A 222,955-nucleotide genomic window follows, 5' to 3' on the forward strand; every position below is an offset into this window, starting at 1 on the left:
ATTTTTGCCTATCACTGCTATGCAGCTCGCTTTGAGGTGAAGCTTCTCAGCTGTATCACAACTCGGAGAATGACAACAGAAGTGAATATAAATAATGATATACCTAACTGCTGCTGCTTACTTAGCACTGCTTTGATTACTGCAGTTGTACAAACTGGCTTTTAATAGGGACACTGCATTTCAGTGTGCAGATATTATTTATTTACTTTTAGAAGTGAATCAGGACATACCAAATGTGATTGCAACAATTACTTACATAAAACACAGTTTGCAATTTTTATCAACTGAGTTGACAGCTTTACCTCACATATCAATTGACTTATGGCAAATTCTCCAGATGAGCATCGATAAAACCAAGCTTGGGCATTGTGTCTCTCAAATACGAAGAAAGGATGGCAACGTACGAAAATGCATCAGCATCAAGTCCAAGCACGTCTTATCCTGGCATAAAACATGAGATTTCATTTTACAAGCAATGCTGTGATACTCAAGGCAGTAAGAATATATTATTTTTAAGGACATTTAAGATAATTTTTGGTATGATTGTGGCTTCTAAAATCATAAGAAGACTTAGCAACATCTGAGATCAAATCATTCTTATTGCTCTCTACAACTACCTTAAGGGAGGTTGTAGACAGGCAGAGGTTGGTCTCTTCTCCCAGGCAACCAGCACCAGAACAAGAGTACACAGTCTCAGGCTGCATCAGGGGAGGTTTAGGCTGGAGGTTAGGAAGAAGTTCTATACAGAGAGAGTGATTGCCCATTGGAATGGGCTGCCCAGGGAGGTGGTGGAGTCACCATCAGTGGAGGTGTTCAGGAGGAGACTTGACAGGGTGCTTGGTTGCATGGTTTAGTTGATTGGGTGGGTTGGATGATCGGTTGGACGCAATGATCTTGAAGATCTCTTCCAACCTGGTCTATTCTATTCTATTCTATTCTATTCTATTCTATTCTATTCTATTCTATTCTACTCTATTCCTCTGAAATTAATTCACACAACTCATCAGAACTCTTCATAGATTATATCTGCATTATACCTGTCATCATAATCTGTGAACATTTTGGGAAATGTGACACTTCTTCTGTGGAAATGTTGATTTTGAAATTAGTTTTCACCCTAGATCAATTTGAGAATTGAACTTGATCATAAGATTTTCAACAAATAAAACATTTAGAAGGTAAAGGTGAAATTTGTAGAGAACATCTAGATTATAAAATGATCCGAGCTAGAATGCTACTTTCACATTTAGCTTTTTGCTTTTCTTAGGAAATTGATAAAATTGTTGTTTGTGCTCACACTGCTGCTGTGGCTTAAGCATCCCACAGAGGTGTGAGTCAGAAAAACAAAATTAGATGATGTACTTATGTGAGCAGTGGAACAATCCAGAGAATTTCACATGCTCAAAATAGCCAAGAGAAATAACACAGAGATTATTTCCCTTCTCACTTGGACAAATAAAAATGAAAACCTCTCAGCTTCTGAAAGGCCAATTGGCATAGGCTCCAAGATGTTTTTAATAAGATAGTGTCAGTAAGATAAGATGTCTGTGAAGGAAGTTTCCGTAAGAATGTGCTTCTCTGGAGCAGAATGTCTGGATGTGACAGATACCAACATTTTCACACTGTTTGTGTACCTGCTAGTTCAGAATGACACATTGCAGATCCTAATACCAGCCACAGCATTGCAATGCCAAAGCAAATACAGATATGTATGGCATCATTACATCTAGTGTCTAGAAGAGAAAAAGCGAACCAGCCAACCAGAAAAAAAGGGGGCAAATCCTCTAAGAAAGCTTTTCTTTGACAGTTTGCTCTGCTCACTAAATTAGAGTAAGAGTGAGTCTTCTCAGGTTGAAAGGTAAGAAAAGCTGAAAAAATACAAAGGCAAAACAAATATGGAGAAACCAATCAATGTGTTTCAAATGCCTTGCACACTGTGACAACATCTGAACTCCAAAGGTTGTAGCACTACTCAAAGAGAATCTGAGGTTAATATTAACTTTCTTTTCTGAATTCTGAAGCGTTGGTAGAGGAATGTCTGTGTTTATTCTTGTTTTCCCCACTGCCCATCCCTTCCTCTCACTGCAATCCACATCTGAAGAGATACCTCTCTGTGGACAAAAAGAAAGGAAGAAGAATGATACAGAAATGGCTTAAACTTGTGGACAGGAGTTTCACTGACTGAGCAGCATGCTGTAAACTATTCACCAATATACAACTATAGAGTGTTGTGGGGTCAATGGACTTCCTTTTTTTTTTTAACTTAAAAAAATAGTGCAAAATTGTGTGTTTTATGGTGGTGTTTTAGTCAGATTGAATCCTCACATTGTGCTAGATTTCGTAATCTTTTAAGAATGAACTCGCATTCCCCAGGTAGCTCATCAGTCTCTTGAAAGCTAGAGAGATGATTCATGTCAAAATTATGGAGCTGATTCATTGCAAACCTACTCTAAGTAGACAGAACTGACCTTGATAGTTGCATCTGGTCTCTTGCAAATCTTTTTCTAATTTTCCACTATTTTGTCTCCCGGTATCTTGAAAAATTGCCACAAAAAAACCACAAACCCCTAAGCAGTCCCCAAAACACTACCCGTACAAATCTTACTGTTGTGATTGGGCTTTGGCTCAGATATTAAACCAGTAATCTTTCAGAACAGGTAAACAGCCCAGCAAAGAAAACTGCAGACATCTTGATAGCAGCTGCTGTGTAAGTTGCTCTGTAACACTGGAAGGATTCCCCACAACTAAATAACAGAGAATACATTCCATGCTTATGACATACAAATTTGAAGCCTATTTCATTCCCTGAACATAAAAAGAGATTAGAAACATTCATGAATAGATGGAGAACTAAATTTTGGAACTAGAATGAAGAAGGAAAAAATAGTCATTTCATATGTGGATTTTGTAGTGGATGGTCTGTTTCTCCTCAAAGTGATGTGCATGCGTGTATGAAATGTTGTTTATCTTTTCATTTATATTCATCACATAGGGAGAAGGACCAAAAAAAGTCCAAAAAGGCTTTTTCTGTGGTAAAACTTGACATATATGTTACTTGCAATTTGATTGATCATACTTGTGTCAATCAGTCATTGTATGCAGTAAATTTTAACTCTTGCTTTTCATATTGTATCAGAAAGTGAGAGGCATGAAATGAACTTTAAGCTCATGAAATAAATCACTTGAACACTGAAAGCATTTATTCTTACGACAGTTCCAGCGCTTATGCACTGCAGTAATCTTTCACTACTGAATCACATGCTACCTTGTACCAGAACATCTAATGAGGTTCCTGCTCTAGATTTCAAATATTCCAGAAATTTTGTGGTTTCTATGAATTTTCACTTGCATGCTTCCCTTAAAGTTGGGGGTTTTTTCCCACCATAAAATTATTTGCAAATCATACTGCATTTATTAACAAGCTTTACGGCAGATTTATTTTCTCTTCAATTTATAGTCTAGGTTTTAGATGTTTCCAAAAGCTTCTACTACCTTCCAGAGCTAACCACTTCAGTTAACTACCTTCTGAAACTGAGAGGGCTGATTAAAAAGGGCCTGCAACTGTGTTTAACTGATTGCTAATTAGGAAAGCACCTATTTAGGCCAGTAGGATGGCAGCTAGCAGGCATTTTGGTAATTAGAGAGCCAGAAGGACTGTGAAGAGCATGTTGAAATGTCTCTAGGTAAGACAGGATTGCACAGTCTGATCATCAACATGTGATGGAAGTTATCTGGAGCACATCAAATGTACTGGAATAACAAAGAACAGTAAGAGGTTTCTTGTGGGTGGATGGAGACTACTTAGGTGGAGGAGGCTGTTAGCTTGTGATTTGGACCACGTGAGAAAGGCTCCTTCTTCGCCCTCAAACTAGCATTTGCACTATCGATGCAGTGGTTCAAAGGTAAGGAAAGGGAGCAAACTCTATTAAGGCAAAGTTCAAAGGCTAGAGGTGAGCTCTAGTTCCAGAGTGATAGAGGAGAGTGGTTGTAGGTTCCCTTTGTGGAGTGGGTGGGGATGACAGTGTCCATGTCCTACCAGTCTTTCTGACACAGGAGGCTTGTTGCCTGCCAGAAGCCCAGGTAGCTTATACAATAGAAAAAAAGAAAACAAGGATTTCCACCTTTCTAAAGGTGCTCTGCCACCTCTGGTAGTTATGAATTTGACTCTTTATTTTGTTCATATGTATTAATTGCACTCAGCTCACTGTGGTTTATGTAAGGGAGTTAGCCACAGGAAGTAATTTCTCCCTCATGGACTCATTGTAGACTAGATAATACACAGAAAGTATGTGATTTTTCCTAGGAAAAAGAATATTCCCTGTTCCTCAGGGTAAAGAAAAACACTTGATTTGAGGTCGTAGGATGCTTGCAGACCTCAAGCTTTAAAATGTTAGCCAGTGAGTTCTATTAAGTACATTTGCTGCTGGTACTAGAAGATATTTTTAGAAAGATATTCAGTATCAATTTATGACAACTGTCTTTCTGCTGAGGTTCAGGTATATGTATATGACCTTTAAATTTCCTTAGGACTGTTCTTTAGGATTAGAAAAATAACCCAGTGTTTTGTTTAGCCTTGCCTAAAAGGCGGCACTTCCTATACTTCTACTCTGAAATGACACAAATGATTCCTGCCTGTGCACACGCAGTGAATTGGTAGCATGTGCTGTAGCTCATGCCAAGAGATGTTTTGTAGTTCTGGATTTACCTAGTGTTGATATTCATGTGCCCCTAATTTAAAAATATGGAAGATTATTATGCTGATAACAAACAGTTATAATCATTGGTCAGATAGTACAAGCCTATGAAATAGGTTACAGCATGTCTCATCAAATGGTCTTGATGTGCAAGACATTTATCCTGCATCTGAGGTTTTCAGCTATATAGTGCTGACCTACCATGTAGGTTACAGCATGCACCAACTCCAACCTTGCTCTTTCTAACAAATTAAACTAAAATAAGATTTTTCAGTGACACAGTACAAGAAATTGCACAGCAGAGCATGCCAAATAAAATTTGGAAATGCTCACAACAGGTGGGCAGGCTGTTCTTCTAATGATACTTGATAGGCCTTCCTTGAAGCTGGAATTTATTTTTCCAGTAACTCCCATCCCCTCTCCCACCAAAAAAACAAAACACATATTTCCTCAGTAGGAACAAAAGGTTAAAGTACTTCAAGAACAGAAAATGATGAAATAATAACATACAAATATCCTTTCAAAGTTTCTGCCTTATTCTTCATCCTGCCCGAGTACCCTGATGAGCAGTTCCTGACTCATTAGGCAGCTGTGTGTCTGCATCAGAACTAGGCATGAGCTGGTGTGAGCATGCTTGGGGCTTAGAAGCAGCATCTTGGAGCTTTTTCAGTTTGTGCAGAGATAAGAAGCCAGCTTCAGGGAGTGCCAATAACTGACCCAAGTTAATTCACCTCTTAAGCAGGATGATAGCTGAACACCCAATAGATGGGGCAGACTAGGATTTTAGCATCTGAGCAATCCAGGCAAGGAGGCATGCAGACAGAATGAACAATCATTTAGTCAGACCTTGTGCTTGTTTATTGACAAGTATTTCAACACAGCTCAGGCATGAGATGAGACAAGTGTGATATACAGAAATTCCCAAGCTGTCCTCAGTGGGGTAGAGTCTAGACTACTGCATTGTCCTGATCACCCTTTCTGTTGTCACTGTCTTGATTTTGGTCCAGAACAACTCAAGCAAGTTTAGGCATTTTGTTTTGCTGGGCTATTTCCTCCACTGATGAAGCATGTTAACATGGAGTGTGTGGTGACCACCAGGGCTTGCACAACAATGTAAAACTATTTCTTTTCTGGCTTAATTTCTTACATGAAGTTATGAGGTAAATCAACTCATGGGTCAATCCTGTTAATCTCTGTGCCTGGGTAGGTAAATTGTGGAGGAAGCCTGTTAGAAGTAAGGAGGGAAGTAACAGGGTTGCCCACTCATTTTCCAGCAGAAAGTCAGCATCTGGCTCACCAAGGTGAAAATGATTCCCATGATCAATACACTAGGGGACAGAAGAAGGAAGATAAGGAATTTTAAGAATAATAATTTAAAACCCCCTTTGTTTCCAGAGGGGGGGGAGGCAAAACCCAAACTGTTAGAGGATAAAGAATATATAAGCCTAGTTCTAGAATGTAGATTTATTTTTTTTACAGTAAGTTTTCCTAGCAGAGTGCCTGAAAGGTGCATTATGTTCTCTGGACATCTTGCCGATCTGTACATAACTGATTTTGCTAACAAATTGCCCTGAGTTAAATAACTTGGAAGGATCACATATGAAAACTGTCCTATAGTTAGCAGTCCCACATAGAAGGAATGGAAAGTTAGCAGTAAGTGGCTAAGTGCATGGCATGATGTTGATTAATATGCAGAACAGCCCTGCCTTCAGGTTTCTGGAGTATATATAATGTTGTTGTTAAGAATTATGTATTAATGCATATAGCTCATAAAGTATGAATAAATAAAAGAATGCCAGAATGTTTAGCAGTGGCAAAGACAACATGAATTATTGTAGCACTACTGTAATAACACTGATGCCTTTAATGCTTCTCTAATGAGATACATTGCCAAGCAAGAGTGTTGGTACTGAATACCTGGAGTAGTGATACAAAAAGCCATTCTGATGTCTGCTCATCGGAGTGTACTCATTTAGACTGTTGCTGTATTCAAAGATACTGCTACATGAACAGAGCCTACTAAGCCCAGCTCAATTCTGGATAAGATTCAGTTTACTCTGAAAGATTGCCAAGGCAGACTATACTGCCCATCCCAATTTCAACCTGCTCTAATTCCCTTTATGAGTTTATTATTTAGTGATGGTGTAGTACGCAGAGAGACCCAAACAGGAAGCATCTGGGCATTCTCTGTTCATGAAGTGGGTGGGATGGAGTTCTTCAGAGAAAACAAAATATGATTCACCTACAGATCATGTTAAGCCAGATCCCCAGTTTCCTCTAAGTAGAAGAGAGGGATGTGTTGCCTTAGTTACTGGAGTGACCTACTAGTCAACAGTAGAATCCCAGTCTCCAGACTGAACATCCTTCTGCATTTTTAATGGCAGCATAGGCTGGGAAATCTCTACTTTTCTGATTTTCAGTTATAATGAGAAAAAACCTCAACAAGTTATTCAACTCTCTTCAGAAAACTAAGAAAAAAAGAAGAATTTTGAAAATCAACCCTTGGCGGGGGGAGAATTCTGCAAGGTCACTGAACGGAGAAAGTGTTGTCTGGTAGAAGGCTAGAGCAAAGCAACTAAAGCAGTGTTCACAGATGGTTTGTATTCTATTCCTTTCTTTAAAAAAAAGAGAATAAAAAAGTGAGCACTGGAAAGTTTCAAGGCTTAAATAGTCAACAGCAGCTACACTTGTAGAGCCAGACTACTGAAGCTTGTCTAAAATAGGATAGGATTTTAAATTGCTTTTCTCTTTAATAGACCTTGTAGATGTTCTCCTTAACAGCTATTGTAGTGCTATTATCTATTTTTCCTTGGACATAGAAGCTGGAAAACACAATCCATCTGTCTCTCTTGTGAGGCATAATCAACTCTGAATTCTTTCCTCTAGCTATGAAAACATGAATTTCAGTAGGGTGATACTTGGGTGGCGATTTACCATCCAAAATAATTTAAGATGTATAGAGTCCCCACAAAAATGGATGGATTCTCTCCTTCTCCAAAATTAAGTGGTTCCAAGGCACCTGAAATGTATCTTACCTTGTTAGGCCATGAGCTCTTTTTCCCTGGTAATTGTTCTTACCCCAGAGTGGTTCACAGATATTGCTCACTGATAATCTTTTAGGTTTCTTTTGTGTGCAATTAAGTTTGAGTTGATAATGGAGCAAGATGAACACCAGCATCAGAGCAATGAAGAGCTCAGTGTGGCCTGCTGGGATGGTGTGGCTGAGGTCAGGGTGAATTCAAGGAGCCTGAATGTGAGATTAACATCATAGAAATACTTATACTAATCTAAGTGAAAAAGCAAATGTTTTCTACCATATGTAATTGCCTGCAATTAAGAGCTAGTCCAAATGCTGTTGATTTATTTGATTTTGAGCAAATTTGTAATTTAGATGAAGTCAGATTTTAGAAGTTAACAAGTAGGATCCTATAAGAACCTCAGACTACCATAAATCAACATTGAAGTTGAAGTTTATTAATTTTTGTTTATACTATAAAAACTATTCATACTAAGAAGTGCTGAAACCTATTGTACCATTAATGCCATGCTAAAATACTTGTTCTTAGTTCAGCTTAGAACAATTTTATTGGTACTTCCAGTCACTTTCTGACAGCCATGCACTACAGTATTGTTATATTATTCTATCTGTAGAATATAATTTAAATCTACCCACTCCACATACTGATGTTTAAATGACAACATATTTAATACAAACATCACAAATATGTATTACTTCTATTATTTTAATGTGTATTTCTACATATGCTTCTTTCTCTAAACAGTAACTTCAGCTGAACCCACCTGTCATAGTTCCTTTCCAAAACTAAGAGCTGATTCAAAGTAGAAAGTATTTCAGGTTGGACTCGATGATCCTCGAGGTCTCTTCCAACCTTAGCGATACTGTGATACTGTTTTCCTTGATTTAATAACTGGTGGGATTTAAACTGTGGCACAATCCTTTAGAGCAGGGTTTACAATCCATTTCTTTTGCAAAGACCATAAGTAGAACTGAACTTTTGTGGTGAGGGTATTGTTGGAACATTCTGTTATTTTATTTATGGCTAACCGATTTTATCACATAGTTTCATTCAGGGTTGGAAGGGACCATAAGGATCATCTAGTTCCAACCCCCCTGCCATGGGCAGGGACACCCCACACTAGATCAGGCTGCCCAGAGCCTCATCCAGCCTGGGCTTAAACACCCTCAGGGACGGGGCCTCGACCACCTCCCTGGACAACACATTCCAGGGTTTCACCACTCTCATGGTGAAGAACCTCCTCCTCACATCTAGCCTGAATCTGCCCACCTCCAGCTTCATTCCATTCCCCCTAGTCCTATCACTACCTGAGATCCTGAGAAGTCCTTCCCCAGCCTTCCTGTAGGCCCCTTTCAGATACTGGAAGGCCACAATTAGGTCACCTCAGAGCCTTCTCTTCTGCAGACTGAACAGCCCCAACTCCCTCAGTCTGTCCTCATAGGAGAGGTGCTCCAGCCCTCTGATCATCCTTGTGGCCCTTCTCTGGACATGTTCCAGCACCTCCACATCCCTCTTGTAATAGGGGCTCCAGAACTGGACACAGTACTCCAGGTGGGGTCTCACCAGGGCTGAGTAGAGGGGGAGGATCACCTCCCTCAACCTGCTGGCCACACTTCTGATGCAGCCCAGGATCTGATTGGCTTTGTGGGCTGCAAGTGCACACTGAGAGCTCATGTTGAGCTTTTTGTCCACCAGCACCCCCAAGTCTCTCTCCTCAGGGCTACTTTCCAGCCAGTCACTGCCCAGCCTGTATTTGTGCCTGGGATTGCCTCGACCCAGATGCAGGACCCTGCACTTGCTCTTATTGAACTTCATGAGGTTGGCTTGTGCCCACCTCTCCAGCCTGTCAAGGTCCCTCTGGATGGCCTCCCTTCCCTCTAGCGTGTCTGCTGCACCACACAGCTTGGTGTCATCAGCAAACTTAGCTTATTATTTGTATTAATGCCAAACATATCAAGTGTGATTGACAAACATCTGACAGGGAAATGCATGCTCCTGAGCTCCTGAATGTACAAAACCTGTCCTTATTCCAGTTTCTAAAAGTAATTTCTACAAGGACCCAGCATACTTCACCCCCATTTCTTTGTCTTTGTTTTTATTCCTTTCTAAATAATAACAAAATAGATGGCTTCTGGTGACTACCTACAGTATTGTCATGGTAACTGGAGGTATATCTAATTGATTTGTGATACACCCTTTTGAAGGCTTAAAAAGAAAACTTTAAATGGGAAGAGTCCTGGAGTGACCAGCTCAGCAAAGAAGCCAATATGCACACTTGGGTTTGTTTCTCCTCTCAAAACCTTTAACATTTTATGTAGTTCTTTTTTTCTATGCAGTAGCAAAAACGTGAGCAGTATTTTTGTGTGTGTGGAAACCTGTCTAGAAGTGGAACAGGATGAGCTGAGCTCTGCTGTTCAGTGATTTGTGAGGGTGGGACAGGCTCGGGATGGGCAGTGGGTAGGTGTGCAAGGGCGCTCTCCTGGCTCCCAGAAGTGGGTCACACACATGACGACATGTATGGTAAAACAAAACACAAGAAAACCTGCGACGCAGGAGGTTCATTGCGCAGTACTCAAAGAAGTACGAAATTCGAGGTTTTCCCCCGAACAGCCTTTGTGCCGCTCAGCGCCATGGGCAAGAGCCAAAGCCTGCCAGGCGCAGTTGAAGGCCCGATCGCGGGGCCGTGCCCGGAGCAGGCGCCGGCGCCGCTGCGCCGCAGGGAGGGCGGGCGGGCAGGCAGGCAGGCTTGGCTCCCGCTGTCAGGCGGCCGCGGAGCGCAGCTGAACCATGGGGGGCCCGAAGGCCACTGCGCCGGGGCAGCAGCTCCGCGCTCTCTTCTATGTGCTGCCGCCCGGCGAGAGCTCCTTCCGCACGGTGGAGGAAGTGCCCGACTACGTGGAGAAGGTGAGTCCCATTCCCCGCCCCCGGCAGCATCCTTCGCCTTCCCCTCCGCCCACCCTGTCATCCAACGCCCCAGGTGGCCCAAGGAAACAATGTCCGCACCTGAAGTTGGGCTAAATATCTCATCTTTCTCCCACCGCTTTCACTCCTGGGCTCTCTGCCTGCAGGGCGTCAGCTGAGTATGGAACCGTGAGCTCTAATGTGTTTTATATAAGGCTCAGGTGCTGCTTCTGATAGCAGCAGTGAAACTGTTCAGACAAACACCTCGGATAGCTGAGGGTTGATGCTAACTTTGTTCAGTTTGTTACTGCTGCTGAACTGAACTGAGTAAACCAGCGAACATGATATTTGGGTTTGGCTATTATGGTTCTTAAAGCAAGCAAAGTAAGGCCTCCTTATGCCCTTAAGGTGAGTGTGACAAGTTCAGTCAAAGAAAGAAAAATAAAAATTTCTACTTAAAATAAAAAATGATTAAGAGAAATGAAAGCAAATATTTGTACTGGGACAGTGCTGTCTCCTAAAGCTCCAAGGGAAAAGTACAGAGGTCAGGGGTGAGAACTCCTTTGTCAGCAGGCAGCAGCATACCCCTCCCTCCACTCCTGCCCTGCTAGCTTCCATGAAAGTACCTTTGCTCCCTTCTGTCCACCTATTTCACATATCTTGCTACCTGGCTCCTGCTGAGCCTGCAAGTGATGAGAGCTTTCCAGAGAGACAGCAGATAAATGCTATTTTGCCTGTGTGAAAGTAAATTCAGCCCAACTTCACTGAAGATCCATGCTTTTGTTTGGGCCCTGGTAGCTCTGACTAGCTCCTCAGCTAGGTAAACCTTTGCTGTGCAGCAGCTGCTGTTGGGCTGCAGTGAGGGTGTTGTGGGTTGTGCAGAGCAGTGCAGCACCACCATCAGCTTTCTGGGGATTGTGGTGTGCAGCAGTACCTCTATGGATGACATCTGTCAGCAAATGTTGCCCTTTGGGATAGGGTAAGCAGACAGCTGCTGCAAACCCACCCTCTGTGTGCAGTATGTGGTCGATGCACTGCTTTCCTCAGAGGCATTTTGCAATTATGCTACACCAGCATGACAGAGGAAGACTGTCTAGAGTTTGACAGTTCTGCCTAGATTAGCTAGTCTCTCCCTCCAGCTCTATTTCCTATCTCAGGCACTTTTACTATTCCTATGTTCCCGAGTATCATTCACTTTTTGCCAGCAGCATTCTTTAACATCCCTGGGCTTTCATCTTCTATGCAGACCTGTGTGATATTCAGCTCAGATCTTGGCCAAACCTGGAATTTCTTTACTGAGCATACAACTGAGAAAGTTTGCTCTTAAAACTTTCTTGCATTACAAAAGTGCCTGTAGACTTCTGCTGTTGCAGAGCACCACTGTGATAAATTTGTAAGGAAATGTATATCTTGCAAAAAAAACCCCAAAAAACACTAAGGGTTTCCATTGTGGTTATACTTTAAGATAATTGCTGGCTTGGGGTTAGTTGCACTAGAATCCCCCCTTCAGTGCATTTGTTGCCATAAAGGAGATTTTGATGCTTGGTTAGCTGTGTGTGTAAAAGCCTTTTAGCAGTTTGACTATCTTCACTCTATGGCTCTTCTTCTGGCCATGTGTTTGTGGGCAGAAGGTGAATAGCTACAGTCCCTCTCCAGGTGCTTGTCACTTGATGTACTGGTCTGACAGCTTCTCTTGAACTGTTTAGGGAGCAATAGAAAGAGCAGCAGATCTGTTGGACTCAGCAGGGATACATTTGATCATGACTTGATGAGCCATTGAGGTGGGGCTTGGAGTGGTAACACCTTGAGTTGGTACAAATACAGAATTTGATGTCTGAGTGCGGCCCAACAGAGTAAAAGTTAATTCTAGTGCAGAGAAGCTTCTTTGAGCCAGAACAGGCTTTGCTGTTATATCTTGCAGCAAATGAAGCAGTAGATGAAGCAGCTCTGATTTTGAGAACAGAATAACTTAGTTTAAGTTGTCATGGCAGAGCTGTACGTGAAGGCCCTTAGTCACATTTCAATCACTATCTGATCAGCTACCAGTGACTAGTACCAAAACTCTGCAGCAGTGTCCAGGGAAATGTCACCCTTCCATCTAATCCCCAAAATTCTGGGAAAAGGCGTCCAGATCCTGGGCCATAATCATAGCATTTATTTTTATGTGAGCTTTAGTCATGTAGAATTTGAAACCCTTGGTTTTTCTTTCTAGAAGGAGACAAGAAAGCATAAGTCAAATTTCTTTCTTCAGGGTAGACTACCCCAAACTCTTAAAATGCTTACCTTGTTTTTTTCATGAGCCTCTGCTTTGCTATAGATACAAGACTGTTCTGCATGCTCTGTTTTTTGTATTCTCTCATCATCTAAAGGTGGACACATGTTACTTTTTGATTGCTGGATATAGTGTTCATGAAAAACAACTTCACCTTGCTCCTTTCTACATTCTGAAATTATCACTTGTGCTCAGTAAAGGCTTCCATGGTCAAATTCAGGAAAAGAGTATATAGTTCTTTCTGCTAAAAGCACCAGAATGAAAGGCTTAAATTTGATAATCACTGTTTTTCTTCTTTATTTATTCTGCTTTTGAGAGCCTGAGGATTAAATTCACATTTACACTCAATTCACATTTTAGGTTTTGCTTTTAAATAATGAGGCACAGAACCTTTGTATTTAGTTTTACATGAAAGCTGAGATTCTTATGGTGCAAGGATCTGGGACCTTAAGAAAACAGAAGCTGTTTCAAGACTTGAAATAACCCCATGAATATATGCTGAGTTTCAGCTTGGTATTAATATTATTTTTTTAACTGTCTAAAGCAGAAACTGATTTTAAATGATCCTTTGCATTCTGCAAGAGCTGGTGACTTATAAGGGAACCCCTCTTGCTGCATGCTCAGAGTGAGACTTTTAAGTTATGGGTCTGTTATTCAGGTAAACCACAAACTAATGCAAATCTCCATTAAGTATTTCTGGTGATGGGTGAAGAGAAAGAAATGGCCAAACCAAGAGAGTAAAACATTTGCAGACCAGAAGATAGCAGATGGATCCAGCTTCTGTCTCTGACCTGTGATGTCTGCTGTGGCTGTTTCTTAACTTTGTTGCCCTTTGTTGGTGGGGGCAACCCTTGAAAAATTTTGCAGAGCTGCTTACCCTCAATGGATCCCTTACATGTCTTCATGGTAGTTTTCACTTAAAGAAATAGAGAGAAGTAAGGGTTAAACTAGTGGGACTATTATCTCTCTCCTTTTCTTCCTGAATTATTTGCCTTATCCTTCTGCTAACATCTCATCCTTAGATTGTAAAGTGTTTGGGACAGGTTATGTCTTCCTTCTGTTTGTAGGGCATCTAACAGAGCACGATCCTGCTCCATGACAATAGCTGTTAGGTATTATGGTTACATAAATAATACATACTAATCTTGACATAATTGATGCCTTTGATCTGCTCCGGACAAAGCTGAATGTGGGAGAGAGGCAGTAATTTCTTAGATACTATGCCATAAATCTTTCCTTTTGCAAGCTCCTGGATGGGCAGGAGGTTAAGGCTGAACGTTTCTCTGTCCTCCTTGCTATGATACTCCCTATTTGTGAATCAAAAAGTGCCGTCAAATGCTTGGCTGTCTCACAGCTTCATGGTGGGCAGACAATATTTAGTGAAGTCAATGGATAAGAAGTTACATTACTGTGTATTAGTATAAAGTCAAGTATTTAAACCATTTTAGAGGTTGCTGGGTAAAGCAAAACATTATATAGATTACATACCTCGTGTATTTCCTATTCACTCTTGATTTCATAATTAAACATCCCACTTTTTCTGTCCTGAGCCTAGTCAATTTGCTGTGCAGCTTCTGCTGTTCTTAACTTTGAACTGCCTGTTCTCAGTGCTAGACTTGGCTCCTAATATTGTGGTCAAGTGTTTGTTAGCTGTTCTTAATAAAACACTTTTAATCTCTGTTCAAATGTACAGTTGCTTGCAACAGTTAAGAAAAGTATCTTAAAAGCCTTACCTGTTTGGAAATGAAGCAGCTAGAGCAACAGGAGTATTTTTATTTCCCTAGACAATTTCAATGATTTCAAATAGAAGGTTGGAAGGTTTGATTTTTGTTTCTTTTGTTATTATTGATTTCAAATATCCACATTTTCTTGGGTGTTATTTAGGCTTTATCCATTGGTCTTCCTTTGCTTTCAGAATTTTCTGCATGTTAGTTTGTATCCCAAACAGCCTATTAAAGAACAAGCTAGGCATCTAAATTAAAAAGTGCCACGTTGATACTGATATCTGTTCATCTGTTATTGTAACTTAACCCTGAGCTGCTGAAGTTTATGAACTTTCACATTTCCTAGATGCTATAAATCTTTTGCTGCTTGTATGGTTTGAATCATCCAATTCTTCAGCTAAGCAATCTGGTCTATATCCATCTTAGGCTCTTTAGTGTCCCAGCCTAGTAAGAATTCCCAGATCCTATCTCACTTGGCAACAAAAATGAGCACCCTTCAAAATGCAGTGGCATTCACAGCAGCAAGATGCTTCTTCCATTAAAATGTTGTACAGGCAGCAGCCTCTCTTCTACAGCAGCCCAGTTTGGATGGCTTCAGTCTGTGAATCGGTATGTATTTGTAGGCCTCTTGAAGGGGAAGACAGAAAATGAGTAACAGGGCAGATTTGGCTGTATGATGCCTTCCATAACAGTGCAGAATGTCTCACTGGTTGTGCTTTTCTCTTACCCTGAAAAATGTGGTAGGAATATTATGCCTTAATACTGCCAAGAAACAGTTGTCTGAAAGTCTCCAAGGTCACAAGTAAGTTTTCTGCAGAGTGAAGGAAACAGTTGAAGGAACATTCAGGTACACAGAAGTGAAATGGCTCCTTCTTGTTTTCCTTGCCACAGGCTTCCTAGATTTTGGTGGCAATGGCTGATATACAGTCACTGCCTCATTGCTTCCTCTACCCATGAAGTTCAGGGACTCCAATGTCAGTAAAAACGCATGTGCTCTACCAGTTGCTGTTGTTCAGTCCTGCTTTCTTGCCTGTGAAAGTTTGAGAACAGCTGCAGCAATCTTTCTCCACTGATGAAAAATGGTGGTGTCACAGTATTACCAATCCTACCAGTAGTCACAGCTGTACCTTTCTCTACTGGGTATGGATGTACCTTTTCAGCTTGCCAGCTGACGTGGTTTGCAAGATAAACAGCATGAACTGAATTCTAGACTGAGGCACTGCTGTGAATGAGAGATGTTTTGGTCTAGCTCATCGTTGTATTTCAGTTAGTACATTTCAAAAGGAAAAAGGGAACGTTGTATCATTGCTACTTGGTGTGGAAGCAGACCATGGTGTCTGACCTACATCAAAATGGGCTGCATAGTTACTGGGTTTTCTGGTGGAAATGCATACTGAGGAGCTGTTGCTCTCTGCAGCAAAAAGCATGGCAACAGAAAAGCAGAGTAGGAAGAAACTCACTTTACTACGTCTTTTAGATAATATTGTTGGATGTCAAGTTCAGTGGCTGAACACATTCAAAAAACACAAATCAAAAGCAGATTCGGTTTTACCTTGTGGTTAGAGGAGTCTGCAGATGTTGCTGCTCTCACTGATTTACTTGAATCTGAAAAATATGAGTTTGGAAAGACTTTTGTGTTTTGATGCCATTTAACAATTTGTGGAGAAGATACAAAAGAAAAGAATATTGGAGGAGGTGAGTGCACTGGTTTTATGCTGGTGTTGTGGATTAAATGGCATTCTTCATTGTTCTGATTCATAGGGTTCATGTGGAGCTTTATCACAGTAGTAGGTAGTAAGATGCCAACCAACTTGAGAAGTATGTGGCTGCATAAACCAGTCTTAGGAAAGGTACATCTAATTCTGTTTGTGTTGTGACATCTCTTCAAACTATTTTTCAGAGTATTCCATTCTTCATTGTTTTTATTGTGCTGGAGTTTGCTGTCAGCTGGGTTCAGAAGCGTAAGCTGTCAGGTCGGATCAATGATGGCATAAGTTCTCTTTCTTTGGGTCTCCTGTCTCGACTGCCAGAGTAAGTATACATATTATAATGGCTTAAAATTGTTTTTCAAACACACAGTAAGGAAGAAAAGGGAATTATGTGTTGAAGTTGTTATTGCTAATCTAAAATGATTAATCAAGGTCTGTGTTAGATATCTGGATCTCACTGTCATAGAATCATGGAATGATTTGGGTTGAAAGGCACCTTAAAGGTCCTCTGTTCCCGGCCCTCCTGTTATGGACATCAACACTTCCTACTAGACCAGGTTGCTCAAGGCCCCATCCAACCTGGCTTTGTACACTACTAGACTTGGAGACTCCACAACTTCTCTGGACAACCTGTTCCAGTGCCTCACCATCCTCAGGGTGAGGAATTTCTTCCTAATGTGTAATTTAAATCTAGCTTCTTGTAGTTTAAAACCATTACCCCTCATCCTGTCACTACATGCCTTTGTAAAAAGTCCCTCTTCAGCTGTTCTGTAGCTCCCTTTTAAATGCTACAAGGCTGTAATGAGATCTGCTTGGAGCCTTCTTTTCTCTGGAGTGAGCAACCTTGCTAAAATGAAGTTTCATAAAGAGTGTAAATGTCTTTCTAATCTGCAGTGCTAAATATGATACTTGAAGGATATTTTCCAGTTCCAATTATATTAATCTATATTTGATCTTGGCTGTCACCTTTTGCTGATTCTGGGTCTTGGCTGACTTGACCATATCCTATGTTAGGCTGTATGTTAAAATCTGAGTTTTTTTTCCTTAAACTTCAGAAAGAGGAAAGCAAAACAAAACCAACAAAGTCCATTCTCTTCATTAGCTTTTAAAAATCAGATGGATGGATCTGCGAATACGCATGTGATCCAAAGTTCATTCATCTGTCATACTGTTGTGTTTGACTGCAGTGGACTTCAGTGACTGAGAGAACTGTTACAAATGTGATCATCTAATCTGCTCTCTAATTTGGAGGCCATAAAATTTAAGTGAATTAGTTGATGGTGACCAGAGTTGTGTTTTAAAGATATATCCACTGTGAATTGCTAAGTATAGTATTCAGTAACAGCAAATCCAGTAAATTCCTTATGTAAATTGTTCAGGAGCTCTAATTACTTCTGAGGAGTATCATGTTTTATGTCTGCCTGTGCATGATAAGAGCTTCCATCCAGATGAGAGATTTTATTACCTCTTTTCTGATCAAATGGGATTACATTTCTATTCCCCATGTATGTATTTACGGATTACCACCAAACTGCACGTAATCTTTTCATGACACACAGAAAAGTTTTTATTGTTTGAATTTGACTAGATGCTGTGTGTTCAAGTCTCTCAGTTATTCCCACAGTCCTTTTTCTGAATCCTCTGCAGTTTTTCAGCCCTTCCTAGTGTTGATGTCTCAAGTGCACTGCATATTTCAGAAAATACTACATCAGTGCCAAATAATGAAGTCATTTGTTCTCTGCTTGTTGTTCCTCCCTTTATATATCCCAGGTCCTCTGAGCTATCCTTCATCCCCAAGTATTTTTTTAGATTCTGTGGTTCACATTCCTCATTCATAAGCAATATATCCTTATATTTGGCCACACAGAAATACATGGATTGCACATTTCACAGAATCACCAAGGTTGGATGAGACCTCAAAGATCATCGAGTCCAACCTGTCACCACAGACCTCATGACTAAACCATGGCACCAAGTGCCATGTCCAATCCCCTCTTGAACATCTCCAGGGATGGTGACTTCACCACGTTTGGTTGTCCCAAAATAGTTTGGATCCACAAAATGTTCTTTGTTACTTCAAGATCCCTGAGTTTTGTCATTGCAATTTTTACTAGGTATCTTCTCTTTCAATCCCAGTTATTGATACAATACATTGGAAGAATACAGCAGCAAAATAATTGTCCCTTTTCATGCATGGCACCCATTTCATAGAATCATAGAATTGTTAGGGTTGGAAGGGACCTCAAGGATCATCTAGTTCCAACCCCCCAGCCTGAGCAGGGACACTTCACACTAGAACAAGTTGCCCAGAGCCACATCCATCCTGGCCTTAAAAACCTCCAGGGATGGTGCTTCTACCATCTCTCTGGGCAACCTGTTCCAGTGTCTCACCACCCTCAGAGTGAAGAATTTCTTCCTAACACCCAATCTGAATCTATACATTTCTAGTTTTGTTCCATTCCTCCTAGTCCTATCAGTACCTGGCACCAGCTTTCTTTTAGGCCCCCTTAAGATACTGGAAGGCCACAATTAAGGTTCTGTTGGAGCCTTCTCTTCTCCAAACTGGATGGCCCAAACTCTTTCAGTCTGTCCTCATAGAAGAGGTGCTGCAGCCCTCTGATCATCCTTGTGACCCTTCTCTGGACATGTTCCAAAGTGTCCATATCTTTCTTGTAATAGGGGCTCCAGAACTGGATGCAGTACTCCAGGTGGGGTCCCACCAGAGCTGAGTAGAGGGGGAGGATCACCTCCCTTGACCTGCTGACTATGCCTCTCGTGATGTAGCCCAGCATGTGACTGACTTTCTGGGCTGTAAGTGCATCTGCTCAATTGTGTGACTCACCCACTTTGGCTATTGAACATTTGACATTTACTTGATTATTTAGTTTTTAGAAACAGCTTTCTAATCAAGAAAGGGTCTGTGTCTGTGCCTCAGGTGCAAAGACAACTTCTGATGGATTGTTAGCTATTGGTAGTAAATATCATGGATGAAGAATTTTAATGAGTTTGGTAGCTAAATAATATCACTTAGAGACATTCTTTCAAACTATATTTCTGCAAATAAGAGAGATGAGCTTTCAGCATGAGAAATGCTCAAAGTAATCTCTAAGTTATTAGAGTTTTTTTAAAGCTATTTTTGCAGCTAGTGTATAACCTATATTCTAACTATTTTGCTTTTAATGTGACTTGCAAATACGTTCTTGAAGGAGAAACATTCAATTTTCAATTGTATTTTAGCTGTAATAAATTGCATTTTTATCCACACATTAGACTTGTGTGCGGTGATGCACTACTGTGAGAAAAACTCATTCTAGTTGGCATGCAGTTAGTATTGAGACAGTTCAAATGCCACTTCTTCAACACAATTTTTCTAGGCAGTCATACATTTCACAGGCTTGCCATGCTAAATACTATTAAAACCTGACATTCAGGACTGGTTGAGTTTCAGCAAATGGACTGAGATACTTATAAAGTAAGTTTCAATGGTTTGTTGAGGCCTTTTGCTCTAAGAATGCTGAGATGTTTCAGATGCACTGATTTCTGGAAGAGATACTTGCTAAGGAAACTAGCGTTGCGTGTGGAGCGCAGCTTTGCAAGGTGCTGAGTGCTTTTATTGTTTTGGCACTCTGCTTTGCTGCAGAATTTGGTTTGTGGGCTTTGCAGTTTTCTTTCAGATAAGAATTCTTTTGCAAGGTTGTTTCAACAGAGTGAACCAAATAATCTTTAAGGACACTAACTTTACAGCATCAGGTAAATCTGCAGGTTAGGTACAGTCCTCCATTGCTACACCAGTGTGGTGGAAACAGAGGAGCCTCCTTGGCAGTTCTTCCCCAAAGAGAGTTCTGTAAAGCTTTTAACCTGGCAAAATGTGAAAGACAGGCAAAATACAAACTTCCTGTTATTTATTTGCATGTTACTATTACAGTTCTAATGGTGGCTGCTTAGTGTAACACCTCTTTTGTAAATAAGAAGAGTTGTGAAAAATAGACTGAGTGAAAAGGCTTGAACTCAAAAAAAAAAGAAGAACAGTTTACCCTTCTGTCTTCTGCTTCTATGGTGTGAAAGAATTGGGTCAGGAAAAAAAAAAAAACCAGAGGGGGAAGCACATACAAGATCTGTTGCAGAGACTTTCCCTTCAGGCTTTCCCTTTTAGGCAGAAAAAAGGTAGGGAAAGTTGACAGAAACTGCTAAAACAATATTTCAGCAGAACCCACAGCATCAGGGGAAATAGTAGTGCAAATCATTAACAGCTGAAGGTTAGATTAACACACCATTGATTGTATCCTCTCCCAGGGACTAATTTTCATTTTCTCAACTAGCAGCAATGGTTTGCCACTTCCTTTAAAAAAATCTGTGGTTGAATCTAAAATGGTGGGCTCCAGTCTGTTAGAATGAAGCTTCAGCTGCATCATTGCAAAGAGGTCTTTACATTTAATGAAAAAATGAGGAGTCCCAGACCATATTCAGCCTCTAAGTATGTTTTTCCATTTCATAGTCTGTATAACAGAAGCATTGTATGTCTTGAGGGAAAACAGTATTTATTCACTGTTTCTTACTTCATTGTTGGAGAAGATGCAAATCATAAATTGTTGATATTCTTCTGCCAAGTATTAAAAATGTAGGTGCAGGAGGAAAAGTCTAATCAGACAAGGCAATGCATTCTGGTTTTATGCTTATTAGACTCAACAGCCTGTAGTAAGCTGAATTGCTTTGTCTATACATATTGTGTCTTGCAAACTACCCCATACATTTTAACAATATAACTTTCACTGCCTTAATGTATGCTGTGCATTCCTCTGCATGTATGAATACTAAATGCTATATTCAATGAAAATCTGGGGGAAGGGGAGAAACTTATGTTGCTAAGCTGGCTCTCCCAGCATCTTGAATGTTGTTGTTTAAAAATTTTCTAAGAACTTTTATTCTAAATAAATAAATAAATGGCTTTCTAACTAACCACTGCCAGGAGACTTGAAATGCTGCTTTAAAAATATTCTCCCAAGAGAAAGTTTATTTTGGGTATAAATATCCTCTCTACAAGTATGTGCATTATTTCATATTGGCCCATTTCTTCTTTTAAAGCAGCAGAACATAAATCAAATCAAGAAGTGTTTGGGGGATAACTGAGGTAGGTACATTTTCAAACTAGCTGGGAAAGTCTCCATTCTTTATGGTCATGCTCAGCTGCCATTCTTTAGTGTTCAACTCTGCAACACAGTGATACAGTGTGTGAGTGTATATCCACATAGCTGATATATATATATCTATCTCAGAGTTTTGTCAGTCAAGTCCACACTCAATTCCTCAATTTCTAAAGAGAACATTACAAATTATATACATTATTTACTTTGTTTTTTGAAAGAGAGTTCTCTGAAGAGTTGTCAAATATCAGGAAGGAATGAGAAAATGCTGTTTTATTAGTTCATGCTGTTGTGCATCTTAAGATACCTGCACATCATCAGTGATTTCATCAAAGGAGTACAAATCCTGTTTCTGCTGGAGACAATTCACAGTTTTATATGTTGTCTAAATTTTAGGCAGTTTCAGGTACATTTCAGACTATCATTACTAAAATATGAAGCACTTGTGACTTATACTTCTGTTTGCTCATTCCTGCCTCTGCACCTTCTCACCTTTGCCAGCACTGGTGTTTGTGTTGCCCTGTGGTGAAGTGGCTCAGGAAACAGGTCCACCAACCCACCTCTGTGAGTTCTTACTGTGACTGTGCAAAATTTTGTGACAGCCTAAGAAATGGGCTTGGAAAAAATTCAGGTTTTCAGGACAAGAAATACTCAATTCTTTCATAGTATTAATGATTAACCTTCTTTAAAACGTGGGTGGAATTACAATCTGAAGCTGTAATTGCCAGGTCGTAATAGCAGCAATATGCAGAGCTGATTAGAATACACTTGGTTCAAACTGATGCAAGCAGTTCACAGCCCTGTGGAGCTGGCAGTGTCCTGACAACACAAATACTTGCCTGCATGGATTTACCAATTTTAAGTATGTCCTGGTTTCTGAAAGCTTCTACTAGATACTTCATGTATGACTATACAAAATCATAATCACAAATTGGCGATTCCACCTCTTAGAAGAGAATTTGATACATGTGGGTTTTCATAAATTTTATTTTCACTACAAGACTTATTAGGTACTTTTTTCTTCACATCTGCTTGACTAAGGCTTTGGACAGATGTTTATTTAGAGCATGGTCAGATGTGTTGCTTCTGATACAGCTGCCCCTTCAGATCTGCCAACATAACAGCACATTTAATTGCTTCCTAACCTGGTCCTGACAAAGTGATCCAGCTAAAAGCAGAAACAAGAGCCCCCCAAGAACTATAAAAGAGGTGTTTAAGCTCAGCTGCATTCAGTTTGACAGAGCCAGGTCAGGGAGCAGCTATGCACACAATTATGCTGGCAGTCTGAGGGCTGGTAACCACCATGCTTAGGCAGTGATGAGCAGATGGGCCCAAACTGGAGCAGTAATCACTTAACCTGGTTAAATAGCAAGTAAAGCTGCTGTACCATGCTGTGCCTCAAACCAACCTAACCTGTGGCAATTGCACTTGTGTCCTTCCTGTACTCATTTACGTAGTCCTCTTTCTCTCTTGTGTTGGTTCAGGAGGTCATCAGATCCCATGTGCAGTTAGCTCACTGTGGGAGCAAACAGGTATTTGCTTAAGGCAGAGGGACAGGCAAGCAAGTGGAAATGGGCCAGCCAAGAGCTGTCAGGCTTGAGGTCCAGGCTCTACTGAACTTGAAGTCACAATTATTCCTGCTGCAGCTATCTATGGTAATTTAAGACACTACCTGTCAATAGATGTTCCCAAAAAATAGGGTTGTAATAGATAACAAACCTGAAGAGACAGCATCTACTCATCTCCTCATTCCTCTCACACCTGCAAGAGAGCCCTCCTGGCTGCACTGTCCCACATATACCACTGATTTTTCCCATGTCTTGCCACAGGTCACAGCCATCACAGCTCTGTTAGAAGAACATGTTTTGAAACAACTCATGGTGGGTGAAACAGAGTAGGTTAAACAGTTTCAATATGGGGGTAGTGTTGTGCATCAGGAGCTGGCAGCGTTTTCAGCAGGCAAATGTAACTCTGAAAAAGGATTTTCTACATCAGTCCACTTGAGCTTATGGCAGTAACTGTCTACATAAACAGTCTTTCTTTGGTCCAATAGATTTTTTTTTTTGCAGGGTTTGTCATTGATGAATTTAGTGTAACTATATCAGCAAAACTTAGGGTAATCAACTCATGTGAAAGGTAATATCTTCTCACTGCATCAGTTTAACACAATTTTAAAAGTTTAGTGCAAATCATGCTGTGTTCTCAAGCAAATCCAAATTCAGCTGTGCCCAGTAAAGATACAAATGCTTCCTGCCCGGTGTCAGGTGCTCTTCACTACCTCCCCAGTCTTGTGTTACTGTCTCTGCTTCTCTCAGTTGTGAGACATTTCCAGGCATATCAGAAACTTACCTCCAGCAGTTTGAACTGCAGAAGTTTGTTTGCTTGGTTCACTTGTTTGAAGCAGGCTGGAGAGGACCCATGTGGGCAGAGCTCAGAGCACCAAAGAGCAGCTCTAGGCAGCCTGGCATGCATGGAGTGCTCCTTATTGGTGATGACGAAGGAAATCTCCAAGGTTAACATTCTGGAGTTGCTAATGTAATGACTAAACATTAAAAAGAAGGATTTGGGAGATGGGCTAGGGAGTGTTGGGATGTTCTCAAACTGAGTGAAACCACTGGTAGTTCCTACCTACCATAATGTTCTAGAGTTTGCTGGATTTCACACAAGCCTGTCAAAGGGGTTGTAACCTCTTACACAGATGCAGCTGTTTGCAGAATGAATGTTTGTCTACATCCATAGTATTTATTAATTGCCTTTTTCTGTAGAGTGAGGCCAGTAAAGGCTCGGTGATCGCTTGTTTGTGAATCTCAGAGCCCAGCTTTGCACCTGCCCTGTCTTTAGAAACAAAGACAAGCTGTCAGTGTTTGCTCTCAAATATACTTGTTCTCTTCTGTGAAAGTGCAAACCGTGAACTGAGTTTACCCTCACTGGAAATATGTTAGTAATTAAGTTCAGTAGTCTCTGTAGCTCACAAAGTACACCCATTTCTAAACCCCACGAAATGATGTGTAGCTCTTTATTCCACCTTTCTCTGTTTTTCTGTAAGATACATTGTGTCAGTTAGCATGCATTTTGGAAACAGAACTTAGGAACGGCTTCTGTGTAGAGAGCCCTTCTGACTGAAGCACTGCTCTGATAAAAGATGCATTAAACTTGAATCAAGATTCCACTAGATGGAGCACAGGGGTAGCATTTTTAGAGCTGGCCAACCTAGTTTCCTTGGTCAACACCTAGAAGTTATGGAAATTGGGGGAACATGTCTCAGATTCTGTCAATCAGTGTAACAGATCTGAAAAGAAAGGTCTTTCAGCATTGTGTATGTCATGGACAAAGCCAAAGTAGAATTTTAAAACACCAGAAAGAGGGCCAAAGCAGTTCAATAAATGTTCTCATGCAAATGTTTCCCCTCGTTTAATCGCTTGATGTGCTATGATATCTCACTGAAGTTATTTCATCATATTTTAAAGGCCATAGGAAAGATCATCTGTTGCCAATTCTGTTTTAGACAAATTCAGTTGAATAGAATTCTCTTCCCTTATTTCTTCTGTTTATATATGACCTTGGAGAGTATAATAGGCTCATTTCCTAATTGAACCTAAGCCGTAGTGTGAATTTGCTGACTTCAGTGGAACAACCAAGTAGGAGAGATCTGATTGTGATCTTCTATTGGGGGAAAAAAAATACTATGCAATGTTTGTATTACACTTTTATGATACTGTTTATACAAATATTGACATGTCAGGTTTGTTGCCTTGCAGAAGATGATGCTCTAGAATCTCTTGGTGTTGTGTGTCCTGAATTCACTGAAACGGAATTTACTGCCTAGTGTGCTGAGCCATTAGGGTTAAAATAAATAGCAAGAAGAGGGAGTTACAATGACAGAAGCTCAGCTGAACTAGTCTTGAAGCTAGGATTTGCAATCTTTCAACTAAAATTCACCAGAAAGCCTTGCATGAACTCAGGACAAAATGTATTACCACTATGGATTATATCACTAAAGGCAGTAGAACTTCTTCTGAAAATATTTAAGTTGTGCTGAATTTTTAATTGGTTGCTTATTTATGTATGAAAGAGTAAAGATGAGCAACAAGTGGCTTGAAATATATAGACAGGACTTGATCTTAATAAAAAATTGTATCACTGGCTTTTATTCTTTTCCTTCCAAAACCTGTTGTTTCATGTTGTATTCCACTCACAACTGAAAATTAATATTAGTGTCTTAAAGGATAAAAAGTATCACAGTATCACTAAGGTTGGAAGATACCTCAAAGATCATCGAGTCCAACCTGTCACCGCAGACATCATGACTAAACCATGGCACCAAGTGCCACATCCAATCCCCTCTTGAACACCTCCAGGGATGGTGACTCCACCACCTCCCTGGGCAGCCCATTCCAATGATGAATGACTCTCTCAGTGAAGAACTTTCTCCTCACCTCGAGCCTAAACTTCCCCTGGTGCAGCTTGAGACTGTGTCCCCTTGTTCTGGTGCTGGTTGCCTGGGAGAAGAGACCAACCCCTTCTTGGCTACAACCACCTTTCATGTAGTTGTAGAGAGCAATGAGGTCTCCCCTGAGCCTCCTCTTCTCCAGGCTAAACAATCCCAGCTCCCTCAGCTTCTCCTCACAGGGCTTGTGCTCAAGCCCTCTCCCCAGCCTTGTTGCCCTTCTCTGAACATGTTCAAGTGTCTCGATGTCCTTCTTAAACTGAGGGGCCAGAGAAGCAGGTTTGGTGAAGAAAAGGCCAGTTCTATGAGACAAACTGTTATGCAATACTGAGTACAATATAGATAGCAGGGATACTAAACTTGTCTCTACTTTACCTCATTTGGTAGTTTTTCTGGTTGTTTTTTTGTTTGTTTGCTTGTGTGTGGCTTTATTTTCCCTCCTTGAGGAAAACTGGGGGTTTGCACTGGCTAAAAGGCTAAAGAAAGAAGTTGTACTGAGGAAGAGGCTTTGATTCAGCTTTTGTGTCTGGTGGGAACATTTTCTCAAAATGTAGGTGCTATTTCCTGTAATCAAGGGCTTTCCAGAGCCTGATAATCATTTCCCAGCTGTATCATTTTGGTGAATTATTTTTTAGCCTTGGGTTATTTCTTGACTGGTTTTGCATATTAGGAATGGGAGAGGATCGTATTCATCTTGATGATAGAAAACAGGGAATAGAACTCCCACAGCTCCCTCTTCCTTTCCCTCCACCTTGTGGAAAGTTTGGCTTTGTGCTAAAGCATGAAAAAAGCCTTGACTGCAGTATGTCAGGCATATTTCAGCTCCATTTGTGTCAACCCTAATAAGTCAGCTGACAAGGTAATAAATTGGGTGTCTGTTCAAGACCTGGCACCTGTACAGGAAATAAAAAGGGATTTCAGTTGCAGGAGTTTTGCTTTGTTTTGCAAATGGACCTTTTCTCAAAGCTCCTCTACCTCCTCTCCCCTTCACTGAAATCATGCTATCAAAATGTTTATTTCAATTGTGACTGAAGCCAGTTTTTCATCTGGGGAAAAAAAAAAACCCAAAGCTCTATAAGTATCCCTGGAAATGGAAATCCTTATGCTTTCCACTGAAACAAAGGCTTACAGAGCATTTAATTATTCATGTATCCTGCTGTTACATATATGATCTGAATAGCTTTGTTGTTGAGGAGAAACTGCCTTTGCTCAACATTTTGAAGCTTTACATTCATGTTTGAATCATGCTAGAAAAGTTGAATTTATTTTAACCCAGGGAATCTGGATTAGTAATATCTCACTATTTTTAATGATAATATAACCTTCTGACCAGGGTGTCTTATCGTGTTTTGCTCTCTGTGTCTGACCTCTAAGGATGCAACTCTGTTAGACCCCTTGAGAACCAAGTGTTTGTAAGTCCAGCTGTAGAGCTGTGCTTTTAGCTCAGGGGCCCCAGGTCACTTCCCAGTGTGACGTGAGGTAGCTATTGCAATAGTAGTGAGAGCTGAGGCAGTTTCCTTAGGGTCTTTGCTTTTGATACACGGATCATCCTTCATGCTCAGGAGACAACTACTGTCTCTAGCTCTTTTCCCTTTTGGTAACTCTCCTGGGCACTGTGGAAGAAAGTTTCCTAGAACTTTGGTTTCAGGTTCTAAAGCTGATCTGTAAGTCAAAGGAAACAAAATGGGACTTTGCATTCTTTGAACCAGGCAGCTGCCTTTTCTTCCAATTGATTTTCCTCCACCTTTTCCCTCCTCCATTATCCCATAGGGATCTACCATAAGTAGATCTTCAGTTCCACATGGAGAGTTCATCTCCCAAAATTTCCTTCTTGGACTTTTTTTAAATTGCAAGATGTGATAATCTGACCCAGTGGAAAGAGAAGGGGGAGATGGCTTTTTTAAAAAAGCAAATGTTATCACCTTTGACTAAAGCCTGTAGGAACTCCAGAAGCAAGGAGATGAGAACTCTCTCTCAAAGTCAAAACAGTTGCCTAAGTGCACACTTTGCACATAATGAGAAAATTATCAGTGGAAATGTTCACAATCCAAGAAGATAAATTTATGCTATGTACATGATAAAGTTTTTCTGTTTGGTCCAGGGTTTATCATTCTTTATGCAGAGGATTGGACTGGATGACAAAAGCCTTACCTATCTGTTTCTGTCGTATTTATGGTTAAAACTTAACATTTAAATGCAAAGTTCTCTACTGTATTTTTGAGAAATGCAAACGGAACTTGAAGGAGGAAAAAAAGGGACAGTATAAACCTTTAGAACTCCAAGTGAACTTTCAGAATTGTAACTGAATGCAAGCTCTGGACTTTCCTATCTATCACACTGTAAATTAAAAGGGGAAAAAAAAATACTTAGCTAAGCAAGTCCTCTTTCTCCAGCATTGCGTAGTGATATGATGGATTGCTCTAAATTAATTATAGTAATCAGCTAGTGTTATGTGCTGTAGAGCTGTGATTCAAGCATGAAGAAAAGAATGTACAGCCAGTTATATATATATAAAATGAGTTGCAGGGATGGCTCAAATTTTACACCTTGGGCTCAGCCTGTGGAAAAGAAAAGGCATTATACGTTAATAAAAGTGAAAGAATAAAGTAAGAAAACAGTGCCTAATAATAACTGATACTCCATGTTGGAAGAGGTGTTTTAAATTTCCTGGTCATTGAAAAGATGTTAAGAAATGGCCATTTCGTTGTGATTGAATAATATCAGCTCCCTTCTGACCTGTTGTGAAAGGGACTGAGAATTTATACTGAACTTTACAGATGCCTCATGAGGTGAATTGCAAAAATCTGGTTGGGCACACACAATCTTCTTTTAAAACAGTTATAGAACACAGCTCTTATGAAAATTAAACATGTTCCAGGTGTGTATGGTACAACTTCTGGGCATAGCTGAGATGTTTTTGAAGTGGCAGATACACCTGTCATTGCTAGTTGAGAGAAATTCTTCATCTGCCAGCTGCTGAAATGAAACTTCATGGGCCTTGCTCTGCTTTGGTTTTGTCCGGGAGAAAAAACTGGGGTGATTGTATTAAAGGTAAGAATGAGTTGCAGGTAAAATGTGGCAGCTGTCTATGGAAAAGATATTAGTTTTCTTCTTCCCAAAGAAGCATTACAGCTCCTTGTTAATGCTTCAGATTCTTGGGGTTGAAAGGTAGATGTGATACTCTTCTGCTTGCAGGCTAGTTTTGGGAGCTTGGGATTTTCAACTGACTTTTTCTGTGTTGATAAAGAACCTAGCAGCACAAAAGCTCAAGACATTTCCTTCTAGTCTTATTCAAAGCACTATTATGGGAAGAGGTGCTAATGGCAGAAGTATAAAAGCTCAGAATAGATGTCTCTGCAAGAATATGAAGGTGACCACAGTTGAGGCATAGCATGAGGGGTGGTTCACAAGCTGAAGCATCTGGGTTTGTTGAGGTTCCCTCATATTTCAGTGCAGCTGCCCTGAAGCTGGGCATGGCCAGACTGTTTTTCAGAGATGATTTTCAGGTGTGTGAAAGAAGGCTTAGGAGGAGGAGAAGCATAATATGTCTTTTGCAGATTCAAGTACTTTGAGGGCCATACTGTAAACTATATAAAAAATAATCTAGTTAAAGGGAAGAAAAAGAAAGGCAGATTTTGGGAATAAGTACCACTGAGAGGTGACACTGTGACAAGAATGAAAGAATGAGCAGACAAAGAGATGCATGGAGATTCTTTTAGCTTATTTCAGTGTAAGGTTCCAACTGAGATTAAAATGAGACCTATGCTGGTCTGTGACAGTCCATCAGCTGAGGTTTTGCAAGGCTGTGTCACCTATGTGCAGTTTGTTACTGCCCCTGTTCAAGTAGTGACTTACAGGTATGCCATTTGCAGTCTCCAGTTAAGTTCCCTAAGTCTGAATCCCTCAGCCTTCCTTCTACCATGAACATGATTTACAGATTTCAGTCTTGCACAACTCTGTGTAAATGTGGTGTTCTGATAATTTCTTCACTTGCCAAAAAACCCAAAAATACACCAGCAGCAAAGCACCTGAAAACCAGATTAGATTTATCTGCGTGTAGATCACAGTGCTAAAGCTGGTGCTTTTTGTTGGAGTCTTTGGCCCTAAACTAAGGTGCATTTAATTCTCTAAAAGATAAGATGGATTTCCTACAGTGAGTATCTTCCCTACTTCTTTTCTGCCTGCTGGTTTTCTGAGGCTGCCTTGGTTCTGCTCACCACAGTGCCCTATTTTCAGCAACAGAGCAAAGGAGAAGGTGTGAGGAAGCTGCTGCAAATCATCCTGTGGACCATTTTCTTCTCCAAAAAGTCCATCTTAAATATACAGTCTTCTGCTGAGGGACCATTTCACAGCTATCTAAGCCAGTTGTCACCTGGGCCAACTCAGTGCCCACGGTCTCTGATCTCTCTGGTGCTGGAATTAACACTTTCCCAATCTGTCAAAACCACTCAGCAAAACCAAAACAATTTTCTGGGGGACAGCTCAGCCTCTGAATCAGTGAAATGAGGTGGGAGGTGAATGGAGTATTCAGGGGAGAGTGTGACTGTCAACTCAAATTTGTACTGATTCGTAGTGGGGACTTATCTCTGGATCTAGTCTGCCCATCTGAGAGCTACTTTCTTCTTTGGGCCTCAGCACTGACCTGTGTTAGGTCAGGGGTAGCTGCCTACTCACTGTAGTTCAGGAACTTGGCAGCAATAAAAGCTGCTGTCTGGTGCCTTTTCTGCCTTTACAAATTCATAGTTCTTTTTCTCTCCCTTTCTGGTCAGTCCTGCTAGTTTTCTCTAAAAATTGCCCATTCCCTTCTTTTCAAAGGGCTGGGCTTTGCCTCCTCTTGCTGCTTTTATCCTTGTTCAGAGTAAAGAGATATGCTCGCCAAAATCCTGTCATCTTCCATGCCCTTTCTTACAATGGAAATAGTCAAAGTATTTCAGTGTCATGAGTTAGTGTTTGAGCATAATTGCTGCTATACTTAAGTCACTGCTGATTTATGAGTTGGGAAGGATGGGGTTCTTCCAGATTTTGGGAAACAGGAACATCATAGCACCTGCCAAGCACAGGAGTGCTTCGGCCTTGGAATATTGTGTAATGCTACAGTGCTGGTGGTGGTGGGTTTTAAAAACCTTGTGGACCATAAGCAAAGGTTCTACTTGAGTCAATAGTAGGATTACTTGACAGAGGTTGCAGAGCATGGAAACAGGTTTCATGTGTTACAAAAAGACTCCTATGTGATAAATGGTAAATACATAGTAAACAGATTCTGTAATTGAAGTTGACAAAATCATTGCTAAAACTCTTTGTATTTCTCTCTTTCAGTGTTTTATTCAGAAGTGTTGAATTAATTAGTTATATCTACGTATGGAATAACTACAGGCTCTTTGAACTGCCCTGGGACTCACAGTGGACCTGGTACTTGACACTCTTGGGAGTGGACTTTGCATATTACTGTTTTCATCGTTTAAGCCATGGTAAGATTTAACTTATTTTCAAAGTATTAAAATGCAAAAGATATCAATTATTTATTCATGAAATGAGGTGTTTGCTTTTGTTTCTATTGTACTTCTACTCAAATTATATATATATAGCTGCCCTTCTTCGCAAGGATTACCAAAGACTCACTTTTCCTCTAGTATGGAAAACAGTTTATACATAGTCTTTTATATGAATTTGTGAAAAGAGGAAATATCATTTTGAAAGCAGTATCATAGGAAAAAAGTAAAGTACATAAAAATTTAGGGTCAGTGTCCCTCTATGGAAAATCCAGCACCTTGCAGGTAACTATTTAAAAAGAGCCATCATCTATTTGTGTGCATTTAAAAACGTTTTTGAACATTAAATCATAATTTAATTGGTAAGTGGAAAAAAAAAAGTGTATAAACTTCATTTACATCTGGACATAGCTATACAGCTACAAATGAGGCATTTTCAAACTCCTGTTTGCAATTAACACGACTGCATATAAATGTGAGGCTTGCCTTGTTCTTTTCGGAAGTACACTTTCAGTTCTACTGATTTTTACACAAGAGATAGGAAAAGCACAGTTTAGGAAGAATTTAACTTCTATTGATGGCAACTATGGAGCCCACTTAAATCATGCCAGACACTTCTGTACATAGATATTGTACAAATGTAATAGTATTGATCCCTACATACCTGTCTTGTTACACATTTCTGTTCTGGAGTGGCAACATATTTTTACTCTAGCCTTTTATATCCTTTCTGAAAATGAGTAACACTGCCTACCAGTCTTCATTCCAAGCCTGATCTAAAGCCCATAACAATAAAATAAGCGTAGTCGTCGTCTTCTTTAAGATACTTTGGACTGGGCTTCTCAAGGCAGAGTGCCCACAACTCGTGAAAGCTGTGGGATCTAGAGATGATAGTTTGTAATACTTCTTCAGAAAGGGAAAATGTTTTGATGCCAATAGGTCAGCGGAATATATGGAAGTAGGTAAGAAAGGAGCCTGAGCTGCTGCGAGGAGTGGGAGAGAGGAAGGGTCCCTCCCAGGTGGAGATGGCAGGCAAGCGTGAGAACAATGCAGGGTGGGTGCAGGGGGACAACAATGGTTGGGGGACGGGGCGGGAGGCGAGGAAGCAGGGGGAGCTGGAACAATGTGGTGGGGGGGACATCGCAGCCGGGAGCTGGAAGCCCTGCGTGGGTGTACGCGAGACTGGGAATACGCTTCGCAAACAATGACATTAACAGTGCTGGCAGGGCTACAGCTTCGGGCTGAGAACTGAACCAGAGCATGAGGCTATTCCTGCAGTTTGGAGTAAAAATAATTGCCTTCAAGTGTTAGAAAATCACTAGCCAAGCTGTGCTTTTACTGAAGCTAGTGGTAAAATTCCCACTGGCAGAGAAGGGAGTGGGGTCAGCTGCGTGCTCTCTAGAGCAATTGCACGCATTTCTGTTCCTGCAGCAATTTTGTATTTGCTACCATCTATTTTCTATATTTTGAGGGGATTGCACACTTTGAAATGAACCTCATTAGAGGTTTTAGAATTAAAATCCAAACCAATTCTCTCTGTATGTAACAGAGTTGGGGAAACTGCCTAAGAAAATGCTGCTCTCGTCTTCAGGTCAGCAATGAACTGTTTTATAAATGTTAATGTATTCTTCTTGAGGTTACAGAAATATTGTTCTGTGTTAGGTCTGTGCTACTTAGCAGGGAGCCGAAGCAACGCTATAGAAAGTTACTTTAAATGGAGTTTTTTAGCTTAACCAATGCTATTTTCTCTGATCAAGAAGTGATGAAATTCATAGAAAGACAACACAGCTGTGAAAATTGGCTGTTCAGAAGTTTCCAAGGAAATTTAAGTGTAGGAGATGGTGGGTTTTTTTTAAAGTAAAATGTAAACTCTTGAAAAATACCTTTGCACTCTGAGAGGCCAGGACACTGAACGGTCTCTGATACAAGCAGTTAAACGCATTTGCGATAGAAAGTGACAGGGCCTTGATGATTCAGGCTTGGATCCTAGAGCAAAGTCAAAAATTAATAGCAGATGTATATCCCAGGAAATTCAAGCTGTGTGGGCTTATGTGTGGGTATCTGAATAATAGCACTAATTATTTCAAACTGGAAAATTAAAATTCAGATACATTTTGCAGTTGGTTCTTGATATAATTTCAATACAAAAAGTCATTGTTGTCATCAACATAGCTTTTCCTGTTTCCAAGCTATATCTGATAATTCAAACCTCTGGCTTTTTACTGACTTATTTCATGTTGTGCATGTGATACCTGGACTGTCCATTCTGCTGTTTGAGTGGTCTCAATCATTGCAGATTTACAGCTGCTTCTCTAGCAGAAACTCTACAGTACCAAGTCTTTACCCAGCACTCGGCAAGCTATTTTTTCCTCTTCACTATATGCGTGCAATTGCTGTTATCATAAACTGAAGTTATACAGCAACAAGGGGAAGTATTTTTAGGTGTGATCTCATTTTGCAAAGGATAGAGTTATTCTAGGTATGTGCTTGTATTTTCCATTGTTTGCAGTAGCCACTGAAGAGTTAGAAAATAAAATGTTTCACCACTTATTCCAGCACTCTTCTGGGCCAGATCCAAAAACTGTGGCAGTCAATGGGAGTACTTAGCCACTGCTTTTTCTCCTGGTGTTTTAATTAATTTATAAATCAATGTAACTTTCCCATTTGTTCCATTTAAAACACTAATTGTGGTTGTACTACTAAGAAAAGTAAGCTGCAGAGTTACCAGTTTTATTAAAAAAATCGGGGAAGAATATGTGTGGGTTTGGGGGACTTTTACCAGATATTTTAATCTATCTTATATGGATTACTCCTCAAGTTTCCTCTCCAGGTGCAGAGTCCTTGCAGAGTTACTCTAGCTAGAAAGAGGGATTCAGTGGTCCCAGAGCAGTGCCGAGCCATAGCCATGGTGCAGCACACCCCGCCCCACGCCCTGGCCCTGCGGATACTCCTGTTGCAGACATATGACAACGGCAGTAAGGAATTTGGAGGCTCTGTACACTAATTTCTTCAGCAGCCACACCTTTTAATCAGGAGGGGAAATCTAGAGACTTCCAGATCCATGTGAAAACAAGACAGATGCACTTGTGCAGAGCCTGGCTCCTGGATGCCAGGCAGTGGGGTTTTCATGGCTGCCCCTGGTGTGGGGAACTGTGCTGAGAGCATGGGCAGCCCCAGTCTGAGCAGCAGCTGTGCTCTCAACCCCGTGAACCAACAGGGGATGATGAGGAGCTGTAAAACTGTGGTACTCTCGTTGAGGGAATATATTTTCATCTATGCTTCCTGGGGGACTGTGTCCTGCAGAGCAGTGTGGTTTTCTGTCAGCCAGGAGATCCTCTTCTCCTCTTTCAGGCCCTGGAAGAAGCTGTCCAAGTCTGGCAGCCAGCAGGTTTAGAGAGCCTGTCTCTTTTTAACGGCAGTTTCCAACACCTCTTCTTTTGTTCTCCTTTACTGCTGGGGAATTTCCATGACTTCAGTGTCCCTCCCCTAGAACAACCTGGGAGAAGTGAGTTTCCTTCATCAGGGCCAACCTCTATAGCAGCTGCATTGTTCTACCAGGGCTGCAATGGCATGTGTCAGCCGTTCACTCCATTGTCCGCTGGCGGCTTCCAGCCACGCTGTGGGATACGTGACACCGTCCCTGTCAGCAAAAGGCCGAGCCAATATGAGCTGATGGTTTGCGTTATGTGCAGAGGTTGTAAAACAGACCTCAACTGATAAGTATATCCTCAGCAGATTCCCCAGCTGCTACATAAAATGTTGAGTTGGTGGTATGTCTTCTAATAATTCATTTATGGTGGAGGAGAAATAAACCTTCTATCTTCTGGAGCAATAGACACCCTGGCTTCTCAGTTTCTTCCACCCCACAGGACTGGTCTTTTGGCCAAGGCCAACTTCTGAAGGGTCAGAGAACAAAGAAGAAACCCTGAAAGTTCACTTCAGCTTTATCGCATCATGCCTCAAATCTGTGTCTTAACTGAGGATGTTGAGGAGATTTTCTTTATGATTTGCAGGAGCTAAAATCTTTGTGAATGTTTTGTCTCCTTTTCTGTACAATTTTTTTTCAAAGGGAGTTTCTTTTAGCTGTGACTTAGATTGTTTCTGTCTCTTCTCCCAGCAAGCATCTTTTGTTATAGTTTCATAGAACAATTTCTTCAGCAGCAGAGCTGATCTCAGAAGTTTCTGGACACTCTTTCCCACACTATGCTCTAGTTCACCGTTCACTGTTCTGAAAAAGCCCTCCAGCAATGGAGGCTATGTGCATAAGATCACAAACCTTACCTATTAAAACAAGGCTTGTGTTGGGTTTCTTTCTTAAACAATTCAACTCTGATCAGTAGTGATGGAGTCAACTTAGCCATGGGGCAGGACATGTAGTCCTAACCAGTGGTCAAGCAATGTTCAGAATGTATGGGATAACTGGAGATTTCAGAGAGAGCAGAGAGGATTTTCTGGGTCAGTAGTACACAGGCAGGTAACTCATTCTTCTGTAAAAAAGCCAGAGAAAAATAATTTGGGGTAGGTAGTGTCTCAAGAATTGTGACAATAAAATTTTTCAAATGGGCAACAATAAAACTCACTCCTATTCTTTTTGGTAATTATACACATAGTCTGCCACTTTAGACATCAGTGCAGTGCTATGCTTACTGAATAATGAGATGAGTTTGAACTTTCAAGCTTGTTAAAGGAAAAGACAACAGGGCTCGAAGTCTCTTTACCATCTCGGTGAGAATATATTGGAATAAACTTAGAATAAACCAAACCAGTTTGGAAGAGACCTTCAAGATCATCACGTCCAACCCATCAACCAATCCAACCCACCTAAACAACTAAACCATGGCACCAAGCACCCCATCAAGTCTCCTCCTGAACACCTCCAATGACAGCGACTCCACCACCTCCTCAGGCAGCCCATTCCAATGGGCAATCACTCTTTCTGTATAGAACTTCTTCCTAACATCCAACCTGAACCTCCCCTGGCACAGCCTGAGACTGTGTCCTCTTGTTCTGGTGCTGGGTGCCTGGGAGATGAGACCATCATCCGCCTGTCTACAACCTCCCTTCAGGTAGTTGTAGGGAGTAATAAGATCACCCCTGAGTCTCTTCTCCAGGCTAAGCAATCCCAGCTCCCTCAGTCTTTCCTCACAGGGCTTGTGTTCCAAACCCCTCACCAACTTCGTTGCCCTTCTCTGGACTCGTTCCAGCAAGTCAACATCCTTCCTAAACTGAGGGGCAATTGGAATCGTATGATTGTGCTATCTTTATTTATCTGACCCATTCCTGCCTTTGAAGTGCTCCTTTCATCTGCATTTTATAATGTACTTGTCTGAAGACACCATATTAAAATGGGCTTGTTAAATAGATTTTGTATTAAGAATTGATAGTATATTGAAATAATTTTGGATTTAATGGTGTTCAGGTTTATGGGAAATGCATTGTAATAAAATGATGTCTGACTTTTGTTATTGGGAACGTGGTCAGGGATGCAAGGTTTTCTTCTCAGTAAAATCTGTATTTCCATAGACATACAGTGTGGTTTTTTTTCACATGCTATAGGCTGCATTGGGGTGGAGGGGCAGGGGAAGAGTGTTAGATGGCTGTAGTTCTCTAGGCTTGTCTCCTCATGTGAGAAAATGCCACTGTTTACCTGACTAGCAATTCAGTACTGTATTGATTGTTCAGCATGAACCAAATTTAATTCCAACCCAGTGAAAGACAGAAAGCTTTGGGAACTGTCAAGTGACTGAATGAGGCTCTGCTCTTTTTCTTGTCACAGCTTGTGTTGGTTGCAAAGGGAATGGATACTCGGTGATTAAGAGAAAAATACTCTCTTTTTGTCAATTTTACAGAAAACATTTTTCACCATTCTGCCAGTTGGTTTTTTTCCCCTTATTTTTCTAAACAGTCTTGGGAGAGCAGAATTCTGACTGATTGCCTCACAAAAATAGAAAAAGCAATAGCTGGTTGTCATATAGTCTGTTCTGTTGTCTGACTGATTCTTGTCTAATACCTGCAGACAGCCCTACATGAATTGAAAACAAGTAGAGAGTGCATGTGATTGTGATTCATTCCCTGCCTTCCCAGTCCTCTGTAAATTACATCATTTGTTATTTCTTCTGCTTGTTTTTTAAACTCTTCAGAAGTAAGAGGTACTCTTTGCCATATATAATTTAATTTTCTGAATGGACTCTGAAGGTAACCACAGTCCATCTTAGAAAACCAAAATGTTGCCATTCCTTCTGACTTTTAAATGTATATTTTATTTGAGAAAGCTTGCCTAAAAACTAGCCAGCTGCAATGAGGCTTCCTGACATGGAGTGGCCTAGGGCCCCATAAAATTATAGGAGCCTGCTTGTATTGTTTTCAGGTTGTTATTGTTCATAATAAGTTCCTGTTGTTTAAAAGACTGGGTTTTTTTTATACTGGAGAGAGTAATGTCCTGATATGAGGTGAGGTTAACTCATTTAGTCTGTTAAATTTATTGTGGCACATGCAAATACCACAAGCCCTTTCCTGTTTTACTTTAGAAGCTGTGCAGTAATAAGTGACTTAAGGAAAAAATCTCCATAACCTGAAGAGCTCAGAAGAAGGAAAGAGGAAATCCACTAGAGAGTTTATACTTAATTTTGATCTCTGAATATCCAAAAGATGCTATGGACAAATGGATTTTTCTAGATATACAGAATGCTAGAAGCTACTAAGAATTGTGGCAATCAGAAATCTGTCAGTAGGTTGGATGGCAGATGGTGATCAGCCCTGGATTTTGGGCTTTTTAGAACTGCTGTAGGATTTGCTGGAGAGTGGGAGTGTGATGTAGAGGAGCATGGGATATGGCTGATGACTATAGGTGAGGAATTAAATACCATGGTCTGGGTTCAACATCTGGTTCAAGAAGATATACCTTTGGATGATGGAAAGGTATCAGGAGGAAAGGTCACTATGGGCTTGCCACAATCCTTGTAGGTTTTCTGTATCTGGTAATTGCTTTTCTTAGCCAGAAGATAGTGGGAAAAATCGATCTTTCTGTAATGCTTGAGACAATGTATCTTTAACATTGTGGAATATGCATTCATGAAAGCATGAGCTGACACTGTTGTGACACAATTCTTATACCAAAAGTTCAGGTGATAATTCCATCTCCTCTGGGCACTGTCTTTCCTCAAGCTCTCCCACCACGAAGAGACCTGGCAAGCTTCTCGGTACAAAATGCAAAAGAGCACACGTTCCTCCATTTTCCCTGGTAGTTGTCTTTTCTTGTTGGAAACTATGCCAGCACAAGGTATTAATCTTAAGTATAACTCAAATTCTGCTTTGAAGCTTTAGGTAGCACACTGATACTCCCTAGGCTCTCTGCATGGGCTTGCATTAGCTAGAGGTGCCTGTGGGTTTCTGGAGGGCAGGATCTTCTTTCTCCCACCTGCATTGCCAGGGTGGTTCTGGAGTGCATGGGCTGGGGAAGAAGCTCTGGATCTGCCTGCCCAAAAGGACACACACTTGCACAGTAAAACATTAGAAAAATTAAAATAAATATAGTGAAATATTCAAAGCTGTGAAGAAAATCTGTTCTTTTTCATTTTCATTTTTCTTTGAGGTGGTAAAACCTAAACTTTCTGAAGCTCAAAACGAATTCCAAAAGTCATTTGTGCAGTGAGTCTATTCTGAGATCTCTGTGAAATGTGCACAGTGTGTGGATTAAATAGGTGATTGTAATGAAGAAATACTAATCTGATAGTAGTGTCACTGTGCCTGAACAACCTAAACCAGTGTCTTATGGAATGAAGTGGGAGAAGAGTTTGCTCTAAATTAGCAGGGCTTGACCATTCAAAAAGTCAGCTATCTTCAAAACATTTAAAGCATTCATATTCTTGTCTAGTGCTGCCCTCTAGTCTGTGCATGTACATTTTAAATGGGGAGAAAATAATCACTTTTCAGTCCAAGTGGGGACATGATTATGAAAGTATCTAAGTCACTGAGCAGAGAAACAGTTAATTTGATATACTTCTCCAAGTGTGCTGCTGAAACCCAGTGAAATGAAGCGTAACACTTGTTCTTCTTAAAGGTGTTACAGAACATGAGGTAAAATGTGAATTATCCAAGTTTTAAAGGGAATGTTTTTGCAGTTAGTGAGTGTGGGAGAGGAGAAACTAGTTCTTTTGCAACAGTTTGAAGATTTTGTCTGTATGAGGGTTTTTTTCACCTGAAAAAGCTTGTATTGCACACTACTTGATCTCCTAAATGTTGTAGAACTATCTTCAATTAGGTAACTTCATAAGTTGGAGAGAGAGAGACGCTGTATGTTTGAAAGTTCAGCTACTTGTTCAAGGAGGTCAGTCTACCTATGTTTTTTCCTCTTCCTTTTTTATTTGTCTTAAACATCGAATGTGTATCTTCTGCTAGAAACTATTGTTTAAAGTAAGTGAAAATCCAGCTGAGAATAAATGAATAGAAGAAGAAATCACATCTTTAGTTTTACTGGCTGATGTGCACTCCTTGCAAAGAGTAGGTTTGTAGCTATTTGCTGATTTGAAAAGGGCATTTTTATGCTGTAAGAAAGAGATCTGAAATGATTATTTTTTTTTAAAGCAGACTAAAAGTGTATTCCACCCCAACTCCCAAATGGCAGGCAGTTCTTTTCAGGATATTACTCAGATTTCTAGAAGTTGGATGTCTGTAATAGTTTTTCTTTCTTGCTAAAAATCTAGTGAGGCCATTATAACTTAAAATATTTTATTATACGTTTCAGGGTTGGCAATTAACATTTAGAGTGTGTTTGGAGCAGAAAAAAACATTATTGTATCTGGATAATGTTCTTTGCGTGTATGCTTCCTCCAATACATCTTTACTGCCTTAATTAAGGTATTTAAACTGCCAAAATTGCTTTTTTGGAGTATAGGAATGGCAGTTTTTTTCCACATCACACTCTATCTAAATTGGTACCATGCTGGTGAAAGATACAACTTAATAAAAATTGCTAACTAGATTTTTTGCCTTTTTTTAACCTCACCTCTTTTTAATAACTGAAATTATAAATAACCTCCTTCCCTCCTTCCCTCCTTCCCTCCTTCCCTCCTTCCCTCCTTCCCTCCTTCCCTCCTTCCCTCCTTCCCTCCTTCCCTCCTTCCCTCCTTCCCTCCTTCCCTCCTTCCCTCCTTCCCTCCTTCCCTCCTTCCCTCCTTCCCTCCTTCCCTCCTTCCCTCCTTCCCTCCTTCCCTCCTTCCCTTTTTTTCCCAACCAAAGGTGTTTAAATAACCTGAAATATTTCTCAATTAGTTTTCCTCAAGAATTATTAATTATCCAATCTGAATGAAGTGAACAGAATTATCTTAAAAGTAAAATGACTTCTCTAATCCTAATGAAGACATGCTCTAAACAGAATGTAAACATCATGTTGCAAGATGGTATCTACAGTGTTGTCATGTATAAAGCTGTGCAAAAGACAGATACCCAAAATAATCATCACTCAGCTGTTATTACAGTGCTCATACCTGGATTTTGTTAGATTTGAGCACTGGATGGTAGCCTCTGGGCTACTAATTTTGAGGTCTAAATAGGAACTGAAGTATTCTGAATATTTTTTTTTCTGTTGCTCGCTGACAAAAATTGTGACACAACAGAGTCATATTGGTATGCATCCATGGAGAAGTGCAACATTCAGTAGGGTCCAGGAGGAGGCCTTTGATTTTGTCTAGTTATTAACTTTTCCAGAAACTCCTGTAAACTCTTCTTATGAAAAAACAACTATGCTCAGGCTCTCTTGTCTCTCGAGGAGACAATAAAAGTGGTTCAGACAGTACAGAGCAATTTAGGCACACGACCTTGTAAAACATAGGTAAGATTTTTCTCTTGATACTTTCAACTTTAATAAAATCAGCAGGATTCCTTTATATTTAATCAGTATATAGCACAAATATCACTGTTGTTTTAAGCATACCTTTCAATTTTGTAGTTGCAAGTTCAGCAGCGGCAAAGCTATTGCTAAACATGCAAAGGGTGGTGCAGGCTTTCAGACTGTACTGTGGCACGGTTTCACAACAAATCATTTTAGCTGTCAGTGATACCATGTTCACATCTTCCATCAGCTGGAAATTGTCCTATTAAATAGAAAAAGTGATTTTATTTTACAGCACAGTGGTGCAGGAAGAGTATAGGCACCATATGTGCATCATATATTTTACATGATTTTATGCTTTATTTTCTTTTACATTTTAGGCAATATTTACACATATGGATGCTTAGATCCTGAAAAGTTTGTAGTCACAAAAATAAAATCATAGCTATGTTGCAGTAAGGTAGAGATAGACTCTCATGTATTACAGAAATAAAAATACACTTTTCAGTGAAAATTACCTTCCTTTTGTTTTTTAATATAATTAAGCCAAAGCAAAACAACAACAAACCAAACCAGCAAAAACAAAGTCAAAAGGAACTGTTGCTGAAGGTTGGGTTTGTTTTTTTCTTGCACAGAAGTGATGCAAGGCAGAAATGAGCAAACCTGGCAAAGCCAACTCTCATGTCTTGGCCACTATTTGTGGCTTTGCTCTTCTCCTGATCTCTCTTATGCCTTCCTTCTAACAATTAGATTTTAATTTTTAATACTAATGTTGTTTTGGTACTCAGACTTACTTCTATTTTATTTTTTTGTAATTATATTTAAAGTTGAAAAAGAAACCTAAAAGTATCACAGAGAAATGCAGAGCTGTTAGGGGCTTCCCTTGTACCACAGGATTAAAATGCATTTGAGTAACGAATGCTTTGCAGCATTCCTGTGGGACAAATAACAGTGTGCAATTTTAAGAAGCTGTAATATTAATTTTTCCTCTTTTCTCTTTAAATATGGGTATGATTTTTAAGTTAACCTCTCTTCTAAGAGCATTTCAACTTTACCAAGGAAAGTTGGGAGCGTGAAGGTGGTTCAAGTAAGTAAGACAGAAAAAGTGAATGCAACCGCAGCTAAACAACAGACTTCACAAAAGCTCATTGCATTGTTTTGGTTCTTTTGCTTGCCCAAAATGTTTTGCAAAGTGATGAAATAGCAGGATGGTGATTTGGGAAATGTGGGTGTCAGTAACTTTAAATTAATGAATAGTAAGAAAAAGTAAACTCCTCTTTAGATTCAGAAATCATTGAAGTTTTCCTTTACCAGATCTGTATCTTTTGTAATAATACTAGAGCTGCTTAGAGTGGGGGGTTTTAATAGTTAAACTGCAAAGTATTTTGCAAAGGAGCTAAGTGTCATTATGCCCCTCTGTAAAATAGGGCAAGGATGATAAAGGCATATCAAGAGACTTTCCTTTAACACAGGCAGAGCAAGGGACAAACTTGGGGTGAATACCCCAAATGCCTCGAGTCCAAAGGCATTGTTTCTATTACAACAATTCTGCAATTGAAGTTTTTGTTGGGTTTTGCTTTTTTTAAGTGTAATTGCTAGCTGCATCTCCTGTTTTGTGACTGCCCCAAATGTGTAGCTTAATCGGCATAAGGTGTGCTGTAAAATTTATTCACAGATCAACCCCTATTCTTACCTGTGATTTGAGTGTGATATACTGGATATACTTAACACTTAAAAAAAAAGCCTGTTAAAAGAAGTGGGATACTTTGTATGCATTGCAGATATGACAGTGTAATAAATCCAATTGCATATGTATGCTGCCTGTGGCTACAGAGGTACATACTCACAGGATAAACCACAGTCAAAGGAATCCAGACTGCTTATTTTTATGCTTACTGATATCCTAGGGAAAAAGGTAAAAGGCAGTTTATAAAACCTGGACAAAAGAAGGATGTAACTTTTTTTTGTACTCCCTTGGGCTGCATCTCAGCTGAAATAACTGACAGTTTTTGGACTAACTGAAGGAAATGATGAGTGAAGATAAATATCCAGATGTTCACTGGCCAGATGTGTAAGGTTACATTTTGGAAATCATGAATGCTCTACCTGTGTCTTTTGAGAAGGAAGTTGTAAATAGTAAACACGCTAAACTTTTATTTCTACAGCATGGGGGGGAGGAAAGGGGCTTCAATGTAAACTTCTTTGTTTTACCTTCAGTCTAGTGTCTTAAGAACAGATGCAGGTTGCACATGCAAATCTGCACAGCAGTCAAGTGGGATTTTTTAGGGGCCATTCTATCTGCAGGGCTGGCTTAACACCCTTTGTGCATTGTTTTTAATTTAGGGCAGAAGCAGTTTATGGAACTGTCTTAATTTTCCAGCAGTAGGAAATAGGTGTGTCGAGGCTTTGAAAGTTTCCTATTTTCTGTTCCAATGTTTCAAGCTGTTTATTTACGACAACAAAAAATTCAAACCTTGACTTTTTCCCCTCTTTCCCCCGCCTACGCTGGGTCTCTCCCTTCCCCACCTAACGTACAGATCTGCTTCTTTTCAAATCAAGTCTTGGAAGCAGCTGCCTGCCCATACAGCAGCGCAGCTCATCTCAGCTTGTGCTTGGTCTCAAACTTGGGAAGAGGAAAGAAAAGTCTTGTTAAAGTCAAGTAAATAACTTAGCTGCTAGGCAGTAGGAAAAATATTGGATTTGATTGTGTATTATTCCCATATGGGTGAGGTATATTTAAAATTGAAAAGGAAACCAGCTCCCTTAAAACTTAAAGGGGCAGACTTTCAAAAATTGGCAGCCAATTTTCACCTATAATTGTACTTAATGTGGAAGGGATTTTCCTCTGCTGATGAGGGATAAGAGGGTCTTGCCACCAGACTAGCAGTGAGGCAGAGAAAGTCCCTACCATCACGTAGATGTTGTTGCTGGCCAGATCTTTCCCTCCTTCTGTGGGCTAAAGATCTCCCATGGCCTGCAGGGCCCTGGAGAGGCAAATAAGGGCTGGAGCCTGCTCCAGTGCATGGGAGGTGATGAACTCATTTATGTGAAATCCCCACTCTTAGGAGCTCCAAAGCAAGCATGTCAAGAGTGAAAACTTCTTGTTGTTGTTGTTAAGCGAGGTTATCCTTCTCCTGGGCAGGCAGTGGTGCAGCATGTTCCAGCACTGCAAACTCCCTTTAGTGGTGTGGCCTGTAATTTTAAATGGAAACAGCCTTGAAGAGCTTTTTGTTTATTGTGCTTATGTAGACTTGGTTTTGTGTTCTCCTTCTGCCAATGTGTAAACATTAGAAAACGCAATAACCACAGAATTACAGAAGTCCAGTCTCTTCCTCTTCAGAAAAAATAAGAAGCTTTCAGAAATCCTTGTCTCATGCACAGGCTGTCCAACTGCAAATTTCTTCAATGATTTACTCTTTTTTTTTTTTCCCCCTCCCAGTTCTGCATGAGGACAAATAGTCACTAGAGCATGCCCTGGAGATCAGCCATGGCAAATGTGTAGAAATAGCTTGTTTCAGTGTAATCCTCAGCACATTGCTTGGAAGTGCCATGGGCTGAGGACAAAGGACAACATTAAAAGGTGCAAAGAAAGTGTGGGGTTATGACCAGAAGCAATACTTGCTGTCATCAGTCTTTGCATATAGAGAGGAAAGGGAAGCAGTGAAGAGACAAGGAAGAGGGATGGAGAGGACCACACAGAAGGGATTATAGAAGTGGCAAAATCCTGGTCCTGGCAGTTTCTGCTTCTGGGGAAGCTGCTACTCCCTATGATGAAAGAATAAATTGCCAGACCCTTCAGCTAAAGGATGAGTTATGAGTTACTTGGAAACTGCTGCAGACCATCACTGTGGTTACAGAGGGCACAACAACTGCCTGGGAAGGCAAAGGTTCTGGACCTTGCCTCTCACCTGCTCTTCCCAGGTTAGTGTGCAAGAGAGTGCAATGGTAAAACACATAGTCAGGTTTTCTAATCAGACTAGCTCATTTTCAAGCATGGTGGCTTATCTGCACATGTTGTTAGTATTGCCAGATCTTGCAGTATTATCACCTTCTTCAAGAATTTTATTTGCTGATTTGGTTTTGAGAGAATTCTGATATTACTTTTTCTTTGATATGCCTATTAAACATGCTTACTTTGGTTTTACCCTCCATCTTGGAGGACTTTAACTTTTATAGCAGTGGAAAGGATGAACAGCAGCTGAAGCACTAGGAGATATTTTAGATATCACAAAAATAACTTTGCAAGAGGAGTAGACTGGAGCGGGTAAAGTATGATACATTCGGGTAGGAAAACACTATGAATCTGCCTGAGTGGGATATGGAAGCACTGCTGGATGTAGGGGAGAATGTGGGGAGGGCAGGATGGAGCACAGGAGTGTAATAGAAAACAGTAGGCATTGGGGCAGCATGGAGGAATGTTTGCATAGTCAGGATGACTAGGAGCAGCATTTGAGTCTGGTCTAAGGGAGGAAATAAGTGGTGGATAGATTTATGGCTACTGCACGACAGTGTTGAGGGATAAAGCTCTGTCCTATAGAAGCCCACAGAACTGTTGTAGTTAATTACAAAGTGAGAGTTTGCACCAAAAATGAAGGAAAGTCTTCTTTTGATGTTAAGCATACAGAAATGCTGTGGTTTTGTGTATGGCTAAAATGGGATTGTGACATAAAGTTTGGGCAGCCCTCTCTGGTCTGCTGAAAGTAGTCACTTCCCAGTTAGTTATTCTTCCAAAGCTCATGATTGGCAAGCAAACATAATGACTTTTCAGCGCATAGCACTGGCAATAGTAGGTTGAGTGGATAAGTTAGATAAAATTGTTGTCTACTCTCTTCTAAAGGACAAGGCAACAGCAACTGCTAGATGACTATTTGTGTATATTCTTGGGGTATATTTTTTTCTTTCATTAGAGATGCCTAGTATTTTTCATTTGTTTGTGTTCAATAAAAGCCTGTATTAATATTTTGTAGTTACAGGTTTTGTCTATTAGTTGAGTAACATAAGCATCTCTTGAGAGGTGTGCTACTGAGTGTTGATATAATTGCTGAAAAGTTTCACACATTTCTTTTTTTTTTTTTTAATTTGGGAATAATATCTAATCTGTAGTATCTTTTGTGTGAAGCAATAGCACCACATTTTACACGTTAATCAAAATAATTCACAGAGCTTACTTCATCTTCCACTCCAGTAGGATATGGTTACTACACAAATAACTTTAGGACAGGAAGTAAGAATAATACTGTAATTAACTGAAATTGCAGGGGAACTTAGGTAGTCAGAACGTAATTATGCAAGGCAGAACTCAGTCAGGAAACAGGATTAACTTTCCTGTTCTTTTGAAAAATGCCAGATGATTGCTAATATTTATAAATGGTTTTTACACATCAACTAATTGATGCTGGTGACAGAGGGAAGCTGCCTTAAAAATTGTGCTAAGCAGTTGGTTCCTCTCTGACTCAGTGATAAACATGCTTCCTCCAGAAGCAGCTGTTAGATTTCCTTCTTGCAAGATAGCTTTCATTAATCGTGTCACATCCAAATGTTGTCCAAATCTTTATTGGTTTGTCAGGGCTAATTTGATTGCAGTTTATCCAGAGTAAAGCCAAATTGGAAAGGACTGGGTAAAACTGTTTTATTTTAGGACAAAAACTCCAACAAACAAAGGTGCATATTCTGTTAAGTCAGCCAACGATGCAAGCAAGTTCAGCATCGCAGATTCTGGCTTAATAGTGAAATGTCGCCTCTCTGACTTTCAAGGGATTGCAAGACTCCTCCTACCTTCAGTAGAAGTTGTTTACATAACCTCTATAATTGCTGAAATTGCTTGCTCTGTGTTTCAGAAGTGGCACAATAGAGGTGAAGTCAGAATTAAACTGTGCCAGAAGAAAGAAAACAGGAATAGCTACTTAGTACTGTCAATTAAAATCTAAATACAGGGAATGATATCTAGTTCAGGAAGAGATTCACTGTCTCTGTGACTTGCTCTGAGGAGAGCTCTGGAATTCTAATTGAAACCCAAGTGTTGCGCTCCCAAGTCTGACTCGAATGCAACTTTGAATGCTAAATACTAACAAGGTTAAATGAGCTACAGTGTAGTCCTATTGCATGCTATCAACTCCCATACGCAAGCCACAACAATGTTAAGTGTAAATCTGGGATTATTTGCCATGCAGGTCATGAATTTCACCTTTAATTATTTTATTTATAGTTTAATTTTTTAAGTTTTATTTGCAGTACCTTTAAGGATTTTTAAAATTCAATAGTTGATTGCAAAATTAAATCGAAAAAGGCTGTCAGATGGGATAGAGTTGTTGGCTATTTGGAGACTGCTATTTATTTTTAAGTACAAATTCAACCTTTTGGTTTTCCTCCTGAGTTTCTTTGCTATCCATAGTTGTGAATACTTTTCTGGATTCTTTATAGTCCACTGGGTCGATACACATGTGCAGTATGATGACCATTAAATATGTTATTTTTGTGAAAGAGCATGGTGTGACACTGATTAGTTTAGTGTAAAACAGTGAAATCTGATACTTCAGTGTTACTCACAATGCAAACTAAAAGGGTTCATTCTACATCCAGCTGTACTGCACTGGCTGCATTAGTCTACAGGCTAAAATCCCAATAAATCCTCTGCCCTCTTAATGATACTGAGAGCTTTGTTCTGCTTTTGACATGTATATTTGTATAAAGATAAGATTTCAGTGCACAGTATGTGTACATCAGATGCCTAATTGTCAGCCTCCCTCATCAAACAGCATCCTGAACTCAAGGGCTGAGGTGCCACAGTTCTGTATCATCCTTTGAGAAAAGCTATCTGAAAGCTTACTTTTGCCTGTCTGGCTTCCCATAGTGGTGAACAGCTCAGCAGAGATACAAAACGTTAATCCTTCATACTCACTAAAGTATGTCTGACATCATGAGCACAATTCTGTGGTATTTCTTAGAGAAAGACTTGCCAAAACCTTAAAGAAAATGTTTTTGCAGGGAGCCTTACTTTGTCCTGACATTTGTGTGAGGACACAGTTCACTGTGAACCTTTTAGTCTTCCTCTTCCTTCGGAGAATAATGAAAGGAGCCTATTCATCCTGCTCTGCTGGTGTTTCTTGTGGAAAAATAATAGTTCAACTGCACAGGCCCACTCCTCATCTGAAATATGAGTAAGCCCTGGAGCCAGAGCAATCTGTGCCCACTGCATATTTCTACCAGGATGCTGGATTCTTGCCATTGTTAATACTTTTGAACTTAAACCCAGCATCCATGAATGAAAGAAACAGATAAAAATACTTATAAAAGCTCGATGCTTATAGCATAAATATACCAAAGATCACATTAGAAAAAAAATACATTGGACAACTGTTTATTATTACATTAGATTTTAAAATATTTACACTCAGAAATGGCCTTTGCTCATTTTGTAGTTGGGGACTGTTCCTCTGGGAGCAATGGCAGGATGTTTTCTGTTAACCTACTTTTTTTTTTTTAATAGAAAAGGAAAATATTTTCTAGCCAATTTTTTTTTTTCTTTCCCCTCCCTGTAACTAGGTAATAAACTTGTAACTAAAAAAACACTTGCTAGAAAGTGCTGTTATCTGTTTTAAAATTACACAAACGCTGTAGCTTAATGGTACAATAACTAATGCTCAATTATAGAGGAATTCCTCCGGAAGAACGAGTCATGGCTGCAAGTGCCAAATAAATCTGGTGGTGTGACATGGATAGTAAAACTTCATAACAATAGTAATCTGTGGGTTAGGTTTGCAAAGCAGATTGTGTTGATAGTACTACGTCTGACCTGTCCAGGTTTGAATCGGTGTGTACGTGAGGTGTAATGTTACTAAATTATCAAGGACTGAACAATGACTCACTGTGTATAAGGTGAAGAGTCATGAAGTTATAATCCAGGTTGAAAAACTTATTTTTTTTCTTTCTTTTTTTAAAGGTATTGTGGCTGTGGGGTTCTCAAAAGCCTGTGTCTTTCCTCAGATCGGTACTCCTAACTGTAATTACAATTACAATCAAATTACAACCATGTTGTAATAAGAATGCAGGACTACCAAAATTAAACAAAGCACTTTTGTCATGCCCTATAATAAAAAATAGAGAAATTGAAGGGGAGAGAAAAATGAAGAGAAGTTTTACACAGAGAGAGTGATTGCCCGTTGGAATGGGCTGCCCAAAGAGGTGGTGGAGTCACCATCACTGGAGGTGTTCAGGAGGAGACTTGATGGGATGCTTGGTGCCATGGTTTAGTTGTTTAGGTAGTGTTGGATGATAGGTTGGACACGATGATCTTGAAGGTCTCTTCCAACCTGGTTTATTCTATTCTAATTACCATTCAGAATTAAAAGCTGAATCACTACAGGCAGTTTCCAGGTAGTTAGATGTAACGGATAGGAGAGGGGTTGTGGCTTTGCTGCTACTGTGAGTTGCAGGTCTGCTACTGTGACTAGTATTGGAGTTGACAAAGAAACAGGTAAACTTTTTAAATTAAAAAATACCCTCAGCTTCCATGCTTTTGTGGTTATCTTGTTTATTAATACTCCTCCCCCACCCTTTTTCCTTCCCCCCCTTTTTTTCCTCCTTTCTCTCCATGCACCCCACCCTGGCAATGCTTCTTAAGTTTAAAAAAAGGATGAATCCTAGTATTCTCAGATAAGGTATCTATGTTCAATTGCTTATATTTTTACTAATACATTAAGGAGAACAAACTGTTGCTCAAATTAGTCTTTTAGATAAATTCAAAATACTTTCTGCTGCTGAAAGCACTAAATGCAAACCTGCAACAAAGTTTTAATGCTCTGATTTTAATTACTTGTTAAGACCTTTGGGTTTAAGAGTTGAGAAAAATATTGTACACCTTAGCTATATTACAGAAATATCATGCAGTAAAGATCACAGTATCACAGTATTGCTGAGGTTGGAAGAGACCTCAAGGATCATCGAGTCCAACCTGTCACCACAGACCCATGACTAGACCATGGCACCAAGTGCCATGTCCAATCCCCTCTTGAACACCTCCAGGGACGGTGATTCCACCACCACCCTGGGCAGCACATTCCAATGACTAATGACTCTCTCGGTGAAGAACTTTCTCCTCACCTCAAGCCTAAACTTCCCCTGGCACAGCTTGAGACTGTGTCCCCTTGTTCTGGTGCTGGTTGCTAGAGAGAAGAGACCAACCCCTTCCTGGCTACAACCACCCTTCAGGTAGTTGTAGAGGGCAATGAGGTCACCCCTGAGCCTCCTCTTCTCCAGGCTAAACAATCCCAGCTCCCTCAGCCTCTCCTGATAGGGCTTGTGCTCAAGGCCTCTCCCCAGCCTTGTTGCCCTTCTCTGGACACGTTCAAGTGTTTTGATGTCCTTCTTAAACTGAGGGGCCCAGAACTGGACACAGGACTCAAGGTGTGGCCTAACCAATGCAGAGTACAGAGGCACAATGACTTCCCTGCTCCTGCTGGCCACACTATTCCTAATACAGGCCAGGATGCCATTGTCCTTCTTGGCCACCTGGGCACACTGCTGGCTCATGTTTAGGCAGCTGTTGATCAGCACTCCGAGGTCCCTCTCTGTTTGGCAGTTCTCCAGCCAAAGTTTTCTTACCATTTCAGATTTCCAGTTAAATGAGACAGTGCTGGTGACTGGATATATATTTTAATGAAATAAGATGGATTGCTTTTAGGGCTGTAAGTTTCTTTTACAGAAGAGAGGGCTACCATAGCTTTAATTTAATAAGTGAATCAGAAACTTTAATTTTCTAGCTGACTGAAGCGATGTGGTAAGGTTTGATGTCAGCATGATTTGTCCATACAGGATGCATAAAATGAAATTATTTTTCATCATCAAGAAATTAAAGAGATGAAGGACTGGGGAATTAGTTTAACACTTTTTTAGTGAGTATAGGTGACATAAGAAGCAAAAATAAGACTGGTTTCTCAGAAATCACTCATCATGTGGTGGCTGGAAATATTAATTCCAGAGCATAGTGCAGGGAGTAATTATTAGAGCAAATGGTTATTTTGAAGTGTCTTGGATATGGTGATGGCACTGACATGTTAAAACAATGTATGTAGAATTAACAATTTAATGTAGAGTTTATATAATGTTTCAATCACATACTAATTTTAGGTATTAAATAATTTCTCTATAACAATACGGTAGCGCTTACCAAACCCTAGTAGTTAAAATTAATTAGCAAGTTATGTAACTCCATGGAAATAGCATCATTTTGAGAGGTGACTTCACAAGCTGATATTTAAAGGTTTCTAAGATTTCTATTCCAGCTGAGTGTGTGTTGTATGTGTGTGTGTTGGTAAGGATTGCACTTCATGTTGATTGAAAGCGTGGTACATTAGGAGCATAGTGGAGTAGATCTCTACTAGATCTACAGACAAACATGGAGAAAGTTTCCATTGTTCAGAGTTCCCATCACTTCACAAGGTTAGGTGACCTAAGGAAGTGACCTTGTGATGGTGAATTAAACAGGCACGGCAAAGGAGGGCAGAATTTCCTAAGATTTTGCCTTACTTCTTTGGGCAGGAGTCTGTGAACTGTTGCAAGGTGAGGACTGAGGACAGTTGCTGATGTTGCCTTAGAAATTAGGGAGCTGCTTGGGTTTGAGCCTCCTTTACATGTGGGAAAGGTCAACGGAAATGTTAGCAGGGATGTGCTGAGGCTTTAGTGCTTCCCTGCTGGCTTAGGAGGGAGGGCCTTTCCCTTACAGCACTCTGACCTGTAATGTACTTTACATCTAATCGTAGTGGAGGAAGTATGGAAAAGTCATCTTTGCAGGAAGAAATACTTTTGAACCTGTGCACAGTTAATGGGTAGCTATTTATGCATGTTCATAACATTATAAATATATGGAGTATTTCCTATTTTAAAAATTGTTACTTGAGACAAATGAAAAACAATCTTTAGACACTATGAGGGCTGAGGCCATGAAGGTAACAAAATGTATTGCTTCTTAAAAATAGGTTTTTAAAACTAAGTCGTGCAACTGCTGAATGGCAAACAACTTCTGATAGTGTCCTGAAAACTTTCCATCTTCCTCATTATTTTCTGTGCAGATAGTAGTTTTAATGCTCACTAAATTATACAACTGTTGAGTTCTACATAAACAACGCCTAAAGATGGTAGTAGGTTATATCCTTCCCACGGTTTATAATGCCACGTTTGGCATATTTTAAATTCTAGTTAATTATAAAACATGATATTCTGATTGTGGATATGTGTAGAACCAAAATCAGAATTTCTCATTTTCCAGCCCAAGGTGAATTGTCAGTGACATTTTCAAGTTGTAACTTAGACAGTCACGGACTTATGAATCACTGAGCTCTACTTTTTGGTGCATTAACCTGTAAGGTGAGACAGATCAGTTCACTGAGATAAACCAAAATGTGATCTATGTTATTTTCTGATTCATGATCCTGAGTCAGTATGAAATTGAAAAGGAAATTTACAGATCTATACTTTATTGGAGAACCAATTTATGATATTTTTTTTTTAACAGCTTGGATTTAAGGAAGAATATTTTACTACTTTCCCTTAGCCTAAGGAACTTATTCCCTAAGGAATGTTTTTTTTTCCCTTGAGAGCCTGATGAACATTACCTGGGTGCATTCCTGTGTGGCCTGGCCTAGGTGATCCTATTTTGGCAGGAGGGTTTGACTTGATCTCTGAAGGTCCCTTCCAACCCCACACATTTTGTGATTCTGTAGTAATTGCTCTTGTGGAATTAACTGCTCTCATGGGGATTTCTTTAATCTAGCTTGTTTATTTCTGGTACCCATGTAAAATCAGAGCTCATTGCAAGCTCTAAGACTATTCTGAGAGAGCAGGATTAGTTTGTGTTACATTTTTCTGCCTTAATTTGCAGTGTGTATTTGCAGTTGCAATTTAGCTTGGGTAATTCTACCCAACTTGTAGTTACCTGGGACAGTTTTCACATTTGGTGTTTTTTTTTTATCCCATAGCAGGAATTTAGACTGTCCAGTAAGGATATAGTAGCATGTATCCATCCTTTGAAAGCTTATTGTGCTGGCTGCTGTTTTCAATACCTGTGGAAAAGCTTACCTGTGGATTAGAAGAGCATACCTTTAAGCAACTTTCAAAATGTGTGTGGCACAGAATGATGTTTTTGGAAACAGTTTTAATCAGTGGTGACAGATACATGATTGGAAATATTCTCATTGTGAAGGCAAACATGATTTAAAGAAATTATATATTTAAGAAAAAAACAAATGGTGTGTGTGAATTGGCTCAAAAGATGGAAGAATATGTTTTTGTCCAGCATGAATGTTATTTTACTTCTGCCACTTATGATGTGGTAGCAACATGTGCATATATTAAATGAAAGGCTTTTCTAGTTGCTAGTTCTAGTTCAGGATGAATTTATTATTAAATATGTAAGTGAAATTAATGTTCTCTTTGAGAAAAATAAGAGGTTTTGTTGTGTTCAATGTTCATGCAACCAGTTTACTTACTCTTAAAGTTGTCCATAATGTGGAGGATTTGTTTCACTGATCTACTCTCCTACTGGCCAAAGGAAAAAGCAGCAAATTCTAATTTAAGACAGGTTATCCCTGACTTCGGTATACAGTGAATGGACATGGGAGGGACAAAACCTTAATTCCCTCTGTCTTACTAGACTTTGGAAACAGTAATCTTTAATTTAATAAAGACCTTGTCCTCCAACTGGATTTCTGAAGGGAAATGCTCCCACACAGAGCTGATTGAAACTAATGCTTCTCTTATGTGAATGCTATACCTATCTAGACCTTATGGCACTTGATACAATGAATGCAATCTACTAGTCATCAGTATTCTCTAACAGGGAACACTTTAGTCTGTGATGTCTCGATCCCCTGTCATATTGCAAGCTTCTATTTATCATTTAAATAATTTGCATGGTGTAGTGCTCGTGGTTTCTTTATATTGCTCATTTCTGCATTTGCCTTAGACTTTGATTTAAATTCCTTATGCCTTTTGCAATACATTACCAATAAATGCTTCTTGCACATTGTTCACTTTATAGGAGAGAATATTACTTTTTTATTGGTAATTGCACAGCAGATTATTATGTGGTGAAAAAAAGTCCATTCTTGTCCTAAGGCATAAAACCAAGTTCCTGTCTGTTTTGCGGATGTTAAAAATCCCTTGACACTCAAAGAAGAAGAGTGGGAGTATTAACTCTCAGGAACTCTTGGCTGGGTATCCATGAAAAGAGCCTTTCTCCTCCCAGCACAGGGGACTAAGCTTGTTACGAATGCTTACTGTGAAAGAAATACTTTATGTAATCTTAATAAATAGAATAAATTTCATAGCATTTTCTTAAGCAGGAGAGAAGGAATGGGATCAAATTCAACTTTTTATGTTATTAAGAAATATACAGAGTAGCACAGAGGATTTGTCCAAGCTTCTAAGCATGAACTGCTTCAGGGAAAAGTGGCTGTAAAAATAATTTTCTGTACCTAGTTTTAATTTTTGATAATTTAAGTGGGGAGAAAAAACCAAAAAAGGTATTTTTTACTCCCTCTTCCAAAAGATGTATGCAATTATGCAATAAATAGCCAAACTACTTGCACAGGGAAGATTGTGAAGCCTTGGAAGTAACTGTTAATGTAGTAACAAAGACTCTCTTGATTATTGGAAATGACAGGAGGTTTTCAGCCAACTCTACGTGCTTAAATAGTATTGGTGACTGGCACTGTAACTTGGTATAATCAGAGCCTCTATAATCATTTCATTAGTTCATCTTGCAAATATTTTACAGATTTGCACACTCTTCCAACTAATATAAAGGTATAACCCTACTAAAGTCAAAACTTTAGAAACCTGGATAGTTTCTTGGAGGTGTGGATTATCTTGACTGACACAGGTCTGGCAGATGGCTGGAGACAGGGCTACCGTGCCGAGGGGAGTTGCTGGCTGCCCTTGCTGGGGCCGAGGGCTTTGTGTGTGCCGGTTGTTAAGACAAACAGGCAAAGTGAGTGCCAAGAGAGACCGCCCTGCAGAGCTGTGGATAGATGTTATTATTTTTAAGAAGAAGCCCTCTGGTGATATAACAGGGCTGACCCTGTTAACAGAGGCTTCATAAATCTTTCTTAAGTGAAAGTTCCTGGCCGTGCAGGTTGGAGGGCAGACAAAAGAATCAAAAGAGCCAGGATGTGAAGTCTCTGTACTGTACATGTGAGGGCTGCCTATGGGACTCTGCAATAATATAACAATAGCCAAGATTGCAAGGCAGAGCTTCAGTTCACTGCCTGCTTTCAACTGCTTCTAATAACAGTTTTAATTTTAGATTCCTTACTGCTTTCTGCATATGATCTTAAAACTGTAACAATTCTTTAAAAAGGAGAGAGAGAAAAAAATACCATTGGAAGTCTCAGCTTAGAAAACTAATTTGTTTTTTGCCAACATATTAGTAATTAAAGATGGTGATTAGAATAGAAAATGTAAAACCAAAGTGGCTAGACTATAAATATGCTCGATTCACTTTGGCTTTCCACGTATTTGCCCTGCTGTGACGAAAAGATCTTCATATAATGTATTTTCTGTCAACCTGCAGGAGAGCTTTTTATCTTGTTAGCATCTGCTAATCATTTGAGTTAGATGCTTTACAGTACAGGACCTTCTCAAATCTTACTGATGAAGCCTCCTTGGAGAATACTGATGACATGCCAGTCTCACAGTCCAAAATGAAACTGGGAAGCTTCCTTTGTGGTTAATACTTGCACCTGTTTAAACATGATATATGGATATGGAATATACATAGGGTCTCTTACTCCATCAGAAATGAAGCCTCAGGCTTTGGTGTTTGCCAGCTGTGTGCTGGTGACCCTGTCGATGAAATAGACACTTGTCAGGTCCAAAAATCACAAGACTTCTGTCATTTGAGCTAACTGGGTTTACAGTAGCAATTAGGTGGGTTTGTGTTCCAGCAGGTATTGGAGATGACATAATCCCTAATTCTGGGCTGTACCTGAAGCTTTTCTTTTATCACTCTGTGCAGCTGTGCATAAACAGTTGGAAATTAGTTGTATTGCTCTGTAATCCATATTTCTTGTGCAAGAAGAAAGGGAAAGGCAAAGAAGTGAAAGTCTAATATTTGGATGCATATACAGGGACAACTCTAAGGCCATTTGAATTGCAAGTGAGACTCTAAGGTTTTCCAGTGTGGAGCTGGGGCAGGACAGAGTGTATGTAGGTAGAGTTTGTGCTGTAGTCTTTCTAGGGCAGATTTCTCTTTGTTTTCTATTTTAACATTTCAACACACCATCATTCCCCCAAGTGGAAAATTTACATGAGGTGAAACATAACGAAAACAAACGAGCCAGTCTTGATTGGCTTTGCAATTTATGTAAGATGTTGGCAAGAGCTTTGATTAAGAGCTTAAATTCACACAGACTTAATCAAAAAGAAATTAAAATCCTATAAAAAGGCTGCTCAGGATTCCCTTACAGAAACCAGAATTGTTAGCAAGAGCTAATTCTGTGTTTATACAAAAAACAGGAGAAAGGAATGGAAAATAGAGTATAATGGGCAGTTCAAGTGTAATTAATACATGTAGAGCAATGTACGCTCAGAAAATGTGACAAATGATACATGCTGTAGAGTTGTGAGCTTGGGGCAGTTCTACCTGGTGGAAGACCCAGCTTGATCTGGTTGACAGGGAATGGTGCCACCCTTGTGGGCGCAGCCTTGTGACATGAGCCAGGAATGAATGAGGAGGACAGCCCTAACAGCTGATAATGGGTGGTCCCAGTGTTGCTCTGCAGCAAATCTGCATGGAGTTTATCTCCTTATGTTGCAACCCATGCTCTTTTGCTCAATAGTTGAGGAAATTCATACTATACCTGCTGGAATTTTTTAGGCAGCACATTATACCTAAACCTAATTCAACTATGTTATTTTCCAAATGACTGAGTTATCATTCACATTATCCATCATCAGGAATGCAAGTTGCACATTGCAGTGCATTTTAATTGCATTCCAGGAACGAAATGGAAAAGTAGTTTAGTAAGTTCAGAATGGAAGAAAAAGATGGAGAAAAGGGAAAAAAATTGTACAGTGTTAATGCTGATTTGACAGATTCCCTGCATTAAAGATTTAGGCAATCACATTCTTTTACACTATCTTTTACAGCTTAGCAGACTGGAGAAATGTGATTTTCAAAATTAAAGATAGCATATCAGGAAAACAACTTCATTATTTCACAAGTGAAGATAGAATTATTTATGCTAGTCATTGCTGGTACTTTATTATTGTGACCTCAGCCACCTATTTTATAGCAAATTTCACAAAGGTGTAGATCTGAAAAGAATTTGGCCCCAAAATTCTCATTGTAGGTGCCCTGACCTGCCTGTGCTTTCCAGACTCTACCCAGTGAAAAATATCCACTGTTTCCAGTGTGTGTGTGGATGTATGTAGGTCAGGAAGATGCAAAACGAGCATTAGGCTTGAAATATGCCAAATATATGATCCCAATGGACAGACAATAGCTTATAGCAAGTGGGAAAAAATCAAGGTCTTACATATTGGCACCTGTGGTGCTGCCATACAACTAGAGCCAGCTACAGAGCTTTTGTTTTGTGGGAGGAGTAAGCAATGTATTGTGTGCTAGTCTCCACTCTTCACGTATCACATCATATTTCTGCATTTGAATACCCAGCAAGGGTAGAGGGTCCCCATCTATTATTACACTGAACTGTACCTGTTCATTTCTCAAAGCCAGGTTAGGAGGAGTTGTTTTCCAATTCATAGTAAGTGAAACAACAACAGAAAAATCACTTCCTTTTGCCAAAGGAGAACAGGGGAAGGCATTGAACAGAAAACAGTTTGCCTAACGTTCTTATTCCCCCAGTGTTTGTGGCCTTGCAAAGGAACTGCAAATTGTGCAAAATAAACAGACTACATTCCTAGTAAGAATCTTCATGAGTAAACTACCCAGATGATAGGCATAGTCCCTTAAAGCCAAAGGTGCTTCTGACAAAAACATTTTAGATGATCTGACATTGAGACCTGAAATACTTAGACTGATACCACGTGGGAAACTGTTTTTATATAAATCTATGATTTAATTTTTAGTGGAGGGGAGATTCAGAGCCCCCAGTTTATATTGCAGGCTGTAGGTACCAGACATGAATGCATAGAACTCTGCTAAATAGATCAACTATTTAAATCCTGCAAGAACTGGGCATGGCCCATCATCAGCTTTCAAGGACACATTAATTTAGTAAGTCTTTCAGAAAATACCAGAAAATACATCTTGCTTTGGCAACAAGTTTCCTGGAGATGCTCAGTACTTTCACTGAAGCAGTGGGGTTAGGAGGAAACATAACAAATGCAGAATCAAATGACTTCTGATATGCTTTCTATCCAACCTTTAGGTAGTCAGTGTAAAGGGTTGAATGAAGAAAGAGGTCATATTGAATTAATCAGGGTAATTGCTGGAGATTTAAATACTGTTACACTCAAGTAATTTTTTATTAAAACTGATTTGGGAGAGTCTGCATTTAATATAAAAAGCAGGCTTTTCTGCTGGCATGGGAGTGAGAACAGCAGTGTGATCTGTGATGACAGCACGTGATATGTCCAGTGTCCTAGGATCCAATGGTTGTTTTACTTGGCCAGTGTCGCACAGCAAATTCCACTGGATTTTGTCCCCCATTGACTGTGCTGGTGACAAGATCTGAAGTCACTCAGCAGACAGAAAATCAACAGCTTTTCCACATATTGCTTGCACGTGCTATACTCTGTTTTCTGTAATGTTTTCTGTAAGGTTTATTAGCTGCTTTCATTATTTTTTTTGTGGTAAGCATTGCACTTTCTGATCCAGAACAAGTTTGGACAGCGCTAAAAAAGTGATTTTGTGCTGCTTTTTGCAGTTTAAACTGTGTTTAAAAGTAGAAGCACATGACAGTTTATTGAGTTGCATTGATTTTAATGAGTTTTCAACAGCTCATCTTGGATATTCTGTTTTTAAAAGGTTGCAATCCCAATGTGAAATTTCCTTCCTAAAGCATCTTGGTTAGTTGTTCAGATTACACTGTAAAATGAGAGGTTTCCTTTTTCTTCTTTAGTGGCAGAAGTTGTCTTACTGTCTGTTTCTCAGTATTTGAAAAAATTATTCTAACAAATCATAGAATCACAGAATTGTCAGGGTTGGAAGGGACCTCAAGGATCATATAGTGTGGTGGGTTGAAGTTTCCCATTCACATTAACTAAGCACAACTAACTCAGCTGGAAGCAAATGGAAGCTGCAATTACAAGCAAAACCTACACTCTACAGTGGAATGCAATGAATATGTACAAAATATACAGTATTTACAGTATTATCATAGAATCAATAAGGTTGGAAAAGACCTCAGAGATCATCAAGTCCAACCTATCACCCAATACCTCATGGCTAACTAAATGATGGTTTCAAGTACCATATCTAATCCCCTCTTGAACACCTCCAGGAACAGTGACTCAGCCACTTCTCTGAGCAGCACATTCCAATGGCTAATCACTCTTTCTGTGAAGGACTTTCTCCTCACCTCAATCTTAAATTTCCCTTGGCACAGCTTGAGACTGTGTCCTCTTGTCCTGGTGCTGGTTGCTTGGGAGAAGAGACCAACCCCCAGCTGGCTACAACCTCCCTTCAGGTAGCTGTCGGCAGCAATAAGGTCTCCCCTGAGCCTTCTCTTCTCCAGGCTAAACAGCCCCAGCTCCCTTAGCCTCTCCTCATAGGGCTTGTGCTCTCACCAGCCTCACTGCCCTTCTCTGGACAGATATTTACAATCAGAAAATAACATGGAAACCTCCCTGTACTCCCTCTGGTTTCCCAGAGAGCAGGGAAGCTGCTCCACTCCCTTCCCAAAACCTCTTCTCCCCACTGTAGCAGAAGAAAAGAGGAGTTGAGAGGAAGGAATGTTAGCTTAGAGAAGCAGTGTTGGTGTTATTATCTTTTCTTAAGGCCAGCCAGAAGTGGTTATTGTCTCTCCAGCAGAATAGTCAAGCCAGAGAGGAAGAAAATGAATGGGAATGGAAGTGAAAACGTGAACGATGTTATGGTACAACTAGTTCTATACCCCAGGCTTCCATCCAATGAATTTGTTTAGAATAGTATTTTGTTTTCCTTTTTACACCCAATAATGAATTATTTATATGTTTCTACTTTTCTGCTCAAAATCTGCAGCTAAATTTTAAAGGCATAGCCCAAAACTGCCACATATAGTTTCAACCCCCCTACCATGGGCAGGGACACCTTCCACTAGATCAGGCTATCCAGAGCCCCATCCAGCCTGGCCTTAAAAAGTTCCATGGATGGGGCTTCCACCACCTCTGTGTGCAGTCTGTTTCAGTGAAGAACTTCTTGCTAATGTCTAATCTAAATCTCCCCTCCTGTAGCTTGGATTCATTCCTCCTAGTCATATCACTACTCAGCATCCTAAAAACATCACTGACCAGCTTTCTTGTAGGTTGCCTTTGGATACCGGAAGTCTACAATGAGCTTCTCATCCACCAGCACCCCCAAGTCCTTTTCTTCAGGGCTGCTCTTTGCCCAGCCTATATTGGTAGATGAGATTGCCCTGACCTAGATGCAGTACACTGAATTTGGTCTTAAGCCTCATGAGGTTGGCATGAGCCCACCTCTCCATCCTGTCAAGGTCCCTCTGGAGGACATCTCTTCCCTCCAGCATGTCAGCTGCACCACACAGCTTGATGTCATTGGCAAACTTGTGTTTGTTTAAAGTAATTTCCAATTGTGTATACTTGAACTTCTGTATGCTTACCTGTGGAAGAAAGATGGAGAACTGAGTTGAAGTCTTACCCATTAGTGGAAGAAATTCCTTTTTGAGCTATATAGTGTTTCATATGATTTTGTATGATCCTTACAACTAGAACATCTCATTACCTCACAAATGTTATTAATGTGATTTCTTCCAAGGGGGTATTTTCTCTGCACAGTACCTTTGTAGCATCAGCGTAAAAAGGAAATTATATATATTAAATGTCTTTCATTTCACTGTTTTGCAGAAAGATTTTTGACAGACAAAACCATTTTCATTATATATTCTGTCTTTATTAACAAATAGCATGCTATTAGGAAACTGAGTACCATTTTCATGGATGACACTGTCTGCATTGTACTGCTCGTTATTTTCATTTATATGTCAAAATCTGCTGTCAAGGGACTGTGTGTATATATATATATATATATATATATATATATATATACCTGTTAGAATGAAGTGGTTTGGTAAGCAGTAATTCATGAATACCACTCAAAAATGACCAATTTGACTTTGCAATGGCAAAGAATGTTGAGAGTTTTCTTACTGTGCAAGGCCCAGGCATTGTTTTTGGGTTGCATGTTTTGGTGCCATGTGTACACCAGTAGCACATTACCATCTCCTTTATATCTTGCACAACTGTGTTCTGCAGGAAAGGAGGAAGCCTTTTCTTTTACGTGTTTAGTGGCTGTGGTGGGAAGCAGAAAACAAGTGTTGGGAGTTAATCTACCCTCCCACTCACTCCTTCCCCAACAACGACAAAAAAGCACCCATGTATTTCTTTTATCCTCTTTTCCACTGGCTTGACACATGAGTAATTTGTTGGAGCACTTCTAATTACTCATAGTTGGATATGAGTAAGTCCATAGTACTAATCAAAGGGAGGAATGTGTATCTGCAAGCTGAGTTTTTGGGTGTCTAGGTTGACTTTTACCAGTCTGACACTTTGTCCCAATGATAAATGAGCTGAGAGTGGTCACCAAAGGACAGACACGTGCATAAACAAATACATGTTCAAGGAATTGGGGGGGGGGGGGAAGCATGCCAGAGAGCAGGGTACCTTTAATGTGAATACATATACAAATGTCTACAGACATTTTTTTTTCATTCTTTTCAGTCAAATATGTATTGTCCAATCCATCTTCCATTCTTCTCTGTACAAGTTCTTCAGTGGCACTCCTGTGATGAATTTACAGTCCAGAGTTCCCTACACCAACACTGCTGATACTGTTTACACTGCAACACTGCTTGTCCCTACTCCAGAGAAGAGAGGTCAGTTGTCTGCATCCAGCAGTATGACTTGAGTACTTCAAGCAGCAACCTTTCACATGAGGCACCCTGAATTCAAAACTTAGGCACAGATCTTGGAACTGCAGGGAAGTGCTAAAGCATGAAATAGGCAGTGTTTGAAAATTGTTTGTCTGAAGTTTATCTTCAGTTGTCAGAAGAGGGTTTGCCTTCTGGACACTTGTACCTTTCCCTGTGCATATGACGAGGGGTAGAAGCACTCTAAACTTCATCACTGGCTATTAGCGTTTCTATGTTCACTGTTGTTAGGCTTCTATTTTTAGAACTGGGTCCAAAAGCTATCCATACTGGGAAAAGCAAGGGTTAAAAGGAAAACCAAACATGTCAGAGCCAAAGATGACAGTCCTACTTTTCCTCTTGTTTTGCAATCCCGGCCAAAAACTAACCCAGAGTTAAATTACCCTGCTGAGTGTTATCCTGATTGCCAGAGTGAGTAGGAGCGTGAGGATGTACAGGAGGGGAGAGCAGCCAAAGAGGGACATGTGACTGCTGCTTGGGTTAGAGCAAACTACCAGATGGGCTTTGCCGTGTGGTCTTGCTTCTTCCTGGAGCTCCATTCCCCTTCCAACAAAAAGCATTTCCTTTCCATGTCTCCAGATGCAAACTGAAGCAGGACTTTAAGGCCTTTCCACTTAGGGTAAATCCAGCACAGTCAGGGTAGCACAAGGGACATAAATCTCTGTGGGGCTGGATTTGGCAGATTTTCCTGTCCCTCTATAACTCTCTGTATTTCCATTATATGTGATGGATGCATGCTATTCTGTGCTGCCAGAGGAGTCACCAGGTCTGCAGAGAGAGCTGTCAGCTTTCCATTGCTGCAACAGGCAAGCACTAAACACACATAGAAATAGCAGAGGTGAAATATTGCCACTTTTTTTTTCCAGGGACTTGGAGGGGGCATGGTCAGGAGGAGATCTGCCTCATTCTGGGAGAGAGGCAAGTCTTAGCAAAACCAAAGCTGATAATTGAAAAGAAGCTGTCAATCCACAGGTCTGGTAAAAAGAGAGGGTAAAAGCAGTGGCTGACAGGAGCTCTAAGAGTGGGAGTTTGCCAGGTACCCAAATGTCTTTCTAGTTTTACTCCTGCTTCGCATTTCTTCCAAGATGCAGTTTGACTGGTTGCTAAGCATTTTTCAAACAATTTCATTTACTTTTTTATTATCTGGCTTTTGGTTGAGGAAGTAGGGGGGTGGGTTGGGTGGGATTTTTTCTGATGTTTGTTTTCCATCAGAAAAAAACTTCAGTGACTGTCCTGTTGCTCCATCAAAAATGTGCCACTGGGGTTTTAATTCCCTGGCATCCTACCAGAGGGGAAGAGAGAGGAGTTCAGAATAAAAGCTCCATTTATAAATGACAGCTCTGATAGTGTGTTGCCATTTTCTTTTATCCTTAGTATGCTGCTAGAGTCAGTGTTTTTGATGATATTTGACTGTTACAAGTTTGTGGGAAACTTTTGAGCAAGATGATTTTTAATACCACAGCTATGTAAAATGTGTTGAAGTTAAATTTTTTTACCCTAAAACCACTCTGGACTACATCAGCCTCATAATTTTTCAGGAGTCTATGAGAATCTGAAATAAAATAACAGAGCATGACACCCTGGGATGACAGCTTGTTCTGGATAACAAGATCTATTGAAATTGGAAAGGTTTAAGGGATAGGGAGGTGGGAGGCAAGGGGGCCACAGTAGTGGTTTTTGTGAGAAGCTGCTAGAAGCTTCCCTTATGTTGAGCCAACGTCAGCTGCTTTCAAGAAGGACCAGTTGCTGGCCAAGCCCATCTGTGACGATGGTAGCACCTCTGTGATAACTTATTTAAAAGGCTGGGGGAGGGAGGACTGGGGAGAAAGTGCTTTTAAGATTTGTTTTTATTTTCTTATTATTGGCATTGATAAATTTAACTGATCTCCCTCAGTCAAGTCTGTTTTGCCACTGATAGTGGTTGCTGAATAACCTCTCCTTCTCCTTACCTCCACCAATGAGTCTTTTGGTATATTTTCTTTCTCCTGTCTGCTTGAAGAGGGGGAGTGAATGAGTGGCTTTGGTGGGCACCTGGCATCCAGCTGGGATCAAATCACCACAGTCCCTTTTGGTGCCCAATGGAGGGCCTGAGGAGTTTGAGGTATGCGTACTAAGGGAGGAGCTGATACTGCCTATTTGGATTTCTGCAAAGCATTTAATACTGTTCCCCATGACATCCTGGTCTCTAAACTGGAAAGACATGGATTTAATGAGTGGACTTCTCAGTGTATAAGGAATTGGCTTAACAACTGCACTTAGAGAGTGATGATTAATGCCTTGATTAAGTGGAGAAAAGCGTTGAGTGGTTTTTATCAGGGTTGGTACGGGGACCAATGCTGTTTAACATCTTTATTGGTGATGTGGGCAGTGGTACTGAGTGCTGATGAAACCAAGATGTGTAGTAAGGTCAACATGCTGGAGGGAAGGGATTCCATCCAGAGGGAGCCTGACAGGCATGAAAGGTGGGCCAATGCTAGCATCATGAAGGTTAATAAAGCTAAGCGCAAGGTCCTGCACCTGGGTCAGGGCAACCCCAAGCACAAATACACGTTGGGTGGAGAATGGATACAAAGCAGTTCTAAGGATAAGGACTTGAGGTGCTGGTTGATAAGAAGCTCAATGTGCATCAGAAATGTGTACTTGCAGGCCAGAAAGCAAACTGTATCCTTGGTGGCATCAAAAAAACCCGTGGCCAGCAGGTCAAGGGAGGTGATCCTCCTCTTCTTCTCTGGTGAGACTCCACCTGGAATAGTGTGTTGTACTGTCAGAGTGGGTCCAGAGGAGGGCCATGATGATGATCAGAGGGCTGGAGCATTTCTCCTGTAAAACCAGACTGAGAGATTTGGCATTGTTCAGCCTAGAGAACGCTCTGCAGAGATCTTAGAGCAGCTTTCCAGTATTTGAAGGGGGCTTACTGGATAGCTGGAGAGGGACTTCACAAAGACATACAGGGTCGCTAGAAGTTCAGGAGGAGACTTGATGGGGTGCTTGGTGCCATGGTTTAGTTGTTTAGGTGGGTTGGATTGGTTGATGGGTTGGACACAATGATCTTGAAGGTCTCTTCCAACCCAGTTTATTATTCTATTCTATTATTCTATTCTATTCTAAAGTTTACAAGGAGGCTTTCCTCATATGTTATGGAAATGAACATAGTACATGCTAGAAATCTTAAGTCAAACATTTATGTGCTTAAATGATGGGTTTTTTTTAGACTACATTGTGTTGAAAAAAAAAATTATGCTGAAATAAAGCAAGATTCCTTATATGTTTCTTTAATTCTTTACTTAATTATTTCAAATGTGAAATAATTTCAGCTACTAACACAGCTTCTGGTTCCTGTTCAGGGTTACTTTCTTTACTCTGTTAAGCTTAATTTCACATCAGGAATATTAAATACAAAAATTCAGCAAACAAACTCAGTGCTTCTGCTGCTTTGGGAGGTAAAATAGAGAATAAGTTTAGAAAATAGACCAATGACAATGTATGAAGATACCAGTGTCTTCTGATGTTTTTTTGAGGTTGGCCAACTTAGATTGGATGAAATAAGAAGTCAATATTCCACTTCCTACAGAATGAAAATTTGTTTGTGTGTTGGGTTGACAATAGCAGGACACCAGGTACACATCAAAGACACTCTTTTACTCTGCCTGGACCTGAACAGGAGAGAATACATAATAAAAGGACAGGGAAATCACTCAGAAATTATGATTTGACTTGGGGAAATTAGTGTATCTTTATAATAAATCAGAATCAGAGTAGGAACACATTCCCTTCTTCACAATTACAACAGAAATACCCCACAATCATTCCACTTTTCCCTCTTTTGCTGTGTTCAGCTCCTATCTTTCCTGTTACTTCTCTAAATTCTCATCATAGAATGACAGAAAAGTTTGGGTTAGCAGGGACCTTAAAGATCAGCTATTTCCAATCCCTTTGCTGCAAGACCAGCTTGATCAAGGCCCCATCCAACCTACTTTTGAACGCAACCAGCTTTGGAGCCTCCACAACTTCTATAGGCAAAGTGATCCAGGGCGTCACTGCACTCAAAGTGCTGTCTCTTCAGAGTAGCATGAAATTTCAGTTTGTCTCTATACTGTTTGTACCCCCAGAAAAATGACCCAAGTATTTAACTGCTAATGCAAACTGGTTTTACCCTTCCATTCAGAGCTATTTTTGCCAGCCCTCAAAGCACCTTTCTTGTTTTGTTGTAGGAAGTTTGTACTTCATAACCTGCTGAGAGAGAAAGCTAAAAAATCCAATCCCCCTGCATTTTTCTGGGAGTCTCTAGGATTCCACACGTCCTCACAGAAGGGATGGACTTAACCAGAAATCCCTGGAGAGATGCTTAAGGAACAGGTTGTGAGGGCAGGGAAGATCTTCTGGGAGTGGCAGCTAACTTCTAAGGGCATAGCCTAAAACTATCACAGCCACTCTGGGATCATAAGGCTTTTCCCACTGCCCAGGGTAGCTGTTTGGAGAAGCCGGTGTTTCCGACGTGTCTACCCACTTTACCTTGGCTATAAACCAATTTTCTCTTGCTTGCTTTAGGGAAAGGCTGCATCAGGAGATAAATTTCAGGGTTCATTCTGTGTGCAGTGGATTATCTGTGGCTTTAGGGAGGATGGTGTACGCCCAGCCCTATTTCCAGGGTGTTTCCAGCCACACTAAATACTTTCTAGAAAGCCCCAGGAGCACAATACTTCACAGGAACAGGATGTATCTATTTGCCAATGTGTTGATTTGGAGACTGATTGCATTAGGAAATACTGGAGTTGACCTTGAGTTACATATGTGTCATTTATGTATATATGCAGACAATGTATGTATACAGGCATGGCATCTGTGTGATTGCATGTAACTATGTCAGGATAAGAAAGACAGCATTGAGCCAATATCACTACTTTTCTTCCATGAATCTTAAATTGTCAGTAATACTGTTTGTTTCATTCCAGCTATAACCAATTTGGCAAATAAAAAGTCATTTATTCAGTTGTTTGAGTAAGCCTCTCGAAACAAGGTTGAGAAAGGAAATTGTATCTGGCAAGTTAAAGCAGCCTGGCTTGCTGTTCTTTACTTCACTACAACATACACCCACACAAACTGTGAACTCCATTGCATCCTAAGTTCTTGCTGGCTGCATTTCCAAAAAGTCAAAATATATCTAATAAAACAAGTCATCAGCCAGCTTTTCCCTCTGAGTTCTGTGAGTTCTGAAGCAGATGGTCTGACCTCTAGTTACCGGTTTCCCAAATTAAAGGATGAATCATAAGAAGACAAACATTTTTCTTGCTTATAATTTGAAAATGTTGACCCTTGTGTTTAGGAACCTTTTTGGGTTTTTTTTGGTTTGGTTTGGTGTTTTTTTTTGTTGGGAGGTTTGGGGTTATTTTCTGTTGTGTTGTTTGATTTGGTGGTTGTTGGGGTATTTAATTTTTTTTTTTTTTTATTGTTATTATTTACAATTGTGTTATTGTAAATGTGGGAAAAGTTCCTAGTGGGAAAAGAATGCTGCAGACACACACAGACATCCCAAAGCCAACCCCCACATTGCAGTTTTCCTATTGCTTCACATCTGGAATGTGCAACTTGCAAACTGGATCATAAAAAGAATTATTGTTGAGCACGTTAAAAAGTTTGCATTTGATGAGGAGAGGACTAAAGTTGCCCCTGATAAGAACATTTGAATTTGTTTTTTTTCTGGGTTTTTTTTATTTCTTGAAGGAAAAGAAGGAAAATAAGTCCTAACTTTTAGTCTAAACCCAGGAAGTTAAAAATCTGCTAATGAGTGCTCAAGCTCTCACAGCTGGCTTGCAATCAGGACTGACTGTAATCCACATTGTCTTGCACATATATCCAGTCTTTTCTTTTCCCCCCTTCTTCTTTTAAGTAATCATCTGTACATTGCAGCTGGGACATGGTGATTATTTTAGGTCAGAGTTCATGGCTCATACTTAGTGAATAGGTTAGCGAAGGGCAAGTTGAAAAAGGAGTATTGGTTGAAGATTCCCACTTTATCTTCTGTTAGAAATAATTCAGAATTTCTCCACTAATACTTGAATGGGCTAAATTAAGACTGGTGTAAGAACAATTTAATCCACCTAAAATGATAGAATGGAATGGAATGGAATGGAATGGAATGGAATGGAATGGAATAGAATAGAATAGAATAGAATAGAATAGAATAGAATAGAATAGAATAGAATAGAATAGAATAGAATAGAATAGAATAGAATAGAATAGAATAGAATAGAATTAACCAGGTTGGAAAAGACCTTTGAGATCATCAAGTCCAACCTCTCACCCAACACCATCTGATCAACTAAACCATGGCACCAAGCACCCCATCCAGTCTCTTCCGAAACACCTCCAGGGATGGTGACTCCACCACCTCTCTGGGCAGCACATTCCAATAGCCAATCTCTCTATGAAGAACTTCTTCCTAACATCCAGCCTAAACCTCCCCTGGTGCAGCATAAACCCTGCAGCAAAGAAAGTTTAAAGCACACAACAGAACTTTTCTTTTCATCCCATATTTGAAAGTATGCTAAAATCAGCAACATGAAAATAAGAAGTTTAATCTATCCCTGATATACTGAATTCAGTAAATGTACTTCATGAACTGTTGTGCTGGGTTGAGGCAGCCCCCTTCCCCAGTTACCGGCTGACGGAGGAGGAAGAAAAGAGACAGTGCTAGACTCTGCACTGCATCTTATAGTGGTGCAAAGAATTGTGGTAGGAAATACTACATAATTTCCTGTGTCCACCCCTCTGGGCTGGACTTCTGGACACAGGAAGTAAACATTGCAGGGGGACACCCAGCTCAAACTGCAACAATTGTTTTCCTCCTTTCATAATTTCTACTAAGAATTATGATGTTTGTGGAACCTTTGTAAGCCTGATGTCTGAAATCCTAATTATAGATTTTGTGCAAATTGACAAAATTTTGTTCATGTCATTCCATGTCTAAATGTGAGTTCATGTTCCCATGAGCTGTGCTAGAATGTATAAAATGTGTGAATCTACATTTGGACAGTAAGTTTTTATCTTCTCTAACACTAATAGCTAAACTCTATTGGAGTTTATAAACATCCATTACAGGATGGTCTCAGCCTGGCTAAATAATCTTCCAGTCTTTGTAAAAAAATGATTAAATGGATCCAAATTTCATTTTCTGTGTTCAAATATAGGGAAGGAAAAAATTACACAAAATATCTGTGACAATATAACCAGAGTTATAAAACTATGATTCTATTTTCAAGGCTGATGCTCTCAAGTAGAGGTTTGAGTCTTGCCAGAGGTGTACTCTATCCTGCATGAGTAAAGAAGCAGGAAGTCTGCAAGCTGACAAAAATCAAGAAGGCTTGCTAAAGAATTGTAGGGCAGCAGAAATTTTTTACAGTGAACCACTGGTAAGAAATTTGTCTGTAAACTATGACTGAATATACCTGTGAAGCCCTATTGCATTTCTAAATAACAGGATTTGAGGAGCTATTAACTGAAAGATTTGATTACATAAATAGAGCAATGATGATTATAAGCAATGACTATAATCAAGATAAGAGAAGAGATAGATAATTATCAAGCCATGGTGAAGACCGAGGGATGCTGAGGCAAAGGTTTATGACCTGACTAATGATGAAGATTAATAAATTATTACAGATAAGCTCTGAAGAACCACAGACTCATCTTTCTGTTAACTGGTGATGCATTTACAGGAATTATTAGGTAAAAAATACTGAAAGATTCCTGGCTACTTCAACTAGCTGCATCATGTGTTAGGCACAGTTCATTCAGATGTGTGCAGCAAAAGCATCATTCATGGAATAGCTCCCAAACAGGAGTATGCTATCCTGAGAGCTTAAATCCTCCTACTCTTAAAGCCATGGGATGAAGTATGAAGAATGGTTGAGCCATTCTCCCTGTCTGCTCCTATTGCCAATCTGTTAGGGAACAATGAAAAATATAGGTGGACATAAGATTATCATATCAAATGCACTCTGGAATTTGTCCATCATTTGATGTTGAAAGTACTGGGTGTTCAGGATAATGATGTTCAGAGCCAACAACTCCTTTTGGTGAGGAAACGCTATCTTTTTTCAAAATAGCTCGAGCTCATTAGCAGCCTGCTAAAGAAGTGCAGTATATATTAACCTGGCAGTCAGTTCCTTTCAAGAGAGCAGTTTTCAGCTTTTTCTTATGTCCTACAAAAATTCACTAAGTTTTCTACTTGATGATGTAGTTTTAATGTTATGTTTTTCCAATTTAGCAAAGTAATTTCAAGAGGACAATACTGGCTCTGCAGTTAAACTGGACAAAATGAAAGTTATTGCACCCATAGATACTGAGATGATTGACTGCAAAGCAGGTGCATGTGACTGGTGCAAATTTCAAGTAATTTCATTTCCAGGTAGTGAGTCAGATGCTTGACATCTAAACAAATCAATTGTAATTATAAGCAAGAGGATGAAATGAAGGCATTTTCCTTTTTGGCAAGTTTCCTTTTCACTACTTTCAGTCAGGTTGTGGTCTTTTAGAAATCTGAAACTGGTTTGTGCTGACAAAGAGGTGGAAAGCCTTGAATACTAGCTGTGCTTACCTTCCCACTATACTGCAGACAGTGAGTCAAACCTCTGAATCCTACAGAGGATCTGGTTTTCCCAACTGCGTATGAGCATGTGATTGGGCTGGAATACTGTCTTCGGCATTTCAATATTCTCTTGTTGTATGCCCCAATAAGCAGGAAGTAAAAAAAAAACAAACAAAGGAATGTAAACCCTAAAAGATTTGGTACTTTTTATATATTTGACAGCATGTTCCTAATGCCAGAAATTATCTGCCTTGCAAAAAAACCCAACAAACCAAACAAAAAAAACCCCCACCTTAATACTTATAGATTGTTTCCTATTTTACAGACTTAGATCTGATGATATAATCTTACAAATATATCACATAAATAATATGATCGAGATGACACATGTTGATGTTTGCATATACATTTATTGCTAAATCCAGTACCCTATCACACAGACAAAAAGAAATATGCAAAATGCTGATGTAAAACTTAATAAGAACTTTTATTTTCTGTACTCCATCGTCATGTTATGCTTGGCACAGCGGAACACAAAGTCCCAGTGAAACAGTTTCTCCCAGAAACATGAGATTAGGTTCTGCACCCATTGTGGCCTTTGTGCTCCCATCAAATATGATGTACAAATAGTGTTTTGTTTTATTAGTTACCATACTTCCTAATTTAAATACTTAGATGATTATTTAGAAGGTAGCATTGTTACACTGCATTGACTTTAAGATTTGTTTTTATTTACCTTAGAATCATAGAATGGTCTGGGTTGGAAGAAACCTCCAAAGGTTGCCTAGTCCAACCCCCTCAACAATAAGCAGGGATATCCTCAAGAGGATCAGAGAGAGGCCCAGAGCCTTCCTGAGCCTCACCTTGATTATCTTCAGGGATGAGGCCCCAACCACCTCCCTGGGCAACCTGTTTCAGTGTTCCAACACCCTCATGGTGAAGAACTTGTTCCTAACGTCCAGTCTACATCTTCTGTTCTCGATTTGTACAACTTGGCTGATTGAAGGGAATATAAATTGTTTTCTATTTGAATGGATGATATTAAATATGTGACTGAAGCTTATAAAAATCACTTTTTTTTAAAGGTTTTACTTAGTTCATTTTTGGTCAAATTAAGGATTTGGGTAAATTTTCTGTTAACCTTTATCAAGGTTCTATAAGATTTCTGTACCAAGGTCACATTCATGTGTGGAGCTAATATGCAGAGATGTGCTTGGGCTGGTATTATTCAGAGGTAATTGCTGGTATAGCAGCAGCACTATGTTGTGACACAAAAGACAGAGTTTACTACTAAGTAGGGTCTAATATTGTGCTATTAATTGCATAATTCAGCTACAGCTCACACAGTGACTGAATTTTTATTTAAGTCTTGCTCTTTAGTCCTACTGGAGAGAGATCTTCAGTTTCAGTGGAAATAGTTTTAAACAGTAAATTTCTAGACTTGTGTGAAGAAAAAAAATCTTAGCAAGTGTGACTCAAGTACATTATACACATTCTGAAATCAAAAGGAATGTTGTGAAAACACCAAATTTGTTGTTGCTTTTTTTTACTTAGTGTAATGTTTGTGGGTCTTCTCAGAGCTGTGTTCCTGATTTCTTAGGGACTGCTCGCCACAGATATGTTAAAGTGCCTTTGTCATGAAGGCTAAAAATCCAATATTGAAGAATTTATCTATACAATATACCTGTTAAAAATAATAGTTATTTTTACAGGATTGGCACATTTACATTTATTATTATCTGTCTTAAAATTTATGAACATGAATATTTTTCATAAGAAACCTATCCTTTCTCCCTGGCATTCCATTGATTCTCCCCATTAACTGCTTAACCAAGGCATTAATTACTTTCCTGCAGCTGCAGAGAAATTGAAACATTTTGGACTTAGTAAGTAAATAGTTAAAGTGCATATTTTATATCTATGAAGTTATAAAATATGAGTTCTTAATATTATAACTGTAAAGGTCTCCTTGGAATGTTCGTATTAATGGTTTCTTTGTTCTTAAATTACACCCCTTAGCCTCTTTTCTTGGAGACTTTCCTTCATGGCTCCCTCAGCAGTACTGAGGCCACATGCAGCAAACACATGGCTGATGTGTATTTATACAGGATGTGACCTATCCTTTGTACTTGTTGCTTGCAACTTCTCCCTTATGACCTCAGTCAAGCCCTGTAAAATTCTGCTTGTTTGTGGAAAGTACTTTTAATGAGTGAATATAGTATAATTTTCCTGAGTTTTTGATCTGTCCTCACAACTGCTATGGTAGAGGTGGTTGCACAGATGTATTTTGAGCTAAAGATTTTTCAATTGTATAAGGCCACCTGAATTGCAACAGACGGTCTCAGGCATCCCTTGGCTGTGACCTGTGACATCTTCACTCCCCTACTTCTAAAATAATTTCCTAATAGAACCCAGCAGATCTCATCTATGATAAATTGTAATTCTGAGTTGCAGCTGGAGATCTCATCAGATCTGCAGTATGTTCTGGGGCTCATTCATTAATCCAAAATAGTGGTCACTGGCAAATCCCTACATGCACGTTTGAAGTTTCAAAGTTCAGCTGTTCTGAAGACTGGCCTAGTAAAATAGGTTATGAGTATAATTTATGTCCATAGTCAGCTGCCTCTACCTGTACAGCAATGGGTGACTGTGCTGCAGAGGGTGGGGGATGTCATTCAACAATATACAGCAACATACTTGATAGAGGAGTACACAAAATATGGTATGTGTTAGGACCCCAAATCCTATTTGCATTTTGTCCAGCTTTCTTGATTTTACATTTGTGTAACTTCAAAGGAGTCGTTATGTTAAGAGCTCAAAAAACCCCCACCTAATCTTGTGTTGTCTGTAGCCTGCTTCTTTTCCGTATTTTAAGTGATTTTCTACTGATCCTCAGGGCTGAGGAAGCAGCAAATCCATCTTGACATGAAAAGTGAATAGCTGAAGGGCAGAGGAGTACTACTCAGTAGAGGATGCCCATGAATATAAGGTGGTATTTTTTTTGGTTCTGCTGTGACTGCCATAGGCATCCTAGCAACTGGCCTAATTCCCATGAGAATGTTGTTAACATATGGTAAAGCCTTCCCTGAGAAAATCAGCAGCAGTGTACAAACTGGAGCTGGTGCTTTGCCCTCCCAGGCTTTGGAGCTGTAGCTTGGCCATTCCAAAGACCAAAATGACACCCAAAGATCAAAACATTAGGCATCATACTGAAAGACTTAACTTGTATAGACTCAGGATTATTTATTGGGGGAGGGGAAGCCAGAAATTTCAGAGCAGAGCAGCTGTATTTCTCAATAATAATCTTATTGGTCTTTTCCAGTACAAGCAGAGATTAATCAGTAGGTTATTTGTTCTTGTCAAGACCTCCTCCAACATTCTGACATATAAGAAAAAAAGATTAATACAGTATGTTTCTAAAAGGGACTGGGAACAATCTTCTGAATTTGTATGGTTGGTTATTATCTTGATTTACCTGAGAATTCAATGCAAACATTTGTAATTTCTGGTTCACTCTAAGATGCAAGAAGACTCCCCCACCTGTAGATTTCATGATGCATGAGGTCATAAACTGCATACTTCTTGGGTCATATGGTTTGCAATTTATATGTAAGCTCCTAACATCCATGGGACAGTGCAGATGTGAAATTCTCTTAGAGTTTAAGTTCAAGAAGGTTTATTATGACTCTAGGGAGTCCCATTGTTTCATGTTGCTCTAATCTAGCTCAAGAGAGGACTGACACACCCTACACTGTTGAAGCCTCAGCACCTTGCAGGATTCAGTGCTGAAATGCTGCATGTGAGTGGGACATCTTTCCTGGGCTCAATTTGGTTTTGTCTAGTTTAATAGAACAGATTATGATAGGAATACTTAAGATATGTCAAAACTACTTAAGTAATATAAGGTAAAATGCAGAAATAATGAAGTAATGTCATCAGATCATATTTCTGATTTTTTAATAATAAACTGAATTGTAGAATGAATAATTTCTTTTTATCTTTCAACTGGATTAAAGTGAAAGCTTCTAACAAGTTTTGATAAAAAGAAACTGTTCTAGAATCTTTAAACAGTTAAAAAGTGCCAATGCTCATAGCAAATTCACTCACAAATGTTCCTTAAATAAATCTTTGTCCCTGTTTGGGCTCATGAAGCCATGAGGTCAGAGTATGATTTGACCTTTCCTCTGATTTCTCTACTGGAAGAGAAGAGAGTTTAATGAAAGGCAAACAGAAAGTTGTGGCTGTGCCATTTGTGTGAGTGATGGCTCTGAATTTCCCATTTTGTGTGTCCATCTCTCGATCTAAGAGTCCAGCAGAATATTGATACCCTTGAAATATGTTAGAAGAATTGTGGAAAAAGAGTATGGCAGCTGGCATAGAGTATATTCGCTTTGCCCTATGTTCTTTTCACTTTTTAGGTGCCCTTCTGATATACAGACTGATTATGTATGAAGATTCTGCTCTTCTCTGCTGCATTAAAACAGGGAGATTAAGTAGTCCAGAATAAATACCTTCATTAAAATATGCAAAACCAGAATAAAATTTGCCTAAATTAACATCTGTATGTGCAGTACATTACCATAGCATTTAATCACATGATCACACAGGGATTACAGCTATCTATGGCCTCAAAACTCCATCTCAGTGTATTTTCCTGCATAAATGCTTTCAGTTAATTTTATTGCATTAATGCTTTTTAAAATTGTGCTAACATAATGAGGCAGCATTAACTGATTTAATACATGGGTAAATACTGCCTTGTTCCAGTTGCTCAGTTGCTTACATAAAGGTGCAGAATAAAATAAGCATTTTTAAATCTCTGTGATTCTGATTGGAAAATACACTTGAACACATCTCCATATGTAGCAGATCCCAAATTAATGGGACCCTTGAGATACAACTGCTCAGCTGACTTTCCTTGAAATGTGAGAATGCTGGAAGACAGTGAAAGCTTTCTATCTTTTAAGCTCTGCCTTATCACAGCAGTGCATGCATGTATGAACTAGAACAACAAAACTCTATGAATACAGATACACAAGAACTTTGAAAAGCATAAAGCTGGAAAAAGAGGGAAAGATGGAAAAAAGCATATATTGCCTGCCTAGTGTGTCATTCCAGGGAGAGGTGCAACTCCTAAGAAGTGTATTGTGACCCTCTGATTTGAATAATCCCCATTCAAGGTGGGTTTGTTTGCAAAGTCTCCTTTCCTCCAGTGTTGGCTGTGCTCACTCTACCTGTCATTGTGTTGCCAGCTCAGCCCAATATATTTAATGAAAATGTGCTGTTTTCACAGTATCACAGTATCACCAAGGTTGGAAGAGACCTCAAAGATCATCGAGTCCAACCTGTCACCACAGACCTCATGACTAGATCATGGCACCAAGTGCCACATCCAATACCCTCTTGAATACCTCCAGGGATGGTGACTCCACCACCTTCCTGGGCAGCACATTCCAATGGCTAACAACTCTCTCGGTGAAGAACTTTCTCCTCACCTTGAGCCTAAACTTCCCCTGGTGCAACTTGAGACTGTGTCCTCTTGTTCTGGTGCTGGTTGCTAGAGAGAAGAGACCAACACCTTCCTGGCTACAACCTCCCTTCAGGTAGTTGTAGAGAGCAATGAGGTCACCCCTGAGCCTCCTCTTCTCCAGGCTAAACAATCCCAGCTCTCTCAGCCCCTCCTCACAGGGCTTGTGCTCAAGGCCTCTCACCAGCCTCGTTGTCCTTCTCTGGACACATTCAAGTGTCTCGATGTCCTTCCTAAAGTGAGGGGCCCAGAACTGGACACAGTAGCCTAACCAAAGCAGAGTACAGGGGCACAATGTTTTGTTGTTATAAATGACAACCCCCCCCATTCAAACCACTATACCATGTGTCAATGAAAATGCTTGTATATCTGCAAAATCAGGATCAAGAAAATGTGTGATGTATCCTGTAAAAACTCTGCCGGAAATACAGTCTATCCTGGGAGCCATAGTAGTAATTAGGAGGAAATGAAGCAGCAATGCATAACTACAAATAATATTAGCTGAAGGAAGTACCCTGTTCTCTATGCATGCCTTAACAAACCTATTTGAAGAATAGGTATAGATTATACATCTTTGCAGTTTCCCCTAGGGTTCTTGATTGATGTGACTTAGCAGTTCTTCATGTGGCCTCACATACTTCTGCACCTGGAATGCTTGAAGAGCTGAATCAAAACTCAGACTCTAATTGACCAGGATGACATTTAAAATGTAAATAGACATAAATGCAGAATAATTTCTAAACTTTTATTAGGTATATGCCAGGCACAGTTTACTCTGTCAAATATTATAATATATGATATCAAATTACAGTGGAGGGAGCTATTTTGGAAATTGAAGTGTTGAGTACATTGCTCTTACATCCACTCATAATACAGTTAGGCTTGGAGTTCTGTACTGTTTGTTAACCTTTTCACTCAACGAAGAGAATCTTTACAGCATCAGAGTGCACCCCACAACTGGTATTTAGTTTGCTTTGCTAACGGTAGTTTAAATCTGTCATTCAAAAACCATTCAAACATTAGTTTGCATTTTAAAATAAGCTTTATCTTACGTGTAGAAATGGCTTGTATAGTTTTGAGTTAAACTAATGCACCTGTGAAATACCTTCCTGACTTTAAATTTATAGCTTCTGAAGTGTGTCTAGTGTTAGATGAAGGAGAAATTTAGATATAGTTGGTGCAGTTGTAGATTAATGTGTCATACAATCTGTGTGACTACAGGTTAGTCATGCCCATTAGTTTTCCTTCAAAATTTCATATTTTAATACAGGAAATATGGTTTAACTTTAGATTTTGTATCTAGTAGCACTTAATCCTCTAGATTAAGTTTTTAGCCTTTTTTGTCTTTGCCTTTTTATATGGTTTGCTACGTAATTTGTGTTGTAAAAGGCAAAACAACTGTTACACCTCCGAGTTTCTCCTGTGGGTAGGCAACATTGTAAATTATTAAATACAACCACAGACAGTGTCATGATAACTTTTAATGTGATGGTGAAGTGAGAGCATTGATCTTATGTAATTTGAGTCAGGAAAATCTGAACAGGTAAACTATTTGTAACTTCTTACAGCTGAATAGGAACATAAGTAATATTAGTAACATAAAAAAGGCCATCTGGTCCAGCTTGCCTGAGCCTATGTGATTGGTTGATGATAATCTCAACCACCTGCTTTTCCACCGAGCTCTAGTTCACCAGTCCTATCCTGTTCCAGAAACAAATGTATATGTCTCTTATAAAACTTTCTTTATAACTTTGATTATTCAGACCTTATGCGATCTTATGGCACAGGAGAGCTCAAAGTCACAGAAGAGATTGGAGCTGGTAGGCTCTGGATGCTCAACAAATGCGCAGAAAGAAATGCCTCTGATCTAAGGGTTTCTAATCTAGTTTCAGAGAAAATATGTGGGTTATTAGAATAGTGGTGTGATAAAATTAAGTGAAGATCTATGTGGTGATCGATGACAAAATGCAGATGATTATTTAGCTTTTAGGTTTAACTGCAGACAGTTGTAGTATTTATGGCCTCTGCTGACATCCTGTTAATACAGTTATTATCCTTTTCTCCAATATTTTTCAAGACATTACTGTCTGTCTTGTAAATTTGAGGGGGAATAAGGAGAGTATTTAGTACCCTGAAGCACAATTTTTACTGCTAGCAGAGGGAAGTAAACAACAGCTCTGTGAAGTAACATTTTCATTCTACAAACTAAGGAACTGAGGAATTTACTCTTCTGCCTTCATCTCTCAATTCCCAGCAGTCACACATGCTGCTTCTCTGTAGCACTGGTTAAAAAATTAGGAATGTTATTTAAAATTATTAAAACAATCATTTAAACGATGGTTTTATCTGTTTCCAGAAAATAGTGCCAACCTCCATATCTTTCAAGTTCTTTATTTACTGTACTGATGTGCTTTCTTTTCCTCTTTTTCTGTCTCCTTGGACATAAAATCAAAAAAGTTTCCTGTGCTATAGCCACTGTCATAGATCTTGTGATACTGGCACCAGGTGCTGCAAATGACACTTCTTTGATTATTTGGCTTTTAGTACCCTAGTGTAACCTCCTAACAATTCTTATGGGGTTGTAGCAAAGTATATTCTTCTGGACTACCATAGTTGTACCGTGCTTCCCTCTGGCCTCATTCTGCTTCTGCTGAGTGTCTGTTGGATGAGCAGCTGAGAAAAAAGACTTCATCCATTACGGGGGGGCCTTCTAGCAAACACTGTAAATTAGTGCTGGGGTGAATACAGGTTAGTCATTGAACTTACAAGCTTTGAGACCTCCCATGCTGGGTACAGACATAATAGGTACTGGCACACATGATATATCCTATGAAATTTTACATAAATGCTTACTACTTGATATGTCTTAACACACTGTAAAACTTTGTACTTACAAGTATGTTTTCCATTAAAAAATCAACACTTTGCAGATAAAGAGAAAGATTCCCTTTCCCCTGTCTCTTCTGCTAACTGTGGGAGGAGATTTGCTGTGGAGTAACAGGATTTTCTTGGTAGACTAGTTACATCTGGCACAATCTGCCCGTAGAGGCCCACAGCACTCTCTCTTTTTGGGTCAGTTCTTTTCTCTAGCAGTACATTTTAATCAAGGGTCTCAAAGCAGGAAGCCCCTATTTTTCTCTTGAGAGTAAAATCCCTTATTGCTGCCAGATAAGAATGACATTTTATGTAACAGAAGAGCCTATTTTTCTTACACAGGTCTATTTCCTATGTACAGTTTTAGTGGTTGGAGTAAGTGTGATGTCTAAGGTCTTGCATTTCATAGCTTTAATGCTTATTTTTGTCTGTGGAAAGTATGATGTGCAATAGATGCATCTTGCATTGAGCTTTCAAACTTGTTTTATAGCCTAGAATAAACTGATAAAGGATAAATTACAATGTCACAATTAATCAGTTAAAAATAATTCTTTTCCATGCTTTGTATTTTCTGTCTGAAACCCTTTCCTTTCTGTTAGCTCTGCTACTAATTATGCAGCCACTAGCTGTAGGCCTTCAAAGTCAGACAATGCAACATCATTCAGGAGACGTGGCTGCAGAAGCATGTAGGAGGAGTGCCTTTACAGGTCAAGTGCTGTGGCTGCTCTTTCACAAATCAGTCTGAATTAGTATCATAGGAGCCTGTTGGTTTTCCTGCTCCCCCACACCTCCAGCTTCATCTGTTAGCTGCTGCTGTTGCCAACCCTCATTTTATGCTCCCACACTTGTAATTTGTTTCAGTATTTGCTGGCAGTGTTGGAGCAGCTTCAGCCCACAAACATCATTACCAAAACTTAGGGAAAACACTGAAATTAACTCTACCTGAAACTGTACTGCATGGGGCTTCACTGCTCTTCAGCTAGCAATCATTTATTAATATTTTTGGGAAAGAGGAAATGGAATATAAAGTAACTCCTGTGACTGATGGTCAAAGCTCAAGAAATGGCTTCAGTAGCAATGGACACTAAAGTTAAAAGCTTTCTAAAAGGCTGTTTCATGCCTTTTTGATGAATGTGTTTGATCATACTGCTGCTACCTATATGCCCAATGTAAAGACCTAAATTAGGTACGTCTGTGTTCTGGGCTGAATGGACAGGCCAGGGACTGGAGGGAGAGAAACCCCTGAAGATCGTGTTCTGGTGCTAGAGGCATCCTCTGGATTGTCCTAGCTGACATACTTACGGGTGGACTTTACCTTATGGATCACAATTTGATGGGATATGGAGGCAAGATTACACCACCCCTTTCTTTTTCACCTTTCAGCTGAAGCTGCATGCTTTGACAGCCTCCTGTGTTCTGGTCTCTTTATCTAATCTATCTGTCTATATGGCTTCCTTGTTCTTTTTCATAGGAGGGAAAAGGAAATAATAAATGGAAAAAGCTCTTAAGTTTCTACATACTTAACAGTGTCCTGGGCCAATCTGTTGTATGATAGATGCACCTATAGATAACTGCTTGATGGGTGCTATGAGTAGCTGTGTGCCTTTACAATGGGAGTATAAGTACTGCCAACTCTGGTTCCAATGTAGCCTGTGGAAGTGCAGATTACTTTTTCTATGAATCACATATGCTGCAGATAAGCAGCATAAATGCCAAATACAATGCATTTATCACTGTATTGGTTCTTTTTGTTTCACAGAGGAAAAAAATACTGAGATTTGTAAAACAAATGTGTAAATAAAAATGGGTGAGAAATCTGACTAATCTGAATTTGTCTTCAAAGGGTTAACTGTCCTTTGTTTTGAATAGTATAATCATTTTATTTCAAAGTCTGTTAAGGTTAATGGATATTTTTGAACTGAATTCAGTAAATTTTGGATCAGGTCTATAGACAGTACAAAACTCATGTGCATTGACTGGAAGTATCTGGCTTTTTCTATGGTTTGCAAAGCTGTGAGGGAGTGGGATGAAAGTTGACTGAAAATGTTTCTTTCTAGAATATTTCAAAAGTTTATTTAAAGGAGGCAGTGTGTCTCGATGTCCCCCAGGCTTTCCTGATATCTCAGTAAATTTCAGTAGGTTTCTTTGCAAATCTAGTCTGCATTTCCACACATCTATCATTCATGGAACTTGCCTTAATAAATCATCTAAAGTATTCTGCAAGAGAAAGCTGTGTAGAGCTAATTCTTCTTTTACATCAGAATAAATGTAGACTTACCAGTGTTAATTCTATTGTACCTGTCTTGGAAATATCAAGAACCAAAAAAAATGAATGCAAGAATTCACCCTACAGGGTAAGAGTTACATGAAGTTGCTGTGGATATTTATTTTGGTTTTTAAATATGTTTATGCCTTTCAGGTGGAGGACTTTAATTCATAACAGTTCCTTTTTGTGTGTGTGTGTGTGTGTATTTCCTTAGCATTCTTTGAGTTTATTGTTTTGAGTAAGATTAATGTGGCTGAGTTAGTATCGGTTATTGTTTTCTTGCTAATATCCTGCAGCTTTATGTTGCTTTAATGTATGGACATTCAGAGTTTTGAACATTGTGGGAAAAGGTTTCACTGGCATCCATTCTTGCCATTAAAGTGCTTCCCATCTGAATTTTTCCTGCCAAAGTATGTGGTATCCTGCAGAGCAAGGGGATGAGGACATAGATTGCAATGAAGCTGAACAGTTTGCACTTCCTAACGGTGACACCAGACATCAATCTTTTGTAGAGACAGCCCAGAATGCAGGAGAATAAGAGCTCTCACTCCAGCTCCCCCACCAGAAAAAAACAAAAGGAGAATTATCTTCTCTTTTTACCCATTTCATTCCAGCAGTTTCCTTCTAAGATTGTCCAAGATTAATATGTTCTTAAATTGCATAAGCTGACGTTTCAGTGGCTAAGACAAGACACTTTTGGGGAAATAAAATAAAATAATTGAAGTAAAGTAACTATAGGTCATCTGAAATAACTCTTCCTTTGTTTTGTTTGGTGGTTTTTGTTTCCTTTTCTTTGGGTTTTTTGTTTGGGTTTTTTTTTTTTAAAGTGAATCCCACTTCTCTCTGTCATCAAGCTAAAGAGTAGAGTTTGATTGCAGTTAATATATTTCACATATTTATACCACAGTGTGATGTCACTGTTCCGTAACACCAAGTTCTGTTAAACAGGTTGGCAAATGCTTAGAACTAAAGATTGCCAGTCCTGTAATTGGCTCTGTTTGGAGAAGCTTGAGTCAGGTCTACAAAAACAACTTTGCACCAGCTGCTGAGAATCTTCTCCTTTGCAGAGAAATTGGTTACAGGTTTTTATCTTAATATTTCTGTTTTAATTTCACCAATATGTAGCTGTGCAGTCAATAAGCTATATGCTCCTTTTTGTAGGGGAAAAAAAGGTGCAAATATAGCTGCATGCTGCAAAAAATTGTTACATCAAGGAGCTGCAGAAGCTCACATATACTGTGTCAATCAAGAGACTGTGAGGGTGTAAGGTGGATAAACTTTGCTAAAAACAGTAGGAAACCTGTCTGAAGAAAGGGTAGTATGAAACTTGAACCCAGTATTGCTGGGAAACTCCTGACTGGGCTTGGGACTGGGTTCAGAAAAAGGAGTCTATGCTATTATTTAATTATCCTTGAAGCTGCCATCAATATTTATAATTTTTTTGGGTGCAAATCAGAGAGAGGTGTTTTCAGACTCTTACAACTAAAGAATCTTTTATGAAAGGCAGAACAACAGGGAAACTGAGTAGCTGAATCAAGCCTTACACACCCATTGAAGAGACAAGTGACAGCCTCACAGCTGCTGTTGTCATGATTCCTCACAATCCAAAGACTCAGGTCTTTGCTGCAAAGATCACCCAGATTTTAGGCAAGCAACACTTTAACCAGCTGCAGAGCTGGTCCAAGCAGATAGAGATCTTGAACAGTTGGCTAGTTGGCTTTGGGAAGGTGTTTGAAACAGGTTGGTCAGGCAAGCTGGTATATAGCAGAATTTGTGTGGGAGACCTGCTGGGTACTGGAAGACTTGCCAAATACTCCACTGTTTCCAGAGGTTACATATATACACTTTACTAAAACTTCATTCCTTCTGTGTGTTTATCTTTTGTGTGTTTCCTATTTGTCTTTGTGTAAGTGTCCAAACCCAATATTTATGTGCTAAAATTGCTTTGGATCATTTATCTTCTCAATATCTTTCTCCACAAAGGAATGCGCATTCGTTTTCTGTTAAAACTATGACTGATGTCAGAGATTCAGTCATTGTGAATTAATTTCTGAATTCTTACCTAATAACCTTTATTCCTTCGTGGTTTTCCATGGCATGTGTGAAAAGAGGCTGTTAAATCTCAGCAACGGTATGGAAAAGCCATGGGTTAGGACTGTCCTAATGTAATCAACTGAGACTCTTGTTCTTTACATAGATGTAACTGGATTGTAATCAGTTTAGCTGCTTAGAGAACTATGCCTACTAGAAGAGACTGTGTCTTCAGGAGCACTGCAGCTTTTTTCTGGCTTTTCCATTGATGTCCTATGCTTATAAGGATGCCAGAAATAAAGAACACAGGGCATATATTGCTTGAAAGGACCAAAACTTTTGACCTAGGCAAGCTCTGCTTTCTTAGCCATGCGATATTGCAAATATTTTACAGATTCAGAAGTATAACTCTCAGTCCCCTGGATTTTTGCTAAGAGAGGATGTGATTTGGCCTCTTTGTTCTGGGCAGCATATGTAATGCTTTAGCTTGTCTTGACTCTTCCCACGTTTCCCCAGACCATTCTGTATCTCAAGTTTTGCAGATCTTATTGTGGATTTTTTTGTGTGGGAGCAGTTTTGTGTTTTCAACTGGTATGGCAACAGATCAAGCAGGAGGTTTTGGCTTGTGCAGATTCTGGAGGCAGGTTTTTATAGAAGGTTGCTTCAGTTTTTTGGCTTGTAAGCCATGGGAGCATATACCATGTATTACATGATTGTAAGTTAGCCCACTCAGTAAATATTTTGGTGACCACATACAGTAATTTAAGAAGAGGGCTGAAAAACAGAGATAATGCTGAACAAAGCATAGAAAAGCACATCTCTCATCATGGAAGGAGCAGATGCTGAATGCCTAGTGACATTTCCTAGTTAAGCTGCTGGATTGTGGTTGCAGTATGTCTCATGGTAGCATTATTTACTGCAGCTAGCTGTGTGACATTCTATATGATTGCCTACCCTGGAATTACCTGGGTACCACAATATGTTTCATTGCAATATGACCAAAAAAAAAAAAAAGAGATAGTCCTGAGGCTGAAGAGGTGATTCTGAATTGTTCCACTTTCCTGACACACAAACTCTGGGAGCAAAGGCTAACATCTGGTTTTTCTATTATTCTAAGCAGTAGCAACACTCCTGCTTCCTAAATGGTGAGAACTGGTTTGTGTCAGGTATATACATGCACAGGTACTTCTCAATAATAATGCACAGAAGGAAAGTTAAGAGATGTGTTTGAAGCTCCTTATTGAATCTCAAGTCTAATTCATCACTTGAACTTGCATATTTTTACGACTACTTTTTTTGTTTACATATGTGATCATCTTGAGAATACAAACTAACTGCTATCTCTCACTGTAGCCAAGGCCACAGTGTAAGAAAAATGTATCTCATTAAAATGGAAAAAAAAACCAGTTTACATTTCCCTCTATGTATGCTTCTCTGTGTGTGGTATATAACACAGTCTTCCAGATAAATTCCTTGGATTTAATCCTTTTCTCATTAAACCTGCACTGCACTGTGCTTACCTCAGCTTAACTGAGGAAAGAATTTGTTCCTATAAGAATTATATTTCTAATAGCAAGAAAGGCAAAGAAAGGCTTTTGGCAAATAACCTTTAAATTTTTACTGAACAACACTAAAACATAAAAACATAAAGCAAAGTTGGATCAGAAGAGTAGCAAAAGAGGGACTGCACCACGACAGAGTAGACAGCAAGGTCATTTGCAGATCATATCTACTTCTGTTGTGGAGATGACAGCTAATCTGTGTAGCTAGATTTCTGTTTTTCAGTGAGGTGGAATTGATCCTGGGGTGATTTCCCAGTTTTAATAAAGGCATCCATTCTGGGTCCCAAAATACATTGTTTTGGCCAACTTTTATATAAAAAAAAATCCCATAATTCTCTCTCTCAGTAGCAAAACTTAACTGCTGCTCTGTCTTGGTGGTTGTTTATCCCATGTAGGTATAGAATCTGTCACAGAGTGAGACTTTGAAAAAGCTCTTCATGAGAAGCTGTTTATCGAAACATTTCAGAAGTATCAACAGAACAGATCAATTAAAAATCAGGAGAGTAGTCAGTTGTTGTCTTGTGAATAAGCAAAGCTGACAGTTTGGTGCAAAAAAAAAAAAATTGAAATACTGTGTATCCTCTGGCTTACTATTTTAGAGAGAGCTGAAATGCACAGAAAAGTAATGAATGCAAGATTTACCTCCCAGGCCATTTTTCTTTCCTCAGTTGACCTGGAGAGAAGTAGACCCATGAGATGATCCCTTTTCTATTGCTTGTAGGCAAATGCAGCACTGATTACCTGCCTCAGAAGCACTGTGGGTTACAGCTGGTCTTGGAAGCAACAGTTTCCACATTGGGGTCAGCAGGGACCATGTTGTGGGCAAGGGGTTTCTTGCCACACACTTGGCTTTGCAGCTGTAAAGTGCTAATCCACGTCACAGAAACAGTAATTTTGCTATCTCCCAAGTTTCTGTCTAGGTAAATTGTAGTTCAGTTCCTCACTGTACATTGAAGGTATCTAATCTTGCAAGACTGGCAAACAGTCAAAATGAAGGTTTAAATTTAAGCGCATGCTGAGTTGTTCTCATAGGTACAGTCCATTGCTGGCTGAAAGAATGGAAGCTTTATGTGATTCAGCATATGAAGGTATTTCTAAATATTCTGGGTTTTTTTCCACTTTATTTTAGATTCAAATCTCATAAATTTGTGTGCAAAGAAGTATTTTTTTTTATTCACAGAAGATTCACCAGATCTTTACCATTTTGTTGATTTTGAGGACTATGTAATACATTTTTATTAACTTCACTCCTTGACATGACTACAGGGCTTTTTGACATACATGTTTTCTCCTAATCTGAATCAAAATGTGTTGGGCTGGGGAAATCACTGAAAGCTACAGATATTAGCAACAGCAAAGTTTCATTTGAACTCCCAACATTTTTAAAGAGAACTCTTATGTGCACAATGACCGTTTTTGGCTACCACAAAATAAATTCTTCCAAAATAATGAAATATAGCCCAGGCATTGGGTCTATCTTTGGGTCTCATAGAAAGGGATTTGATTAGTTACAAATGAATTTGAAATAGAAACTAAGGCTAAGCAAAACCATTTTTTTGCCATACCAATATTATTGTGATGATTTGTGAAACATTACATTTTATGTATTAATTAGGAGGAGAGAGGGAGGGATGAAGTAGAAAAAAATAACATCATCATTAATCTTTCTTCCTTTTGTAAAACCCAGAAAAGAATATAAAGTGGGACTGCTGCAAAGAGCAGTCTTGATAACTGGTGCTTCATTGATCCTGCAATAAGCTCCTGCAAAGCTCTGTCTTCCCCAGGCCACTTGCCTTAACCTCTGATTTTGTTCCTTCTATCAGTAGAATTCATATATTGAACTAATGCTAAAAAGGACAAATTATTTTCCTTCACAATTAGTATTAGCATACAAATATCTCAACTGCTTGGAGCCTACTGGTTTTAGCAGCTGCAGGTCTAAGTGTTAGATAACTTCATGGAAACTTGAGCTGGAGTGAAAACCAAGGGCTAGATGATAACCTGCCCATCATCCAGCAATTTTCATGTAGCATCAATTTTCTTTTCTTCCTCACTTATCTGCATGGCATAATTCATTCTCTTTAGGGATTTCATGCTGATCCTTCTACTGTTTATATTGCATGATGGTTGAAATTATTAATTGATTCTGCACTGTAGTAATAATAAGGCATTAATAGTTAATGCAGTATCAAGAAATAGTTGTTTTGTTCCTCAGATGTGAATAGCTTGTCAAGTCTATACCCATTAACAGAAACTTGGGGAAAGCCACTTCAGGAAAGGAGGCCCTGGACATGCTGGGTTATAATTTGTGTAACTTTCCTTAAAACTACATGAAAAGGAAATACCACCTTTATCTTCTGTTCAAGATTATTCTCTTTAATGGCAAAAGATGCATAAGCTTCCCAATACCCAATTGGGTGTGGAACTTAAGAATTTAAAGCTCATCCTGCTGTGAGCAGGATGTTGGAGTAGATACCTCCTGTGGTTCTCTTGAGCCAGAATTATCCTATGATTCTATGATGTTCCTTCTCCTGAATCAAAAATAGGGGGGTTGTATATGTGTGTGTGGCAGTTATGCATTATTTAAGTTGTATTTAGCAACCACGCTTGACTTAGGTAGCATCAAAAATTCCATTAGAGCATTGCCTGCTTGACTTCTCCAATCCCATCACTGACTTTTCTCTTATGGTTCTACAAAATGCAGTAACACTTCCTGTTTCCAATGTAGTTTGGGTTTGGGTTTTTTTAACAATAGTGTATGGGAAATGACCATATCTTGGTCTTGCTCTCTTTTTTTTTTTTTTGATCATTGTATTATAATAAATATGAGAAAGTGCATGTGAGAGAATCTTTTATTTTTTAATTCCCATTCCAATTACTTTCCTCATTTAGCTTCAAGTTATCATCATGAATGACAAAGTGAAACCACAACGCTTCTATAGACACATACGTTTCGGTTTCTGTCACGAGTAGTTGGTGAGCAGTCAGCTGTATTCCTTGAAGAGTAATTGAACTGTGTGAGATGTCTTTTAGGTGTTATGATTGTAATATTTTTAATGTACTAATGGTTACAAACTGAGTGTTGGGGTGATCTATTTCACACTTATTCATGATGTTATTCTTTTGCTTCAAATAAAATGTTATCGATGATCAGTTTCTTCAGATACATTTTTAAGACAAAAATTATTTCCAGTCATCAACTCTGCTTATTTAGCCAAGGAATTTAACATAGTCTGTGCCATTGATGTTGGCAAGAATAGGAGTAGGATTTAATTTACTTAGCTGTAGCAGAAGTCAGAAATAGCTTTAGCAGTTAAACTGCTTGTGACAGAATTGTTTGTTTATGCCCCTAATATTCCTGTGGTATATTTGTGAATGATAGAGCATTTAAGATGACTTGCACATCTGAAAGATGAACACTTAACCAATATTCTCTTACATCATTCTATATTCTTGTTAGTGTAAGAGGCAGTTTAATTGAAAAATGAATGCTAATAAAATGCCTTTTTAGTAATTCATTTTGAAAACCATTTGACCTTAACTACAATGAAAGTAGACTGTAAAAATCATCATAGATTCCCTTCCTTGAACTTTTCACAATGCTGAAAAATGACTGAGGGAAAGAAGCAAGATCCAGTTACTGTACCCTGTTTGCACAGCTGTACTTCATTGAGTGGAGGCTTGTGTTACACACAGTTTGTGATAGGAAGTAAATGCTTTTAAAACAACTAAGGAGACAGGTCTTTAACCTCCACCTCTTCAGATGCTTTGTTCACTCATTTAGCTTCTGTTGAGGTCTTAGAAAACATTTCAAATACAAATTATTGTTGAGTACTGAAGCTCACCTGAGTAATTCGTCTCCTAGTGAGCTTGTTAGACAGAGATGCATTAGTGTGTTGGTTTTTTTTGAAGATCACTAACTCTTGATGTAGTGAACACTTGTTCCTTCAGAAACAAATGCCTTTAAAGAAGGAAGAATTCTCAGATTGAGTATAGTGTTATGATAGTTGGAATTACAGTTTTAATTCAGCAGTTGTAAGGATTTGCAAGGGGTTAGAGGACATTAAAAAATGATGTTGTCATGGAAATTATGTAACTCTCAAAATTCATAGGTATAAAATTCTCAGTTTCTAGCATACAAGACTGTTATCTCCTCTTACAAGACTATCTAGTATCCTGAAATGGTGAAGGCTCCTTGAGATTCATTAGGAGGAATTTTTGGCAGACCTAAACTATTTGATGTAACCTTGGCACTAGATAATTTCAGGACTTTAAAAGACACACTGTAAGATAATTCTGTGAATGTGATTCTAAAGGCACTTCTCTAATTGCTCTGATGAAACAGCTCAGTGGCAACAGGAGTGTGCAGCTGGCAGACAGCCAGTTAACTTGTATTTTCTGTAATAAGCTGAGGGGTTTGTGTCTATTTTATCCCTTGAATTGCACGTGACCTAAAATTTCGGTTTATGCTAAATAGGCATTGTTTAGGCTGCACTAACCACCCACTTTCTAATTTTTCTCTAATTAAGGTTATCCTCATAGCTATGCATCTGATGGCCATGAACATTTCTGTCTTAACTTCCCCCTTAAGACTGTCCAGATATCAATACACAATGCAGAGGGGCTACCCAGATCTGTACTTAATGAGAAACCAGGATTTTGGAATATTCTTCATTGCAGTGCATTAAAGGTGTCATTGCTCATTTCACACATACTTCTGCTCTTCTAGCAATTATTTTAGTTCCTGCCACAGCCTTGTCTTCCTCAACATGAAAGTTACACTGACCTGTGTCCATTTACTGACAATGAAGTGAGCCTACCCAAATTCTGCTCTGAGCACTAAGTTTTATTACCTGCTCTACTATAGTAAAACAGGAAACTTTAAGCTGGGGAACTATCTGCATTTAGCTTAAGAAAAAAGGTCTTGGGAAACAAATATTGCTTTGTTCTCTACAGCAAAACTCATTAGAAATTGTGTTTTGCAGAGGTTAATATACTGTGGGCAGCGCACCAAATACATCATAGCTCTGAAGATTACAACTTATTCACAGCCTTGAGACAATCAATACTGCAAAGATACACCTCCTGGGTAAGTTGCATAAGATTGGACACTCAATATCAACATGGCTTTGTGAAAATGAAGACGTCGTGTTTATTGCCCTTTGAAGAAAAACATAGATTTAAAAGATATTTGACACTGAAAACCTAGAAATTGAATTTGAAGAATGAGAATCATAAGCTTTAAAAATACAGTCATTAATGTTTTTACAGCAAACTTGAAAAGAGATACACAGTTAAGTTTAAGAAGGCCAGTTATAACTCTCCGTTTATATTTTCATAACTGAGTAAAATGGGACAATTTTTTTCTTGTGATTATTCATGCATAAGTACAGGAAAAGATCAGAATATGCTAGAATATTTCTGCATAACTGAAAGGGGCAAGGAGAGAAATCATTGCTGAATACTTGTGACATGCAAATGCTTTTATTTGTCTCTGCTCATTCACATCATGTGTCAGTACTTCAGTGAGGGCAGTCAGTATGCCTAGTGTTATTTCAGACAGAATTTCTTTTTAAATGCTGAGTTGTGTACATGTGCAATGTAAATTGAGTACTCATTTACAGGTTTAAAACCGTGTTTGTCCAAATACAATCACAAATGTAACATGTTATTTAGTGTTTGGGGCCAAAGAGAACTGCTATTCTCTTTTGACTCAGGTTGTAATTTGATTATTTTTTTTTAGTTTTTGTGTGTTTGTTTTAAGTAATAACTTCAAAATTAGATTGTTTTTTGCATTCAAAAACAATATTCAGTGTATTTTTGTATATATAACATACATATATAGACACCCTTCTTCAGCGAGTTATAACACTGGTGGTTGAGGAAACCCACAGTCTTCTTTCAATCTCAACTAGCCTATCAGGAAGTGTCTCAAAGCCAATAGTGTATGCTCACCACATGCAAATCTAATGCAACTCCATTAACTTCAGTAAAGCTGTTCTAGATTTGTGCTCACATAACTGAACATAGACTTAGCCTTTTGTTCATAACGGCCCGTGATATTAAAATGGGTTAAAGTGCTAGGCTGCAAAGAAATGCTTAGTTTTTCTATAAGTCATGAAACGGATACTACTTCTTAGATTTGTTTTTTGAAGTCTTCCATGTAAACTCTTCTTATTCAGAAAACAATCATCTGATGGTGGCAGGAGTGCCTCAGCTTAAAATGACCATAATGAACAATAGCGGAAGGGATGCATCTCTGTCACAACTCTGCTTCCTATGTAAATACTGCCATGTTAAAGACTTAACCTTTGCACATTTACCCATTGGGACCATATGTGCAAATGCTTAACAAAAACAATAATTCAAAAAAAGACAAAAAGCCTGTGTGTACATATGGGTGTGAGCATGAGCACTTTGTCTGCCTGCATGATTTTCAGGATAATACCTTAGAGACCATAAAATATTCAGGGAGGCCAAGATGTCTAGCTGCCTTAGATTCTGAAGACCATCCTGAGGACCACACTGGTATCACCTGGCAAATAATATATGTGCATTTACAATTCATTTGCTTTGAGCAAAGAGAAATGGACCTTGAAATCCGTAGTACTTTTGTATGCAGTGATTTTCTTCACCAAATATTTGGCATTAGGCAAGCATTTTGTTAATGTAAATATTGGTTTGTGTCCCCCCCAAACTTTTGAGACAGATGCCAGTTTTCTTTCCCTAAAGCCTTATGGAGCATGAACACAATCCTTGCTAATTCTTTTACCACTCCTATTTTTTTGGATTGCCAGCCTTGTCCAGAGCCCCGTAGGTGCATCTGCCTCAAAGCTGAAACTCAGTGAAGCTTTCAGCTAATCTCTGAGAATGATCTGATGTTGCTGAATGTGTACTGTTGAATGCAATTTGACATCCAGTTGTGGGAGCTGTGAGAAAGTTGTGGTGGATGGTGTGGGATTGTGGGACTGTTCCGCTGCCAGCTCTGTATGTGTTTCCAGTTAAATGTTATAAGATAAATAAATCAGCATATTAATCTGTGTGGGTTGTGCTTGAGCTGATAGAAAAGATGTGTAATGAAAGAGAAGAGAAAAACATGCTTGAAGTACAATCAGTGGCGTGAGATGTACTCCTGAACTTGGAACCAAATGTGCATTACTTCATGTCAGTTGCACACAGTGTTTCTGTTACTCCGGTGAAGGGGCAGACTTGCTGTTGAGACTGTGGGATGGTTTTGAAACCCATTTTGTGGGAAAAAGATGCATGCTAGTTTTTAAGGAGAAAGCAGCAAGTTAATGCTGTATACATTTTTGCTTATGATGAAAGGCTTAGTTGAAGTGTAATTCTGAAAGGAGAGGTTTGCATACACACCTTGAAAAGCTATGATTTAAATCTTCTTGTACTGGTTCTCAACTTTCCTCCAAGGGTAAGATTTAATTTCAGATATTAGATCTATAATAATTTGATAGCTTTAGACTGTACATTTAGATAAAGGGTTGAATTATGCCTTTTTGGTTTCAAAGCAGTGGAAACATCTATATATACATCTGGAAACAGAATAGTAACACTGTTCTTTTCAGCAGTCACAAAGGTCACTTCTTATCTACTGAGGAGTTTGCCAGGTCTGGGATCTGTAAGGGATGTGTTTTTCTTGCATCCTGAACTCCTGCAAAACTCTTACAGAAGCACACGAACCAGCCGTTGGCAGCTGCCCTGCTGCACTGCAGCCCCTTCACGGATGCAGCGGCAGGTGGCCCCAGAGACCCTGTGTGGAAAAGGTGGGGAGCAGAGCAAGAAACTCATCCCTCCTGCTTAACCTCAGGAGTTTGAAATTTTCCTTTTCCCATAGTGGAAACGTTTATAAGCTTTTACTTTAAAATGAGAGGGAGAAAGGTAGAGCACACCCGTGTCAGAGAGCATGCAGTGGACAAATACCCTTCAAAGGGGGCAATGCCTTAAGTGTGCAAGCACATAGCTGCAGTGCAGCAGCTGCAGATGTGAATCCCTCAAACCTCTTGCTGTGTGCCTTTCCCACCAGGTCACCAGTTATTGTGGTGCTCGCTCAATCTCTGTTGCTGAATCCACAAGTGGGAAAAGACCTGTGTGTGACAAACATTTTTTTCCCCCGATTTTGACTGGAAATTCCATCTTGGATCCAGAAAAGCTTTTCCTCTACAGCTTAGTGAAAGGTGGTATGCTCCCTTGAAATGTTTTGATCTGGTGAATTAGCATTTCCAGTGAAATATTATTTAATGATTTTTAAACAAAAATACTATATCATTCCTGTTGTTTCAGTGGACCCACAAATAGGAGAAACCAAATCTTTTGGATGGGAGAGGTTTTCATTCCTCTCTATGGTTTCTGCCTCTGTAAATGATCTTTGAAATCCTTTCTGTGCTAAATAAAGCTTACACTGCAAGAAGACACAAGGCAGTTTGGAAAGCAGTCTCCTTTGTCTGTCTCAAATTTACTTGTAGATTTATATAAAACTTCCCTTATTTCACCACTTAACAGGGAAATCCTAATACTCATTATGACAAATAGGTTGAAAAATAAGTATGAAGATGGTGCTTTTTGCCCTCTGAGTCATTTATAAATGCCATCAAACTGCTCGCCATACTTTTAGGGGAAAAATATATAAATTTTGAACCCTGCTTTCAATCTTGCAACCACTTCCATGAATAATCTGAAAACCATCTGTTTGGGTTTTGTTTTTTTTTAATCAACTTCCTTTCTATTCCTTTAAAAAATTTCCTGCTCTTATCATGCCATTAGACAGGTAACGATCAATAATAAAAGAACACTGCACTAGTTTTACTTAAATGCGGCTGTAGGTCCTACTTCTTCTTTGGCTTCTCTGTAGGCTAACCTTTGAGAAAAAAACATGGCAGCCTTCTGTCTTTTTTGGGACAAATCTCTCTCATTTTGTGGTGTATTTTTTCTGTTTTGTGGTGTTTGTTGCTTTGTTTGCTTGTGGGGTTTTTGTTGGTTGGTTTGGGGTTTGTTTCAGGTTTTTTGGACGGTGGTTTGTGTTTGTGGTGCGTTTTTTGGTTGTTGTTGGGGTTTTTGTTTTGTTTTGTTGGTTGGTTTGGGGTTTTTTTTGTCACTCACTTGTAGTACTTAAATGTTGAGAAGTGTCGAGGTTAGAAGAAGAAGAAAAAAAAGGAATTCAGAAAAGGGATTGACGCTTCTAAATATTTCTGTTTCAGAGCATGGAGTATTGCAGATTTGGAAGTCACTCTTCTGTTTAGTAGTCTTCTGCACAAGGCAGTATGATCTGTGTTTTTAATTCTTCAAGAAGTCTCATGCCCATGTCTACTCCAGATTTTCACATCTAAATGCCACATCCCCCCCACAGGCTTTTACTGTCACCACCTTAAGTGAGAGCTGCTGTGATTTTTTTTCTGAGTCTACTTAGTCTCAGTGATTCTTAGGACTGAATGTGGAAACTTCACCTTTTAAATATATTTTTTAATGTTGTTTTGTTTTATATATGTTATGCAAACACTTCATTCTTGAGGATCAGACTAATTTCAACAAAATAGCTGTTTGCATTATTTCCTCCAAGTTCCAGAAGCTCAGCATAATCCTCCTACCACCTTTGAATTCTTTTTCTTTTTGGAAAAGAACTTTAAAACCAGAAATGCCCCAGGTGCACTTTGCGGGGCAGCTGTGATCCATGAAGCCTTTGAAAGTAGTTTTTGAAATCACAGCTGTCCCAGCCCTATCAGGTGATACTGCAGTGACTTAAGGGTTTCTTTCTAGTGCTCCAGTTGTCATCTGGTGTTGAAGCCTGCAGAGAGAGATGGAATTGCAGGACCTTAGTTGCCTTATGGCAGTGAGATGTGGCTGTGCTGATTTTTCTCAAGAGCGTCAGTCACATCACAGCCCCAGTGTGACATCTTACCTATCAGGTAGACCCTTGGATATAAACTTAAGGAATATTAGCATTAAATGCCTCATGCAGACCTCCACTAAAGGAATTCTTGACTCAGGAGGCCTGTTGTAGCTATCAGGTTGCTGTCTCTGATGTTCCAAGATTTTTTTCTTTGTTTGTTTGTTTTTGTAGGAGAACAATAGGAACTTGAACGTGGATTTTGCAATTTTTGCTGTGGTTTTTAGGGAGATCTTATCCACTACTTGTATTTTCCTGAGTGCTAAGGAGATTTAAGATTTTGATGGTGCCTGTGCTAATTTTTGGTATAGATAAAATTCTGTGTACTTTAGGGAACAGTTAACTTAGTACAGCTGATATAAGATGGTGTCGGGCAGAGGGGTGGGAAAAAAAGAAAAGATAACCCTTTTTTTTTCTGAAGAAAGCAGACTGACTTAAAGTATCAGGTTCCTGGAAGTCTTATTCTGTTGCAGAGACAGATAAGCAATTAATTTTGAAATTCCTGAGACATTTCTCTGTGTGTATAATTGTGAAACCGCTGGGACATTTCTCTGTGTGTAGGATACCAATGTCTTCCCTAAGTCAGCATTTTTCTGACACTGTTTTCATACTAGCACAGCTTTAGAACTCAGCAGTATGTTGAGGCTTCAAGGGAGATGCTGTGAAGAAGTTAAGGTGAGAATTTGCAATTAACTTTGAAAGCCAAGTAAGCTACCCTGACCTTATGGTTCTCACACAGGGAGGTCAGATGGAAAAGCTATGGTATTGTAAATTCACACCTTGCTTACTCTGTGATAATTCTATCCTATAAGTGAACCCTTTGTGTCAAGGAAATGTTAGTCTGCTCCATATAGTACACAGAATAAGCATTTAATCTCAAGTTTACTGAGTTCTTCACTTGATTTTTCTGCTTGTTCAGTATGACCTTTGGGAAATCACTTTTGCATCCATTTATGTCTCATTTGCTATAGCACCTCTAGTAGTAACTCAACAATCAGTATCTAGGCTATGCAATGTCTGCATTACGGAGGTACTTACCTTGTGCAGAACTTGGAGCTCATGAAATAGTACTTTGGTAACCATCACAAGTTTAGAATTCTATCTCTAATGGATATTCTCTTCCTCATTTTTCAGATTTTCAACTTGCCCATGGCGCTTTTCATTCCTCCTTCAGTGTTTGCTGTTCATCTACAGTTCAATCTACTTTACCAGTTTTGGATTCATACAGAGGTAAACCAGGTTTTTAAGCCATACCTAAAGAGTTAGCCTGCAGCAGTGTCCTGCAAATGCGCTAGCAGTTGATTTATTGTGTAAGAAAAATCTTTGTCTGACTTCTTTAAGGAGAAACATCTGTTCATTTTTATTCCTTTTTTTTTTTTTTCCTTCTGAATATATATTGCTAAATTTATAAGCAGCAATGAGGCCAGTTGGTCCCAATTAGATTAAAAAAAAAAAAAATCAAAACAACACACAACAAAACACCAAACTGTGAGGAATCAAAACTTTTTCCTGCTTTAATGCTGAATTTCCCTGTTTGGAAGGATTAGTAAGCATTTGTAGCAGATACTGAAACTGATTTCATTTCTCAGATAAATATTTTAGGGAAAATATTCAGAACCCAGTGCTTCTTAAAGATCCTATTGAATTGCAAGTGAAGTTGGATACTGTTTCCTACCTAGTGCAAGTAATTCTCAGGTGAAAAATATTCTTTGATTATCTGATGACTATTTGTTTATGACTGCCCCAATTTATTTGTGGTTTGTGAGAGCATAGACCGTATTCTTTTACATACATATGTAGCTAATAACCCACTGTAATTAGTAAATCATTTCCCACACTTCTCAGGTAGTTGAACAGCCTTCTGCCATCTCCCTTGTATTGCAGTAAAAGTGGTTAAAGGTTGTGGCAATGCCAGCGATGAGCAGTGTGAGCAATCTGGCAGTGCAGGCCTAGAGCCTGACATGGTGGTAGGCAATGCTCAGCATAAGTGCAGAGCCAGTTAGCAGTGTAGCAAAACAGTGCTGTGCCTGCAGCATGTAACTAAAACAGGGCACTGGTAGCTATAAACACAGAAAGTTATCTTGGGACAGCAGGACACACACCTACATCAACAACCTCGTGTGTCATTAGTAGTTGGACCAATAATCTATAATAGTGCGATGTGTGGTCACTCATAGGGAACCTATGGGGCCATGCCAACAAGGCACTCTGAGTTTACATAAGTTGTAGAAGTTCCCTTGCTACGCACTTCTGCCTTTCCTTTCCCTCCTTCTATGCTTTACTTTACTGTGCTATACTCGCACCACAGGCCTGCACCATAGGCCTGCAATACTGGAACAGTAAAGGAGCAATACTCAATCATATTGGTCAGCTGTATTGACTCCAATCTCCGTCGTCGATAAAAGGTATCTCACATTATATCTCAGTGGTATATTTCTCAGTTACCTCTGGTGAGCTGCTAGCTAATTACCTCTACAACACATATTCCTTTGATTACTCTGTCTCTACAGATGCATTTTTCCTTATGTAGTTTCATTATGTGATCTGTAGGACAATTTGGGAAACAATTTCATTTTCTTTGCCTGCTATTTGAGGCAATTGTATTTCTTAAATTACAGTTTTAATCTTCTCTTTTCTGTGTCTTTCCTTTAAAAAATTAAAAAGACACTAAAAAAAAAAAAAAAGGAAAGAAAGGCAAAAAAACCCACACAACTACTGAGAGTGACCCAACAGCAAACTTCTGTTGTTGAAATTTCACTTCTGTTGGGCACATTTCTAAAATCATTGATAGATGTCTGACACTCTGCAATAGCATGTGAGCAGGAAAGGCTTACAATCAAATACTTGGCCAGAACTGGACTAAGCTCAAGCAACATACAATGTTAAAATGTTTTGAACAAATTTGAAGCAACAACAGGGCTGGTGAGAGGTTTGGAGGGCATGTCATATGAGAAGCAGCTGGGGTCATTTAGTCTGGAGAAGAGAATGCTAAGGGGAGATCGTACTGCTCTCTACAACTACCTGAAAGGAGATTGTAGTGGGGCTGCTGCTGGTCTCTTCTCCTAAGTAACTAGCAATAAGATGAGAGCAAATGTGTTTAAGTTGTGCCAGAGGAGGTTTAGATTTTATATTAGGAAAAATTTCTGTACTGAGAGAGGGATGAAGCGTTGGATCAGGCTGCCCAGGGAGGTGGTGGGGTCGCCATCCCTGGAGGTGTTCAGGAAGTGTGTAGATATGGCTCTTCAGGATATGGATTAATGGTCATGGTAGTTGTGTTGTGGTTGGACTCGATGATCTTAAAGCTCTTTTCCAACCTTAATGGTTGTATGGTTCTGTGAAATTACACCTATTCAGTGCCCTAAATCATATGGTAGCAAAGTTTCTTTGACCATGCCTTAGGTTCCCCAAACTGGATTTTCTGTTTTGGATGGGTTTTGTTTTTGTTTTTCCACGCTAAGAAAAATATTGTATGCATAATTTAGATTTTCTCTGCTGTCCAAAGCCCTTTATTCTTTGTCTGAGAGGTTTCTAATGTTCTGCTGTGTAGCAGTAATACAATGAGTCTCAGCATTGGTGCTACAGTGTGTGTCTAAAGTTTCCAAAGTGAGTTTCAGAGACTTATGAATCACCTATGTCCCTCTAAAGTGCTAAATCCTTCATAGGGCTTAAAAGGAATTTCCACAGCATATGTGCAATGTGCCAAGTTTAGACACTAGTCTAAACAAGAATGAATTTCAGTCTCACTGAAAAGATAAGCACTCCTTATTATTAAATTATGGTGCCAGTAGAAAAACAATGGATCTTTTGTACAGATCCAATTGATCCAATCATAGATCTATGTTTACAAGCAGAGTTATTCTTAACATTGATATTATTGATTTTGTAGCACATCTGAAATCAGTTGAAGTACGTTGGAGTCATGCTTTAAGGTCAAAAACAACGTCAAAATGGAAATAGGGTTACATCATGCATTAGCAGATTTCCTGCTCTCAAGGGCATAACAGAAAAGAGAAGGGGGAAAGTAGCAGCTATCACAGGCACGCAGCTTTATGTTAGCCAGTATTTTTGATTAAATTGTTGTGATGCTTTGCCATTATACCAGGTTGGGTGTTGGTTTTTTTGCAACTACTCTTACAATTTAGCCAGTTACATCTGTGGCATCTTTAGGATTTTTTATTTATTTTTTTTATATAAATGTTCTTTTCCTGAATTTTAATAGTACTCATTATCTTACACCAATTACAGTAAAATGAAAGTCTCTTCTGGAAGTCTCAGTTTCCAGCAGCTTCCCAGTACTGGGGGTTTGGGATGCAGACGTTACGTGATGTTGAAAACAACATCCTGTCTCAGTGACTGCTGCCAACCCTCTGAGAGCTGAGATTCATCATGCTGCAGCATCATGGGAGCCCATGATGGGTGCTGTTGCAGGGTGGCAGTATGTATCATTATAGTCTGGTGGAGATGTGGCTCCTCACTCCTATTCTGCCAGTGCAAGATGTAATAGTTTGTGTCTAGAATTCAGGAGAATTAGTTAAGAAGTGTTAAGTTTGTTCTCAGATTTCACAGTTTCACAGTATCACTAAGGTTGGAAGAGACCTCAAAGATCATCAAGTCCAACCTGTCACCACAGACCTCATGGCTAGACCATGGCACCAAGTGCCACATCCAAGCCCCTCTTGAGCACCTCCAGGGATGGTGACTCCATCACCTCCCTGGGCAACCCATTCCAATGACGAATGACTCCCTCTGTGAAGAACTTTCTCCTCACCTCCCCTTGTTCTGGTGCTGGTTGCCTGGGAGAAGAGACCAACCCCTTCCTGGCTACAACCACCTTTCAGGTAGTTGTAGAGAACAATGAGGTACCCCCTGAGCCTCCTCTTCTCCAGGCTAAACAATCCCAGCTCCCTCAGCACCTTTCTAGTACCTTTAGTCAGTATCAGTGGATCCTTAGGCAAGGTTTGGCCCCGTATTGACTAGTTGAGTATGTTTGGAAATTGTAGCTACACAACTTTTGATTACGCAACTTTCTCTTTCAGAAAAAGACAATCTACTAGGATATAAATAAACAAAAAAATCTCTTAACAGGCAATTATTATTTTTTTGGTAGCACTGAAAACCATAGTAGTACACAATTTGTTGTTTCATAAAAGGAAAATATATCAGATGTTTCAGTAATAGCAAAGAGTGAAAGTCTATGGAAGTGTCCAAGGGAAGGAGTTTTGTTTGGGGAATAAATGAAACTGAATTCAGTAATTACAAGAGAATGGTCATGCTGTGCTGAAACTTTCTTTTCTGTATTTTGTCTTAGAGCAAAAGTTTATAGCCAAAATATGATTCCTGATACTTTCCTGTACTTTAACTCTGAATGTGTCCACTGTTGTTTCAGACAATGCTAAGAGAAGTTTCTTGTCTTATCACTTTGACCTTCTTCAGCATTTGTTACATTGTTTTTTGTCCAGCTTTCCAACCAGCACATCAGACGTGGTCTATTTTGTCTTGGGTGTCAAGTATTCCTGTGAAGGCTGTACCTGCTCATTCTATCCTAGTTAATCTTTTTTATTTCCTCCATACTCGATAGGCATTAGCTTGTGGCCTTTTATATGAAATGGCACAGAATTTGAAACACTATAAAACCTATACAAATATGATTCTATTGAATTATTTTGGTGCTAGAGATCTCTTATTATTACTAAAATCAGAACAGGCTATTGACACAGGAAAGACATTTCTGTAATTAATAAAGAAGGGTTGGGTGTTCTACAGTAAAAAGACAACTTTATGACTTAAGTTATACATTTGCATTTAACTGTGTTCTCTTATTACAAGAATTCTTGCTGACTGAAGTCCCCCTGCTTTTTTTCCCCTCTGCTTCTATGCATTGTGTAGATGACAATCTGATATCAGAAATATCCTAAAGATTTCCTAAAATGTCTCTGAGTAGCACCAGGGTACTAAAATAAGCTCGGCAATTTAGTTAAATGAAAAATGAGGGGGAAAAAATACCCCAACGAACAAAAAAACCCACAACCCCAAGGCAACCAAAGAAAACACTTTTCTGTAATGGTGCATAAAGATGGGACCTCAATAAATCATGAGAAAATAATTTTTGGTCCTATCCAGGACTATTTAGGTCAATGGAATGAGTTGGTAGGTCTGCTCTTAAATAGTCTGGGAGAAATGTTTCTGTAACTAGACTATTCTCATCTAGATCATAAGGAGAGAAAAAAAAATCGGTCAAAAAGCACTAAAAATCTAATATTTCAGAAGCCACAAAATGTTTCAGGACAGTTACTGACTGACAGAAATACTCCATTTCAGTTTATTTTCACAGGTGATTCGGAAGGTCTATGGCTTGTATTAAACTATATCCTTCCGTTATGCATTTATTACAGCCAATAAGTTAGGTGTGTTTATAACCTGATAGACACCTGTGAAAAACAGAAATTAGTTTCTGTTGGTTTAGCTGTAATTTTTATTAGATGTCAAATTGTATTTGGAAAGCATCAGCTGAATCAATTCCTGATGGTAGTAATTGCAGGAGCAGATTATTCTTTGCCTGTTTGATCTTTGACATGCATTAGTTTGTGTTTAATTTTCTAATTTAAGGGGAGACTGTAATCTGCCCTTTACCGTACTCATGGAAGTAGGTTTCTTAAGGCATCTCTTATTGCTTTATTGAAGTCTTTCTACCTCATCAAACTCTGGGAGGAAAAAAAAAAATGGTGAGCCACTACTATTAACTGGGAATAGCAGGCAAGGAATGGGAAAAATTTTGGCAACACCTCATGCAGGCTAGAAAGAGGGACATGAAAGTGCCACAGATGTAAGCCAAAATACATTTGATTTTGTCAGAAAATGCCAGTTCAGTAAAATTGAGACTTTCTCTGGAAGTAAATGTATTTGTCAAAAAAGATTTTGCGCCTTATATGCAGTGTATACTGTCTAAGTTTCTCTCTATGACTTCAGCTTTGACTTGTGCCCTGCTTTTTTTTTTAATGAAAAACTTTGAGAGAGAAATGGTGGAGGCTTCACAATTTCATGAAAAGGAATTCACTTCATGGCAGGAAGCCATGCATAGTACAGGCAAGCTGTGGTGGCCTGATCCTGAAGTAATAGAATAGAATAGAATAGAATAAAATAGACCAGACCAGACCAGGTTGGAAGAGACCTTCAAGATCATTGTGTCCAACCTATCATCTAACACCATCCAACCAACTAAACCATGGCACCAAGCACCCTATCAAGTCTCCTCCCGAACACCTCCAGTGATGGTGACTCCACCACCTCCTTGGGCAGCCCATTCCAATGGGCAATCACTCTCTCTGTATAGAACTTCCTCCTAACCTCCAGCCTAAACCTCTCCTGGCACAGCATCAATCAATCAATCAATTCTTACCTAAAAAGATGGCCAGATTCAGAAAAATATCATCTATGTTTTTTGTTGGGTTTTTTTCCCCCCAAAATATGAGCACAGGAAATAATAATGCAATTAAAGGAAACTGGAGAAGCAACTAAAATTAAGAAAAATAGGTAAAAATGTATATATTTATTTTAAGATGTGCTTCCAATATGAATAGTGAAAGCTATATTTGAAATCTAGAGGACATACGTGTCTTTTTAAGCAGAAGAAACACAGGTCTGTTGGATGGTGGTTAAAAGAATCATAAAATCGTAGGATAATCTGATAAATAAGTGTCAGCAGAAGGCGAAAGAATACTCAGTTATTGATTCCAGGCCCTAACAAGATTGGTCCTCTCCATTCTTCCATTTTCTTGGGCCTATCTTTTCTACATCATGTGTGGCAGTCTCATTTAAATGTCCAAGAAAAGAATGTAGGAGTCAGTGAACCTAACAAGGTTTATTTGAAGTACTTTCAGTGGTTTAGGAGCTTAGAATCAGTTCAGTGATCCGTTTCTTAAAATGGAAAGGTAAATTTTATCAAGAAACGTGTCTTGGAATTTAAAAAGCCTTTTAACAAAATGTATTTGACTATAATGCAATGACAGTGTTTGCAGTAGGAAGAGGATAATTTTGATTTTGTGGTTGCTTTATGGAGTTGGGGAAAGATTTTTGGTAATGAGCTGAAGTCTTCAGTAGTTTGCGAATGAAGAATGGAGATGCTGTGTTCATAGGTAAAAAAACCTTGTTTGCAAAGTTTGTGTATTTAGGCTTGATTTAATGTACTGTGAATATCCTCTAAGGTCAGTAAGTAGAGTCAAATTTAACATGTGGAAGTTTTTGCAAAATGATGGAACACAAATGGTACTGAATGGATCACAGTGAAAACAGAGCGTGGTGATCTGACCTGATTTCCTGGCTGAGATGAGGAAAATGTTATGGCTTGGGGTTTTTATTTGTTTTGTTTCTTTCGTTGGGGCCTTTCTTTGTTCGATTGGTGTTGGTTGGATGGTTAGTTTGGGGGTTTATTGGTGTTTTGGTGGGGCTTTTTGCTGTGTTTGGGTGGGTTTTTTGTTGTTTGTTTTGGGTTTTGTTTGTTTTGTTGTTTTTTGGGGTTTTTTTAATAAAGAATGTCACCAGCAAAAGTTAAAATTAGTAATACTCTGATATATTAACTGTGAAATTGCAGTCTGTCTCGAATTCAACAATGGAAACTAACTTTTAGATCAAATAGCATATAGCAACAAAAGCTTTCATGTTCTGTATTCCAATATATTAGTTCTTTTAATAGAAGAATAAACTTACTTTCTTAATTCAGTCACTATAGCCAAAAATAGACATGGGTCTGTCTGATGTGCCCTTTCAAATTAGAAAAACACACATCTGTCCTAGTCAGGTTACAAGGGATCAAAACCATTTACCATTCATGAGACTTTTGCCAAAAGTCCTCAAAAAGATTAAAATAATTAGAGGTGATTACAGCCATCCTCCTAGTAAGATGTTAAAGACTGTGTCTGACAACTCTCAGTGATGCCAATGATTTAAATGTGTTTCCTAGAAACAGGCCACATTGTCTGATAGCCCGCTGGCTTGTAGGAACTGGATTTTCTTACTGTTAAAAAGGTCCAGAAAGTTATTCTAATTCAAATGGGAAATGAACTAATCACCAATTTGCATGAAGAACACTAGTTTGGTTTGCAAAAGATAGCTTATGCTTTTGTCATTCAGAAGCATGTTGTTCACCTACCAAAAACACTCAGCTCAAGCATTTCCTGCTGAGAGAAGGAGAACAAATAAAGCAATAATTACTAGCTATATAAAAATACTTACTTTAATGCAGACAGTTCCTTTCTAGGTCCAGATGAGACATGTATACAATATAGACAACAAAACTCAACCATGATTCCAAGAAACAGAGATCTCACTGCTTCAATCTAGCCCATCTGCCGAAATGGTGTTAGATTTTCTGACTACCCTTCAAGATGAAAGTCTTGGCATCATCTCAGTTGCCAGGGCACAGAGAAGAGCAAGCTAACAACACTACCACTAAGCAGAAATATTAGCAATAGCTGCAAAATGTTTTACACTTTTTCAGGTTTCCGTCCCCCCATGAAGGAAGAGAAGTATTATTTTTATACATATATAAAGCATATAACTTGGGTTTGTTGTTTGCCTTTTTGTTTGCTTGTTTGTTTTTTTTGTCTTGGGTTTTTTGTTTGTTTGGAATTCTTTTTGTTTGTGTCGAGTAAAATTAATAACAAAAGAGAGAGAACAAAGTGTTCATAAATGAGCATGCAGGTCCTATCTTGCTAAGTGTAGGCTGCACTCAAACACAGTTTAATCAGAAAAAACATAGTAGGATGAGGCTTGGAGTTCCTTCCTTGGTACCTAGGACCTCAGTGATGATTAGTAGTGCTGACTTTACACCCTAGTAGCCCCAGGATAAGCCTTGTATATTTGAATCAAAGTACTCCTTGGCACTTTTAGGCATCAGAGTCTATCCAGAAGTTCCTTGACATGGTGAGTTAAGTATTGTAATCTTATCCTCTTTCAAAAGAACTGCAGAATAGAGAGGGGCTCAAAAGCTGTGTAAATAGTTTAAATAAAATGTCTAGTACCACCCAGTAGCTCTGAACTCAACATGCAGCACAGGAGCCATGATCTTGTTCATTCAGAAAGCAGCTGCTCCATAATGATTGGCTTATACTGGTGATTCACATTTGATGGACAACTGTCTGGCCAAGAAACCCTTCTTTTCCCATGTTGAAACTGGGTCACCGGTGAGGCCATGAATGAAAAATCCATGGGAACTTCACTTTTTCATTCTAATAATTAAGTTCTTAAGTTTGAATATTAGCTTCTTGTCCTTGCAAGAGAGAGATAGCTGTGAAATGTTTACTTCAGCAGCAGTGGGCTGCAGGAGCCTAAAACTGAAAATCTGGCTTGAAGAGTTTTATTTAGGCCACTTGTATCTATTACATCTTTGCACATTTCAACACATTCTGCATCCTGCAAAACAAGCTAAACAACTCATTTCCCAGATAAAGTTAATGTCAGAAAGAAAGGATATTATGTTAATGTGCAATAAGTTACAGATACTGCTCTGCTCTCTGTGGAAAAAAAAACCCAACAAAACTTTTCATCTGAACATGGTACATGCAAGACTCTGGAGCTTTTCTCATGGCTTGTATTCTTTGACAATCTCTGTGAATTGGCTATGGCAAAGACAACAGCAAGTTTGAAAGACACTTATTTGTTAAAACCAAAAAGTGTATGCTGATGACAATATTTTTATCTATTTAAAGAGGAAGATGAAGAGCTACACTTGGCTGTATTTTAATTTATTTCATAACTGGCATGCTGACTTATTACTTTGTTTTGGGGTTTTTTCCCTGCTATTTGCTAGTATGTATATGTCATACTGCTGAAAAAATACTGAAATTTTATAGCCATTTTTCTTCTGCAGTTTGTTTAAAATGTTTAGCTTGATATATGACTGAAACAGTGACTTTTTCCATGCTCTGCCATTTGTAATGCTGCAATTAAGACAACGAGTTGGTGTAGGATTTCACTCATTTTTAATGGACAAACTGGTTGAAACTTTCCTGTGTGTGCTCATCTTTTTCAACAACTGGGCTTAACTGGGCCTTTATGGGGCGGGGGGAAGGACACAACAACAAGTTGCATCCACTTACTGAAAGTGTTAACTGAAATATAAAATACCAATTTAATTCAAACCTTGTCTCCTGGTTTAGGTGTAAAACAATGGAACGTGACAGCAACCTTCCTTCAAGATAAATTATTATAAACATATTTTTAAAGTCAGTGTGTTTATTATATAAATATGCCCTTAACTGGACTACCCATTAAAACTGGGCTTTCACCTCCAGTTCCTACAATCCAGATTTATCAGAAATTCACCCCCTATGAAACTCTTTATGATCCCAACAGGCCTGATTCCTCTCACTTGTTTTATTTCTAAACTATAAATATTGTTTTTTCACTCCTCAGTGTGGAAATTTGGCTACATCCATTTTACATGCTTACTGGAGTAGAAAACTGCCTAATCGGATAGGAAAACAGTTGGCGGTGTATAAATCAGGGTTTGCCGGGGATTTCAAAGTGTGAAACTGGCAGATGAGGACATATCGTAGGAGTTCTCCCTTTCCCCAGCTTCCCTGTAGAGATTTCACATGGCAAACCTGATCACCAGGGCCATCTGTATAAATACATGGGTGTGTTGTCCTGAATTAACACAGCAGCTCTACTGGGGAATGTAATTAAGCTCTTCTTTTTAAATTTCCCCAGCACACTGTCTGAAATATAGATTTATATAGCAGAAATAAAAATCTTAGCTTGATTTTGATGAGGAAATCAATAATGAAATGTGGTTTACTACCAACAAGTCTTTACAGAATCCTGAAATTAATTTCAGAGTGTTCCTTAGAGATGCTCCGGGGATGTGTTTACCCTCTTCTGTCCTGCAGGATAACATTGTGATATTGAAAGTAATGCTGTGCTGCAAACAGCTTTTCTTATACTCAAAGGAAAAACAAAAAAAAGCCCAACACAACAACAACAACAAAAAACCAGCCCAGGGATTTTACATACAAATGGTTTTACTGTAACATTGCCTGCTCTGCTCAATCAACATTCCTTCCAAACGTTCATGTTAAAACAGAGTTAAGTAAAGATTCATGTTGTAGTGGTGACAGGAGGAGTTGTTACACAAGATGTAAAGTTTCCCTTGGATTTCATGTCACGATTTTTTCTCATTATTTAAACAAGAACTGCATTGAAGTGGTGCAGGTACCAGGCAATAAAGATTTCCCTTGGTGCTGACAAACTCTGAGACCGCAAACGGAGGTGGTTACATGCCACAAGAGATATTGTATAATGTTCTTTTCCTTTAGGCTAGAGATTGCTGTCACAAAGGAAACATCTTTATAGAAGAACTACTATAACACACAACCCCTCTCCCCCCCCCATTTAGTTCTCATTGTATATGAAGATTTCACTTCCAGCATGTTTTATTCAGTAATGCATGGAAAGCATTTCGAAGCATGCAGCTGTTAGCCTGCCTGATCTTGGAATTGCTTAACTTACTGCCAGTAATTCTGCTTTATTATTTACCAATATTCAAGTACAATGGAGGGAATAGGAGTTTTTTTGGGGGGTGAGGGGTGGTGGTTGTTTTGTTTTTCATTTTAATGTTTTAAATGTTTTGTGGAGAGATCCGACAAAGCTTTCATAAGTGGTATGCATAGGATACATATCTGATTTGTAGGTAGTTTATCAAGTACATAATATTTGTAAATATTTTGGCAGGCAAAAAATTATTTTTGTGGCTATGAGATGTTGCAAAATAAACAAGGCAAACAGGGAAAGATTTTTGCTGGAATGCTGCAGTTCATCTGTGGGTCACTGGCATGGGAGCGGAGACCCATGTGATGTGTTAAGCGAGAGAGGAACAATTGGATATAGGCATTGATTTAGAACAGTAGGTGTCTATATCAGGGAAACAAACACGATCATAAGTTAAACCCTCAGCCATATTGGTCAACACACAGATAAACACACAGCTGGACAACAGTTGAGTATTCTACCATGTAGGGGATTGTTAGGTATTTTTCCATATTCCTAAAATCACTGCAAGATGTTGATATAAAATCAAGAATATTTTATATTCACAAGCAGAATCTTTTGCCTTCCAATAGTATGAAATAGGGCTAGAAGTACAGTCAATGAGAATATTGAATAATGACATTTCCACTGGTTTTGGGTTTGTTGTTTTTAATTTTAAAATTACTTTCCAGCAAAAAGGTCTGAAATGAAACTTTCTACTGCATACAAAAATCATAGTAGCAGATCTTTCTTTTAATTTAAATGAAAATCCTTACAGAAGCTACAAAACCTGACATGTTCTCTACATTTATTTTGTTAATTTTTAAAAGCTGTTAATTTTTTTTCCCCCTTGAAATATGGACATTGTGACACACCTTATTCTAAAAAGCCATTTGGAATCCAAAGCTATTTTAAGATGGAAGTGTTTTGCTGCCTTGAATGACTGAGATCCAGTGGTATATATGCCTTGGTGGCTGGTTGCATCTGGAACATAAGCCTGAATACTGCTACCATGAACACTTTGCAAGTTCCTTTGTGATTGCAGTTCTCCAAGGAAAATGTCTAGACACAATGAAAACACAGAATCAAAGGCAGACTGACAGCTGAAAGGTAGATGAGTAGGTGGTGTTTTGTAGCTGCTTTTCTCCCCTCTATTGCCTGTTAAACAGTCTTTTGAACTTGGGTTGTTGTTACACCACGTTCAGTTTGTTATGAGTCAGTTCCTACAACCTGACAGTCAGAATCTTGCCTGGTTTTGCCATTTTAGCTTTGACAGTTTACTTTGGTGAAAGAGCTTGTAGGAGATTTGTCCTTGGTAAGATGGCAGAATATAGACAAATATTGAACAAAATAATGATGTTCTTTACCATGTAATGCTGCAGGAGCTTTCAAAGTTCCACCTTCAAGAGGTGGTATATTTCTGTTTGTTGGAATGATGTATGGATATAAAGTACAAACTTATTTGTGAATTTTTTGACATCAAATATTTTCCAGTGATTTTTTTTTTTCTGGTTTAGAAATGTGCTCAATGTGTAGAAACAAAGTTACTGATAGCAAAGAAAGTGTCTAGAAATAACACCTTGTACCATATAAAATATCTGATGAAAAAGTATTTTTAATGTGTTTCAGCCAAAGTGTTGATTTATGGATTGCTAATTTCAGCATGCTGGATTTTCACTTGGTCAGGCACTGAGTTCTGTATCACCTCTGAGCTTAAAAGTCATGGGGTTATAATTGTTATCTCAGATGATATTTCCATCTGCTTGTAGCTGGTGTGTCTTTGCAGTGGGGGTAACCTTGGCTGAGTAATGAATTGAAGTCCTCTCAGGCATCAATCACTAATGATGCTGCAGGGAAGATGTTTCAGTAGGTTTGTAAATGTCATCACCCAAGGAAAGACTGTTTTAAAGGGTGGGAGAGGTTTCATTTTCCAAAGAAAATACTTTCTCTAAGATTAGTCCAAGTATTTATTTAAAACTTTGCATAAGTTCCTGAGGCCCTTAGGGAGCCCCAAGAGACAGAGTTCTGTTTTAGCATGCTGATGTGTTATATGGACTTTCAAAAGGATGAATTTTTATTTTAAGATATTTTGGGAGCACTTTGTTATGATCCACCTGTAAGCTAATCCTGAAGACTGCTATTCCACAGTGATTCCCTTCTCTTCCACCACAGATTTGGTTTATTTAAGAAAAAAACAAACAAACAAAAGAGTTAAAATATTGTGAAATTTTGAACTAAAAATATATTAAATTGAGTCATTTTGTTGTGGTCTAATAAATAAATCACTGCTCTCTCAGGTGCTGGGCTGCAGTTCAGTCCAAGACATTTGACTTAGATTAAATGAATTTAGTGTTCACATCTCACATAGTTTAAAACAGTGGGATTTTCTGCTTGAGAAAGGCAGGAAATGGAGCTAGAATGAATGATGAATTGTTTCTCACCTTTAGGTGGTCTTTTCAAGCTTGAACTTACTTTGAGGGAGAACTGAGAAGTACAAATGGTCTTATTTATGTTGTCCTTGGCTTCCAAGTTAAACAAAACAAACTTGTCCCAGTATTCTGTTTTTCCAGTCAAGTGTATGCAGAATTCTGAGACAGATGCTTGAAATGTTACAGTTCTATCTGAAGAATCTGCTCATTTCTATACTCCTTTAATTACAAAAATGCTCTATTTGACCTATTTAGTAGAAGTTCTTTCAGCTGTTGTTAAATGCTAAAAAAAGAACAAAATATATTTATTAATTTTATTGTGGTAATTTTCTGGTTCATAAGCATGTAAGTGTATCTGAAGAATGGCCTGTGTCTGCTTCTGAGTCTAGATGTGTTTTCACTTTCATGAGTGTGAATTAAACAGAAATGGAACTGGCATATTTTAGGACTTTGTTCCATAAACCTTAAATGAAAAAAAAATCCCTGTCTGTCTAGTTACCTAGATGAATGGGCCTGCTCTCATGAGTGATGACTGTCTGCCTCCCTGGTTAGTGTATTGTTTGCCAATATTATTTCTACTACATTACAAATCACCCATTTCTGGAATATAAGTATCAAATGTACTAGTTCTGTAAAAGACTAACAGGTTATGAGTTTTGTTTCTCAGCATCCTAGAGTTTTTCTTAGCATTTTATCTATAGCTGGTCTTTTTAGTTGCAAGACGTTGTGGTCATAATCAGAAATGGTGAATAGATATTTTAGGATGTATTTTAGATTAGATTTTGAACAGAAATCCTTTTTATGATCATTCAGTGATTGCATGCATTTGTGACTGATGGTGGTGTTTTTGGGATTAAGCAATGGTTGCTGTGTTTGGGTATCCACATAATTTTGACCTAAGCCAAAGCACAAAATGTGAACTTAATGCTGAGTTTCCTCTGGCTCCATAATACAGGAGAGTATCTAATTTGGCATAAACCCTGTCCATACAAACTTAATTTCTCAACATTTTCTGACAAGTCCTGAGTGAATTTATGGTAGTCAACACTTTCTGTCATTTTTGGTCTGGTACTAAAATGATCCAGACTAGGTTTTCTGTGCTGTGGAACCATTGCCTTTGACTGCAGCTCCGCTATGAATTTATTCTGGTCTACTTTCTTCTCATGCCTCTTACTCACACTGGGAATTTGTGACTGTGTGTTGGGTCAGGTCCAGGAACTGATCCAGTTAAACTGATTTAGAAAAACAAAACAATTAGTTTTAACTTGCATCAGTTCTCTAATCAACTTTGATGTGTTATTGCATTTGTGCCAGGCTAAAAGAAAGGTTCTAACAGAAGGAGCAAGTAGTCAAAGGTACTAAAGGAGGAAAGAGGCTTCTGGGTCTGTACCAGCCATTTGCTGATGTAGAATGTGCACATGAGGATATTAAAAGTTATGTGGAATGCCAAGCAATGCCAAGGGATATGGGTACAATATGTGAACGAAATTATCTATGTAAACATGACTTGATAATAAGGAAAAAATGTGCTAATGGATTAGAGAGATATAATTTTTAACTTGCATTTTAATACATTTTACTTTTTCCACTGAAATTCTTGTAACGGTAATATGATTAAATGGTTCAGGGTTAACAAAAAAACAAAATCTTGTGTTTTCATGCAATTCTCCTTTAATGCCTTTTAATGCCTATCCTCCCCCTCGTTGCCCTCCTTTTTCTTGATTTTATGCAGGATTTTCAAATCCATTGAAACATTGCTGTTTTTTAAAGGTTATTACCAACCTTGGGCCTCTGGAGTGGATTCTTAATACTCCCAGTCATCACAGAGTTCATCATGGTAAAGTGAAAGTGTAATCTCATGTTCCTCAGTGTATTTTTTTTTTTTCTCATGGCTGCAATTTGCATAGTAACAGCAACAACAGCAAAGTACTAAAATTGTACTGTAAAAATAGTTTTGTAGAAAATACTTGTTAAAAAATCTTGTTCAGATAGAAATGTTACAGTATTTTATGAAAACCTTTTTAATAACAAATTTCATTATTAAATGTTTGCATGTAAGGTTGATAACTGAGCAGAAATTATGTCTGAATAACATGAGATAATTTGAAGGCTCTGAGCAAAACTATTCCATGTTTAACAGTAGGAAGAGTGATAGACAAATCTCATCCTTCCTTCACTATTAAAACATCATCGACTTGTCAATCACTAACAGATGCTTTTGCACTCGAATTCAAGCACTGAATTTATGAAAATGCATGGTTAGCTTTTAGAGGAACTGATTAATTTTGCAGTGGAATTTGGTTTCAGCTGTCTGGATTATTGAAAAAAATCTCTCTTCACGCAAGTGCACAGTGATAGACTCTTCATCAATATTCAGATGCATTCAGGACCATATGGCATATGTAAATTGGATTAATAACTCCACTGCATTCTAAGAAAATGTCAGGAATATATCTGTGGACTAGAGGTTGATTTCTTAGATGCCCTTGGCTTATTAAATGTGCAGAGATAACTAACAAAATAATAGTAGAATGGAAGATGTTAAGTTAAAAAAGACACAAATGCCTTGTGTACTGATGATGTTATTCATATTTATTATATCTATATGTAAAGTGTTTATGGCAGTGTGTAGACTTCTTAAAAAGACTGTGGTGCTGTGTCTGCTTCTTAAAATTTGCACAAGTACTGACAATCCTGGAGGGAGATACTCTGCCTTATTTGTTCTGCTGTAAATCTAAACTAATCCTCTGATCCCAATTGGAGTTAAGCAGAATCACTCCAGAGCTGATCAAGTGTTAGAATAGAATAGAATTAACCAGGTTGGAAAAGACCTTCAAGATCAAGTCCAACCCATCATGCAACACCATCTAATCGACTAAACCATGGCACTAAGTGCCCCATCCACTCTCTTCCTAAACACCTCCAGTGATGGTGACTCAATCACCTCCCTGAGCAGCCAATCACTCTTTCTCTGAAGAATGTTATCCTAATATCCAGCCCAAACCTCCCCTGGCACAGCCTAAGACTGTGTCCTCTTGTTCTGATGCTGGTTGCCTGGAAGAAGAGGCCAATCCCCACCTGGCTACAACCTCCTTTCAGGTAGTTGTAGACAGAAATAAGGTCTCCCCTGAGCCTCCTCTTCTCCAGGCTAAGCAACCCCAACTCCCCCAGCCTCTCCTCATAGGGCTTGTGCTCCAAACCCCTCCCCAGCTTTGTTGCCTTTCTCTGGACATGTTCCAGCAAGTCAACATCTTTCCAGCAACTCATCTTTCCTAAACTGAGGGGCCCAGATCTGGACACAGGACTCAAGATGTGGCCTAAACAGCGCTGAGTACAGGAGCAGAACGACTTCCCTGCTCCTGCTGGCCACACTGTTCCTGATACAGGCCAGGATGCCATTGACCTTCTTGGCCAACTGGGCACACTGCTGGCTCATGTTCAGCCTACAATCAAAGAGTCATAGAGTTGCTCCAATCTCCACAAACACAGGGATATGTAGCAATGTTTCTTTGCTCATACTTTTGAGCTTATGTAAAATATGCCTAGAAAATGGTTGAAAGATCAGCTTTTCTCACACTGGAGTTAATATAGGATGGAAGATAAAGACTCCTGAAAGCTATTAATGAGATGATTGCACATGAATGTTTTTAGCATATATTTTCTTATATATAAACTGGTGAAATGATTTTTTTTTGTTTGCTTTTTAACTTCTCTTTATGAATATATTTTAAACTGAGTTTCTTCTCCAAGTGAGTCTTATTTCACAGAAAGCCTGTCTATGACACAATTTTTTGTTTATTTGTATGTTTGAGTAAAAAGAGAGCCTAGTAAGTAATAAGAAATTTTATAGACATATATGGAGTAGTAGATTAGCTGCCTTTAAAAATTATTAGATTATAAGTTGATGCTACTGATGAAGACTTCCTTTCATGATTCAGTTGCATGTATTCTTAGAAATGCAATTACTGATCTCATAAATTATTTTTATTATAGGTAGAAATCCTTACTGTATTGACAAAAATTATGGTGGCACACTAATCATCTGGGATAGGATATTTGGTGAGTAAAAAGAAAGTTGCTCCATCTCATATTTAGTATGATAAAAATATTTATACATTTAAATTTGATGGTTGTCCTCTTTTTTTGTTTCTTTTTTTGTCTTCTTTCATCAGGAACATTTGAGGCAGAAGATGCAAAAGTTGTATATGGGTTAACACATCCAGTAAATTCATTTGATCCCATCATGCTCCAGGTGCTATAGTTTGTATCCCCAACTCTGGTAGTCACCAGGCACTCTTGTTCAAAAGAAGCTCCTCTCTTAGCCACAGTTGAGGCCATCCTTGCATTTCTGCAGAGTCAGTTATATTATCTACAGATTCTTCAGTATTTCATTACAAACCAATTATTTCTGCTCACTGCTCTGACAACTAATTACAGTGGAGAGATAACAAGGCCTTGAACTGAATTGTCCGTTTTGGCATATGCAAAGCAATATGCTGCAAAACAGAGAATACCTATATACATAAAATCTGTTGTCTTCTCTAAATGTTGCTATTTCATAATTAATCTCGTGATGTAATTAATGTCTTTATGATTTTTATCTCTTCTGTGTATTTGCTATTCAGGGTTCTCCAGAATGATTAGTGTTGACAGTGTTATATAGCAGCCATCAACAAAACCACCAGAACAGGTTGAATATAGATTTATTTACTTTTTAATTAAAAACAACAACAACAAACAATCAACAAGAAAATAAAAGAGAAGGCAAGGCACTTCTGTGGTGTTTCTAAGATTTATAGCTCCTGGTTTCACTGAAGCTGGATAACAACTCTGTGTGAAAAACTCAAGGACTGAGGAGTAATTCTGCCTGTAGTGGTGTCTGGGCTGGAAGCATGAAGGACAGCCATGGCCTGTGCAGTTATATCCATTTCACTAAGATACTAAGTGATTTAGTTATTGACTATATGTCATGACAAGATCTCAGTAACAAAATATAGTTTAAAACTGCCCTGAATGTATCGGTACAATATACCCTTAAATACTCTGGATTGATTACAGGGCCGCCAAACGTTCCTCTGGGCAGAAGTCTTTCTAGTCCTCACTATAAACCAAGGGCTTTATATGGCTCTTGCCTATTTCAGCTAGGTTTTCTCAACTTCTGACTGTCTTCAACTATTCCAAATTTATTCTCTTTACAGGCTTTGAAAAATCATTGACTTGAGATCTAAAAATGAATTAAATGCATTTTGTTAAATTTTATGTTGCTAACAATAAAAAAGTGCCTGCCCCCTTCCCCTTTTTTTTTCCTCTTTTTTTTATTTAAAGTTACGTCCCTTGGCTCATATCTGGAACACGTTTTGGGCCACACCTGGATTCTGCAATAAGCTTTCTGTCATATTCAAAGGGCCCGGCTGGGGACCAGGCAAACCTAGACTTGGCCTTCCTGAGGAAATCCCAGAGGTAAATAGAACATGCACAGGCTTTCAGTCTTGTGTAATTTACTTGGACCTCTTAATGCTGTTGGATCAATGTTAAAAACTCTACACGTGCTATTTTAAATTAGCAAATTAGCAGTCATAAAGCATAGGGGAAGATGAAATGGGAACAGAAACTGAAAGAAATGAATGTTTTTGCTGTGTTTTTTTTTTAATTTATCTTTTCATTATTCATTTCCTAAAGAGACTTCCAAAATTGTTCTGTGGAGTACAAGAGTTTCTCTTTTTCTGTTAGCTGTGAACATACACACACAGACAGTGAGTTAAACTCTATCTTATTCTAAGTTGTGCATAAGCTTGATGGTAGGCTATCTTTGTGCATTTCTAAATATCCCTTAATCTTTTATTATATCTGTTAGTTTAAGGAATACTGAGGAACAACAGGCTGAAGCGGGTCACTGTTTAAGAGTATTATCTGTTTTCCTTCGTACAGGTTACTGGAAAAGAAGTCGTCTTCAATCCAAGTGTACCAGGTTATCTCAATTGTTATGCAGTTGTACATTTTGCTGTAGTACTGGATCTGTATACTGAACTTCTTGGTGCAGTGACTGTAAGTAGTTCCTGGTTTAATGAATTAGCATCGTGTGCTAGCATTAGTATGACATATAACATGCTTAAATAACAAAGCATTGAGTCAGCTCTACAGCCTGACATTTTATTTAAACTGTTGTAACAATAAGCATAAATGGTTAAATACATATTGACTATATCATGGGTTATATTGATTATTAAACACTATTTAATAAACATATTAATCACTTACATATGAACATGCTTAAGGTAAGCAATTAAAGAATAATGAATGTTCCGTAGAAGACCTGAGACTCTGCTTCAGTTTTTAGGATCTCAGGAAAAACATATCTTAGACTTGAAACTATGATTTTCTTTTAACATGCCAAGGTTGTTCATATTGTTAGCTACCAATAGTGTCCAAGCTTTAGAAGAAGTATTGCACAGGTCTTGCAGCGCTTGAAGCTTCTTCCAGTCTCGAACATAGAACAGCACTGATACAAATACAGCTAGAAGAGACATGTGCTCACCACATCATGTTTGAGGTCCCTGGCAGCACAATGTGTTTTCTACATGGATACCTAGAGCTCTATGAAGGTAAAGTAGGAGACCACCTCTGTCTGCAAGAAGCAAGATATTAATTGCTTCCACGACTTCACATCCTTTCTACTTTTTCTTTTTCATCCTTTTTTCCTTGAAAAATCTTTCTATTTTAGTAAAGCTAAAATATTCTAGTTATGAAGCATCATTTTAATCCACATAATAGTCACATAAATCACTGTGCCCTGATGCTTTTGCTCATGACCAACATATCTGAATCCATCTAAGAAGTAGATTTCTAGAGATTAGTCTGTTTTGCATATCTGACCATGATCATCCATGAAGGAGCCCAGAGGATTGCAAAGGGACTTCAAAGCTCTCACAAATCTTATCCAAATGTTGACATTTTGGTCTTCTGACTCAGACTTTTCTTTTGTGTCCTAGGGCAAGAAGGGCAGGAAAAGAGCAGGAAAGTGGACTGTACCTGAAATAATTTCTTGGGATACATAGCAGCAAGCTTACAGCAACTCTGGCAGCTCTGCATATAGTAGTATTACAAGCTTTTTTTTCCCCTTCCCATTTTTGGTGAGATGTGTTCTGAGTAGCACATCAGACCAGTGGAAAGATGCAATTTTGGAGAAAAGTTTAGAGTATTTTACGTAGCATTCCTGACTTATAAAAGCTACCTCAAGCATACTCTTCTGATTAATATTAAGTTATTCTGCACATTCTATTCACCTCTACAAAGGGTCACTCTGCAGTTGCAGGGAATTTGAAGATTACTCAGCTGTTTGAGGCTAAGTAATTTCTGAGGACAGGAAATTGAGCAAAGGTAAGGATAAATACCTACATTGTATACAATGCATGATAGCAATTGTTCTTATACTGAGAAAAGCCTCTGAAAGATTTCTTTATTTTAATTTATTTGGGTAGGGATCAAACAATGGAGTTTTTGGTTGGTTACTTGTTTGTGGGTTTTTTGTTGTTTTGTTGGTTTGGTTTTTTTATACTTTGTTGCTGTTGCTTTTAACAGCTAGGAGTCTGCTGATGTTTTTAATTTATTCCCCCCCCCCCCCCGTTTTATTCTTTCTCTTTTTGCTTTATTCTGGTTATGGAAAGAAAAATGGATGGTCCAAATTATTTTCTTTGCTGATAACTGCAGCTGTTTAAGAATAAGGGAAGTTGAAAAATGCATCCACACCCCAGATGATCATTAAATTCTTGCAGTTACTAAGGAGACATCCCAAAGATTCACCACTTGTGAACTTATTGTTGATAAGCAACTAGAAAATTCTCTGCACTAAACTGCAGGGTAATAAGGTGGTAAGGATAAGAAGGGGAGAGCACAGGGGACTAGAAGCACCTCATCTCAGGACAGAAACCTGCAGCGTGGGTGTAGAAAGTGCTGCTCTCGAGGCAAAGTTCCAACATTGCTCCACAATACAGTGAAGAAGCTGTCATGAAAAGGAAGCTTGCATATGAATAACTTTACTTGGCAAAATTCTTTCTTCAATATCAGTTTTCCACTACACTGAGTTATGAAATGTCTATGGATACAACTGGAACTTTCTGTCTGGCTATGAATTATATCATAACTGTGGCATAGCTCCATAAATGGAGAAAGCTAACTGTTTTCCTCATTTTTAGGTATAAGTTCCATTTCATAATAGCCATAAGACAGAGCACACAGCTATTACATTTCTCAAGTGATTACAGTTGCTCAGTGTTTGGTCTCATGCCCTGTAGAAGTGTTAAATTTCTCTATCCATAAAGAGCAACCATATACCTTCAGTCTGAATGACCTACATTTAACTTACAAAAAGAGCAAAACAAGAAAGAACAAATACATATTTTCCACAGGAGAAAGCATGAGGTGTTTATTTTCTATGCAGTGATCTGCACTATATCCAGAGAATAAAAATTGCTTCTGAGCTCTGCACATCTAGGTTTGATCCAAAGCTCATTGACGAAATGGGATTTGGATCTGTCCCAGAGAGAGTGCTAGGAGTGTAAGACTGCAGTGCATTCAAAGCAAAAGTCTCATAGCTCCAAAACTGCATATATCACATAAATCAAAGTGAAGTGTACCTTAAACATTTTGCAGTGGGTTTTTTTTGTTATTGTTGTTGATAGATGCTCTAACATTTACTGTGCTTATAACGCTGTGAATATGCAAGGAGTTTCAGTTAGATGAAAAAGTAGTAAGGGATAAATACAGCTCTTGAAAGCTGAGAACACAATTAATATAACAATTCAGTAGGATATCATCAAGAAGTGTGTATGGAATATGGCCCACAATTTACAATAACTTTTAATTATAAGTCAAAATAAATTCATACAGACAAAGACACCTAACAATACCAATTTCATCGTGTTGTATTAGCATTCTTTGTGATAATATCAAAAGTGTCCAGTATGTGACTTATGAAGCACGTTGAAATCATTCTGAGCAGTTCTGTTGAAATGCTGAAGACATCAGGATGAGAAAATGCATCCGAGTTGTTCCTCACAAGCAGCATAACAATCTGAGTTCTTTGAAATAGAGAGTCAGTTTGGAATATTTCAGTGTTCATCGTTTGGAATAATGTATTTCCCTCATTACAATGAATGTGGTTTGTTTGTTTGCTTGTTTTTCATTACTAAAAATATCCTCTTAATTCTGGAGCATTCTGTTGATTGCCATGGTTTAGCAGTCATGAGGTCTTGAGTGACAGGTTGGACTTCATGATCTTTGAGGCCTTATCCAACCTTATTCATTCTATGATTGCAAAGCCATGTAAACATCTTCCAAAATTCTATCCCACTCCTCTTTTTGTATTTTGTTTGGTTGGTTGCTTTTGAGGCTCCAAGGTATTTTTTAAAACTTTCAATGAAATCAAAATCCAACAGCAGTATTTTATTTTTTTTCTGTTTTATTGCAGCCAATAACCACATTGCAGAGTTGTGGCCAAACTGTAATTGGGCAACCTGTTGTGGTCCCACAGGCCTCACTGTTTATGCAAATACTCCAGTACAGAAATACTTATTTGTTTTATATATGCATCCACGCATATTATGGTTAAGTGGAATGGGGTTGCTAGCACTACCAAAGGTGTAAAAGGCACATTCTTTTCACAATATAACTTGCATAGAGTAAATTTAATGTTTAGTTTAGCGATATAACTCACTGACTATTTTCATAGAATCATAGAATCAGTCAGGGTTGGAAGGGGCCACAAGGATCATCTACTTCCAACCCCCCCTGCTGTGGGCAGGGATGCCTCTCACTAGATCAGGCTGGCTTGATTTTGGTAGAGTAATGCCTAGAAAATGAATGCCTGAGTTGCCAGCATCCACTTCATACATTAGTACATGTTTGACAGTAGATAAAAGAATCAAGGCAGGGTGTAACTATGCCACAGGAACTGTAATGAGAAAGAACCAAACTAATAATGCTAACATTTATGTTACATGGCTGCTTTCCTAAGAGCTGTTCTTCCTAAATCTCATCATGGTGTATTTCACCACAAATTTCTTGGTAGCTCTTGATTAGGAGGTGGTGTGGTGATTGTATCTACAGTGAAGGGTAACTTGCACCTTCTGCCTTCATGGTTCCCAGTTAAACGTTATGCCTCACCCTTCATCACTCCTGTTGCAGGTTTAATTGTTTTCAGTTAAGCATGTTTTTAGCCACGTATTGTAATGTGGCGATTACATAACTTGCTAGGAGTTTGGATGTGATATTCAGTTGTTTTTCCTGCCTCAGGGGGATACAAAACCTTATCTTCATTTTCTCAGAATACTGCCCTGCCACTGTGGGAATATTTTTAAAGTGTATTCCGTTGGAAACAACATAAAATCAGACCCACCTGGCTGGAAGGAGTAAGTTGAAAAAAAACCACAATTTATTTAATTCTCTAAGTAAGGACAATCCATAAGGAGGAAAGTCATGAATTCCAGTCCTAATTCCCTGGCACATTCCTTTATTTGACAAGAAAAAAGAAATTGATAAACATATCAAAGCATTTCTGAGAAATTAATGATTGAGTTCCCTTATGGGTGTGCCAAATCACGTTCTTTGCTCATTTATTGGTTTTTTTCACATGACCCAGTTTCTACAGGAGGCTGAAGCGGCAGTTACTGTGTCTAGAGGAATACCTTAAGAATAACTTACTTCTTTTATTAAAATTAAATAGAGTCTGTGACTGATTTTCTAATAAAAATGTCACTTCAAACTGCTTCATGCTAACAACGGAAAATCCTATCGTAGGATAACTGAGGTTTTCTGATTCTAGAAACTGGACTTTTCAAAAAGACCACCCCCAGTTTAATCTGTTACTGACAAATTTTCAAACCTGTATCTGGAATTTACAAATGGATTCCACCTGATACAAGCTTTGATAAAGGTTTATAAACCAGATAGAACATTTTTTGCCTTCTTAACTTAGAGAGTCTCAGTACAGAACTTCTATACTGAGTCACTCAAGGGTTTAACACGTACCTCAAAATCCTGTCTCTTGCAATGCCTGACAGCAGATGGCCACTGTAGGAATGTAAGAGAACTGTAAAGAATATAATTTCCCAAGGTCTGCATGTAAGTAAATAATGGTGGTAATCACCAGCCTGAGGTTTTGTGTTTGTCATAAGGAGGGAAGGGATGGAGCAGATTGGAAATATAGCAAGGCAGTAATGAGTTTGATCTCCGCTGGTATAAATATGTGCAACAGAGTAGCTTGACAGGTGTCCTTTGTGAGAAGTGTGTTCTGCCTTGTAAACTGGTGAGTCTGCTTTTTGGCTTGCTCATTGCTGGAACTGTGTTTTCTTTGTTCAATAGCTGTTGCTATTGAATATTATTGAATATATATTGAATGTATTGAATAGCTGTACCTAAGTACATGCTTGTGATTCTTCAACGAAACAAGACAAACTTTCCCAGCCTGAGTGTGTGGTTTGATGTGTTTTGCAAATATGGGCACTGTAAATTCACACAGCTGTAAAACTTGAAAGTATCCTCCTGTTGCCTCCCATGCTCACAGATACTTATCTTAGATCTCTTTGAGGGGTATGGGCCACCACCAGAGGAAGGTGAGTGTGTCACTGAGTGGGATTTATTGAAATCAGGGCAGATATTCATGGATTTTTATTCTTCCAGTGCTGGCAATCTTGAAGTGCAAGATGCTGTTTGTAAACCTTACTGCAATTAAAGCCAGAATGGTTTTCTGTCAGCCAGATCCACTACTTTCGTTTGGGGCTTTTTGTTGTTTGGGTTTCTGTTTTGTTTTGTTTTCTTTTCTTTTTTAAATAAAAAGGCTTTTCAAAACTAATATTTGATGTCAGTGAGGGAACAAGAAAACTGATTAAATGTTTGATTTTTTTCAAAGGCCACTGTGTAGAATGCAAAAAAAGTGAATAAATTGAATGAAAAAATGCAGACTTCACAATTAAAATAATGGCTGTTTTCCTGAATTTTGTTTATATCACTTCAAGGTAAATTTTAAGGACATAAATCCTGCTTTTAGTCATCGAAGTACTAGCACGCATGTTAATGCTTTAAACTTTTAAAAGGCTAATTAGAATTCATGGGATGAATTGAATAGTTTTTTTTTTAATTGGGAATGAACTGTTGCATTGTCATGAAGAGAGTTTTGTTTCGTCTTAAATATGGTCATGTTGCCATATCATCTGTATTCTTATCCTCACTAATGTGTTGGGTTTGATATTCATTAGGATTCACAGGGACCTTGACAGGCTGGAGAGGTGGGCACAAGCTGACCTCATGAGGTTCAACAAGACCAAGTGCAGGGTCCTGCATCTGGGTCGAGGCAATCCCAGGCACAAATACAGGCTGGGCAGTGACTGGCTGGAAAGCAGCCCTGAGGAGAGAGACTTGGGGGTGCTGGTGGACAAAAAGCTCAACATGAGCTCTCAGTGTGCACTTGCAGCCCACAAAGCCAATCAGATCCTGGGCTGCATCAGGAGAAGTGTGGCCAGCAGGTCAAGGGAGGTGATTCTCCCCTTCTAGTCAGTTCGGGTGAGACCCCACCTGGAGTACTGCATCCAGTTCTGAAGCCCCTATTACAAGAGGGATATGGAGGTGCTGGAACATGTCCAGAGAAGGGCCACGAGAATGATCAGAGGGCTAGAGCACCTCTCCTATGAGGACAGACTGAAGGAGTTGGGGCTGTTCAGTCTGCAGAAGAGAAGACTCCGAGGTGACCTAATTGTGGCCTTCCAGTATCTGAAGGGGACCTACAGGAAGGCTGGGGAGGGACTTCTCAGGATCTCAGGTGGTGATAGGACTAGGGGAATGGAATGAAGCTATAGGTGGGGAGATTCAGGCTGAATGTGAGGAGGAGGTTCTTCACCATGAGAGTGGTAAAGCTCTGGAATGGGTTGTCCAGGGAGGTGGTTGAGGCCCCATCCCTGGAGGTGTTTAAGCCTAGGCTGGATGAGGCTCTGTCCAGCCTGATCTAGTGTGGGGTGTCCCTGCCCATGGCAGGGGGGTTGGAACTAGATGATCCTTGTGGTCCCTTCCAACCCTGACTGATACTGTAATAGGTGACTGCTGTAAAGACCTTGTAATGTAAAAGAAAGGACAGGGCTACAGGCATTGTTATCTAGAAGTAACTTTGTTCCCTCTTGGATAAAGGCATCAGGGAATCAAGTAACCTTGGGAAAACAGGTAGTGCAGAAGGGAGTATATTAAATATTATTTTGGCAATACAGCCTTAAGAAAACAACTATACAGGTCATTACTCCAGGTAAATGTGCTAACCAAAGGACATGGTTTTGTGTCATTTGAAGTAACAAATTACTTTAAAAGCAAACGTTAACATCACTCAGTGAGTATGCTTAAACTACTGTTCTATTTAAACTCATTTTCTCTTCAGAAAACTACTCAAAATTAGTTATTTGTCTGCTTTTTTAACAGATGTTATCACAGGGAACTATCCTCCTGAGAATTGGCTTTATCATTCTGTCCTTGACCTCTTTTGGACTGCTTATGGAGAACAAGTAAGATATGCTGCTTTTGGGGGTGTTTGGGGTTTTTTGAGGTGGGGTTGGTTTTTTTTTTTGGCTGGTTGGTTTTGGGGTTTTTGTCTCTCATTATGCATTATATGGAAGTTTTAAGTGTGTCCGGAATTATAAGCGATATAGATGCACTCAGACACATATATGGCTGTCTATTTACTAGAAAATGACACGTAACAAACCAATCCCTAAACCCAGGTGTTCCTGTAGCAATTACGGGCTATATTGTCCCTTGCAGAAAAGTTACAGGATGGGCCAAATCAACCTCTGTGCTTGTTGGATCCAAATCTCTGAGTATGGGACACTGGCACACCAGTGAGACCTGCAGGCTGTCCCAAGCTGGTTCAAGCTCCAATTGCAACCATACTGTGTCAGTCCTGTGTACCATGACATAGGTATCAGATACAGTTATGGTATATGAAAAGCACAGAGCTGATTTGGAATCATGTGAATGATGGTGTAGGCTTAAGACTAAATGTATTCAGTATGGTTTGAAATCATATGGGATCTTGACTGATCCAATGCATGAGGCACATAATGGAGAGGTAGTCCTTACAGGTACCTTTACCCTACAGAAGAGTGATGGCAGCTGCAGTTTCTTGCAAAGAAACAATTTGTCCTGCCAGAGCAGCATCCTTTGAGGTTGAGGTGCCAGTTCTACTTTACACCTGCTATTCATTATGTTTTCAGAAAGGAGTTTCTTTCATGTGTATGGACTGAACAATGTATTTTAAGATAGGTAAACGTCAATATGCCAGAGATGTGTATAGTCTGGGGAGTTAAGAATGCAAATTTCCAAAGATTTACAGAAAAGAGGCTGATAAAAAGACTCTGAACTACTTACAGCAGTTTTCAGAATTTTACTCCTGTCATTTCTGAGATCAAAACCCAGTAGTTACACATACAGCTACATTTGTGTCAGCTCAGATGTAGTTAGTGTGCATATTCTCACCCTCAGCAAATTCAGCATTAGAAGCCTGTGTGTTCTATAAAAACTTAACCAGAAGTTCAAAAACAATGACCTGGTGTAAGTGCAGGATGTCACAGAATTTCTGCATTCTCTTTTTTACTGAAGTTAACTAAGAAGAAAAGCCTGGATATTAATCTGAACTACCTCCCATTTCTAGGCCCAAAGCAGGAATTTTGGAAATCATCCGCTGCTTAGTCTTTGTAGCTGTGTCCAAACTCGGCTATGTAAGGAGTCAGTTTTCTTCCCTGGGCTATGCATATGAGGTAAGACTTTGATTTTGGGATGACTATGCTGATAACTCTAGAGTTTTTTTTATCTTTTTAGAAAAACAAGAACAATAAACACATATTTTGCTTCCTCATTTTTAATTATACTATTTGAGTAGAATATTGATTTTTTTTTCTTATCTTATTATTCATATTTTTCTTATCTTGTTATTCATTACCTCATATGAGTAACTTGTAAGAAAATTATTGGGGTTTTACTGTAGAGATGCCCATTTCTGTTTCTTCCAAAATAATGTGTTACTGGCTGTGTGCTTTGAAGTGAGTAACAGAATTGTGTTGCTGAATTTGAATTGATTAACTCATCTTTCATTGGGACAAATCTGAAAATGCTTGGAGGCTGGAAGAATCTTAAGTATTAAGTATTCTGTTCTGTACATACACTGTACTTCAGAAACAGACTTTTAGACACTGACAAAGATAGGGCACCGTACTAAACAGACCTGTGATCTGATTAAGAATGGTTGATTTTGTGTTCTTAGAACTTACTTTGTTCCTGTTTGTGAGTTGCTTTTTAATCTACCTTCTTTCTTCAGTACAGCTGGTATTTAATAATAACTCTATTACCTTGATTCTCTAATGCTGAATCATGAGTGTTATTCTGATCTGAATAACATTCCTAAGGTACCTATTACTTGTTACCAGTAAGGAGAGTTCTCAACAAGATTAAGAGCAGGTTACTAAGACTAACAGAAGTTTTTGGCTTAAAACCAGAGAAAATGAAGTAAACCTGTAAGGATAAAGACCAAAACCAAGATCAAAATGGTTCCTTTGACTTGAAATGTCTGCAAAATTTATGGCAGGTTTCCCTAATCGGAGATTTCTGGTGGTGGTGCTGATCCTTCTGCCTTTCTAAGAGATCTGGCAATAGGAGAATGACAAATATCTTATGCTGCTGTGGGGTTTTTTGGTCTTTTTACCTGGGATAGGAAACAACCACCACTGGACAATAGTTAAAGCTAGATAAATGCCAATACTCAAGAACTGATTTTATTATTTTTTTCCCTTGTTACATTGTCAAACCTTTGGTGTGTAAGTCTTGAAATCTTTTGTTAGGAGTCTTCCAGAACTCAGCAGATATTTAAAGGATTTTACTTGCTTAAATATAACTTGGAATATGGTTGTATTGCTTACTGAGTAGCCTACTACAATAGGTAGGATTGAAGCTAAAACTTCTAAAATTTGGCAATGAATTCTCCAGCCCTTGAGATTTCTCAGATTTGAATCATTGGGGTGTTCTAACTGAATTTGAGGGGAATTATTTGTCAAAATATACACTAAAAGAAAAAAAATATATCATACTGTTACTTCTTTTGTTTGTAGGGAACTATACAGCTCCTCTTCTTTCATGAAAAAGAAAATAAAATGAAACAGTTCTGAATCTGTTCTTTACATATATCTTTCATTGAAATCTTTACTTTATTGCCAACTTGAGTTCCCCCCTACTGTATTTTCCTATCCGTTCTTCTGTCTAATGTTTTTCATTTTATCCTTTACATTATACTTCTCTGTTATTCTTTTAGTCACTTGTTTGGCGTTGTCTAGGTAATCCATTTTTAACAAGAAACAGGAGTACCTTGCTCATATTTTTTTTCATTGAAAATAACAAAAGCTGTCTTCCACATTGTTTCCTCTCAGTGAGACCAGAATATATAATGCTTTTGAGTAATGCCCATATGTCGAGACTAGGGACTTATATTTTATCATAAATCAACAAGTTTGTGCTGTTAATAGCTCTTATTATCATAGAATAATAAAATAGTTTGGATTGGAAGGGAACTTTAAAGGTCATCAAGTCCAAGCCCCCTGCAGTGAACAGGAACAACTTCAACCTAGATCAGATCAATCAGCGTCTTGTCCATCCTGACCTTGAATGTTTCCAGGAATGAGGCATCTACCACCGCTCTGGGCAACTTGGGCTGGTGTTTAACCACCTCCATTGTAAAACATTTCTTCTTTATATCTAGTCTGAATGTTTGTGAGTAACTTCAAAGGTTCCCCCATTTTGATAGAAATGCTCCCCTTTTGCTCTCAGTGAAGATAATAGTAACACAGGTATTGCTAAATATGTAACAGGTTTGTTGCAATCTTTATTTAGAATAAACCTTTATTTAGAGTATACCAAACCAGTTTGGAAGAGACCTTCAAGATCATCGTGTCCAACTCACCCAAACAGCTAACCCATGGCACCAAGCACCCCATCAAGTCTCCTCCTGAACACCTCCAATGACAGCAATTCCACCACCTCCCTGGGCAGCCCATTCCATAGCGCAATCACTCTTTCTGGATAGAACTTCTTCCTAATATCCAACCTGAACCTCCCCTGGCACAGCCTGAAACTGTGTCCTCTTATTCTGGATTCATGGCAGGAATGTTCCTGTGGGTGGTAACAGTTGTAGTGGGATTTATTATAAAATTCTGAGCAAAGGGAAACTGCCAGAGATGTGTCAATTCATGTTGAAAAGTCTTCAAATCTTAATGTTTTAGCTCAATATTAACCTGATCATTTTGAACCAGCAATATTGGAAAGCACAATAAATAAGAAAAAGTTTTATCAGAAATTAAGTCTAAAATTTTTCCCCAAAATTGTGTCTATTTGACTTTCAAGCATTCAATAGTCTTCATATTTTACTAGTGTAGATAACTTTAATCTGGAGATATTCAAGGTGAGACTCAACAGGGCTCTGGGCATATGCTGAGATGGGTCAGAGTTTATCACATTTGGCAGTACCAGGACTACTTTTTGATGTGAATAGCTAACCTAATGAAGTGTGTAGATGTCCAGAAGAATGCCACAAAAATGATCAGGGGGTTGGAGCACCTCTGCTACAAAGACAGGCTGAGGGAGCTGGGGGTGTTCAGCTGGGGTGGAAAGGAGGAGGCTCTGTGGAAACCTAATAGCAACCTTCCAGTAGCTGAAGGGGTCCTACAAGAAGGACGGAGAGAGACTGTTTACAAAGGTCTGCAGTGATAGGACAAAGGGCAATGGCTTCCAACTAGAGCAGAGCAGATTTAGATTGGATGTTAGGAACAAGTTCTTCATCAGGAGGGTGATGGAACACTAGAACAGGTTGACCAGAGAGGTGGCTGGGGCCCCATCCCTGGAGATAGTCAAAGTGAGGCTTGACAGGGCTCTGGGCATCCTGATATAATTGAGGATGCCTCTGCATACAGCAGGAGGGGTTGAACTAGATGATCTTTGGAGGTCCCTCCCAATCCAGACCATTCTGTGATCTCACAAGCAGGGTTGTTTTGTTGTTTTTTTTTTAATTTCTGCCACATGCATCCTACTAATTTTTAGCTGCTTGCTTTTTAACTTCCTTTGCTCTGTTTGATGTTCAAATCCACTTATGGTTTTTGAGAGGTGTAAACTAATACATTTATTTAATCTTTTGGTTTGCCTCATGTAAATATTGCATCTTTAACAGGTTTAAGTGACTTTGGTTTTTTTTTTAGTGTTATATTTCCAGTACTTATAATCTGTAATATACTGAAATAGTCCTCCTCACATCATCATCTTTATATGGTACCAAATAGTTAACTCTTTAGTAATCCAATATTCATGAGTAACAGGAAGCCATGGACAACATGACATCAAAGAATTTTTGTTGACTTGGGATTTTTTTGTCTATAAATTGCACCTTTCAGGGAACTTACTTAGGGGTGAAGGAAAATGAATTTCAAGAGGCATGATGGCACTACTCAGTGTTTCTAGAATTTAACAAATGATTCTGTCCCAGCAGTCTTAAGTTAAAGGTGCATGCTGCAGCAGACAAGCACAAGGCTCATTTTGCCAACAGTATGTTGAATTGTCAGTGAAAAAGTGCACCTCCTGTCTATGCATGTTGGGTTTTTATGTGTTTTGTATGTTCATATTTCTCATTTTAGAACCACTAAATAAGAGTTCAGAAGTAAATACCTTGCAGTACTATTTGTAGGGTACTCTACCTAGCAAAAATAGGTGAATTTAATGGCATGTTCTTGCATTTGACTGACAAGAAGGTATGACAATTATCAGAAACTACCACATGGGAGGAAGGCCTTCTGGGTAAAAATGAGAAGGAAAATACAGAAGACATGAGAAAAAAAATAGGGAAGCAGTGAGAGAGGAGAGTAAATAAAGAGTAAGCGACTCCCATTTTGACATTATTTCAGGTGGATGTGAAAAAAAGCAGCTATGGACTGCAGTTCTAGCAGGAAGGGTAATCCTGTGCGCTGGCTCCAGCATCTTACCCTTGCTGCCCAGCTAACTGGGTTAGCCAGCTGGTTAGCAGCCAAAGATTTTTCTTCACCTAAGCGATGCAACTAACTGTGGAGCTAGAAAGATTCCTGATACTGAGTGTCAGAGAAGGTGGAAGAAAAATGAGGCTAGAGATGTGCAAGAAAGAAGGACTTCTGGTTTTCGTGAAGCTGCAATCCTAATATGGCTGTTAACTGTGCCAACAGTGTATTAAGTACAGCAATGGACCCACTGCCACTTTGAAGTTGTGTGTTACTATGCTTGATTCTGTGTGAAAACTATTATATTCTCTCATCATTTCACATATTCAAAGTTCTCCCTGTTGTGTTTGAAATCCTTCCATAATATACTCCTGAGTGATCTCTCCTGGTGTCCTTTCCTTCTCCAAACAAGTCAATAATTTGAAGTTATCAGAATTAGAAAAGTGACCTTTTTGGTTTTTTCCTTGTAGAAAGTGTGTGTTTCTCAGTTCCTGTTCATTGTGCTGTATGTATTTCATATGGATGGTTAGTTGAAAGAAGCAGGATGGGGCTGTGGGGTTTTTGGTTTTTTTTAAGAAAAACAGTGGTGATGTTTGAGGAAGTTTTTACGTCCTAAGAAAATTGTTTCTTTGAGGTCACTGAAAACCTTGTGATAGGGGTAGAGATATATTTTGACTGGTTACAGACAGTGAACTGGGGAGCTAATGTGTTTTTGATTGAGGATCTCTGCTGCCACATCCTATACTAGTTAGTTTTCTTTAGGTTGATTGCCTCATGCCTGTGAAATGCGATAAGTGCGTGTATTACTAAAGCCAAATCTGTCACACTGGGCCTGGAGTCTCCTAACCACCTGCAGGTAGCAGAAAACATTGCTTGAACATTCAGTTATGTGACAGTTCAGCAGGCACGATATGTAAAATAAATCTGTGATGATGGTGCACCTCTTCAAAGTGTTTCCATCCAACAGCTCTGGTTTGGCATGGAGCAGCATATTCCATGAGCTGATTTTGGTCAAGCATTGGCTGTTATTTGAAAGTAACACTAATGAGGAGCAAGTGGAAATGAAAATCAGTGACATGTTATTGGAACTCTTGTCTTAAATAATTTCACCAACTCTCCTCATGGCTGCAACTCAGTACTGAGAAAGATTCTTAAACTGAAGGGACTAGGAGTGAGGAACCTGGAGGAAGAAATACAAAACTGGTAAAACTGAACATTATGGTCAAGTTGTTTATTTACTCCTCCAAAGTATCTAAACCTGGTAGATGCAGCTGTTCTAGACACTTTTGGAGAGTGTTCTGTACCAAATAAACTGCTTCTCTGGTCTTTGCACTTCAGGTATTTCTTACAAGTGTGCCAGCTAATTTGTCTGCATAAAATATATAATATCTCTTTATTAAAGAACTGATTTGCACTGTATTCTGCATTCCACAGCAGTCCCTCTTAATGTGATATATTACCACAGTACTTATTTCTCCTTTCATCATACAAAGACTTGCTGTTACCTCACTTGTTTCTTACTGTAATTTACCAGCATTGGAATACTGACTTATGAGTACTGAGTTAAAACAAACATTTACTCATAAGAACTTATTTCCACATCAATGATAGTTTTCTGCTCTGTAGCATTTTTCCTTGGTCCCTTGTTAGGATCATCTATGCCACATTTCAAAGTGGAGCATATCCCCTATTTGGTTTCCATTCAGGTGAAAGTTCTGTGCCCTGTGCTGCGATTTACAGCCTCAGCATTTATGCAGTCCCTGTGCTCTAGCTAGATTGGCTGGTGTATTCAAAATGTATTTTAGAAATGGAGCTGGGGATGGAAGGAAACTCTACTGCCTTATGATAAAAAGCCTTGTCAACACACATGGAATTAAACAAACACAAGTTGTAATCTGTATTTTCTGTGTTACCTTCATTGAGAAAAGTCCACTATACCACACGCTGTATCTTGGGGACTGGACTTGACGACTGCCCTAAGGGGAATAATGTCCCTTAGAAAAAAGTCACAGAAAAATCTGGCAGTAGATTAAGTTAGTTTCCACTTCGGTGTGACAGCAGAGTCATTACTGATTTCAGACTTAGCCAGTTTGAGAGTCGGCTTCACCACCATCAACTAAAGACTATGATGTATGGTTCCAGATGCTCTGGCCAATTGACCGTAAAATTGCTCTGCATTTCTGGCAGAGCAGCCAACTGGAGCTTTTAAAATCTCCACTCACTGAGCTCAACACCCTCCCCCCTCTGCTTAAAAGCTGCTCGTTATTCTTCCTCTGCCTGCTGATCCTAGCAAAAGAAAAACCTCTGGAATCAATTAGAAGTGTCTGCACTTGATGAGATTTGCACGTGAGTTTGGAATGGCAAGGCTTTGATAGTGTCAGCCAACAGCTGCAGTTTCAGGTGGTAAAATGGGGGAAAGAATTTTCCAGGGTTTATTTACAATCATAAAATAAAACAAAACAAAAAATCAAGACTATCTAATGTGTTATTAAAATGAAGCCTGAACTGGATTGTATATGTTTGTCTTAAAAATAAAAAAATGAATAAACCAGTGTTTTATTATCAGGATCTTTTCAATTACCTTGCAATTATTAGGCTGTATAGATTGGCTGTAATAAAATGCAAGTTATGGTCTGTTTGCTGTACTTTTAACTATGAAAGAGGCATCTGCTATTACTTTTGTCACTTTAATTGCTTGACAAGACAAGGAGGTAGTCATACTTAATAGAAATCAGAAGCTTGCAGTCAGAGGTGAAGCAAAGATGATACCCTGAAGGCAGAAAATACATATTCACATATACTGTCTGAAATTTGTGTGTTGTTCTGTCAACACTCATATTGACCCTGCACAGCCTAAATCAGTCAGAGATTGGCTTGTATCTGTATGCCTTTTTAAAGATAACAGCCATGCCATGAAATTATTAATGTTTAGTTACACATCTGAGAGTGTCTTTGCAAAAATGAAACTGCCATTTCGCACACATTGTTGCTAATTAGCGTTGCAGAGCAGTTTGTTTCATAAGTCAAAGCACAGTATTTCTAAAATCTAGTAATGCTACAAATGCCACCAAACTGCATTCTTTTCTACATCATACTAACACATGAATAATACACATATCCATACCACTGAATTACTGCGCTGATAATAATCTCTGGTGACAACTGAGATACTCCACACGGGCGGATATTTCTGTCTGTGTAATTGCAGTTCCAGTACCAGAGTATGAACTAACAGACATTTTTTGGTTAATGCACAAATGCATGTGTTTGTTTCATACCTGGATTTCTTCTGCAGAAGTAGTGCTCTTAGGAAACCAGTAAAGTAATTTTTAATTTAATTTTTTTTCTCCCTTTAAAGGGCTTCAAAGGGTACATTCAGTGAAGGAGTGAGCGCTCAGAGGATGCCTTGTTTGCAGTATTAGTCATCTGTGTAAGCACAGAGGCTCCTCTGCATCACAGCTCTGGTGTACACTGGAGTTGGAGGCAGGCGTGCAGACAGGCCCGTGCCGCTTGGATTCTGTTGGAGAGGTGCAAAGGCAGTTGGAGCAGACTTCTGTTTCCTATGCGTGACAGAGCCAGTGCTTGCCGATCAGTTTACACTCATAAATTTTTTTGCTCAAAGTTGATTTAAAGGTATAGCATAAAGCACATGGCTAAGAGTCAAAGGCAAGGGTAAGACAAGTGATTGCTGCATCCTGAATGAAAGACCCTGGCTTACTTGCTGAGATTTCCCATCTACACACATGGTGTGGGGTGAAGCAGAAGATACTTTCTGCATCCATCAGACTGTGTCCCCCCACCATGCTGAGCACTCTAGAGCAGGAAGCCTTCCAGCCCCTCTGTGGCCTGGCTGTCTTTAGCCTGTCAAGCTCACCTGCATGTATGTGTTTGTTAGGACAACCTGGAATGCAACAGCAATAGACTTCTTTCCAAAATCAGACCGTCAGCCACCACAACCATTGCAACTGGCAGGTGGGAATTGTCCTAATCTTAAAGAGAGGAGAGGTGTAGCTGTGTTTCAAGGCTGTGAAGGCAGATGGCTTAATTTGAGTTTTACTCTCCATATGACAGGCAGAGGGATTGAATTAGCTTTTAGGAGATGACAGCTTTAATTAAGCTAGCTATTTGTGATGTGGAATAAATCTGAGTTTGGCAAATACAAGGTGACCACAAAGAACCCGCCTAGTATTTAAAGTATTTTGGTTATTTTTGTCTTGCAAGGTATGAAAAAAAAAATATACTCCAATTGTGAAAAAGACATGCAGGCATGGGTTACCCAGTTTATACACCGTACAAGGTGTCCCTTACAAGAAATACCCCTTCTCACTACTGCAACAGTAAGCAGGACATGGCAAATTTGAAAACTTAGCTTTTCTGGAACAGGATGTCTGTGTAGGACCCACAGAATCCAGCTTTAACATAGGCCATTGGAAGGGCAAATCAATACCTGTATTTAGGAAAGCAGAAATTAACTCAGAATATTCTAGTTTATGTTATTAGAATTTATGATTGAAAAACCCCAAATTTAAATCTTTTGCTAAGTCTACTTTTTTGGAAGCTTCTTATGAACAACAAAGAAAGAGAAGCACAATAAAAGTCGAGCCTCTGTTTTTCTACTAGCATCACCTGAAATAACCACAGAGAGTGAAACTAGTTCATGACATCTGGGCAATTGCATGCTAAATTCTAAGCAGCCAGTACCTCTTGCCTAAAGTGGGCAATAGATCAGTAAGATACAATCAAGCTGTTATCTGTGCCATGATTTATTAGCTTTATTACTGTCTTGTTAAGTCATTCCTTTGCACAAGTTCTGTTTCCTATGACATTTAGAGTCAGAGAATATAGAGAAGGCAACAACGCTGTACTTTTTGTATTTGGGTATTGCACAAGGCAAAGAGAGTGTTTTAAAATTTCCTTCTCCTGCCAATGCCAAATAAAAATTGCCTGATGAAAGAAGATTAGCAAATGCTGTGTTTAACAACTGAATCCCAAATGCAGAACACACAAAACACTTTGTATATTTAAAAGTTGGAAATAGGTGTTATGGGAAAAAAAGTCCATGTAAATCTCTAGTTATCACTTGAAACTAAAGCGAAACAATGCAGCAACCCCCTATGGAGTCTGGGAGTGATCACATCTGTCCTGACAGCATTTGTTTGGTTTATCTTCATATGGAGCCTATGAAATTCTTAGAATAGGTTGTTTATTTTGCTGATTGGAAGCTAATATACAGTTGAAAAGGCCTGTTTAGACTTTGAGCATTTTAGATTTTATGGAGAAAAGGACGATCTATTTTGTCCTTAGCTATTACCTATTGGCTGTTACCTCTGTTATGTGCATCTTCAGATGACTATACATCTCTAGATTTATTTTTTGTCTTGTTTCATGTAAATTGGCTTCAAAGAATTACCCAGTATTGGGAAACAGTTAAAAGTGGTGTTTAAGCAGAACGTTCTTCTGGCCATTAACTGCATTGTTTTGTATCTACACGTCTCCATGTATATTTCCACTTTCTTTTGTCTGCAAACGCTCTAGTTACCGTATGACGTCTTATGGCAGATACTGGCTTTTGTGCATGCATAAAAGGGTCTATTCTACTCTAGCTCTGTGCACTGTATAAACAGTGCCATCATCCTAGTTAAATTCCTGGTCATTTCAGTCCTGACTTTCAAGTGAAGCCTGTCAAACAGTTGCCTGGTTTAGAAAACTCGGGGTGTTTAGGTATTCACATTTTTTGAAGCTGTCTGTTGTCTTCAGCTGTGTACATTCTAGCACATTTTTATTTCACTTTCTGCTTGATTTTTCTTTTTTTCCCTTGCCCACTATTATAAAATAAGAACTGTCAAATGCCTGAAACAAAACCGAGTATCTAATTCAAACTTCTCCTCTTCAAAGCAGAAGTCTTCTTGCTGTAAGTTCATTAGCCTTGAAATGACACAATTCAAGAAATAAATTGATAAAATTGTCCCACCTCTCTGCTCTTGGAAACAGAGAGATAAGTGGATTTCTCATGAGTTGCTGCTGCTGAAAGAAAGCAGCTTTCCATTAGCAGTGGGAAACTGAATATTTAAAATAAGCAAATTATCAAGTCTTAACACTGTCCTTGGTATCTGAAGGATATTAGCTCCTGAAATTCAGATCAGCTGTTTCACACTGATTCTTTTTTATTTTTCCTGTCATTATATATTACTCAAGGGTAGCTTGCTTGAAACAGATAATTCCAGAGTAAAAAACTCTCAGTTAGAGGCTTCATGAAGATCATAAAAAATCCTTTCATAGCTTGAAGGATAGCTGGGTTCATTTATGTGAGGAAAAAAATAAGTATGTTTGTTTTACATGTGTATGTAGTGCATAGCTATCAATAAAGTATATCAAGGAACAAGAAACAAATGTAACTAATAGCGTGGCATGTTCCTGTGTAATTCTGTAGTGTTATTCTCATTAAGAATAATGATACAAGAAGTATAATTTTATAGCTTTGGGGTTTTTATACATTGATAATATCTTAACTTGATGTTTTTTAGTATCTTGTTGGACTATTTATCACCTTCTAAGTATTTAGTAAGCTCTAACAAGCTCTTAGAAAAGTCTCAATTGATTAGATTAGTCAAATCTAATCCTTGCAACAGCGTAAAACTGACAGTTCTGCTCCGGGAGAGTTAAGAAAGAGGAAAACAGGATCTTTAGTGGATCCAGGTTTTGGTTGGTTTTGGGTGGGTTTTTTTTTGGCTCTGTAAACTCTGTGGCTTTCAAAACTTGTTATCATCAAATAAAATCAAAAGCATCAGATTGCAAAACTAACAAAAATAAGACCAGTGAAAGCAGCATGCAAGCGAAACTGGTCCAGTTTTCCTGGGCAATCCACATAAAACCTGCCCAACCAACTACTTTACATCCTCTAAAGTTTTATTTTGATTGTTGCAGAGATCGAATTACATGGTCTTCATGATTTTGTTTGGCTTTCTAATGTGCAGTAATCCATACTATTAAACTCTAAACAAGAGCATATTTCAGCTGTAAAATCTGTGTGTGTGTTAAACTGTGCATATTTGGGCATACAGGCCAGTAATTTCAAAGAACCTGTAATGCATTTGACACTAGATATTCTCATATTTATAATTGTTTGTGTGTGGACAAATGTTTGCCTCTTGGTTTAATTTGTCTTTAGAATGTAAATTTTCTATGGAAAATTGTGGCTGATTGTTAGTTTGATTTCACAGAATTGGAAGCTGTGCTTCCTGCCTTTTAAAACAAATAAAGGTAGATCTTCTGCTGAATACCTGTTTGAAGAAAATTTGGCTGTGTCACACTTGTGCCCTGAGGGCACTTCTCTTTGGTGGAAGGGCTTGGAAATTAGTGACCATCTAGTGTATTGTCAAACGCAACATTATTCTTAGCCACGCTAAAAGCAGGGTGAAACAAAATGTTTGGGGAAGGGAAGGTAAACATGGCACTCTCCAGTCCATACAGGGAACAGCTAGTCCAAAGGATACCTATTATTGTCTGAGAGTCAGGGTAAGAATGGAAAGCAGGGAAAATCTGTACATTCTCCCAAAGTCTAATTATTACTTTCTTTATAAATTAACTGAATGATAAGAAGTTGCTTCTGTGAACCCACCCCTGCAATACTCTAAAAGTCAGTCTTTGAGAGTGGGAAATTAGGAAAGAGCTTTGGGTTTATTCAACATTAGCTGCATAGCTTATATTGTATCATTCCATATCAGCTGTCTTGATTTTTAAAGTATTCAGTCATGTCCTTGCAGATAGTTTATCTCTTTGTAGTTTGGGGACAATGTTGAGGTACTGTGGTTGGATATACCGCCGGCACATGCTGATTTTAGTTGCCTGGTGCTCATAAGTTTCTGCATCAGTAATTTAAACAAAAATGCATTCCTGTGTTGTTGTTTTGTCCCAAAGTGGAGAGGAGACATTGATATTATTCATTAGCAGAGGTTTTCTCCCTTATAATTTGTATGAAGTCATCAAAACTACAGATTCAGCTCATGTACTAATGCCAGGCAAGAATGCTGTATGACTTTTCCCTACCATCGTTTCCCTATTATGGTTAATGCAGTCCATCTTACTGAAACCAAAAAGCTATTGCCAGTACACCTCTTAAATTATTCTCAAGCTGCCAGCTGTGCCATTTGACTTTGATCCTTTCTTTCATGGTAATTGTCATGCTGAAATGTAAAACTAAAATATATTCTGCACCAAGTGCCACCTTTTCATACTTGGGGAGGATATTAATCTTCATGAGACTTCTGCAGATTTTACATGCTATGAATAGCCTTCTCTCTGTACTATTGCTGCCATCAAGTGTAATGATATAATTATGCATGTGCAACTATTCATGTACAGTAATTTTCAAGGAATGCCAGCTTTCTGGAGTTCATTCTCATCTAGCATTTTCATACTGCTCAGCTTAAAAATAGCACTTAGAATTACATGAAAAGCATGAAACACCTCATTGTTTTATTTTAATGGGGGCTAAAAAAATTGGAAAACTCTGAATATGTGCTTTGAAGTATGCTGCTGAACAGAAGAATAGATTGCCTTCTTATTAGGTGAAATTTGGTAGCTTAGTGACTTGCTTCCCTGTTTATTTTGCCCTCACTGTTAAAATAATTGAGTAAAAATGGTCTAGTCACTAATGTAAGTAAATCCCTCCATTAGCACAAACAATTATCGTCACCTTACGGGTGTTACTACATGCTAAGAAAAACAGCTTTAAACTCTTCTTCTGGCTGATTTGGTTAAAAAAAATATGCTTTTCAAATATGAACATTTGTGTTATTTCTGATTCAAAACATTTTCAGCTGTTTGTTTAGTGCTTTAGGGATCTCATTGTTAACATTTGAGTGGTTTTGAAGTTTGTTGTAGTAAGGAAGTCCTGAAGCACCTTATTGTCCATTCACTGTACAGTAGCAAATCAGTATTTTAATGCATTAATGAGAGGCTGGACTGCAAGTAGCAAAGTATTAGTCACTACAATCACTGTTTACAGTGTGCTGCTTAAGAGTAAATATTTCTTTTATTAACTCTGAAATCAAATTAGTTGGTATCCAGGCATTCTAACGGTTCAAGGTACTGTCAAGTCCCAGGACAAAATAATAGTCCTGCTTCCAGGCACACACAGTGTAAACATAAGACTAAAGGCAGCAAGTATTAGGACTACTGAAGAAAGTCACAAAATATTTCCATGAAAATTGAACATATTGATAATGGAAATTAACATAATTAGTTCAGGGAAGAGAGTTATGCCCAAGGGGTCCTTGAAACATTGAAAATTAGCTTACTTTTGAGAAGAGAGCCAAAGGAAATGTACATGGAGAGGAATGACATAGCCAAAGAAACAGTATAAGACAGCTATTAGTTTGGTGGTGTTTTAGGTGGAAATCAGTGAAGTATAAAGGTTTTGGAAGCGAGATTTGCTGTATTGAAGATATGAGAAGACAAATGCCTGGATAAGAGTCCTAGATGCTTGAAGGATTAAGACTCAGATGTGTCTAGGAAAGAATCTGCACATGTGGATGTGGGGAATCTTGGGAGAGACGGGAATTGAAGATGGTTTGTAAACTGTGATAATGATATCTAGAGTCACAGGGAAATAAAGAAAAAAAAATCAGTTGGAAATGAAGATAAATAATGTAAACTACATTTAACCTAAGCTGATAGTCAGACACACAGTAATATTGGGAAAGGTGCAGTTTAGTTGGTGGAGGCAAAGGGCAACACTTGGAGGAATTGGGATCTGCAGAGATGACAGAAATATAGTGAGGGGTAACAAAGTCTAGGGGAATGTAAAGGCAAAACAAGGACAGAGTTTGCATAAAAACTTTGTACCTGAGCTCCATATGATGGCATAAAAACCTAGTGCATCTGCTGCATAATGGCATAAAAAAAATGTTCAAATATACAACAGATGAATAGATTGATCCTTGCTGAGCACATGGAAATGTATTTTTCTGGCAACTGGGACCAAATGTGATCCCTGGTCATGCAGTAGTAGAGTGCTCTGGTACTACAGACTTTAGTAGTGTTGGAGAGAACTGACTGAAGATTCTTCTGTGATGCAACAGTTGTTCAGCCACCAGTGTGTTCTGCAAAAACAGGAATAAATTCAACTCATGTTGAGAGTTCACCAAACAATGCTAATAAATAGTAACAAGAAGAATTAGAGATCAGGGTGCTAAAAAGGCATTAAATCTTTGCCATTTGCTGTCCTGGTTGGTGCACACAAGAACATACCCTGTAGTCTGGGTAAGACATCATTATTAGCTCTCTTCTTATGGAAAAAGAACCACATATATGCTAAGGTTTATTTTAAAACATTTCAGAAAAGAAGAACAAACCCTATAGTAAATCTGAAATAATATATGAGCAATAACAAAGACAAGTTTCAGGAAAGAGCTTCAAATAACTGGAGTGCTAGTGACATATAAGGACACTGGAAAACTTTGTCAGGAAGAGGTGAGGAAAAATAAAGTGATAAAGTTGTGAGAAGGGATGTAATAGAAGGAAAAGAAGGAGATATGAAAGCAGCCTGATTTGTCAAGTATGTGGGAAGATGTTATTAAATAAAACCCCAAACATTTCTAAAGGGCGTTGCTATCACATGTTTTGGGAAAACAAACATTAATAGCTATTCACTGGCTTGTTCTCCCATTCTAATAGGTGAAGTTAAAATTGAAACTACACAACTGCTTGAGAAGTTTCAGGGCAGCAAATTTGGCACAGTTTTGGACAAGTAAATAGCATTCTGAAGTGAGATAATTGGAGTTGGTGGGCTTTCTATAGGCAAGAACACGTATAGGCAAACACTGGTGGTGAAAGTGGTCCACATGCTGTTCTGTTTTTATTCTTCTAATGATTATAAGCCAGTGCATGACTTGATGCTGGCCTGGAGGATCTACCCTGCCTGAAGGAAAGGCTCTAAGGTTTAACTGTGATAAATGTACAGATACTACTATTTTCTGTATTCATTTAATATATCCATACCTTTTCAGAAGGCATTGTACCTTGACTTCCATTGAAATATATTACATGACCCAGCTGAAATGATTAGCTTCAAAAGTAGTGGAGCAAAAAAACACCTAATGTGAAGTTTTGCATGTGCTACTACTGTTTTAAATAGCCATAGTGCATACTTTGTGTATTAGTGAAAAACATAGCTTGGAAATGTTTGCATCTGACAGTGATCTATTTTAAGTAAAAGAAGAATATTGTTTAGGTGCTAGTGAGAAGTGCGAATATTGTGATTGGCTACTGCACAGAAACTTGCAGGCAGGTAATGTGTGGAGAGCAAATGAATTGCTACTGTGTAAGCTTTAAACTGTAGATGCAAAAGCTAAAATAATATTTACCTATACATGGTATAATGAATCTTTATTGGCAACTGGTATTCATGGGCTATTTGAAAGGTGGTATTGGCCAGACACAAGTTCCTTGGCAAGAGATCTTGCCTAGTGTATATTTGCAGAGCCTGTCTGCATAAGGATGCTGGCAGGTTTACCCTGATTTCTATTCCAGGTGACAAAGTTCTATCCAAGCATATGAGTGATCAAATATTTTCCACTGGAATCTGGGCACTGTAAAATTTCTGAAGCTGAGTAGAAATATTGCAGGATTTGCTTAAACTATAATAGCCTCTGCATACCAGTGTGGCAGCAAAATATTTCCACATAGGCAACATAAGGGCGAACTGCGCTGAATCGAGCTACACATTTTTCTGGAAGACTGCTGGGATTTTGTTGCCACTTGTCATTGGCATCTTCTATTAACCCAGAAGCTGTAATCACCAGAGTCTTCACTTAATTTCTGCATGAAAATAAAGCAACAGTAGTGGAAAGTGCTGGTGCCCTAACTTTATCTACCAAAGCAAAGAACTCAGTCCAAACCAGATGAAAGCTATACCATAACCGTGTTAGCTTATTTTTTTCCGATGCAAAACCAATTAAGAAACAGAACAGTTTCCATTAGTTTATTTGTCTTTCCTGGAGCAATTACAATTGCTAAACTTTCCTAAACTGTACGAATGTGGAGTCTCTCCTTGTGACAGGTTGTTTAAATTTATAACTAAAGCTAGCATTTCCATCTCCAATAAAAGCCAAACAGACATTTAATTATGGTGCGTGACATTTCTGACTAAAATAGAGCCAACAGAGCCTGTCAGACAGCCCTCATTGTTCATGAATTTTGAACAAATTGGGGATCTGTGAATTTATAGCCAGGTTTTTCTCTACTATTGTTTAAAATAGCACACATGGAAAACACTCCATGGGTGTGTTGTAATTCAGCTTTAATGATGTAACACTTGGTTTCAGTCAATTGTTGGAGGATTGCAGTAACACTGGTTTAGTGCTTCAGACATTGCATGTTCCTTAGCAATTATAGTCCAGCTTTCAATAATGCCTGTTGGCGGGTTATCCACAAGTGAAGTCATAGCAATTTTGAAAAGGAGCTAATAAAAATACACCTGCCTTGTAGTGGAAAACGAGCCTTTAATATCTTTGCTTTGAAGTTGAGTGAAGCCCACAGCATTAACTAACAGATACCAGCATTATGATGCAGTAATCCACTCCCCCAGGGGAACTCAGGGGATTGAAGTATGAAAGGCTACTATTTTCTAGTCACGTATTTTTTAGTCACTATAGCATTATGAAGGAAGAACAGGAATAACAAGGTGATAATAAAAACTGGAAGGGGTGTTAGCTGTAAAGTTAAGAATATCCAAAGCTGTCACCAACCTGTAGTTCAGTGATGCTACAACTTAAGTGATGTATAATGAATCAGTTGTTAGGTACTGCAATTACTTATTTAAATATATCTATTCCACTTTTTGTTAGGACAATATAGGAACTACTAAAACAGTATTTAAATGAAAGATTTTTTTTTTCCCCATTTTTTAATACAACTTTTCAGCTTTCTTTTCTATTCTGGATCAGTTTAGCTTTTGACAGCATTTTTCACAGCTACTGAATATATGCAGCCATTAATAACTCTTAATAGCTTTTCTTCAGCAAAAGATCTAGGGTGGATTCCTTTTGTTAAATTCTCTTTTATAGTCTCTCCTGATATCTATCATATGTTTTGAATTCTTTTTCATTTTGGGAAGCATGTGTGGTTACATCCTGGTGGCATGTACAGTCAAGTGATGTCTCTCCAGGGCAGTCTACAATGCAGTAGTTAGGTGCAGTTATAAACACCTGTTTGGAGGTGAAGAAAATATATTTTTTGTAAAACTGGTGGGAAAATCTAACCCCTTAATTTCTAAAATGAGAATGGGAACTTGGAAGATCCATGTCTGTCTATTGCTAAATTAGTGACTGCTAAGGCAGATGACAGAATCTTTCTTTCTGGTAGTTTAAGTATAAAATGCATCTAGGAATGCCCACATTATAATGCCATTATTTGGTATGATTGCAGTATTTGTAAAGAGCATCTAGAATTACACTATAAATGACCTTAAGCAACTGGAAGTGAAACTGTTGAAGGAAATGCAGTACCCTATGTTCTTGTGTCCATTCTGCACAAAACTTTATTGTGCAATTCTATCATGGAGACAGCTGTCCCAGTCTTACTGTAGAGAGCATGCCTGAAGAAATACTAAGCTAGGCTTGCAATTTTTCAATATGACATATTATGGAACTGTTTTGCAGTCACTGCTGGTGCAATTAAGGTCCAAACTGAAGAAAACAACAACAAAAATAAAATTGTATGGGTATATTCAAAAACAGGCCTCTTATTGTAGTGGGAAGGGGAAGATAATGCAAAATAAAGTGATTTGTCCATTTTTAGCACAAAAAGATTAATCTGGAAATTAGTACAGCCATTTCCATATAAATCTCTAGATATAATTTAGGAAAGAATAATAATATGTTGATCAGGAATTTGTCTGCATCCCAAAGCAACTTAGGAGCCCACAGATTACAAATCCTACAATTAAGCCTTCACTTTCAGCTCTAGTAGAGGCTCCTTTTAAAAATAAGCAGAATTTTAACTGTATACCTGCAAGGCTGTATACCTGCTTCTCTCACTGTCAACCACCAATATAAAAGGGTCCTCTAAGTGGAGATGTGAAAGATAAAGAGCATTTAACCCCATGCTGGCCTGATCAAACACTGGTCCCTGCTAACACAGGAAGAAACATTCATCAAAGTGATATCACTTGGGTATGATACTACAAAGACATGCACACTTGCTTAACTTCACGTTAATGGGACTATTTAGGTGCATGAAGTTAAGCATGTGTTTTAAATCTTTGTTGGATCGTGGTCTGTATTTTCCTTTCCACTAACCTGAGCTGTTAGGCAAGGCCGTTACCTTACTGGTCTGAAATGCTGAAAATTCTCTCTGTCTATGGAGAAGACTTTATATGTCTGCATTCACTTTATTGATCTTCCCTTGTTGCCATGGGATTTTAATTTTATTATGTCTGTGTTTTTTATTTTTGTTTAGGGTTAGTAGCACAGTTTTACAATTTTCAAGTAATTCCTACTTTTTGTGAGCAAATATTTATACAGTTTCCTTTCAAATAGAAGTCCGAGTAGCTCTTGCTTTATACTTTTAAAATCTACTAATACCGACAAGACTTCTAACAGTTGTATTAGATTTCACTCCTAAATAAGTCTAACTTTCTCTCAATGTTACTATAAAATAACTAAAGTAATTATCTATTTTACTGATTTCTGCTCTAGTATTTTGTGAGTGAACTTGTACCGTGATTGGAAGGTTTCCTATTCAGCATTCAATTTAGTAAAAAGAGTGCTGAATGAATGCAAAATGGAAGTAGGAAGAAACATAGCGAGTTTTTAAGCTGTTGCACTGTTCGGTCCCACAGCTAAATTTAAGTGCACACTACATCGAGGGCTAGTCACAAAGATTTTTTGTTGTTCTGGGTAAATCAGATATGTCAGGAAGCCAATCCGTCACACTTCGTACAAACTTCATAGTACTGTCACTATATATTTTACTGCTGCTCTTTTCTTTGTAGAATTCAAGTGTGTAATTTGCATAATTACTCTCCAAGTAAATTGCTATTGAGTCTTGACACCTGCTAGCACTGGTATTCATTTCAAGCCATAAAGGCATACTTTGAAATAAATATTGGGAAACTCATTAAATGTTGTCAGCTGTACCATCCATGTTAGCAGAAAACAGTATAGCTAAATATTTCTGCTTTTTATTTTCTACTAAAGAAAAAAAAAGAGCAAAACTTTGTGAACACTTTATGTACTTTAAAAATATTTTCTGAAGCTAAGTCCAGTGATTTTTATCAGTTTTATACTCATGCTGTTTTTCCCATATATTCTCATATGAGAAGCATATACAATTTCTGATTTTATACTTGGAAAGCTCTACCTAAAGTATTAGGTGGGCCAAGTCTGACAAAAACTCTGAGAGTGAAACTCTCCTAACCTTCGTTACTTCCAAATTTAAACACAAACTAAATTTAACCAAATTCAGAAACTTGATAGTGCTTAAAGTCAATGGAGCCTAGATTCTGGTCCTGGATAACTCCCAGTCATTTCAGAGGAGTGAAGTGTATGTCTGGAAACATTTTTAGGAGTTGCATTAATAGTTGTTTCTGCTTTAGTTGAACAGGATCTTTTAATGTATTTATTTACTTCCTCTTTAGGCAGATTGTGTCTAACCAGTTTTAGTGAATCTGGACTGTGAAGTGTCACAATGAAAATTACCCCAACAAATGTAGTATGTTAAAACAAGGGTGTTTATAATCACCAGCAGATTATTTCAGCTGGAAAGTGTACGTAGATTAGTATCAATTTTTTGTGGTGTTTGTAGAATGTTTATAGATGGTTTGAGAGAGAATGTGAGAGGAAGAAGAAACACTTATCATTAACTTAATGTGCCCATTGTACTTGTGGTCCCACAACCAGAGTTGTCAGTATAGATAAAATTAAATCTGAATCTCTCCCACCCCACAAAGGGAACAGACTGCCAGATAACTTGTGATCATCCTACTATTTTCTTCAGCTTCCACCAACTTCATTCCTAGTGAATTCAAACTTACTCTCTACATCTTCAGGACTGCCTTCAGATTCTTACTCCACGCTCCTGGCTCCATGGCATGAAGTCTCCCATTTCATCAGGGAAGTTGATCTTTAGCCTGTGCTTGATGCTTTAAAGTGGTCATTCTCTCTGGTTACTCCTTCTCATTGAACTGATTTCTTAAGTTACTGTTTACTGCTGTCTCCCTGTAATCCTTTCTCAGGATCTTTTTCTTTCAAGGCTTCTGGAACACAAGAACCAGTGTGTTAGAGGGCTAGCCAAAAAGAAATACCTAGATGTCTGCTGGCCTAAGGCGTATGCCACAAGCATACCTAACAATTGTCTCTCATATCTGTTAGCTCTTTCTTGTTGTTGCAGGTTATAAACTCATCAGACAAAAAGACAGTTTAAGACTTATTTGTAATCAATCCTTCACTTGTTGGAACCTGGATCTTTATTTCATCTGCAGAAGCTGACTCTGGTAAAATAGGAAAGTGACACAGCTACCCAAGATGGTATATTAAACATGTACACAGAGAGATTTGTGAGCTCTGTGAGGGCTCTGTCCTGGGCCATGCAGCAGATGCTTTGCTGTAGCTGAGAGGAAGAAGCCCTGAAAGCCAGATACACAGTATGCTTTGTTCTGGAACTCACTGGAGGATCATTCAAATAATGTTAGAGAGTTTTGTTATAATGAAACCCTCAGATCTCTATATGACACTAGAAACAGAAACTAGGAGAGGAGCATATGTCTGAATTTATGTTGGGAGGACAGAAAAGAATCAGAGATAACAGCCCAGGGGCACAGATCTTTCATACTGAGAATTGTGGCCTCAAGAAGAGGTGTTAAATCAGCCTTCACAGTCTGAAATATTTCACATCACCACTGAGACAAATTCAAACTTCCTGCCCTGATGAAGCCACCTGATGGAAGTTTTGAGCAGGGACTTGGACCATCATGATATAAATTAGACTAGATTTTGTGAAGATGAAATAATGCAGCTAGATACATTTACTGAGTCTTTGAAGCAAAATGTCACAATGAGGTATATGGACACTTTGCAAGTTCCTTTGAGGTATAATTTATGCAGCTACTGGACATATTAAGGAAGGGAAATCATATATTAAAAAAATTCTTGTAGTTAGTAGCTAATGACTAAGCATTAACCAGATAGCCCCTCCAAAAAAGAGATTTTTTAAATACTTTTGGTAACTAATTGTGCTTGTAATTTTGCATGTACAACTGACTTCAAGCGCAAAATGACAGCCATTGATCTTGAGCCTCTTAAAGCATTGCATTTACATGGACCTGCCTAATAAAGCCCCTGCCATTGATGTGTCCAAATCAGTTTAATGGAGGCATAAATCCATGGGGGAAAAAAACCAACTTGATATTGTTGCCTTTTCAATCATAAATCAGGTTTTTAATGTTTTCTGCTTTAACGTTTTACATATAGAATGATATGAATCTTGATATTGTAGCTTTTTGTGTGTGTGTGTGTATTTTGTAGATTACACCTGGCTGCCTGACAGAAACCTGTCAAAATAAATGACCAGAATTAATTACTGTGGAGCAGAGTAAAAATTAAATAGGGATGCAGAGCTCACGGGAGCTCCACTGAGCAATGCACTCCTATTCAGTTCTCTGTGTTATGGTTCATTAGACGTACAAATAAATCTTTTGAATGCAGTTTGGCAGAGTGGAAGTAAATTGTCATTTTAAATTAAAATCTCATTAGTGAGCTAGTATATACCTCAATATCTGAAGTGAACTTATTTTTGTATTGGTGCTATGTTACTGACTTAACTGTCAGTGTTCTCTTGTCACCAGAACTGTGCAGTAATACAAAAACATGTGAAATGATTCTGTTCAATTTGGATTTGAACTTTCTTATACCTCTTCCTAGTGCTGCGTTCCCAAGGGAAAAGAATTCCTTTATTAAGTCTGAAGCCTAAAATTCCACTGCCTCAGATCTTATGAGGATTTTAGAAAATGAAGAACCCCGCCTACGAAAGAGGCTGAAGAAGGGAAAAATGGCCAGTTTACAGGCCTAGAGGGATTAATAAGTCTTCCCATATTCCTTGGAATCCCATTGAACTAAAGTTACAGTGAGGCCATGGAGACAAAGGTCTTATGCTTTTAGCTTTCCTGGTAAAAATGGAAAATACCATTTGCTCTCCAAAACAAAAATAACCCCCACCCCCACACTTATCTCTAAATCTCTGTACCACCATTGGTTTTGTGGATTGGAAATTCAGAACTTCAGGTTAGCAGATTAATCTACCAAACAAAAACTGAGTGATAATGGTTTTCCCATTGTAATGGTTAGGGCATCTTACACACTGAAAAGTCTTAATTTATGTGTCAGTGTGGGAAAATTCAGAAATATTTCTGTAATCTAAAAATACCCTTTTTATGTCTGTGCTGGAAGGGTTGAAACAACGTTAAACTGAAAAGGTGGAATGGAAGCATTAAAGAATTTGCCTCCACTGTGACCACTCATATGAGAGCTGACATGAAAATGCTGCCACAATGTAATTATTTCAAAAGAAATTATTAACAAATGCAATGGAAGGGTTGGCTGAACTTGGGTAAACCTAGCTATGAAGGTCAGTGGGGAGTGGATATTCAATGGAGAAAAAAATACACTTTTGGATAAATGGAGCTGCTTCAAAATAATGTTCAGGCTAGTCACAATTAGCAGGAAACCTGAAAGGGTGAGGAGCAGACCAGCAAAGGAAACAAGAATAAAAATATTTAAAAAAAAAAAAAAAGGAAAAATTCCAGGAGAAAGACAGTGTTTATAGCCCAACAGGAAATGAACAATAAAGTCATAGTGCTTGTGAGATGAGTTGAAAGGAGAAAGTGTAGAACACAGATGGGCAAGCTAAGATAATGCCTTCGCTTTTCACCGGCAGCGGAATGCAAAGGCTGGTCAAGGAACATTGTGTCAGTGTTGTGGTTTGGTAGCTTTCCCATCTGTTTGACTTGCATAGATAGAACTAAGTAAGTTACAGGGAGAGCAGAAAGCACGTGAGAAAGACTTTATTTTTTGTTCATTATAGCAGGAAATTCAGCAGAGAATGTAACACTGCTTATACAAGAAAGTAATGTGGGTCAATTTCTATTTGTTTCTGACTGTTCTAGCAGGCCTTTTTGTGTACGTTGCATACTGATACAGGTTTGACAGTACTGTAAGGGTCAATCATTTCAATCATTTAATCATTTTATCATTTTATCTAGGTTGTGTTGTCTTGTTGGTTTTTTTCCCTTGAAATTCCTGAGTTTCCATATAGAAAGATGAGAAATTTCAAATGTACCGATGCCACAAGATGTAACAGCAGCTGTGGTTTTAAGTCAAAGAAGAAAATTCCATAGATATCTCTGTGAGGGATTGTTGAATCTATTTGGGTGAAGTGGCATCTAATTAAAGTCAGTGAAGTCTTTTATTGGAACTGGCCCCACATGACTTATATAAGTCTAATTGTTGTCTCCCATTAACATGTTCTAGTTGCAGAAGGATGTGGGAACCAACAATGGATTAAAAAGTAAATGAAACTTATATCTAACATAAAGAAAATTCCTCCAATTATCAGAAGTTACTTCCACAGTAAATAAAATCCTCTCTTTCCCACTCCAAAATGCATGTGTCTTGCATTATTAGCTTATGTCATTATTATAAGCTTAATTATTTTTTGTTTAGCACATGCAACTTTAATGACAGTTCTTTATAGAAAGCTCTCCCTGTTAATAGCAGTTTTCTTGTTGTTGACACTGTGAAGTAATTTGAGTGTCATAGCATAATGTGAACTCTCAATATTGTCACAAAACCTTGAGTTATTCTTGTGTCCAAGATTAAAGTACGTTCCAATAAAATTAATGAGCAAAATCTTTTCAGAGTTGCTTCACTGCAAAGTTTTTTTAGGGAAAATGGTAGGAGTCTTTTCATGAAATCTTATCCTAGGTGTTGCAAACAGCAAAATTTTACAGTATTCCTAGCAATATTTTCTATCAATTCAATTGTGCAGATTCCATAGAATTATAAAACAAATCCTGAGACTGCATGGTGCTAAAAGTCTTCTTTCTACTCCTAGTTATAGTAAAAAGCATCCATCAAGTCACTGACATCTTCTTCCCCTTCAGCTGAAGTGTGGTGAACCATTTGTTAAAGTGCCAGGAAACGTTTTCAAAATCAAAGGTAAAGACAAGAAGGTCATTCATGGCTATTTACTTCCTACTGAAATGAATACCAAAGAATGTTATCTGTCATGAAATTCCACTGTTTTAGAGACAAACGATGAAAATAGAGCACAGACATAAACTTAGTAATGGAATGAGTACAGAACAGAACAGTATCTGGGTATTCCCACACAAATACAAATAAAATACCCCCTATATTTCTGGCATGTGGTATATTGTCACACATGCACAAACAAGCTGTATAACAAAGCACATAATACACAAGATGTATTGTAAGAAAATACATTAAAACATGAATTAGTATTTGTATTTATAATGCTAAGCCAAATCATCACTCATCCTTCTCCTTGCCTCTAGACTGTCTTCCAATTTCTTTTGAGTTTGTTTGTTCTTGCCTACTGAAAATACAGAAATAGCAGTGGGGTCACAGACTGCTAGCACTTACAGGTGCATTGATGTGCTACAGTTTGCAACTACAGGTTTACTTTCCTAATGTTACGATCGACAGATCAAAATCCTTGAAAAATACTCATTAACATTTAAATATTTTTTCAGGCTCTTGCAAAAGAAAAATTTGGGCTGTTTTCGTTAAAATAAATGCAACTATTTTTTGGTTTTTATTTGTTGGAGTGAATCTAAAATCACCAGCTGTTCTGTCATAAAATATTGGCATTTTTTTTAGTTGCCAAGTGAACTAAAAATGTAGGTACTAATTTGCCTGTGCTATTTTGTCTCATGATTGTTTATGATTTTTCCTATTAATCCTCCTATCTAATCCTTAACCTGCTAGACATCACTTCTCGGTGTGCTGGCTCATCCATCCAAGAGCATTATTTTTATAGGTATATTAATCTTGTCTTATGATGTTTAAAAGGAAATATTCTCGATTATTGCCTTCTTGATTTGGGCTTTTTGCTTTAGCCTTCTGTATTTTTTTTAAAGGCTTGCCCTATACAAGTGTCATTTCTTTGTTTAAAAAAAAATAATAAGCAATTAATTTAAAAATTAATGTTCCTGTTTGTGCTACACAGCTGCTATGTGCTATAGCTATCAGCCACAGCATGCTCAACAAAGACAGAATAGTTGCTGCATTTGGAAAGTTCAGCCTTTACCTTATCTTTATTATCTCTTGGGTTTGGTGTTGTTTGTAGAAACAGCCTGATAAACAGAATATTGAAACACTGAGTGGCTCTGAATGCATTCTTAATGAGCTTCAACCACTCTGCTGACAGGTGCATAGACATCCAGGTGTACATGTGCTTGAGTCCAGTGATGGGACATAAAAGTAGGAAGAAATGAGAATAAATTTTCCCAAGATGGTAACATACAGCATATGTCGTGACCTAATTGTGGCCTTCCAGTATCTGAAGAGGGCTTACAAGAAGGATGGGGAGGGACTTCTCAGGATATCAGGTAGTGATAGGACTAGAGGGAATGGAATGAAGCTGGAGGTGGGAAGATTCAGCCTGGACGTGAGGAGGAAGTTCTTCCCCATGAGAGTGGTGAAGCCCTGGAATGGGTTATCCAAGGAGGTGGTTGGGGGCACCGTCCCTGGAGGTGCTTAAGCCCAGGCTGGATGAGGCTCTGTCCAGCCTGATCTAGTGTGGGGTGTCCCTGCCCATGGCAGGGGGGTTGGAACTAGATGATCCTTGTGGTCCCTTCCAACCCTGACTGATACTATGATACTTGTGTACTGCGAGATGTTCTCTAGTCTTCAACAAGCAAAATTTGTGTGTAATATTTGTGGGTAATATTTGGTTAATTTAAATTGGAAGTATTTTTAAAATAATTAGTTTTATTTTTATTTTTTTTTCCCCATCAAAATCTTCAGCTTACAAAGTCGCTTTGCAAATCTCTTAAATTATAGCAAATCCACAGCTGAGGAACATGTGTCAGCTCATGTGGCCATGAGAAGTATCTGGTTATGCTGTTTATACATGTTTGCATTCCCAGGCTCCACAATAGACCTCTGCTTCATTGATGCAGGGCGTAATGCACTGGTTGCATGGGAAGACAAATGAGAAAGTATAGACTGCTTACCATCAGCTGAAGCTAATATGCCATGTGGTGGCTACAAAACCAAAAAAGAAGGAGGAAAAAAGAAAGGCAAAAGGATGTGGTTGATGACAAAACGTGACTTTTAGCCATGGAATTTCTCACAAGGTTTTGTAAAAACAAAAAGTTCACAGTTTTAAGTAGAGACTAGGAAGAGTTCATTGGGAGAAAAAAAACCCATGGCTGGTGCAGGGAATCCTTGAGGAAGAAGGACCTGGAAGTTAAGATGTGTGATGTAAAATCTTGTACAAATTCTTGTGCATAATATCTGATTATTATTTTTTTTAACCAACACATGACTCAGAAGCTGCCAATCCGGATTTAGAAGTCTGCAGGCTTCTTTTTATTTGAAGTCTATCAGCTGCCTACAAAACTTTGCTGGTTTGATTTTTTTTGTTTGCAGTCAAGAATGTTATAGTTAATTCCTAGTAGATATCTCCTGGCAATACAGTAATTTGTGTTGTGTGAGAAATACTGGTATTGCATACAGAGCAGCCAGCAGTGACTGTACTTAAAAAAAAAGGCTGAAAATGACTGACAGATTAATTTTAAAAAGAGCCTGATTTCTTTAAGAAATGGATTTGAGCAATTTACACAGTAGCGTGGCACAAATGGCAAATATGAATAGATATAGCTGTGGGACAGTGGTACAAAATGCATCACTGATTTTGGCTAAGGATTGTATGAACAAGAGGACACAGTCTCAAGCTGCGCCAGGGGATGTTTAGGCTCAAGATGAGGAGAAAGTTCTCACTGAGACAGTCGTTCCCCATTGGAATGTGCTGCCCAGGAAGGTGGTGGCATCACCATCCGTGGGGATGTTCAAGAGGGGATTGGATGTGGCACTTGGTGCCATGGTCTAGTCATGAGGTCTGTGGTGATGGGTTGGACTTGATGATCTTTGAGGTCTCTTCCAACCTTGGTGATACTGTGATATTGTGATAATCATGCCCCAAAAACTTTTCAAAGCACACAAAAATAGTGACAAAAAGTAAATTATGTGGAAAAAACCCATGAAAACTCACTACTGTTTCTGTCATTTGCATTTAAACAGTCTACTTTCAGACAGAAATAGCTACTGGCATATTTAGAGTAAAGCTTATGGTAGGTACACAGGTGAATATAGATATTTTAAGTACTTCATATTTCAAATGTGTATGTTGCTTGTAAGGAGCTTTCATATGGAGTTAGAAGCTGTAACATTTGAAGGGTCCTCAGATTATTAGATCATGAAAGCCTGTTCCTAAAGTCAACAATGACAACCATATAAAACAAACTTTTACGAGTTTGCACATACTTAAGTCAAGTTATAGGTACTGTAGGAGTGTTGTCAAGCTGCAAGTGGTTTAGGAAATGATGATGGTAATGATTCTGTGACTGTCTTCCAAAGTCTTTGTGTGGCTGATTGTCTTGAGACACTTTATATGTCGCTCAGAGTAAGGAAAGACAAGGCAAGACGGAAAATTCTGCCAGCTTCCAGGACCCTGCTGCTTCAGGGCTAGACAGAATTTAGGCTGTTTAGTAGCTTTATCACAGGGGGGCTTGGCAATTTCAGCCCTGGCTGTCTTCCTTGGCTAAAATGCATTAACGCCACCACTGTGCACAGCAAATGAAAGGTAGGATCAGGGATATGCAAAGAACTTTTAGATTGCCATCTGGCTTCACACTGGTTTCTGCATTAGTCAAGAAAAGAATTTCTGTTTTAGCAAGCTGCACTCCTAGGGATTCTAGGACACCTAAACAACATTGCAAATAGCAAACAAAATAAGAATCATTACAGAAACCATTGAGATTTTTTGGCCCTTCATTACTTGCTTCTTACTGAATGTCCCCACAGACCAAGAACCCTCAGCTAAATATTGCAGCTGTTCAAAATTGTTTGGCAATCACCCAGTTATTATTTTTTTCCCCCTGAAAAGGATTAAAAACTAAGCAAATCTTCAGGTATGTGAGCAAAAAAATGCAAGACTTACTGTCTCGGTGGAATGTGATGCTAGCATGGCATGGTCAGTGCTATACTGCTTTGGTGCCTAAGCTAATACATTTGAGTTTCCTCAGGCAGCACATGGGCCTTGTGGGCAATCTCTTTATTCATTGTTGCCTTCCTACAAACTGCAAGAGAGCATTTCCTTCAGGGAAGCAATAATTTTAAAACCCCTCACATACTGCATAGCAATGTGACATAGTTGTTCTAGCAGAAATCCAACTTTTGATAAAACCTTTGCTGGGATGTTTTAAAAGGAAAGTCCTGTTCACAGAACATCATGCACCGCCCTTCTGTGAGCACTACACCAATGAATGCATTTCTCAAGTATTTTTGTCCTCATTACTCTTATATGCACTCAACACAAACTCAACTCCCTCCTTGTTTTCCCTCCCACTTGCATTTCTCTCCAGCCCCTGCCTGTGGTATAACCACATCCTTCTCATCTCCCAGGTTCAGTTCTTTGTCTGACATACATACCAAAAAGGATATTAGATACTGAGGAGATGGACAAGGTCTGCCCCTAATGTATTACTGAGGATAATATAGTGAAGAGCTGCAAGTACATAGAAACAGGATGAGTGAGTTGATGAGTTAGGCTATAAAGGGCACAGAAGGCCATGCAAAACTGACAGAATAGAAACCAGCACTGAACAGTAGAGCTATGAGAATCATAGAAGAAGCTTCTAATCCTTCTGCCTTGCCCAGGGCAGGGTGTATAACATTTCCTAAAAACCATTCTCAGACAGGTGTTTCTAACCTATTGCAAAGACTTTTTGTGGTGGTTTTCTCCCAGGCAATGAGTTTCAGTATTTAAGTGTTCTTGCAATTAAAAGAATTACAAAGCTTGAATCACATACTTGCTATCTCTTGTGCTGTCTAATGTGGATATAATTTTTTGCAGTTTGTATTCCACACAAGTGTTAGTAGTTATGCTTTACATATGTTTGTGATGATTACATTTACACACACATATATATATATGTTTATAAATAGTTTATTTGTTCTTTTGTGACAGTATGTTTCAAATATTTCCTGTGCTTTCCATCTTGTATTGGGAATCAAGAAAAGTTCATGACTTAGGGCAGCTTATATCTTAATTTTCATTCTTCATAACGAGGAGTTTTTTGGTTTGCTCTGGTGGCACACTGGTTTTCATTCCTTGATATTTTTAAGGTATTACAAACTCTCCTTAACTTTTTTTTTTTCATCTCAGAGAAAGTTTCTTTTTAAATTGCAGCCAATTCTGTAAGCTTTTTTAAAAACTTGATTGCTGAAGTGAAGTTCATTGTTTTTATTTCCTTTGTAGTTCTTCTCTCTCGGTGGTCGTGAGGTAATATTCCATGATCGCTGTGACCCCCAGCTATCAAATAATGTTTTGATATTCTCATCGTGTGATCCCCAAGAGGAACAAATACAGAGAGTAATTCCTTCTTACTGTTTTCACAGTGCTGTATTAAGAAATATTGTGGCCTTCCAGTATCCGAAGGGGGCCTACAGGAAGGCTGGGGAAGGCCTTCTCAGGATCTCAGGTAGTGATAGGACTAGGGGGAATGGAATGAAGCTGGAGGTGTGGAGATTCAGGCTAGATGTGAGGAGGACGTTCTTCACCATGAGAGTGGTGAGACCCTGGAATGGGTTGTCCAGGGAGGTGGTCGAGGCCCCGTCCCTGGAGGTGTTTAAGAGCAGGCTGGATGAGGCTCTGTCCAGCCTGATCTAGTGTGGGGTGTCCCTGCCCATGGCAGGGGGGTTGGAACTAGATGATCCTTGTGGTCCCTTCCAACCCTGAATGAAACTATGAAACTATGAAAATCATACAGTAATAGAAAGCTTAAAAGACAAGTTAGGTACTGCTTGTAATTTTTTTCCCCCAAAATTCTCAGGGTAGTTACAATTTCACATTAATATCAAGACTCATATTATGGATTTTGCCAGTTGCTCACAGAAAACTTCATACTCAATAAATTATTAAGCAGCTAAGATGTTGGATATGATTTTCAATAACATCAACTTGATCTTGTCAAGGTTTATGAGTAAAACTGACTCAAAGTGGAGATGCAGACTTTCATGCATATTTGGTATCACATTGAATATTTTCCTGGTCTCCTTGAGCAAAGACAGCAGATTTCAGTGTGTTCCAAACCTTTGCAGGTAATTTTTTTTCCACTTTATCAATAAGTTCAATATGTAGAATAAATAAAATATTATTTAGACCAGCTCTATTACCATTTGACGTGGAACTTAATTTTGAATGACATGCTATAAGCAGTAAGAACTAAATCACATGAGGAGCAATTAATTGGCATTATCAAGAAGTCTGTAAAAATAATTACTAAAGCAGAAGTCTTTAAGATTCTGAAGCATTGCACTACCTGGAACACAAGCAGCAGGCAGTAGAAATTCTATAAACCAGGAATTTTGCCAAACCTTCTCAGGCTGACATCCAAATTGCTTTTTTTTTTTTTAACCCACCCAGATTTTCCATACTGAACCAAGGAAATTGCAGCCCAGCAGAGTCCTAGGAGCCCTTGCACACACTTCATTGCAAACGAATGGCTGGCTGTCTTTTTCTTGTAATGGTGTCTGTATTAGATACCAACAAAGATGTGTGATAATAGGCTGACAGAAAATAAGATGTGAAAATACTGGAAATGGTACTTGTACAACACAGTTTACAATGTGATGGGTGTAATGTGCAAGCTGGGTTTTTGGTGCTGCAGAAGTTTACATACATTATGTACATGAATACTTCCTGAAGGATCATATCCTACAAGCCTCACTCAAGTCACTATTACTGAACATGTTTATGACTGCAAATTACAGCTTCCTTATCAGAAGGAATGAAAACACAATAACTTCCAAAGGTCTATAACACAAACATTGCTGTTTGTTTATTATAATGGTTTTGTAAGCTTGAGTACTGTGTCCAGTTCTGGGCCCCTTAGTTTAGGAAACATGTTGAGTTGCTGGAACATGTCCAGAGAAGGGCAACAAAGCTGGTGAGGGGTTTGGAGCATAAACCCTATGAGGAGAGGCTGAGAGAGCTAGGGTTGCTTAGTCTGAAGAAGAGAAAGCTCAGGGGAGACCTTCTTGCTGTCTACAACTACCTGAAGGGAGGTTGTAGCCAGGTGAGGGCTGGTCTCTTCTCCCAGGCAACCAGCATCAGAACAAGAGGACACAGTCTCAGTCTGCACCAGGGGAGTTTTAGGCTGGATGTTAGGAAGAAGTTCTTCACAGAAAGAGTGATTGCCCATTGGAATGGGCTGCCTGGGGAGGTGGTGGAGTCACCATCACTGGAGGTGTTTAGGAAAAGACTGGATGGGGCACTTAGTGCCATGGTTTAGTTGATTAGATGGTGTTGGGTAATAGGTTGGACTGGATGATCTCAAAGGTCTTTTCCAACCTGGTTAATTCTAATTTGTTTTCGTAATGCCACAGTTTCCTTGATTTGACAGTTTCATCTCAGCACACTTACCCACTTGAATCCAGGATTTAGACATAGCTGGCACTGGTATCCTTTCTCCATAACGCTGAAATTCCAAAATAGTCACTAAATGAAAATGTATTCAGTCAGTGTGTTAGCAGACCTACAATTGTCTCATAAAGTCATCAAAATATGTGAGGTGATTACAGTGATACAGGTGAGAAAACAGAAGCCATGTAGGAGCAGATAAGAGAAAAAAGCAAAAGGGGAAGTCTATATGACCTTAGCAAGTATGTCACAATGGCTGAAATGATGTCCTGAAGTGATAAATGGGCAGAGATGGACTTGTTCTGCCATGACTGGTGATGCAACCATCACTCACACAGCAATGACTGGAACAGTGCTATCCATTTATAGTGCAGGGAGTGGGGAAAAGAAAGAAAACCACTGCTAATGTGTTTGAAACCATCCTGTGAAAAAAAAAAAAAGAGCCTAAATAACCACAGCTTTGATCACTTATTGCAAGTGAATATTTCTGAAAGCTTTTAATATTTATTTAGATAAAATTATGGAGTAAATGAAAACCAAACCTGATCCACCAAAAAATGAGCCAAGTTGTTCAGCTACATAGCTGCTCTTTGCTGCAGATACTTGTTAAATAATTACCCAGAGAGAGAACAGAGATAGATTTTACTGTGGCATGTAACTGATGAGTGATGACTTATTTCAGTGCTGGAGATGATTTGCAGTTTTGACTATAAAAAGGGTACATGTGGCCATGTATACTGGCAATATTCACATGCCCAAGATATGCAAGTTTTCGGTGTAACCACACCTATAAACATGATTTAAATGAACATTTTCTTACCCATGGGAGAAGGATGGGCCCCCTTGAGCCTGTGTATGTGTGCTTCTGAGAGACAGAGCTGTAGGGAATGATGACTATCACAGAAAAATATTTTTGTCAGAATAGACTAATTTGTTGTCTGCCCATTCATAGTACAAAGCTGATTTCAAATACCTGAGTTATGCAGACAACTCACTTAGAACTACGTTCCAACAGGTAAAATGATTTATTTGCCATTTTTTTCAAGAGGGGGCAGGAAAGCAGCTATACAGCATGGCAGAGTTTAAAGGGGCAAGAGTTTGTGAGATTCCTGTTGAGGATGCTTATGATGTGAGGAAGTCCTTCAGAAGGTGTAACCTGACTCTTGTGTCTCCTTCTTATAGCTACGGAAACAAAATGCTGGGAAAAGTTTTAAAGCAACCGTCTTTAAAGATGGGGGAGTATTGTTCTCTGGTAATGTCTGTCAGATTGCAAACATGAAGCCAGTAGTCTTGTCCTGGTTTGATGCAGATGTGCATGACCAGTCAGGTCCTAGTGGTAGCTCTGCATATTAAATTCAGGCTTTTCTGCATGAAGAAGTTACAGCTGCTGAAATAAACTTGGTTCCAACAGAGGGAGTGATTTCCATATAGTTTGAAATAAATATCTTTTAAAATGTGACATGAAGGCAGTTTTGGCAAATATAGGTTATCTTTGGATGGGACAGCAGTCCTCTTTTCTCTCTGGCTTAGTTCCTGTTTTGAACTGCACGAGTGTGGGCTTTTTTTGTATCTTGTTTTCCCTTTTAAAAAGTTATGTTAAATTCCAGTGACTAGTTAAGGAACAATTCATTCTTCAACTTGCAAAAGTTTGGAGTACTTAGTCAGAGGTGCTCCTTCAGTATCTATAGGAATAATAATTGCCTAAAAAGCTATACGTGTCTAAAATTTATGTCCAAAAAAGGCATTTTGTCCATTTTCTCTTTCCTTGGGACCTCTTTTGTTGAGCCTTCTTGAGTTGCTGGAGAGCTGGGAGCATTGCCCAACAGCAACATAGGCTGTATTCTTCCCTTAACACAAGCTGTGACAGGTTCTGTCACTTGCCAGCACCCCTGGGAGATCTAATTCATGGTGAAATCTGTTATTTTGTGGGCTTGTCTTCCTAGCTCCCTTTCTTGGGAATACTTACAACAAGTCAATGCAAGACATCTGGAAATAAAATCGTATGACCAAAGCATCAGTAAACCTAGATAGAGAAGGAGCATCCCTAGGGTTTAGAGAAACTCCACATATTGGTGGGACTGGGGCTCAGCAGTGTCTATGGCTGTGGAGAGCAGCAAAGGTCAGATGTCCTGTGACTGACCTCCCCACCCTCAGTTCTGCAGCGTCTCAGTGGCAGGCTGCAGAAAACCTGTGCATATGCAGTCTCACCTGTAGGATTTGGGCATGGAAGTTCTGGTGAGGCTCAAGTCCATCCTTGCAAGGCCTTTGTCCATGTGATAGGCAAGTCCATCCCATGTGAAGAGCTACTTCAGGGGCACTCTTGGTTTTTGGTGTGAACACTCCCAGGGACTGCATCTGTGGTGTCTGTGTGCAGCTGTGAGGCTCCTTTGTTCTGGGCTGCAGGCAGTGAACCTTTTAAGAGACTTGTAAGTACAGAAGGAAAGCCCTACAGACTAGTGTATGCAGCACTAGCATTTCATGCTCAGAGCAGGGCAGTTGCAGCTACTGAAATAACAGTTATATTAACCTATTATTTTTTACTGAATGAAGATGATTTGTGGTATTTTGACTGGTTGGGGATTTATTGAGTAACAGCCATTGCTTCTAGCAATAGACATCATATGTAATTATCTTTCAGATAAATGTTTTCCTTCATTTTGTGAACTGGAAATCACTGGAGGCTGGGAGGGTGTCCTGGAAAGATAACACTGCATGCTTGCCCTGTGCTAACACCCTTCCCTAGGCATTAGCTTTTGGCCACTGTTGTAATTCGGATAGTGCACAAAGCAGATTTTATTGTTGTTATTTTACTGAATTCTTCCTCTTAATAATCTTAGTCTGCAGTCTTCCTGCCCTTGTCACCAATCCAGTGGAGCTGGGGCTGTGGGGAAGAAGCCTTCCCATAGTTGGCTGTAACACTCCAGGAACGCTTGTAATTTGGGCTGTTGACCTATTGTTTCCCAGGGAGACAGCTCCCATCTCAATTTGTGCCTATGCTAGCAAACCTGTTTCCTCTCTAAACACTGATCTTGGTGAATCATGATCTAAAAGTAGGAAGCTGTTCTCTGTAGGAAGCTTGTGAAACAAAATCTTTTTCTGCTTGGCTCAGGACAGACCAGGTTTTATCTGGACTGACCTAGCATGAGCTTGTCTACCTTCTGTTCCTCTGCACTTTTCTCATTGAGAGGGTATCTCAGATACCCAACATTATTGTATGCACCAGAGAGCTAACAGTATTTGTCTGTGAGTGTTCAGGTAGATGACTGAAGTGCTTTCTCAGAGCCATGAAGAATATTTATTGTAAGTGACCTAACTAAGGAGAGAGAGGTATCAGTACATAATCTAACAAGGAGACACGTTTAGGCATATTATTTGAAGTCACTCAGAGTATAGAATTGAAGCTTTAATAATCATTGTCCTAGGGAACTTTTAAAAATAGCATCATCATTGCAAAGTGGAACAGAGGCTTTTTCTAGGTGAGGATTAGAGGAGAGACCATAGAGACACTGTTGATCTGCAGTTCTTTTTTTCTTAAATACAGGAGACGTGTGTGCTCCAGACTTTAAATAAAGCCCATAAACATGAAAGAGTTTTCCCCTACGCTTCAACAGAAGAAGATTTTTTTCTCATGGATGCTTTCCTGATATTTTGATGTGATAGGGAATTTCATTGGTTGCTGTGTGTGATTTCAGTGCATGTGCCATTTCCTTAAGCCTAATGGCTTTCTTTAATGGCATACATAATTCCATCAGTTGTTCGCAAGTCTTCTCATACTAAGAGGACATTTTCAGTATAGCCTGTTTAAAGAAACCATCATAGTAGAGCACAAACTGAACTGATGCCTAATGCTTTCTGTGAGCTTTTAAACAGAGTTTGGCCTATAAAATTCCAGGGTTTAGATTTTTCAGATGCTGCTTACTAGTGTTCTTAATACTGATCACAGTAGAAACATTCTGAGTTTAAACAATTCTGAACAAAAATCGCACCCTATTCAGGTCCCAAACGGTATGGGACAGCTTTTGTCTAGTTTTGCTTGTACATACAGTGTAAAATTACTATTAATGAGCTCAATAGTGGCCTCTTTCCCAAAATGTTTTGTTGATAAATATGCCTTGAAAGTGATACACTTTGTTTGCATGTTGCACAGTAATGTCAGACACCCAGAGATTTCGATTGATTTATTATTTATGTTTGTATGAACTAATAAATGAGCCATCACTATATAAGCAATTTTCCCCCAAAACAATTCTAAAGGAAAGAATCCTGATATTTATCATGCTGGATTATAACAAATGGAAGCTTCACTTTATTCTAATGGCATAATACTGTCGTGTGCAAGCCTCCTTATATAGCTTGCATAATCAAATAGCTGTCACTTTTTTGGAATTTAGAATTTGGTATGTAGTGATTATACAAAAATGAACATTCTTCTGATTCTAAATGTGAAAAGCTGACCTTTTAAGAAACACTTTAACAACTTTTAGTGTTATCATAAATCTTACCAATTCTTTTAATGTTGCAGCTTTTTGGTTGCATATATTACACTAGTTTTTCAGCGAGTCAACTTTTGTTATAGAGAAATTTGGGCCTGGGGCCAGGTAGAGCTTTTGGAGAGCTTTTAAGTTTGAGAGCCTGTTTCACAGCTGGAAAGCTCCCCAAAGTGAAATGATCCCAGAAGAGTATGTTTCCCATTACTCAAATCTCTACCAAATCATGCCTTGTAGCTCTAAAATAATTAAGACTTTGGAAGCCCCAAGAGGTCTTTTTTGATCCATGAATGAAGTTACCCCACGTTCAAATAACTAAAACCTGACTCTCTCCTAACCAATGAAACACAAAACCCTTCCATTTGTCAAGGTAACATAAAGAGAATGCTCCAAAATATCTGAGCCTTTACACTTTAATGGATTCAACCTCAGGACATGTCAAGAGTTTTGACTGCAATTGTTGGAAATCAGGCTGAGGTGTCTGTGCAAGTCCCCAGGGCAGAAGAGTTAATGTTCTATAAAATGTGATCTAAAAAAACCCACCTTGCATTATTTTGAAGTTTGAAGGATGATGAAATTGATAAATCCAGTAGAAACCCTTCAAGTTCCTTGTGTTCATAATAGTAATGCATTCTTTTGCAGAGTAAGAATGCTGCAATTCATTTTAAGAGTTTGGCCATCGCTTCTGCTATGAGTGAGATAGGAAATAGATACTGGAAAAAGTAGCATACCAATGTATTATGAAGCCTATTATTTATTTAATATTCAATAAAATGGTACAATGGCTATGGAAGATACCTTACTGAGTGAACACATAGAGCTATCAAGCAGCATTACTAAGAAACACTTCAAGATTAACCAGAGAAAGAAATCCACTCACAAAAGTGACAGAATATGGTTAATATGAGTAGCCAGACTTTGTTGATATTCAAAAAGAGGAAAAGATGATGTTCACAAGCCCTGATTCCTGCGAGTTGAAACCCATAGGAAACATAATAGCAACACAGCTTTATTTGCATTTCTTGCAGTACTTATTAGAAAAGTTCAACACTTAAAAAAGGCTATTAGAACCTGCTGTGGGATAATGCAGTGTCAATGTAGTTTCTAGCCTACTTCTAAAGTCTGTGACTGCAAAAAGGGGAAAATTTTGTGGGATGATAACTTCTGAAACATTATCCCGGCGTTCTTCTGCTTGTTTAGTGATTTGTGGATAGCCAAAAAAGAAAGTAGGATATGTATATAGTGAGGGAACAACTAGCAGCACTTGGGCATCTGAGAATTTAAATGTGCTCACAAATCAGCCATCCATATACATTTAATAATATTCATTTGTTGTTGCTGATGAAATTTTAGTACCTCAATTATTTGCACCTGCAAGATTTGATAAATAAAAGTATATTACTTACCTTGCACTTTTGTTCCCTCTGAAACTAATCTACTGACTAACATTTCTGAGGTGTAACAGCTGATATTAACTTATACTTCTGTACCTTAACACAGCATAAACACCACAGTAGTTAAAGCATTCATTCAAGCAGCAAGGCTGTTTCATCAAATAGGAGAGGTATTTTCACACCTTCCCTTTAGCATGTGCATATTTATGGTTGTACTACCTACTGGATAATGATACTGAAATAAATGTGGCTTAAGCAACATTGTTAAGTTGGCCAGTGTGCCTTATTTGTAGCCAGATGAAAGCATTCCTATGGAATAAGGAGAAAACTGAAGTAATCTTCCTAAAAAATTTCTGTGATTTTATAATAGATTAATTTTTTAGAGAGTGGCATTATAAAGGCTTAATACTGTCATTTTCACCTGCTCCTCTGAATAAAGTGCCTATTCTCTAGGCAGAAAAAAAAGTATTGCTCTGTGATTCACAGTTACAGTTCCCTTTTTGGTGTCCTAGCCCTCTTGGTCTGCCTTTTTAATATCTTAATTTTCCCTGTAGATGTCTTAAGTATCTATATAGAGTTTGTGGCATCTGGATTACCATTTCTTGTCAGATGCCTGAAGTTCAGTTATTGCACTGTTGCATTTGAACCTTTGACCCAGGGACGTAAAGTTCTAGGGTATTTTTTTTTCCTGGGTTTTGAGTCATCCAGCTCCACCAAACACGTTCTTACTGTTGCTAAAAATGTATTGCATATTGACTGCTGACAGGCTAGACTCTTTTTGTCAAATTGCTTCTCATATTACCAAAATTTGTTCATCACACCTGGCAGTGTTTTTCTATTGTGCTTGACGCTAGTCCTGTGCTTTTTATTTTAGGATTAAATTAGGGTGTTCCAGGAAAAAGAAATAGCTGCAATGTAGTGAGATTTATTGTTGCATTCTCCAACTTTTCTATTTGTCACTTTTAATACTGGAGGCCAAATTTTCAGCTGAGGTGAATTCCTTTAATAAATTCCTTTCCTTCCAGAATTCCCTTAATAAATTACCCTTCTTGAATGTGGAAAGAAGTGCATTGATTTGTGTTTTGAGATTACACAGATTAAATATGACTTCAGTTTTTCATCTGTTGTATTAACCACGTTTAACAAAAGAGCTACACAGCCAATATGTTTGTAAGGACTGGATAGCAAGCATGCTGTCTACTGTACTGTAGATAGTAGACATTGTCAGTAAGCAGCCAAGTGTATTTTATTTTAGTTTTATCTTACCACATGGAAAGGCTGACAATTAAAATCTCTCGTGACCTCATTTTTCAGGAACAGTGTGCTGTATTTGTACTAATATTAGAAATATTTATGCATCCAGCTATTGGCAAATAAGAGTCCTTGCTTTTTCTAAGGAAATAGATGAGTGAAATGGGTGGTTTCTGGATGAGAGTGATTAATCATGCTATCCATGTGCTGAGTTAGAAGTACTTAATTTACAATTTGCAGAGTTATATAAATAATATAGAATGCTGATTACTGACATTCCCAAATAGATTTGGATCAACATTTTGGTACAATATTTGGGTTATTTATTGCTTTAAACTCTGTAATGAGCAGTTCTAGTATGTTTTTAAAAATCATACTTGTCTGAGGGGTAGAAAGAAGTGGCATATTCTTTGATTTGTTTCTAGAATACAAATGGCTTAGTTACTTATGTTTAATTTTCTTCTTTTGTCTCTTCCTCCTCCGTTTGGCCTTTTATACCTACCTGAACAAACATACTTTCACTACCACCATCAATATTTCATTATCCTGACATTCAGCATCATTCCTATTCCTTGCATTCCTTTTTAGCAATGCACGCTTGCTCACTCATAACAAAAGGCATGCATTGTGGTTAAGCAGCAGAGGTCAGCACTAGTCTTACGTGACAGGTCAAACAAGATCACTTACATTCTTTATCAGGGTCACTTCTTCTCCCTGGGTGGGATATGAACTTTTCTTTTTCTTAGAGAGGAAACAGCACAGATGTTCACCACTCCTTGTTCAGAATTTCTTCTGCATGGTACACCATCATCTTTCATGTAAACTTCCAAAACAAGGCATGAATCACCCATAACTTACCCTACCAGCTCTTTTCAGTACTCCAGCAGCAAAGGAACTACAGGGAGTGTTTCAATACACTTGAGATGCACATAAAAACTTGATTCCATATTTTTTGTTTCATTCTGAGGGCTTTCCAGTATTCTTAACAAGTATTTAGGAAATGTTCCAAGTATTTTATTTCTGGATTTTCAGAGACATATATATTTTTCTGTCGTGTGTGATTTCATACTTCCTAATATAACTTAAGAGTATCACTATTATTTTTGTCCATTTTCTGCTAAATTTGTGCAAAGTAATATCTGGTGTGAATGAATGGGGTTTCAAATGTTTGCATCTTTTGTGATATTTTTTGTCTCTAGCTAAAAGAGAAAAAGACAGCTTAAAAATAACCTCTTTTGCCAGTTGTTTGTTGGGGTTTTTTTCAGCTGCAGAAAGCCAATGTTAATAGTATTACATATTTTCCTGTATTCTTGTACTTTTCATGATTCCAGAGGAAATAAGGTATTAATTATATTTTCACCACCAAGTATTCTTCTTTCTTGGGCAAATGAGGTAACATACTAGAAGTTCTGTTATTAATCTTCCCATTCATGACTAGATTTTTGCCAGTATCTGTCAGCAACATCCCATCTAGGCAGTTTTATGTCATAAACATTTCCTAGAAGATATGTCATTCTCTATTCAGATTATTCTATGCTTGCCCTTTTTGTTCCCAAAAGATAGTATATGAAAGTAGCATTATGGGGGGGGGGGGGGGGGGGGGAAGAAATACACCAATCAAAGTGTGGATGTTTTAGGCTATGCTTTTAAAATGTAGTTACAGATCTTGAGCAGAAGAGTAGAAAAATATAAATAAATCACTATTGGGTGCAAAAAGGAAAGCAAAAGATTATTCTATTGGATAAATATCTAGTATAAGAGGGGTGGTACCAAAACAATTCTTTCTTCTTTTCTGATCTCTGCTATTTGGCTTCACTTGGGAGAGATTAACCTTCTTGTTGGCTGGCCTTGGGTGAGCTGTTTAGTTCAGTCTAACCCACTGCTTTCTCTCTGCTCCTTTTCTCTTGTGGGACGGGGACGGGGGGTGGAGGGGTAGGCAGTGGAATGGCTTCTCTGGTTCTTTGTGTTGTTTGCTAATTGTAAATATTGTATAATATTGTAAATACTGTATATTTTGCACCTGTTCATTTCATTCTATCATAGAGTGTAGGTTTTGCTTGTAAATACAGTTCCATTTGCTTCTAACTGAGTTAGTCTGGCAAAGTTAATGCTGGGGGGAAACGTCAACCTGCCACACAAAGCCACAACAAGTATGTCATGAGAAGTTTCACCATGTCAGATGCTTTCTTACACTTTGTAAAAAAATTTCCAGTTTTGTTGGTTTTCCTGCAAAACCAGGCATTCCTCGCTGTTGTGTTCACTTGATTCACAAAGCTACATTTTTGCTTTGTTTTGAGACATCAGCACGACTAATGGGTTCCCTCTTGAGCATCTGTGTGATACAACTCTGTCTACACTAGTAAATAGTGCAGCACAACAGGAACTGTTGGCACTGGGGATTTTAGGCTGCACTACATATTTTGGTTTGGTCTGACTCAAGCCAAATACAAGAAGGACATGAAATTGTTGGAGAGGGCATAGAAAAATGCCACCAACATGACCAGTGTCCTGGAACACCTTTCCTATGAAGAAAGGCTGGCAGGGTTGGAATTGTTCAGCATGGAGAAGGCTCTGAGAAGACCTTCTTGCAGCCTTTTAATAATTAGAGAAGGCCTGAAAGAAAGATGGGGACAATTTTTACTAGGGCCTGTTGTGGCATGACAAGGAATAATGGGTTTAAAATCAGACTAGATATAAGGAAGAAATTTTTTGCAATGAGGGTGGTGAGCAGTGGCCCAGGTTGCCCAGAGAGGTGGTAGAAGCCTCATCCCTAGAAGGATTCAAGGTCAGACTGGACGGAGCTCTGAGCAACTCGGTCTAGTTGCAGATGTCCCTGCTTACTGCAGGGGGGTTGGACTAGATGACATTTAAAGGTCCCTTCCAGTCCAAAACATTCTATGGGCCTGGTCTGCAGACTGAATGCTCAATAGTGGCTGGAGTGTTAAAGGATATCTTCCAGTTGTGTTTCACCCCAAAGTTAATTTCCAGCACTCCAGAGCTGCAATGTGAACCAAAGCTCTGCTCCTGGGAATGACCAGGAGATTTACTTTTAGAGTACACTGACCTCAAATAAAACAGTGGTGGTAAATGCATCCTTTGAACCTTAGCATCTTTCTAGGTACAGGAAAAATTCAGTGTTTAATATTAACAGCTGAGAGCAGTGCTCAATTTTTTCTTAACTGAGTTTGTCACCTTAAATTCTCATATGTTCTGTCTCCAGATTAGTTTGTCTCTTCTTGCAATCCAGGGGCTGAGAAGCTGTTTTTCATGCTGTGCCGTATCAAACAAATTGAGAATTTTGGTTTAGATTTTGAATTACTTGAAATTTCATTGCTCAACTGGATATTTACAGAGAAAACAAGGGGGAAAAGAGAAAAACAAGGATCACAGGAGGTTGACATTGATTCTGGGAAACCATACCCAGTACAGCTGAGGCCAGATCTGAAAATTCCCTGAATAATCAGGTAAAGCCAGTACACTGAGTTAACAGCATCATCCCATGTTACTGTTGTTTGTGTTATGATAATATCTAGGTGCCTGTTAAGGCAGAAGAGTCTATTTTCCTCATTCCATGGACAGGACAAAACTTAATAAGAAGAAAGAGAAGGGGAAAATGATCAGCAAAGAAAAGATCCCAACTCATTTTGCAAAAGATGCAGTAGTTCTGACATAACTCATTGTCAAGTTGTTGGAATAGGTTAGGTGTTGAGTAGTTGTTGATGTAAATAGTGCCAGGCAAAGAGAATTTTGCAGTATTTGGGAACACATTCTTAAAATTGCTCTCTTGCTGCAAACTACCCAATAAAGTACAGTATGTGTATTATATGTTGGGAAATATGTGTAAATATTTTCATGTCTGGGTGAGGTCTGTGTATATAGGGACCTTTTCATAGTGGAACTTGTGTCTTGGTGAAGATGTCTCAGTGGGGTTACCAACTCAGACATGCCTAATGGGTATTATACTGGACATTAGGAAAAAAAAAATTTCACAGGAGTGGTCAGGGATTGGAATGGGCTGTCCGGGGAGGTGGTGGAGTCACCAACCTTGGATGTGTTTAAAGGTTGTTTGGATGTGGTGCTTGGGGTTGTGGTTTAAGGGTGAAGCTTGTAGAGTAGGGTTATTGGTTGGACTTGCTGATCCTGAGAGTCTTTTCCAACCTGAATGTTTCTGTGATTTTTGGTGGTATTGTTTAATATGAATATTTTATTAAACCTTCTGTCATTGTACAAAAGAGTGTAGATGCACCCTGTATGAATTGACTATGAAGTTCATGTCACCACAGTATGGCACACTCACTTCACGTGTATGCTTCCTGACAAAATGCCTATCTGTGGCATCCTTTATTTCTTAGAATTTCCATAATTTGACCCAGAAAGTTACAAAGGAGAAAAACTTTCCCAGCAATGCTGTTTTCTTTCAGCCTGGTGTTGCACCCTAAAGCCACATGCGAGTGTGAAATGTCTATTTTGTATTTCTACTCCAAATATTCTAACGCGGTTTTTTTTTTAATCCACAAGATTTCAGGGTTAAGATTTCACTTATTATTTGTCTCTAGTTTTGAAGAGATAATGCTTCATAACCCATTCTTCCTAATATTTTTAATACAGATTTTTTAGAAGCCAGAATTAGCTGTGCAGATTTTTTAGATGATAATTAATGCTGGAGTAGATTTGCAAATTGTTTCATTGAGTGAAAAATCTAGATGCAAGGATTTGTTGATTCCTGTAAATGGAACAACTATGTGCAACTTCTGAGCACAGGAGAAAAATGAAATACAGATATCTAGAGGAACAGCAGGCTTGTCATCACTCCGCTTAACACTTGCATCACGCTATAATCCTGAAAAATCTTGCTGCCCTATTTCCATTAATTTTGGTGACTTATTCTGGCTGTTGCATAGTCCAAATCTTGCAGAGTTCCAGTGTTTAATTTAAAAATTTATGTGCTTTGAAAAATTGTAAATGGCAAGAAATATTCTTTCACTTTTAGCTCAGATTTACACTTTTAGAGCTTCCATCGGCTTTGGCAAAATGGAGATTAGTTTGCTCCAACTTCTGAAGCTGGGAGTTAGGCCAAAGCTTTGGTAGTCAGAGATCTGCAAAAGCGTGTTGCTGTTCTATTACCTGACACTTTTGGCCCCATTCTCAAGATTTTTTTACACTCTTTTTATTTTGGTGTGTGTATAGAGCTCTTATTTTCTTTTTCTCTGAGGCTGGAATCTGATACAATTTTCACTTACCATCTTTTGCATGTCACTAAATACATTATGAAGCAGTTCCCCAAGCCCAACTCTGCTACTCTGGGAGTGTGCCAACAAACAAGTGGTTGAGCTGGCTTAACAGTGGACATTCCCATCTCTTATGAGTATTTCATCTTAATTAATAAACCAAGCCTGAACATTTCCAAACTGCTAATGTTTATAGGGAGTGTCCTTTGTTTCACCCCATCACTTTTCTCAGCACCTGAACATTGCTTCTGAATGGAAAAACACTTCCTATAATACGCAGATGTACACTTGAGCATTAAAAACCCAGCTATAATCAGTCAGAGTAGGAATGGTTCAGTTCTTCCACAAATTTCAATTTATTGAATCAGTATCCATGGATTAAGTTTGCAACAATTTAACTAGCTCTGCTGAAACTATTAAGATGCTTTAAAATATGTGAAGGGGAGTCACTTATCTGCCTTTTTCTATACTTCCTTTGCAAACAATATTTGAATTAATTTATCAGAATATTACATGGTTTTAAAATAAACTTTGCAGACCTGAGTTCCTATTTAGATATTCTTTTATGTTTATTTCTTAATGTTACATATGAGGAAGCATTTCAGAAATGTCTCTGATAGGCATAGGAAAGCAGTATGTTCATACAGCAAGGTTACCATGGGCATAGAAAAGCAGTATGTTCATACAGCAAGGTTAGCAACAGAAGCTGTATAATTTTTCTCAGGTGGAGCTATGGTAATAAGGAGGAGATGAAGGATTGTTTTGTACTGTTTCAGCCACGTGTTGTTAAGTTTTTCTTTTCAGTTACCAAAAATTGTCAAGTGCTCAAATCCCATCTGCTAGATAAGATATCACAGTATCACAGTATCACTTAGGTTGGAAAGGACCACAAGGATCATTGAGTCCAACCTATCAACACAGACCCCATGACTAGACCATGGCACCCAGTGCCTCGTCCAATCTCCCCTTGAACGCCTCCAGGGTCGATGACTCAACCACCTCCCTGGGCAACCCGTTCCAATGCCGAATGACTCGCTCGGTGAAGATATGATGCAGCATGTTGGATGATAGGTTGGACTCGATCATCTCGAAGGTCTTTTCCAACCTGGTTAATTCTAATTCTAACTCTAATTCTAATTCTAATTCTAATTCTAATTCTAATTCTAATTCTAATTCTAATTTGTAAACTGAAGGTTATTAGAAATTCCTCTTCTCACACAGACAAAAAACAAAACTGGGAAAGAAAATGGAAAAGTTGATAATTGGTCTGTGAACACTTGTCGTGGTAATCTGAAAAAATAGCAAGAAAATTAAAAGCTTCGTTGTAAAGCAATTATATTTTTTTTCCAAACTATGCTACACTAACTCTCCTATTCTAAATGAAATTGGGGGAAAAGAAAAAAGAAGAAAAAAAGAAAGCAGTGTTGCTAATTACAACATTCATTCAGTCAACACTGTGAAGGAATTAATGGAAAGTTAGGATGCTATTGCATTGCTTTCTGATCTAAGTTAATGTCTGATATTGACCAGTATCTACCAACACAGGATTTTGAAAATTCAATATTTTTGAGATTTAGCATTCTGCAGAAGAATATGTTGGGGGTTTTTACATGGTGGATTTTGGATATTATTTTTTCCCCTTCCCTGTTTGGATTTATCAGCATAGCCTGTTTTGGAGATTTTTCTCTTAGTATCTAGATACACTTTTCTACCTTTAACACTCACCCCTCAACCTCCCCCAGGTTGTTCCTCTTCCCTCACACCCCTGTCAATGATGGTTTTCAGGGAAAGAAAAAGGAAATTAGAGGTACAGGGAACTCTTGACTTCCTTGGCAACACAACAAGAAATAAATTGAACTCAAATGACTTTGTCAATTTGTTGCAAATGTTTTCAGCTAATTCTCCAAGGCTTTCCCCTTGACATCAGCAAAACTTCTCCCCTTTTTGAGCTTCACCTTTTTACAAACGTCTTACATCACATGTGTGTACTTCAGCTTGACAGGTCACAGAAAGTATAGACTAGCCTTTCACCTCCAGCTGCCCCTTCACTAGACTTCCTCTAAGCAATATTGGCTTCTGCAGCTAAAAACTGCTTTTCACATCTAATGAAATTCACAAGTGTATTGGAGGAAATGTGATTTTTATTTTTTTTTTCAGCCCCCACAATTTCAATAGCAGTTTATTCTTTTAAAAGGTAAATTGCAGAAAGGAATAACTTTGAAAGCAAACTGGAAATATAAAGACAGGAAATGAGTCTGTGACTGTATAACTGAGTTCATAAATGGGTCCTTTTTTGGTATGAAACTGGGCTTTTAAAGTAGAAAAATCACCTACTTAACAAAACCATTCTCTGTTTTAGCGCTGCAGGAGCATGAAATAAATCCATGTTTCTTTCTAATATATCATTCAGTCTATCAAACTATTTCCAAATGACCAGAGTTCTAGCAGTGCAGCAGAAGGTTCCATAGCTCTGCTGGGATGGTGAATTTCTTAATGTAATCTTTTGAATTTCCTTTTTCATTCAGGTTTACAAAAATGCCTATAAATCCTCCCTTAATCTCAAGGTGAGACAAGCATATTCTTTCTCAAATTACGAGCTACAGACACAGTAACTTCCCTCAGAAAGCCCTTTCAGTTCTTCTGCAGCGAGGATTTCTGCATATGAGTGTGTTCAGACATAGTCTCCTGTGCATGTCTCAGAATGTCTGTACACACTCATTCTCATTAACAGTTGTTCAGAATCACTAGGATTGCCCCTAGTCAGTTACAGTGCTGTCATGTCAAAAGGCATTGATGGAACACTTAAGTCACTTTATTAGCATGGCATTTAAAAAACCTTTGCATGCACTTTTTGGGGCAGTATTTAGAATAAACTTTATTTAGAATAAACCAAACCAGGTTGGAAGAGACTTTCAAGATCATCGCGTCCAACCCATCAACCAATCCAAACCACCTAAACAACTAAACCATGGCACCAAGCACCCCATCAAGTCTCCTCCTGAAAACCTCCAATGACAGTGACTCCACCACCTCCTTGGGCAGCCCATTCCAATGGACAATCACTCGGGTCTGTTGTGACAGGTTGGATTTGATGATCTTTGAGATCTCTTCCAACCTTGGTGATTCTGTATTCAACTATTACAACCTGTCACAATTACTCTTTAGCTTGACTCCATCTCCCAGGTGAAAAATATAAGTAATCAGTCGCTTTGTTGTACCTCCTCTCCCAAAATCAATAAGAAGAAACATGCACACAAGGCATGCCCACAGATTTACTAACAAGAACAGTTTTTTCAAGATTTCCTATTTTCTTCTTTTTCAGAAGCATTCTTGTTCTCTTTTTCTGATCTTTGTGATGAATGACTCCCAAGTCTACTCCTCTATCAGTTTCTTACTGCTGTATAGAAACAACTTTTCTTTCAATTCAGATGTTTCAGGAGAAATATTGCCATGTTGAAAACTCTTGAGGACTTTGGCAGATATGGGTTACCTTGGATTGTATTGTGTGCCATAAGGTGAAAGGGCTGCATAGCAACTGTATCTTGCAAGCAAATGGAAAATAAAGGCCAAAATCATTCGGAATATCGGATTAGAGATGGTTTGTGGATATTCAGCATCTTTAAAAAAAAGAGCTTGTGACAAATGAGTTAGAGATCATGCTGGTGTCCTCGTTAGTCCACATGGCTAAGGCCAGCAGTAATAATGAGTGACTCAGATCTCTGCTTTTAGTAGAACTTCAGAATATTCCCTCCTTCAAAAGCAACTCTGTGCTCTAAAGTGTACTTCATTGCTGTAGCTTCAAGGTACCCTGGTATTACTTTAAGGTATGTGAAGTGTAGGGATGAAACATTAGATGACTGACAAAAGATTGACTAGTTAGGAAGCACATCCTGTATCTTTAATCTTTAACTGGTTTTGTGTGTGCTTGTTTGAGTTTGTTTGCTTGCTTGTTTGTTTGTTTTGTTGGTTTGGGTTTGTTTTGTTTTGTTGGTTTGGGTTTGTTTTGTTTTGCTGTTGGTTGGTTTTCTTGGGTTTGTGTGTGTGTTTCATTTGTTGTTTGTTTTTAATCATGCAAGGAGATACGGAAAAGGGAATGACAATTAGATTTTTCCTCCAAGCACAGTAACAAAATACACTTCAAGTCATGGTTAGCTACTAAGAAAGAAGATATAGAAGAAATAGTGTGTGGAGAGAGAGTGGAGTAGGGTGATAATGACAGGTTTACTATGAAAATTTTAATGTAGTAAAAGTGGCACTCTGCTGAGTCATTGTACTGCAGGTCTGAAAATGGGAGATCCAAAAAAGTGAGTTGTATTTCATTTGGCATTTAATTATGGTCAGCAAAACCTGTGGAACTATCATATTACTTCCTCCTTTCAGTTTTATTTTGAAAGGTGATTTTGCCTGTCTATCATGTTAGAATGTGGATTTTTTTCTGTCTTTTGATAGGTTATGTAGGAATGGTGTTTGCATTATTCCTGTGGATGGGAACTTTGAGTAACATTATAATTGTCTTCATTGACAGATTAATTATATATATTTTTTTAAAAGGAGAAAAAGAATGGGCTGAACAACATCTTAAACTTATTTAAATATAATTCTATTTTGTGCTGTTTTAGAAGAAAAAAAAAGTCTTCTTGAGTAAAATAGAATGGACTGAAAACATCTTAAACTTATTTAAATATGATATTCTTTACTATGTCTCATAGAGGGAATTTCTTTTATACATTCTGATCCAGATTCCACCATCTTAGAGTTACTCAGTTTATATTCTTTTTAATATTAGTGTGTTGAATGTAAAATATAGCCTTCTCCAATAGATTTTGCATTCAAAATTAATATACACTGCCTCTATCATAATTGCTCCAGAGCTACAGAAATTGGTACCATTTAAAATTATATAACCACTCTTTATCCAGTCTTAGACTTTTAAAAACATGCAACTTTTGAGGGATCCTCAAAGATCAGTCAACTAAAAGTTGTTTGTAGTATTTTCTTTCCATAAGATGTTCAATCCTATTTACTAGTGGGTTTTTTTTAACACCACATGCTTAATTAAACACAAATATCTCTGTGAGATTTTTTTTCTTGGACAATTTTCTCTAAAGTATATTTGAAATATATCATCTTAACTATTTCTGGCTAGATGAGCACTCATATATGGTAAGTTTTGAAAGCTGGAGTAATCTGTGTAAGCAGCAGTACTTTCTAAATGGCTCTGTTTCCCACAGAAGACAAGTTAAATTTAGCATGCTGTCTTTGTACAAGGTATTTTTATCAGATGTCTAAAGGTATTTGAATGTGTTCATGTGCAGAATGTCACTAGAAATATTTTCAAAGTTGAACAGCGATAGGTACCCTTTTGATGACTTTCCATGCAACTACATCCAACTTCTGCATCACATTAAGATTCTCACCTTGCCACTCTGCCCTTCACCACACTCAATTTTGCACGGACATCCATCCCTAAAGCTGGGGAGGAAGTGTAACCCACAAGCATTTCAACTTCTAAATACACACCAGACAAGTTCAGATACAGCGCTGCTGCTCAGACTACAACCAGAGTCTCAGGCAAAGTATTTCTCCCTTATTCTCCTAGGGTATACTAATTAAGCAAGGTTCGGAGCACAGTTACCTAAATAGTATGTCAAGGATAATCATAATGGAATTGATTTACAGCTCTCATAATTTTCTCAACATCATATCTGCCCATTTTTTATGTGTGCCAAAGAAATGGGCTTAGCTAATTCTTTAACTTCTTTATTGACTTCTGCATCACTGGTTTAACCCATGAAACAAAACAACAGAGTAGTAGTAATGCCCTCTCTAAATCTGCCTAGGACTTGAAAGTAAGATTCAAGCTCACCATGCTTTCCTGCTGTTTGATTTTGCCCATGCTCTTAAAATTAGGACCCCCACCAATCAGTAGAAAGCCAGAGTACCTTTAGAGGTTGGTTGCACCTAAGCTTTTTTGGTTAAAGTTCTTCAGTTTTGTCTCAAAATCGTCAATATTCTGTGAAGAAACTGAACCCACGCTCTGAAGGCTAAACAGAGTGATAAGAACCACTAAGCTGTACTCTTTGACTCTGGTTCAGTGGGCATACAGAAGGTACAAGAATGTCCTCCAATTTTTACTTTAAAATGAATAACATTTTTAGGCACTCAGATCTGAAAGTGATTAGGGTTCAGAGTTCAGGGTAGGAATGGGTCTCCTTTGCTACTACATCTTTGAGAGGCAGGCCTCTTGAGCACTCCACTGTTTGCCTGTGTTTACTAACTAGATTTTGGTGCTTGTTGTGGAGTCCAGACACTTTAGGCAGAGTGTCTAAAGGTGTATTTGCCTTCAGGTGTTCAGCTCCTAGTGCCCCTGATTGTCTGTGAAGGTTAGACCTCTACTACCTAAAAACTGAAAATAATCTTTACAAGATTTGTTTGTTTATGCTCAGACCTTGCAATTTTTAAAGCTATCTGAGACACCAAAGAAATTTTTACTCCCATAGCTGTATACATTGTAAAAGTTCACTTCCTATCACTGAAGCATCATATTCCAGGAATATGCTGTTAACTTCTAACTTGATTAACAAAACTCCCCAAGCTGCCCGAGTTCAAACCTGAATCCCTCACATAAGCCGTTTTCAGGAATATTTTCCACACCTGTTTGCCAGCTATTTCCTTCTGACCTTCCTGTTGCTGAAGCCTTTATCCACCCTCAAGAAAGCTTGCAGTTCATTTACACATCTCCCTGGATGTGCATTATCTCCTACGCTCCAAGCTTTGTTCCTTCTCATAACCACCCTGCTCTCTCCACCCAGCACTGTCATGAACTCCTGGACTTCAAGACACATTCTCTTTCCATGTGTCATTTACTTGCATGCTAGGTAGGTAGTTCAGCATTGCTAATAAATGTGATAATATGTTTTGTTTTCCTTGAAGAAAGAATCATTGTTATGCTTAACCTTGCTACTAAGAAAAAAAAAGTAGTAATTATTAATATTGTGGCCAAAACCCAGAATACATTGTATTGAATGAGTTCAGGAAGAAAATGTCAGTGTAGAGAGAAAGGGAAGATGGGGAAATCAAACATCCTTTTCTACAATTAGGCTTTCATGATGGATTTCAATAGAACAGGTTAGTTAGCTTTAGCCTGATTTTTTAGGTGACCTTCAAGATCTGTGCTTCACCAACCCAGACAAAACATGGGTGAAAAACATTTTCTTGAATCATAGAATAATATTAAATGACTGGGTGCTATCTTTGAAGCTTCCAGGTTGTTAATGGAGGTATGGTGATCATATAGAAGAGAATAAGGCTAGCAAGTCGTGAACTTTAGTGCTTTTTAACTGCTTGCACATGTAACTTTGAGCAGTTTGTAGGATAATGAAGTTGTTGCGGCCCTGGACAATTCATGTATTACTTTTCAGGGCTGAGTGGGAAGTTAAAAGCTTAAGAGTTATAGTTAGTTCTGAAACAAGAAGAGTGAAAAGTAGTTATATTCACCCTGAGGACTTTGCTTGAGACAAGAAAAATTTCCTTAAATAGGTCTTTGCTCTCAAAAATAAAATGAAAAAAAAATAATAATCAGTTCTTGTGAAGAACAGAACTTCCTCAAGAAACAGAAATGAGGGAATATGGTCTAGGAATATTCTGATAATCAGTTAAGGCATGAATTTAATGTTTCGGATTGGGTAACTTTTCCTGCAGAAGACACTCGCACCAGAGTGTCTGTTAAGCAAACAGAGAGAAGTTGCTGAAACTCATTTTTCTAGAAGAATTGCTTTACATTTCTCCACTCTAATTGGTTGCTTCAGTGCACAATAAGAAGTAGCTGCAGCTTTTGGTCCCCTCTTAGCTCTCGGTCCAATGTCCCCCTTTTGAGTTGTCATGATGATGTGAGTTAGGTCAGCATTTTGCCAGGTAGAACATGCTAATTTTCACAAGAAAGAAAGGGAATTTTCCTTAGTTTGCTGATCCTTCTGGTTCACTCAGTCTGTCATCTGCTTACAGTTTTGCTTTTGCTTATGTGCATCTAGCTGAATCTTAAAGAACTGCAGATGTGTGTGTATTTCTGTGAAAGGCATGCCTATCATTCCTCTTTGAGTTAAACGGTCTTTCAATCATCCTTCAAAGGCATATTTTTCTTCATGGAAAGAAGAGCTCATTCTGCTGCATGAGAATATTTCTTCAAGTTAATTCATGATTGTAGCATTGATAATACTTACTTAAATAGTCTTAGAAACTGTAGCTAAGAAACATTCTGTGTATATGGTATCCTGGATACCCCCGGTGTGGAAAAGATAATGTCTTTTTCACTTGCTTTCTTTAATATGAATTCATTTACCTGAGTGCATTCTCTCGTGGTCTATACACAGTTCTATTGGCTTGACCTTCTAGTTTTAAGCATTACTAGAAAGGTTTATAATTATAATTTCATTGTTGTATGTTGATTTTTTTCCCAGTCTGTGATGGCTGATTCCTAATAATAACATCAGAAAGAGGCAAAGGGGGAGACAAAATTAAATCAAAGAATGAAACAGTCTTGAGAAATGAAAGCTAAAACCCAAGTATATCATGTGCTTAGAACTAATCACATTTTAATATGTTATAAAGACTTCTGTGAATTTTGATGATGGCATTGTCATATTTAGAGCTGAATGCAGTCCCTGACACTTTTATACTTTTAGCTTTGAGGCAGAAATGCCATACTAATATCTTTAGATATCCCAGTATTTAACTCTGAATTCAGACATCATCTAAACTTCAGGTTTGGAACACAAACCCTATGAGGAAAGACGGAGGGAGGAGACTCAGGGGTGACCTGATTACTCCCTACAACTACCTGAAGGGAGGTTGTAGACAGGTGGATGATGGTCTCTTCTCCCAGGCACCCAGTACCAGAACAAGAGGACACAGTCTCAGGCTGCACCAGGGGAGGTTTAGGTTGAATATTAGGAAGAAGTTCTATACAGAGAGAGTGATTGCCCGTTGGAATGGGCTGCCTGGGGAGGTGGTGGAGTCGCCGTCATTGGAGGTTTTCAGGAGGAGACTTGATGGGGTGCTTGGTGCCATGGGTTAGTTGTTTAGATGGGTTGGATTGGTTGAAGGGTTGGACACGATGATCTTGAAGGTCTCTTCCAACCTGGTTTATTCTATTATTTTACTCAGATACTTAAAGTAGAAGTGAGATGAAATAAAAGGACACTCACCATAAAGCTTTCAAGTCAGTGCAGCACATGTGACGGAAACTGAGACATCGGTAACAAATGTATTGTGGTTTAGTGTAAGCACCTCTGGCTTTCAGAAGGTAGCTGGCATTTTACATATATTGTGTCTGTCCATGCAGGAATGAGCATGTGTGCCTTGCCCAGGGATAGTCTCACATGCTTTGGAAGCCTACCAGTTTCTTCTTGGTACTTCCACCGCTGATGGTATGATCACTCTTCTTTCTAATTCCATCACTTCTATTCCCCAGATAATATATTCAGGAATATACTCACATTTAATGCGCAAAAGGACACATTCACTGAGGAGAATTCCCCTGTGTGTTATAATGCGTTGATATTCCACATAAGTCACTTCTGGTGTAGATAATACGTATTTCAATATCACATCAGTGCTAGAATTTGATAGCAAACACTAAAATTAACCTTTGTAATATTTTTTATAGTTCTTTTTTACTGTGTTGCACTTCATTAAAATGAGAAGTGCATCCAAAATAGCTAAAAAATAACATCACTTATAGGAGAATATTAAGCAAATTACCTTTGGGGGAAAATGAGGAATATCTTTCTACAAAACTGAAAGGTAAAGCACTGCCATGAATTCTGCTACTTACAGCACAAAATTCTCCTGTACTTCAACTAAATTCTGTAGTATATACCCTTTGAGTTAATATCTTTTGATATCAGTCTGTTGAGATGCTGAATATAATCTGTTGAATTTGAGTTTGTTTGCCAGCAAATAGACAGAACTTTAAGTTGACAGGAAAATCATGAGTTGAATGACCTAAGTAAATGACCCAATGTCCTAAAAATGACCTAAGTATATTACTAGTAAAAGCAACAACTTTCTAACAAACGTTGGGTCTGTTCTTTCATGTAGTTGGTTTTTTTCCATCACTCCAGATCATCTTGTGGTGTCAAATGGCAGGTTTTATAGCATGACTGATCACAATTTGAGCTGTTCAGCAATTTCTGTGTCAGTAAAACAAAAGAACCAGCAGATCTTTGCACAAAAGTGTTACCAGACTTTCTGAAACAAAGGCAGCCCTTGATTTTTCTTTCAGGAAGTCCTCATAACACACTGGGTGAGAATTTGTGCTGCATATCCTTCTAGCACATCACAGAGCTGGCAGCTGGGAATAGGGCAGCTGTAAGTCTTTGTTAGCACTGACTCTGCTTAGCTCTGTTCTGCTCTGGGACCATCACCACCAGCCCTGGCATGATTTAGAAAGTCTTGAAAGGCTGGGGTTACAGAGGCCTGTCTCTAGTTACATCCACTCTGACTATATAGTAGTCAGTCCCTGTTTTCTTATGGGCAGGATCGTGACCCAGTGTGTCTGTGGTGCTAGCGTATTGTCCTGATATATATATGTCAGTGGCCCAATACTATCCTGACCTAGGTGTGTTAATTCCTGAGTACCAACTTAGGACTGTGTTTATATGCATCTGCCCCTGGGAGAGTATTGCTGGTTGGTGCTTTATGTTATTTTATACCTGGGATGGAGAGTGGAAGAGAGTCTGATCCTTTTTAGTATTTTAAGGTATAGGTTAGTGCAGAGGCAGAATATGTGTGTGCCAAAGAAAACAATGGAATCATTCTGACAGGTTCTTAGTCTTCTGTTGAGCATACTTATATTATTTTTACTTACCTGAAATAATGGAAATAAACTTGAATATTAAATGATGCTAGAGATTCATTGGCAAGTTGCTCTCTAATAATTTAACAATAGTCAATTAACTAAATTCTCTGTCTAATCCACTTCCTGTGTCTCACTAAAATTGCCAGGAGTTTGCTGTGGGGGACGGTGTCAAAGTCCTTGCTGAAGTCCAGGTAGACTACATCCACAGCCTTCCCCGCATTCACCAGGTGGTTGCCACTCTCCATCATTTTTCAACAGTCCTGGCTCACTAGGGAGGTCCCAGAAGACTGGAAGCTGGCCAATGAGATGCCATGGGCTGTAAGGAAGAACCAGGGAATTCCAGACCCGTCAGCCTGATCTCAGTGCCAGGAAAGATTATGGAACAGGTCATCTTGAGTGCAATCACACAGCACTTACAGGATGGCCAAGGGATCAGGCCCAGCCAGCATGGATTTAGGAAGGGCAGGTCCTGCCTGACCAACCTGATCTCCTTCTATGATCAGGTGACCCACCTGGTGGATGTAGGGAGGCCTGTGGATGTAGTCTACCTGGACTTCAGCAAGACCTTTGACAGTGTCCCCCACAGCAAACTCCTGGCCAAGCTATCAGCCCATGGCTTGGACAGGAGCACACTGCATTGGTTAGGAACTGGTTGGATGGCCGAACCCAGAGAGTGGTGGTGAATGGTGCCACATCCAGCTGGAGTCTCGTCACTAGTGATGTGCCCCAAGGATCAGTGCTGGGCCCCATGCTCTTTAACATCTTTATTGATGATCTGGATGAGGGCATTGAGTCCATCATGAGTAAATTTGCTGACAACACCAAGCTGGGGGCAGGAGTTGATCTGCTGGAGGGTAGAGAGGCTCTGCAGAGGGACCTTGACAGGCTGGACAGATGGGCAGAATCCAACGGCATGAGATTGAACACATCCAAGTGCTGGGTTCTGCACATTGGCCACAGCAACCCCATGCAGTGCTACAGGCTGGGGTCAGAGTGGCTGGAGAGCAGCCAGACAGAGAGGGACTTGGGGATGCTGGTTGATGGTAGGCTAAACATGAGCCTGCAGTGTGCCCAGGCAGCCAGGAGGGCCAATGGCATCCTGGCCTGCATCAGGAACAGTGTGGCCAGCAGGAGCAGGGAGATCATTCTGCCCCTGTACACTGCACTGGTTAGGCCACACCTTGAGTCCTGTGTCCAGTTCTGGGCCCCTCAGTTTAGGAAAGATGTTGAGTTGCTGGAACGTGTCCAGAGAAGGGCAACGAAATTGGTGAGGGGTTTGGAACACAAGCCCTGTGAAGAGAGACGGAGGGAGCTGGGGTTGCTTAGCCTGGAGAGGAGAAGACTCAGGGGTGACCTTATTGTTCTCTATAACTACCTGAAGGGAGGTTGTAGACAGGCAGAGGTTGATCTCTCCTCCCAGGCAACCAGCACCAGAACAAGAGGACACAGTGTCGAGCTGCACCAGGGGAGGTTTAGGCTGGATGTTAGGAAGAAGTTCTACACAAAGAGAGTGATTGCCCATTGGAATGGGCTGCCTGGAGAGGTGGTGAAGTCACCATTATTACAGGTGTTCAGGAGAAGACTTGATAGGGTGCTTGGTTGCATGGTTTAATTGATTAAGTGGGTTGGATGATAGGTTGGACGCAATGATCTTGAAGGTCTCTTCCAACCTGGTCTATCCTATCCTATCCTATCCTATCCTATCCTATCCTATCCTATCCTATCCTATCCTATCCTATCCTATCCTATCCTATCCTATCCTATCCTATCCACCATGCCAATCATGGAATGGCAGGCTTTGGAAGGGACCTGTGGAGATCATCTAGTACAACTCCCCTGCTAAAGCAAGTTCTCCTAGAGCAGGTTGCACAGGATTGCATCCAGGTGGGTTTTTAATCTCTCTGAGCAGCCTGTCCCATCACTCTCAAACTAAAGTTGAAGGTGAAACTTCCTGTGTTTCAGTTTGTGCCTGTTGTCCCTTGTCTGTTGCAGGGCACCAACCTGAAGTACTTGATACCAGCAAAGGCCTTAATTCACAGAAACAAATAATTAAATGGTCTACTGAAATAATATGTGGGGGACCTAATGTGTAGATCTAGAGAAGCAACTGGCTGGTATTTTCAAACTTTGTTTTGAACAGGGCTTTGAGCAGCTAGGCTGTGTCAGGCACTGCATGAGCTCCAGGGCCGACTGTCCGTTTCCTCTTTATTCCAGTATTTATTTATTATTTTTCCAACACAAAAGAATTTCCTTACAGGAGATCAGAATCTCTTATCAATCAAAGGAATAATTGGTTTTGATTTCAGCTTCCAGAAATAAGTAGTTATGATTTTCCTGTCAGCACACACATTTTTAAAGGGGGAAATAATCCAAAATTAGGCAAGAGAGAAGATGAAATCGAGCGGAAATGCATTCTTCACAGGAGATAGGCTACTCTTTTTTTTCTCCTAAGCAGTCATTAAAATCTGTTTCTGAAATCTTAACTTTATCAACTGCAGATAAGAGAATGGAAATATGTGTGGAGAAATTATTTTTTGAAATAGTTCCATTTTCCCATAACTCCAGTTGTGATGCATGATAAAATTATCAATGAAACATCCTAATTTGATCCTTAACCAAAGGGATGTTGTCCTATGAATCATCTGTGTTTGTGGGAGGCAACACTGCAGCTAACAGAGCAAGAATGGGACCCAGATGTTTTCTGGGAAGCTGGTTGTACTGTAGGCTGTGTGTATTACCTAACGTAGGCGACCATATGGAAGAAAAGGTTGGAAACATCCCATTACAAGTCATATATCACTGAACTGACAGCAAGGATTTCAGCTTGTTTTTATTTAAATCATGAAAGCAGCTGCTCAGCTGTCCAGCTGTACTAAATTTAACCCTTTTTCTGGCAAATGAATTTTGCTTTATGAGATGGCAGCCAAACAGCGTGGTACACTCACAGTAAAATGCAGGTTAGAGGGTCCTGCTTGTCCCATCCAGCAGGACAGCACTAATGATGGCTGTCTGCCACTGGGTGACAGTGTAGCTACTCGATACACCTGTGCTTCATGAAACATATGCAAGGCATAGCATGCACACTATATGAAGAGAGTATTTGTAGATTTATTCTTTCCTTTTACTCTACTTATTCTTCCATTGTTGCACACATTTGCAGTGAGTCTTTAATATTTTTTAGGATGTCTTATGCCCTCCTGTTTTTCTTTTCCACTGTTATTGATTCTTTCCTTCATTTTCCTTCCTCTTCTCTTTCTGTATTTTTTTATTGTTATTTTCATCTCACTGCATCTCCTGTAGCCTCTCTTTTCAACTCTTATCTCTACTTATGGCTCCATCCCTTTTCTTTTCTGCTCTTCCCACTATTGTTCTCTCTCGGTCACTAATGTATAATCTTGTCTCAGGAATCATCCCCTTCCTGCTTCTCTGTTCTCTTCTATACACTGTTTACTCTTTATTGTGTAATTTAAAGAATGTCCTCTTTTTATAGGTTTGTTATTTATATTAAAAAAGCACTTGGTTTGCAGAAAGGCTGTTCCCATCGGTAGGAAACAGTCTTTGGCCTCCACATCAATCCTTCATCACATATGTCCTAAGCAGCTTATTGACTGTGGCTTTTTTTTAGCACTCTTTTGCTAAAGAAAGAGACCATAACTGAAGCCTAACAGTTACAGTTAAGTAACAACTGTACAGTAAGCACAGACTTTAATTTCCTGTGTAGAAATCCATAGAAAAAAAAATACAAGGAGTATCCAGCATAGTGCTAAAACTGATTAGTAGTTTTGGCACGTTAAAACATGCTAAAGTAAGTTTGTCTCCTACTGTTTTGGAGGCTCTTTATGCTGTGCTATGCCTACCTTGCTTGTGTTGATGTCCTACATGTTTTTGTCAGAGCATGGAGGTTTTCTTATTATATGAACTTCATGTTTTGTATTGCAGTCACAGTCCTTTAAGACTATAGAATCTTTTAGAATTTTTACATCCATCAATATGAGGCTTTGGCATAATGAAGCAGTATGCTTACATTAGTGTTTGTATCCGATGCAAATATTTACATGCAGATTAGTGGCTCTCTTCCTTAGACACAATGCAAACATAAGGAGCTCAGGAGCGATCACTTCCAACCAGTGCTTTTCTTCACTGACTGCAAGAGAACTGCTGGTGTAGGCAGTATATAAACCCCCAACCCAGGCACTAAGATGTAGCTGCAGTCACAGTAGCAGTCCCTAGATAGTTTAAAGAAAGAGGTAGGGTCAAGAACTGAGATCTTCCACGCCAGTTAAGGGTAACAGGTGTCTTTACAGGGCCTTGCACCTGGCCACAGGAATGTCTTTCATGCCCGGTTACTATGCAAGGCAGCCAGAACACTGCCCTCTTGCAGGAGAAGTAACTGCTGTAGTAGTGCTGTCAGTAATTCCACATCCCTGGAGATTCAACTTTCCTGTTTCCCTTTCCTGCAGGCTACTCTTTTGTAACACCCAACTCTACCCAGGGCATTATTTTCATGTCTGTAACAGGTAGGCTGTTTGCTGCTAAACCCTAGTGTTCTCACTTGCCAAGATTTTTCTCATTGTTTTATCTAGTTCACACTTACCCACTGTGAATAACATGAAGTTTAACTCTCTCTGTTCCATAAGACTAAATTTTCCCTTTCAGCCAAAAGTCTTACATCTAATGTCACATTAACCTTCTGCACCTGTGTCCAACTTCTGGTATTCAAGGTAATAATTCAGTCACTAGTTGTTGTTATGTCCTGGACAATTCTGATGAAGGATTTGTCACATATTGATCCCCCTCCTGCTGAAGTGGCCTTTCTTCCCTGATGCAGCAGTGTCACCTCTGTGTGTTGGTTAGCATCTGCTCACTTCACAGTATGCCATGACTGGGTTGAGGTGGTGGGGACTGTGATCGGCAGTGATTAGCACGTATCTGCTTGACCAGCTAGACTTGAAACCAAAATATTCCTGGAGAATTATGCTTCTCAGAGGACATATGGAAAAGTTTCCAGGTTTTTCTAAAAGCTTCTACATCTTGAAAATACAAGTTTTGATTAAAATAGTTGTTTCTTTCTTGTTATCACATATTATTCTCTGACTTTCTATAGGGTAATTGTATTTGCATTATATTAAAAATATTTTGTGAAGGACTTGCATTTATAGTCATTTGAAATAGCATCATCTTATTTTCCTTCCCAAATCTGATGCCTTATGGGCATGTTCTGCAGGTTGGTATTTTTCTGAAGCTTCATTTTTCCTAGGAATTCTTCAAATCTCTGTTGCTCAACCTGGTAGCATGCTCTTCCTCACTTGTTTCTCAATTTTTGTGCAAATCAAAGGCCTCAGACTAAGCAATAGTTTCAAAAAGCTACCATTCTTCATTATTTAATCAGTAATATCTTGTGTTTGTTTTGTTAAAATGCATTAAGCTCTTGACTGGGTTGTTTGAAGTTATTTTCCACAGTATTAGGTAGTCCAGCCAGAGCGGAGAACTTCTGCATTTTTTCATTTATCAGGTTTTGAGGAGCTGTGTTCCCTTTTTTCATGTGTTAGCTGTCAGCTAGAGTCAGACCCTTTTTGATGAAGATGACTAGTATAATTATTAGTTTGTATGCTAATGTAACAATTAGCAATCCAGCAAAAACATTAGAAAAGTCAGTGTAGAGAGGAGGGGAAGCAAGAAAGCTGTTATCTCCTATCTACTCAGTAGCTTGACATCTAGCAGGCTATCTCTAGACTTCTCAGGGCTTCCTCTTGCAGGGGGCAGTGGGAAGCCACAGTAGATCTCTTCCTGCAGCGTAAGAGCCTCCTTTAACTCATGGAGCCTTAACACTGAATCTCAGCTGAGGAATTCAACCTGACTTTGCTAAGAGGTCCTCCAGGTGGCAATGCAGACAAACTAACAGGTCATAATGCCAGTGTAAATATACTGAAATGAGAACGTAGTCCGCTCTGCTTTTTCAAGGAGAGGAACCTTCTCAATGAGAATTACATCCCAAATGCACCTATTTGAAGCTGCCTGTGAACCTTTTCAAGGAAATAAAGTATTCTGGAATTTGGATGTCTGGTATCAGTAAATTCCCACACAATGTTTCCAATTTAGAGACTTGGAGGGTTTTATTTTTATTCTTTCTGATAAAATACAGACTTAGGATTTATAGATTTCTTTGAAACATGCTACCTGTTTATGTCAATTTGTTTGGTTTTATTTCACTTCTACTTCTAGTTACATGCCACACTGCTATTCTATCTAGACCAGAAACTTCTAAAGGAAATACTCCTGACTTACCTGTGTTGTTTTCTGCATTTTGGGTTGTTTTTTTCTGCATTCATTACTATGATATCGACTGCTGCTTCAGCTAAGCATTCTGCAAATCAATGTGCACAATAAATCCTTTGTGATGGGTTATGAGGCCACACCATTACTTACAGAAACCACACAAATGCTCCAAGGAGCAGTTAATTAATTTATGTGGATTAATAAATATAAAAATTATTTGGATTACTATATTGCTATGTAATTTAGAACATGTTCCTCCTAGAAAATTCCAAAGCATTCTCTAAGCTACATTGGTCACTTCAGATATTCTTGTGTGAAAAGTACCTTTCTGTTCGGTGGTATGATATTAGATTTTAGCCAGAGCACAAGGAGGAAAAGTGATTTATGCAGCCAGCAATTTGGGGATCTGTAATCCTATTCAGTGTGTATGTGTCTTAGAATGCCACTATGGCTTTCCCTGCTCTTTTGTTGCAGATAGCACTTGTAGATTTTGTGATTTTGTTACAGACTAAAGTTGGGCAAAGCATTTGGGAAAATATTTTTAGCTTGTGCTATGCAGTGTTTTTTTTCTGGACAAAATATTTGTTTACGTGGTTTCTTATCACTGTGGGAACTGAACTTGATTCAGAAAGTTCCTCCAGTCATATGTTTCTAATACCCAGATCCCGTGTAATGCCTCTACAGTTATGTTTCATATTGCAGAATTGATATATGTGATGATTCCTAGAGTGTGTATGTATACACTTGTTTACAATGTTCTCATCACCTACAATGCCTGAACAGTGATAACAATCCAAATTCCAAATTTATCTAGCATGTCTACTTTGTACAGAAATTACTTAAATACACCCACATTTGTCCTTCCTTACCCTAAGTTGGGAAAATTACCTGTCAGCTCCTCATTTGCATTTCCTTCTCTGTCTTTCTTTTTCTTTCAGAAAGCTTGGCCCAGAAACAGCACCTTCCTTTTTCACTCTTTCAAAGAGAACCTATCTCTTAGAAAGCTGTTTAATATGAGTATATAAATCCTTAATTTTGTTTCTATTAGCTACAATTCTTTCTCACCTTTTTGCTCCATAATTTAGTCTGATGTTACCACCGTTCACATATTCAGGGATGAGGTCCAAACTGAGCTGTTCAGGATGGGAACTGGGTATGTGAGGAATGAGGGGTTGGTATGTGGTAAAAACGTGTGTAGTTCCTACAGCATGTGGGAAGCCAGGCCAGACATGAGTACATGAGTACCAGCAGAGTTTGGTACAGGCAGAGTGACAGGATAAAGTGATTGAAGAGACAAGAGCTAAAAACACCAGAGGTTTATTGTTTGGTTGGTTTTTATTGTTGTTAGTGGTGAGATTCAGGATGATGAGCAGAACAGTGAAAAGAAAGAAATGAAGGGGGGGGAAAAAAAAAACAGAGAGAGAACTATGCAATGAATTTAACCATCAGTGCATGAGGAGAGTTTTCCTCAGGAGAGCAGCAAAAATACAGTTATAAGAGTTTGACTGCTGTTCTGTGGAAGAGGCAAACTTTCTTTGTGCTTTATACATTTGTGATGTGTCCCCAGAGCCTTTTTATATTTTTAAGTTCTGTAAGCTTAACGGGGGATATATACCAATATGCAGATGCTGCTGACCTCTTGCTTTTTTATCTCTTTAGCATTGAGAAGATAGTACCGAGTCACTAGATGAGTAAATATGCCTCCTTGTGACTTCATTCTGAATGGTGCTTCTTCTGCCCTATGTTTGACCTGATGATAGCAGGTTGCAAGTTTTATCTGTGTAAGGCTTTAGGAAACCCACTACTGCTTGAACCAGGAACCAAATTTGAGTGAGCACATGTAGAACAGTTTGCCTGCTTACTATGGCTTGAGAAATAGGAATTAAAAAATTCAAGTCTCACTTTGTACTATCATTTAGCTTGAAAAAGACCCTTAAGATCCAACTCTTAACCCAGCACAGCCAGGTCCACCAATAAACCATGTCCCTGAATGCCATATCTACACCTCTTTTTAATACCTCTAGGGGTGGTGACTCCTCTGCTTTCCTGGACAGAATATAGCAATGCTTTACAATGCTTTCAGTGAAGGAATTTTTTGTAATGTCCCATCTAAACCTCCCCTCACTCAGCTTGAGGCCATTTCCTCTTGTCTTAGTGCTTGTTACTTAGAAGAAGAGCCTGACATGCATCTCATTCTACCCTCCCTTCAGGTTGTTGTAGAGAGTGATACAGTCTCCCCTCACCTTCCTCTTCCCTAGTACAACTAACTCCATTCCCTCAGGTGATTCTCATATCTATCCTCCAGATCTCTCATGAGATTTGTTGCCCTTCTTTGGACTCACTCTAGCACCTCAATGTCTTGTAGTGAGGGACCCTAAACTGAACACAGTACTTAAAGAGTGACCTCACCAGCTCTGACTACAGGGGGACAACCATTTTGTTAGTCCTGCTGGCCACACTATTTCTGATATGCTGTTGGCTGCCCTGGCCATCTGAGCACACTGCTGGCTTGTGTACAGATAGCTATCAACCAACACCCCCAGGTTGTTTTCTGCCAGGCAGCTTTCCAGCCACTCTGCATCTGTTGCATGGGCTGTCATGATCCAAGTAGAGGACCTGGCACTTGCGCTTTTTGAACCTCATACATCTGGCCTTGGCCCATTGATCCAGTCTGTCCAGGTCCCTCTGTAGAGTCTTCCCGCTCTCCAGCCAATTAACACTCCTGCCCAGCTTGGAGTAATTTTCAAACTTACTGAGGGTACACTCTATCCTCTCATTGAGATAATTGATAAAGTTATTAAGAACAACTGGCCTTAGTACTGTACTGAGCCCTGTGGAACACCACTTGTGACCAGCTGCCGACTGGATTTAACTCCATTCACCACAACTCTTTGGTCTCAGCCATCCAGACATGTTTTTTTTTTTACCCAGGAAAGAGTATGACTGTCCAAGCCACAAGTAGCCAGTTTCTCCAAGATAATTCAATATTTATGCCAAAGTTTGTTCCAAATCAACAGAGTTGTAAATTTCTATCTGATTATTTCAGCTGGAGAATCAGGGTTGTTGGATTCCATTAAACCTGTGCATGCTTTTGCCTAGTTACCAGTAGCTATAAAACCTCTTGTATTAGATTTGATGCACCAGATAGATTCAACTGGACTCAAAAGATGAGAGGCAGTTCTTGGAGGCTTCTCAGGGACTGTCTTTCCAAAAGCTGTCAAGCAGCTCATAAGTTTGTACAGGGCAGATGTCTGGAATACAATAGGATGTCTTCATACAAGGTCAGACATATGTTTAGCGTTGATAGAATAGAAAAAATGAGTTAATAATATGATGCAGACACATCAAGCATTTGTTATAAGGCATGATCTCTAGGAAAATCAGAATCTGTATGGAAACAGCCAAATAATTTTGATTAATAAATCTATTGTGACTCCATAAAATCTGTGTCTAATGGAAGGGTTGAAATGTGTTGAATAAATGATTATTTTAAAAATACATTGAAACATACCTTGCCGAGGCATAGAAAACTTCTGTGGAGAAAACTGATTTTCAGCTGCATTTTTCTAGTGCTGAAAGCAAGAGAGAAAGCTTAAATCCAGTTATACCTTTTGAGTTGATAAGGTCTTCCTCCCCATTCATCTTTGTGACATGGTCCAGTCATATCAATCCCATGCAAAAGCTTCATATGCTTTGACAGAATAATGATAGTTGTATGTGTGTTTACCCTTATTTTCTACTTCCAGATATGTATCAGTATTTCAGTATCAGTATCACCAAGGTTGGAAGAGACCTCAAAGATCACCGAGTCCAACCTGTCACCACAGACCTCATGACTAGAGTAGGGAGGACACTACTGCCCGCTGCAGGCTTGAACTCACGACCTTCCCATTAAGGGTCTGAAGCGCTACCAACAGAGCCACATGCATGTCACACAACTCATTTTATTTCATTTTTAATCAACCACACCACCTGCTTAACCTATGGTAGGATTTTACACCATCAGAATAGAATTCTTATTCTATTGGTTTTTAAATGGATATATCCCAGTACATTGCTTCATAAAGAGAAAAGGTTTATGGATATAAAATCATTAATATTGATCTGATTGTTGGTGCATTTTTTTCCTGCTCTATAATTGGTTAGCTATACTAAAGATATATAAATAAATGTTACTTCTTTCTCTTTCACATTTTCTAGACAATTGTCTTTTCATACTGAACATAAAATTACATAGGAATCAGTAGACTTTGACTTCATAAGATTGGCAAACCACTGGAAAAATTATGAAAACATTACAAATGAATTTTTCACTTTACAGTTATTACTTGCCCTTGTTCTGAATGTGTGTGGGAGAAGAACTGTACAATAAGCCCATTCAAGGCCTGTTTTGGAAACTGTACATAGGGACACACTTGCAAAGTGGCCTTAACCATTGCCAGGTCCAGCTTGCCCATAGTGGATGCAGAGATCCTCTGGGAGCCACCACCCATGCTACAGTTCCCCATTATTTTAGCATGGCTGAGAGCCCGGTGAGTGCAGCATGTTGATCCAATGCTTTTTCTGTGGATCACAATCAGCCCTGTAATAAGGTCCTTCTGAAAGCTGCTAGCTACAGCCAGAAGAAACCAGTGCATTTTAATTAAATCATTGTGTGAGTTTTGTTAAGGAAGACCTAATGTTCAAAAATACAACATCTAAGTTGATACTTGATTGGTTCTTCATTTTTATCCTTGTTCCTGAAGGCATTTGCATAAACACTGTGATATGCTTTATTTCTATCTGTGGACAGCTCATTAATTTCTTTGTCTCTATTTAGTGGCAGCTAGAGGTGCTTTTAAGTCACTTTTTAAAGCGGTCAGCTTTTCCTTTCTTCCAAAAATTGCTTCTTTCTGATGGTGCTCTTTACAATATCAGTAGCAAATCCTTTTAGAAAGAGACTAATCTTCCTGCAGGATCTAACAATAATTTCTTTAACAATCACGAGGAGACTCAATGCCATCCTCCAAACTGTCTGTAATAGCCTCTCCTTTGATTCTGTTATCTGTCATCACTATAGACGTGCCTATAAGTTTTCTATAACTTTATCTTGTTGCTAAGTTATTTTACTCATCTGGACATCATTTGTTTTATGATACAATATTTATTCTCATAGCTGAAAATAAAAAAGTGGATTTCTTTCAGCCTTTCAGGGTTAACCCTGCATTTTTTATGTACCTCCACACACAGACTTTAGTAAGATCATTTTTGTGAGTAAGGGTTGCAAGATTAGGTCTTATATCACATATATATGTATTTGTCAGAAGTGTGTCTACACTTCTTTAACCCTGTCCTCTTTCACTCTCCTGTTCTAATGATTTTTATGATAACACTTATTTTCCATATTTTCTGTATGATTCAGTATTGAGGTATGCAGGCTTTCAACAAAAAAAGAAAAATAATGTTGTGTTTTTATAGTACTGCTGAAAGTATGATTTGGCTGATGTATATGCAAAAACCTATTCTGAGAGTGCTTGGGGGACATATAAATAGGAGATTCATTTAATAAAGATAGAATAATTCCTTACAAGTCACTTGAAGGGTAGGAAAATAATTAAGAGCTGGCACAGCAAACTATTTCAAATGACTAAATAAATTAGACATAAGCTTGTACTATGCCCTATACTATTAGCCATCAGCAAAATATCTTCCATCCTTAAAGAACAATTATTACATTTTCATTTGAAAGGTAATGGGAGATTTCTTATTGTCAGAAAGGACACTTTATCTTAGGTAGCCATCTGATATTTTAAAAGACCTCTAACACTTGTTTTGGGGGAAAAATGGAGGATCACAAAGATTTAAGCTACTAGAGAAGTGGATTCTGTTATAAATACTAGGACAAGAAAACAGAAAGGTCAGGCACTGGTTCTTTTGGAAGCACAATGAAAATGAGTTGCAAAGGAGAAACAGACAGGGCAGAATCAAGCTCCGGTGTACAATACAGGCAGCAAAATTCCCATAACTCTTTCCCTTGTTTGAACAGTTTTAGGCAAGATGTGGCTTAAATACAGTAGTTCTTTTTCTGAATTGGCAACTTCCTTACCAGCTCAGACTTGCTGACTTCTCATGGCTTGGTCAAGCAAAACCACTTTCTTCCTCTTGTTCCATTGCTAAAAGGTTTCTTACATGATCCATCTTGCTGGTGGTTTCTATCTCTAAGGAGGGAGCAGCAGCTGGCATGGCTGAGCTATGAGATCACTACTCAGAGTGGATCTAACTTTTCTGGTCTGAAGGAGCACTAAGGCACTCAATAACAGAATACCTTTGTGGAAGCTGTTAAGCCAAAGCTAATGTTGTGCTGGGGGAATGTACCAGCTAGGAGAGCAACTTAGCTCTTAGTGCAAGAGCATTGGTACCGTAGTTTCATCAAGGTGAAGTAGAAATTGGTGTCTAGGCAATAATCAAGACAAAAAACAATACAATTTTGTGACTGAATGTAAATGAAGTCTTGATGAACAATGGTGCAGAGAGGAAAAGCCCTGAGAAAGACTGGTCAGTAGCTGGTCAACCACCCTGCTACAAGCCTTTAAGCAAACATCATTCAGATGTCTTGTGGGAGAATATCTTTTGGACTGTTTATTGGGGAGAATTACCACTTCTGTGGAGCTGCCCTTTCCCAAAGCTTTTTGCAGACAGCATTGATCATCTGCTTACTTCCTACGTCTGTAGCCAGATGTTTCTTCATTTCATTGGAAGAGAGGCTGTGACAGAAGGGACAGGCACTGACTGAGCACTGCAGGTAGCAAACAGGTGCAGCCATAAGCAACACTGACAGAGCTGTCCTTAAAATAAGCAAATTAACTAGTGAACTGTAAACTTAACTGATAATGCTTCTGTTGATGCACTGAACGAAGAATAACTGTTAAATCCAGGGTTTTTACAGTTTGTGTATGTGCTGTTTACTTATCAGCTATATTTACTGTTCCATTTTTACTTGCACTAATTAACTGTGCTTCAGTTGGACTGATTAAGTCCATTTAAGAAATACTTGTAGAGCTAGAGAAAAATGTTGAGTAGTGCCAATTTAAGGGCTTCAATCTGGCTATGTAATCAGTCCAGAACTGAAGCATAGACTTTTAACCAAGAATATCTCTGAAAAGTTCATTGGACATCAGTATGTATAGGCAAAGAATGGCACATATGAATAACTCCTGAACAGTATCATTAGGACACATCCTAATGTGATTTCAAGGAAACACATGAGGTAACTGATGTTATATATAATTCTGGTTCAAATCGACATAGAATACAGCTTTGCATATGTATTTTCTTTGACTTCAGAGTCAAAATGAAATTCAAAATGAAATCCATTAATATGGATGACATTTGGCCTACAGTCTGATGGAAGAAACAAATCTTTCTAGAAAATGCATAGAATATACACATTTTGATATTTGAACTTGAATTTCTGTGTACATATATATGGAGATGCACACACTTCTATGAGTGATATCTTTTCAATAGTATGCAGTGTCACTTTTCCCCTGAAATGGTCCTCCCTGCTTTTGTAACAAAGGTCTTTATCCTGATCATTAGATTTCTGCTTAGAATGGGAAGATGGGGAGCATTAGTGTATGCTCTCACCTTTTTTTATAGTTTGAAATCCAGAAAAAATTCCATTCTGAACATTTTTAGTGTTCATGCCGTCAGTACCTGTGCTGCCAAGGCTTATTGAAAGCAGCTGGATGCATGCCTCTGTCCTCCCCCTTTCTCAGAACTGCTGCCAGAACAGGTAGTCAGAAACGGAAAGTAGAGAAATATTCGAACATGTGTGCTCGTGCTCTCTCTCTCTCAGGAAAACAGCTGTGGCTTCCATAGGAAGCACTCATTTTTTCCCTTCAGCCAAGACTTTGGATACCCTTGGGTCCAGTTTTGGCACGGCAAGCTGAGTAGGATACAGTTTATGGCATAAAACTTATGAGAGAAACCATTTGGGTAGTCCCATCCCTGGCAGAACACTAAAATTCCCCATGCTGCAAGCCACATGTGAGCTTGTGACCTTTTATTAGCACACCATGGGAGAGGTTAACAATTGTTGAGACTTCAGTCTTCCCTTTGACATACAAACACAACAATACCAAGTAACTTTTTCAAGACAAGCATATTTAGGGCACGACTTCCTTTTTAATCCCTTTTTTTCAGAATAGGGAAAAAAAAAAACCCACAAACAACCCAAAATCTTACAGTAAGAGAAGGATGTATTTCTGGAAAACTAAAGACTGCATTGGAATTATTTTCCAAGAATCTGAAGTTGCTAATAGTGAGTAATTTGTGAGTTATTTGTCAAACAATGTAATCATGAGATGGAAACCAATTTTCACAACTGTTCTACCTCTTCGTGTGGCTAGTGCCGTGAGTTATGGCACTGAGATTGTCCCATAGTTGGAGCAGTATGAAAAAAGCATGGGATTATATGATTTTTAAGTATGTCTCTTGTATTTATCTAAGTACACATTTGTTGAAGTTTTATAGGGAAAAAAAAAAAAAAAGAAGAAAAATAAAAAGGAAGTATGAGTTCAGAATTATTGATATGAGGCTTTTCAGAGGAAAGAATCAGAGAGGCTCGAATCTATGTCCTTTTGACACATCTTTGTGTTCTCAGCAGCATTGCAGTGAATGAAACTATCTTAATATTAGCAAAATAGGGATTGGAAAGTAACTCCTTTTTGGAGAAACAATCATTGTCTGTTTTGTAGCTAAGAAACTGTGAAAACTAAGTGTCTTGTTACATGCTGCCTAGTCTGTCAAAGAGTGAAGTTTCAGTACCCCAGAATCTCAGGCTTTTACCGTAACTCCTTGATTATTCTTTCCACCTTAAAGGCAAATAATTTTGAATAAGCAGTCTCATAGTTTTAGTACAGAGGGTGTGCTTGAAGGAAAATAGGAGCGAGCTGGCTCAGGCTTTGGCTGTCAATCTTTGCAGTTATCATCTGAAAAGCCAATGAAAACTGATCTAGAATCCCCTTTCTACTCTGACAGGAGGCAAGTTCAACTGTGTTCAATGACAGAAACTGGGGGGAGGGAAATAAAGAAGCAGCAGATCCTGCTTCTCATCCCTTTAGTAAGGTGACAACTACATGTGAGAATGAAATAAGTAAAAACTTGCACATTCTGGTTACTACAAAAATTAGTTACTAACATTAGTCACTTACGCTAGGCAGACTCATCTTTATTACCCACTGTTGACAAAGCAGATCTGGGCAAGTGTTAGTTAGAGGTGAAGAGTCTTTTTATCTGTATTATGAATAAACAGACATGTCAGGCTGGCAGGGATCCTGTGCTGAAGAAGGATCAAGTACAGCTACACCATAGATACATCCTGGCATCTTGGCCTGTGTCAGGAATAGTGTGACCAGCAGGACCAGGGAAGTCCCCTTGTACTCAGCACTAGTGAGGCCACCTGTAATTACTTTTGGGGCCCTCGCTACAAGAAAGACATCTCAAGGTGCTGGAGCAGGTCCAGAGAAGAGCAGCAAAACTTATGAGGGGTCTGGAGCACAGGTCTTCTGAAGAGTGACTGAGAGAACTGGGGTTGTTTAATCTGGAGAAAAGGAGGCTGAGAGATGACCTTATTGCTCTCTGAAAGGAATATGTTGTAGCAAGGCTGATGTTGGTCTCTTCTCCCTATTGACAAGTGACAGGAAATGGCCTCAAGTTGCACCAAGGGAAGTTTAGATTAAATAGTAGAAGAAACTTCTTCACTGAAGGGATACTCAAACACTGGAATATGCTTCCCATGGAGGTAGTTGAATCACCATCCTTGGAAGTGTCTAAAAGACCCATAGATGTGATGCTAAGCGATGTGGTTTAGCAGTAGTCTTGGCAAAGTTAGCTAATTGTTGGAGTCAATGATTTTAAAGGACTTTCCAACCAAGACAATTCTGTACTTATGTAATATTTTCACACAGGTCACCTCTTGTAAACATTTTCTCACTCTTGTTGTCTGCCTCACAACTATGTCCATCTTATCTGTGTTTTCCTTACAGGCTTTGTCACCTTTCAGTAGACTGGATCAATACCTATGGACTAAACAGAATGTTTCTGTTCATATCATCCACACTGATATTGAAATATTTTTGTATCAGCACTGCATGGTTGAGAAACACTTTTTTTTCTGATGTACTCCTAACTAATTAATCACAGCATATTTATATATTTGGTTTTTTTCTTAAGCCTATTATCTTTCATTTCTATTGAATTACACATTTTCTTCACTGTCTCCATATATGTCTTTTAAAAAATACTGTGAAATCTTCTGTTGTCCAGAAAAAGAAAGATGCTTCCTAGTTGTTTTTAATTATTTTAGAAATGTTATGATATGCATGCCTGCTTTTTCATCTAAATTTGAATTTCCCTCTCATTTTGTGATACAATAATTGATTCTTCCTTCTTTCTTCTTCCACTTTCTTCTCTACACGAGTTTCATTTAGCTCATGTTCCCCAAGTTTTCCTAGTAGAGACTCACGTGGATCACTTCCATTAATTAATTTCTTTTTCCATAAGCTCATTAAATAATACAACTATATTGGCTTGACATAATGAATATCAATGATTTATCCCATTTGAATATATATGTGGTTAATGATGATAACAACAACTTTTATGTAATCAGAAGATGAGTTTTGGGAATGGGAGTTTCCCTGGACAAGAATAGAAGCAACAAGCCAGAGCACAGGAAGAGTGTCTTCAGAGCAGGCAAGAGAGACGCCAGTAGCCAGAAGGAGATCTGCTTTTCCGTGTAAAGGGATGGACAGAGGGCTGGACTGACATCAGCACATTTTTCTTTTCCTTGGAACTTAAAAACAGTCACAGTTTACTGCTTTTGGCCTCAAAAGAGGGTTGGCGACAGGATGGGTGTGTTCTGTCTATCTTTAACTTGGGCATTTATCATCTATGGCAAGATTTTTCCTTTACAGTATCAATTGATATTAACCCTGTTCCTGTGTTCAGAAATTGGGGGAGATTGTTTGGGGGGGGGGTATTTTGGTGGTTTGTTTCATTTTATTTGGTTTTGTCTTGGTTTTATTTTTCAATGCAAGGATTCATTTCCCTTAACAACACATTGGCTTTAAAAGCACTCTTGGTCTCAAACGGCTTTTACCCTTGATCTTCCTCAGTCTTTCCTGAATACTCTTCTGGTGTTTGCCTGCTGTTCTGGAAATCCCTTCTGCTTGTCACTCAATTCTTTTGTCCCTCTCTGCACATTCTTACTCCTTTCTTTCACGTTTGCCATTAGTCACAGTAGCCAGCTTTTCCCCATCACTTCTTTTCAACATCTGCAGTAAAGTTTTTCCTGTCAGTGATCTAATGTCTGTGGGTTATAGTTAAAGGCTGGGGTTTTTTGTTTGGTTTGTTTTTTTCTTTTTTCTTTTTCCCCACACAATGGAAAAATTCCCATTTTGGAGCTCATAGCTACTCAACTTTCTCTCAAGAGGATATTGTTATACCAGCGAGCAGAGATCTTCCACCTTTGTCAGAGCTCTCCAGACTGACAGAGCACTCTTGGTTCTGTTGGCCACCCTGCCAGGGTGCTTACACACAATAGCCACACTGAAATGAAACCATCTGTGTAGAAATGTACAGTATTTCATGTCTGCTAATGATGGAGAGATTAGACACTGACTTACCTAATGTTTTTCCTGCAATATCAGTATAGTATTATATTAAACTGACATAAAAATTAACTTTGGAGGCTGAATTATCTCTGTAGATGCTTGTTTGGTGAAGGCTACACAGCTAAGTAATTCTGCAATGTTATGTTTAGCTTTTTCTTTTTTTCCCATGTGCAAACTACAGTAAATTTTAATTTTCTTTCCTGTAGCTGTCATCCTGTTTAGGTTTAGGCTGGATGTTAGGAAGAAATTCTTCATAGAAAGAGTGATTGCCCATTGGAATGGGCTGCCCGGGGAGGTGGTGGAGTCACCATCATTGGAGGTGTTTGGGAGGAGACTTGATGGGGTGCTTGGTGCCATGGTTTAGTTGATTAGATGGTGTTGGATGATGGGTTGGAAACGATGATCTCAAAGCTCTCTTCCAACCTGGCTCTATTCTGTATTTTCAAACAAGGGTACGGGTATAAAGAAGAGATCCCTCCTGAATGGACTCCTTTAAATGATTTTGCCCCATCTTTTAAGTAAAAAACTTATACCAACACAAGATTAAGCAGCACAATACCTATTTTATTCTACACCCATGACTGTTTAGAAAGAATCCCCTTTCTTTATCCCAGAAATACTCAAGTCCAGCCTTTCTCTCATAGAGAATTGCATTTAAAAACATGGAATTCTTTAAGACTAAATTTGATTAAATTTAAGCTCTTTGCAGTAAACTGTTGATTAAAGTAAAATGATCATCATATTTCTTGCATAAGGAAGATTAAACTGCTCTTTCCATATTATTTAGATAGTGTGCTATGAAGTGAAATAGTTCTTTGCAGATGTCTGGTTTATCCTTCAATTTGTGTTTGAGCTGTAAGTGATGCAGTGGGGTATATGTAATTATGCTACAGCTGCTGACAGGCCTAAAAGTAAATGAAATGTTTCATCTCAATGGGTACGTTTCCTGTTTAAATGTCTAAGAAAATAAACTCAACAGCTTTAGCCAAATTGAGACAGCGCTATCTCAAATATTTCATTTCTGCAACAAACAGCTATTAATAACTCTATCTTATTTGGCCTGTTAGCCTGCAACAGATTAAACTGGTATGTTTGAAGGATAAGGTTTTTTGAGTCTTAACTTTTCTGAACGCTTTATTTTTAGTTGTTCCTCTAAAATACAATAAATGACAACATTTATGCCTTGTATTTCTCAAATCTGAGGAAAAATGGATGTTGAACATTTTGAGAATATTTAAAACTACAAATGCAGCATTCAGAATTAAGGCCTTCTACAACTGCTGATCCTTAAACTTGCTTTTCAGAACTCTGTTTTCAAAACAATGAAACTGAACCAGCTGAAAGAACAACAAAGAGAAAATCTATGATATGACCACGCTCTAGAATGTGTAACAAAGTGTATATTTTGTCTGCAGGCTTTATGACATTTGTAAGCTTACCTGATGATTGTCCACTTATAATTACTAATTTATTTATTATTGCAAAACAATGAGATGGACCTGGTCTAGAAGTTATTTTTAAATATCCATTGAACAGCAAAGAATTTTTTTTGCTTGTTTGTTTAACAGCATTTTACTTTGGGGACAATTTGAAATGTCTAAACGTTTTAGAATCATCTAGGAATTTATGAATGGAGCTAGGTAACAATTTCCTACTGAAGCTATGCCATATGTTAATTAGTATAATGTTGATACCATCTTCTGCTTGCATTAGCTCATCACAAGGCGAAGATTTTATAATTATTAACATGCTTTGGAGTTCCTGTTCATATGACTGACAGCAAAGCTTCCCAATTTATTGGGGGGTTTTGTCTTTTGGGGAATGAGGTAAAACCTTCCTAATCCTAGTGCTTAGGCTGTGGATTATTCTGTGACCCAAGAGAGAAGGAATTTCATAGGTAACAGTTCAATTGGATGTGTATATCTACGCAAGTGATTTGAGAAGCAGTGGTCTGGTTTCTCTTGAGTGGAGATGCAAGATACTGTGCTGGATGCACTTAAGCTGTTTTAGGTCTAAATATAACTTCAGTAACACTGCCTGTGTGAAAATCCCCATGTATTTAGCTAAGGGATGTGACTTTCTAGCTCATGTGCAAAGCCAGGAAAGACAGAGTCAACCTGGTGCTGTGCTGAGAGATTTAGCAGCTTATGTCCTTGCTAGCTCAGGCATCTTTGCAGTCCACTTGATTTCATAGTGAGGATGTGCCCAGCTGTGAAAGCACTGAGGAATAGATATCCTTTCTCCAGATCTTTCTCTGTCTTTCCTGGAGAGGTAATATAAGCCTTTTAAGGTACTGGAGCTTTTGAAGCCTATGTTTTAATGAGCTTTTCTAGCTTTAGAGTCTTGAACTGTATTTTAATAAAAGAAAGAATGTTTAAAGCATTGAACCAAATAGATAGGACATGTATATGCTACTTTGCTATTATTTTCTCACTATCTGTTAAAAATGAAGTATAAAACTAATGAGCTGTATCCTATTAACAAAAAAAAGGGCTGTGAGTTTACTATCAATATGCTCTGTGGGGGTTGAAAAAGCTTAGCTTAATCTCATGTGTGCTAACAGTCTCTTAAAACACACCATGGTCTAGGTCAGGGATGTCCTAAATCTGCTAGATGTGCTGCACCAATAGTCTGAATGTGTGTCAGAAACCTTTATGGAGAATTTCCAGACATTTTGTTACTTTTACAGAAATCTTGGACAAATGATGTGAAGCCACTGCCATTGTAGCTGTCCCTGTTCCTTTCTATCCATAGTTCTCTCACAACAAAAAAAAAATCAGCTTGTCATTTCCTTCTCCTCCTTCTTCTTCTACCTGAAGCTGTCCTGTCTAGGGAAGTGGGAAAAGCAGCAATAGTATTGATGAGAACTACACCACTTAGGCACTTGTGAACCCTAGATTTTATTCAACCATTTTGTTATTAATATTGCTATTTTTTAAGTAACTGTCACATCAGTTAATGATCTCCATCTTTACTAGGAAAACTCTGAGTTTGAAGAAGCCATCTCCAGAATTTGTAGATAAAGAATATAAAAAGCAGCTTAACCATATTGAACTTGCACTACTAGTTTAACACTTGAGAAGGGTCAGTGATGAGGGCATATATTGAGAGGGGTCAGGGTTTATCGCATTTGCCAGGACCAGGACTGCAAGCTAATGAAGTATGTGGATGTGCTGATCTTCCTGAACCCTCTACAGAGCTAGGAATACAGCACCCAGCACAGAGCTGTTCAGACAACTGAGTATCAAAAACATACACATTCATTTATTGTGGTACTCCGCATAGAGCAAATTTGCTGTGCAACTGGAGACTCTGCAGCGAAGTTTGGAGTTAACATGTGTGGGCAGAAGACATCTCTGTCTTCTCTGATGAATAGCAGAGAATCATTGAATGATTTAGATTGGAAATTATCTGAGGTGGTGTGGTCTGAGCCTCTTCCCCCTCCTTAAAGCAAGGCTAACATTGAGCATTTGTCTACGTTTCTAGACCAGTATCCAAAGCATTCTAATTCTGTCCAGGTGAAATCTGCAAGGAGAAAGACACCATGTCTAGGCTACTCAGATATACAAAGCTGTTACAAAAACCAAAACATCAGAAAATAACATTAGTGATCAGCAAGAAAACTAATCAAGCAGAATTAGGTGCCTGAATGTAGCTAATGATGTTGAAGTACTTCACAGCCTAATAAACTTTGATCACTCCAGTGGGGATTTCCCATGAAGAACAGACTTGGTACTGTAGTGAATCCATTACTTAAGCTACCTTTGTTCTTGTGAATGGTGTTATTTACATTTCTGTAGGCTTATTCAGAGAGGGAGTATGGGCTGTGTGGAAATAGACTGTGTGGAAGGTGGCAATGTAAATATTTGGAAGAGCACAGTCATTTTCCAGCAGTCTCAAGAATAGCCTATAATTAATTTGTAGTTATATAATTAATTTATAGTTACTTGAACAGGTAAATGTAGCAAGTACTTATATTAAGGTGGCAAAAGTTTGCATTTTACTTTGCTGAATATATGGTTGTGAGAAATTCTGCTTTTAGGCTTGGTTATTCTGTATATGACCACTGCCTACATTACTCTTTGATTTCAAGACAGAATTGAAATGCTTTTCTTATGTAATATTGTTTGTGGAGGAACTTTTCTTCATGTAAGAAAACAGGAAAAAAAGTATGCTCTTTAATTTTATCTTGAATGAGGAAACATATGCATTCTGTGATATGTGAATATTTTTGTCAAGGGAAAAATATTAGTTGGTTTGGACAATACAATAATGAGAATTTCTGTGACGATAATGTAGAAACTGCAAAAGAAGGAAAAAAAAAACCAAACAAAACAAAAACAACAACCAAAAATAAGCTCCAAACTAACCTGTTACAGTGTGAGAGAATGGAACAGAAAATGCAAAATGTCTGCCCATAGGATTCAGAAAATATGTTTTCTCAAGGGCATTAGAAAATACTGGTCAACTATAGTTCAGGCTGCCTGGTGGAAAACTCTTCTGCTGCTTCCTGCTGCCCACACTACTGTCTGCTCAAAATTCTGGCACATACCCTCTCAGCTTTCCGTTGCTGACATCACCTGATTGCACCATTCCTTCAAGAGGGTCAAGCCTTGTAACTCCAGAATATGTAGCAGCAATCAAAAGAAACTGAACTCCAACCTACACAGCAAGTTTCTGCTTGGTAGCCCCATACAGCTGGCTCTGTTCAGGGTAGCTCAGCATTATAGCAGTAGACCCAGCCAGAATCACTCTCATGCAAGGGAGGATGTGGCCTCTTAATTCTTTTCCCTTATGTTTGAGTTTTTTCTCAAATCCTGTCCCCCACAACCTTGCAGCATTATTGTTTTATGAATACGTTATTTCCATCGAGTACTGGCAGTCCTGAGGTTGATAGGCGGTGAATCAATACCTTTATAGAATCATGAAGCCAAACTAGTTCTGCAGATCCACAGTGTGCAGTATGTGGTTTTTCATTCTGGATGTAATAACTGCAATTTGAAATACGCCTCCACAAGCAGTCATTGCATGCTTTAAGACGTTCACAATAAGGAATTTAATTAAGAAAGACGAAAGTGCATCACTCCATTTGAAAAAGAAAAATTCACCTGAGATGTTTTTTTTTTTATCATTTTTAGGCTATAATAGCAATAACCATCTAGCTGAGGACATTTCCTGGGGCTTAATGGCCCATGGTTCTGCTTCTTCAGGTGATATCTCCCAGCAGTCATTAATCCCCTACAAATGCCCTGCACCTCAGTCATTAAATGTGCTTAAACGTGCTTCTTCTGAAAATGAAATACTTCTATATTTAATGCATCTTCCAGGAATAGGAGTGATCTTTCTGAAGTGAGGAATGAAAGGAGTTTAGCAACGTGTCAGAGAAGCACTAATTATGACAAGTGGATAAGTTCTGTTTCTGGAGACAGCATGACAAAGAATGATTCACAGTCATCCCAATTATATAACAGCTAAATCAGAAATACAGATAGTTATTTGTAGCTGATTTTCTCCTACGAGGCATCTCAGCATAGAAATAATGCATCCCTCAAAACACAGAGTATGTGCCTGCAGCACTGCTCCGCAAGTCTTTCCATTCTATCACTGTAAAAGAGAGCTAAGTAGTTTTACAAGGTGTTTGTGATGGTACAAGAAGAAAAGCGAAAAAAGTAGTAAAATCTTTCATACCTAAAGGTCTGAAACTCTTACAAGTAAGTTTTTTGGTGAGAATTTTATAAGTCTTTAGTAGAAATGGGACCAAAAATACAGGACCAACAGTGTCATCAGATGATGTAAACATAGTCGGTAGCCTACCCTTGCTGAAGTAGAATTAAAGCTTTGGCTGAAAATAACTGAAGGGAATTTGTCTTGATGGAGGCTGAATGGGGACTGGATTTAATTTTAAGATTTAATTGTAATTCTGTTTACTGATGCATTTTGTTATTTCCATCTTGTGCTGCTAAAATGTGTAGATTACATAAAGCCTGCACCTGTCTCCAGCAGGTTGTGAGAAGGATCAGGCTTGATTCCATCACATTCACTTCAATGAGTACAGAATGATTACCTTTTAGGTGTTATGGTCATTTATTATTTGTATTGGACATACAAGTCTTATGTATTTTGGTGAGTGACTGTGGAGATGCAGATTTCTGAGCCATCCATTGTTAAATGTTGAAAGTTAAATAATGTTAGGATTGGAGTTCTCCTAGTCAGTACCTTTAGATTGCAAATTAACCTGTAAAAATACTGATCCTGATATGACCCCAAAAACTCCCTTTGTTTGCATTCTCTGTCCCATCAGACAACATTTAAAAAAGCCCTCATCTGAACAAAATATATTTCAGTACCAATTTAATGTTTTAACTTACAGTAAAAATTTTCACTTGCTTCAGTAACCCATAACAATTGCCAACGTTCTGAGATTTTCTGAATTAGAGAAACTTAAAGGGCAATCTTTTACATGTGCACACACACATGCACACAGTTTTCATCCTGCTCTCTTGTTTTTTAAACAAAGTTATTACCTAAAGTATTCCTTCTTATGCCAAATCAGTTTTCAGCAAATAAACTAATGGTGGGGGCGGGGAGGGCAATTAGATCTGCATTAAAATCCACTGACTAAAAAACCCAGATGAACAAAGCCAAGGACAAGATAAATCATTTCCAGTATAGCTTATATCTCATTTTAAATGGCAGATTGGGGAATAAGTACTGATGTACTGCAGCTAGAATATCTCTTTTGCCATAGATTCAAGTCTACTTCAGGTATTCTACCCTACCATGCAACTTACAATGTCAGCATTCTTCAGATCATTTGCTAAAAAAACCCCAGTTAACATTTTTACACCTACCTTCTGTCACAGCTGGTGTTATTATTGCCCTCTCTTGTTATATATGACTTTCAGTACTCCAAATCCAAACTAAATTACAAAGAAGGGAAGGTCATGCAAACTTTGCCATTTATCTTGCTTTGGCATCATTCAGGAAGAACAAATTCAAAGAAGAGTGTGCCCAATGAAGAGTAATAGAAAAAGAAAGCACACATTTGTAAGGAGAATTTATGATTTTTCTGGTCAAGAGCTTTCTCTTTCATTCATTATATTTACAGACAAGTATAATTAAAAAAACTATATATATATATATATTCTGTTTCTAATTTTAGATTCTGTGTTTTAGGTGTTGTTTTCCCTCTGCGCTGTGTTTTGGGGAATCCAAATTATGAAGCAGAACCCTTCATCCAAAGAAAAACATCACTGAAAGAGCAGAGCTACCACCACTTTAGCTGTGGAAACAGCACTTGGGAACAATCTTCTCAGTTCTTCGTAATTAATCCGTCATGAATCCTGCTAAATTGCAATCATTTTACATAGATAGGAGAATTTCATTATTCCATATGAAGATTTGAAATATTCATTAGGCTGTGTATTGATTTTTCGTTGCTTTTTTAGAATAATAGCTAATTTCCCCCCAATTTAAATAAAATCTTTATTCACAACATATATTTTACATGGAAGAGATTACAGAGTCTTAGAAACCATGTATAACTGATAGCATTTTGCATTGATTTCATTAGTAATCATATGTGAAAAGTATTTTTCACAAGAGGAATAATTAAAATCATACTTGTAACCTGATGTAAAGTGACTGACTGACTTCCTGTTGAGGCTAAATGCAAGCATATGTGAATGTCAGTTTTTCCGTAGTGATTGAATTACACTAGAATCTCAATGTCATGCCCAATTCAGTGTTCATAACATACAGCTACATGAGGATGAGTAGTGAAGGCAAGAAAATTATTAAAAACAGCATGATAAAATAACTCAAGCTAGTATGAGTTGAAACATCTTCAGTAACGTTGGCTGATGTACGTGTTGTGTAATGCGGGCTTGCAGTTTAGCCTGAACGCTTTGAGTACACCTGCAGCTGCCAGCTTTAGATACCGATGAAGACATACATGGGCATCCCATTGACTAATGCTACTCACGTGACAAAGTATTTGCGTGGCTGCGCCCTTCGTTACTGGTAATTTTCTGCCGGGGTGATCTCAAGGGAGATGCACGTCTTGTCTTTCAGGAGCTGTTGGAAAGATGGTTTGTACTAAGATAGGAAAATTAAATACAAATGGTAAAGGGAGTCTCCAAACAGCAGGACTGGCAAAAATACTGGAACGCAGTTGTTTTTCTTTCCTCACACTCTTCCAATTTTTTATTTGGCTCCAAGGCCTTTAGAAGTGCTTAAAGTCAAGTAGCTAAAAAATGTAGGCTGTCTTGCATGCTTCAAACTAGTAATAATACCTGGATTAAAAAATGGGCTTGTTTGGATTGGGTGTTTTTTCCCATTCCATTTTCCTCTAAGATGTGAATGACTTGTTAGCAGACTCTCAGATTTAAACAGATAACTTTCAGTTAACCCATATTTTTGGTCTCTAGCTGTCTGCATAATTGGATGCTTCTAATAAATTGTCAGAAACACAAGAATGTTATGTAAAGAGAATCAATCCAGTGTCTGGTGATGGTATCAGCTTATCTTGTAATAATTTTTTACTTTAAAACACAAGTTTTAAGTTACTCCCTTTGTGCATCATATGCCTTGTGTCTATCACTTTAGATTATGCTCAAAGACCTTGAAATATCTGACTGAGGAAGCAGGTGTTAGTTTGATTAGAGGTACTAAAACTTGGGATGCAAATGAAGGATAATACCTTCCTACATCGAAGATGTGTTTAAGTAGAGGATTTAGTTGTGCATCTTCTTCACTTAATGAGATGATGAAAAAAAATTGGTCCATAAAAAAAAATAAGAAAGAAAGAAATAGGCTTTAAATACTTAAGAAGTCTAATTCAAACTTGTATTCATAACAAGGTAGGCTTCCAAAGTCTTTATAAGGAATTGACAAATACAATTACATACTTCTGAGTTCAAGAGGGGAAATACGTGACTAACACTCTGGTGCCACAGCCAGGAGCTTTCTCTAGTACTACCAGTTCTGACCAAAACTTACCATCTCTTTGCCTGAATTTCCCCATCTGTGGAATGGAAGTGATAGCAATAGTGAGGGTATTACTCACTATAATCAAAGTATTGCCTTTGGAGTGTTCTCCTAACAAAGCTTTTATAAGGCATTTAAGAAATTACAGAATCTGATTCCAGAACAACACCACAATCTACTGGCTTTTTATGTGACCCCACAAGCTAATGTACCTGCCCCTTCAAAGTCTGAAACAGAGACAGCAAGCTCACAGGAATATTTTGAGTTCAGTTTAATATAATGCATAAGTAATGTCAAAGTCATATTGAGAGTCATTTTCCTTATCAAAATAAATTCTTTAAAGAGAGAAGACCAGGACAAAGATTTAACATTTTCTACATTTAAAAACTTGCAATTTTCCAAGGACACTGATGAAGTTTTGAATTAAATTAATTTTAAAGCTATCCTAATGGATGCCATTTGTTTACATGGACTGATGAAAGGAATGTGATTTCAAAGGTAAGTTCAGATTAAGATGTAAGTACATGTTGTATGTAAATCACCGTTTTCTCTTTAGTCACTATTATTTGCCTACAAATATATTTAACCATGCAGATAAACTAGTGAAAAATCTGAATGGCAAAGCAGTTAAACTAAGAACTCATCTGAAAGAAAACAGTCAAACTTATACGAGGTGAATTCTAATAAATAAAATATGCAAAACCCAGGCACAAGGTATAGTCCAAATATACCCCTGCTCCAGGCTACTCACAGACCCTGAGCTCCACAGAAGGCTTACTTTCCTACCTGAAAAGTATCTCATTTCTCATTTTGATGGGAGTCTGGAAATGAAACATTCCTCAGATTCAATTTGGCAGCCCCAGTTTGGCCAAATGAGGGGGGGACTCTACCACAGGGAGCAGGTAACGTGTAACAGAACTGCATCTCTTGTAAAAAGTGACTGATGAAGGCAACCTAGTCATTAAAGTAGAGGCAAATTAAATTCCCTCTTTTCCAAGGCTTTTCAAAACCCAATTTCCTACTTTCAAGGCCTTGCCATGTTGTATAGATTATTTGAAAGCAAGGTGCAGGAGAAGAGCAACATTCTTTCCATGGCATACTGAGCAAATCAGTCTGAGAACAACTCCTCTGGCTGAAGGCTTGAACATACTCATCATGGATGTCCTAGACTCTTGTTCTTTACAATAACCTCCACTGGATATGTATAAGCAATCTTTTTGATACAGACTGGAAGCTAGGGTTTGCTCTTCCCAGAGAAGGGCTTCAAGGACAAGCACATAGAAACACCCTGGTCTGCATCATTCTCCCGCTATGTGATAGGTAGCTATAGCTGTCAACTTGCTTGTCATTGTGTTTTAAAATACAAACTATCTAAATACTTCAGGCACCTAACACCAGTACTAGATCTTGTTCAGAATACATTTATGGCCACTGCATGGAGTGAAGCAGTTGTCCTAAAGATCTCTGGTTTTGAGTGATGAGGGCACTAGAGACTAGATGGCAAATGAATTGAACTATACGTAGTTAGTATATTGTATTAACTTTGTATCGTTAAGTTACGTGCACGCTGAAGACGTTGCTTATTGCTAGGATATATTAATGAAATGATGTTTTGGTAAGCCACCCTTCTCCCCTCAACTTTTCAATGTTCCATTGCTTATTTCTTTAGAGTTTGACTGTGTTGTGTGGTTGGAATGATTGTATTGGATCAAGCGAAATCAGGTGAGTTATATGAGGACAATAGTGAACAAAATATTGATACCAAATAATAGATTTTGTGCAAGTTAACTTTTTTTCTTTTAGAGAGCTACTGTTTCATGTCTCTGGAAACAAAACTATTCTTCAGGCTAAAATCCTATCCTCATACATCTGAGTGAGAAACTTCAGAAATAACATTACTAGTATTTGCAGTATTGCTTCAGACTTCATTTTGAGTTTGTTTGCCATTAAACTCTCAAATGGCACACCTTGGGGGGAAAATGTAGATAAGCAGAATGTTTTTTCAGCGAGAGTGCTAAAATAGTGAGTTTCCCTGCTCTTTCCAGATGTTGTCACATCCCTGCATGTGGCCTTTCCTGGACTATGTACATGATATCAATTTACTGAAAACCCAGAAGTAAGCAGCTGAGTCCTGTGGTCACTTGAGAGCTGACCCTGCGCCATTCAAGGCACCAAAAAACTTGCTCTTGAGCTCAGGATCATGGCAAAGCCCTCCCTGTGTGGACACAAGAATGATGCTTTAATTAAAAGTAACACAGTTGTGCAATTCCTTGTTCCCCCAAGTACTAATGAGGTGGGTTTTGTGTTGTATTAAAATCGGAGTCCTTTGATGGATACATGCTGTCAGTGAAACTTGTAAGCTTTGTATACCAGATACAAAGGACTCAGTGCCCTTTCTCTTGTCTTTCCTGATTCCAGTTTTCTCTCAAATCTCTGGGATGAGGGATTTCATTACCTAAACTGTTACCTAAAAGGAGATCGTTACTGAGCATTTTATAGCTTCCTTTTCACAGACAAATTTCTATGAGCTTTGTGGATTTTATGTCATTCAATGAGACACTAATAGGTTGAATGACACCAAAGGTAAGACTTGAGACTTTTCTTCTTTGCTCTTTAACCCGTGATAAAAAGAGCCATGGCTCAGCAATGGAGTTCATCAAGAGAAGCAGTAACTCACATAAAATGCTCAAGGCAGTGCCACATCTTGCAATATTATGCAAACTATGTTGTTCATGGCTTCTGGAATCCTGTAGAAGGTTCAAAATCTGAGAGGCAAACAAGGCAACTTTAATAAGTTGTATTTTAAAATCTTTTCCCTTTTAAACCACACCAGTGATTTGCATGAGACTTGACTCATGATTTTTAAACTCTTGGGACTGCTAATGCTGAGTGGGAAAAAAACCCCTCTCTTCTTGGTCTGTCCTTTTTCCATAAAACCTCTGGTTCCAGCACAGGCATATACAATGGCTGTGTGGGGAGTTTTGCTGTGTTTCCTGGTTCCCTGCTGATGTTTTACCTGTTTAGTTTGGAATTAAAACAAAGTGGGCCACATGCTTGCTTCGCTCTGTAGCTCTCAGCACATGCAGACCTCAGCCGCAGTACGTCATGTTACCTATCACTGCCAGCAGTTCTGGTCAAAGCAAACAAAAGATGTACTGTGGACTTCAGGATTTTCTCTTTTTACAGAGGAAACAAGTTTAAAAATACTGAGTTTGAAGCACAGATACAAACTACACGGTAAAGCAAGAATAAGATAACTCCCACACTGGAGAGGCACTTCCATGTTAACATCAGGGCCAATGGAAAACTTGGCTCGGTCCTTTGTCATTTTTGCCCCACCTATGGAAAACAGCAGAAAAATGTGGAAAGACTGAGTAAGAACAAACTGCTGAGTGTCCTTGTGTTCATGGTTTGGCATAGAAAAGTGATACAAAGTGAATCCTCTCCCCACTGCCCCTTGCTATATTTTTGCTTCCTCTGTTATTCTTTCTTCCCATTTTTCTGTCTGTTTCTCTCTCATGGTTATTTATCTTTTTAAAAACATCTCTGCTGTCTTGCTTTAGCTTTGTTATGTGTGGAGGTACATAATGGCATTTTTTATATCCACAAATATTTTCATAGGCAAGAGCCAAACACCTAAAGATGACTACTTTCCTCAGTGTTTTTTCAGTCACAGCATCTTCTAGTATTCAAAACACACAATATGCTGTTCATACATTGCTAATGTTAGAGTTATTTTGTATGTATCTGCCCAGTGCCCTCTAATGATTCATTTTCTATTTCCATTCCAGTAAAATAGCATTGTCTTTTCCTCAATTTCTAGTCCCTCTCCTGCTCCTTTGCTACTTCCATCTGGTTACTTGTCCCCTCAGCATTGTGCTTCAGCTGTCACTGACTGCCTCTCTGCCTCAGCACGTAGTACTAGCTTTTCCACACTATTTTCTAACCTGCTGGTTTTAGTGTGGCAGAGGCAGGCAGCCCAGTAGTAATAAGGTTTGATTAAAAAAAATGAGATTAAATGGATAAAGTAAGCCATGGAACATTTTAAACTCTTTGGAATTTGTGGTGTTTGTGCTACTTACATTTTTCCACAAAACTTGAATGTCAGTGTATATCAGCACGTAAATTACGATTATAAAAACATTTGCCAGGAAAGAAAAATACTGTAAGAGAATTGAGCTACATTTTTTAGATCAAAGAACAGCCTATTATCTTACTGAGTGTGATCATGTCTTTTTCTGGTGTCTGTCTGCATTGAGGTCATAAGCCTGTTATTTGAAGATAATGGCATCGCTCCTTTGCTACAAGTAGCAGGATTTGTGATTTCAGTTCTAACAGCCTTTTACCTTCTCTCCTCTCATGACTCATGGCTGAGTCATTACCTTTAATCATTCTGAAAGCTCAGATTTTATTTTTGCTCTTCTTTTAATCACAGAGCAAGAAAAATATGCTTCTGAGTGAAGGTAAGGTTCTCTACATTGCAGCAGTGTAGGTATGCATCAACATGATTATTTTTCAAAACCCTCAAGTACTCCCAGTTTCCTACCCATCCCCACAAACTAGATTTCACAGTGATGTCTAGCAGATGAAAGCCTGATGATCAGGGATTGATGAGAGAAGTGAAAGGGATGTTTCTGAGATCCTGACAGCAAGATTTACCATTGAAGGTCAAATCACCTTTCGTTTTATTTTATGTATCACTTCTTTTTCCTGAAATATAGAGAAGAATAATATATTGATGCTTTTAAGGCCAATAATAAGATATATGCTTGTTTGGTTTGGGATTTTTCTTCACCATCAGTATTGCTATTGTTCATGGGAAAGTCTAGATGTGCCTCATGCCTATGGCTAATTGTGCCTGATAATTGGAGTATAGTATGTGTGCATATGGCCTTATTAATGAAAAATGCTGAACAATAGTTTGTACTACAGAAGCAGAAGTATTGCTTAGTACTTTTCCCCCCAGGATTTCTCCTTGCAAGAAAGCTTCACAGCAGCACTGGAATTTAGTTAGCATAGTCCTAGGCATTATAGGACTGTGGAAACTTGCTGTACACTACAAACAGCTTCCTCTTTGCACCTCTTTATGGAAGCTTGTAATATTTTCCCTAAGGAATCAACTACCTCTTATGCTGTTACGTGAAAAGTAACTCATCTCTGAGTGTGGCTGAGACACCTGAGCATTGGCAGAGATGGATATTGTACCATACCAAGCTCCTAAGCAAAGTGAAATGATCAGTCTCCCTTCCCTAGCATTTCCAGGTGGGGAAGCAAAGATGGACTTGGGCAGAAAAGTTGCAAAGTGAGAGAGGACCACAGATACAGCAGAACCTGTTGGGACAGTAGAGACACCTATTGGGTGTACTATAGCAGAGGGGTGCAGCAAGTGGTTGACAGTTATGAAAGCCTATCAAGCACACAGTCTCTCATTCAAACAGGAAGTTAATGGGGACACATGTGACAGAGAAAATGGTGCACAAACAGTGCTCATCTGTGAGTGGTGGTTCTTGTAACTGTTATTATTTCTTTGGGTTTCTTCTCTTCAGGAAGTTCTTCAGTTTCTTCTCTTCCATCACACTGTGCATTGAGTAAATGCAAAGTGCATGGATATTCTAATACACAGCAGGGAATTTTCTCATCAATACATTAATCAAGAAAATGGAATGGTATGCTGGTGACTTTGAGCATTTGACCTGTATTCACAATGCACATATTTATGGTCCTGTCAGATTCTATTGCATCTATATGCAAGATAATGAGAATAGGCACAGTGTAGCACTGACTATTGAAGCTGATACAAGTACATTCACCAAAGTGCACCATTTAGTACATACAGAGCATACACACAGCATACAGTGCCTGTGAACCACTTCTGGTTACTGGATGCAGAGGGCCAGTATTCAACAAGTCCAAGTGCCGGGTGCTGCACTTTGGTCACAACAACCCCATGCAGCACTGCAGGCTGGGGTTGGAGTGGCTGAGTGCTGCCAAACAGAAAGGGACCTGGGGGTACGGATTGACAGCTGGCTGAACATGAGCCAGCAGTGTGCCCAGGTGGCCAAGAAGAACAATGGCATCCTGGCCTGCATCAAGAATAGTGTGGCCAGCAGGAGCAGTGGAAGTTATTGTGCTTCTGTACTCAGCACTGGTTAGGCCACCCCTTCAGTACTGTGTCCAGTTCTGGGCCCCTCAGTTTAAGAAGGGCATTGAGACACTTGAATGTGTCCAGAGAAGGGCAATGAGGCTGGGGAGAGGCCTTGAGCACAAGCCCTACGAGGAGAGGCTGAGGGAGCTGGGATTGTTTAGCCTGGAGAAGAGGAAGCTCAGGGGAGACCTTATTGCTGTCTACAGCTACCTGAAGGGTGGTTGTAGCCAGGAGGGGGTTGGTCTCTTCTCCCAGGCAACCAGCACCAGAACAAGAGGACACAGTCTCAAGCTGTGCCAGGGGAGGTTTAGACTTGAGGTGAGGAGAAAGTTCTTCACAGAGAGAGTTGTTAGCCATTGGAATGTGCTGCCCAGGGAGGTGGTGGAGTCACCATCCCTGAAGGTGTCCAAGAGGGAATTGGATGTGGCACTTGGTGCCATGATCTAGTAGTCATGAGACCTTGGGTGACAGGTTGGACTTGATGATCTTTGGCATCTTTTCCAACCTTGTTGATTCTATGAAATTTCTTTTGCATTGTCAAGGTAAGCAAAGGATCATATGTTTTCTCTAGGCAGTATTTCACAAGCAATATAGTTGCAGCCTGTGTAACAGACAGTAGTAGCTATGAAGTAATTTTTTATCCGTATGTTGAAGAATTTATCAGATGTCTTGTGGGCAGATTTCAGGGGGAAACAGCAGTAATGACCAATATTATTATTAATAATAATAGTTAGAAAATATTGGTCACGGTAATATCAGTAAAAATAACTCAACATTTCAAGTTCAGTTGCACAGTCTGAGCTCAGTCCAATTTGCCAAAAATGTGCACTGGGATGTTTTTGTTTTTTCTGGAAGATTTTCTGGAATTTATGGAAAATGTAGTTATGTAGTCTAAATATATTCTGTGGAAAATACTCAACTGTACGGCCCATTTTCCCATTAAGGAGCTCTCAGAGTAAAGGAATTAATAGTGCCTGAGTCCTTGAGCTTGTCTGGTTAGAAGATATGCACTTGGTTTTTAAAACGTGGAGATTTATGTCTGAATCCTCACAGAATAGGATATGTAGATCTGTTTTCTGTGTGTTTTCTGGAAGGCATAGGCATATTTCTCAACCACTCTTTAGTTTTTTTGGATAACTACAGTTATAACCCCTATGCTTTTCCTGACTACATATGCAGCAGATGCTAAGGTTAAAAAGGTGCGAAATAATACTACATGGTTTAGTTCTTATGTTGGACTCCTTTGGGGAACAGCTTCTGATTCAGGAGAACAAGAATCATGTATAAGTATACTTTTCTTTAATGATTTCTACATCTTGTTTTCCCATTAATGATTTTGCTATGCTGCAGCAACTGCTATTGGAGACCACTACTTTTGACTTTTTCTTACTACATTCTTTGAAAGGTTTCAGTGCCTTTCTTATACCTTTTGCACTGAAACTACAAAAACAAAAAGAGGAAGAACAGCTAGGTTGAGGACTCCATGCAAGATTTTTTTGGAGTCAAGAAAAGTACTGCTGTACAGTTTCAGTCTGCTTTTTGGCTGTGCATTTTACAAAATCTCTGGAGATGATTGCCCAAGTGAACTACAGAGATACCACATATGAGGACCTGGGGTCTACTTTTCTCTGATGAGCTGATTCCAAGATGAAGAGTCTTGCAGATAAGGTTCCTGCTGTCAGTAGCACCTCAGCAAAGATTAGTGAGAAGTGAAAGAGTAACCTCTCCTCTGATGTGAAGCAGCAGGTAAAAAGCAAATTAAAAAGCCCCTTGCTGTGTTCCCTAAGAACTAATTCTAGACGATGTGTGCTCAGGTGCTGCAATTTCTGTTGGGAAGAAATCCTGGGACTTGTAGTGTATGCTCATGTTTGGTGGACTCCAACATGCACTGATGCTTATACCATTTGGAGATTTATATAATGCCAAATTAAAGCTGGTTTTGGAAGAAAACAAAATTAAACAAACCAACCCACCCCCACTCCCCCCCCCCCCCCCCCCAAAAAAAAAAAACCACCACACCAAACCACAAACAAACAAACAGGTGAATCATTAAATCATAGCATGGTTTGGGTTGGGAAGCATCATCTAGTTCAAATCCCCTGCCATGTGTAGGTACCACCTCCTACTAGACCTGGTTGCTTAAGGCCCCATCCAAGCTGGCTTTGAACACTTTCAGAGGTGAAGCCTTCACACATTCTCTGGGCAGCCTGTCTCAGTGCCTCACTAGCCTTGTGATGAAGAATTTCAAATTAGAAAGAAGTAGCAGCTTGGTCCTATTCCTACAGTGTTTTACTAAGAAGAGCCTGAACCTTGGCTAACATAAATTGGATAGCTGTGCTGACCTTTGTGTTTGGTTGTTTCTTCTTTTCTGGCTCATTGAATTCCCTCACATCCTATGAATTCCCTCACATCCTAAGCTCATGAAACTGTAGCTCAGCCAAATTCCCTGTAAGAAATGGTTTAAAAAGTAAGTGCAGTATCATAGTAAGTTCTGTACCTTAGGGCAGAAGTTTTTAACAAAGATATTGGCATTATGATACAAAGGTTCACTAGACTGGAAACCACATAACTGTCCAAGTGTCTGTGGCTTTGAATTAATGCACAGGTCCTGCCTTCTAGACTTTTAGTGAGACATCTTCCTATGTGAGAAGACTTCCTACATGAGCAATAGGGCTCTAGGCTGGACAGGTCATTAGCAACAAACTTTTGAAGTACTATTTTCTCTTTCATCCTTCAGCCAGTTGCATGTAAAAAGACTGGCAATCTTTTGGACATATTTGTTACTCAAAATAACCCCAAACTCGAACAAGGTTCAGGAGCAGTTGAAAGTGAGCCAAGAATTTGGGAACTGTTTGCATTGGACACTGACATCTTGTGGTGCAGTTTAGTTTGGGGATGGATCCGGATGGAGATTTTGCAAAACTTGCAGCTGTGAAAATGCTCTCCTGGATCAAAATGATATTCAACATGAGATTTACATCAAAATTCACTAGGATTTCTAAAGGTAGAAGGTCTCCCATTCCTAGGTGTGTTTCCAGTCGTAAACTGTTGATATTTTTAAAAATACCTTGTTTTCCAAGGCAGTAGAGCTAGTAGAGTCACCTCAACATCGAGTGGTAGAGCTGACACAGTAGCTTCACAGGGTTTTCCTACTCGATTCCAAGCAGTATAAAAAAGATATTATCAGCAACGAAAGATTCCAATATTCACAGAGAAATATGGCTTTTTTCCAGAGGATAAGAGGTTAGAGAAAAGGAGCAAAATATCCTCTTGGTCAGTACAAAAGCTTAAAGATTTCTGTTTTATGTGTAGATATCTCCAAAACTGTTTTACTTATAAGCTTTACTTATCCATTTCAAGCAGCACTGTGGTATTTTGACAGGTCATTCCAAAGCAGTAGTGAAGCTTCATAGCAGACTTACTCCTGATGCAATCCAAAAGAAGAAGAAAAGGAGCATTTGTAAAACACCATGCAGTAATGTGCAAAGTGGGCTAGAGAAAAGACAGGTAGTTTTTTGGTAGTTGAATAAGGACAGCAAAAATCTAACAGGAAAGTGCTTATTATCCCAGACACTCAGTAGGTTCAGGCTTAGGGCCTAAAGAATGAAAAGACATGCACTGTTCTGCTGGCAGCTGCTCGCCTCAGTGTCTAGCTTAATGAATTGTGCTGTCATGCTGGGACTTGAAGCAGTCCAGTGAGTAAGGCTTCCCTGCTGCTTTTCTCTTTGACTGCATTACACAACCAGCTCTCTTTCATATTTTGATAGTGACATCTATTGGAGCTTTGAAGAATAATCTGTTGAGGAAAAAAAGTACATTAGTGAATGAATTTTCAGTTAAAATAAAAGCAGATATATATCACTCATCAAAACATACACAGGAATGAAAACACTAATGTGGAGAAGAAAAATGTGGCAGGTGTTCAAATCAGATTCAAGGGGAAAAAAATGCATTTCTCCCTTTTGATAATGGGTGAGCTTGGAATCTTTCTCAGATGTCTGAAACTTGTTTAGAAGAAACCCAACAACCAAAGCTGCAGCCTCAAAGTGAAACAAATACAGGTTTTGATTGAGCCCCCTATAGCTATACACAAGACTTTGAAAAGCATTGGCAAGAACATATCCAACAAAGTGTGTACAGTAGCAGTTAACCAGTCAGCAAAAGCTTAGCAAGCCTTCCTCATGAAGTCTGTACAACTGAAGGGACACAAGTATCCAGATTATATAGACTGGAATTAGCTCCTGATTTTCTAAGCAAGCCATCTTCACACCTCTGGATTGCAAATATGGCTTGTGTCTGTTTATGGCAAGCCTCATGGCAAGGCTCCTAGACTCATCCAGAGATGTAAGACTGATGCACAATGAATAAGTGGCCCGTGGATTTACAGAACAATGAATTAGCCAATGTATTCATGTTTTTCAAATGTATACGTGGAATGAGAAGACTCTAGCATTCTGTACCTTCTGTCAGCAATAGACAGTCAGTGCTACCTCTCAAAATCTCCAGCAGAAACCTGAAGATCCACAATGTGCAAAGAGAACATGCTGTAGCAAATCAGTCCCCAGGACAATCCCTTCCCTTTTGTTCCCTGTTCTCCTCAGGACTCCCAAAATCCCTTCATGCACACAAGAGAAATGTGTCTTTCTTTCCTTAACCCATGTCTTTCATAACATCTGGTCTATGATAAATGTTCTCATGTGAAAGTTTCAGTGTCACAGTATCACCAAGGTTGGAAGAGACGTTTCTTGTTTATTTGCTAGAGATTTTGATTTCAGGGCTTTTAATCTTCTATACAGATATGACAGAGAATACCCCCATATTTCAGATGATGAAAGAAGCAAGATATTTCTTTGTTGCCTGAGTTTATAGATTTTGGTCGGGTTTTATTTAAGGGATGATCAATATTTTTTTGCATATTATTTGATTTCAGTTCATTATGACTTTTAAAGGAAACTTATTTTCTCAAATGACCAAAGGCTTTTAAGTCACATCTTACTTCTTGATACTATTTCACCTATGTTAAGATCTGGTTTTGCTTTTATTTATTCTTATATTTTTTCACCAGTAGCAACATGCCTTATATTGACTCCAATGTGATAATAAAACCACAACTCGGTCAGGGAGCTAGTCAGAGATCTTACTAAGAAATGAAGAGGTGAAGTACGATCTTAGAATAGTGTCACCGGTTGGGGCTGTCCCCTTAAGAAAGGGAATATGGTGGACGGAAGTTGGTAAATGAAAAGAACAATCTAAACTAATTTCATTGGTAAAGTGGGAGGAAGCACCTTCTGAACTGGGAGTGCAGGAAGGTATACTGGGCTTTCCAGTACTTCTCTATCAGTCTTGCTTCCGCTTCTCCTTCGGGCAGCAGCTTGCAGCTCCTGGGCTTTCTGCCAAGGCTTCAGCCTTGAAACTGATAAAGGCCTGTATTAACTCTCTTCCAATTAACACAAACTGCTTCTAACTTTTTTTTCTCTCTTTTCTTTCCCTTTCTATCCCACTCTGGGGAAAGGGGGAAAGAGGGGAGAGCGGAGGTGGGAAACCCCCCTCAGCAGAGGGGAGAACTCTCATTTCTGTGCTACTCTATTGTATATCTTTGTATATATTGTACATATTGTAAATTTGTATACATTCCCCTGCATATCCTACATTGCTTTGTAAATATACAGCTCCACTGCTTTGCTAATTCAGCTTGTGAGGTTTTTTTTTTTCCTTTCCCTTCAATTTTTTTTTCCCTTTTACTTTACAGGGGGGAGGGAGGAGGCTTTTGGGCCTTACCCTTCCAACCCTACGACAAATAGCAAACATAATTGACTCAAACAATGTGAGTACCAATGCACTTCATAAAGTCTTTAATAACTTGACTATTTTCTGCACTGTATGTTTTGCAAATCTCTGTGCATGAAGCCCTTCATGTAATGTATAAGACAATTGGTAATGTCTGCAGTTATTGTTCTCCTGTAAATATCCCCATTTCTCCCACTGCTGAGTGAGAAACGTTCAATTTTTGCAGCCACCATTATGTTCTCCAATCTTGTTCAGCACTTACAGAGCCTGAGGGAGAAATAAAATGTTAATGATGTTGTAAAGACACTTTTTATAATGAAAATATATCCAAATTAATCTCACCTGAAATTTATTTAATAGGAATTCTGTCGTATTATTTGGTGCTTTAAAAGTGCATGTAAAAGAATTAAAATAGGAAAGAATCAAGTAGTTTAATCTGTGTTTTGTGTCTTTCCTGCACAAATATCGCTACACAAGGATAATCCTGGATTGGTTCTGTATCCATGTGTCTTGTGCAAGCAGTTTCCGTGACATCAGAACAAGTGAGCAAGTGCTGCAGTCATAGAATCATAGAATGAATAAGGTTGGAAAAGACCTCAGATATCATCAAGTCCAACCTGTCACCCAACGCCTCATGACTAACTAAACCATGGCTTCAAGTGCCACATCCAATCCCCTCTTGAACACCTCCAGAGATGGTGACTTCACCACCTCCCCAGGCAGCCCTTTCTAATGGCCAACAGCTCTTTCTGTGAAGAACTTTCTTCTCACCTCAAGCCTAAACTTCTCCTGATGCAGTTTGAGACTGTGTCCTCTTGTTTTGGTGCTGGATGCCTGGGAGAAGAGACCAACCCCCTCCTGGCTACAACCACCTTTCAGGTAGCTGTAGAGAGCAATAAGGTCTCCCTTGAGCTTCCTCTTCTCCAGGCTAAGCGACCCCAGCTCCTTTAGTCTCTCCTCATAGGGCTTGTGCTCGAGGCCTCTCACCAGCCTCGTTGTCCTTCTCTGGACATGTTCAAGTGTCTCAATATCCTTCTTCAATTGAGGGGCCCAGAAGTGGACACACTACTCAAGGTGTGGCCTAATCAGTGCTGAGTACAGGAGCACGACTTCCCTGCTCCTGCTGGCCACACTAGTCCTGATACAGGCCAGGATGCCATTGTCCTTCTTGGCCACCTGGGCACACTGCTGGTCTCATGTTCAGCTGGCTGTCAACCAGCACCCCCAGGTTCCTTTCTTCCTGGATGCTCTCCAGCCACTCCAAACCCAGCCTGTAGCACTGCATGGGCTTGTTGTGGCCAATGTGCAGCACCCAGCACTGGGACTTGTTGAATGCCATCCTGTTGGACTCTGCCCATCTGTCCAGCCTGTCAAGGTCCCTCTGCAGAGCCCTTCTACCCTCTAACAGATCAACACCTGTCCCCAGCTTGGTGTTATCTGCAAATTTACTGATGATGGACTCAATCCGCTCATCCAGATCATCAATAAAGATATTGAACAGGATGGGGCCCAGTGCTGATCCCTGGGGGACACCACTAGTGACTGGCTGCCAGCTGGATGTGGCACCATTCACCATCACTCTCTGTGCTCAGCCCTCCAGCCAGTTCCTAACCCAGCACAGAGTGCTCCTGTCCAAGCCACGAGCTGACAGCTTGGCCAGGAGTTTGCTGTGGGGGATGGAATCAAACCCCTTGCAGAAGTCCAGGCAGTCACTTTTCTCCATCTATCTGTACTTTCAAGATCATTGATTGCTCAAATGAATATGAGAATGCTAAAAGCAACAAATGAAAGCTTTTTTCTCTAGGCTTCAAGAGATACCAAGGGAGAAATTAATTTAACTGAAATAAGCAAATATCACAAAAATATGTGCTGGCTGCTTAGCAAATCAGAACAGAAGAAAAAAAGGGTAGGATTCTGCAAAGGTCTTTTACACAGGTACCTGGTCCTAGTAGGGCCGGGAACTTCTAATATACTAGACTATCCTCCAGCAGACTCTGGAAAGCCCTCTCTGTACTTCACTTCTGTCATACAGTTGGGTACATTAAACTCGGAAGGCTCCAGCCTGTATTTGCACGATGCTGTGCTAATAAGCTTCTTGGAACATTGTGTCCTGACAGCACAGGGCAGAGACATCCTGCCCGAGTCTGTCATGCTTTATTAAAATCCACCTTCATTTCAGCTGTGACAAACCACAACTCTGTGCAAAGCCACCTGGATGTTTGCTACATCACTTTCTCCAGTATTCATGCTGGGGAGACAGCGTGTTGGTTGGAAACATCACCAGAGCAAGGCAGTAGAAAGGCACAGCATTAAAGTAATGATCTCTCCCAATGACACCGAAACAGGTTGTACAACCAGGACTACAAAAATGAAACAATTATTTTTAGATTGCAGGAGGAACATAAATACTTAGGAAAAGTTCTAAGTCTAACCACATGAATAGTCATGTTAAAAATAGACTAGAAGTAGATCTAACAGGAATGGAAAGAAGAACTGATCTGCAGAGGAAACTTTAGGAAGTCACACAGTATTAAGGATCAGCTGAGAACTGCAAAATATCGAGGTCAAAATTGTAAAAGGAATGCCAAAATAGATTTTAAAAGTATGTTTAGAAATCCAAATGAATGCCTGGTTTCAGTTTTACATGAAGAGAAGGATATAGTACATGAAAGCACTATGAGAATGGTTGATAAGTTTGAGTGCATTAAAAATGACTATTGGTAACAAAACTAAGTAAGCTTAGTGGGTTCAACTTTGGACACCCATTATGCACTGCTGCAAAATAATGAAAGAATAAGGATGCTTTCATCAGTGGAGAACAACAGAAACTGCACTTCTATCAGATAAAAAGAGACAATTATCAAAGTAATTCACTGCTTACTAGTCTGACCTCAACAGAATTCAAAAGTGTTTAAAAAGAAAAAGGAAAGGAATATTTAAAATGTGCAGGTAAATAGGAGACAGAATAAAATGCAGCATGGGTTAGCCAAAGCGAGATCATGCCAGGCTCAATGTCTCCATTTCTACATGTGGTCACTGCATTTTGTGTCATCTGTCAATATTGGAACAAATAATTATATAGAAGATGCATAAGAAATTATTAGCAGAGCTGGGAGAGATTATGATAAATGATAAATTTTAAGACATTGAAAACAGATAAAATGGATTACTAAATACCCTAGGTCTTTTCAGCCTCAAGAGAAGCCTGCTGAAAGGGAATAAAATCCCAAGTAGAAAGGGAATCAGTAGGGGATGCTTATTAATTTCCTTTAATATTGGAAAATCTAGGGAACACCAAATGACATTCTAGGCTGTTAGGTTCAAAAGAACCACATAATTAAGTTTTTAAGTGTATAGCTATAGAGTGTTACAAATATAAAACTTGTTTATGCAGTTCAAACAAATTTAGGTAGAGTTATGGAACAATTAAGAAAAAGTTGACCATGGGCTATTCAACACAGAAATCATGTACTTACCCTAAGCATCAGGGTAGAAGGGAAATTTTGGTTCACCTGTCCTAGTTTTCTTACAAGAAGCTGATTAAAACCATCCTGGGAGTTAATACTAGAACTTCTTTGACTCAGTATTCATAGTCTTATTATTATTTAGCTTTTCTCTAATTACCTAGGCACAGAATGTTTGATTGCAGAAATTAGATAGTAAAGGTGAAAGACATAAGGACACACAAGTCTGGATAAAGTAAAATCCTAAGGAATAAAATAACAGAAATGTAATGAGTGTTAGGAGTAGACTAGGCTAGACTAGAATAGAATAGAATAGAATTAGCAACATTGGAAAAGACCTTTGAGATCATCAAGTCCAACCTATCACCCAACACCATCTAATCAACTAAACCATGGCACTAAGTGCCCAATCCAGTCTCTTCCTAAACACTTCCAGTGATGGTGACTCAACCACCTCCCTGCGCGGCCCATTCCAATGGCAAATCATTCTTAACTGAGGGGCCCAGAACTGGACACAGTACTCAAGGTGTGACCTAACCAGTACTGAGTATAGGGGCAGAATGACCCCCCTGCTTCTGCTGGCCACACTATTCCTGATGCAGGCCAGAATGCCATTGGCCTT

At 38.8% G+C, this 222,955-nt stretch overlaps 1 protein-coding gene across 2 annotated transcripts; it reads left to right on the forward strand.

The window, feature by feature from the left end:
* The first annotated feature begins 10,490 nt into the window (after positions 1–10,490).
* Positions 10,491–205,583, forward strand: AGMO (alkylglycerol monooxygenase). 2 transcript variants are annotated; one of them, XM_068152499.1, is made up of 13 exons: positions 10,491–10,636; positions 16,530–16,660; positions 31,243–31,394; positions 90,181–90,284; positions 96,225–96,320; positions 111,812–111,878; positions 114,035–114,100; positions 114,214–114,293; positions 115,367–115,501; positions 115,970–116,086; positions 123,497–123,579; positions 124,725–124,830; positions 205,126–205,583. In XM_068152499.1, the coding sequence occupies exons 1-13, from the start codon at positions 10,520–10,522 to the stop codon at positions 205,204–205,206; spliced, it is 1,335 nt and encodes a 444-aa protein (XP_068008600.1). In that variant the 5' UTR covers positions 10,491–10,519; the 3' UTR covers positions 205,207–205,583. The 2 variants fall into 2 exon arrangements, with proteins under 2 accessions (XP_068008600.1, XP_068008601.1); XM_068152500.1 differs by lacking the exon at positions 96,225–96,320.
* Positions 205,584–222,955: the final 17,372 nt, after the last annotated feature.

The sequence above is a fragment of the Melanerpes formicivorus genome, unplaced genomic scaffold, assembly GCF_026170545.1.
Source record: "Melanerpes formicivorus ecotype bairdi unplaced genomic scaffold, bMelFor1.0.p_v2 SCAF_23, whole genome shotgun sequence".
Classification (NCBI taxonomy): Eukaryota; Metazoa; Chordata; class Aves; order Piciformes; family Picidae; genus Melanerpes; species Melanerpes formicivorus.

Bases quoted from the DNA above. Each gene is read 5' to 3' on its own strand.
- AGMO (XM_068152499.1), top strand. From the start codon at position 10,520: ATGGGGGGCCCGAAGGCCACTGCGCCGGGGCAGCAGCTCCGCGCTCTC. The intron at 90,285-96,224 runs GTAAGTTGCATA...CTCATTTTTCAG, and splicing joins TGCAAAGATACACCTCCTGG to ATTTTCAACTTGCCCATGGC. The intron at 115,502-115,969 runs GTAAATAGAACA...TCCTTCGTACAG, and splicing joins TTCCTGAGGAAATCCCAGAG to GTTACTGGAAAAGAAGTCGT.